The 287577-nt window shown below is 42.5% G+C and overlaps 8 protein-coding genes and 1 non-coding gene across 13 annotated transcripts in view; 4 read left to right on the plus strand and 5 right to left on the minus strand.

The window, feature by feature from the left end:
• The first annotated feature begins 5507 nt into the window (after positions 1-5507).
• On the plus strand, positions 5508-45492 carry P4ha3 (prolyl 4-hydroxylase subunit alpha 3). Its single transcript, XM_042689623.1, has 13 exons — positions 5508-5708; positions 12044-12186; positions 12691-12914; positions 16484-16633; positions 18153-18204; positions 21137-21300; positions 21509-21685; positions 26936-27000; positions 36894-37053; positions 38847-38909; positions 43056-43124; positions 44334-44430; positions 45249-45492. The coding sequence occupies exons 1-13, from the start codon at positions 5509-5511 to the stop codon at positions 45317-45319; spliced, it is 1635 nt and encodes a 544-aa protein (XP_042545557.1). The 5' UTR covers position 5508; the 3' UTR covers positions 45320-45492.
• A 9272-nt stretch (positions 45493-54764) lies between these two features.
• On the minus strand, positions 54765-103455 carry Ppme1 (protein phosphatase methylesterase 1). Its single transcript, XM_042687278.1, has 14 exons — positions 103169-103455; positions 86138-86231; positions 85549-85641; positions 78040-78097; positions 77606-77657; positions 70123-70277; positions 68708-68798; positions 66469-66534; positions 64797-64920; positions 63769-63898; positions 62835-62879; positions 58200-58264; positions 57174-57241; positions 54765-55978 (listed from the first exon to the last, which is right to left on the minus strand). The coding sequence occupies exons 1-14, from the start codon at positions 103267-103269 to the stop codon at positions 55960-55962; spliced, it is 1161 nt and encodes a 386-aa protein (XP_042543212.1). The 5' UTR covers positions 103270-103455; the 3' UTR covers positions 54765-55959.
• Positions 90789-90895, minus strand: LOC122117080. Its single transcript, XR_006149087.1, has one exon. It is a non-coding gene; the product is annotated as a U6 spliceosomal RNA (small nuclear RNA).
• Positions 103456-103781: 326 nt separating the features above from the next.
• Positions 103782-211127, plus strand: C2cd3 (C2 domain containing 3 centriole elongation regulator). Of its 4 annotated transcripts, XM_042687247.1 has the most exons (34): positions 103782-103948; positions 105404-105673; positions 107696-107853; positions 113671-113846; positions 114598-114845; positions 117535-117667; positions 118094-118222; positions 120462-120609; positions 122192-122343; positions 123578-123784; positions 125015-125127; positions 131497-131615; positions 136201-136323; positions 139664-140158; positions 143794-143945; positions 145472-145718; positions 147374-147557; positions 149216-149399; positions 150666-150838; positions 151562-151685; positions 154130-154398; positions 155101-155190; positions 157093-157695; positions 160274-160612; positions 167964-168102; positions 173798-173862; positions 175832-176037; positions 177515-177648; positions 181366-181527; positions 182792-183012; positions 188229-189132; positions 194034-194145; positions 204102-204196; positions 210350-210436. In XM_042687247.1, the coding sequence occupies exons 1-33, from the start codon at positions 103894-103896 to the stop codon at positions 204159-204161; spliced, it is 6894 nt and encodes a 2297-aa protein (XP_042543181.1). In that variant the 5' UTR covers positions 103782-103893; the 3' UTR covers positions 204162-204196; positions 210350-210436. The 4 variants fall into 4 exon arrangements, with proteins under 4 accessions (XP_042543181.1, XP_042543172.1, XP_042543200.1 ...); XM_042687238.1 differs by lacking the exon at positions 204102-204196 and having other exon boundaries at positions 210350-211127; XM_042687266.1 differs by lacking the exons at positions 188229-189132; positions 194034-194145; positions 204102-204196; positions 210350-210436 and adding an exon at positions 187898-188166.
• LOC122114248 (short transmembrane mitochondrial protein 1-like) lies at positions 200367-200761 on the minus strand. Its single transcript, XM_042687290.1, has one exon. It carries the CDS (start codon positions 200759-200761, stop codon positions 200630-200632), a length of 132 nt encoding a protein of 43 aa, XP_042543224.1. The 3' UTR covers positions 200367-200629.
• A 5685-nt stretch (positions 211128-216812) lies between the features above and the next one.
• Ucp3 (uncoupling protein 3) lies at positions 216813-228302 on the plus strand. The gene is made up of 7 exons (XM_042688405.1): positions 216813-216856; positions 221055-221253; positions 222359-222560; positions 222678-222878; positions 224107-224208; positions 225163-225343; positions 228160-228302. Exons 2-7 carry the CDS (start codon positions 221128-221130, stop codon positions 228272-228274), a joined length of 927 nt encoding a protein of 308 aa, XP_042544339.1. The 5' UTR covers positions 216813-216856; positions 221055-221127; the 3' UTR covers positions 228275-228302.
• A 6371-nt stretch (positions 228303-234673) lies between these two features.
• Ucp2 (uncoupling protein 2) lies at positions 234674-242150 on the plus strand. The gene is made up of 8 exons (XM_042688404.1): positions 234674-234798; positions 235558-235720; positions 238243-238464; positions 238833-239043; positions 240419-240613; positions 240696-240797; positions 241467-241647; positions 241942-242150. Exons 3-8 carry the CDS (start codon positions 238339-238341, stop codon positions 242054-242056), a joined length of 930 nt encoding a protein of 309 aa, XP_042544338.1. The 5' UTR covers positions 234674-234798; positions 235558-235720; positions 238243-238338; the 3' UTR covers positions 242057-242150.
• Positions 242151-253996: 11846 nt separating this feature from the next.
• Positions 253997-269850, minus strand: Dnajb13 (DnaJ heat shock protein family (Hsp40) member B13). Its single transcript, XM_042689064.1, has 8 exons — positions 269770-269850; positions 263338-263441; positions 262035-262196; positions 259450-259607; positions 258054-258167; positions 256272-256385; positions 255023-255099; positions 253997-254240 (listed from the first exon to the last, which is right to left on the minus strand). The coding sequence occupies exons 1-8, from the start codon at positions 269835-269837 to the stop codon at positions 254087-254089; spliced, it is 951 nt and encodes a 316-aa protein (XP_042544998.1). The 5' UTR covers positions 269838-269850; the 3' UTR covers positions 253997-254086.
• A 4317-nt stretch (positions 269851-274167) lies between these two features.
• Positions 274168-287577, minus strand: part of Paaf1 (proteasomal ATPase associated factor 1) — a 38460-nt gene continuing 25050 nt past the window's right edge. For both annotated transcript variants that reach the window (XM_042688103.1, XM_042688110.1), the window contains exons 7-12: positions 286669-286863; positions 285722-285813; positions 283402-283517; positions 278649-278731; positions 275733-275815; positions 274168-274589 (exon numbers count right to left, since the gene is read on the minus strand). In XM_042688103.1, the coding sequence (XP_042544037.1) occupies positions 274512-274589; positions 275733-275815; positions 278649-278731; positions 283402-283517; positions 285722-285813; positions 286669-286863 (647 nt within the window). In that variant the 3' untranslated portion in view covers positions 274168-274511. The remainder of the gene's footprint in view (positions 274590-275732; positions 275816-278648; positions 278732-283401; positions 283518-285721; positions 285814-286668; positions 286864-287577) is intronic.

Below are 287577 nucleotides of genomic sequence, written 5' to 3' on the forward strand. Positions count from 1 at the left end.
GAAAGCACAGGAGTGACTGTTAATGAATCCAGTGTCTCTTTTTGGAATGTAGAAAATATCCATAACTTATACTGTGGAGAGCTTTGTGAATATAGTCTCCACCTTGGGATGGTTTGGCTTAAATTTTTTAATTTTTCAAGGGTATAAAAGTGATATGTATTTAGTAGAAACCATAGAGAGGTTTAGAGTGTGTGTGTGTGTGTGTGTGTGTGTGTGCACACACGTGCGTGGGTGCATGCACGCACCAGTACTAGAGCTTGAACTCAGTGCTTGGACACTGTCCCTGAGCTTCTTTGGTCAAGGCTAGCACTCTACCACTTGAGCCATAGCTCCAACTTCTATTTTTCTGGTAGTTAATTGAAAATAAAAGTCTTACAGACTCCTGCCTGGGCTGGTTTCCAACCATGAACCTCTAATCTCAGCCTCCTGAGTAGATAGGATTATAGGCATGGGTCACCAGCACCAGAACATAGTCTGAGTTTTTAATTTTGATTTTTTCCCAGTTTAGTAAGTTTCTGTATGTTAATTTCTTGTAATTTTGAATGTAGATAGTAAGTCATAACTCTTAGCCATACCATCACAATTGACAGTGTTGCTTAGCTGTGATGTTCAGGAGGGTAAGTGTATGGAACAGATTTTCAACTTAGGATATTTTCAAGCTAAATGTCACGGTGAACTCCTATAATCCCAATATATTTTCAATTTACTTATGAGTTTATCAAGATTCAACCCCATTGTACGTTGAAGAACACCTACCTGTTCTTCATACTAAAAACAAAAACAAAACCCACTTTCTTGTACACTAAAGATGAACTTTATAGTATGAAAATAGTATTTACAACATGGTAAAAGTGAAATTTTTTGACAGGTGCTGGTGGTTCATACCTGAAATCCTAGCTACCCAGAGGCTGGGATCTGAGGATCAAGGTTTGAAGCCAGCTCAGGTAGGAAAGTCCATGAGAGGGCTGGGAAGGTGGCTCAATGGTAGAGCGCTTGCCTTGCATGCCTGAGGCCCTGAGTTCGATTCCTCAGCACCACATAAGCAAAAAGGAAAAAGCCGGAAGTGGCGCTGTGGCTCAAGTGGTAGAGCACTAGCCCTGAGCTGAAGAGCTGAGGGATAGTGCCTAGGCCCAGAGTTCAGGCCCCACGACCTGACTCAAAATAAAGAAAGAAAGAAAGAAAGAAAGTCCATGAAACTTCAATTAAGTAGGAGAAAGCTGGAAGTGGTGCTGTGGTTCATAGAGGGAAAAGCTCAGGGACAACACCCAGGTCCTGAGTTCAAACTCCACAACTGACAAAAACAAGTGGAGTTTTTTAGTGGTACTGGATTTGAACTCAGAACACTGCTTTCTAGACACTGGTGTTCTACCACTTGAGCTACATCTCCAGTTCTGTGGATTAAAGAAAAAATTGTAGAAAGTGGTGCTGTGGCTCAAGTGGTAGAGCGCTCGCCTTGAGCTGAAGAGCTGAGGGACAGAGCTCAAGCCCAGAGTTCAAGCCCCATGACCAACCAAAAAATAATAATATAAAATTGTAGCTTAATTTTTAATTTTTTTTCTACTAGTCCTGGGGTTTGAACTCAGGGCCTGGGTACTGTCCTGAGTTTTTTTGCTCAATCAATGCTAGCACTCTACCATGTGAGCCACAGCTCCCTTTTTTGTTTTTTGTTTTCGTTTTTGGGGATTTGTTTTTTTGGTTAATAGGAGATAACAGACACCGACTTGCCTTCCTATGGTGATTTCAAACTGTGATCCTCAGATCTCAGTCTCCTGAGTAGCTAGGGATACAGGCTCACTTACTAAAGTATTGTACAGAGGGATTGCCATTTCATAAGTCAGGTAATGAGTACATTTCTTTGGACAATGTCACCCCTCCCTTCACTTTCCCCAAGTTTCCCCCTCCCATCCCTGCCCACAAGTTACACAGGTCATTTTCCACATAGTGTATACTGAATAGCATGATTGCATTTATTCATCCTTCCTCTTTCCCTTTCTGTGCCCTTCTTTGCCTCCCCCAAAGAAAAAAAAAAGCAAAAACAAGCACCCCACCACCACCAACAACAACAACAGTGACAGAAAAACAACCCATTTATTTCCATTTCGTGGAATTTTCTCAATAGATAGTATTTTTTGGGGGGAGGGGAATCCGGTCGTGGGGCCTGAACTCTGGGCCTGGGCACTGTCCCTCAGCTCTTCAGCTCAAGGCTAGCGCTCTACCACTTGAGCCACAGCACCACTTCCGGCTTTTTTCTTATGTGGTGCTGAGGAATTGAACCCAGGGCCTCATGCATGCAAGGCAAACGCTCTACCACTGGGCCACCTTCCCAGCCCCAATAGATAGTATTTTAAATGTTTAGAGAAGTTACACCTTTGTGTTCTCCCCTAAGGGTATCCTCCTTTAGTGTGACAATTTGTGTGTGAATGACTATAGTCCTCTATAGTTTATCATATATCTTAATTTTTTAAAATAGAAAATACTTAGGAATAAATTTAACCATAATGTATTGTATTGTCTGTTCTACTTGGGAGAAGTGACACCCCAATCACACTAAGAAAAATTAGCACCTGGATCTTGATTTCTGAATACTCTTCATTAAAAGGATTCAGGGCTTCTTGAGGGACTAGAGCTAGGAATGTATAAAATGATCTGGAATTTCTCCTAGCAAAGTGTGGAAGCATTGAGGAGATGAAGGGGACAGACACATCAGGAGGACACAAATGAGCCACGGTGAAGGAGATGAAAATGAAGAAACAAATTGAGCGAAATGGAAAGCCCTATCACAATAGAATGTCAACGAAGAGTAATGATGTATTATCAATTACTCCATATGAAATACTCACAAGCTTCATGATGGAGAAACTTGACAAACATCATTTGGCCAAGTAATTAAGTTGATACCACCAGCAATAACAAATCCTGATAAGATGCTTGGAGAATAACAATCAAATGTCACGTTTCTGCCAAAGTTGTAACTACTCTCATGATTAACGACATGATGGTAGGGATTAAGAATTCAGAACAGGTCTATCCTGCATGAGTTCAGTTCTCTGCTCTATCACTTACCGACTATATACTTTGATTGTGTTAGACTTGGATCTTCAGAAACAGATGCTGAGATGGAGTTTGGAGTGCAAGATGTTTATTAAGAATCAACAAGTGTGAAAGGGTGAGGAAGCCAGAAAGGTCAAAGAGGACTGACAAAGCCTTAAGCAAGGTAATAGGAGTTTTGGAGCTAGTATAATTGCCTGTCAGAGTTGTGTCACTTGAGTCCTAAATGGCCAGCCTGGATTCTGCACTTCCTCTCCTGGACTTGGGCTTCCAAGGAAAGAACATGTGAGGTTACTTTCTTTTAAGGGGGAAAAGGGGAGAGACGGGAGTGGGGGTGGTTATGGGGCTTGAACTCTGGGCCTGGGCGCTGTCCTTGAGGTCTTCAGCTCAAGGCTAGCGCTCTACCATTTTGAGCCACAGCGTCACTTGCAGGGGCTGGCTTTGAACCACTATTCTCAGATCTCAGCCTCCTGAGTAGTTAGGATTACAGGTATGAGCCACTGGGGCCTGGCTAAATGTGAGGTTACTTTCTACTACAGAACAGACTGGACAGAGCCAACCAAGGAAAGATACTTGTGACTTTATCCTTGCAGTTGTGCAGCAGTCCTTCCCTTAAATGATGCTTTGGGGGCTGGGAAGGTGGCTCAGTGGTAGAGTGCTTGCCTTGCATGCATGAGGCCCTGGGTTCAATTCCTCAGCGCCACATAAGCAGAAAAAGCCAGAAGTGGCGCTGTTGCTCAAGTGGTAGAGTGCTAGCCTTGAGCTGAAGAGCTGAGGGACAGCGCCCAGGCCCAGAGTTCAGGCCCATGACTGACAAAAAAAAAAAAAAAAAGAATCAGTGATGCTTTGCATGGTACATCTCCATGTGCAGCATAAGTAGTGGTCAGCTATACCTGGCTCACAAATGCTGATTTTGAGTGTCTGTACCCCAGAAATTCCAAGATAACATCTAGGTATGTTGAAATTGCCTTTGTGGGATAATATATACCACAAATCAGCAAATGCTACAAATCAGGACCTTTTTGTTTGTCTTCAACAGATTTGCTTTTAATCTGGACACTACAGAACGCTGTCTAAAAGTGGGTAACATTGGGTAGCCTGTCTGCACTTCAATCTTCTCATTTATAATATGGGGCTAATCATACCACTTACATCATAGAATCAGCATAAAAATAAAATGAGTTTATAGATACATAATCATATACACAATTATATATACATAATTATAGATGTATATATTGCTTGGGATAGCAACCTATCACACAGGAAGCACTCGGTATTATTACTGTAATTATTATTACTATTATTGCCATTAAAAATAGTGTTAGAGAATGTAGGGGCTGGGAAGGTGGCTCAGTGGTAGAGCGCTTGCCTTGCATGCATGAACTCTGGGTTTGATTCCTCAGCACCATATAAGCAGAAAAAGCCAGAAGAGGCGCTGTGGCTCAAGTGTTAGAGTGCTAGCCTTGAGCTGAAGAGCTGAGGGACAGTGCCCAGGCCGAGTTCAGGCCCCATGACCACCACCACCACCACCACCACCAACAACAACAACAACAAGAGGATGTAGCTAACTTTCCTAGTTTGCCATGTCCAGTCTCTTACCCTGACAGAACCAACCACAAGAACCTTTCTTTGGAATTCAAACTATTTTTTACCTGCAAACCTTGGGGCAGGTGGAAGGGCAAGATAGCTCATTCTTCTCTTACCTGTCATCTTCCAGAAAACTTTTCATCTTGTCAGAGCAACATACAGGCATACTCCATGAAGCCATCTCTATCACTTTTGCACCCTGGTGTGGGTGAATAACGTAGTTGTTATTAAATATTTGTTGAATGAATGAGTAAATGCATATTGCCAGGGAAAGAACAGGTCACCTAGTAGGCTATCGTAATATTTTTGTCTAAGTGACTTGTACAGGCCATTTATTCTTCACAACGGCTCAGAGATGGGGTCCGCTGGGAAGGTTTTTCCTCCCGGTTGCTTTCTCATCCCCTAGCAGCACTCATCCCACCCTTCCCTTGACTCCCTGGATTTCCAGGATTCTGCAGTGTAGATGCATTTCAGCCTCCTAGGCCAGAGGATGCTGTACAACCACCCCCAGCTCCTGCCTGGATTTCCCTGAGTGTGACAGACTCAGCAAAAAAAAAAATCGTTCTTAGGATGGGCTTTGATAGAGATGCTGAGGTGCGGGAGGTGGAGTTGGTGAGGGACTATGTCGAAGGGGCCGCCCCGCCAGGCCCGAACGAAAGGCATGTCCAGGGGCGGGATCAATGCGAGGGCGTGGCCTGTAGTGGGCGTGGCCACGGAGCGAGCGCGGTACGAGCCGGACCACATTGAGGGGCGTGTCCGGGGCCGGATCACCCGAGGCGCGGTCTGTAGTGGGCGTGGCTGGGCGGGGCAGGGGACCGGGCGAGAGCAGCGCGGGCGCTGGGTTTCTTGGAGGACACGGGAGCACTGGTGATGGGCCCCGGGGCGCGGCTGGCGGCGCTGCTGGCGGTACTGGCGCTGAGGACCGGGGACGCGGCCCGGAGCGTGGCGCGGGAGGACACGTTCTCGGCGCTGACCAGCGTGGCGCGCGCCCTGGCGCCGGAGCGCCGGCTGCTGGGGCTGCTGCGGCGCTACCTGCGCGGGGAGGAGGCGCGGCTGCGGGACCTGACCAGGTGGGCGCGGGCACTGCGGGGTGGCAGCTCGCCCAGGGGCGCCGCGGGGAGGCGCGAGGGTGCGGGGCGAAGGGCACTCACTGTTCTAGGCAAATAGAACCTAGCTGTACGCTCCAGGCGTTGGAGTCTTAGCATCGTGATGGTTAATTAGAGATGTTTCTCACCGGATGTGTTTTCCCGCTCTTTCTTTTCCGCACGTGTAAAAGCTCTCTAAAAACTACATAAACAGTCCCTAAGCTATGTGGGTGAAAGTATGTCACACCAGGGTCGCACTGTGAAGATTCTGAGGGTTGCACGCACAGGCAAATGCACAGCTAGTATTGCCTTGCTACGAATCAACAAAGTAGTACTGCCCACTGTAAAATCTGTTGTAAGGCTTAAGACACTGGGACAGTCATCATGAATTGATTGATTCGTGGTCGATGAACGGTTGTATGTGATTCCACATGTAAGGCTTTGTGCTGTGCTTTCTCTCCTTGGGACATTAAGAAGCCCAAAGCAGTGTAAGAAGCAGTGGTTGTGGCTATGTTGTTCTTTGAACATATTGAAATTGTACTTTATGTCATCTATCTAGCGGAGACTTCAAGGGAGTATAAGACATAGTAATTCTAACTCTGGGTGACATGAGAGGAAGGTGTGTGGACACTGTCAGAGTTCATGAAGACAATCTGTGTGGAAGTGTGTGTGTGACATCTCGCCCTTGTCACAGTGGCAGATCTTGTACCAATTTTATCTTAATTCTCTCTAGCCATCTCCCCAAAAGTTTGTATTATAGTCTTAACAAGAGAGAAATCATTTAAAACATGAGAAAGCTAAAGTCCAGTAGTTTATCCAAGATTACAAATGTAGGAGCTAACAAATCCAAGACTAGGGCATGTTGTCTTGATTACTCATCCCACATTCTTTCTATTAAGCTGTGATGTCTCTTCTGTTTGCTTTATCTGATGTGCCAGGACACAGGCAAAACTGTGTTTTGTTAGTGGCCAGAGTACATGGTGTTTGAGAGCATGGATTCAGGAGTTCTTCAGGCCTCTATTTGAATACTTGGCTGTACCCTTGGGCACTTTTCTTTACTTCTTTAAACTTTACTTCCCTAATTTATAAAAAGCTAATAAAAGTAGTTCTTATTCTCATGGGGTTTTGGGGCAGACTGAGTACCAAATAAAAGTATTTATCATTATGCTTGGCATGTAGTAATTGCTCAACACATGTTAACTATCATTATTACTGTTTAAGGGAGATTGGTACTAGTCTTCACTATTGGCTCAAAGCATTAACAAGGATTCCAAGAGCCCAGCTGTAAAGAATGTGACATGCCCAGGTGTGGTGGCTCACACCTATAAAATCCTAGCTACTCAGGAGACTGAGATCTGAGAATTGAAGCTCAAAGTCAGCCCAGGCAAACAAAACAAGGCTCTTATCTCCAAATAACCAGCAAAAATCAAGAACTGAAAGCATGGCTTCAGTGGTAGAGCACTAACCCTGGCCAAAAAAGCTAAACAAGAACTCAAGGCTTGAAATTCAAGCCTCAGAACCATCAAAAAGAAGGAGAAAAAGGAAGAGGGGGAGGAAGAAAAAGAGGAGAAGGAAAAGGAGGAGGAAGAAGAAGAAGAGGAGGAGACAATTCTAGATTCTTTTCTCAGGTGACTTATAAACACTGAATTTTGTAAAAATATAGCCTGATGCTTTGGAGACTATGATTCTGTTCCCCAAGTCATGCTCTAAAACTCAGTGGAATGTCTGCTTTTTAAACAGGAGGTTTGGTGGTTTCTGTTCACTTTTCCATATTCTTAATCTTATGTAATTTGAGATGTTATTTCTCAGTCTCTCACTTTATTTTCTTTGAATTTCTAAATAAGGAAGTTTTTTTTTTTTTTTTTTTGGTGGTTGAGGTTACCTCTTACTTCAAGGTAATAAATAAAATTTATGGTAGTTTCTATCATTACAACCTAGTATACATAGTTCATATACCAGTTGTGCATAGATAGTTAACCTCTAGCTTTCTTTGTTGTTGTAATTTAAATATTATAAAGAGTAGAATTTGCAGCAATTATTTCTGGGTTAAGAAGCATTCAGACTATCTCGGAAGGACTGAGACGAAGCCAAAACATTTTGAAATGACATGGCCCATGAATTGTGGTTGGATAGCCCAGACTATGTTGAATGCAGGGATTGGGTTGCAAATTTTATGTGCAGATTCTTGAAAGGAAGAACCTAATTTTCCACTCTCAGCCCATTCTTTAAAGCACAGAGCCATTTAGGAACCCTGAAGTTTGACTTTGGCATCCTGTAACTCAGTCTCTGGAAACTAGCTTGTTGCTGAGAGACTGGGCATGTGTCCAACTTCAGATTCCAAACCAGCCTCAGATATCAGTTGATAGATTCCTCCACCCTTTTTCTCTGTGGGACAGAAAAAAAATGCCATATTTGTTCAAATATGGATTAGATTGGATTGTAGACATCAAACCCTTGGGTTAACCAAATGAACCTCAAAATGCACAGTGGGATATAATGACAAGACTTTTTAATTTGGTAGATTGAAGCAAGTATTCACCTCTTTTACCCTTCATACCTCAGTTTCTTTTGGGTGCATATGAAACATTATTCTAATAAGTGACTAAGGAATCCATTCATTTGTTAGTGGAAAAGTTGAAAAAATGTATGTGCTGAAAGAAATCTATAGACATCTTCTAGAGTAGATCAGTTCTTTCTGTTAATACAGCAGAAAAGTATGGATTGGTTGAGGTTGAGTCAGAGTAAGTGTGGGGCGTCTTTCCAGTTCCCCCATCTAGCCATCTTATAAAATCACTGCACACTCAGCCTCAACTGTTCCTGGACACTTACCCGCTAAGCTGGACACAGCCCAAGTCTCAGCTGTATATGGAATATCCTTCACTAAGTAGTTCCATATGGAGCCATAGCAGGCAATAATGGGCAGTAAAAGGATCCCACACCCTGAAGGCTCACTGAATGCAGGCAGAGCAGCTCACAAATAGCCCTATCTTTAAGATTCGAGGCAGCCTGGGACTTGACCGGCTTCAGATGCCCTTCCTCAGTTACTCAGGCTCAGATTCTGATTTCTGAGTTTAAGCTGAACGGAACATTCAGCTTCCTGAAAGCTGTGAGCCAGGTCATCTTCTATTCTGGGCCTCCTTTCTTCATTGAGAGTCCCACTCTTTTGGAAACCCTGTTTTGATTCTGCATCAAGAGGTTGCAGGGTCCTTACCAAGACCCTCTGTTCTCTTTCATCCCATTTCACTTGCAGACGCTTTCCTCCCCACCCACCCAAAGACTCTCACACTCTTGTCCACATTCATATAGTCACCTTCCACGTATACTTTCCCCTCCAGTGTGATTATTATATTGTTTTCAAATTCATTTTTAGATAAGGGAGGAAAAAAAATCTCATAAAGAGTAGACGTTACATCTTTAACCTGTCCTGTTCAATATGGCCAATACACTTCAATATTATGGATTCCATCAGTGTGTTAACATGATACACCAGGAAAAGAAATAACATCTTTTGGCTGTGGACACTCTTGTAGGATAGCTCTCAAAAGAGAAATTTACTAGAAGGATAATCACTTTAGATTCCCACCATTTCCACCCCTTTTGGCAAATGTCCCCAAGCTGGAAAGTTGGCAGTGAGCTGTCCAACCCCATTCTATACCCCCTGCCCCAGCCACCATCATTTCTGTTCTTTCTACTTCCTGAATGTCTCCCTGAATTCATCCCATTGAATCCCTTGGTCACCATTACAGTTCAAACATTCCTATCTCTTACTTAGTTGTTGGATTGGGGGGGGGGGTCCTCGGGCTTGAACATAGGGCCTGGGCACTGTCCCTTAGCTTTTTTGCTCAAGGCGAATGCTCTACCACTTGAGCCCCAGGCTCAACATCTGACCTTTTTGTTAGCTCAGTGGAGATAAGAGTCTCACAAACTTCTGCTTGGGCTGGCTTTGAACTACAATCCTCAGATCTCAGCCTTCTGAGTAGCTAGGATTACAGGTGTGAACTACTGGTGCCTGGCCAGTCCTTTCTGAATTTCCCTTTCTATCCTTTCACAGATTTATGTATATAAACAAGTACTAGTACTCTACCCTTATATAAACCTGCTCTGGCTAAATTGATCACTTCTCACTCTCATCTAAGTATTGTTCTTAAGTCTGGGGTTGCATCTGTTATGTAATTACTGTGTCTTTCTCACCCACTGGACTAAGTGCTGAGACCGAAGTTGTTGTCTTCCTCAAAATTTTGATCCTAGCTCCTAGAAGGGTATATTCCATTCTTTTCTTATAGAACCTATGCAGAGTAAGGACAAATGCAGTTACTTTTCTGTCTATGAATTCTTTGTGCATTGGACCTCATCTTGCCTTTGTACCAGCAATGGAGTCTGATATCTAGGAAGTAGCCAGAATAGACTAACAAATTGGATCCACAAACATATGTCAAATCTCTGTGTCTTTGCATGCATGGATCTCTGTAGGCTCAAAAATGTTCTTCCTCACCTTTTCTATCTGCATGGAAAGCATCATGGAAAAACCAGCCCAGAGCCCAGGCTTCTAGGTCAGGCTGATTTGGGCTCAATCCTGGCCTTGCTATCTCCTAATATTGTGGCCTTGCTTCCATTTTTCTCTGTAAAATAGGAAAATAAAATCTATACAGGGCTGGGAATATGGCTTAGTGGTAGAGTGCTTGCCTAGCATTCATGAACCCCTGGGTTTGATTTCTCAGTATCACATAAACAGAAAAAGCCAGAAGTGGTGCTGTGGCTCAAGTGATAGAGTGCTAGCCTTGAGCAAAAGAAGCTCAGGGACAGTGCTCAGGCCCTGAGTTCAAACCCCAGTACTGGCAAATAAAATAAAATCTATAAAAAAGGGTGTTAGGGAGATTGAATGAGACAGTATATTTAAAGCACTCATTTGGATGCCTATACATAGTAAGGGGTCATTAAACAGTAGACAGTAATATTTTAGCTAACCTTTCAAGAATTATGTCAACTATCCTCTCTTCTAGAAAGTCTTCTTTTACCACTTCCAACCCCTATATGGATTGAGTGGCTTGCCTACAAACCATGCATTCAATTCTTTTATATCATAAGTCACAATCACAGTAACTTATTCAATGATAGTTTTGAGTTTCTACTGGATACTAAGGATTGGATATTGAGTGATAACAGAAGAACAAGATTTCCTTGTTTAGTGAACCCTTTGAGCTGGATCCTGTCTTTCCTCTGTATCATTTACATCTAGCATGGTGCCTGACCCACAGTAACTTACTGGTATGAAGAAACTCATTCATGAGCAAATAAGTAGACCTCCTTTGTTGTTGTTGTTGTTGTTTTTCTGGAAGTACTGGTACTCAATGGCTCGTGCCTGTCCTGCTAGGCTGGCCCTTCAGTATTTGAACTATGCCTTCCGATCAACATTTTGCTGGTTATTTTTGCCATAGGTTCTCTTTTTCTGCCTGACAGGTATCTGAGCCCCAATCCATCTAGGCTTTTCAGGGATCACGAGTGCACACTATCATGTCCAATTTCCCCATGTGGAAATGGAGGATCACAGACTGTTTTGCTTGAGCTGACCTGAAACTGCAGTTCTTCCAGTCTCATCCTCCAGGCAACCTGGGATAACAGATACATACTATTGTACCCAGGCATGGTTTGAAAAGGGGCTTGTGAACTTTTCTACCTGGGCTGTCATAGAAATTCAATCCTCTCATGATCAGCCTACCAAGTAACTAGAATTACAAGTGTGAGCTACCATGCCCAGTTAATTCTTTATTTTATCTGAAGTTTTCATATTCTTTGTTTGATTGGCTTTTTTCCCCTCTTAAATTCTTACTTGAGTCTCAAGAGACTCAGAACTTTGATTTTAACTGCTTACATTTATTTATTTAGTCAGCTGTGGGGCTTGAACACTGGGCCTGAGTGCTGTCCCTCAGCTCTTCAGCTCAAGGCAAGCGCTCTACCACTTGAGCCATAGCACCACTTCCAGGTTTCTGGTCGTTAATTGGAGATAAGAGTCTCACAGACTATCCTGCCCAGGTTGAGATCCTGAGATCTCAACCTCCTGAGTAGCTAGGATTACAGGTGTGAGTTACCGGTGCCCAGCTTACTTTTATTTTTAATTATGAAATTATGTCTCTCTGTGCTACCATGGCCAACTCCTAGGTTCAAGTGAATCTTCTCCCTCAATCTTCCTAGTAGCTGGGACTTCAGGCATATGCCACTACAGCCAGCTATAATGTTAGCTGCTCTGAATGTGTATACACACCATGCCAGTCTTCCCTAGTGGTGGTTGTATTAGGAGGTGAGATCGTTCTACTGTCTTTCAGATTCTATGACAAGGTCCTTTCATTGCATGAGGATTCAACAAGCCCTGTGGACAACCCTCTGCTTGCATTTACTCTCATCAAACGTCTTCAATCTGACTGGAGGAATGTGGTACACAGTCTGGAGGCCAGTGAGAATATCCGAGGTAATGAGAAGGGCTGGAGGGACCGAGAGAAGCTTCTATGTCCTGACTCAGTGGTAAGGAGAGAAACTCTGATGGGACATGATGAAGGGTAAGATGGGAGCTATTACTTTATCTCCTTAACTCTTGGTGTCCAACAAAGTATGTCCCCTACCTAATAGATCTTTATGATTATAGATTAGATTATATCATTTGACCTCAACTACAGAGCTGAGGGTATAGCTCAAGTAGTAGAGCACTTGCCTAGCATGAGTGAGGGCCTGGGTTCAATCCCCAGTCCTGGAGGGAAAAATGAAAACTATGTTGACCCTGTGAAGAAGTACATGATGAACTCATCTATTATATATGTTGTGTGATGGTGTACTAAGCATCCAATAGGTACTTGGCATCAAGACCATTAAGATACTCAGAGCATTTTCTCATGAACTATAGGAACACACCCTACACATAGTAAATGCTTGCTACCTGATTTGGGGAGCATGGGTTATGTTTTTACTACTATTCCAGCTCTGAAGGATGGTTATGAGAAGGTAGAGCAAGACCTTCCAGTCTTCGAGGACGTCGAGGGAGCAGCACGGGCTCTGATGCGGCTGCAGGATGTCTACATGCTCAATGTGAAGGGCTTGGCCCGAGGTGTCTTCCAGAGAGTTTCTGGCTCTGCTGTCACTGACCTATATAGTCCCAGGAGGCTCTTCTCCCTCACAGCAGATGACTGCTTCCAAGTAGGCAAGGTAACGATATTCAGACAGGACCAAGGGCTCAGCTCTAGTTTCTTGTCAGTGAAATAACTATGCCCTGATTGTTGTTTTTTAAATAGGTTTCACATACTTAAAGAAAGCTTGGAATTTTGATATTATTCCCATTGTTTGGTGGTATTGGGATTTGAACTCAGGGCTTCATGCTTGTTGGGTTATTACTCTACCACTTGAGCCATTTCCCCAGCCTCATTTTCTGATGGCTATTTTCAGTATAGGGGCTCACTTCCTGCCTTTGTATGTACTTATGTTGTGTGTGACCCACTTACTTTAAGCATCCATTGTTGTTAGGCTCATAGATATGTGCTACCACATACCCGGAGAGATGAAATCTCATAGACTTTTCTGCCCAGGCTGGTATGGAACTGCAGTTCTGCTGATCTCACCCTCCTAAGTAGCTAGGATTATAGATGTGAGTCACTTACACCCAATTTATTATTCCTATTTTTAGATGAAGGAACCCAAGGCAAAGCAGGTAGATGCCTAAGATTATACAATTTTAAATATAACAACCCAATTTTGAATCTGATCTTGTAACTCAAGATTCCATGCTCGGGCTGGGAAGGTGGCTCAGTGGTAGAGCGCTTGCCTTGCATGCCTGAGGCCCTGGGTTCGATTCCTCAGCACCACATGAGCAAAAAGAAAAAAGCCGGAAGTGGCGCAGTGGCTTAGAGCGTGAGCTGAAGAGCTGAGGGACAGCGCCCAGGCCCAGAGTTCAGGCCCATGACCAGATCCAAAAAAAAAAAAAGATCCCATGCTCTTCCTTGGGAAAGTGAAGTGATTATATTCTTAGAATACTCTTGGCAGCATTCTAATTATTACAGTTATCTATTGTGGCAGAATAAGAGCCGTAAACTAGGCGATGTGATTCTTTGGTTGTCCCAACTATAACTTCCCAGTAAATGAACCATTGGGAAAACAGGGAAAGTGAGGAAGGGATGTGGATGGTGATGTGAAGGTCAGATCATGGAAACTCAGCCTCCTGTATTTCTGGAATCCCTTGCCCCATTTCCTAATTATGTAGAAATACTAAAGTAAATTACTAAAGTAAAGGTAAATTAAAAAAAAACTGCAGCCATTAACTCTAATATTACTTGAACAAACAGATCTCAGGAACCTACTACATGATGTAGTTAACTGATCTCTGATCATCTTGAGATCAGTTTAAAATATCCCCCGCCTTTGGCCTTAAGATGCCCTGTGGGTAAACATTTTTATCATTTTTAATGTCCATATTGCAGGAAAGTGATTTTTCCCTCTGGTTCCTACAGTATTCATGAGCAGATGTGAAAGTGGGTTTCAGGGCTCCTAGTTTTAGGAATCAACCATCCAAATTAATGTAGCATGGGGTTCCTGGAGTCACTGTACATACTGTTTTTTTTTTTTTCTTCCTGAGGTCTTGAGTAGAAACAGAGTCTAATTGTCACATTCATGGCTAATTTAAATTTAAGCCAGTTAAATGGTTTGTTGTATGGTACCAATATATGCTTCATTAGTGAGGCCGCTCTGAAAGTAAAACCATATGTTGAAAAGGTAGTAAGGCAGCTTCCTGAAAGTCATGCTGGAAGTCTTTATTTCTGTATTGCTGCACTTATTTGGAAAGATTAAAAACATTCCAAATACTGTATATAAAAAGTACACAGTGTACAAACAATGATAATTAAGGAAGGTGTAATGGTGTTGTTCATATTGTCTATATTTGTTCCTTCTCCCTACCCAACACCCTATCCTACCACGTAGCCACTGTCCTGAACCATAAAACGTGATTTTTTTAAGTTCGCTTCTTTCACTCTGCACATACAATTTATCCATGTTGTTGGATTTAGTAGTAGTTTGTTCCTTTTTATTGATGAGTAGAATTCCATCACATGAATATACCACCAACTTTTTTATTTTTTAATTTATTTTATTTTATTTTTGTCGGTTGTGGAGCTTGAACTCTGGGCTTGGGCGCTGTCCTTGCACTCTTCAGCTCAAGGTGAGCGTTCTACTACTTGAGCCACAGCGCCACTTCCGGTTTTCTAGTGGTTTATTGGAGATAAGAGTCTCACGGACTTTCCTGCCCGGTCTGGCTTTGAACAGTGATCCTTAGATCTCAGCCTCCTGAGTAGCTAGGATTACAGGTGTGAGCCACCGGCGCCCGGCTACCACCAACTTTTGATCTAGTCTCCTGTTGATATATGCTCAGATTGTCTCCAGTTTGGCCTTCTACGAAAAAAGATGTTATTACCATTTAAATGTATATCTGGTGGACATTGATCTTCATTTCTTTTTGATGAATGACTACCTGGGAGTGAGGTTGCAGGTCAAAGAATAAACCTCAGTAGTTATCAATTTGTGGTCAAATTTGTTTCCTCTGTACTTCTCCAAACACTTCATTCATGGGTTCTTTCCAAGATTGTCTAATTCTGCTACTGTCCAGTTGTGTCTGTTGATGTATTGATGCAATTGTGAATATTCTAAGGAGACAGTTGATTTCCCTAGGTTCAATCTCATCATGGGTGAATGAGGAGAAAGAAGGTTAAAAGCACAGGAAAAGATCAGTCATTTGGGATTGTCATTCATTTTACAGCTAAGAAACATGAGGACTAGATGGATAAAACAAAAGGTTAATGGTAGACCTAGGATAGGAGCTGCTTTCTAATGTAGGCTGCAGAGTTGCAGAATCTCTATGTCCTGTCATCTGGAAGTTATACCTGAATTAGATCATTTTGTAACAGTTGTTCCAACTCAGTGACTTTATAATTCCATGTTGTTTCCAATATTGACTTCCAGGAAATTGTACTGTGGATCTGGTGTTCTCGTTAACTGTTAGCTAGGAGGAGACAGGAGCTCTGGTTGTGCCTGTGGCCATGTTGCCCGGCATTCCAGCATTCAATAATTTAATAAGAACAGACCCACTGAGCTCCCACAGCATGCCCACGTCTCCCTCCATTACCATGTCTAACCTGGTTACACTGACTGCTTTACTCACGTGCCCTTACTTGATTCAAGTTTCCCAGTGGCAGGCACCACCAGTTGCTACTCAGTAACTACTTGAATCCACCCCTCACATTGCTACCAGCAATACATCCCTAAAAAATATGACATTCAAAACCAGATTAGTTTAGCCCATGCTCCCTTTGTATGCTCACATTATTTTTCTTCACTTTTAAGTCTTAATATATTCTGTTTTTGCCATTCTGTCATTTTAAAATGTTTCTTTTCTCAATCCCTATACACTGAATTCCTTCTTATTCAAGGAAGGCCCATCTTAGCTGGCACTTCTCCTAAACCTGCTGATTCCCAAGTCTTTTCTGGTCTCTGTGCCTTTATAGCAAATTATGCCTTTTGTTGCAAGCAATCATGACTGCTTCCTCCATATTACATCTGATCCATCCTTTCTTCTCTGCCAGATTATAAATTCCACAGACAGATGCTTAATAAACTGAATTACAGTGAATGCGAGATGGAAACTTTCCTTCTTATGTCTCAGAAGCCCTTGTGTTCTCTGAATAACCATATTCTTTCCTCTGCCCATGGTCTCAGGCTTGTGTTCCCTGCAGGTGGCCTATGACATGGGGGATTACTACCATGCTATTCCGTGGCTGGAGGAGGCTGTCAGTCTATTCCGAGGATCTTACGGAGAGTGGAAAACGGAGGATGAAGCTAGTCTAGAAGATGCCTTGGATCACTTGGCCTTTGCCTATTTCCAGGTAGGGGAATAAGTGAGGCTGAGGGCTTTTATCACTATAAAAGTAATGCTCTGTTAGGCACCGGTGGCTCACACCTGTAATCCTAGTTACTCAGGAGGTTGAGATCTGAGGATTGAGGTTCAAAGCCAGCCCAGGTAGGCTGTGAGACTCTTATCTCCAATTAACTGCCAAAAAGTCAAAAGTGGAGCTGTGGCTCAGGTTGTAGAACACTAGCCTTGAGCACAACAGTTCAGAAAAAGCACCTAGATTTAGTTCAAGCCCCAGGAGAAGCCCCCGCCCCAAAATGTCACATTTCTTAATTTCTTTCATCTTCTTTTTTTTTGGGGGGTGGGTGGGTCCAGTCGTGGGGCCTGAACTCTGGGCCTGGGCGCTATTCCTCAGCTCTTCAGCTCAAGGCTAGTGCTCTACCACTTGAGCCACAGCGCTACTTCCGGCTTTTTTTTCTTTTTGCTTATGTGGTGCTGAGGAATCGAACCCAGGGCTTCAGGCATGCAAGGCAAGTGCTCTACCACTGAGCTACCTTCCCAGCCCCATCTTTCATCTTCTTAACAGGACCAAATTCAGAGAAGTTGTTTTATTATTTTATTATTTCCATATCTTGCATGTAAGTCTCCAAAAATATCTCGATCAGGTGTAGTGGCTCCTGCCTGTAATCCTAATTCTTTATGAGGTAGGGATTTGGGAGGATCATAGTTGAAAACAGCCCAGGCAAAAGGTTTGCAAGACTATATCTCAAATAATTAAAGGTGGGTGTGGTCCACGCCTGTCACCCCAGCTATGCAGGAAGTATAAAAAGCTTCAGTCCAGCCAGATAGAAACAAGAGATCCTTTCTCAGAAATAACCAAAACAAAAAGCATTGGAGAGCAACACAAGTGAAAGAGTACCTGCATAGCAAGCACAAGTTCAAGCCCTAGGTTGGATCTCCAGTAATGCCCCACTCTCCCTCTCCCAAATTCTTAACTGGTCTTTAAAAAAATAGGCTCTTCCTTTGCCTGCTTCCCACTAGCTTTCTAGACTGTAGAAAGTACTGAACCTGGACACCAAATGGTTACTTACTAGAGAGTTTTGTAGTTCGATTTCAATTTAATAACAAAATATAATCAAATGAGGTTTACATACTTTGAGATTTGAGGACGCTTTAGGAAAAATTATCTGTTTTATGTTTGTTTGTTTTGTGGTGCTAGATATTAGACTCAGGGCTTCGTGCATGCATGTCAGTAATCTCCCACTGAGCACTTGCCTAGCATGCAAGTTGAGCCTTATTTATTTTTCTGCATTCTCTGGTAAAGATATTACTAAGACATTTGTTGGTGAGGAGACCTGTTTTACAGCAAGGCCATAGATCCTCTACATTTCTAGTCTTCTGTTCTTTTGAATGAACTTCATTATGTACTTGTGGTGAGAACATTTTACAGTTTTTATAAAAATCTGCTTAATGATTTGATTACAGGAGATATTTCAGTACAGTCAGCACTTTCTTTGCTTTACTTTTTTTTCCTTTTTCTTTTGTAAAATAAGGCAGGAAATGTTTCCAGTGCCCTCAGCCTCTCCCGGGAGTTTCTTCTCTACAGTAAGTGATGATAAAATAAGCCCCTCTTGGGTCTGACTTCGCCTGGTGTTTATTTACTGCAAATGAAATATAGCTATTTTTATTATTCTAATTTCATGATCCAAAGTATATTTCAAACTTGGGGTGAAATTGAACATATGTGCACAGTGCATGGGGAAAGTTGGCAAGTTATATGGGAAATGCTGAGAAGATGTTAAATTAACCTTGAGGGGATGAGATGGATAGGAATGTGGAAATATAACAATGAAATCTCCATCTGCATAACTAATGTAAAATGATAATAACAACAATAATAATAATTTTTAAATGTCAACATGCTGGGTGCTGGTGGTTCACACCTAGTATAGGGCACTAGCTTTGAGTGACAGTACCCAGGCCCTGAGTTCAAGCCCCAAGACTGACAAACAAAAAAATTCAATATGTCCCTTCCCACCTTATTCCTTAATAGAACAAACTGTTCAAGTTGAAAGCCAGTTTTTTCAGACATTTAAAAATCTGGGTTTTGACCCAGATGCTAGGCCTCATGCCTATAATCCTGGCTACTCAGGAAGCTGAGATCTGAGGACCTCAGTTCAAAGCCTGCCAGGACAGGAAAGTCTGTTAGCCTCTTATCTCTATTAACCAGCAAAAAAGCCAGAAGTAGAACTGAGGTTCAAGTGGCACAGCATTAGCATTGCGTATAAAAGTCCAGGGATAGTACCTAAGCTCTGAATTCAAGCCCCAGGACCTGCACACAGACACAAAACAACACCCTGGGTTTTGAAAGTAGCCCCAGGAGTGAATGAAATCCATGGGCACTATGACTACAAGAAGGAATATGACTCACTTTGGCTGTTTACTGAGACATATCCGTTTTTTCCTTTAAAACCATGGCTCACTTTGTTAAGCAAGAATCCTACTCAAAGTGCAGCTGCTTCAGTCTTCTACAGGGAGTGCCTTCTGAGAACAAAATGAATTGTCTTGGAGAGAGACACTTCCTAGCTGAGCCTGATTTTTTAAAAATAAAATTTCAATGGTAGCTGGGCATTGGTGGCTCACTCCTATAATCCTAGCTTTTCATGAGGCTGAGATCTGAGAATCGCAGTTCAAAGCTAGGTTGGGTAGAAAAGCCCATGAAACTCTTATCTCCAATAAACTACTCAGAAAAAGCCATAAGTAACTCTGTGGTTCAAGTGGTAGAGCACTAGCCTTGAACAAAAGAAGCTCAGGGGCAGAGCCCAGGCCCAAAGTTCAAGCCCCAGAACCAGAAAAAAAAAAGTCAATAGTTAGATGGATATCTGTAGTAAAGTATTATTTAATAAAGCATTCAGATACTAAAATAAGACACAACATCATGTATGTTATGTCTTAATAATTTATAAAGTATTTCTTTCTATCTTCACTTATTCATCTTTATTTGTTTGTTTGTTTATTTGCTTAATGTATGGTACTACGGATTGAACTCAAGGCCTCAGAACTTGCCAGGCAGATACTCTATCAATTGAGCCACACCTTCAGCACTTTTTACTATTGGTTATTTTTGAGGTGGGGTCTCAATATCCATGTGCCTTGTCTGTGATCCTCCTATTTGTGTTTTCCCATGTGACTGGGGTGACAGATGCAAGCCACCTACCCAGCTTCTATGCCCAGCTGACCTTGATATCCCTCAGTCTCTGTCTCTCAAGCAACTAGGATTACAGGTTTAAGCCACCAGGCTGGTTATTCATAACATTTTAAATAAATCTTGAGTATAGTTGGCCCTCCATCCAAGGATTGAACCAACCTTATATTGAAAATACTTTAAAAATAAATGTGTCTGTACTGAACATTTCAGTCATCATTCTTAAACAATATATTATAATAACTATATTCACATAATATTTACACTTTGTATTAGGTAGTAGAAGCAATCCAGATATGATTTAAAGTGTATGAGAGGGTATACATATATGCAAATATGACACCATTTTATGAACCCACTTGAGTATGTGTGAGTTTGGATATCCATACAGGTTCTGGAACCAGTCCCATGTGTATAACATTATTCTTTCTGGACTACGATTATGGAAGTCACTGTATGTTCTGGAAACACGTAAATGACTAGTAATATTAAAAAAAACTCCACTTGTTTCACTTTTTGTGCTTGACTCATTCAGGTCTCTTCCAAAGAACCCAAATTATATACTATAACAGGCAGATAAGTTGTGTGGCGAATTGGGGCTCCTGGTTCATCTCTAGCTTTGCAATACTTTCACTGGTGCTTGGGTTCACCATTTTCTTTCTCCACAGCTTCAATTCTCTTGTTAGAAATTTCTGGCCCCTCCTTTCCTCATTTTCCAAGGTGGTGGTGGTTAGAAGCACATTGGGGGGTCTTCAGATATTTTCAGAACATTGCAACAATTCATCCCCTCCTTCTTAGAAGCACTAAGAACCACACCCAGAGGCCAACAGGCCATGGGTAGCTGCATCTTGCAGCCAAAGTTGACACGAGTAGATGGGCAAAAGCAAGACACAAGATTTCTTGAGTTCTCCGGGGACCCTTTGGGAATTAAGTGAAACCAAAATCTAGAACTCTTTTGTCTTATACCGATTTTCTCTGAAAAGGATAGCTGCTAGTACACTCTGGTACACAGTAAGGATTTAATGAACATTTACTAAGTGGATAGGTAAATGGATGAATGAATGAACAAGTGAATGAATGAAGTGTATCTCCTATACATAAAACTGACCATCTCAGAACAGTCATCTCATGGACCCTTGGTCAAGTACCACATTCTTTCCCAAAGTCCTTTGTACCTACAGCTTCACCAAGCCCAGGTCAGTCTTTAATAATAAGATATTGTCCTTTAGCCACTAGGAGTTATTCAGGGTGCTCAGGTGCCTGGAGAAATGTACACATCCTAGGAGTCACAGTTTGTTAATCTTTATTTTTCCCTGCTCTGATTTCCTTCAGGTCCAGATAATAAGAGGATGGCTAGAAATGTGTTGAAATATGAAAGGCTTTTGGCAGAAAGCTCCTACCAGGCAGCAGCTGAAGCTGTCATCCTGAGGCCCAATGTTCCCCACCTGCAGACCCGAGACACATACGAGGCGTTGTGCCAGACACTGGGTTCTCAGGTAGGATTCCTTGGGGAAGGCAGAAGACAGATTTGGCCCAAGTGAGAAGTTAGAATTGGAACAACATGAAGGGAAAGGCCAACGTCTTCAAAAACAATAAAGCACACTTGTACAGTGACTAAGTGATCACCTGTTTCTCTTGAATTCCAACTTTTATGTTGCTCCTAGACCCTTCTTCTCTTGCATTGAGCCCTCTCTTTTCTTCTAGCCCATTCACTACCAGATCCCCAGCCTCTATTGCTCCTATGAGACCAGTTCCAGCCCTTACCTGCTACTCCAGCCCATCCGGAAGGAAATTATCCACCTACAGCCCTTTGTTGCTCTCTATCATGACTTTGTCAGTGACTCAGAGGCTCAGAAAATTCGAGAGCTTGCAGAACCATGGGTGAGTGTGTCCAAATACCTGGAATTTAGGAGTATGAGAACAGGAACACCGGAACACTTAGATCCTTTGTTAGTCCAGAAGCTCAAAACACTACCCATTTTATTAAGCTAGTCATTGATGGAAAAATCATAAGGAGGTTGCCTCTCAAGGGAAAAGATTAACTGGAAGGAGGCAAGAGAGGATTTTTCTGGGGTATTAAAAATGTGCTTTTAGCTGAGTGCTGGTTGCTCACACCTGTAATCCTAGCTACTCAGGAGGCTGAAATCTGAGGGTTATGGTTCGAAGCCAGTCTGGGCAGGAAAGTCCATGAAACTCTTATCTCTAATGAAGCACCAAAAGAGAGAGAGAGAGAGAGAGAGAGAGAGAGAGAGAGAGAGAGCTAGAAGTGGAGCCATGGCTCAAGTAGTAGAGTGCTAGCCTTGAGCAACAAAGCTCAGCGACAGCTCCCAGGCCCTGAGTTCAAGATTGGCACCTATATAAAATTAAAATAAAAATGTGCTTTTAATATTTTCTTATGAACACAGACTTTGTGGCTGTATGAATTTGATGATAGTCAACAAATGGTATGCTCGAGACTCGTGCTTATCATTGTATATAAATTTAATCTCAGAAAATTAAAAGGAAATTTCCAAAAATGGCAATCATTCCAGATAACGAGGAGAAGAAAAGAATATGCTAGAGACAAGGAATGAAATTCTAATACGTATTTATAGACTGGTGGGTGGAAAGATTATCTAGTTCAACTCCATGATTGTTGAAAAGGAAATGGAGGCTCAACGTCTGGGAACGGTCTTAATTAAGATCATACATATAGCTAGAGACAGGACTGAAGTTTAGAGATACACTGATTGCCACTGGGCTTCTTCCTTGCATCAGTTAATTTAGATTAAGTTATACTTGGTAGTAAGCAGCCCCTGAATCTTAGAGATACTTTCTCATATTACTTGTCTGTCCTGGGATTGGCTGCAGCTATTTCCTACATGGTCTCTGTTCTGGGATCCAGCCTGGTAGAGTAGTCTCTGTTAGGAACATTGCTGGTCTTATCCTAGAGGAAAAAGACAGAAATGACTATTAAGCATGTTCTTAAAGCTACTGCTTAGAATTGCAGGTATTACTTCCATCCATGTATCATGGATGATACATGGATGGAAGTGTGTGCCCGCCACTGCAGGTACAGGGGACTTAGTCTAATCCTTTCATAGGAAAGGCAGTACAAACCACGGAGCCAGCCCATGCCAATGTGAAGAGAATTGCCCTTCTAGGAAGTGTGATAAATGTTTGGAGAAAAAAATAGAATTGGGCATGGAGGTGTACAACTGCAATCCCAGCTTGGGAAGAGGCAGAGGTCAGAATATCTCAGTCTAAGGCTAGCTCTGGACAAAAGGATGAGACCCTATCTGAGAACTAAACTAACGCCAAAAGGACTTAAGGTGTGACCCAAGTGATAGAACCTTGTCTTGTATAGCAAGAACAAGATCCTGAGTTCAAACCTCAGTCCCACCAAACAAGAGAAAAGGAAATATATATAATATAATATTTTTCAGTCCATCTCACCTCTCTGAGTCTGTTTTCCCTTTGAAAAATGGCACTTTAATCTGCCTCAGAATTATATCCAACCAGAGATTATGCACTTAATGTGTGCTATTCATCCGAGAAAACATTTAGTCATTCAACTGAGCACACACTTGTGCCAGACACTGGGTTGGTACTGAGCTTTTTCAGAGACAAGGTATGTCTCCTTCCCCTTTTGAATCCTGCATAGGAGGCAGGCAGGCATTTAGAAGGCCCTGTGATATGTACTGTAGGGAGGGGGTGCAGAGTTGTGCGCTGGAGAACTAAAAACTTCTCCCCTAATGAGAAACCAGATATGGGGAGGATGGCAAAGACAGAGAAGAGAAACAAGCAACTGTCACCATAGTGTGAATGCCATCAGGTGGTAACAACTATTCCAGGAAGACAGTCATACATTGCAAGAGCTAGGTGGCATGTTGGGAAAACAGGGGTAAGTTTGATGGTGAAGTCTGTGAGAGCCAGGATGGAGGGTGGTAATTGATTGGTCTAGATAGTGAGACCCCATTAATGAAAGGCCTAAATGTCATGCTGGGTGGTTTGGGTTTTATCTGGTAGGCTGTGGGGCAGGGTGGGGAACTGTGGGATGGACAGTTTTAAATAGAGGAGTGGCATGACTGGACCGCTGGTTTTAAGTATGACCTGACAGCATACGTGGACTGGATGGAGAGCAACCATAGTCTTTTCATCCAAAAGGCCCTCCAGGCAAGTCTAGGGTCTCCATATGAGTTGTTGTTGTTGTTGTTTGAGCTGATTAAGATCTACTGGTGATGGAACAATGACTTTTTATGATACTGGCGCGCTACCTACTGCGCTAACGAGGCCCCTACAATGACTTTTTAATAGTGTCAGCTTCTCAGGGAGCCAGTAGTCAAATCTGGCCAGCCACAGCGTTTTTCCTCAGAGCGGCTCTGTTGCCATGGTGATGGGACAGCAGTCTACCACAGAGAGATGTTCATGGAATCCTTTATGGGCAGGTCATGCCTTTGGCATGCACAGCCCTTGCTACACTCCCTCTCCTGGAAGTGTCTCGCTGGGCTTCTATAGGTTGGCCCCCAGTGACAACTGAGCACAGACACTTCTGTGCTTTGTGTAGGGTTTGTCTGCTTCTTCTCCACTGCCTCTTTCTCAAAGCCTGCTCTCCCATCACCGCCTTCTCTACCTACCTTCCATCACCCTCAAAGACCCAGCTAAACCCCACACCTCTCTTGGGCCCATCAGGTCAGGCCACTAGTCCTCTTGAGGGTCACATACACCAAATTATCCCCCCCCCCATACAAAGCTTTTGTCTCTTGTTGTATCATACTTTTAAAGTGTGTTCTGAGCCAGCGGCCAGTAGCTCATGCATGTAATCCTTAGCTACTCAGGAGGTTGAGATTTGAGTATCACAGTTGGAAACAAGCTCAGTAGGAAAGTCCATGAAGCTCTTTTATCTCATTAGCCAGCAAAAAAGTTAGAAGTGTAGATGTGACTCAAGTGGTAGAGCACCAGCCTTAAGAGAAGAAGCTAAGGTGCCTAAGGCCTGAGTTCAAGCCCCAGTACCAGCAGACACACACAAAAAATGTTGACTGGAATCACTAGCTGTAACATGGGTTAGCATTCTGTCTCCCCAGTTAGACTAAAGTAACAGGCATCACATCTTGAAATCAAAATGACTTGCTCTGGGTTATGCCCCTTGCAAGCAGAGTACTATTTTTTTTTTCTTTTTGAGATGGGTGTTACTATGCTGCCCAAGCTGGCCTCAAACCCCTGGGCTTCAAGGGATCTTCTTGAATACCAAGCCTAGCCAGAATAATCTTTAAAAGATCATCTTTGACCTTATAAAATGCCTTTCTTAAACTCTGTGATGGGTCATTTTTGCTTGAATACTTACCAAGTTCTGTGTTCTGGCTGTGGCTGACTCCTTCTGCCACATCTTCCCTTGCTGCCCACAGTCCAGCTGCCTGGAACAGCCTTCTGTGTTATCTCTCTCCTTCTGTGTTCTCTCTCTCCTTTCTTCCTGGAATGCCCTGCTTTCCATCTCTTTCCACCTTTGCAATTGCAATGCATCTATGATCATCCTGGGGAACCTTCCTGTGTCTCCTAAGAACTAAAGGCCTGTCTCTGTATTTCCACAGCCCCTTCCCATCATAGCTCCATGAGATGATTTATGGGCAGAGTCTTAGTCTGTTTTCATATATTGTTTTTCTAATGCCCAGCACCATGCTGAGCACAGAAAACAGCCAACAAAAAAATGAATCACCTGGGCTGGGAATGTGGCTTAGTGGTAGAGTGTTTGTCTACTATGTATGAAGCCCTGGGTTCAATTCCTCAGTACCACATAAACAGAAAAGGTTGGAAGTAGTATTGTGGCTCAAGTGGTAGAGTGCTAGCCTTGAGCAAAAGAAGTTCAGGGACAGTGCCCAGGCTCTGAGTTGAAGCCCCAGGACTGGAAAAAAAAGAATGACTTATAGGTCCACAATAAGGATTGTGAAAGGAATTAGCTACAAAGTAGCTCCTTAATTGGGGAAAAGGGAATTCCTAGGATTGATTTTGCCCTGTAGTAACAGAAGAGATCATCATCTCTCCTCTATCCATCTCTCTCTCTCCCCTCTATGGATGGCTCAGGAGGGGACACCAGGAACAACTGGGGAGACAGGATCAGTCACCTGATTTCCTAGGTGCTAGAATTGTAGAGCTACGGGCAGAGAGGAGCTCTCAAGAACATATTTGCATGCTGTGTGTTGCATGCTGTGTGTTGTTGGTGGGGAGACTGATCCACAGGAAGAAGGCTTTTCCAACATGGCCACTTGGTTTGGCAACCTAAGAGAAGACAAGGGTTTCTATCTTGTGCACTTGGTTCACTGCCCCACCATGGCCCTGAATGCCTGGGAAGCCTCAGTACTGGTGTACAAGCCTAGAGTGCCTTTCTGTGCAGAGCAGAGCAGATCTTGACTCATTTGTGGTCTGTATCCATTTAACCAGTGCTGAGTCCCTGCCTCCTTCCTGGACTCTGCAGCTGGGGACACAGCACCATATACAGACTCAGCCCTTACCCTCACACACCTGTCACCCTCCTGACAGAGGCTGTGAATGAGTGATTCTCTCTCTGAGAATCACTGAGTTTGTGTTAAGGAGTCATTAAAAAAAACCTTCTGTCTGCTACATGCAGACAGAATGAAACATTCAATTAAAAAAAATGGCTTCGCACTGTAGTCTTCTTCATAATCAAAGCTGCGGCCAAAGATTATGATTCTCAATAAGGAAGGTTTCAGCCAAAGGGAGCAGCTGAGTTGAGCTTTTCTTGTCATTGGCCCTGGGTGCCCCTTGAATCAAGACACAATGCTTACTACATCAGCCCCAAGCTTGCGGTACAAAGAGGATGAGAAAGACCCTGCTCTTACCTAACTCCATCTTGCAGACACAAAAGGGATTGAAATGCCAGTTTTTTTTTTTCAACTCCTAGGACTTGTATTGCGTGTTTACTGTCTTCCAGACACAGCAGTGAAGGTTACTTTCAACTCTAAGATTTTTGCTCACTTATTTTATTTTCAAGATCACTAAATTACTACCATGTACAAAATATCCTTCAGTGGGTGATGAACCAGCGATTCTCTTGTGCTTTGAAAGGGGCAGCCTGTGGACACAAAGGGCCTGCCCTTTGTGATGTAATCACTTGGACTTTGTCTTGTCCTTCCACAGCTACAAAGATCAGTGGTAGCTTCGGGGGAAAAGCAGTTACAAGTGGAATACCGCATCAGCAAAAGGTAAGAAGGACCTCCCAAGAAGGGACCCTGCCTGCTGCCAGCTGTCAGCAATGGCGTTCTGGGACAGCCATAAATGCTGTTGGAGAATCTGTAGTTCATGTTGTCTATGTATTGTCTTTTTTTTTTTTGCTGGTCCTGAGGCTTGAACTCAAGTCCTGGGCGCTATCCTTGAGCCTCTTTGTGCTCAGGGCTAGCATTCTACCACTTGAGCCACAGCTCCACTTCTGGATTTTTTCTGGATAGTTTAATGGAGATAAGAATCTCACAGACTTTCCTGCCTGGGCTGGCTTTGAACCGTGATCCTCCGACCTAAGCCTCCTGAATAACTGGGATTATAGGTGTGAGCTACTAGAACTTGGCTTTTTTTTTTTTTTTAATGACAGTGCTTCACTAGGTAGCCTAGACTAGCCTCCTCAAACTCATCTTCCTCCTGCTTTAGCTCTCCAAAGCTGAGATTGCAGGCATGCACCACTATACCTGGTATATGCATTATTTTTTTTCTGAGAGGGAGAAGCTTCCACTCTCCTCACCTCAGGACCTTCCTCAAGTTCTGTTTTCTGAGAAACTAACAAAGAGGCGATTAGAGAAAGAATTTTTAAAAAATGCCTCTACTCCAGCTAGAAAATAAGCATCTAGTTATTCCCATCTTGAGTGTCCTTTCTGGAAACTATAGTCCTGTCCACATTTGTCATTTGACTTTGCAGATTCTATTCCCACCTCTGACTCATATGCTAAGCATGACTTGTGAACACTCAGGCAAGAGTTATTACTAGCCTCCCAGAACCACAGGCTTCTCTAGCAGAGCCTTTTCTCCTGTGCACCCAGCTTCATCCTCCTCCCTGAATCTCTGTCTCTTCACTACAGCCCTTTATTTGCACAGGACTACTGGGAGACAGTGCAGGCAGGAATGTCTTTCAAGCCAAGCAAGGCAGCCATGTCAGCATCCTGGGGAGAGGCCAGATCTCATGGGGTTAGTCTGAATGGGAGGTGTGAGGGAGAAAGCTTGGATGCTGAATCATTTTGGCTGAACTTATTTGGTCTGGTAGACTTAAGGAGCTTTCACATTAGGAGTTATTCTTGAAGCTTTAGAAGTCTGTGTGACTCAGCTTTATTGTTTTTGCTCACATTCCTGGAATTCTAGTGTTAAGAGAGGAAAAGTGACCTTCTGTGTAGGTGCATGGTTTTAGGGAAGTATGTGGTATTTTCTTCACTTTTCAGATCAAACTATCACCTCTTTTTCCCTCCTGACATCACTCATCAACTTTTGAATTTTGGTTCTGTCCTTGTAACTTCACTGGAAAGGATCCCTCACAAGTCACCAGGGCTAGGTATCAATAGCTCACACCTGTAATCCTACTCAGGAGGCTGAAATCTGAGGATTGCAATTCAAAACCAGCCTGGACAGGGAAGTCCAGGAGACTCTTATGCCCAGTTAACTAAAAAAAAAGTCAGAAGTGGAGCTATGGCTCCACTTGAGCTATGGCTCAAGCACCAACCTTGAGCAAGCAGCTACAGGACATTGTCCAGGTTCTGAGTTCAAGCCCAGGACTGGCATGCATACACACACGTGCACGTGCATGTGTGCGTGTGCACACACACACACACACACAAATTTACCAGGGACTGGGCATGGTAACACAGAACTCTCAAGGTACAGTAAGGATACATAACAAAACTGTGTTTCAACAAGAAACAAATAAACAACAAAAATACAAGGCACTCTGAATTGCTAAATTATTTTCCTTTTCATGTACCTCCATTGGTTCTCTGTTAGCCACCTTAGTCCATTTCTCCTTGCCATAAATACCCCCAAATGGAGACTTTATAGAGAACACAGGTTTAGTTCACAGTCGTGCAGGCTGAGAAGTTTAGGAGCATCTAGTCAGGGCCTTCTTGATGCGTGTTAAAATGGTAGACCAGAGCAAGTATGCTAATTCAGGTTTCTCTTCTTTTTCTTTTTCTTTTGGCCAGTCCTGGAGCTTGAACTCAGGGCCTGGGCACTGTCCTTGAGCTTCTTTTGCTCAGGGTAGCCAGCATTCTACCACTTGAGCCACAGTGTCACTTCTAGCTCTTTCTGTTTATGTGGAATCAAATCCAGGGTTTCATGCATGCTAGGCAAGAACTCTACCACTAAGCCACATTCCCTCTCTTCTTTTTCTTATAAATAGCCATCAATCCTATCATGGCATGACGTGACTTTATTCTAATCATCCCCTAAGACTCCACCTCCAAATACCACTACCATATGAATTAGTTAATCCATGCATTTTCAACACAAGGACTTTGGGATTGGGGACAAAGTTCAGATCCTTTAATCAAACGTCCTGGTCTTTCTTCATCATGCCCAGAGCCTACTCTTCCAAACCTTTCTGCATTACTTTTCTCACAAATCAGATACTTGTAGCATTTGTTCATATTATTTGTTGTCACACCTCTATGTTTGTGCTTGGGCTGTTTCCTCAGGCTAGAAAGTCCTGCTTCATCTATCACTGAAACTTATGCACCCTTCAAAATTTTGCCCAGACATCCCAGTAGAAATAACTTCTCCTTCCTCAGTGTTTCCCAGCACTCTAAAGTCTACTTTTCATCTTTTTCCACTCTAATTTGACCTTAGCTATCGTTGAGTTTTTCTTCTCTCACGGTCCCTAAACTTGCCTTGGGTATCTTTGCAAGCCTAAGAGTTTGTGGCATAGTAAGTTTGTAGGCACAATACATGGAGGAATGAGCAAATGGTCTTCTAGTACCAAGCACGTAGTACCAGAGGGCTCATGGTCTCCCCAGGGATTCACTGGCTTTTTTTTTTTTTTTTTTTTTTTTTTTTTTTTTTTTTTTTTGGGAGTGCACAGGTACCTTCAGCTTGCATTTATTTTTTTTTTTTTTTTTTTTTTTTTTTTTTTTTTTTTATTGTAAAGCTACTATACAGAGGGTTACAGTTACATGAGTGAGGTTATGAGTACACTTCCTCTTGAACATTGTTACCCCCTCCATTGTTTTCCCCCTACCATCCCTTCCCTCCCTCCCTTCCCCGAGGTTCTTTTTTTTTTTTTTTTTTTTTTTGATTGTGATTAAATGATTACATAATTTCAAAGTCACAAGTTCATTCTAACTTCTCTGGAGCAAATTGTCTACCACAGTCTGTAATATATAACAGTGTTCACATGTTATATACCATATTTGTGATCAGCAGCATGAGGATATTTAGTAGTGGTTCAACCAGATGAGCGGGAGTTCTTTGTTTCTTAAGTCCTGTTAGTTTTGTCGTATCACCTAACCTTTTGGATTTAGCATCCACTTATGAGGGAGACCATGTACCGTTTGTCTCTTCGTTCTTGGCTTACCTCGCTCAACATGATTCCTTCTAGCTCCATCCATTTCCCTGCAAATGCCATTATTTTGTCATTTCTAATGGCTGCATAATATTCCATTGTGTATAGATACCACAATTTTTGGATCCATTCATCTGTGGTGGGGCACCTAGGTTGTTTCCATATCCTAGCTATTGCGAACAGTGCTGCAATAAACATGGAGGTGCACGTGTCCTTGTATATTGGTTCCTGTTGTTCAGGGTAGATGCCTAGAAGTGGTATGACTGGGTCGTAAGGGAGGTCAATCTTTAGCTTTCTAAGGACCCTCCAGACTGCTTTCCAAAGTGGTTGTATAAGTGTACATTCCCACCAGCAGTGTAATAGGGTTCCTCTTTCTCCACATCCCCTCCAGCATTTGTCGTTGGCTGATTTGTGGATGTGGGACATTCTGACTGGGGTAAGGTGGTATCTCAGGGTTGTCTTTATTTGCATTTCCTTCACCACCAGGGATGATGAACATTTCCTCATGTGTTTCTTTGCCATTTTTATTTCTTCATTTGAGAAGTCCCTCTTTAGTTCCCTTGCCCATTTAGTAATTGGTTTGTTAGGTTTGGGAGGGATTAGTTTCTTGAGTTCCCTGTATATACAGGATGTTAACCCCTTGTCTGATATATTGCTGGTAAATACTTTTTCCCAATTAGTTGGTTGTCTTTCTAGCTTAGTTGCGATAGATTTAGCTGTGCAGAAGCTTTTTATTTTAAGGTAGTCCCATTTGTCGAGTCTCTCTCCAACTTGTTGTGACCCTGGGACTCTGTTCAGGAAGTTCCTTCCTGTGCCTATTAGTTCAAGTGTCTCTCCTACTCTGTCCTGCAGTAGTTTCAGAGATTCAGGTTTAATGTTAAGGTCTTTAATCCATTTTGAGTTGATGTTGGTGCATGGTGATAGGCTGGGGTCCACTTTTAGTTTTCTGCATGTGGCTGCCCAGTTTTCCCAGCACCAGCGGTTGAAGAGGCTGTGTTTCTTCCATTGTATGTCTTTGGCTCCTTTGTCGAATATCAGCTGGCTGTAGGCCTGTGGATTTATATCTGGATCTTCTATTCTGTTCCATTGGTCTTCGGGTCTGTTTTTGTGCCAGTACCATGCTGTCTTTGTGATTATAGCTCTGTAGTAGAGTTTGAAGTTCGGCATGGATAGCCCTCCCATATTGTCTTTATCCCCTAGAATTGTTTTGGCTATTCTAGGTCTTTTGTTGTTCCATATAAATTTTTGGACTGTTTTCTGTATTTCAGTGATGTACGTCATTGGGATTTTAATAGGAATTGCATTGAATTTGTATATTAGTTTTGGAAGTATCACCATCTTTACTATATTAAGTCGGCCTATCCAGGAGCATGGGAGGTCTTTCCATTTCCTAGTGTCTTCTGCAATTTCTTTCTTTAACTTTTTATAGTTCTCATTAAATAGTTCTTTTACATCTTTGGTTAGGTTAATTCCTAAATATTTTATTTTTTGGGAGGTTATTGTGAATGGGGTTGCTCCCTTTATTTCCCTCTCTTCCTGTGCGTTATCAGTGTATAGGAAGGCAACTGATTTTTGTGGGTTTATTTTGTATCCTGCTATTTTGCCGAAGTGACTTATGATTTCTAAAAGTTTGGGGATGGAGTTTTTGGGATCGTGGAGGTATAGTATCATGTCGTCTGCAAAAAGGGATAGTTTCACTTCTTCTTTCCCTATGCGGATCCCTTTAATGTCTTTTTCTTGCCTTATTGCCCTGGCTAAGGGTTCTAGGACTATGTTGAAGAGGAGTGGAGACAGTGGACATCCTTGCCTTGTTCCTGTTTTTAGGAGGATTGGTTGTAGCTTTTCCCCATTAAGTATAATATTGGCTATTGGTCTGTCATAAATGGCTTTTATTGTTTTTAGAAATGTTCCTTCTATTCCTATTTTCTCCAGAGCTTTTAGCATGAATGAATGTTGAATTTTATCAAAGGCCTTTTCTGCATCTGTGGCGATAATCATGTGATTCTTGACCTTGGCTCTGTTTATATGCTGGATTACATTTATTGACTTACGTATGTTAAACCATCCCTGTGTCTCTGGGATGAAGCCTACCTGATCATAGTGTATTATTTTTTTTATGTGTTTCTGGATTCTGTTAGCTAGAATCTTGTTAAGGATCTTTGCATCTGTGTTCATCAAGGAGATTGGCCTGTAATTCTCCTTTTTGGTTGGGTCTTTGCCTGGTTTGGGGATGAGTGTGATATTGGCTTCGTAGAATGAGTTTGGGATAGCTCCCTCCTTCTCTGTTTCTCTGAAGAGCTTGAGGAGTATGGGTATTAGTTCTTCTTTAAAGGTCTTATAGAATTCTGCTGTGAATCCATCTGGTCCTGGGCTTTTTTTTGTTGGAAGACTTTTGATAGCTTCCTGTATCTCATTATAGGATATTGGCTTATTTAATTGGTTAACTTCTTCTTTGCTCAGTTTGGGTAACTTGTATTTCTCTAAAAATGCATCCATTTCCGCCAGATTTTCTTCCTTTAGAGAGTATAGCTTTTGAAAGTAGTCTGTTAGAATTGTTTGGATATCTTGGGTGCGTGTTGTGATGTTTCCCGTGGCATCCCTAATCCTATTAATATGGGTTTCCTCTCTTCTTTTTTTAATTAATCTTGCCAACGGGCCATCAATTTTGTTAATTTTTTCAAAGAACCAGCTTTTTGTTTGGTTTATTTTGGTTATGGTTTTCTGATTTTCTAATTGGTTAATCTCTGCTCTCAATTTGGTTATCTGGCTTCGTCTAGTAGCTTTAGGTCCCATTTTTTCTTGTTTTTCTAGCTGTTTTAGTTGCAACATGAGATTATTTACTTGGTCTGTCTCCATTCTCTTGATGTGGGCACTGAGGGCAATAAATTTGCCCCTCAGGACTGCTTTTGCTGTGTCCCACAAGTTTCTTTGTGAGGTGTTTTCATTTTCATTGAGTTCTAGGAAATGCTTTATTTCTTCTCTGATCTCTTCTGTTACCCAGGCCTTGTTAAGGAGTGTGCTGTTCAATTTCCATGTATTAGAGAAATTTCTGCGGTATGCTTTGTTATTGAGAGCTAGCTTGATTCCACTGTGGTCAGATAGGATACAGGGGATTATGTCGATCCCTTTGTATTTGCTTAAGTTCCTTGAATGAACTATGATATGGTCTATTTTGGAGAAAGTTCCATGAGCTGCTGAGAAGAATGTGTACTGTGTTGTTTTAGGGTGAAATACTCGGTAGATGTCAGTTAATTCCGCTTGAAGTATGGCCTCACTTAATTCGGTAGCTTCTTTACCAATCCTCTGGCTGGTAGACCTGTCCTTTGGTGAGAGTGGCGTGTTAAAGTCTCCTAGTATTATCGTATTGGGATCTATTTTATTCTGTAAGTTTGAGAGCATTTGTTTAACATATCTGGGTGCACCAATATTTGGGGCATATAAGTTGATGATGGTTATATCCTCCTCTTGGATTGTTCCCTTTATTAATATGTAGTGTCCGTCCTTGTCTTTCTGTACTGATTTTAATGAAAAGTTTATTTTGTCAGATATCAGGATAGCTACACCTGCTTTCTTATTGGGGGAATTTGATTGGTAGATCCTTTTCCACCCCTTCACTCTGAGTTTGTTTGTATGTTTGGCTGAGAGGTGGGTCTCCTGAAGGCAACAGATGGATGGGTCTTGTTTTCTGATCCAGTCCTCAGTTCGTTTTCTTTTAATTGGCGAATTCAGCCCATTTATATTAAGAGAAAGTATAGAGAGATGCATTGTTGTCCCTGCCATTCCGTTTTCCTAAGTTTTTCTTCTTTCCTTTCCTCCTGTGCTTGCTCAGTTAGACTTTGAGTAATGCCTGTTTGGGGCAGGTCCCAGTTCCTGGTTGCTTTCTTCAGGTTGTGTCCCCCCTCTTAGAATTCTTTGTAATGCTGGCTTAATGTTTATGTATTCATTTAGTTTTTCTTTGCTATTAAAAGTTTTCAGTTCTCCATCGAATGTGAATGCTAGCTTTGCCGGGTATATCAGTCTGGGTTGGCAGTTATTGGCTCTCAGGGCTCGTATGGTGCTTTCCCAGGCTTTTCTTGCATTCATTGTTTGTGTGGAGAGATCTGCAGTGATTCTAATTTTTTTCCCGTTGTAGTATAGCTCCTTCTTCATTTTTGCTGCATGCAGGATTGTTTCCTTATTATTCAGATCCATCATTGTTACTATTATGTGCCTAGAAGTGTTTCTCCTGGGATCTTGCTTGTTGGGTGTTCGATAAGCTTTTGTGATGTAGTTAAGATGGTCGTTTTTGAGGTGGGGAAAATTTTCATTGACTATCTTGTTAAATAGGTGTTGCATTCCCTTGCTCTGGAATTCCTCACCTTCGTCCACTCCGATTATGCGAAGGTTAAATTTTTTAGCATTATCTGCTTGCTCTTGAATTTCCCTTTGGTTTAATTTGAGTGATTTTTCCATATCTGTCACTTTTTGGTCCAGTTGGTGTATTCTGTCTTCTGTATCTGACACTCTACCTTCCATTTCATTCACTCTGTTGACTGTGGCTTCTATTGTGGTTTGCATGGTGGAAATGGATCCCTTTATGGATTCAATGTTGGTTCTCAGAGTACTGATCTCACCTCTCAATGAGGTGAGATCAGTATGCATTACCTCTAATTTGGCGTTTATCTCACTTCTTACTGAGGTTTCTGCAGCTTCTATTTTTGCATCCAATTTTTGTTTGATATCCTGTATATCTTTTGATAGTTCATCCTTGTGCTCTTTCAATTTCTGATCCACTTCTCGCTTTATTTCTTGAGTCATTGCCTCCAGCAACCCTTGGATGTAGTTTTTGTCTTCCATTCCTGCTTTGCTCCCACTGGGGCTCTCCCCTGCGTGGCTGCTGGCTTTTGAGGTGAGCTTGCTGTCCTGGGTAGTGGTAAACCTTGTGATTTTTCTCTGTGATTTTCGCATGGGGGTTCAGGAGACTGCTCTTCAATCTTGTTTTGGTGTGTCTGTCTTTGCTTGGTTGCTGATTCTGTATTGGTAGAGAGAGTCTGTGCCTGATCTGGATTCTGTTGGGAGCCTATTTCCAGCTGCTATTCACTTAGGATTCTCAGCTCTCTGCTGTAGCAATTCCCGCCTTTGGAAGGGTTGAGCAGCCTGGACTGCTTGTGTTTGCTCCTGCGGGTGCTCTTGGGAAGATCAGATGCTCTGGATGCACTCTCCCAAATACTGGAGTCTGCTATGGGCTCCTGATGTGTTTTTGTTTGTTTGTTTTGGGCTGGTTGTGGGCTTGAACTCTAGGTTTGGGTGCTGTCCCTCAGCTCTTCAGCTCAGGGCTGGCACCCTACCATTTGAGCCACAGCCCCACTTCTGACCCTTTTTGCTTTGTTCAGGCGCCGGTCCCCTGGCCTGGTTCCGGCCCCAGCCTGGAGCGCGCTCGTTAGGCCTGTGCTAATGTGTATACCACCTTGGTTATGCAGCCTGGAGGACACAGTTCAAATTTCTTCTACTGTTGGTAGTCTTGACCCAGGGGCACTGTTCCTGGCTTGAGCATTTAAGCTCCCTTCCATGGGCGCTCTTGCTCTGGCCTGGCCAGCAGAGTGTGCTCCACCGGCTGGTGGAGCTCTCGAACAGTTCCCAGTTTTAGTGGGTCCTGTGGTCCGGGTGTTGGGGTAGGGAGTCTAGGTCAGGGTCTGGGGATTCCCTCCAGCTCTGGTCTCCCTTGATGGATTCCCTGTCCCCTGATGGGTACTCACCCTGTAGGTCGTCAGTTGTTGTTGCAGTCCGTCAGTTGTTGTTGCAGTCCGAGTTCAGTTGGGGTGGTTGCGGGCTGGGTTGGGCGGCCCCCCGCCGGGTCGTTGCGATCGCGATTGGGCGGGTGTTCTGCAGACAGGTCCCTTTGTGGCGCTGCTGGTGCCGGGCGGCTTTGGGGGGATGGAGCCTCTCCGCTCCGGTGGAGAGTGATGGGTGGGGTGGGATCCTCCTGGAGACTCCCGGCTGGTAGGTTTCTCTGTTCCTGGCGATCCGCTGTTCTGCAATCCGGTACCTGGTGATCTGCAAGCAGCCCCCTGTGTCTCTGGGGCTCCGGCAGCCCCCGCCGGGCCGGCTGGCCGGCGGCTTGGCGCACTGCCGCGCGGCTAGTAAAGGTTGGGGGAGGGGTCTTCGCTCTTCTCTGTTCTGAAATTCTTCTTTTCCTCTCTTTCTTTTTTTTGTTATTTTCCACCTCTGGTTTTTCTCTGAGTGTTCGTCTTTTTGTTGTTGTCGGTCTCTTGGGGAGATTAAAGGTTGGAACTCGAACTCTCTTTTTGGTTGGAGAGAGCTGTGGCGTTTCCCTACTGCCCCGTCGCCATCTTGGTCCCCCCTCGATTCACTGGCTTTGCTTTTGTAATGCCTCCTTAATCTCCCAGGAACCTCCGGACCTCTGCCCTCCCTTCCTCTCTTTCTTTCTTCCTCCCTTCCTCATTTATTCCTCCCTTGGCTCCTCCCTCCCTTCCTCAGGCAACTGACAACTTCTTCATTTATCCACAGACAGCACGTAATTATTTTCAACATCATATCACTGATGCTCCGAACTGTGGTGTGTTTTAGTGCCTGGCTGAAAGACACTGTTGACCCAGTGCTGATGACCCTGGACCACCGCATTGCTGCGCTCACAGGCCTTGATGTCCAGCCTCCCTATGCTGAGTATCTCCAAGTGGTGAACTATGGGATTGGAGGACACTATGAGCCTCACTTTGACCACGCTACGGTAACATTGGGGTTGATAATTAGTCTCCTGGGGGAGGAGAGCCGGCCCTTGTTTAATTCTCTCAAATGGGTTCTCAATAGTTTCTCCAGGAATAGTTAGTGAAATCCTAGAACAAAAGGTTTTGCTTCAAAAATGTCTGAAAACTTTGGCTTCTACTGATTGCTGCTGATTCATTTTCTTATCTGCCACCATGCCTGTCTCCAGAATTGGCTAGTGAGGGAATAATGAATATAGACTGTAATGGAATTGTTTCTTCTACTTCACTTGGGAGTGTCCCCAGGAGGATTGTCCTTCCTCTAGCCCTCTCCTTTCCATTGATCTCAACGGTCCACCTTTGCTGACAGTAGCAAATCATTTTAAGTTTTTTAATTAATTAATTAATTAATTTTTGTCGGGCATGGGACCTGAACTCTGGGCCTGGGCACTGTCCCTCAGCTCTTCAGCTCAAGGCTAGCGCTCTACCACTTGAGCCACAGCGCCACTTCCGGCTTTTTTCTTTTTGCTTATGTGGTGCTGAGGAATCAAACCCAGGGCCTCATGCATGCAAGGCAAGCGTTCTACCACTGAGCCACCTTCCCAGCCTTCATTTTAAGTTTTAATTTTTATTAGCTTATGTTAGTTGCAGGAGAGAAGTTTCACTGTAACATTTTCTTTTCTTTTTTTTTTTTTTGGTCTGTCATGGGGCTTGAACTCTGGGCCTGGGCGCTGTCCCTCAGCTCTTCAGCTCAAGGCGAGCGCTCTACCACTTGAGCTACAGCGCCACTTCCGGTTTTCTGGTGGTTTATTGGAGATAGGAGTTTCACGGTCTCTCCTGCCCGGGCTGGCTTTGAACCGCGATCCTCAGATCTCAGCCTCCTGAGTAGCTAGGATTACAGGCGTGAGCCACCAGCACCCGGCTGACATTTTCTATATATGTTTACAATGTATCCCAATCAACCTCCTTCTCTGCTTACTCTCTTACCTTTCCATGATTCCTATTCATCCTACCCTTTGTTAGCCTTCTCTATCTCTGGAGCACCTCCCCACCCCCTCATCTGAAACAATTTGAGAATCAAAAAGACTTCCCTAAGAGAGTGGACATGATCAATGCATGATATATGTATAGATGGAAATGTCACAACGAACACCATTAATCTGTACAATCAAATGTGCATTCATAATTATACTTAAATGAGCAAAGGACTTAAAATACACAGATGGCCAATAAACTCATGGAAAGACACTTCACACCATGAATCGAAATAAATACCTTCCCCCCAAACTGATCTAGAGACTCTGTCCCAACTTTCTCATAATTCCAGGAGACTTCTTTTTTTAAAAAAAATTGTTGGTTTTAGATATTAACAGTCTGGGGGCTGGGAAGGTGGCTCAGTGGTAGAGCACTTGCCTTGCATGCATGAGGCCCTGGGTTCGATTTCTCAGCACCACATAAGCAAAAAGAAAAGAAGCCGGAAGTGGCGCTGTGGCTCAAGTGGTAGAGCACTAGCCTTGAGCTGAAGAGCTGAGGGACAGCGCCCAGGCCCAGAGTTCAGGCCCCACGACCTGACCCCCAAAAAAAAAAAGAAAGAAAGAAAAGAAATTAACAGACTGATTCTAAATGCAAATGGAAGTGCCAAGGACCTAGACCAGTTGGTTTTGTAAAAGAAAAAAGTGGCTCAGAGCTGTATCACATCCTTGACACTCTGTTTTTTTCCTTCCTGCATTAATGGTGGAGCCCTGGCTGACTCTCTGGTATCATCTGCATAATGTCCTGCTATGTCTGGTATCATCTGCTATGTCTTGTTTTGTCTCAGTCGCCAAGCAGCCCCCTCTACAGGATGAAGTCTGGAAACCGAATTGCTACATTTATGATCTATGTGAGTCTTGGTCTGGAAGGACCGGAGCTTCTTACTCAATGTCTCTTTTATTTTATAATTTTCAAAACATTTTCATATATTGATTTAACCTTGTACTGAACTCAAAAACCTCGAGAAATTTTGTGGCTATCAGAGAGCTTTTTTTCCCCGCAGTATAGGCAACAAGAATAGATTTTCATTCCTCAAACAGCTCACAGCATAAGCTTTGAATTTACACAAGTATAACTGTGACCTTGCAATAGGCAATAGAGTTGGATGGAGGCAGGTTACACTGAAGGCCAGGAGAATAGAAGGCTTGAACAGTACAGAGAGAGGATACAGTCTCATTTCAGATCTATGGTCTAAGCAGGGTTGAAAAGCATGGAGGTGAGTGAAGTTGTAGAGCCAGAAAAGAAAAAGAGAAATGAGGCAGCTCTGACTATGAGAGGAAAGAACAAGAGTCCTACAGAGAAATTCAATAGTGCTATCTCTGATATGTACTGAAAATCCTACTTCTTTTCTCCCCATAAAATCTGTAAAATCTCCACTCCACCTTTTAAAGAAAACAATACAGGCTAGATGTCAGTGGCTCATTCCTGTACTGTCTGCAACTCAGGAGGCTGAGACACAAGGATCCCAGTTTGAAGTCAGCCTAGATAGGAAAGTATGAGACTCCTATCTCCAATTAACTACCAAAAAGCTGGAAGTGGAGCTGTGGCTCAAGTGGTAGAGTATTAGCCTTGAGCAGAAAAAGCTCAAGGATAGTGCCCAGGCCATGACAAGCCCCAGGACCAGCACGCGCGCGCGCGCGCACACACACACACACACACACACACACACACACACACACACACACACACACACACACACACACACACACACACACACACACACACACACACACACACACACACACACAAATTGGCTTCCACTCCTGATTCTTGGCCTGATCCTACAGGATCTGGCCTCAGTCTTTCTTATAACATCTCTGCTTTCCCTTCAAGACTCCACAAACAAGCCATGATTTCAAATATTCACTCAGAAGAGATTATTAGAAGCAGTCACTAACTAGAGGAGGTTTGCTACTGTTACTGAAGGATGGACATGTTAAGTATGAAGACTCTGGATAACAAACAAAGATGAAGGCCTGGTTTCAGACCTACTGGTGTCAGAAACTCAACTTGGTGTAACCTCTTCTGTAAGGCCTGGATCTGGTCTCTGCAGCACAGCCAAAAAGGCAGCCAGAGTCTGGCACTCAATATGGTCCCTGGACCTGCAATTCCAATGCATGCTTCCAGGTAGTTTGTACTTCCTGCAGAACTGGAGGCCACCACTGACAGTGGTCCCTGGCCTCTTAGTGGCCATTTCTGATTAGACTGACAGCAGAAGTCAGCTGTCATGTAGCATGCACATCTCAGATCTGCAGCTGGTTGTCATCACTGGCTACCTAGGCTGACAGGAGAGGGCATGGCTGTGAAGAATGGAGCACAATATATGTTTATTCTCCCCGCTCTCCCCTCTACCTCCCAACCCTCGCCAGTGCCTCCTGTAGGTTCCCTGGTTACAGAGCTAATTTATTATAGTGAGGGCAGCATGGGTGTAAAAGTCCAGCAGAATCATGTGTGTACATTTGGAATGTGCTTTGGTTTTGGAGTCAGTCAGCCTCCACATAAGGCTGCGCTTACTAATGGGGCATTGGTGCTAATTACATGAATTATTTACCCTGCATCATTTTCCTGCCCTGAACTTCCTCACAGGATTGTAAGCATCAGATGAGATAATGTAGGAGACTATCACTCTGGAATGTCTCCTACAAATCTATATTTCTACTTTTGTAGCCCATTAAGCAAATAGAAGGGCCCCACAAGAGTGATTGGTGTCATGAGACCTCAAGGTGCTATTAAAGACTAGCAGTGATTTCTAAAGACAATTATAGAGGTTTGTGGGAAATGAGTTATATGGTAGGAAGAAAATCATCTTTAAGGAGTGCAGAGGGCCTGGGCCCCGATGGCTTACATCTGTAATCCTAGCTACTCAGGAGGCTGAAATCTGAGGATCACGGTTCAAAGCCAGCCTGGGCAGGAAAGTCTGTGATACTCTTATTTCCAATTAACCACCAGAAAACCAAAAGTGGCGCTGTGGCTCAAAATGGCAGAGCACTAGCCTTGAGCAAAAGAGCTCAGAGACAGCATCCAGACTCAGAGTTCAAGCCCCAGGACACACATACATACACACAAAAGTGCAAAGGATAGAGTTGAAATCATATGGTGATTTTTTTTTTTACTCAGGCTGGACATAGGTGGGTCCTAATATGAAACAAGGGGGGGGCAAACAGAAAGGAGGGTTCTTTCCCTACCAACCCAAGCCTCATGAGCTTTGTAGCATGCGGAGTCAGTTTCAGTTTAATTAATTATGCTGTAAAACTACAGGTAAAGGATGGCCAGAATAGTCAGGGTCATCCCTGTGGTATCTTGCCTATACCCACAGTGATTTGGTGGGACATGGGGTAGAAGGAAATCATCCAAGCTGTAAGTTATTTGAACATGAAGAGTGGGCTGACATTATCATTGGCTTTGCAAGTGGGTACAGGGGACATCAAAGCATGCGAAAGCCCCCACTGCCATTTCCAGGTTCTCAATCGCCCAGTCAGTTCAGTTCTCTCTGATAAGTGCCACCGTCCGGACTCCTCTAGTGTTCTCTGAAACTCAAGTAGTTATAGTAAGGTTTGATTGCCATAAGATGAAAGAGCATGAACTAAGGCTTGCTCTCCCATGTCATGGCTGCTGAAAAAGTAATTTAGCAGTACATAACAGAAGTATGAAATTTGGGTACACCCCTTTGACTCAGTAGTTCTAAAGCTAGGTCTCTTCTCTGAAAATAAACCAGAGAACAAAATAATTTCATTCACAAAAGTGATCAGAACATTATTGTTTATAGTAAATTATATGTTACATATTATATGTGTTAAATATTTAGACATAACCTAAAAATTCAGAAGTATGGAGAGTTATAAGCAGAGACTTTGTAGCCAGATAGTATTGACTCTGCTCAAAGTCTGGCTGTGTCATGGAAGAATTACGTGACCTTTAGTAAAGGACTTAATCTCTCAAAACCTTGTTGTTCACTTCTGTAGAAAGGAGAATGATAGTAACTAGCTATCTTAACTCACAGGATTCTTGTGTGTGAGAGAGATATTTGTAAGGACTTAGTATGCCATTCCTATATTTTTAAAAATGTCTATAGTTACTGTGTATTTTTTTGACAATCAGAACAAAATTTTTCAAACGAAGAAAACATGGCCGTAATTCTAGAATATTCTAGCAGTAAAACGTCTTAGCTTAGAGGGGATCTGAATATATATATATATAGTTTTTTTTTTTCCAAAACAGGTTGTTGAAGAAAAACACTTTAGAAACTGGTTTTCAAGGCTGGGAAGGTGGCTTAGTGGTAGAGTCTTTGCCTAGCACGCATGAAGCCCCGGATTCAATTCCTTAGAAGCACATAAACACAAAAAAACAGAAGTGGTGCTGTGACTCAAGTGGTAAAGTGCTAGCTTTGAGCAAAAGAAGCTCAGGGACAGCGCCTAGGACTGGCGAAAGAAAGAGAGAAAGAGAGAAAGAGAGAGAGAGAGAGAAAGAAAAAAAGAAAGAAAGAAAGAGAAAGAAAAAAATTGGTTTTCAAGTTATAGGTCATGATCCATTAGTTGGTTATGAGGTTATTAGATTTGAACAGCATTTTAGAAAACTGAACTGAAGTATAATAAACTTGGGACATATCAGAGGTTAATTTATGTAGTAAAAATCTTATAAAACTTTTACTGTAGTGTGTATGTGTCTATGTGGGTAAGTTTGTGTGTGTATGTATGTATTATGATGCAAAATGATGGTTTCAATCAAAAAGTTTGAATGTACTCATTTAGCCTCCATAGGATGTTAGCTAGAAGGGAAAAGAAGGAATTCCCAACCTTGTCCTCCTGGGGTCCTGTGGGCAGGCAGGTGGAGGCTCCCTGAATTCTGAAGTTGGATGATTGTCTTGCAAACACTTCTCCCAGAGTTGAAATAGGGGAGTACAGGAGGGAGTCTGCAGAAATGACCTCAGAGATTCATGAACCAGTGACAGAGTATGGACAGCAGCTATTTTTAACTGCTTCTTCCTCCTGCATTGTAGCTCAGCTCTGTGGAGGTTGGAGGAGCTACAGCCTTCATCTATGGCAACTTTAGCGTGCCTGTGGTTAAGGTGAGTGGGACACAGCCCCAGAAGATGGGGGTTGTGAGGGCATAGAAGCACTCCTTCCCTCCCTTTATGCTGTCTGCTTGCAAGCTGATGCCTTAGATGCACTTTTTGCACCTCCACAGAATCTAATTTCTTCCACACTGAGAGCTAGAGGCACTCAGGGTATGGAGAAAAGGCAGTAACCATTCTGTTGCTATGGAGGCGAGATATTTGATTACTGCATGACTATTTCCTTCAATCTTCAAAGCCCTCAGCAGCCTTTGCCTGATTCAGGAATGAGATGAAGAGAAACGAGGTAGATTGTGCCTGTAAAGCCCTTAGGACAGTGTCTGGCACACACCAATCATCCATAAATGAATGCTGGAGTCTGTGTGTGTGGGGGGGGGGGTCCCTGGGCTTGACGTCTCTTCTAGGATTAGAAACACATGCTTCATTATTGTGGGTTTGGTGTAGTTTAATGGCCAGGTTAAATTAAGTCTAACTTTGCCCCTTCTTGCTTCCCTAATTTCAAGGCCCTAAGTATCCACTTCTTTGGTAGGAGTAGACAATTATAATACAGTTAACCTTCTGGGACTTAGTAGTAAGTGGCTAGAGGAGCATTCACCATTCACATCTCCTTTTTTGTGTGTACCAGTGCTGGGCCTTACACTCTCACTTGGCTTTTTTGATTAGGGCTAGCACGCTGCCACTTGAACCATGACTCTACTTCCACCTTTTTGTTGGCTTACTGGAGATAAGAGTCTCTCCAATTTATCTGCCTGTGCTGGCTCAGCACCTGAGTAGCTAGAATTATAGGTATGAGCCACCGGTGCACCCTTCTGAACTATTAAAATGGTCAGTTGTACAAAGATTATCTTGTACCACCTTGAAAACAAGAGGCCCAGTATCTGCCCTCAGTGCTCTCCTGGCTCCTGTGCTTTCCCTCATGCTAGCACTCACCACTTGTCCTGTCCTGGTCTACTTTATGTCTGTTCCTCTTGAGTTTCCCGATTGCAGAACTAGATGTTTGTTTGCATGCCAAGGGCATGGGCGACCAAAGCAGGCCCTCAGTCAGTCGCATGAACGAGTGAATGGCAACTTGTTATCTTGTGCCCCAAACTGCATGGATCACTTTCTTGTTGAATGGCATGCATACATTTGTCCTTAGCCATGTGCTTCTCCTGAGCTGAGATTCTTGGCTGGGCTCACGGGACTGGGCCCTGTTGTTTTCAGAATGCAGCGCTGTTTTGGTGGAATCTCCACAGAAGCGGTGAGGGTGATGGTGACACACTTCATGCTGGCTGTCCTGTACTGGTAGGAGATAAATGGGGTAAGGCCTGCCTTTCTAGGTGCCAGAATATGGTGAGAGATACAGAGAAAGGTGAAATGGGGAGTGGGTAGGAGCTAGCACAACCCTTCATTCCAAAGGCTTTGCTCTAAGGCCATGTTATAGTGAAATAATCAGTTATCAATGAAGTGTGCTCGACAGACAGGGAACCAGTAAGGAGTCAGGATGTTGTCACAGAGCAGATGTCAGAAAGGTTTCTTGACCTGACCAGAGGCGCCTTGAGCACAGTTGAGGACTATGGTGCAGAGATCTTCTCATTCCAGAGAGAGAACCATGGAGTCCCCTCTGTTGCCATTTTGTAGCGCAACAGTTGGTCACATGGGAAGCATGGATAAGCAGCAGGAGGCAGTGGTTATGGCTCTGTGTGTGTATGTATGTGTGTGTGTGTGTGTATCCAAGAGAACTTAGCTGTGAAGACAGAAGGGGAAGAGAAAGAGGGCTCTGGGGAGAATGGGGACCGCCTGAAGCAGCTACTCCTTCCTCTCATTGCTCAGGAGTGGCCTCCTGGGTGATATGGATTCTGGCATGGAGGGTAAGTGAACTTAGTGACCACAGGTTTGACAATTATAGTCAACAGAGTCTTCCCAGAGTTTTCCCAGACAGCAGTATTCACTTCACTATTCATCTCTGCTTGAACCAACAGCTGGTAGTCCCTGATGGGGCCAGAGCTAGGCTAGTGAGTGACAGGGTGTAGGCGCTGAGGACTGCTGACCGTCCTCTCCCCCCAGTGATCAGGGGGGTGCACAGCCCTGTGGCCAGCTACCTGCTAAGTCTGTGCTCTCCCGCCTGCTCTCTTCCAGTGGCCAACAAGTGGATACATGAGTATGGACAGGAATTTCGCAGACCTTGCAGCCCCAACCCTGAAGACTGAAGTGTTGGCAGGGAGCCGCTATGAAGTCCTGTGGTTCTCCAGAGATGCCAGGAGCCAAAGCCAGAGTAGGAGAGGAGGCAGGAGAGACACCTTCCGGGAAGAAGGCCTTATCAGTATTGCTGGTTCCTTGCAAATGGGAGACTACAAGTAGTCTGAACCAGGGGACTCTTGAGATTTGACTTTTGTGTCTGCTGGATCTGTGACAGAACTGAATGGATAAAAATGGAGCTGGGTGCTAGTGGCTCATGCCTGTAATCCTAGTTACTCAGGAGGCTGACATATGAGGTTCAAAGCCAGCCCAGACAATAACCAACTAACCACCAGAAAACTGGAAATGGTGCTGTAGCTCAAAGTGGTTGAGCACTCACTTAGAGCAAAAGAGCTCAGGGACAGCACCCAGGCCCCAAGTTCAAGCCACATGACAAAAAAAAAAAAAGAGAGAGAGAGAGAGAATGGAGGGGCAGATGGCCTGAGAGAAGTTTCTGAAGTTCAGCCAGGATTAGAACATATCTGACAGTAGTCTCTGACCACAGGGACACTTTAGCAGTAGTGAAGACACCTGAAGGAGGGGGCTGGCCCATGGCAGTAAGCCTTTCTCCCTCTGACTTCCCTCAATGCCTCCGCAGGGATTGTCTGACTCAAGAGCTGTACCCCACAGGAGGGGGGGGGGGGGTATATCACATGGTGATTTTTTTAAAGTAAAAAGCAACTTAACTTTTCTATGATGATTTTAATAGTCACAATAAATGTTTACAAATTACTTGAGAATGTTGATGTCGTTAACGCCGAGTAAAGAAAGGCAGTGTCTAACATTCTGTTGACTTACACTCTTCTTTCAGCCTGGCTCACCTTGCCTTGACCACATGCCATCTGCTAACATTCCAGTCCTGAGTCCCTGTGCTTAGCACCCATCATCATGGCTCCTATTCTTGGGCCTCGCTGGCCCAGCCCAGCTCTTCTCTTTCCTTTCTTGGCTCAGTTTCCCTTTAAAGAGCCTTTTCCTGTTCACACTACCAGCTGGCCATTTTCTGTCATTTCAACTGATTTTCACTTTCTTCCTAGCATGTATGTGAGTTGAAATGGCGTATTTGTTCAATTCTGTTGTCCAGTTGCCTCCCTTGCAGAGTGAGAGCTTAGGCCCCCCCTCTATTTTCTAAATGCTTCTACTATAGCCATCACACTAAATTTCAGCATGAGTGTATTTGCCAGGCTGCCAGCACTAGACACTGCTCCTCATTCGTCCTGGAATCCCCAGAGTCTGGAGCAAATAAGTAGGCATTCAGCGTTTTTGCAAAGGCGTCCTTTAAGCTGCACTGTGGAGGGAATTTTTTTTTTTTTGTATGAGGAATCTTCCTTGCAGAACGACAAGCGAGCTATGGCTGCAGTGATGGGTGACGATGATATTTGAGTGCTTGTACCAAGAGAACAGAGGCCACTCAGCTCAGGTTCCTCCCCGGGGTTGTGGGTGCATCTTGCTCAGGAAGGAGCCACACAGTGAAAGGAATGGGTAGTTTGACTCCTAGGCCGTCTTTGACCCACCCCCAGGAAGGACTCTGGTGTTCTGATATCTAGCTCTCTCAGAGCCATGATGAACACCTTGTCACATCCCTGCTAACTATGTTACACATGCCAGGATGTGGGAAATCATACTAAATAACTGCCTTGCTACATGATTCCACCTGCCTCCTCCAGCCCCAGAAAAATGGAGCTAAGACAGAAAGCTATGGTCTATGGTAAAACCATTCCACTTTAGCAGAACCTGGATGTCTCAGAATTTCAGGGACAGGCTGAATCAATCGCAACATTGGCCTGCATGATGAGCACAAGGAGACTGGCATGGCATGGCTTTACAGACTTTGTGCACTCATTAATGCACATCCCAATCTGATGGGTTGGATTCAGTTATATCTGGTTTATGATGAGGTAAAGTAAGGTAACTCACCTAAGGTCCCACAGTATGGTTCCAAACCTTGCACATTGAACACATGTGCTTTTAACACTATCTGGGATATGGCAATTATCAAACTTCTTAGCCAGATGACTGAGACCCAGGACCATGTAGCTGCAAATGAAGCAAAAACTGCTTACTGAACATTTCTCAGGAGCAGGACTGGGGCTCAGCCAACGCTCTGTGGGCAGAGAGGTGCATTCCCTGGGAGCTAGGCCAGTAGGGGGAATGAGGCAAATATATCCTAAGTTCATTTAAGTACAATGAGAAAATGTGGCACAAAAAAGAGATATTTATCGAATACATGAATGAATTGTGTCAATCCTACTCACGTACCGCGAACATCTATTGGATGAAGACTTTGGTAGGTGCTTCATGAGAATCCAAGAGAGTGAAGCAGCTGCTTACTGCACTTGAGACCCAGTGTCAGACAGAGAGGGGAATGACGGAGAGGAAGCCTGTGTAGTGCCCATGTGAGGCTTTCACACTGGAGCACCAGGAGAACAATGGGAAGAGGGAAAATGTGTGTCTGAGCAAGACAGGAGCAGGGGCCACCCCAACTTGTCCCCTTTGCATAGAGGGGCAGGAGGGCTGTCTAGGAGGAGGAAGCAAGGCAATGTTGATTCTGGGGACTCCTGTCTAGCACCGCCACAGGAAGGACAAACTACCCTTTCATAGCACCACTCAAAGAGCCCCCTGTTTGAGGACCATAGCTACTCAAGGCAGGAAAAACCAAAGGAGCCTCTGTGTAGAGGTGGATGGGGAGACACAGACGTGTTCATAGCAGAACTATGAAATTAGCCAAGGGCTGGGGGAGATGACAGACACTTGTGTTACTCTTTGCCAGGTATTTAATGTTCATATCTTATTCCCAATCATCATCTCTTCTAAGCAAGAGTAGAAAAACGGGAGCCAATCTGGAGCTTGGGAAGTTCTACCCAAACCCACCCCTCTAGTTGTTTCCAGTCCCTTTCTGACCTTGAAATCCCTAGTTGTCTCTTCCTTAGTAGTCTCCTTCGTAGTCACCTTCAAGTTGCACAGGATCCCTCCCACCCAGAATCTGCTCTGCCTGTTTCCCCCTAATATTTGAGTGATAGGAAGCTTCTTATCTCTGCAAGAAACACACTTGGAGTTAAAATAAGAATCCTGGTGAAATTGAAAGTTCTCTCAAAGGAACAAGGTAGTAAGGTTGGCTTTCAGGCCCTGGGATATCTGGATAGAAGCCTTATTGACCACGTGTTTTGGGGCATGGCTCAGAGAGACAGATGCTCATAGGCTAACCTCTACTGTTTCAAGTTCACCACACTTTCAGAGGGAGCAAAGCTGGAAGCCCACCAGGCTCCAATGCATCTGGGGTAAGAGCCTGACACAGGAAATGATTTGCCCATAATTGTGTTGGTGTTGGAGCCAACTAGAGGCAGAGTTTCCTGGCTCAGAGATCCATGTTCTTTCCAAAGCTCCACAGGTGCTTCTTGGAACGGGAGCACAGTGGGCAAATGGCAGCAACCCTTGTTGGTGTTTCAGCAGGCACAGGCTGTTTGTGGTCCATCATTCATTCAAGGAAGCCAAATAATGGCATGTTGATGCTGCCACAGGGATGCTGTGATAACTGAGACAGAACCACCACCTGACGCACAGCTCTTCTCCTGGGTTTTGAATCGAGAGGTCTGGAAGTGGTCACTGAGAAAACTACATGTACACAAATGTGTACAGCACTATTATTCACAATAGCTCATAGGTAGGAGCAATCTAAGAGTCACAAAATATGGTGTATGTACAGAGGATTATTAGCTATAAAAATGATTGTTTTGATATTTGCTACCACAACATAGTCAGACTTTGCAAACATGCTTAATGAAATACGCCAGACATGAGTATGTATTGTCCGATTATACAAGAATTGGCAAATACTTAATGAAAATAGGTCTTCAGGAACTAGGATAGGAGGATGAGGAAATGATTGTTTGATGAGTATATTATTTCTGTTGGGAATGATAAGAAAAGTGTTTGAATATAGATGAGGTGGTGATGTGTGGTACCACAGCATTACTTACTACTATGGAATTATACACTCTGTATCATTAACAACAACGAAACCTTTAAGCCAGGCACCAGCAGCTCACTGGTAGCGTGAACCACAGCTACTCAGGATGCTAATATTTGAGAATCAAAGTTCAGAGCCAGTCTAGACAGAAATTTTTTTTTTGGGGGGGGGGGGGTCAGGTCATGGGGCCTGAATTCTGGGCACAGCTCAAGGCTAGCGCTCTACCACTTGAGCCACAGCGCCACTTCCGGCTTTTTTTTTTTGTTTATGTGGTGCTAAGGAATCGAACCCAGGGCCTCATGCATGCAAGGCAAGCGCTCTACCACTGAGCCACCTTCCCAGCCCCGGCAGAAATCTTTTATCTTCAGTTGACTAGAAAAAGAGCTAGAACTGGAGACATGGTAGACAGCCATGAGAAAAAAAGCAGAAAGCACAAGGCATCATGCCCGTACACACACACACACACACACACACACACACACACACACACACACACTCTCTCTCTCTCTCTCTCTCTCTCTCTCTCTCTCTTCTGGGCCAGAGGAAGGTTTACAGTACTGAACAGCACTCTGGCCCCAAGTACACATGAAGTGCAACTAACTGCTTGAAAGTAACTCCATCAAGTGAGGATGCAGACAGGGGACCCTAACGGGCCTTTGATATATGGGATACCTAGAAAGACGTATGGCTTTGGATAACGGGCTTTTGCCTTGCTTCCCCCTCTTTTGGTATTCTTCAACAACAATGCCCTTGCCTCAGCACTGAGGCACTTGACACTATAGGAAGCACATTTCCTGTACACCATCTATGGACATCTCATTAAACCCTCATAGCACTGTGAATTAAGTACCCTGTTTTGGAATGAGAACTTGAAGTTCTGGAAGAAGTCATATGCCCAAGGTCTCCTGACTAGTAAAAAAAAAAAAACCATGACTCTGAGTTGGGAATGTCTCCTGTCACCAGGCTTGTCTTCCATGCACCTGCCCCTTGCCCATCTCTTTCTGTTTATGGCTCAGGACTGATAGGCACACACTGGCCTGGGAATTGTGGCCTTGCTCTAATTCAGAATGTGCTGTTGGGCAGCTTAGGGAAAATCACTTTGTCACAATTGCCCTTCCCTACTGATCTGCTTGCCCTTGCCACCCCGCAAGGTGCAGTGTAGGTAAGTGTCTTAGGGTATCGTCTGTGCTATCAGTTACTATAAGCAGCTACATCAGTGTCATGCCCATTATTCAGTGTGAAAAACATTTTTCTCCATTACTCAGGGACAAAAGGCCAGCCACCTGGCTAGACTCAGGTTCCACAGTTCTGCCTGGCTCCAGGCTGAGGTTTTCTAGTAAACTGCTGAGAGAGGAAACCAGCTCAAGGAATAAGGGAACCTCTAGAGTTTACATAACTTGCTGAGCCCTGGATACAGAGAGGGTGTTGACTCTGGCCACTGATGAGGTGACCAGGCCAGAAGTTGGCTGCAAGACTAGGGACAAAACAGTTCCTGGAGGGAGCAATGGACGGTCCTGCTCTTCTGCTGCTGTTGTGGGCTCTCTTCCAAGCCCCAATTCTGATGGCAGGTCTCAACTCAATCCAACTCAGTAGGTTTTAGCCCTACTCTCTAAATCCCAGGTTGGTGTATACAGTCCATCTCCAAAAATTAAAAACATTCCTTTTTGTGATCTGTGGTCCTTTCCTAATGTTTTATACTTATCTTTACCTGGAGCACAACTGTTTCTTTACCGATCACTTTGCCTCTATTCTGGTGCCCACAAACCCATGTATTCAGGTTACCATAGAAACTTTCCTTAAAAAACTGGTCTTATCCAATGGAACAGAATAGAAGATCCAGATATAAATCCACAGGCCTACAGCCAGCTGATATTCGACAAAGGAGCCAAAGACATACAATGGAAGAAACACAGCCTCTTCAACCGCTGGTGCTGGGAAAACTGGGCAGCCACATGCAGAAAACTAAAAGTGGACCCCAGCCTATCACCATGCACCAACATCAACTCAAAATGGATTAAAGACCTTAACATTAAACCTGAATCTCTGAAACTACTGCAGGACAGAGTAGGAGAGACACTTGAACTAATAGGCACAGGAAGGAACTTCCTGAACAGAGTCCCAGGATCACAACAAGTTGGAGAGAGACTCGACAAATGGGACTACCTTAAAATAAAAAGCTTCTGCACAGCTAAATCTATCGCAACTAAGCTAGAAAGACAACCAACTAATTGGGAAAAAATATTTACCAGCAATATATCAGACAAGGGGTTAACATCCTGTATATACAGGGAACTCAAGAAACTAATCCCTCCCAAACCTAACAAACCAATTACTAAATGGGCAAGGGAACTAAAGAGGGACTTCTCAAATGAAGAAATAAAAATGGCAAAGAAACACATGAGGAAATGTTCATCATCCCTGGTGGTGAAGGAAATGCAAATAAAGACAACCCTGAGATACCACCTTACCCCAGTCAGAATGTCCCACATCCACAAATCAGCCAACGACAAATGCTGGAGGGGATGTGGAGAAAGAGGAACCCTATTACACTGCTGGTGGGAATGTACACTTATACAACCACTTTGGAAAGCAGTCTGGAGGGTCCTTAGAAAGCTAAAGATTGACCTCCCTTACGACCCAGTCATACCACTTCTAGGCATCTACCCTGAACAACAGGAACCAATATACAAGGACACGTGCACCTCCATGTTTATTGCAGCACTGTTCGCAATAGCTAGGATATGGAAACAACCTAGGTGCCCCACCACAGATGAATGGATCCAAAAATTGTGGTATCTATACACAATGGAATATTATGCAGCCATTAGAAATGACAAAATAATGGCATTTGCAGGGAAATGGATGGAGCTAGAAGGAATCATGTTGAGCGAGGTAAGCCAAGAACGAAGAGACAAACGGTACATGGTCTCCCTCATAAGTGGATGCTAAATCCAAAAGGTTAGGTGATACGACAAAACTAACAGGACTTAAGAAACAAAGAACTCCCGCTCATCTGGTTGAACCACTACTAAATATCCCCATGCTGCTGATCACAAATATGGTATATAACATGTGAACACTGTTATATATTACAGACTGTGGTAGACAATTTGCTCCAGGGAAGTTAGAATGAACTTGTGACTTTGAAATTATGTAATCATTTAATCACAATCAAAAAAAAAAAGAACCTCGGGGAAGGGAGGGAGGGAGGGGATGGTAGGGGGAAAACAATGGAGGGGGGTAACAATGTTCAAGAGGAAGTGTACTCATAACCTCGCTCATGTAACTGTAACCCTCTGTATAGTAGCTTTACAATAAAAAAAAAAACAAAAACTGGTCTTATCATTTCTCTGCCTAGTATAACTTCTGAAACATCCCATGCCTGCCTTCCTCATTTGCTCTCATCTGTCTCAGCCTATAAATCCAGCCATTGTAGTTTTCCTCTTTCTTCATGGACTTTTAGGTTTCCAGGGATTTGTCTCTGCTGTTCCCACTGCCTGAAATTGACCATTTTCCTTCACTACCATCTCCACTTTGATCTTTGAAGGCTCAACTCAAATGCTACTACTATAAAACCTTCCTAGTCGATTTCTTCTACCTGACACCTATAGACCTGGTAGTCACAATTTCTGTAATGAACTAGGACATGAAGGGTTTTGTTGTTGTTTGTACTAGAAATTGAACTCAGGGCTTCATAATGAAGCTCAGGCCTTTTGCTTTTAGTTTTTCAGGCATTCACTATTAATGCTTAGCTTCAATGAACATTCATTCTCAGCCTTCTTCCATCAAGCCTACAGGTCTTATTTCTCTGGTTACCCCCTTCTTGTTGTTAAGTTACGTGACTTAAAAGTGGCCAAACATGAGCTGCCCAGGGGGTTTCTTGTATCAGAGGGGCAGCATGATGTGGAAACAACCTAGGTCTAAACACTTGACACTGAAACATCTGAGATCAGGCAGATTTCCTTATCTGTAAATGGAATCTAAAAGAACCTACCATGTAGAGTTATTCTGAGGATAAAACGATGTCAAGTAAACTAAAAAATTTGCTGATCATTCTGACTAAACCTGGTGAACAAAGGTACATGGAGCTCCTCTGAAAACCACACAAATGACCATGCCACCCCCTAGTGGACAAGAGGGCACACAACACAAAGCTACCTCAAACTAGGTAAGGCTTTCCTGCCTCTGCTAGGAAGCTCACGCTTTACCTAGAAATAGTGAACATCGAAACCATAACTCTTAAACTTTTAAAAATGTATATACTTACCAAAATGAAGGTCAGTTCTGACTGAAAAGTTCTGGAGAGGTGAAAAACTCTGTACTAGGCCTGTAAGTGATATTGATGCTTGTGGCTCACAGACCATTCTGTAAAGGTCTGACATAATACAGACATGCCATACCTGTTTATTAAGTGTCTCCCATGTTGCCAATTACCAAGAGTGCCAGCTGACCTACTTTAACTTATACAGTCTTCCAGGCCCTGTGATTAAATTGCAGCACAGAAAATAGGTTGCTTCATCACAAAGCAAGTAAGGGGTTCTAGTTTAGGTTTGGCCCAGCGCCTATTAAGACAACTCCAATGATGTGTGGAGGGCAACCTCAGTGGAGGCAGGGAGGGAAAGAACAAGGGTATGGAAATGGCGATGAGGCCTTAAACTAGGAGTAGGTATAGGATGGAGCAGATGATATAGACTAAACAGGAGTTGGTAGCAGACTGGATGTAGAGATAAGAAAGCAAAGGTGGATGCTGGGGGCTCATGCCTCTAGTCTTAGCTACTCAGGAGGTTGAGATCTGTGGATCATGGTTCAAAGTCAGCCTGAGCAGAAAAGTCTGTGAGACTCATCTCCATTTAAATAACCACCAAAAAGCCAGAAGTGGAGTTATGGCTCAAGTAGTAGAGTGCTAGCCTTGAGCACAAAAATTCTACAGACAGCATCCATGCATAGTTCAAGTCCCAGGATTGGCACGCATGCACACATGTACATACACATACAGGCAAATAGTATGATAGAGCCTAAGTGTCCAGTCCTGAGAACTGGAGATCTGGTTGTAGCTACCTCTTACTGAGTTTACCAAAAGCAATTTTCAAGGTCAGTTTTAGAAATAGTATGAAATGGTGTTTGGCCATTTAAGAGAAACATAAGGGGATGGACCTAAGTAATTAGAGCTCAGAAGATCTGGGTTGTTTTATAGCTTGGGTGTTGGTATCAGTGAAGCTACCGTAAGTGACCTAGGTTATACAGGCAAACCCAGCCCTGTTTCTGCGCCCGTGGAGGGTCTGGGACTGAACTCTAGGTTCCCTGGACTGCAATGAAGACTGGCTCTTTATCCCACAGAGTATGCAGTTGTGATCCCAGTGACTACAGGACAGGAATTTTTCTGTAGTTTCCTAGCAATTAGCTATGTCTCCTAGCCCCCAGATTCACAGAAATAAAAACAATCTATAGATGAATAAAGGTTGGGAGATATTTATTTTCTTTAAACAAGGTCATAAATAACAAAGAAACAAAGTAGGTCCCAGACTCTGGACCATGCAGCAGGACAGGGATAGGAAGCTGTTGGGTGAAAGGTGAAGGGGGCTACGTATCACCTAAGACAGTCACAGAAAGATGGGCTTCAGGAGACTGCCCCTCCTTGCCCTTGCAAACGGCGTGCCTGGGCAGCAAGGGGAGGCTGCAGGGCTGTGATGAGGCAGTTGGATGAGGGCAACGACTGGGGAGGCTGGCTTGTTATGCTTTTATGTGGCGTGACATGGAAACCACAAATGGCAACGAGAAGCTGTGGATCTAGAAGAGGCAAGCGGGCACTCTGCACACCTCCAGGAACTAACTATGAAAATGGTTAAATCTGACTAGTAAAAACAATTCCACAGGCATTAGCCTGTGGCTTTGTGCATGGGCTGTATTTAACCTGGGTTGCTTTGTGGCAGATGAGGGCTCAAGAGTCCCCTGGAGCAGCCTGGCCTCAGCCCAGGACAGGTGCCCACACGTGGGAGGATAGTGGCTCACCCAGATGGGAGGCCATGTGCTTGGACCGGCTGGACCTGGTTTTCAGGCTGGTTTCTTGTGATGCTTGCTACCCACCACCCCTCCTGGTACCTAAGGCTGGGCTCCTGGCCTCTGGGTCTTCTGAACATGGAAGAATAAGACTGGGATTAAAAAAAAAAAAAAAAGTACCTGACCAGTATTTTATTCGAATGGATAAAATAAGGACTACCATATGCACTATCCATCCCCTAAGGCAGGGCAGAACTGTGCCAAAAGTCATTTCAAGGAGTGGCGGTCCCTAAGCCTAGAGAAACATTTGGACCCAGGTTTTCTGCCTCACACCAGCATTAGGGGCCCAGAGTGGTAGTTCTGGAGGCTTCACCATAGGCAGGGTGGGGAGAACAGGCAGGGGGTTACTCCTTTACAAGAAAGGGGTAAGAGCTAGAGACCCTGAACTGTTAAGACAAGGGCCCTGGAAAGCAATGCTGTTGGCAGGAGTACACAAAAGGGTTTGTACATGTGGGGCTGCCCGTCTGCAGGGCGCCGGTGTCACACTGGCCGGGCAGGAGGGTGAGGAGGAGACAGCGAGCGGCATCACAGTGGCCTCTGGTGCTTGTATTTACAACAGAGCTCAATGTAGAGGGGGAGGATCGGAGGTCATTAACAGCCAGGAAACACACTGTCAAGAATACAAAGAGAAGGGAAAACATATGGAACAATTATGAACTTTTCCCCAGCTTGATCAGGAAATGCTCTCTAGTAATGACCACCAAGGCTCCTGCAGGTCTGTCCCATCCCAGCCCAGCCCAACCAGTGCTACAAAGAGAGTAAGTAGTTCATCCCACCAAAATAGTGTTTGACTGGTCCAGGGACCCAAGTCAAACACTGTTATTAAGAAAAATTTCGTCTTCATGATTCCTAAGATCCGTCACTGGTTATTTGCTAGAGAGATGGTACAAGAGTGTCATTTTTGTGGCTCACTGTACCAAGATCTCATCATCTCCACTGCCTACTCTGCCTGTCTTTCAGGTGTTGGTGGTTCAGAGGTGGCTAGGACAGAAATATTTCTTCTTCAAACATACTTCTCCTGATCCCTCCCCCAAATCAGAGAAGAGACTATGCAATGGCAGGAGTGATGCTTCCTCTGGTTGATGGGCTGAGGAGCAAGGGTCTTTTGCAATAGACTAAATCTCAAGAGGTAGGCCAGAATTGCTTAGTTTGAGTCAACATGCATCTTCTTTCTCCTCAACAAGGAACATGCTATCTCTCTAATCAGATGAATCATTTTCTAGGATGAGAAGCCTGGCCTACTTTCTTCTTCTAGCCCAGTGGTTTTCTCACTTTTTGCCTCCTTGAGACATCTGGTAACAGGTGGAAACATTCTTGGTTGGCAGTACTATGTGTAAGGGGTGCTAGTAGCATCTTGAAGACCAGAAGTTCTTCTAAAACATTTTACAATGGCCAAGACAGCACTTACCCTAAAATCACTTACCCTAAAATACTGATACAGACATTGAGAACCCTGCTCTGTATTTCTACACAAACTTTATGGTATTCCCAGCTCTGCTCAGGAGGAGGCAGGAGACACAGGAAACCCATCTGGGTAAGGACTGATACCCAACCTAGCCACCTTGCAGAAGGGCACTCCAGAAGAAATGTACATTGCAATGGGGTAATTATAGCCTCTGCAACATCCCACTGGACCCTCGCATATATACTACACCAACGTGGCTTTGAGGAAACACATGCCAGGCTCTGTGTTGAGGAGGAGAATTCAGGCAGGACAAAGCAGAGATATTCATAGCCCTGTAAATATGCAAGTCTTGGGGTAGGCCAGCATTGTCGGGTTCTTATATACCCTTGCACATCCTTACCACTGGAATCCACCGATGGGCTCTGCAAACCTATGCCGGATTAGGAAAGTGGCAACAGCTTCAGCTACCTGGAAAAGGTTCAACAAAGGCTAAGTGGTGGTATTTAGGCTTGGAAATCCTGTAAACTTTTGCTAGAAGGTTAGGCTTACTGGCGTCCTCTAAGTCCCACCAGTCTGGGCAGCTTGGTAGCAAAAGGACTTCAGCTAGAGGACTACTCCTCTCCGTCCTTGCCAGTGATGGATGCAGAGAATTTACCAATTACAAAGCATCTTTCTATCCCACAGGAAGAGTACATATTAATTCTTAATTATGATTGGACCGACAGCTTCTACTAAGGAGATTTAAACCTCAGACGGAGGAAGGGTGAGTACATGTAGTCATTATATTCAAAGTACATTATGTAGAAAATGAATTTTGTGGGGGTTGGGAAGGTGGCTCAGTGGTAGAGCGCTTGCCTTGCATGCATGAGGCCCTGGGTTCCATTCCTCAGCACCACATAAGCAAAAAGAAAAACGCCGGAAGTGGCGCTGTGGCTCAAGTGGTAGAGCACTAGCCTGAGCTGAAGAGCTGAGGGACAGCACCCACGCCCAGAGTTCAGGCCCCACGACCGGACCAAAAAAAAAAAAAGAAAATGAATTTTGTAACTTGAGGGTAGGTAGGGATAAAGGGAGGAAAATGGAAGACAGAGGAAGGGGTGACACTGATCAAGAAACACTATACTCAGAACCCGACTTATGGAATTACAGCCCTTTTGTACAACTACTTAAAAATATAAAAATATAATAAAATATTAAATATGAAAAAGACCTGAACCTCAGGGTCCTGGGATGAAATACCAGGTGCCAGCACCTTGCCAGACACTACTCAAAGCCAACACCATAAGCAGCTATCAGGTATTGGCTTGGGAATCTAGTAGAGTTGCACAGGCCTCTAGCAGCTGCTGCAGAATACAAGCTGACTGACAGACTGCGGTATCCAAGGTTATTCCCCAGTTGTTCTTTTTCAGCCACTGAGACCCTCACTCACCTTGTCAGGGGCATCCTCATGGACTGCATGGCCACACTGAGGTAGGACCTGCATCTGAAACTTCCCTAGATAGGAACAAAGACAGGTGCCTTCAGGAACTATGCAAGAGCCCTCTCTGAAACACCTCTGCAGCCTTACAGATCAGCCCTGGATCCCAGGACCAGTCTCAAACCGTACCTCCTCCTCTCTCCCCCAAAAGACCTAGAATCAATTACCAAATCTTTGAGTCCAATTGCCTTCCTTTCAGCTTCTCCTTCTGTACCTTAGTGTGTATTTACTTTAGGCAAGGCACAGAGAGGAAAGTATGTCCTGCTTTCACGGGGTTTAGAGTCCAGTAAGGAAATGAAATATAAAATTAAACATTCTAATGTAGTGTGTAGTTCCTAGGATGACACTGGGCACATGGGCTATAGCCCATGGATAAAGGGAGCATCCCACATAGAAAGAATGGGCTGTAAACAGGAAGAAGGCTTGAAATAGCACTTAGATGGACTGGAGGGGTAAACGGGTACATGAAGAGTTGAAGCCATATGAAGAATTCCGAAATTTATTATTACAAAATGTTGCTATTTTAATAATTAACTATGTGTGGGGACGGGGCGGGGGGGGGGGGGGGATGGGTTGCTGGTCCCGGGGCTTGAACTCAGAGCCTGAGTACTATCCCTGAACTGTTTTTGCTTAAGGCGAGAACTCTACTACTCGAACCACAGCTCTACTTCCAACTTTTTTGGTAGTTCAATGGAGAGATGAGTTTCACAGACTTTCCTGCCCGAATTGGTACCAGAATGCTCAGATTTCAGCCTTCTGAGTACCTAGGATTATTGGCGTGGGCCACCAGTGTCTGGCATAAATACTTTTATATACTCTTATGGAACGAACACTTAAGCTTACAATTTGTGATAACAATTTGTGTAAACAGATGGGTGTGAGCATATAGTTCAGGGATAAAGCACTTGCCTAGCATGCACAAAGTCCTAGGTTTGATCCTAAGCATTGGAAAAAAAAAAAAATTAAAGCAAGAGTGAACAGAGATGACTGATAAAAAAGACCCTGAAGGAAATAAAGGAGACCCTGTCAGCCTTTACTTCACTCTCACTTTCACGTTTGACTCTTACATAAATATGCTGATCTATATCATTATCTCTATTTTACAGGTTATAAGCCCAGCCTACAGATAGAGAAAATGAACTTCTAAACCTGTTTATTCATTTACAAAATAAGGGATAAGCTCTGGAGGTCCTTGACATCACATTCTCAATCCAATTTCACAGTGCTTCAGGAAGTTTTCTACCCGTTGTTGATTCCCAAATCTACCCTATAAAATCATACAGATTACATACTTAAAGTTTCTTGAGATAATAAAACTAGTCTTCCTGTTCAAGTTGTTTCATTGGTGGAAGAACTAAGGCCATCACATTCAGGATGGCCTCTAAATGCCCTTGCTCCTGCAGGAGGCTACCTCTGGGGCTCCAGCTGAGACCTCTCTCCCTTGGATATCTTTTTTTGTTTTTTTTTTTTTTGAGTCTGGTCGTGGGACCTGAACTCTGGGCCTGGGCGCTGTCCTTCAGCTCTTCAGCTCAAGGCTAGCACTCTACCACTTGAGCCACAGAGACACTTCCGTTTTTTTTTCCTTTTTGCTTATGTGGTGCTAAGGAATCGAACCCAGGGCCTCAGGCATGCAAGGCAAGCACTCTACCACTGAGCTACCTTCCCAGCCCATTCATTCTTTTTTGAAACAGTGGGAATAAGTAATTGGGAGAATTTACACATTCTAATAACACTGTGTTGGGCACATATAAAAATAACATGATTGTAAGTAATCCTCAAAATTATTCTGTGAGATGGGAATATTTCCAAAACTGCTTCTAACCCATTTTAGACCTTAGGTTCAGAGAGCCTAAATTATTTACTCAAACTGAATTCATGAATAACTGTTGAGTTTCTAAGATCTTATAGCTTCTTCTCTTTGTTCTATGAAACGACCCTCAACCTAGCTAGTTATTAGCCATTTACTTTTTATGTCTTTAAAATAAAAGGTAGCACTGGGTATCAGTGGCTCATGACTATAATCCTAACTACTCAGAAAGTTGAGATGGAAGGATTGTGGTTTGAAGCTATTCTGGGCAGGAAAGTCCACGAGACTCCTATCTCCAATTAAGCACCAAAAAAGTTGAAGGGGGAGCTGTGGGCTCAAGTGGTAGAGCACTAGCCTTGAGCAAAAAAGGCTCAGGGACAGCACGTAGGCCCTGAGTTCAAGCCCTATGACCTGCCCACACCCACACCCACAAAACATGACATAGTTCATACTGAAGAAACAGGAGGACGTGTAACAAAATATGCTTGCTGGATATAATGAATGGCATAGGGGCTGGGAAGGTGGCTCAGTGGTAGAACGCTTGCCTTGCATGCCTGAGGCCCTGGGTTCGATTCCTCAGCACTACATAAGAAAAAAAAAAAGCTGGAAGTGGTGCTATGGCTCAAGTGGTAGAGTGCTAGCCTTGAGCTGAAGAGCTGAGGGACAGTGCCCAAGCCCAGAGTTCAGGCCCCACTACCAACCCCCCCCCCAAAAAAATATAAAATGAATGGCATAAACTGCCACCCACATTTGAATCTCACATAAATATACTAAGATATATCATTATCTCTATTCTATAGATTAAAAAAACAGAATTATGGAAGTTGGCAATTTCCTTAAGTCATAAAACCAGTAACAGTGATTCAAACCCAGGATTCTAAAGCTATCTGATTCTAAGGCTGACAAGTAACCAACACTGGTTTCAAATACTGTTTTGGTCAAGGGCAATTGCTTTTAGATAGTTTCAGGAACCTTTTCAGAGTCTTTAGTCTCTGTTTTTCAGGTGTGCTTTTTTTTAGAGAAAGAGGGCTTTGGAAAGGTTGGCTTGAATTGAAATTTAGCACACATGGGTGTTACCAATATCTGTCATTAAGATCACAGCTTCAGCTCAGGATTCAGGAAGGGAAAAATATGAGCATCCGGGGATGGAATTTTTTTTTTTAATGGTGAAAATACTGTACAGAGGGGTCACAATTACATGGGCAAGATAATGAGTACATTTCTTATCAAGCATTGTAGCCTCCTCCTTTGTTTCCCCTTCCCATCCTCTCTCCAACCCCCCCTCCCCTACCTCCCAACCTCCCTCAACCTTCCCCCCCACCAAAGTTGTAAAGTTTGTTTTCGACATAATGACTTGTCCATCTCATTGTTGCAATGGGTCTACCTGTATCCCTAGTTAAACGATTTGTTTTTTTCCCTTCCCCTCCCCAAATTATACCGACATCAAATACAGTGAAAGCAGGAGTTATACCGTGGGGGAGGGACATACAAAGCAACAAAGAAATAATCTTATAAATGTGTTAGAAACAATCGCATGAAAGAAAACAAAATTTGAATACATATCTTAGGGTTCATTTCCCTAACATCAGCTTATCTGACCTTTTCTGCTTGACTCAGACATATACTAGATATTGCAAATAAGGGAAACCATGGGACCTATGTTTCTGTGGGCCTGGCTTACTTCACTTAATATAATTTTTTCCAAGTCTTTCCATTTCCTAACAGATGGGGCAATGTCATTCTTTCTGATGGAGGCATAGAATTCCATTGTGTATATATACTGGGGATAGAATTTTGTAAATCATTCAGGAACCTTTGAAAACCTAGTATGAGGGAATATAGTTCCTTTCTTTGTGAAGAGCACCCAAAAGGCTAAAGGAACAGGTTGAAGGACATTCAAATACAAACATTCAGCACGTTTGATGGCCAGGATTAGAACTCAGGAAAGGAGTTGGATGTTTAGTTTTGGGAGTAACCAAGGTATAAATGGAAACTAAAAAGTTGTCTAAGACTAAAAAGAAAAGCAAGAGCAGGAACAAAATCTACTTAAAGCCTAAAATCTTGGTTTTGAAGTTGCCACTTCTTCTTCTCATAACCTCACAGCTGTGATGCCTGCTAGCTTAATTTTCTCCAAGACTTTTGAAAACCCACAGTAAAGCAAAAATTTACTCCAGTAAACTGCTCCTACTGCTGTCATTGCTATAGGCCCAGATACTTGTTCCTGTATACACGACACTTTTCTACTCGTTATCTCATAATCCCTTGAGGCTGGCATCAATTTTCTTGTTTTGCCAACATCAATAAGACTCAAGCTGAGGCAGGTCAAGAACTTGTTAAGGGTTAAAAAATTATTAGGAAAACATATTCAAAACAGATTTCTTCTAGAGCCCTTGCTTCAAATACTTGATCTTGTGTCTTCTAAACAGATTTTATAGCCTTTGCATTTTATTTCCCTTCCTTAAAAACTTTATAATAAAAATACTTAATAATATCACTTCACATATTATACCTCTATAATACGCTATAGTTTTGAAACACATATCATTTTAATCTTTATAACTCTTAAGCATTATAATCCTCAGTTAAAAAAATTTTTTTTTAAATCACTGTTCAAAACAGTACTTCCACATCAGGAGTTGAGGTGGATGTCAAACATAGGTCTGACTCTAAACTTCATGCTCTTTCACTGTACCTCATCATCTCAGAGGTAATTTTCACAAGACTGCCTGTTTTCCTACCCTCAGAAAAGGATTCAAGTATATAATTTTTGGGTAATTTACCTTGCATCTGTCCAATGGTCAGATCTTTATCCAATCTATCAACACCTAGAACAAAACAAAAAAAAAAAATCTGTTAAGTGGCTCACCAGAAAACAGCATGTGAAATGAGTTTTGCTATTCAAGTACTACGTAAAAATGGTTACAAAGCTGTAAACATGGTAACAGTCTTAACTGATGTTAATGTCAATCCCAATTTCTGAGGACATAGTCTCATCAGATAAAACCTTCCAGGCTGAGAATTTGCTGCAATCATTGGCGCTATCAAAGATGTTTCTGAAAATATTATGTTTCTCATAATAGTCAGGATATTCTTTTATGGCTATATGTTGCTCTAGGAAGAGCACTTGGGCTTAATCAGATATGAAAGCCAGGCCAAAGCTTTAGGGACTGGATGTGGAGAGGTTAGAGGTACAGAGGGGAGAAAATGATATTCTACTTTGTAAGTCACTACTCACTTGATGTGGTTAAATGAGGTCATAGCCAGATAACAATCTACTTACTATGATTATAGACTGAACTGTGTCTCCACTGAAGCCCTAACCCCCAATGCAACTGCAACTGAAAACTGGGCCTATGGTTAAATAAGGTCATAAGGATCGGGCTCTGATACAACAGGATTAATGCCCTTATAAGAGATATCAGACACTAGTCTTGCTTTCTCTTGGCCAGAGCACAAAGAAAAAGCAGCAGTCTACAAACCAGGAAGAGAAGTCTTAGCAGAGCTTAACCACGCTGGTAACCTGATCTCAGACTTTCAGTCTCCAGAACTGTAAGATGATATGAACCTATTATTTAAACTATCCAGTCCATGGGTATTTTGTTAAGACAGCAAGGCAACACACACACACACACACACACGCACGCACGCACGCACGCACGCACGCACGCACACACACACACACACACACGCACACACGCACGCACACGTACTTACCAGCCAAGAGCAGCAATTTAGGAATAGGACAACTGAGAAAGAGATTGGATAAGCCTCGGAACCAGCCATCCCAGTATTTTTCTGTTTTTGCCAGTTCAATTCTCCACGTATATGGATGGTCTTTCTTGGTCTGGAGGAATAAAAGGAAGTCTGAATCTCCAAGGGCATTCCCAGGATTAAGATATTCCCAGAATAAGATTAAAAACCAGGTCCCAGGGAAAAGGGAGGTAAAAAAGCTTCCTCAAAGAGATAAGCCTTAAGAGAGGTATAAGATTTGGATGTGCTTAGAATACACAATGGGAAATGGGAATTTTTTCCTATAGGAAGACTACAGGACTAGAAGTACAGAGGCAATAAAAGGCCTGATGAGAAAGCAGAGTATAGGTCATATATTCTAAGTTTTATATTTCAAAGGATCAGTTATATTAATTCTTCCTTAGTTATATTAGTTCTATCTATATTTTACAGATCATGAGATACAGAGAAGCCACATTTCAAGAACCAGTGATTGCAGGTGAACTCCTGTCCTAAAGACCTGCAGCCCAGAAAGTAGATTACACAAAGCTAAAAAAGGCAAAAAACACATTTGGGGTGGAGACCCAAGCCCAACAAAAGCAAACCATCTAGGGGAACAATGAGGGGTGAGCAAACCAAACCATCTAGGGAAACAAACAGGGACAAGCATTCTCTGGAACAGAATCTTCCTGGGACTAAACAGCACAATACAACTGCATATTCTCTGAAGCAGAGCTTTTCTGGGGCGATACAGCTATAATTCAAAGAATGGCTTACATCACCTCTAAGCTTTTCAGAGCTGAGTGAAAAGCCCCCTGTGGACAGACAAGTCATTGTCACTTAGACTAAGTATCCTAATTTCGATAACTTATCTCTAATGTTAGAGTCCCTTCCCCCTAAAATAGTTAATGGTGGACAAAAGAATGGTATTATCTTTCCCCTCTGTCCGGATCCAATCTTACTTGGAAATACCCTTTTCTCCTAATCTTTCCAAGATGAAGGCCTTCACCCACCTCCATGTCATCTTCTTTTTTCCTCTTGTTTACTGACTCACTTCCTTCTTCATCTTCTTCTTCTTCCTCTATGATTCCTTCCACTATAGATTTTGAGCCTTCTGGACTAGTAATTCCTTCACATCTAGATTAAAAAAATAATAATAAAGGCACTATCACCCATATATTTGTGATCACAAATTATCTCATACTTATACTTGTAGCTTTTTTTTGGGGGGTGGGGAGGGGTCTGGTTGTGGGGCCTGAACTCTGGGCCTGGGCGCTGTCCCTCAGCTCTTCAACTCAAGGCTAGCGCTCTACCACTAGAGCCACAGCACCACTTCCGGCTTTTTTTCTTTTTGCTTATATGGTGCTGAGGAATCGAACCCAGGGCCTCATGTATGCAAGGCAAGCGCTCTACCACTGAGCCACCTTCTCAGCCCCACTTATAGCTTTTTATAATCTTAACACTGCTCCTGGCAACAGAAGGATGTGTAGTCCCACCCAAAAAGGGAAGAACCATAGTGATGAGAGTTTTATTGGGTTTGTCTTATATAATCTTCATAGCAATTCTATGAAGTAGTCCTAAAGAGTTAAGAAAATGGCTCAGGATTACCTACCTGGTAAAGCTACAAGGCAAATTCAGGTGTAACTGACTCCAAAACCTGGTATTTATCTGCTGCACGCTGTTCACACTAGAATAAGCCTCAAAGGGAAGAGTATAAGATCCCATCTCTTGAGATACTAGAAAATGGCTATTACAATGAGCATGGCCAGCTGCTCCAAACAATTACTGCTTTTTTCTCTTGAAAATGGTACCTGCTAGGGCTGGAAATGTGGCTCAGTGGTAGAATGCTTACCTAGCATACATATGTATATAAATTATTTGTAAAAAAAAAAATAAAAATTTAAATTAGACAATAACATACACAAATACTGATTCGATTTTTGTAACATTAAAAATTATTGTTTAGGCCGGGCGCCGGTGGCTCACGCCTGTAATCCTAGCTACTCAGGAGGCTGAGATCTGAGGATCGCGGTTCAAAGCCAGCCCGGGCAGGAGAGACTGTGAGACTCCTATCTCCAATAACCACCAGAAAAACCAGAAGTGGCGCTATAGCTCAAGTGGTAGAGTGCTCGCCTTGAGCTGAAGAGCTGAGGGACAGTGCCCAGGCCCAGAGTTCAAGTCCCACGGCCGACCAAAAAAAAAAAAAAAAAAATTATTGTTTAGGTGTGATAACTGTCACTATTATAAAATTACATTGTACTTACCAATTGATTTGTTGAATTAATCTGATTCAAATTCAAATGCAATTTGACTCAATGAACCAATTTATAAGTATAAAGCATCTTTTGATCAATGTCATCCTTTCATCATTTTCTCCCCAACAATTTTTAATACTTACTTTAGAATCTACCCTTTTTAATACCTAGACATGTACTAATGTAATACAGTATTAGAAAGAAAATACTTACTGGTTTGGGATTTCTTAAAAGAAAAAATGAAGACAGGAAGGGGAGGAGAGAAATAATCTTTATGCTGGCTCCCAACTAAGCTAATCTATAAAATTATCTAAAACAATGAAAGTATTTAACATGATGGTAGAATAGATGAAAACCAAAAGCAGCAATCTGTAATTCCCTCACCATGTTTCAGCCTCTTAACAGAATGAGATACAAAGGTAAGACCTACTGTTTGACTTGGCCAACCATTGAGACACGAGCAGACTCTAGATTTCGAATCTGGCCACTCTTCACACTAGGGGAAAAGCAAAAAAGGAGAGTGGAAGTTATTCAGGATTCATCTTTTCATGTACTGGAGTCAAATAGTAATTCTGGAGATTCTGTGAGATCAGACAAAAAGCTATGGTTACCTATGTTGCCACCATCCTTAATCTGTCTATTAAGGCCATGAGCCAGACAATAAAGACGTTATTACTACCATTTCAGTTCCACAAACATTTACCAAGAGGGTACTATGTGTCAGATATGTCCTCAAGAAACATGCAACTCAATAGAATGAAAGATTAACAAATATAATGTTAATATAATAAGGAAAGGCTCACAATAATTACTTTATTTGTAATGAAGAAAACTTCCCAAAAGTCCTGGGTAAACCGAGGACTTAAGAAATTAAGCAGAATATAAAAGAGCGGTCAGTAGGTGAAGTAGTGTATGCCATGATCCTTGCTACAAGGGCGGGTGAAGTAGGAGGATCGTAGTTGTGGTCCAAAGCAAATTGGACAGTGTGAGACTGTCTGAAAAATAATAATAATAAAGGGCTGAATGTATGGCTGAAATGGCAGAACACTTGCTTACAAAGTGTGAGGCCCTGAGTTCAAACCTCAGTACCACCAAAACCAAAAGTAGATTAGGGGTTGGGGATAGCTAGTTGTAGAGTGCTTCTCTAGCCTTCCAAAGCCACCCTCAGCAAATACTCAGGTTTAAATAAAAATGCTTATTATTAAATTCATTTTTAAAGTTTGGAAAAAGGATAAATTTAGATAACTGAACCATACTTAGATTATTTTCATTGTTTATTGTTGGAAAAGCAGACAGGGTGCCTAAGGTACATGCCGAGTTGGCAGCAGTTGCATTCTCAATACTCAATGCCATTGTTTCCCAAGAACAGGATTCTTGTGTCTTAAGTAGTAAACAAGGGATAGTAAAAGACAAATATTCTGACAAGTGTATGTTAGCACAAGTCCCTCTGTCCTAGAAAAACTCTCTTGGATATGCTTTCTTGGTTGTATATTTCTACTTGATATATCCCATTTAGTTAACCAACAAGTTCTGCTTGCTAGGGCAGCAAGGAGAATGCTTTATACTGCATGAAAGTATAAAAGAAATAGGTTACAGTTTCTCCTCTTGTGATTCAGACTTTAAGACAGACATTAATGAAAATTAACAATATGAACATGCCCTCAAGGAAGAAGTAGAGGACTTTAGGGGGTAAACAGTAAAAAAATCTCTAGCAAGTTTGGTGACAGAGTTATCTGGTAACTTTCAGGAGTTATAAAAGGGGTCTGGAAAGAAAACTAGAGAGATTTTTGAAGATAAGGAAGGAAATTGGGATGGTTGAGACAGCTTATTCTAAGACATCTCCTTGTGGGGAGAAATACTATTCATTTTTGAATCTTTATCTTTTATCACAAAGTTAAATGAATATTTCATAAAAATGTTTGACTAAAGAATATGTTCATTACTGAACATCCTTTAAGTAGAAGCCATAACTGATTTTGTTAGAAATTTTAAATAAACTAGCCCCAAGGCTTTTATTTATGCCAATCCCAGAAAAACAAACTTACATCCCATCCTATGTTTCTTTATCATTTTATCTGAAAAACAGGAAGTGAATCCAGAACCATGAAGTATCCTTAGAGACTACCTAGTCTAAGCTCTCAACTTAGAGGCATAAATAATAGATGACTCACAATTACTTAGGTCCTAGGAGATATTACTATTCATTGGAAAAGGACCCGCTAATTCACCAATTCTGAAATCTGATTTTTTTGAGAAGGAGCTAAGGAATGGCCAGGTGGTACAGCCTCAGGCACAAGAAGCAAGAGGCCCAGAGTTCAAAACTTGGGACTTTTGTTTTAATTATCTTTAAGTAATTGTACAAAGGGGTTTCAATTTATTATGTCAATTTAAGAGCATATGCATCTTGATACAGTATCATATCATCTGCAAAAAGGGATAATATGAATTACTTCTTCCTTACTTATTTGGATCTCTTTTTTATCTTTTTCTTGCCTTATTGCTCTGGCTAGGATTTCAATACTGTATTTTTTTAAAGCTTGCTTTTTAAATATTTATTAGTATACTCTTACATAAAAGCTTAGAAAGTGACCTTCTGTTCCTTGAGGTCACAAAAAGGAAAAGCTGTAATTTATCATTTAAAATTAAGACAACATAAATTTGTGAGTTACCTCCATTCAATAGCATTCTCCAGAGACTTGAAGGTTTTAGGACGGCCACGTAAAAAATTCTGCATGCTATTGAGTGCATCCATAGCTGTACCTGGATGTTAAACAAAAATTTTAGCCATAGTACTTAACTTATTCTACGCACTTACACTTAATGAGAAGTATAGTTGAATATGAAGTGTCTCTCCAAAAAAGGCTCATAATGTTGAAGGCTTGTCCCCCAGCCTGACACTAGAGAGGTGATTGGATCATAAGAAGACTCAGTTGATTAGTGAGAAATCCAATGATGAGAACACACTGAATAAACTATTAGGATATGGGGCCTAGTTAGAGGAAGCAGGTAACTGGGTGGGGGGTGTACCCCTGAATGATATATTATGTCCCCAACCATTCACTTTCTCTCTCTGCTTCTTGGCTAGCTTTGCTCTATTCACTCTACCACATTACCTCACAATGATGTCCAGCCTTATCATACCCTTTTAAAGATGATAGACGGGGCTGGGAATGTGGCTTAGTGGTAGAGTGCTTGCCTAGCATGCATGAAGCCCTGGGTTCAATTCCTCAGTACCACATAAAGAGCAAAAGCTGGAAGTGATGCTGTGGCTCAAGTGGTAGAGCGCTAGCCTTGAGCAAAAAGAAGCTCGGAGATAGCACCCAGGCCCCGAGTTCAAGCCCCAGGACTGGCAAAAAAAAAAAAGTGGGGGGGGGGGGGGAGCAACAGATTAAGCCAGGAGCTGATAGCTCACACCTATAATACTAGCTATTCAGGAGGCTGAGATCTAAGGACTGTGGTTCAAAGCCAGCCTGAGCGAAAAAGTCTGTGAGACTCTGATCTCCAATAAACTACCAAACAAGTCAGAAGTGGAGATGTGGCTCAAGTAGTAAGAGTGCTAGGCTTGAGCAAAAGAAGCCTAGGGATAGTATCCAGGCCCTGAGTTCAAGCCCCAAGATAAGCATGAAAAAAAATTATTTAAAAAGCAATGGGCCAGCTGACCATGGACTGAGGATCACAGTTCAAAGCCAGCCCAGGCAGAAAAGTCTATAAGAATCTTACCCTACATAACCACCAAAAAGCAGAAGTAGAGCTGTGTGTGGCCTAAGTAGCAAAGTGATAGCTTTAAGCAACAACACTGAAGGACAGTGCCCAGGCCCTGATTCAAGCCCTAGGACCAGCACACACACATACATACCCATCATACTCAGATGTTAATGAAGAGTTTCAGATAACATGACTTGTTATTTAATTTTAAAAAGATATGCTGGATCACAAGGGGACTAAGTTCATCAGTGAGAAATCCACTTATGAATGACATACTTCAAGGTGAATACAATTGACAATAACTTAAAACATGGTAATTTACCATGGATAGCTCCTACATATTAATGATTCTGATTTGTTTAGCACTAAAAAAACTTACCTTCTACAACATCAATCATACACAGACCCAGGAGGCTTGGCACCAGATTAGATGATGCTGTATGTACTGCAATAGCACCACCCATGCTATGTCCAATCAACATAATTGGAGGAGGGAGGTCTCCATACATGGCCTCAACTACATTGCCAACATCTCTGCAAAGGAAAAACAAAAAGCTGGGAATGCTCTCGTACAAGGCTAGTTTCCTTTTCAGTTCCTTCCTTTTGTTTGTAACTAAAAGTCCTGGGAAATGGTAAAGATCTATAAGCCCATCTTACAAGCACACCTACATAAACACCACCCCGTATAATCTATGCAAGTAGCCATATGCCTACCTCTCCTGATAAATGGCAGATTAAGAACTAAAAACCCAATTTTCTTTACATTACACATGTACTGTTCTTTACACAATGACATAAACATACACTTTTATTTTGAAACTAAGCTTGAAGCTCTGAACAAATAATTATTACTCTATGTCTCGGTTTCCCCATATAGATTATAATAAAGTTTACAGTCACAAGATGAGCATTAGCCTCAATTTATTTTCTACTTCTGTAATCTTGGGTTACTTAATCTCTTACTCATTTTCAAAATCTATAAAATGATAAGTCACTTACTGACCAAGATTGCTCTGAGTAAATGGGACACTACTTTGAAATGGAGTGCTGTACAAATAATCATTAGTAAAATCTAACATAGTTGTTTTAAAAATAAATATTAAATATTAGTACAGTGTTTGAGAAACTAGAAAGGTGTTCAGAATTAATTTTTATTGGCTATTGTTCTAGTCTTCAATTACAAGCAGATCTCTTTAATAGTCAAACTTTAAACTTTGAAGCATGAAGTTTTTTTATTTGCCTATAGGTCCTCCTTAGTATAGCAAGGTGGGATAAGAACAAGAAATGTGTTTCTAGAGGCTACTGATTCTATTATATTCTTTTGGAAATGTCAACTTCAAAACACTGTTTTGTCTTGTTGAGTGTCATACATACTGAAGCATAAAAAATATGACAAGTGTCAATGTAGGGAGGGACACGGCTTTTCAAATATGTTCTCCATAGTCTGGCAAAGGCAAATATTAATTATGTAAGAAATAATTTTAAAAACCTCATATAACAATTACAAGGAAAATAGGGCAGCTGAGGAGTGGCAGACAATATGAATGGGAGATAAGGAAGTCACCAAATTTTGAAAGTGAAAATAATAGTTTAATGTTCATTTGGAGTTAAATTCAAGACTAAGATAGAAAGTAAAACGGAGTAAGCAGCTAGATAGAGATAATACAATTAACACAAGAAGGCCAAGTTTGTGTTTTTTTTTTTTTAAGAGGTCTCACTTTTTTGACATCAGTGCGGCTACTATACAAATCACAAAATTCTCAGTGGAAGACAAAAATAATTACTCAGTGCTGCTAAGGTTACATAATTTGAAGTATAGAATTATGGAAGTGATTGCATCATGAGTCAACTGCTTTCATGAGTAGATTAACTCATTCAGAGATTAATGAATTATGGGAATAGCTTTGTTACAAAAGAGAGTTCCCTGGCTTCCTTGATCAGTGTCATCATGGGAAACCCTTAGAAATGTTGTAATGAAAGAAGTCCCTCATCAAATGCCAGAACCACAACTCTTTTTTTTTTTTTTAAATTGTGAAAATACTGTAGAGGGATTACAATTACATGGACAAGATAATGAGTACATTTCTTAACAAGCATTGTAGCCTCCTCCTTTGTTTCCCCTTCCCATCCCTTCCCAGCCTCCCACCACCCAATCCTCCCCCCCTTCCCCTGCACCAAGGCTGTAAAGTTCGTTTTCAGCATAAGGACTTGTACATCTCATTGTTGCAATGGGTCCACCTGTATCCCTATTTAAACGATTTGTTTTTCCCCTTCCCCTCCACAAATTATACCGACATCAAATACAGTGAAAGCAGGGGTTATACTGTGGGGGAGGGACAAACAAAGCAACAAAGAAATCATCTTATAAATGTGTTAGAAACAATTGCATGAAAGGAAAAAAAATTTGAATACGTGTCTTAGGGTTCATTTCTCTAACATCAACTTATCTGACCTTTTCTACTTGACTTAGACATATACTAGATATTGCAAATAAGGGAAACCATGGAACCTATGTTTCTTTGGGCCTGGCTTACTTCACTTAATATAATTTTTTCCAAGCCTTTCCATTTCCTAACAATTAGGGCAATGTCATTCTTTCTGATGGAGGCATAGAATTCCATTGTGTACATATACCACATTTTCTTGATCCATTCATCTACTGAGGGGCATCTGGGTTGGTTCCATATCTTAGCTATAGTAAATAATGCTGCAATAAACATAGTCGTGCTGGTAGCTTTAGTGTGGTCTTGTTTGTGAACATTTGGGTAAATGCCCAAAAGTAGGATTGCCGGGTCATAGGGGAGCTCTATGTGGAGTCTTTTGAGGAATCTCCATACTGCTTTCCAAAGTGGTTGAACAAGTTTACACTCCCACCAACAATGAAGTAAGGTTCCCTTCTGTCCACATCCCCTCCAGCATCTGTTGTTGTTAGAGTTCTTGATTATAGCCATTCTAACTGGGGTAAGGTGGTATCTCAATGTTGTTTTGATTTGCATTTCTTTTACGGCTAGGGAGGATGAGCATTTCTTCATGTGTCTATTGGCCATCCTTCTTTCCTCTTCAGAGAAGTTTCTCTTTAAGTCTTTAGCCCACTTATTTATTGGGCAGTTGTTTCTTTGAAGATTTGTTGTTGGGGGATTTAATTTTTTGAGTTCCAGGTATATTTTAGATATGAGACCCTTGTCTGTTGTATAGCTAGTGAAGATCTCCCAATCTGTGGGCTTTCTATTGATCTTGCTAGCTATGTCCTTTGCCATGCAGAAGCTCTGCAATTTCATGCAATCCCATTTGTCCAACCTTTGATTTGTTGTGTTTCTGGGTCTCTATTAAGAAAATTTCGGTTGGGCTGGGAAGGTGGCTCAGTTGTAGAGCGCTTGCCTTGCATGCATGAGGCCCAGGGTTCGATTCCTCAGCACCACATAAGCAAAAAGAAAAAAGCCAAGTGGCACTGTGGCTCAAGTGGTAGAGTGCTAGCTTGAGCTGAAGAGCTCAGCCACAGTGCCTAGGCCCAGAGTTCAGGCCCCACAACCGGACCAAAAAAAAGAAAAGAAAAAGAAAATTTCGGCCTGTGCCAACAAGACCTAGGGTCTAGGGTTCCTCCTATTCCATCCTGTAATGTTTTCAGAGTGTCCACTTTGACTCCGAGGTCTTTGATCCTTTTGGAGTTGATTCTGGTGCAGGGTGATATATAAGGATCTAGCTTTAGTTTTCTACAAGTAGTTAACCAATTTTACCAGCACCATTTACTGAAGAGGCTGACTTTCTTCCATTCTATTTTTTCCCTTATGGAAGATTAGATGGCTATAGGTCTGTAGGTTCATTTCTGGGTTTTCAATTCTATTCCGTTGGTCCTGAGGTCTGTTCTTGTGCCAGTACCAAGCTGTTTTGATTATTATGGCTTTATAGTAGAGTTTGAAATTTGATATTGATATTCCTCCAGCAGTGTTCTTTCTGTTGAGGATCATTTTTGCTATTCGGAGTCTTTTATTGTTCCATATGAATTTTTGGATTGCCTCTTCTATTTCCTTGAAGAATGAGGTTGGAATTTTGATAGGTATCGCATTGAACTTGTAGATAGCCTTGGGAAGTATTGCCATTTTCACGATGTTGATCTTTCCAATCCAGGAGCATGGGAGTTTTTGCCACTTTCTAAGTGCTATTTTGATTTCCTTTTTCAAGTTTTTAAAGTTTTCATCATAGAGGTCCTTCACTTCTTTGGTTAAGTTAATTCCTAGGTATTTTATTTTTTGTGGGGCTATTTGGAGTTGCTTTCCTAATTTCAGCCACACTTTTCTCATTGTTGGCATACAGAAAAGCCATTGATTTTTGAGGGTTAATTTTATACCCTGCTACTTTGCCAAAGTTTTGAATTAGCTTGAGTAATTTGGGAGTGGAGTCTATGGGATTCTTTAAATACAAGATCAGGTCATCTGCAAAGAGGGAGAGTTTTACTTCTTCTTTCCCTATTTGGATCCCCTTTATGTTTGCATCTTGTCTTATTGCTGTAGCTAGGCATTCTAATACTAGATTGAAGAGAAGTGGAGAGAGAGAGCCATAACTCTTAAATTTGCCAGGCACCAGAACTATGAGCTAAATAAACATGTTCTTATAAATTGCCCAGTCTGTTTTTCAATTATAGTAGCATAAAATTGAATAAGTACCTATTATGTACTATGATTTTTTTTTTCAAGCCCCAGACACTGGAGCTTGAATTCAGGGAATCAGGCACTCTCAGGCTTAGCTTTCTCCACCCAAGTGGTATTCTATCACTTCAGCCAAACCACCACTTCCTGAACTTTCTTATATTATCATCTAAGATAATCTGTCAGCTGCCCAGTCTGAAAGGAAATTTACTACTATTTTATAGGTGATGAAACTGAAGACATATTTACCAACTATAAGATTAGCCAAGACAATTTTATTGGGTCTACCAAATTTCTCCCTCAATAAAATATATTTAAAGCCATTCTCCCTTGGTATGAAGCACTGTAGATTCAGGATAATTACATGATGCCTTTGCTCAGTGACTACTGCAAAACTTCAGGAACAATGATTAGATAGAGAAGTCATCTTTGGAGTAAGCAACACAGAAGGAGACTATAGAAAGTTTCTAAAGTAGGTAGTGTCCCAAAGTTAGGTCTGCACATCAAAATAATAAAAGTATAGCTTCAATTAAACTAACATTATGTTGGATATAATATCACATTTTTTAAAGACTAAAGGTTAGAACAAATACAAATACATAATTTCAGGAATAATTCTTTCTATAACAGATAAAAATGAGTAAAATAAAGTTGCCCATAAAGGTATTTATTTCTATATCTTAAAATATACATTAACAAGGGATGACAATGTCTAAAAAGAAATGTATTCATTATCTGTCTACCCTCTTAAGATAGGAGGATTTTTAGTTTGAAGCCAGCCTGGGCAACATAGCAAGATCCTTTTTTTTTTTTTTTTTTTGTCGGCCCTAGGGCTTGAACTCTGGGCCTGGGCACTATCCCTCAGCTCTTCAGCTCAAGGCTAGCGCCCTACACCTTGAGCCACAGCACCACTTCTGGCTTTTTTCTGCTTATGTGGTGCTGAGAAATTGAACCAAGGGCCTCATGCTTGCAAGGCAAGCACTCTACCACTGAGCCAACTTCCCAGCCTGCAAGATCCCTTTTTTTGGTTTAAAAATAATAATAAAAAAATAAAGGTAATTGAGTGGAAAGGGTTTCTAGGACATAGGACACTTACTTTATGAAAGAAGTTAACAGTCTGAAGCACATCAACTTAGTATCTTTTCTAAGCATAGGAAAGGTGCATTCACCCAAGTGATGGATCAATCACTTGGAATTTATTCTTATTACAGGCAGTAATTATTAAATACCAGTCATGGAATTGGCTGCATCAAAATAGATTTAACTTTTTTATCATTACCTTTAAGTAGTTGTTCAAAGGGGTTTTAATTCAACATGTCAATTGAGTACAAAGCAACTTGCTCAGAGTTACCATCACTTTCATCATTCTCCCCACATCTATCCTAACCCCAAACATCCTTTCAAGTTTCTCGGTTCCATTTTTACATTATGGCTGTATTCGTGCTATTTTTCTGCTTCACTTCCCCTTAAGTCCTACCTTTCTCAGACAAAATATGCTTCAGGTTTCTGGCATTGTGTGTTAAGCTGTCAATTAATTAATCAAAGAAGTTACACTACTGGAATGTACTCCTGTGTAATCTATACTTTAATCAGCTTGACTGTGTGCATAAGCATATGGCCTGTACATGTTTTTCTTTTTCTTTTTTTTTTTTGGGTCAAGTCGTGGGGCCTGAACTCTGGGCCTGTGCACTGTCCCTCAGCAATTCAGCTCAAGGCTAGTGCTCTACCACTTGAGCCACAACGCCACTTCCGGCTTTTTTCTTTTTTTGCTTATATGGTGCTGAGGAATCGAACCCAGGGCCTCATGCATGCAAGGCAAGCGCTCTACCACTGAGCCACCTTCCCAGCCCCGGCCTATACATGTTTTTCATATGTGTATATTTTTATATTTGAGAGAAAACATGAGCTATGTGTCTCTCTGAGCCTGAGTTAGTTCACAACATGAATTTTTCCAGGTCTATCCATTTCCCTGCAAATGATATATTATTCTTCTTGATGAATAAATAAAACTCCATGTATATGTATATACATATATATTTGTTTGTACGCATCATAATATATAATTATATATATTATTAGATTCACATGATAACACATAGTATAATTATACAGTATAATATGTGTATACATAATTGATTATGATGATTTAATATTGTAGCATTATATTATATGTTAAGTATATATCTAATATATCATATATATATAATAAGATATATATTTTCTTGATCAACTCATCTATTGTAGGACATCTGAGCTGTTCTCATATCTTGGCTAAGGTGCATACTGTAGCAATAAACATGGTATACAAGTGTCTTTATTGTACCTTAACTTGCAATCTTTTGGATAAATGCCCAAAAGTAGTATTGCTAGAACATAGGGTAGTTCTATTTTTAGTTTCTGGGAAATCTCCAAACTGCCTTCAGTAATGGTTATACTAATTCACATTCCACCAACAATAGATGAGCAGATCCCACTGCTAAAAGAACTAATTCAGCAGATCTAGTGTAGGGACAAAGAATCTACATTTTCAATAACGCCTCAGATGATTCTGATTATACAACAGGAGTGAGAGCCACTATATAATGCTATATTTATCTTTTACTTTGAAAGCTAGGATATAATTATTTATAAGTGTCTTGTTCTCACCTTTCTAATGATACTGGAAAGAGAAAGTACACTCCCTAAACATACTCTCGCACTACTTTTCTAATTAAAAGTTCATGAAAGATATCCAGATTCTTTTTTTTTTTTTTTTTAAGGTCGGGTCCTGGGGCCTGAACTCTGGGCCTGGGTGCTGTCCCTCAGCTCTTCAGCTCAAGGCTAGTGTTCTACCACTGGAGCCACAGCTCCACTTCTGGCTTTTTTCTTTTTGCTTATGTGGTGCTGAGGAATCGAACCCAGGGCCTCATGCATGCAAGGCAAGCGCTCTACCACTGAGCCACCTTCCCAGCCCAGATCTCCAGATTCTATTTAACTTTACCAACAGATGAAAAATTTTCAAAAGCTCTACACCAGATTTTCAAGTGTTTTATGTGACAACCACCATTTTGGATATACTGAAGATGAAGGTTTATTTAGAGATTAAATAGAAAGATAAACCAAACAGAGAACAGAAATATAACTTTCTGTGTTAATTTGTCCAACAACCTCACCAGTTACACTACTATTTATACTAGCAATGAGAGGCAGGCAATCTATAAGCAATATTTTGTTCCTTACTTTGCCATTGTTTCTGCAGATAGGTCTTCAGAATTCTTGACTTTTGTTTCACCTGGAAAGAAAGTATTTTAGGAATAAAATTCCCATGGATAAGAATGATAAAAGCAACAGTATTCTCCTTTGAACATTTCACCCTTAGATGATAAAATGGGACTTCATAATTTTATATGACAAATTTAGCAAGGATCTTTCATATTTCAGACAAATCTTGGTGGTTAGTCACTCCAAAGAGGATAATTACAAGTAACCTTCCTAGAAGCTCAGACTTCTCCAAATATATCCAAATGGAGGACACTGGGTTACTTTATGTCTTCACTGAAATTTATACTTAGGTTTATTCAAAGGAGCCTGGTGACTACACCACTAAGTCAATGGCTAATTAAAAACTTTACTCACATCTCCAACACCACCAAACAAAAAAAAACTTTACTCACCATGCCCCCGCAGATCCAAAGCCACAATCCTACATTGAACTCTACTAATGATTGCCGCCTAGAGGGGGGAAAAAGAAGTAAGATACATGTGGGATAGAAAATTTTGCCAATTACAATAACTTGTTGAATGAGCAGCTATTAGAATTCAAAGTATCAAAAGAAAAGTCTGCTAAGTAAAATAAAAGAACAATGATTCTCTGCTTTTTTGGTACATATTGTGGTCAGACCCAAATTCAAAATAGGCTTTTTCCACTTAAATCCATCTTTAAACCTAACTTCCTAGCCATTCCTGAAATATAGTATAAGCACTATATATCACCCTCAGGCTATTGCATGTGGTTTTAATTCATATCCCTTGGATATCCTTGCTCTACTCCTCTATGAGTCTGTTTATATTTTGGCCCAGGACATCATTATCCTGAACACATACCCTAAATATCAGTACAAATTATGCAAACTACCAATTCCCCTGGGATAGATACAGTAGTATATACAATTTGGGGCCATAGTTAAATAAAAGTATACCAAAAAGTAATAGTACCATGGGAAAGGTACAATTTTAGGTTTAAAGAAACTATAGTTAACTGCAAGTCTTGTTCTTAAAGTGAACTAGGTTTTCAAGAAATAATATAAAATTAGTATTAGAAAATTTTAACAGTATCATTTAAGAATGAAATAAGAGAACTGTCTAGAGTTGACTAATACCTGTAATCCTAATAACTCAGGAGGCTGAAATCTAAGGATCACCAGGCTAGGCAACAAAGTCCATGAGATTCTTATCTCTAACCACAAAAGGTCAGAAGTTGAACTGTGTCTCAGGAAGAGCATCAGCCTTGAGCAAAAAAAGCTCAGGGATAGTACCCAGGCACTGAGTTCAAGCTCCAGGACTTGCACAAAAGAGAGAGAAAAGGGGAATGGGAGGGAGGGGGAGAAAACTGTCTAGTCTAACCCTCGCATTTTTAAAATGAGGAATCTAAGACTAAAAGAAAGAAAATTATTTGTTCAAGGTCACTAAGTTAGTAGTAAAAAACAACTAGAATCAAATAATATTACCTTGTTACAATTTAACAATCAACACATAGCGCAAAACAAGCTAAATTCTTGTTACATTTGTTTGTCTGGTGCTGGTACCAGGGATTCAACTCAAGGTCTCCTACTCTTAAGTGACATTTTTTTACTCTAGGATGGTGGTGCTCTATCACTTGAGCCATACCTCCACTTTCCTAAGTTACATTTAAAAGTCATATACCAAATCAAATCTTTCTAATTTTGTTACTCCAATTAATATCTTTAAAAGGCAACAATAGATTGAAATTCTACTATACTATTTGTTATTGTTGTAGTGATTAAACCTTATATATCAAATCAAATCCATATTTTAGACATAAAAGGGCAAAATTGAGTAAAACTTCCTTGATTGTACCACACTAGAAAAAATTAGAACTAAGCTTATAAAACAAAATACACTGAGCTAATTGTCAATTTTAACCTTTACCTTGAAAACAATGATTTGTAATCACATATACCTATCAGAAAATAGTGATGAAATGGAAAATATTTTTTTCATTAATTTAAATCTTTCTGAATGACAACTAAAAACCTGGTACCAATTAAGTGATGGGGTTATAGTAGTGAAAAAGGTAGGCAATGGCCTTGCTCTCCAAAGGAAGATGAGGAGGAAAAATGAGCAAAATAAATCTACAGAGTATCATGTGCTAATGGAAAACTGTCAAAACATGTCTATGGTAGCTACTTCAAATTTTGTCTCAAACAGTACAGTTTTGTTGCTTAAGGAATAAGTAAAAGCAGCAATTTAAGACAGACTGATTTAATCATTTTCTTGCTGGAATTTGTGGTGAAAGCAAAACTGGTAACATTAGTAGTTAATAGCTAATTTTTACTATATCTTTCTATATGTCAGCTAGATAACAAAGTATTTCAAATGCATTATTTTGCTCTTCACAACTCTTTAAAATTTAGACATATTTTCATCATTTTACAGAGAGATTTCATAGTCTGGCTATGTCCAAAGAGCTAATAAATGGCAGAGATAAAAATTAAATGCAAGTTCCCAGGATCTAAGTTTTCCAACCCAACTTGCCTATCAGAATCACCTAATAATGGGCTTTTGGAAATGCAAAGGCATAAACTTATTGGAAATTCTGATTTAGGGCTGGGAAGGTGGCTCAGTGGTAGAGTGCTTGCCTTGTATGCATGAGGCCCTGGGTTTAATTCCTCAGCACCACATAAACAGAAAAACCTGGAAGTGGTGCTGTGGCTCAAGTGGTAGAGCACTAGCTTTGAGCTGAAGAACTGAGGGACAGCGCCCAGGCCTAGAGTTCAAGCCCAACAACTGACAAAAAAAAAAAAAAAGAGAAAAAATTCTGATTTAAGTAAATTAGGAAAGGGGCCAAAGATTATTCATATTGGAGTTCCCCCAGGCCATTGTAAGGTATAAGAATTGGAGACAAGTTTGGAAAAAAGATCTGGATAGAGCTAGACATGTTAGTGTATGCTTTTAATCCCAACACTTGGAAAGCTGAAGCAGGAGGATTGAAAGTTCACATAAGATACTGTCTCAAGGGGCTGGGAAGGTGGCTCAGTGGTAGAGTGCTTGCCATGCATGCATGAGGCCCTGGGTTCGATTCCACAGTACCACATAAGCAAAACAAAAAGAAGCCAGAAGTGGCACTGTGCCTCAAGTGGTAGAGCGCTAGCCTTGAGCTGAAGAGCTGAGGGACAGCGCCCAGGCCCAGAGTTCAGGCCCCACGACCGGACCCAAAAAAAAAAAAAAAAGATACTGTCTCAAAATATATAAAATAATATGATTCTGGATCATTTTAATATCTCATTAGATTTTCTCAGATAATCTCAAACTATCTCCTTGAAAAGAAGGCTAGGAATGTAACAAAACATTTCCACAGTTGACAAAACAGATTCCAGAGTGAACCAAGTATTGGTGAAGATGTAGAGAAGTGTCCTCACAAACATATATAACCTTTAACTTAATTTAGACCAACTTGATAAATGAAATAGGTATTTTTTAAAATTTACTCTTTTTTGAACTGATATTTCATTTTCTTGCCAATTTCTCTACTTTTTTTCTTTGTAGGTTTTTTTTAAGTCATGAAAATATTAAGCCTGTTGTTTATAATACATATAGTATGTTTACTTTTTGCCTAATATACAGCTTATATTTTAATGGAAGTTTTAAATTTTTGTAAAGTCAAATTAACCAATCTTTTTTTTTTTTTCCTGGGCTTTTGTGGATCTTGAACTCTGGGCCTGGGTACTGTCCCTCAGCGCTTCTGCTCAAGGCTAGCGCCCTACCACTTGAGCCACAGCACCACTTCTGGTTTTCTGGTAGTTAATTGGAGATAAGAGTCTCATGGACTTTCTTGCCCGGGCTGGCTTTGAACCGTGATCCTCAGATCTCAGCCTCCCGAGTAGCTAGGATTACAGGCGTGAGCCACCAGCTCCCGGCTCCAATCTTTCCTTTATTGCTTTTGTGGGTTGTTTTTTTTTTTTTTTGTCAGTCGTGGGGCTTGAACTCTGGGCCTGGGCGCTGTCCCTCAGCTCTTCAGCTCAAGGCGAGCGCTCTACCACTTGAGCTACAGCGCCACTTCCGGTTTTCTGGTGGTTTATTGGAGATAGGAGTCTCACGGTCTTTCCTGCCCAGGCTGGCTTTGAACAGCGATCATCAGATCTCAGCCTCCTGAGTAGCTAGGATTACAGGTGTGAGCCACCAGCGCCCGACTGGTTGTTTTGTTTTTTATGTTTTTCTTTTCTTTTTTTCTATTGAGACATTATCTTTCTGTGTAGCCAAGGCCACTTTCACCTTAGCCTCCTAAGTGTTAGGAGGTGTAGTCACTATGCCCAGCTTTGGCTTGTACTTCTTTTGGCCAAATTTAAGATCTGTCCCATGGGGCTGGGAAGGTGGCTCAGTGGTAGAGCGCTTACCTTGCATGCATGAGGCCCTGGGTTTGATTCCTCAGCACCACATAAGCAGAAAAAAAAGCCAGAAGTGGCGCTGTGGCTCAAGTGGTAGAGCGCTAGCCTTGAGCTGAATTGCTGAGGGACAGCGCCCAGGCCCAGAGTTCAGGCCCCATGACCGGACCCCCCCCCCCAAAAAAAAAAGATCTGTCCCATGATATATAATGGTCTAATGGCATATTTTAAAGATCCAGCCCTTTCATCCATTTGGGTTGTTATTTTCATCATATGTATTAAATTCCTTTTAATGCATAGACAATATTTTTCCCTCTCAACACCATACTAAGAGATACAATTTTAGAGTATGTTTTGGTATGTGAGAGGGTAAGAAACACATCAACTGATCTTTTCTAAAATTATCTTGGTTCTTTTTTATTTTTGGTGGTCATGGGGCTTGAACTCTGGGCCTGAGCATGTCCCTCAGCTCTTCAGCTTAAGGCAAGCGCTCTACCACTTGAACCACAGCGCCACTTCCAATTTTCTGGTCATTTACTGGAGATAGGTGTCTCATGGATTTTCCTGCCCAGGCTGCATTGAAACACGATCCTTAGATCTCAGCCTCCTGAGTAGCTAGGATTACAGGCATGAGTCAAAGGCGCCTTGGTTCCTACTATTTATTGTGTGAATTTCAGTTTGTTGATCAAATCTCATGAGAATTTCAATTGGGATCTTAATCAGGTTAGCTAGATTCATACAGGAACACTGAATAAGATGCTTGGTTTACAGTAGGGGCTTACCAAATATTTGATAACCAAATGATTGTATTAGAGAGCAAACTCAATTTTTGATCCTTACTAACCCAAAACAAAGCTTGGAACATAGAGTATGTTCAATAGAATTTCCCAAACTGACTGAATTGAATGGAAGAAATGTAAGTCAACAGTCATGCTAGCACAAGTGACTCATGCCTGCTGAATACCCAGGGAGGAAAAAGTCTGGAGGATCACAGTTCTAAACCAGCTGGGCCAAAAAAGTCTGTGAAACTCCAACTCCAAAATAACCAGCAAAAAGTCAGGCTAGAGGCAGGGCTGAAGTAGGAGAGTACCAGCCAAGTGAGTACAAGTCTTGGGTTCAGACCTCAATGGGAAGGAAGAAAAAGAGGGAGGAAGAAACACTTTCATACATAAGCCCAGGTTGGCCTCCTGCTTCAGACTTCCTCCATGTGTTACAGATGGGCACTATTCTGCCCAGCACTCCTGGTGGCTTTACTGGAGGAAGAGAGATCAGTTACATACTAGACATATGCATACTCCTTGTCTCATGGCCCTCCGCTGTCTTAGGACTCCACAAGCAAGAATGCCATCAATAGATGTGGCCCCTCTACCTTGCATAAGTATAGATAAAATAAGCATTAAAAAAAAATCCTCCAGGGGCTGGGAAGGTGGCTCAGTGGTAGAGTGCTTGCCTTGCATGCATGAGGCCCTGCGTTCGACTCCTCAGCACCACATAAGCAGAAAAAGCTGGAAGTGGGGCTGAGGCTCAAGTGGTAGAGCGCTAGCCTACAGCTGAAGAGCTGAGGGACAGCACCTAGGCCCAGAGTTCAGGCCCCATGGCTGACAAAAAAAAAAAAATCCTCCAATCAGTGTACTTTGTTATCAGCAAAAACAAAATAAAACAAAAACTACAGACTAATAGATGTAGATAATAATTGAAAAGGTATTTTGGATATAAAGAGTCAAATACACTATTCAAATAGTTGCCCTCTTTTAAAACCTATCATATATCTAACAAAACTGTAAAATTCCATTATATTTCTACTGGATAATACTTGTCTAGAGACATGAGACAGTCTGGTACTTATGGACAAACCATATGGTTTATCTTATAATAAGAGAAGGAAACAGTAAATAAAGGCCATTTTTTTTAATGGTCCTAGGGATCCAGCCCTGAGCCAAATTATTTATTAACTGTTGTCTAAGTATCTATGTGTCCAGAACTATTCCAGGCATATGGCAAACAAGAAAGAATAAGACATTATTCCTTTGCTCAAGGAATAAGGTCTAAATTGAATAGATAAAAAGGTGCCTTTATGTATAAAGATTGCTGCCAGCAACTAAGAAAGTGATTACCTTAAGGGCCACTTGGCTATCTAGTTTTTCATTCCTATTTGCTCCCACTTTATTTGCTTGGTCCTATTTTGCTCAGTCCTTCAGGCCCCACAACGATCAACAGAGGGAGTATGTATGTTTGACATATACAACAAGTTATTTGATTTCATTTTAGTTGTTGCTAGTATCTTCTTGCACATAAGCTGTCCCACCCCACAGATCTATAACCGGCAATATTAATATAGACCCATATTTTCTACCACAGGGCAGATATCACTTACTTCCTAGTAGCTCACAAATGCCCCCCAAAAAAGTATATAATCACTTTAAAAATATAACTATTGGTTAGTAATCCTAGCCTGTAATCCTAGCTACTCAGGAGGCATCTGAGGATCAGAGTTCAAAGCCAGCCCAGGCAGGAAAGTCCAAGAGATTCTTATCCCCGATAAACTTCTTAGAAAAAGCAGGAAGTGGCACTGTGGCTCAAATAGTATAGTTTTAGCCTTGAGCAAAAAGAAGCTCAGGAGCTGGGCCCTGGTGGCTCATGCCTATAATATTAAGTAAATCAGGAGGTTGAGATCTGAAGATTGCAGTTCAAAGCCAGCCAGGGCAAGAAAGTCCATGAAACTCTTATCTCCAATAAACTACTCAGAAAAGGCCAGAAGTAACACTGTGGTTCAAATAGTAGAGTGCTAGTCTTGAGCTGAAGAAACTCAGGAATAGTGCCCAGGCCAAGTTCAAACCCCAGGACCAGCACACAAAAAAAGGAAACATTTTTCTAATATTTGTAAGACCTTTAAATGTGCAGAGTTCAAACCCCAGGACCAGCACACAAAAAAAGGAAACATTTTTCTAATATTTGTAAGACCTTTAAATGTGCAGAGTACCATGTAGACTTTGAAGGAGACAAATTGACTTTTCTAAATAAAATGTCTATTTCACACACACACACACACACACACACACACACACACACACACACACACACACACACACACACACACACACACACACACACACACACACTGGGAACTTACCCAGAAGAAAACAACAATTGTACTAACATCAACTTCTACTATTAGTAACTTACTGTGAATTCAGCCCAGGAAAGGGCAGAATGGCCTCCTCCATGCAATAGAAGCTCTATTTCACACACACACACACACACACACACACACACACACACACACACACACACACACACACACACACACACACACACACACACACACACACTATGGGAACTTACCCAGAAGAAAACAACAATTGTACTAACACACACACACACACACACACACACACACACACACACACACACACACACACACACACACACACACACACACACACACACACACACACACACACACACACACACACACACACACACACACACACACACTATGGGAACTTACCCAGAAGAAAACAACAATTGTACTAACATCAACTTCTACTATTAGTAACTTACTGTGAATACAGCCCAGGAAAGGGCAGAATGGCCTCCTCCATGCAATAGAAGCAGGACCGGCCCCTCGGTACCACTCTTGTAAACTCGAAAAGTGTATGAACAGTTAAAGATAACATATTTGTGTTCTAACTGAGGTTTTTAAAATTAACCATATCAATACTGACTACAAAATCTAGGCAGCAACAAGCTACATGTAAAACTGTAAAGGAAACAAATAGATGTTTCTGAGATATTAACTTTCTTTAAGTCTGGAACCAGTATGATCATTTTTTTTCAATTAAAAATAATTCTTCCCATTTCTCTAATGAAGAGATAATCCTTGGTTTGCAAAAATGAAATCAGCACAACAAACTTGACTCCTGAAACTTCCTCTGACCCCTATGAAGTATATCATTTTCAGGAATTTCATTTTTAATCCCTTCCTTATGCATTAAACAATTATAGCCAAGAAAGATAATAGCATAGACTTAAAGATAACATTCTATGCTGTACAAAGAATAGGTGGGGAATAAAATGAAATAAACAGCTACACATCTTATAAAACAATACCATAAGCATACTAATGAATAAACTACTTTATAGAGGATATATCCTTTCCAGTTTCATTCTCTACTTCCACATCTTCCATGGATTCAAAGTACTGACTCCAAGAAACAGGGGAAAAGTCCCGTTTTCTTCCAGGGCTAAGGGAAAAAAGAGAGAATGAGACACACATTTCAAGTAAAAAATAGTTATGCATGAGAACAAATAAATGTGAAATCTGAAATGAAAATAGCAAGAGTATTTTCTCTCAAAGATAGTAAGGGTTCATATTACAAAGCATCATACTAAAATGTGTTTATAAGTTCAACTATAGATTTAAGAATAAAAGTTTTAGGATTTTATAAAATCTTAGGATTCATTAGTAGACTTTAATCACAAATTTTGTGTATATGTACCTAACAAAATCATTTAGTTCTTTCTCCTTGATCTTGACTATGGGCTAATTTCTATCCTAATAGCATTCTTCCTACAACTTTTGGTCACTATTCTTCCCTTATATTTTCAATCTGATACCATTTTATGTTTGTCATTTCCCAAAATGTCAATGTACAACCTTCACAGAAGTCAAACTAACCTCAATATCTTGAGGTTAGTTTGAAGAATTTATCTGAAGATCTGTTCATATAGAAGTGAAATGCTGAGCACCGGTGGCTCACGCCTGTAATCCTAGCTACTCAGGAGACTGAGATCTGAGGATCGAGGTTCAAAGCCAGGAACATCCATGAGATTCTTATCTCTAATTAATTACCAGAAAACCAGAAGTGGCACTGTGGCTAGAGTGGTAGAGCACTGGCCTTGAGCTGAAGAGCTCAGGGACAGCACCCAGGCCCAGAGTTCAAGCCCCACAACGACCACCACCACCATCAACAACAAAAAAAAGTGAAATAATTTATCTATCCAATATAGCATTTGATGGATAGTAGTAGGAAATGGGAACCTAAATATTCATGAGAGGACTGATTAAGTTGTAGTACACAGAAATGCTTAACTACAAAAAAAAAGAAGAGAAGTTCTTTATATGTGGATGCATCACTACAAGATACACTGTTAAGTAAAAAGACAAGCATGATATACACACTACCACTTGTATTTAAAAGTGGGTATACCAGATGCTGGTGGCTCATTCCTATACTCTGACCTAATCAGGAGGCTGAGATCTGAGAATTTCAGTTTGAAGCTCGTCCAGGCAGACACATTCTTGAGACTCTTATCTCCAATTACCCAGAAAAAAAATTTGGAGCTGAATGTCATCTATGAGTGAAAAATCAAGGTGAGAACTCAGAACCCTGAGTTAAGCCCTAGTACCAGAAAAAAATATGTGGGATATATGAATATAACTTTTTAGATATTTCATCATTTCTGGAAGGATATTAGCATAAAATTGATTATACCTGTGAAACAGGAATCATGACAAAAATAAGAAATATATTTCAATGTACATTTCTTTTTAATATCTGTTTTTTAAAAATGATCATAAAGCCAAGGCATTGGTGGTTCATACCTGTCATCCTAGCTACTTGGGAGGCTGATATCTGAGGATCACTGTCTGAAGTCAGCCCCAGCAGGAAAGTCCATGAGACCCAAAAACTACTCAGAAAAAGCCAGAAGTAATGCTATGGCTCTAGTGGTAGAGGGCTAGCCTTGAGCAAAAGCAGCTCAGGAACAGAGCCCAGGGCCAGAGTTTAAGCCCCAGGATTGAAAAAAAAATCATACACAGCATACATTTAAAAGCAAAAATAATGAATAGGTTACATATTTGCAAACTATTCTTTATCCTTGGATGAGACTCAGGAGAGGAATCCTGAGCCTTCCCCTATTTCCATAATACTATTCCCAGAAATATAAGGAATTCAGAACTTGATCAGTAGCACAATACTTTTTGTCAGACATCTTCCTGTATATGTCATGAGTCTGAATAGAAAATATAAGACAAAGATACTTTACACTGTAGAAGCATTCTTGGTGTCTATAATACTGAAAAGAATTACAAAGGAGAAGCTGAGTAGTCAGAGATATAATTTGTCAACCGTGATGCATTTACAGCATTGAACATCTATCTATTCTGTTCCAGGCATTGATTCAGATCAATCTTTCTAACAAGGAAACCACTTTGGGAACTTTAAAAAGTATTGACACTTGGTTCTCACTCCAACAATTGGATTTAACTTGATTAGAGTACATCTGAGAATTCTTAGTTTCCCAAGTTGAGCAACAAGTGCTAGGAATGCAGAGGTTAGTACATGATTTAGAATGAGAAAAGATTTCAAATTCTTTAAAGTTTCTATCATTTCTGTACACTTCCCTATATGTTCTCACAATTAACAGTATGGATTTGATTAATCAAATTATTTTTGCCTTAAACTTCAGTAAGCCCTTTAAAGAATTTAATATTTCTGACATTTGGTAACTGCTTAATGACTGGATAATCCTACCTTCTGATAGTGGTGCCTCTGTGGAAGTAAATTGCAATTTTAGCTTGGACCAGTTTTTCCATTTTGTTTTTTGGTTGTATATGAACTCTTATGGGAACATTAGAAGCAGTACTTCTAATTCTTCTTATTAGTCACTTACCAATACACTCATGCATACAATAACTCAAGTAAAACAACCATAACATGGCATGTCAATAATACTACAAAAAAGCTGGGCGCTGGTGGCTCACGCTTGTAATCCTAGCTACTCAGGAGGCTGAGATCTGAGGATCATGGTTCAAAGCCAGCCCAGGCAGGAAAGTCCGTGAATCTCTTATCTCCAATAAACCACAGAAAACCGGAAGTGGCGCAATAGCTCAAGTGGTAGAGCGCTAGCCTTGAGCTGAAGAGCTGAGGGACAGCGCTCAGGCCCAGAGTTCAAGCCCCATGACCAAAGAAAAAAAAAAAAAACCTACAAAAAATTTCAAGAATACAGTATGAATTTTTTTACATCTGGACCAAGGATATCACTACAGCAATAGTACATAATATTTACAGTGCATAACAGTGAGTCACCATGCATAATACTTTACAAACCTGAACTATTTTTATCCTATTTTACAGATGAAAATTAGAGATATCAAGTAACTTCTCCAAGATCACACAACTCCTAGGTAGCAGTGATAGGATTCAAATCCAGTTCCATTACTCTCCAAAGCTTTTTTTCTTCTCTCTCTCACTCTGCATTACGTTTATGAAAAGTGGTAAGATTTTAATGCACATCTCAGAGGCTTCTTTTGCAAAGTTTAAATATAGCTAGCACCAGGCGCCAGTGGCTCACATCCGTAACCCTAGGTATCAGGAAGCTGAGATCTAAGGATTATGGTTTGAAGCCAGCCAGGCAAAGTCCCGGTGAGACTATTATCTCTAATAAACACTCAAAAAACCAGAAGTGGTGCTGTGTTGTGACTCAAGTGGTAAAGCACTAGCCTTTGTGTACAAAGAAGCTTGGGGACAATGCCCAGGCCCTGAGTTCAAGCCTCACAACCAACAATCAATCAATCAATCAATCAAGCTAGCTTTGCTAATGCCATCGAAATTCTCCTAAAGAAAAATTACTTCCTATAAACAGAAACTTCCTAAAACAGTATCTTCCATTCCTTAACTTTCCTTTTTTTTTCAGTTTAAAAAAAAAAAGTGCTCCAGGGACTAACTTACATCAACAAAATAAGTAATTACTACTTGCTTAAATAATAAATATTTTTAGCTTATAATTTTTATTCTCATATTTAGAATTACATGCAATTTCTTTATATATATTCACATCGGAAAGACAAATTGAAATCAAATATGCATAACTAGAATCAAGTTAAGATTTCACATAAGGACAATTTATGTTTAGGAAAAGCAATAAATATTTTTCTATCCCCAGAGGATGTTTCTATCTACCTAGAGATTTTTCCAGTGTACCTTTAAGTCTATCTTTTTTTTTTCTTTTTCTTTTTTTCCTTTTTTTTTGGTGCCTGTATTGGGGAACTTAAATTCAGGGCCTCATACTCTCGCTTGCCTTTTTCACCCAAGACTGATAGTCTACCATTTGAGCACTTCCACTTGTTTATCTTTGTGGGTTTTTGGGGGGACCGGTCGAGGGGACTGAATTCTGGGCCTGGGCGCTGTCCCTCAGCTCTTCAGCTCAAGGCTAGTGCTCTACCACTTGAGCCACAGCGCCACTTCTGGCTTTTTTTTTCCTGCTTATGTGGTGCTGAGGAATCGAACCCAGGGCCTCATGCATGCAAGGCAAGCGCTCTACCACTGAGCCACCTTCCCAGCCCTTTATTCTTTTTCTAAATTTTCTAAATTACCATCCTTAGGTAGTTGCCATTTAACAAAGCAATTTATGAATATATGGTATCTTGATCAATTTCACCCCTTTTACATCTATCTTTTTTTTTATTGTGGAAGTACTATACAGAGGGGTTACAATTACATGGGCAAGATAATGAGTACATTTCTTATCAAGCAGTGTAGCCTCCTCCTTTGTTTCCCCTTCCCATCCCTTCCCATCCTCCCCCCTCCCCCAATCCTCCTCCCACCCCCACCAAAGTTGTAAAGTTCATTTTCGACACAAGACTTGTACATCTCATTGTTGCAATGGGTCCACCTTTATCCCTATTTAAACAATTTGCTTTTTCCCTTCCCCTCCACAAATTATACCGACATCAAATACAGTGAAAGCAGGGGTTATACCGTGGGGGAGGGACATACAAAGCAACAAAGAAATAATCTAAAAATATGGAACGCTTCATGAATTTTCATGTCATCCTTGCACAGGGGCCATGCTAATCTTCTCTGTATTGTTCCAATTTTAGTATATGTGCTGCCGAAGTGAACACAACATCTGTCTTTTTGCTGGTTAATAGGAGATAAGTCTCATGGATTTTTCTACTCAGCTTGCTTTGAACCACTACCTTCACATCTCAACCTCCTGAATCACTAGGATTACAGGCATGAGCCTGTAATCTTCTTTTGAGTTTGCAACTAGTATTAGGCAGGTAGCAAAAATTTTACATTATCTTTGTATTGTAGTTAGAATACCTTGTGTTTTTGAAATGTTCTTTCAAAAATAATTTTAGATTCTTATTTTATGTATAGCTACTTTATTGTCATTACTGTCTATGTAGGCTTTTTTTAGTTAAAAATTTTAAAATAAATTACTGACTTTTTCTCCATGAGATCATAATGAAAGAATTTTAAAAGTAATGAGAAAACTTCCAAAACACAATAGTTTTATATATATATATATACATATATATATATATATATATATATATATATATACACACACACATATACACACATATATATATATATATATAAATATATATATATATATACACACACACATATACACACACATATATATTATATATATATGTAGTGTGTGTGTGTCAGTCATGGGGACTGAACTATGGGCCTGAGTGCTTTCCCTTAGCTCTTCAGCTCAAGGCTAGTGCCCTACCACTTGAGCCACAGCACCACTTCCAGCTTTTTTCTGCTTATGTGGTGCTGAGGAATCGAACCCAGGGCCTCATGCTTGCAAGGCAAGCACTCTATCACTGAGCCAACTTCCCAGCCCTAAATTATATTTTTAAATTAAGAATTTGTTCATTCAATAAATATTTACCAAGAATTCATAATATGTATAAGGCCACCTGCATCTGAGGTGTGGTGATGAGGGATACTGGGATAGTTGTAAAACTAGAGATAAATGCTTCTGTCCTCAAGAGACTAATACTAATTACATAAATATCTAACACAGTATATAAAGAGTTAAATAGTTATAAAAATGTAACCCCTCTGTACTTTATAATAACAATAAAATTTTTTAAGAGTTAAATAGCTGAAGTATAGTAAATGTTCAAAGAAGAAGAAAGATTATTCCCAGTGTGAGGAATAAAGAGAAGTTTCAAAGAAAAAATAGTAACACCTAAGGAAGACATTTAAGGATAGACAGAATTTGGACTGATGGAAATAGGTGAAGGAAGGGTAAGGAAAACATTTCAGGCAAATATTAGAAAGCACGAATAAGACCTTTTATGGAGTTTGATAGAAGTCACTGAAAGCCAACACACAAATAGCTAGCTGGAAAGAAGTAGGAATAAGTACTACAGCTTTGAAAAGCTAAAAGAAGCTGATACAACTAAAAACAGAAAAAAAAAAAAAAACCCCGATGTTAGCTATAATAAAGTAGACAATATATATTGTGTTTTGTGTGTAAAAGGTAAGTGTTGGGAGACACAAAGAGAGGGAGACATTAATTTTCTTGGAAGTGGCCCAAGTCAAAGGGGTTTGTACTATAGAAAGTGAGCAGCCAATAAAATGTACAGATGAAAATATTTAAAAAATCAATGATGAAAGTACAAGATAGACGTGATTGTAACCTCACTAGGAAAGTACAGGAGGGTTGACTGGCAACGGAATGTAAAAGGAAGGAAAGCAAGAAAGAACTCTTAAAAGACAATCAATAAATGTTAGACATGTTCAAGAGATGGAGCATAACTGACAGAATTAAAGTGAATTCCAAAGTTAAATGTATAATTTTCTCCCCTCTCCTGCAATTAGAGGAAGAAGTGGTACTATGACAGACATGAAGAGTATCTGGCTTTGGCCTACATTAGGTGAATCAAATGTTTACAGACCTTTGCTGTGATCACAAACCATATTCAAAATGTCGTGAGAATAATGACCCTTCAATCTGAAAAAAAAATGCCTGTACATATATTCTGAATCCTATTCTACAATCTTCAAGAAACCCATCTAAAAATGTCAAACTTAGAACCTATGGTCCGAACTTTGACCTCAACAACCTACTTCCAGCAGAAAAATAAAATGACTGATGAGTTACTCTACTTTTAATAGTTTCTAAACCTAAAATTACTTTGCATCTACTACCAGCTAAAGGCTTATTTTCACAACCCCATAATGCCTTTATTAATTCTATGACCTTAAGCAAGTCACTAAATTTGTCCAAGTTAAGTTTTCCATGTCAGATGGGGTTATATTATCAACTTTATAAAGTGTGTTATAAGGAATAAGGTAGCCCTCTCATCACTGTCAAATTAGCTTATTCTATTTTTAATGATACAACTATCATTAAAAATGATAAATATAATAAAAAGTATTACATTTCAATGTTATTATTCCCAAGTTATCCCACCTAATCTGGTACTACTATGAGATCCATGAGAACATCTCCCATGTTTTTCACCAATGTATTCCCAAAGTCTGACACAGCAATAATTATTATCTTCTGACATTATGAAATGAGTTGATGTGCATAGAACACTAAGCTTAGTATATAAGTAAATATTTATTATTACTCTTAAGTGGCTTTGAGGCTAATAAATGTAAGTCCCTTTACTTAAACTTAATAAGGTTTACAGTAAAAGAAAATGGGACATGACAAAACTACATTAATTAAGGTTTTTGTACAGGCATAAAAATTTTAACATACAGAATAATAGACAACTGAATAATAGACTCTACAATCTAGGAAAAACTTTTAAGATTCATTAATAATTTTTAAAAAGAAATCACAATTCAATGGGGGAATCATAATCTTTCTTTAAAAAAGATGTTGGAACAACTAAATATCTATATTATAAAACTGAACTTCTTCATACCACACACATAAAGCAATGTCAATCATCAACCTAAATGAAAGAACTAAAATTATAAAACTGTGAGAAAAAAAATCAAGGTAAAATGTATGCTTACAGGTCATGTAACAATTTCTGTTAGCTATAGAGATAAAAAATTTCAGGGATAATAACCATGAAAAAAGCATAAAACACCCAAGGAAACAAATCTGTAATGATTTCACATATTGCTAGGCACCAGTGGCTACTTTGGAGGCTGAGATATGAAGATACTTAATCTAGCTACTTAGAAGGATGAGATATGAGGATTGAGCATCAAGGTTCAAAGCCAAGGTTCAAAGTCCTGATTTTGGCCTCCTAGGAATGTAGGATTGCAAGTGTGAGCCATTGTGCCTGGCTTTGATTTTTGTATATGATGAGAGATAGTAAATAATCTAGTTACAGTCTTCTCCACATGATATCCAGTTATCTCAACACCATTTGTTAAATATATGCTTTTTTCAGTGTATGTTCATGGCAACTTTGTGGAGACTCAGTTGGCTAGAACTGTGTGGGCTCTTTTCTGGGTCCTTTATTCTATTCCATTGGTCCACATGTCTATTTTTTGTGTCAGTACCATGTTATTTTTCTACTATGGTTGTGTAATAAAATTGAAATTAGGTATTATGATCATTATTCATCATGCTCGGTAATGATTTGGCTACTCAGGGAGTTTTGTATTTCCATATTAAGTTTATGATTCCTTCTGTCTTAATTATTGGTAGTTGTGTCAAGCAGTAACAAAACAATAGCAATGAGTACTTAAGTTCTTCTAGAATGAGATCAAATACCATCTCTAGCTGCCTGTATTCTGGGCTTGTAGGTTCATCTTCCCATTTTTAAAAACAGCAAGTAATATAGCAGTTTCAAATTATCTTTCAGACTCTGACCTGTTGTCCAGTTTCCTCCTCCTCCTTCTTTTTTTTTTTGTAGTGGGGCTTGAACTCTGGACCTGGGTGCTGTCCCTCAGCTCTTCAGCTCAAGGCAAGTGCTCTATCACTTGAGCCACAGTGCCACTTCTGGTTTTCTGGTAGTTTATTGGAGATCAGAGTCTCACGAACATACCTGCCAGGGCTGGTTTTGAACGTGATTTTCAGATCTCAACCTTCTGAGTAGCTAGGATTACAGGTGCGAGCCACCGGTGCCTGGCTAGTTTCCCTCTTCTTTAAAAGATACTTGCAAAGATACTCTGGGTCTGCCTAGACAATTCAGTAATATCTATTTTAAAGTTAGTTAAATTAGCAAACTTAATTCTCCTCCCTGCCATGTAAAAAAATTATAAATTTCAAGGATGCAGACCTTAGTATCAATGGGGTGCTATTATTGCACCTGAAACAGATTCTTAACTTCTGTTTTAATTCAGACTAACAGCAGAAACAGTGATTAAACTTGGAAGTTCTATTCAGCATGTATGCTATAGCATCTGGGGTGGGGGGGGGGAACCACTTTAAGAAGCCAATAAAAACCTATGAGAGGGGCTGGGAAGGTGGCTCAGTGGTACAGTGCTTGCCTTGCAGGCATGAGGCCCTGGGTTCAATTCCTCAGCACCACATAAGCGGAAAAAGCTGGAAGTGGCGCTGTGGGCACTGAAGGACAGCATCCAGGCCCAGGGTTCAGGCCCCACGACTAACAAAAAACAAAAACCTATGAGAACACATAAGCAGACAAAGCTGGAAATGGCGCTGTGGCTCAAGTGGTAGAGTGCTGAGCTGAAGAGCTGAGGGACAGCGCTCAGGCCCAGAGTTCAAGCCCCCTAGCCAACCCCTCCCCCCCCAAAAAAAAGAAGACATGCAGAGAGAGAAATACTAAAGGCTTTGGTGATAGAATGCAGAAATAAGTCAAGTCCATGAAATAGACCAGATGGATTAAAGATGTAAAAACTGAGTTCTCAAGATGTTTCCACAAATACAAAATTTGAAATATGGCCTGTCACTAGAGTCCACTGAAAGGGAGATAGCCAATCAAACGTAGTCTAACCAAAGGCCTAAGATCTACTCTCAATATTTCTAGGCATACTCTGCACCTTTGCCTAGCTGCCTGCTATATCTCTCTTGTATTGAGTTCTAATAAGTTTTCATTTCTCCTATTTTCTCACCGGGACTCTAACTCAGTCAGTATCTGATGCTTTCACTCATTGTCTAGCATTCTACCAACTCCAATCCCATTTTCTATTCTCTTGTCATGGTAAATTCTTTTTATCAACTTAGAGTTCCAAATATACAAGACAGAGAATCCTAGTTTATTGAACTTAAACCTATCTTCTTATAAACATGAGTCTTATTATGTAAATATAAAACATTAAACATCCGGGCACCTGTGGCTCAGGTCTGTAATCCTAGCTACTCAGGAAGCTAAGATCTGAGGATTACGGTTCAAAGCCAGCCCGGGTAGGAAACTCCCTGAGAGTCTTATTTCCAATAAACCACTAGAAAACCAGAAGTGGTGCTGTGGCTCAAGCAGTAGAGCACTCACCTTGAGCTAAAGAGCATAGGGAAAGTGCCCAGGCCCAATTCAAGCCCCACAACCAACAAAACAAACTAAAAAACATATTAAGTAATGTTGATTGTATCAGGTCTTGATAGATTTTTTCTTGGGATTTTTGTTCATGAATAATATTCTAAACAAATTGTGAATATTTTACATTTAAATGTCAAAAAATAAACCTATATTCTTTCTTCTACAGAAATACTGAGCTAACATTGAAATGAAATTGATACTCCAAAGCTTATAGCTATACAAAACACCTCATTGTTCATAATTTTTGTATGGCTCATGGGTTGATTTTTACATTTTTAAAAGTTTAGTGGAAAAAAACCAGTTTAATGGCATGTGAAAATTACGTAATCAAAGTATGAAGTTTTTTTGGACTACAAAAAATAAAAAAAAATAACAAGTCAGGTGACTGTGGCTGCTCAGGTGACTGAGATCTGAGGATTCCTGTTTAAAGTCAGCCTGGGAAGATAAATCTGAATGATTCTTATCTCTAATTAACAAAAAGCTGGAAGTGAGTTTATAGTTCAGATGGTAGTGTGCTAATCTTGAGCAGAAAATACTAAGAGCATGAGGCATTTGAGTTCAAGTCCCACTACTGGCACACGCGTGCTCGCGTGCGCACACACACGTTAACAACAACAAAGAAAATTAGGTTGTAACCAAATTTCACTGCCCCAAAATAAAGTGTTATTGGAACACAGATACACTCATTCACTGATATATTGCCTATGGCCATTTTTACACTACAGCAGAGTTGAATAACTACAACAGACTTGCAAAGCCTAAATTATTATCTGACCCTTGACAGAAAAAGTTTGCCAATCCTGGATATAGATAACAGGTGCTACACACACACACACACACACACACACACACACACACACACACACACACACACACACACACACACACACACACACACACACACATACAACTAGAAAAGTGGGCTTGGCACTAGAGGCCCACACTGTAATCCTAATATTCAGAAGGCTGAGACCTGAAGGACTGAAGTTTGAAGCCAGCCTAGGCAGAAAAATCTGAGACTTCATTTCCAATTAACCAGCAAAAGCTGGACTACAGGTATGGCTCAAGTGGTAGAGCTCAGTGAGCAAGAAAGCAGAGAAGAGTGTGAAGTCCTGAGTTGAAGGCCCTATACTGGCATGCACACACACTCACTCCATACACCACACAGAAAAGACAAAGAGACAGAGACAGAGAGAGACAGAGAGAAGAGCAGCCAGAGAAGGCTGGGCTAACCAGGTAAAACTCACAATACATTTAACATGAAGTTACATTTAACATCAAGTTTTATAAAACATTTATTTAACTATGCTACAATAGAAGGCATAAAGAAAAACAAAGAGACTCTTATGCTCTAGGAGCTCTAAATGTATTGGGAAACATAGATTTACCATAGGTAAGTTTGACAAAATAACAATAAAAAGGACTTGAAAAAACATTAAAGGGAGGCAGTGCAAACAAAATAAACTTGGTAACTGGTATGAACCAAAACATTTGGGTAGACTGGGGGTGTAGTTTAGTTGTAGGGATTCAGTACCAGAATTTTTAAATTGGGCAAATGATATTGTCTGAGAGCTTTTTATGTTATTCTTTAAACACAGACCATTGTCAAGCATTGGTGGATATGCCTGTGATCCTCTGCTACTAGGCTGAGACATGAAGATCAAAAATCAAAGCCAATGATGCCAGGTGCTGGTGGCTCATGCCTGTAATCCTAGCTACTCAGGAGGCTGAGATCTGAGGATCATGGTTCAAAGCCAGTCTGGGCAGAAAGTCCATGAAACTCTTATCTCCAATAAACCACCAGAAAACCGGAAGTGGTGCTGTGGCTCAAACAGTAGAGTGCTCACCTTGAGCTGAAGAGCGCAAGGACAGCGCCCAAGCCTCATGTCCGACAAAAAAAAAAAAAAAAAATCAAAGCCAATGAGGGTGATAAAGTCCATGAGACTCATATTTCCAATTACCCAATAAGATGTCAAAAGTGGAGGTGTGGCTCAAGTGGAAAAGCACCAGCTTTGAGTAGAAAAAGCCAAGTGATAGTATGAGGCCCTGAGTTCAAGCTCCAGTTCCCACACAATAGACAGATAAATGTAGACTGCTCACTATGGTCCCTAAACTTGACAGTTACCAAGGAGGTGCCACCCCTTTTAGAAAATATTCTTCACCCAGAAAATAAGATAAACTAGGCGAGGGGAAAAAAAAAAACTAACAAAGTTAGTTTGAAAATAATTGTTAATAGATATTTATCTCTTATCGAGGGACTTGCTTTATGATTGGGGAATCAAAGAAGGAATAAATGATCAAATTTTCATAAAATAGAATTAACAGAAATAAGTTCAGAATAAAGAGACCAGTTATATGCATGACTTTCAACCATATGACTAATTTAAATCTCAAATTACCTAAAAGCTAGTCTTGAAATGAGGTAGATTATTCTATACTTCTACAAAGAAGTATAAAAAGCTTTCAGGGGCTAGGAAGGTGGCTCAGTGGTAGAGTGCTTGCCTTGCATGCCTGAGGCCCTGGGTTCGATTCCCCAGCACCACATAAGCAATAAGAAAAAAGCCGGAAGTGGCACTATGGATCAAGTGGTAGAGCGCTAGCCTTGAGCTGAAGAGCTGAGGGACAGCGCCCAGGCCCAGAGTTCAGGCCCCATGACTGGACCCCCCCCCCCCAAAAAAAAAAGCTTTCAGGAAAAAAGGCAAATATCACTTCAGTTATACTACCTTAATGAAACTGGTGGGAAAATAAGGATGTTTTCATGGAATGGGGATAAACACATCCAAGATTTTGGGTTTCTTATCTCATCAGCACTTAAGTAGCCAGTATACAAAACAAAGCTCCAGGGAAATTCAGACATAATTATCCTAAATAAGTTCACAGTCTTGAGAAACAGACATTTGGCCAGAGAGGGGTCGCATCCACAGAGGTCCAAGGGAGCATAAAGCATATGCAGCTTGCCTAAAGTGTGATGATCAAGGCCTACTAGGAGAACATCTCCAAATCTAACAAAATTATATGACCAATTATTAAGGCAAGAAGAGAATGACGGAAGAGATTTTTACCCTGAGAGAATAAGGAATAAGAAATATAAGTTGCATGTTTTCAAATAAATGCCTCAAATCAAAATTGGCCCAATGTACTTGGAACACTGACTTGGCTGCCGAGTCTAAGTTATTGATGAGTCATGAACTACTGCACAGTAGCAGTCTTAGTCATTGTTGTCACAAATTCTCCAGACTTAGAATCTTGAGGTGGAAGCTAAATACTGAACTTTAATTGTAGACAGTCATTTAAATCAAGGCACCACTGCTTTTTAAATGTCTTCATTAGCAGTACTTTGAAGAGAATAGAAAGAAGGCAACCAGATGGCTGGATGAAGGTGGTAGTTTAGAGAATTTATTACTAGTAAAAAGGTCTTCTTATAGAAGCAGACTTTAAGACTCTAAAAACTACATACAATTTGCATTAGGCTATTAGAAATCATCTAACCCAATTCTTATTTCACATTATGTTTCAATTCTTACTTCTATTATGTTTCAAGCATGGCTTTAAATTCTGCAAAAAAAAAAAGATATCTACATTAAAGATGAATTACTCAAGAAAAATAAAGTCTGAATACGCAAACACACATAAATACATAAATAAGATTTAGTAAAAATGGAGGGAAAAGATTATGAAGAGTCTAAGTCATGAAGAGTCTAAGTCTCTAAGACTTAGAGTATGTATGGATAGAGAAGTGGAAAAAGAAGGGGAAAAAAAGTGAACAGAAGTAGAAATAAAAAAGGAAGCTCTGAAATTGATGGAAATGAGATACCATAAATCAAGACCAAGAAAAAGAATGAATTCTAGAGTATTTGCAGAGGAATAACATATGCAACTAAAATTATGTTTCTAAAAACTGAGTCTCGGTAGGACTGAGAATGTGGCTGAGTGGTAGAGTGCTTGCCTAGCATGCATGAGGCCCTGGGTTTGATTCCTCAGTACCACATACACAGAAAAAGCCAGAAGTAGCACTGTAGCTCAAGTGGTAGAATGCTAGCCTTGAGCAAAAGAAGCTCAAGGACAGTGCTCAGGCCCTGAGTTCAAGCCCCAGGACTGGCAAAAAAAAAAAAGTCTCAGAGACCTAAGTCCTAATCCTTAGAGTCCAACCACAAAGCTTCTACATTAATGCCAAGGTTGTTTGAGTTTTGGTTTCCACATTTATTAAGACAAAATATTTCCCCTGCTTCTGAGTCTCAGGTCCTTCAACTAATGTGATGTAGAGATGAAATGAGATCATTCATATGTTCTCTTTTAGCTTTATGATTTGGTGGTCAAGGAGTCTATATTACCATGAGCATATATAGAGTTATGTAAGGACTATTTATGTACCAATAAGTAGAAAAAGTACAGAAAAACAAGCCACTTAAGGACCACATAAAATTGACCAGTATCTGTTTTCTCTATATAATTCTATGATTAAAACAGGATATTTCTAAAGAATCTTCTTTTCTAGAATAAGCAGCTAACCTAAATAAAAAAGAACAACACATTTACTTGAAGAATGTTTACTAACAATCATGCAGCCTGATTAGATTTTCCCTTTATTTTCTCTTGGCATTCCCCTTCTCTACCCCTTCATCTTTAGAGAACTTGCTTTAACTAAGTAAGAAGCTGAACTCTACCCAAACTTATCTGAAGCATGTATAAATATTAAAAAGGTAATATTTTTATATAACTACAAAAATATTGTAGTGAAAAGTCAAATTTTAGTTGAATAAAGGTAGTAACTAATCTGGGCATGATGGCACATGCCTATAAGCTCAGCACTCAGAAAACTGAAGCAGGATCTTGAGTTTCAGGGCTAGCTTGTGCTACATAGGAAGACCCTCTCCCACTCTTCCCCCATCCAAAAAAAGGGCAACAACTATGATACATATTAAAAAAAAACTAGGTTGGAGATATGGCTCAAGTAGTAAAATGCTCATCTGACAAGTGCAAGTTCTAATCCCATTAACACCAAAAAAAGGAACTAAATCAAATCTAATTATTTTATGGGGTGTGTGTATATGCATGCACGTACCAGTTCTAGGGCTTGAACTCAGGGCCTCTTGCTCCTGCTCCATTTTTTTTGACCATGGCACTCTACCACTTGAGCCACACCTCTAGTTTCTATTTTATATTATGATCTATATTAATTTTTTCAAATAACCTGTTAAGGGTCAATATACAGGCTTATTATTCATAATGTAGTCCAACTTTTCTGCCTTTCAAAACTAAAACAATTTTTATTTTACCTTATGTATAGCCTTGTAAGGAAGGCCTACCTTCCCCTGTTGTAGTTTTCTATGTAGCATAGGAAAAAAAAATCCAACTTGGAATCTTAGTTTCTGGGTTTTCCAACCACTATTGCTATCCTTCAAGCCTTCTATTTTATTCTACAGGATTCTCTTTACTCTTCATTCCTAAAATCAATTTACACAATATCTTATATCCTTATCTTTTTTTTTTGGTCAGTCATGGGCCTTAACTCTGGGCCTGGGCACTGCCCCTCAGCTCTTCAGTTCGAGGCTAGCATTCCACCACTTGAGCCACATTACCACTTTCGTTTTTTTCTGCTTATGTGGTACTCAGGAATGGAACCCAGGGCCTCATGCATGCAAGGCAAACACTCTACCACTGAACCACCTTTCCAGCCCCAAGTATCATTATTATTATTATTTTGCTTGTATTTCTTCAGCATGCTAGGTACCTTTCTTCCAGTTCTTTCCCCAAGAATATCTAGCAACCTATCTCTTGAATGGCAATACAGTACATATACCTTTTCTCTTTACAATCAGCAATCCCTGAATTACTACTACAAATATCTACCGAATCCCTCGTGGCCTATTTAATTCTCTTTGCCTTTCAGCACCTATCATTCCCATGTTCAATACCCAACTATCCCCTAACCTGGCACATGCTATTCAATGACCTAAATTTCCAAAGCTTATCTCTTTAACACAGCTCTCTTCCCTTTCCAGAGGTTTTCCTCCAAACTTTTATTATAAACGGCTACTGGGAGATGCTTCTGGGAGACTTAGATTAAACATGAGTCTTAGACATAGCTTTCCCCACTCCTATTGGACTAGTAAAAAGCAATTGCTCAAATCTTCCTCTTCAAGGTTCTCAGACCTTACCCCTTCAGGGCTTTTAGTCACGAAACACTATTCCTAGTCATTTCTCAATTTCTAGAGCCCACGGTCACTCTCTGAACTTGGTCCTCGGGGTCATTTCACAGCCCCTCTACCCACCCCCCAGCTTCTCAGCACATCTTGACTACACACTTAAAATAACAGTCTTCCTGGATATGTTCTCTGCTTTTCCTTAGGCTTATTCCCCACGCTTCCTGGGTTCTCCCTTAGAGATCTAACCTCCTAGTCACCCTCCCACCCCCACTCCCTGAATCTGGGAACTCTCTCTAGAACCTTCTCCAATTCTTCCTTAGATGTTCTCCATTTCTGATATCCAGTTCTCACAGTCCTCTTACTCTTGGTCCATCTTTCCCTTCAACTTTTCCCTCAGTCATTCCCCATTTTCCTCATCGCTCCCCGGCAGATCCTCTCCCGCTCTCCCTTCTCCCCCCTCCCCGACCCCACCCCCCCCCGCCCTTCCCCTCCCGATCTCAGCACTGTTCTGCTCTTTCTTCTACCTCTCCCATCCCTTCTCCTAGGGTTTCCTCCCCCCGTCCCTTAAATTACCCTCTCGGCCTCTCCAATCTTTCCCATATACCCTTCTCCCTTCAACGAGATCTGTCCTCTCATTTCCATTGCCTTGGCGCCTCCCCTAGTACCAAAACCTGCCTTTTACTTCATCTAAACATCTCCAGGCCGCCGCCAACATCTCCTCCAATTCTCAGCCTCCCTTTTCGTGCCTCTCCTTCTCCAATGGCCGAGGCCGGGCCTCTAGGGGGAAGGGGCACGAGTCACGTACCCCATTCGCATCTTGGCTCCACTCTGACCGCCCCCGCTGCCAGGTAGAGGAGGGCGAGAGGGCAGGTGGCCGAGGTGCATGCTCTTCTCTAGGGCCGACATGAAGGGGAAGACAAACCAGTCCACCACAGAATTGTCGGAGCTTCGTCCCAGGCTGAGTGCGGCCCAAGCGATCACAGCTCACTCCCCAAACGACGCCGGGTCGCCGGTGGACAGCACCCAGCTTACTGGCAACAACGCCTACCGCCCACCGGCGGCTCCGAACTCCACCCCCTCGTCTCGGCGCTTCCACCGGAAGTGCGCAACAGCTCTCGCACAAAGGAAACTGGGTAACGAAGTCTCCGGACCCCCTCTGAGGCCTAGTGGAGAACTCCGGGACCCTAGCCGGAAGAAGGAGCTCTCCATGAGGCAATGCACACTGGGCAATGGAGTCTTCTGTTGGAATACCCCGTTGCGCCTGCGCAACCGTAGATGCCTTGGGCCAACCCCGAGGAGGTAGGGTAGCAAGGCATCTTGGGTGTTGCAGTCTATTGGCAGGAGGCTTTTGGCGCCTTCCCTTTCCTTTTCCGGAGACTGTTAGCGGAAGAGCCGCGTCTTCCTGTGTCCCAGGCTGCTTAGCGGCTCCGGTTGCTGGGGAACACCGGCGCCTTGGGGAGCGATGGAGGGAGGGTACGGTTTAGGTGCTGGGACCCGAGTTGAGCTAGTGAAGAAGAGCCCCAGCTCGTCATGAAACAGCGAAAAGGTCCTGGGTCTGGGGGCAGCCATGGGCGCAAGAAGAGAGGTAAACAACCATCAGAAGTTGAGGAAAGTATAATAGAGCATGCCTGTTAGGGAGTAATTAGGGAGACAGACCCCCACCGAGTTTTAGGAAAGAAAAAGAAAAGGAGGGAAGCGAGTCTAACCAGCGAACCAGACCTTGAAAAGAATAGAAAGGAAATAGCGTCTGGGGTGGGAGGTTAAAAGAAAATAGGTGATAAATGCGAATGGGCGAAGGCTAAAGGGTACGGATAGGACAAGTACAGGAGTGTTTGGGGTAACAAAAGTAAATGTCTGAGTGTGCGTGCATGTGTGGTATTGGAGGTCCACAGGGCCTGAATGAAACGTAAGTTGGAGAGGGGAGTGTAAAGGTGACTAACATGCAACAATCACGTTTTAGATAATACTAGATCCCTCGGGACTGTAACAAAACTGGATTTGGTAAATGTCAGTTGAGTGAACGGAGCGGTTCTAATCATGAAACGTGGAAGACTATGAGCAGAAATTGGGGAGGGGGATGGTAAAAGTAGATTAAAAAGTGTGGAGTGATAGGGTGTGGAAGGATTTGAAGAAGGGATAAAGGCATAAAGGTTTCCTATGGGACTTTAGATGATGAGTGTGTAGGAAAAATAAGCTGGCCAAAGAAATGGAGAATGTTAGTTGCAGTAAGAATCACCAAACTGGAAATTAAATCAGTACAAAACTGCCTCCCAGGATGGTGACAGAGAAAACCAACGGGTGGCCCTGCATTTTTACATTATAGTCACTTTAGTGAGAATAGAGGTCTTGGGAACAAGGATTGTATAATAGGCCACAGCTTCGCATATATAAACTGGGAATAAATCTTGTTTGAGTTGTCTCACTTACTAAAACAGTTTTCAAGCAGTGTCTTTCCTAATACCAGGAGGTTCTGAGAAGGAAGAGTGTCCACTGCTGGTGTTCACTTTGTCAAAATGTTGATAGGAGGAAAGTCAAAGTAGAAATAATGTAACAGTACTATAGAAAAGATTGTCCTTGCTACAGCATGTGTATATGCAGGAATACTCATGTACACACATGCATGTAATTTTTATATTGAAATTATCCATAAAGTTTACAATGGGTCTTTTCTCTGTTATAGAGATCAAAGCTAGTATTTGTTTTTAAAACATTCAAAGATAGTTTCCAGAAAAGATACTGATTGGAAAGAAGACAGCAAGAGTCATGACTAACTGCCTTATTACATTTTGATTTGTCATCTTGAAATTTAATAAGTATCAAAGTTAATGAATATTAGATTGACAGTAATAATTAACAGAAAAATTTTGAACTATCAAGATTACTGTGCGGTCTCATTTGCTAGTTACTTCTCACATACTAGTATAGGTAGGTTAAGCTTGCTTTCTGTAGAGACTAAAATGTTTGTTTTTATTCAAAAGGCAAATTATATTTTTTATATTTAGTCTAGATTATTACTCTGTGTTCTTGGATTCTCCCATAGGTTTGAGTGACATTTCACCATCTACAAGCCTGCCGCCTCTGGTGGAAGGCCAGCTGCGCTGCTTTCTGAGACTTACTATTAATAAAGTTATATGGAAGATTGCAAAGCCTCCCACTTGTGTACTTGTCCGAGTGAGATGGTGGGGAGAAACATCAGATGGAACCCTCTTTTGCCCCAGGGATGCATTGCAGACTGAACCAAAAGCTGTGAGAACAACAACACGTTATGCTATTCGCTGTGGTCCAAAACAGTTTACTTCTTATCTAACAGGTATGTTTTTGTTTTATCATTTTAGCTCTAGACAAATATGTAGGCCTAAAGCATTTGCTTATGGTTGTCAGTAACAGATGTTACTATGTACCTAGGAATGCAAAAAAGGGCTGAAGGGCATGGCTTAGGTGGGAGAAATCTGCCTAGCAAGCATAAGGTCCCAAGTTCAAATCCAAGTATCATCAAAAGAGAGAGAATCAAGTAGAAATCAAAATTCTATCAATTATAATTTCACAAATAAGTTTAGTTATTATGGTAAGCTTATGTAAGAAGATTCATACTTTTTGTATTACGAACCCCAAACTTAAATCCTTACATGATATTTTTATATAATTTATCAAATGAGAGATTTGATATTCATTTAAAAAAAAAGGTATCTTTTAATGTAACACCCAACTGGCATACCTTTATTTGAGCATCCCATAGGGTAATTGGCATGTGAACATTTAGGTTGATGTTACCAACTACAGGATTTTGTGATCCCCTTTCTTCGTCTGTAAAATGAGATCAAATTAGCTACTCTTTCACATTCTAGGTATTTTCATGAGGTTGCAACCTGCTTGAATAGGAAGCATACAGGTTTACACATATACCATCTAGAGGTTGAACTCTGTTTTTAGAATCAGATTGCTGTTTGATACTGGGAGGTTTCTAAGATCTTAGAGCTCTAGTTTCCTGGGAATAATTCTACCACAACAAAAGTGAAGGGTAAAGGTCAGAAGTTGTTAAACATTAAGCATTTTCTCCTGGAAACAATGAATGGTGAATAATGAAGTAGAGTAGTGTACACTTTATAATTGGGTAAAACTGAATCCCAATTCTAGCATTTTAAAGTTCAGTGAACTTAGATATGTTACATGACTCTCCGACCTTGTTTTATCTCCAACTGTACTTAAAAATCACTTACAGGTTTGTAAAGAGAGTTAATGGAACATGGAAGAACCTGTCTAATAGTAAATAGGCAGCAAATGTTGATCTATTTCCCTTAACTCCCCATGTAAATGTCATTTTATAGTCTACAAAGCTCCTTTGCACCTGCTAATTCATTTGATTTTTTTTTTAAGAAAACCTGTCTGACTAGGTAACAAAGAGGCAATGGTATGTTAAGTAATTTGCCTGAAGTCATGTAACAGTCATTCTACAACACTCTGTGAGAGGACACTCTACTATGTGATCTACATGTACCCTAATTCCTCACATAGCAGTGATAAGAGGTATCTGATGCCTATGTTACTCAAAAAGAGCTTATTACTATTGGAGCCAATACACAACCACAGATCTTCTCATTATATGTCCTGCATGGTAACATTAAAATGTTTTCTCAACTTTGGCAAGAAGAAAATCTACAAGTTACATGTCTTAAAATGATCTTAGATTCCATTTCATAGATTATGCTTTCCAGGAGTAGGCAAAATAACAAACAAAAAAAGTAGGATGTTTAGAGCTATGCAAGAGCAGCCCTTTCTCTAATTCAAACTAGAATAATAATAAATGAATTAAGATATGTTATTGTATTTCAAAACCAAAGCCTCAATTCTTGAAATGTATATTTAGCAGTACTCTTTTTTCTTTAGTGCAAGTTACTTGTCATTCTTCTCTAAAACTCTATTGTTCTTTTGATCTTGGTCTCATACTCCCTTTCTCTCCCCACCCCAAAATAGTGTGGTAAGTGCAGGCCTAGTTTTTTGGAAATCAATGTTTTAAGTTAAAAAAAAAAAGTGGGGGCTGGGAAGGTGGCTCAGTGGTAGAGCGCTTGACTTGCATGCATGAGGCCCTGGGTTCAATTCCTCAGCACCACATAAGCAAAAAGAAAAAGTGGCACTGTGGCTCAAGCGGTAGAGTGCTAGCCTGGAGCTGAAGAGATGAGGGACAGCGCCCAGGCCCAGAGTTCAGGCCCCACGACCGGACCCCCCCCCCAAAAAAAAAAAAGTGTTTCATTGTATACAACTCTGTCTACCTAAAAAATATGTATATATATTATATATATATATATATGACTATGTTATAATTGTTTCTGATTAGATATGGCTGTGTTGGTGCTGGATGTAATCACCAAATCTGATCATCTTCCAATTGGTAGAGTTCAAATCAGTGGCCTAGCTCAGCTTTCTCCAACCCATCAAATCAATGGAATGTTTACCATCATTTCACCAACATCTAAGAAACTTGGAGACCTTCAGGTAAAAATATTTCAATTCTTTACTATATGTGCAATAAAACTTGAATGGAAATAGCCTGAGTAGTTAGGATTACAGGTATAAGCTGCCAGCAACCAGCATGATACTGTATTTTCAGTTCATTCCATTCTATTAGTAAGATGTTTAATTGTTTTTAAATTTGTGTTTTAAACTTTTTATTTATGGGATTTCAATTTGATTTTTTTTCAGGATTTCTGTCTATTGAATTTTTTCATATCCTGGCTTGTCTTCATTCAACTGTTTGTTTTTGTCTTTGTGTTTGTACAGCTGTTAGTTTGATTCTTTAATTCATTCACTCATATGCTTGCATACATTCTTTTTTATTTCATTGATAGCACTTTTTTTTTTTTTGTCAGTCATGGGGCTCGAACTATGGGCTGGGTGCTATCTGTCAGCTCTTCAGGTCAAGGCTAGCGTGCTACCACTTGAGCCACATCTGGCCTTTTCTGTTTATGTGGTGCTAAGGAATTGAACCCAGGGCCTCATGCATGCCAGGCAAGCACTCTACCACTGAACCACCTTCCCAGCCCAAGTTTTTTTTTTTTTTTTTATCCATTGTGGGGCTTGAACTCTGGATCTGGGTGCTGTCCCTGAGCTCTTCAACTCAAGGCAAATGCTCTACCACTTGAGCCACAGCACCACTTCCAGCTTTTCTGCTTATGTGGTGCTTAGGAATAGAACCCAGGGCCTCATGCAGGGCCTCATGCTTGCAAGGTAAACACTCTACCCCTGAGCCACCTTCTCAACCCTGTTCAAGTTCTTTATAGTAGAATTATTGACTTTTGTAGGGGACACGTTACCTTGTTGTCATATTTTCATATTAGGGTTTATACATCTATGATCAGGTCATAGATTAGAAGGTTTTGTTTTTCGTTGTTGTTGTTGTTTTTGCCAGTCCTGGGGCTTGAACTCAGGGCCTAGGCACTGTCCCTGAGCTTCTTTTGCTCAAGGCTCATGCTCTACTACTTGAGCCACAGTGCCACTTGCAGTTTTTTCTGTGTATGTGGTACTGAGGAATCAAACCCAGGGCTTATGCATGCTAGATAAGCACTCTACTACTAAGCCACATTCCCAGTCCATTGATTAGAAGTTTTAATCACTTGTAGTCTTTTGATTGAAATAGTCTCAATGTTCAGGCAAGATAGTGTAGCAGCCAGGTTGTAGTGTTATTTCTCCCTCTAAGCTAAGGAATACAGATCAATAGCCAAGCATTCACTCAAATGCTCAGATCAGTGGGCCTAATCTCCAACACTACTCAAATTAAGTACTGTTAAGGTAAACTAGTTGGAGTGTTTTGTAGAAAGGTCACTTGTCTGCTTCTGAGATGCTTTCAACTGTAGAAATGTCCTTTCTTTGTGTACTGAGAGATGCTGTTGGCTGTAGAGAGCTTTCTCCCTGTAGTCTGGTCAGGTGCCCACTTGATCCATGTGCCCCCACCCACCCAATTTGTGCCCCTAGGGGCAACAAATGTCGAGGCCTTCACATAACTGCCAGGTGCATCAGAGAATGAGGGAAGCAAACACAGCACTGAGCTCTGTTCTTGCTAGAGATAAACAGAGGGACCTAATCACTCTGGCTTATTGGTCTTAATACATCTAGCCCCCTTCCAGCAATTCACTTCCTGTGTGATGAAGAGACTATGAAGTTTTGTTATTCTGGACTCTGGGCTCTCAGCCCTGTCAGCAAACACATACTAGGACACTGTTCCCAGTGTCTCACTGTGGTTTGTAGGGGTTAGAGGTAAGAAGGGCATGACTACAAAATGTCTGTATAAGGGTGTTATTTAAGATGATGGGTGTGTGTGTGTGTGTGTGTGTGTGTGTGTGTGTGTGTGTGTGTGTGTATTCCAGTACCAGATCTTTGTAATTTCAGTCTGGCATTTTACTGGTTAATTGAGATGGAATCTCACAGACTTTTCTACCTGGACTGGCTTTGAACTGAGATCCTCCAGTCTGAACTTCCTGAAGAGCTAGGATTACAGGCATGAGCCATTGCTTAGTTGTTATATATCTTTATTGTTTGGTGGTTATATGTGTCTATTCAAATGTAAAAACTCATAGATTGATTTTATTGTAACAAAATTTTTTTTTGAAAAATAACCATAGATGTAATGGTAAACAGAAGTTATCACTGTCTCACATTGGGATGTACTTCATGACTGGAGTACATAGCCTGACTAACATTGTAAGTCTACTGCAGCTAATTTTTGCTACATGAGAATGGGGACCCAGCATTGTTAGAACTGTTTGTTTGCTTGTTTTTTTAAAGAGAAGCCAAAGATCCAGATTTTTATAAGATATGTGACTTTTAAAAACATGTATATAGTTGTTGTTGTTGTTGTTGTTGTTGTTCATGGGGCCTGAACTCTGAGCCTGGGTGCTGTCCCTGCACTCTTCAGCTTAAGGCAAGCGTTCTACCTCTTGAGCCACAGCGCCACTTCCGGTTTTCTAGTGGTTTATTGGAGATCAGAGTCTCACAGACTTTTCTGCCTGGGCTGGCTTTGAACCATGATCCTCAGATCTCAGCCTCCTGAGTAGCTAGGATTACAGGCATGAGCCACCGGCACCCAGCTTTTTAAATATTTTAAAAATGTTTTCTTATATGCTGTGTGGACCAGCATACAGTAAATAGTTGACTACTAATTTACTGTCTCTGATACTGATAGATGTTACAGATATAGTGGGTAATTATAGGCAATTTAATATTAAAAAGAGCCTTGAGTCACTGCTAAGAAGGCAGATGAGCATCCTTAAGGGTTGCTCTGTTATGGATGGGAAAGCATATGGTATATGGGGATGGTGTGGGTTTCAGAAAATGTTGCTGTATTTAGATGATGGAGGGTTCATCTGAAAATAGCACTGGGAAAGAGAAAGACAGCTTCTCTTTTACTGGCAAATGAAAATTGTTGCCACTGGAGAAGACTTTGGGAAAATGAGGCCATTTTATGGACCAGTACAGTGGTCAGATACTTTGTATAACATAGAAAGTCTGGTTGAGGGGTACAGTTCAGTAGTAGAGCACATGCTCATAATGAATGAGTACCTAGGAGAGAATCAACACAGAGTAACTGTGGACTAGGGAAACATGGCTGAAGTAGACAAGAGTGAAGTTCTAGGAGATGATTGCAGGAATAATTGGGTACAGTGTGAGAAGCAGAAGGCTTAGGCGTAGATGTCCAATGGATGAGAATTCCCTCTGACTAGAGTTTGCCTCAGCTCTGTCAGCTGGCTATGCATAGTTAAGATTCTTAGCCTAGTTGTTAGTATTCTGTTCCTGGAAACCATCCTGACACTATTCCTCCCTTGTTCCCCCCAGTTTGGCCCTCTCTTTACTGTCCCCACAGCACCTTGTACACTTACATTAAATTATTTTTTTAAGTTCACCTACTACATGATGCAATCCTTTCTGCTCAGGATCCATGTTTTAGTCACCTTTTTGCTCAGGCTGGTAACAGAGCTAGTAGTAGTTGTGTAACTAGGTAGAAGAGTTAGGCCAGCTCCCAAGTTTCACTGAAAGATAAATGAAAAAAAGGGGCAGAATTATTGTGACTCTTTCTTCACTAGCTAATGGTAGAACAGGCTTATATGAGTTGCTTTCTTACTGGTTGAGATCTGCTTAAGACAAAAGCAAAAGTTAATGGCCAGTCATCAGATCACTATTAAGGCCAGGAACACAGCCTTTATTATTCCTAGGACCTCCTCTATTTCTAGAACATGATAACAAATGATAAATGTTAAGGGACACTTACACATTTGGGTAGCTAGGATTTTAGGTGATATTATTACAGTGATCACCTCATTGCACATGGCATTCTTTTTTTTGGGGGGGGGGGGTCCGGTCATGGGGCCTGAACTCTGGGCCTGGGCGCTGTCCCTCAGCTCTTCAGCTGAAAGGTAGCGCTCTGCCACTTGAGCCACAATGCCACTTCCAGCTTTTTTCTTTTTGCTTATGTGGTGCTGAGGAATCGAACCCAGGGCCTCAAGCATGCAAGGCAAGCGCTCTACCACTGAGCCACCTTCCCAGCCCCGCACATGGCATTCTTATAGGAGAATCTAATATATATATATGCATTTTATATTTCTGGATTCATGATCAGAATTCTTCTCAAGGTCTAGACTTACTGAATTTCTCTGATCAAAATATCACATTGACCTTCCTAGAGATATCTTTAAATATGTAACTGTAATTTTTCACTTTTGTTTTAGGCCATTTATCATTATTTGACTGTCTTTGGCATTTCTTCTACTTTGTCATTGAAACTGAAATTTAAATACTGCTACATCTTTCTTTTGGCATATATTCTTCAATTTCATCTCCAGAATTTTGCTTTTAGCTGTATTTTTATTCCTCCACTGAGCTTTTTACAGGACTGGAGAATTTTACAATAGAGAATTTGAACTCTAAGTAAAGAAAAAATGAGGAAACTTATTTTTTCAATGCTAGCTTTCACTGTTTTGTCCAACATGGTCCCAAACTCTTTGGTCCAGGCAATATTCCTGCCTTAGCCTCCTTAGTAGTTAGGACTATAGTCTTACACCTCTAGATCTGACAGAAAGTTACCATTTCATTGTAGTATTTTTCCCTCTGTACTAGTATAGAACTAGGGACGTATTTGTCCCAAGTAACTAACAATAAGGTAGAGGTACTGTGTCATTCAGTTATTTGTCAGATGACTAGGTCTATTTTGGCTTGAATACTGGACCTATAATACTGTGCCAATTTGCTTATAGAAAACTGAAGAAAATGGTCCTCAAGGAGTTCATAATCTATTTTTTTTTTTTTGGGTCCGGTCATGGGGCCTGAACTCTAGGCCTGGGCTCTGTCCCTCAGCTCTTCAGCTCAAGGCTAGCGCTCTACCACATGAGCCACAGTGCCACTTCCAGCTTTTTTCTTCTTATGTGGTGCTGAGGAATTGAACCCAGGGCCTCATGCATGCAAGGCAAGCGCTCTACCACTGAGCCACCTTCCTAGCCCGGAGTTCATAATCTAATCAGCATGATAAATAAGTTTAAAAGTCCAAATAGCTGAGTGCCAGTGGCTCACACCTGTAATCCCAGCTATTCAGAAGGCTGATATCTAAGGATTGAAGTCTAAAGCCAGTCTAGGCATGAGAGTTTGAGAGATCCTTATCTCAAGTTAATATTTTTTTGAAAAGGCAGGGGAGAGGAGGGCTGTGGCTCAAAGTGATAGAGTGCTAACTTTGAGCCAAAAAGTACCCCAGCCCCAAGTTCATGCCCCAGGCCTGGCGTGCGTGCACATGCGCGCGCGCACAGACACACACACACACACACACACACACACACACACACACACACACACACACACACACGAGTACAAATGTTTTTCTCATCCTCTGAAAAAAAAAACCTTCAACTTATGGTAATATACTTTCCTGATAGGGTTATTTCATCACCAAAGCTTTTCCATATGAGTACCTTAGCACAGTTTGTAGCTTGTAGTAAAGTATCTAGTAAATACTGGGTGTGCGGATCTATTGATGGGCAGATATGTAGAATCATGAAGAAGGCAATGAATGTGACATCTCTACCTGGACATAAAGAATTAATGCTGGAGTAAATTGATATACAGAGGCATAAAGCGCTGAAATATAAGGTACCTTATAGATACCCCCTAAGTTATTGGCTTATCTAGAACAGAGGAATTAAGGAATATTTAGAACATAGTGAGAAATGAAGCTTTTGAAGTAAGCAGGAAGTTAGAAATAATCTTGTAAAGAATGTGGGACAATAATTTGTATCAAGCTAAGAAATCCTAAAGAAAATTACATGTCTCTTTCAGGTCTCACTTGCTCTGGAACCTCTGTCAGAAACTTACGACAGCTACAGCCCTCTACCTATCACTGACATGGTAGAAAATGTGCTTTTATCTGAGCAAGGATTCAGAGGAAATACCAAAAACATAAGAATTGCTGGGAAAGAATTAGTAGCCAACAGTAGTAGATCAACTACACCAAGGTAATTAATTACCAACACCTAATACCAGTCTGTTAGCTAACTTTCATTGTACTCTTGATTTGTCTTTCATTTGTACTTAACTGCAAAACTAAAAAAAATCCCTTATTTAACAGATAACTGCTAAGCACCACTAATGGTACTAGTTGGAAATTTGCAAGACTCAGTCCTTCAGTGAATCACATGTTCAGCATGCCCAGCACCAAAAATAGCAGCCAAAAAAAAAAAAAAAACCAACCAAAAAAACCCCTCTACGTGATTCCTATTTTGAAGGAAAATCACCAGAAATAAATATGACTAAATTGTTTACCAGTGCTATGATAGATGAAATGAGAATGAGATGAGATGAGAATGCTATGAGAAAGAGCAAAAGGGCATTACTGTATGAAACTGAAGGGATAAGAGCAATAGATTTTTGTTTTGTGTAATTATTTATGAAGCATTTGCTTTATATCAAGCTCTGTGGTGACCTCCTCCCTTGTGGGTGTGTTGAGGAGGTGGGGGAGTGCTGAGCTCTTTATTTCACTGTTTCACATTAACTCCAAACCCACAACTATAGGTAAAGCATCTATTATTTCTTTAGTTTAGAAGAGGAAAAACAAATTTACAAAGTTGCATTATAAGCAAATTCCCTCTTTGAAAGTCCAAGCTATGTCACTATCACTGATTTTTTTTCTAAGCTCTGGCAAAGTGGAATGTTACCATGAAGGATTATTTATAGCTGACATTCTCCTTTTTCAAAAAAAAACAACAGGGGGAAGGACCACTTGTACTTTCCAGAGAACTCTAATACAGGAAAGGATTCTTTCTTTGGACTACAGCACCATCTAAATTCAGGGCAGAGTTTAGAGTCTGTAACTCTGAAAGGCAAAGCTCCACGGAAACGTATGTCCCTTCTCAACAGTTCTGAATTCCAGCCTCAAATTAGGACAGTTGCCAAGAGTTACAGTGACTCATGTGTTCTTCCTTCAAACAACCCTCCTACCAAGGACCTTCTTTCAGGTACAAATAGACTTGTGAACTGAGAATAAGCTATATTTATTGGGTTGTTCTACTTGTTAACCAGCCTCCAAAGGAAACCAAGGCTTATCTTCAAATAAAAAAGCCAAATAAGAAAGATTTACTCAAGTCCAGGCATCCCTAGGAAACTACTAAGTCCTTTCTTTTTTCTTTTTTTTTTTTTTTGTCAGTTGTGGGGCTTGAACTTGGCCTGGATGCTGTCCCTCAGCTCTTCAGCTCAAGGCTATTGCTCTACCACTTGAGCCACAGTGTCACTTCCTGGTTTCCTGGTGGTTTATTGGAGATAAGAGTCTCACAGACTTTCCTGCCCAGGCTGGCTTTGAACTGTGATCCTCATATTGCAACCTCCTGAGTAGCTAGGATTACAGGTGTGAGCCACCAGTGCCTGGCTTACTAAGTCCTTTCTTTAAAAAAAAAAAATTAATAGCTAGATGCTGGTGGCTTATACCTGTAATCCTAGCTATTCAGAAGGCTAAGGTCTAAGGAATGTGGTTTAAAGCCAGCGAGGCAGGAAAGTCTAAGAGACTCTCATGTCCAATAAACTACAAAAAAAAAAAAAACAGAAGTAGAGCTATGGCTCAAGTGGTAGAGCACTAGCCCTAAGCAAAAGAAGCTTAGGGATAGCACCCAGGTCCTGAGTTCACTGAGTTCAAGCCAAGAACCAGCATTATATAAACCACCAGTTATATCGAAGCCACCAGTTGTATTTTTAATTGACATATAGTAATTGAATGTATTTATGGGATATATGTGACATTTCATTACATGTGTATAATGAGTAATGGTCAGATCAAGGTAATTAGCATTTATAGACATTTCTCATTTCTTTGTGTTGGAAATGTTCAAAATTGGCATTATAACCATTCTGAAATGTTTAACTAATTGTTGTCAATCATAGGTAACTTATTCCTCCTATTCAGTTGTAAACCCCCTGTACCTTCTAACCATATGTTATGCTGCATCCCCCTTCCCAGACCCTTCCCAAGCTTTGAGATCTACATAATATAAATGAAAAGAAACACTATGCCTTTACATAGTTTCTACACTTCCATCCATAACTTCTAAATTAGGTTCTTATAATTGTAGGTTTGAGGAAGGGGCCTATTAAACCTAGAAATGAGATTAAAGCTTTTTTTTTTTTTTTTTTGTCGGACGTGGGGCCTGAACTCTGGGCCTGGGCACTATCCTTTAGCTCTTCAGCTCAAGGCTAGTGCTCTACCACTTGAGCCGTAGTACCACTTATGGTGCTAAGGAATCGAACCCAGAGCCTTATGCATACAAGGCAAACAATCCACCACTGAGCTACCTTCCCAGCCCCATAAAGCTTTTATTATAGAGAAAAATTAGTCTTTTTTGTTTCCAAATAATTCAAAGCATATAAGGTTTTTTGTCTTACCAGAATTATTTACTCATGCCATTGTATAGAGAGTTGTGCCAAATTTATTTCACATTCTAAAAACATCTAGTCTATAGAATGTGACCAAACTTCTGATTTTAAGCCTAAGAATTAAATTCTGTTGAATCCAAATAGTAGTAGAAAGATGACAAAAGTGTAACCTAAAATAAGAAGCAACAAGAACAGAATTATAATTATCTCAGGTTAAGGAGTGATACAAAAGCAGTAAGTTAGCAGGGAGTGGGTGGGTCACACCTGTAATCCTAGTAACTCTGGAGGCTGAGAACTGAGGATCGCAGTTCAAAGCCAGCCCGGGCAGGAAAGTCTGTGAGACGCTAATCTCAATAAACTACCAGAAATCAGAAGTGGCGCTGTGGCTCAAGTGATAGAATGCTAGCCTTGAGCTGAAGAGGTTCAGGGACAGTGCTCAGGTCCTGAGTTCCAGCCCCACAACCGACAAAAAAAGGGGAAAAAAAGTCAACTTGGGGAGAGGGGAAAAGTGGAAGAAAATAAGGTAGAAAGAAGGTAACACTGTTTAAAAAGAATTGTACTGATTACCTTACTTATGTAACACCTATGTTCATCACCTTTACTATAAGATATAAATTTTAGAGGTAGGTAGGTAGATAGATAGATAGATAGATAGATAGATAGATAGATAGATAGATAGATAGATAGATAGATAGATAGACAGACAGATAGACAGATAGACAGATAGTTCAGTAAGGTATCTAGGTATAAAAACAAACAGTAGGCATTACTAACTTTTTTTTTTAACACCTTTTTTTTTTGCCGGTCGTGGGGCCTGAACTCTGGGCCTGGGTGCTGTCCCTCAGCTCTTCAGCTCAAGGCTAGTGCTCTGCCACTTGAGCCACAGCGCCACTTCTGGCTTTTTCTGCTTATGTGGTGCTGAGGAATCGAACCCAGGGTCTCATGCATGCAAGGCAAGCACTCTACCACTGAGCCACCTTCACAGCCCATTACTAACTTTTTATATAAGTATTATAACAGTTGAAAACCTGAGGATAGAACAGCTCACAAGGTCAGTGTCTTTTAGAAGAGAAATTTTATTTGTTGATGTGATAGTATTAACCTAGTTGAAGCTTAGTAAACACTTAGTGAATATCCTCAAGGAATTCTCCAGCTAAGGGGAAGGTAGACAACAAAGCCATTAAATAGCCCTAGATAAGTCCTGTGATAGAAGAATATGCACTAAAGAGTGGAGTATTTCTTCTGGATTTAGGGGTTTTCATTTTTTGCTTTTGCTGCCTTCAGCTCTGTTAGAACAAGGCAATAAACTGCGTAATGCCATGGTGATTTCTGCAATGAAATCAAGCCCAGACACTAGCATGATGTTAGACAATGTTCATCCTCCTCTGAAGGAAGACTCCCTTAGATCATCTACAAGGTAAGTTACAGCATAGACACAAACCTCAACAATTGATTTCTTAATAGCTGTTTACACATGGTTTTTGTCAAGTTATGAACAGGATAATCCCAAAAGTGTCCAGTAAATGATTCTTAAGGTTTTAAATAAGAAGGCAAAAATAGAAGTTAAGATTCTCAAAATCTAGTCCCAGTCCTGGCACTTGCTAAATATGTAAATGAGTAAATTCTTTGCTCTCTCAGAATAGGAACACTTTTATATAAAATGGAGCTATTTTCTCTCCAACCTACAGAAATCAAATCTTATGCAGGAAAGTGATGCAAAAGTCTGTGTTAATTTTTTGAGTCAGTCCAGTTCCTTGTCATCTTTCTTAGCTCAATTTATTATGATTTAGATTTTGTTCCATCTGTTAGCCAGTCAATAAGAAAGTATTTTCCCACAACTTAGACTCAAAGCCTTGTCTAACAATCAATTTAAAGACCACATAGAAGATCACCTCCTCCCACCGAATGAGAATACAGTTTGGAATCCTGACACAAAAACTGATACTGAAGCTATACAGTTGCTATTAGGCAGGTAAGTGGTCTTAACTTGCTTTTTTCCTTTTAAGATCTTCCTCCAATTCACCAAGTATCTTGTTAAATTTATCCTCTTAAAGCAACACTTCCTTAGATTAACCAGGTTAATTCCTGTTCCTCAAATTACTACTCATTGCCTACTAAATAAAAATCCATTCTTTTTTTTTTTTTTTTGGTTGGTCGTAGGGATTGAACTCTGGGCCTGGGCACTGTCCCTGTGCTCTTCAGCTCAAGGTAAGTGCTGTACCTCTTGAGCCATAGAGCCACTTCCGGTTTTCTAGTGGTTTATTAGAAATCAGTCTCATGGACTTTTCTGCCTGGTCTGGCTTTGAACTATGATCCTCAGATCTCAACCTCCTGAGTAGCTAGGATTACAGGCATGAGCCACCAGCGCCCAGCTAAAAATCCATTCTTTAAATAAACATCCAGTCTGTAAATCCTCATTTACAGAATTGTCACCAACCTACCTACCCATTATTGTCTGAAGGACAGACAACCAGGCATCAGTGGCTCACACCTGTAATTCTACATGCTTAGGAAGCTGAGATCTTGAGGTTGTTTTTTTTTTGGGTCCCGTCGTGGGGCCTGAACTCTGGGCCTGGGCACTGTCCCTCAGCTCTTCAGCTCAAGGCTAGCGCTTGAGCTGTAGCTCCACTTCCAGCTTTTTCTGCTTATATGGTGCTGAGGAATCGAACTTGGCCTCAAGCATGCAAGGCAAGCACTCTACTACTGAGCTACCTTCCCAGCCAAGTTTGGACTTCTTCTAGGGAAATTTCAGGTTACATAATCATTTGGTATGCTAGTGATAGGACAGATAGAGTGAGAAGAGGTAGCATAGAAAAGGGGAAGTGAAAGCTAGATTTTGAAAGATTTTGAGTATTTATGTTAAAGAGCTTGGATTTCACATTAAAAATTGGAGAGGTAGGGCTGGGAAGGTGGCTCAGTGGTAGAGCACGTGCCTTGAATGCATGAGGCCCTGGGTTCGATTCCTCAGCACTACATAAGCAGAAAGAAAAAAGCCGGAAGTGACGCTGTGGCTCAAGTAGTAGAGCGCTAGCCTTGAGCTGAAGAGCTGAAGGACAGCGCCCAGGCCCAGAGTTTAGGCCCCACAACCAGACCCCCCCCCCCCCAAAAAAAAAAACAAAACTGGGTGCTGGGAAGGTGGCTCAGTGGTAGAGTGCTTGCCTTGCATGCCTGAGGCCCTGGATTCGATTCCTCAGCACCACATAAGCAAAAAGAAAAAAGCTGGAAGTGGCACTATGGCTCAAGTGGTAGAGTGCTAGCCTTGAGCTGAAGAGCTGAAGAATAGCACCCAGGCCCAGAGTTCAGGCCCCACGACCGGACCCAAAAAAAAAAAAAAAAAAATTTGAGAGGCGCTCCAGGACCATGGCTCACACATATAATCCTAGCTTCTCAGGAGGCTAAGATCTGAGGATCATGGTTCAAAGCCAACTTAGGCAGGAAAGGCCTTGAGACTCTTATCTCCAATAAACCACTAGAAAACTGGAAGTGGCACTGTGGCTCAAGCTGTAGAGTGATCACCTTGAGCTGAAGAGTGCAAGGACAGCGCCCAAGCCCAGTGTTCAAGCTCTACCACTGACAAAAAAAAAAATAGATAGGCATCAAACTATTAAAGAAGATAGAGTTTGTCACCACTATGAAGAGCAAATGGATAAGAGACCATGGGAGCATACAGGGGAGTACTTTGTCCTTCCTAGTGGAGATAGAAGATAAGAAATTAAAGGTTATTAGTTGCTATTCATTTTTGTATTACATGTAAAGCTAATGATGCCATAATTAATCCAAAATATGCATACGTTTGCTTAATGGAAGAAGATATATTTCTGAATTAGCCATTATTTCACAAACATAACATGTAAAAGTTAATGAATTGTGGTTACCTTTTCTCTCCCTACTAAAGCACAGACACTGTAAAAATATAGATTTTGTTATCTTGGCAATCTGTGTATCACCCAGAACCTAGCAGATTAGGTAGCCGATAAAATGTTTGTTGAGTGAGTGATATCATAATCAATAACTAGAGGTGGGTTTTGAGTGTGAGTTGTCATCTCAGAGGAGGGAGAATATAACTGGGTATTTATCTACTACCCTCTATTTAGTGGGAATCCAGCTTTCTAGATCTTTTTCCATATTTAGAATTTCTGCAAGTTTAACTAAAGAAAGAATAGTTCAACTGAAACTTCTGTTAAAGTGTTTTGCTTTGGTTTTCTCTGCAGTGCTGAATTATCCCAAGGTCATTTCTGGAATGGATTAGGCTCTCCTCCAGACTCCCCATCTCCTGGGAGTGATGTTTATTGCAGCAGTGAGCTGAATGACCCACAGTATGACCAGAGTCTCCTGGAGAAATTATTTTACACAGCACCTGTAAGTCTTTAAACCTGAAGTTTTAGAAATTGGAGAGGTATTGAGTTGCTTATAGGCATGATACCCAGACAACTATCCATTTTAGATATGTTATTTAGGGACAAGGCTAAATCTTAATGACAAATCTAAGGGACTAAACTAAATGTTAGGGACAAAGCTAAATGCTTTGCATGCATGAGGCCATGGTTTCAATCCTCAGCACTATTTAAAAAAGAAACTTTTATCATAATAATTACCTGAAGAAGAAAACATTATGTTTAAAAGATGCATATCAATTATTAAAGCCAGAATTCAAATTCAAATTTATTCAAATTCAAAGCCTGTTACCTTAATATACATTTTATTGCTTTCTTAGAGCTTTTCTAAGAAATAGTTAATGTAAGGTTACTTCAGAACCATCCTTGAGTGGCTATAAGAAATTAGAGTGAAAATAAACTTGGTTGTTCAAAAGCTAAGAATTTTAGGAACCAAAAGTACAAGGAAGCCGGATGCCGGTGGCTCACACCTGTGATCCTATAGAGGATTGCGGTTCAAAGCCAGCCTGGGCAGGAAAGTCCATGAAACTCTTATCTCCAATAAGCCACCAGAAAGCTGGAAGTGGTGCTGTAGCTCAAGTGGCAGAGCGCTAGCCTTGAGCTGAAGGACAGCACTCAGATTGAGTTCAAGCTTGAACTCAGAGCCTGGGTACTGTCCCTCCACTCTTTAACTCAAAGCTAGCGCTCTACCACTTGAGCTACAGTAGTTTTCTGGTGGTTTATCGGAGATAGGAGTATCATGAACTTTCCTGCTTGGGCTGGTTTTAAACCGTGATCCTCAGCTCTCAGCCTCCTTAGTAGCTAGGACTATAGGTATGAGCCACTGGTGCCCGCTTATGACTTATCTCCAATAAAAGCCACCAGAAAAGCAGAAGTGATGCTGTGACGCAAGTAGTAGAGCTGTGTCTCAAGTGGTAGAACACTAGCCTTAATCTGAAGTGCTGAGGGACAGCACCCAGGCCGAGTTCAAGCCCCACAACCGACAGAACAAAAAAGAAAAGAAAAAAAATGTGTATGCAGCATTTAGAGAAATACCAAATGCATTATAGGCAGTCAGTAGTGGTATATCATTATTGAGATTTTTTTTCCCCCAGTACTAGGACTTGAACTCAGGGCTTTTTGCCCTTGCTTAGCTTTTTTTATTTTTTCCTTTTGCACAAGGCTAACACTGTTCTATTTAACCATAGTTCTGGTTCCAGATTTTTGCTGTATAATTGGAGATAAGAGTCTCTTGGATTTGTCTACCTGGCTTTGAATCTCAGATCTTAGCCTCCTAAGTAGCTAGGGTTACAGGCATGAGCCATTAGTGCCCAGCTTAAGATTTTAAACAATCTACTTTCATTTATTTCCTTTGAATGGAATTTTTACATTTTCTTTGTGAACTTTAGATTGTCTTCTGTATAACCAGAAGGAATATGAAATTGTGTCCTTTTTGTTAGTCATTTATCTTCTAAAGAGAATTTATCTTCTAAAGAGAAATACCTCATAACTGCTATCCTGCTAGCAATTATCATTTAGTATCCCCTTTTTGTTTCCTTTCCCCATAGAAGTCTGATGGCAGCATCAGTGATGTTCTTTGTGAAGATGATGGTATGGTCCCATCAAAAAAATTAAACCAGTCAAAAGCTCTTGGTAGATCTTCTAAGGCTCTAGAACCAAATGATCAGAAGCTGAAGAGAGCATCAGTGGAAGAAAACAGGTAAGCCTCTGTATCAAAGCTAAGGAACATGATTTTCACAAGATCTCCTCAAGTCAAATGACCTATGTTTGCTCAACACTATCAGAGTAATTAGATTACAGTAACTTAGTAAATCATTGCAATCCTTAAAAAGTGTAAGAACATGAAAAGATGGTGACTTAAAGCTGGGTGATGGTGGCTCACACTTGTAATCCTAGCTACTCAGGAGACTGAGATCTGAGGATCATGGTTCAAAGCCAACTTGGGAAGGAAAGTCCATGAGATTTTTTTTTTTTTTTTGGTTCTGGTTGTGGGGCCTGAATTCTGGGCCTGGGTGCTGTCCCTCAGCTCTTCAGCTCAAGGCTACCACTCTATCACTTAAGCCACAGCGCTACTTCCGGCTTTTTTTTTTCTTTTTGCTTATATGGTGCTGAGGAATCGAACCCAGGGCCTCATGCATGCAAGGCAAGCGCTCTACCACCAAGCCACCTTCCCAGCCCAGTCCATGAGATTTTTATCTCCAATTAACCACCAGAAAACTGGAAGTAGCGCTGTGGCTTAAGTGGTAGAGCACTTGCTTTGAGCTGAAGAGCTCAGGGACAGCACCCAGGCCCAGAGTTCCAGCCCCAAGACCAACAACAACAACAACAAAAAGAAGGTGACTTAAAATGGTTAAGGAAGGCCAAGTGTTGTAGCACATGTCTATAATCACACTTCCTACTCTGGAGACAGAGGCAGGATCAAAAGTTCAAGGCTAGCTTGGAGAAAGTTAAGAAAATCCAATCTCAAAAACAAAACAAAAGCACTGGGGGTTTAGTTGAAGTGGTAGAGTGGTTGCCTAGCATAACATGAGCTCCTGGATTCACTACCTATTATCACTCAAAAACAATAATTTCAGTGAGACAGCACAGTACATACATGTGAATGTGATCATACCTATGTAGAAAATACCACTAAGGAAAGCAAATGACACAATAGTTATCGAAGAGTAGTTGGCAGCTGAAATAAACTATGTCTTTTCTAGGAAAATTACTTCTATAACACCAGTTTCTATACTTGGATATAAATCTTTAGATTAAAAGAAGTTGTTTACATTTTTTTTAGATTTCTTTCATTGTAGATTAGGACCAAAATTCTGATAATTAGAGCCATTTTCACTTGCTGCCCTACTGCCTTTCTCCTCTTTTCTTTCAAACTATAAAATATTTCATGTTGGGCCTCTAATTCCTTGCTTGTCTGTGTGAACTCCTTGCAGAAATTTGGTTGAACAGATGACCTCAGAAATTCCAGAAGATGCCCCAGTGATGACACTAAGTGTGGCTAGACTGGCCCTTCTAGGTAGAACACATTCAGTCAGAATCATCATTGAAACAATGGGAGTCCCTCCAGATAGTCCTCAGATGACCCCTGGCAAAAAACCCTTTGCTGGGAGATCAGCTAAGCTGATAACAGCAAAAAAGTGGTATGTTTCTAACAGGAAAAAGGTAAATCTGAAGTTTTGGGAAAGTGCGGCTAATAATAATTTCAGTTGTGTAATTGAATAATTATGTAATTGTGAAATGGTATAATTTGTCATGTGTGTTGATGTGCATCACTCAATCAATATAAGTAAGTTCAGTCTCCTCTAGATTCCAAGAACTATGCCAGGTAAGTAAGGGAAAAAGGAATATTAAAATGCAAACTCTGGTCTGGACACCAGTGGCTCCCGCCTGTAATCCTAGCTACTCAGGAGGCTGAGATCTGAGGATCATGGTTCAAAGCCAGCCCGGGCAAGAATGTCCTTGAGATGCTTACCTCGAATAAACCACCTGAAAACCAGAAGTGGCGCTATGGCTCAAGTGGTAGAGTGCTCCCCTTGAGCTGAAGAGCTCAGCGCCCACGCCCAGAGTTCCAGCCCCACGACCCACCCAAAAAAAATAAAAAATGCAAATTGATGTTATATAGCAAGGCAAACATTTAAATAGCTATCTATACCATAAGATTTTAGAGTCAAAAATGGATGTTTTATATTAAAAGTATTGTTGAAGCTTATAAAAGAGAGCATTTCATTCAACCTGGCCAGATCCATGAAAGTTTTGAAGAAGAGGTACAGCTTCTGAGAATAATAGGTCCTGAAAATTGATCCTTCAAAAATATATAATATTTATAAGCAGCAAATAGGCTTACTATGTGTTTTTATTTTTATTTTTTTGTCAGGTCATGGGGCCTGAACTCTGGGCCTGAGTGCTGTCCCTCAGCTCTTCAGCTCAAGGCTAGCGCTCTAACACTTGAGCTGAGGAATCAAACCCAGGGCCTCATGCATGCAAGGCAAGCACTCTACCATTGAGCCACCTTCCCAGCCCTACTATTTGCTTTTTAATCACATTGTTTCTTTTATTATTAAGTAGTTGTACAAAGAGGTTACAATTTCAGAAGTCAGGTTAGAAGTGTAATGCCTCTTGGTCAATGTCACTCCTTCCATCTTCTCTCCTATTTTTCCCTTCCCATCCTACATAGTTATATAGGTCAATTTTTATATAATATGCATTGAACATAATGACTGTATTTTCGTATCCTTCCTTCTCCTTCCATTCCTGTGATCCTCCCTTTTCATCCTATCTTCCCTCTCCCCCACCCCCACCAAACATGTTTCTATTTTCTGTGGTATCCATTTTGATAACAGTGTTTCTTTGTCATTTTTTCTTTTTTTCAGCACTTTCTTTGTGGAGTATCACTTTCCTGTGGGCTTTTCCAAAAGTAAACTTGGAAAGACAGCTTTGATAACTGAAGTTGTTCGACTTGCCTCCAGTAAAATTACAGATGGAAGTAAGAAACAAACTGGTTTTTCTGCTCCTTACTTTGACTTTGGATTTGAGCCCCTCATTACTCATCTGACTTTTCCAGTACCTGAATCTAATCTAAGTCTAATTCTTTTAATTTATAAGTGAGGAAACAGGCCAGTGATTTTGTGACTACCTTTTTTTTTTTTTTTTGTCGGTCGTGGGGCCTGAACTCTTGGCCTGGGCGCTGTCCCTCAGCTCTTCAGCTCAAGGCTAGTGCTCTACCACTTGAACCACAGCACCACTGCCGGTTTTTTTCTTTTTGCTTATGTGGTGCTGAGGAATCAAACCCAGGGCCCCATGCATGCAAGGCAGGCACTCTACCACTGAGCCACCTTCCCAGCCCCGTGACTACCTTGATGTAAGGCAGCAGGGCAGTAGCACAGCTGAGAATATAACTCAGAGCATCTCTTAGACCATATTCTTTCAAATATATCCATTTTGGGGCTGAGAAGGTGGCTCAGTGGTAGAGCGTTTGCCTTGCATGCATGAGGCCCTGGGTTCGATTCCTCAGCACCACATAAGCAAAAAGAAAAAAGCTAGAAGTGGCGCTGTGACTCAAGTGGTAGAGTGGTAGCCTTGAGCTGAAGAGCTGAGGGACAGCGCCCAGGCCCAGAGTCAGAGTTCAGGCCCCACAACCGGAACCAAAAAAAAAAAAAAAACAACCAAATATCTCCATTTTTCTTTATCAAAATATATATACTCTAGTTCACTCATTTGACATTTACAGTTCAATGTTAGAATATTTTTATCTCTAAAAAAAGCTCCATATTTAATTACATTTCCTTCCCATTTCCTTCCCCTATGCAGCCACTAATTTTTCTATTTCTAATCAATTTGTCCATTCTGGATCTCTCATATAAATTGAATCATGTAACAGGATTGTTGTGATTTCTTTGGTTTGCCCCATAGTATTTTAAATTTTGTCTATGCCATGGTTTATATCAGTACTTTATTCTTTTTATATTTTTTTTTTTTGGGTCCGGTCGTGGAGTCTGAACTCTGGGCCTGGGCGCTGTCCCTCAGCTCTTCAGCTCAAGGCTAGCGCTCTACCACTTGAGCCACAGCGCCACTTCCGGCTTTTTTCTTTTTGCTTATGTGGTGCTGAGGAATCGAACCCAGGGCCTCGTGCATGCAAGGCAAGCACTCTACCACTGAGCCATCTTCCCAACCCTATTCTTTTTATATTTTAACAATACTCCGTATTTATCCATTCATCAGTTGAATAGACATTTGGATTGTTTCCACTTTGGAGTTGTTTTGCCATAATGCTACTATGAAATTTGCTCAGGCCCTGAATTCTTTTTCTCAAGGCTAGTGTCTGACACTTTGAGTCACAGCTCCACTTCCCTTTTTTTTTTGTTTTTTTTTTGTTTTTGTTTTTGTTTTTTGTCCTTGGGGCTTGAACTCTGGGCTTGAGTGCTGTCCTTGCGCTCTTCAGCTCAAGGCAAGCACTCTATCACTTGAGCCAAAGCGCCAGAGGGTTTTCTAGTGGTTTATTGGAGATAAGAATCTCACAGACTTGCCTGCCCAAGTTGGCTTTGAAGCATGATCCTCAGATCTCAGCCTCCTGAGTAGCCAGGATTACAGGCGTGAGCCACCAGTGCCGGCTTCACTTCCAGTTTTTGAGTGGTTAATTGAAGATAAATGTTTCATAGAGACTTTTCTGCCTGGGCTGGTTTGAATCGTGATCCTCAGATCTCAGCCTTCTGAGTTGCTAGGATTATAGGTATGAGCCACAGTTGAGCAGCTTGAGCTTTTTCATTTTTTTTATGACTTTAAACTATTCTATTGTGACGGTAGACCAGAATTTTCAGCTCTCTATTGGCCAATATTTAAGTTGTTTCAATCTTTGGGTATTACAAATTAATAAATCTTGCACAGGAGTATTTTCTCATTTGTTATGAGTATATCTTGCTCAAATATGAGATATAAACAATTATTCTGAAATACATAACCTGGCTAAACATTGTGGCTTATGCTTATAATCCTACTCAGTCAGTAGAGAGGAAAAGATTGTGGCAAAAAGTTAGTTAGACTTCATCTCAACCAATAAAAGCTGAGTGTGGTGGAGTATGCTTTTCATCCGACCTATTTAGAAAGCATAAATAGGAAGCTCTTAGTGCAGACTAACTTTAGACCCCATTCAAAAAGTAATACAAAATGGACTGGAGGCATGGCTCAAGTGGTCAGCTAGCTCAAGGTCCTAATATCTCCTTTCCCTAAAAATACCATCTAAAGTAATATACCATTTTACTCAGCCATATTAGTTCAGTCTCCCCATCAGCTTCAGAAAGAGAGTATTCAAGATTTGTCTTAATGGAAGGCATTTACTTCCTAATTATATGCTTACAACAGCATCAAAAGCTGTCTGGATGTTTGTCCAGAGCATTCATGTTAGCTGAAAGTAAGCATATTAGAGGAATTTCTAAAGTAATTTTTTTGGGGGGGTCCGGTCATGGGGCCTGAACTCTGGGCCTGGGTGCTGTCCCTCAGCTCTTCAGCTCAAGGCTGGCTCTCTACCACTTGAGCCACAGTGCCACTTCTGGCTTTTTCTTTTTGCTTATGTGATGCTGAGGAATCAAACCCAGGGCCTCAGGCATGCAAGGGAAGCACTCTACCACTGAGCCACCTTCCCAGCCCTCTAAAGTAATTATAAACTGTTTTCTTTGTTTTTATTGGGATTTTGTTGTTGTTTGATTTTGTTGTTGTTAAGGTTTTGGTTTTGAACTCACATGGCTTACTTGCTTGACTGGCAAGCCTCCAGCCTAGCTTTTTTTTGGGGGGGGAAGGGGGGGCTCCAGTCGTGGGGCCTGAACTCTGGGCTTGGGCGTTGTCCCTCAGCTCTTCAGCTCAAGGCTAGCACTCTACCACTTGAGCCACAGTGCCACTTCCAGCCTTTTTTGTTTTTGTGGTGCTGAGGAATTGAACCCAGGGCCTCAGGCATGCAAGGCAAGCGCTCTACCACTGAGCCACCTTCCCAGCCCCCAGCCCAGCTTTTTACTGGTTAATTGGAGATGGAGTCTCATGAGCTTTTCTTTGGCTAGCTTCTAGATCCTCTAGATCTCAGCCTCTTGACTAGCTAGGATTACAGGCATAGCCATTGGCATTAGCTGTTTTTCTTTTGTTGTTGGTGGTGGTAGTGGTTATGTGACTTGAACCTCGGGGCTTAGGTGCTGTCCCTGAGGTCTTTCTCTCCAAGTAGCACTCTACCACTTGGAGCCACAGTGCCACTCCCAGTTTTCTGGTGGTTAATTGGAGATAAGAGCCTCACAGACTTTCCTGTGTGGCTGGCTCTGAACCTCCATCCTCAGATCTCAGCCTCCTGAGTAACTAGGATTACAGGCATGAGCCACCAATGCCCAAGTTGTTGTTTTCCTTTTGAGAACAGAGCCTCTGATTCTTAATCCTTGTGCCTCCATGATCAGCTGGTTAAACTTGTTTTGTTTGTTTGTTTGTTTTTAATCAAACCACTATATGCAAAAAGAGAGAGATTTGATTATTTTCTCAGGTCTTTCTGTCCTATCTCCTTCTACCTAAATAACATTTGATAAATTTATTTAAATAGATATAAAATGGAAAACTACAGTCTTAGTTTGCCTATGTAATGTAATTGAAACTTATGCTAGTTAGAACCCATTTTATCACTATGGAACTACAGAGCAAGGACATCATTCAGATATGAGAAATTTCAGCTAAGATATTACCTGCTGGAGTTGGAGGTGTGGCTCAGGTGGGTGCTAGTCATTAAACAAAAGTATCAGGTACCAAGTTTGAGTTCCAGTCTTGGACCAAAAAGAAAAGATAATACCTGCAAAGCAAAGGTTGCCTATAATTATTTTTTAAAAAATCAATGCGCAAGCAAATGGGACAGTTAGTGTAGAGGCATTAAACTCTAAAATAGCGTTTCTGTAACTAGTAATAGCACACAATTACAGAAATTAAACTACTATGTAGCAAGAACTCTCCTCTTAATTAGCCACTTAATCCTTATATTTAAAATATACAGAAATGGGGAAAGAGGAAACTTAAACATGAATTAATTGAGTAGCTTATCTAAGATCATTCAACTGTTGGTACTCTTGATCTGTTTTCTCTCTCATGCATTACCTTTATTGTTGGCTGCAACAACTGAATTTTCCGTATTCTTTTGAGAAGATCATATGGAATGTTGAAGTAAGCCTTGGTCTAGGAATTGGAAGGCTAGGTTGTACTTCTGATTATACCACAAACTAATTGGCATGATGTTACTCAAGACCTTGTGCTTGCTGGGTGTAGATGTCTACCACTCAGCCCTATTTCTAGTTATGTACCCCTAGCAAAAATATAGGTTAGACAAAGTACTTTCAGGATCTCTTCCAACTCTGAAAAAGAATGTTGGGCTGGGAATGTGGCTTAGTGGAAGAGTATTTGCCTAGCATGTATGAAGTCCTGGGTTCGATTCCTCATTACCACATACACAGAAGTAGTGCTGTGGCTCAAAAAAAGAATGTCTCAAATTTATATAAATTTATATGATTTATATAGGAATTTAAACTTCTCCTTCTATTATCACCTTAACTCACATAGTGGTTAAAAATAACAATAAATGGCCCTTAGCGGAGGAACGCAAAGGTGTAACTTCTTTGAACATTTAAAATACTATTTATTAAATAAACTCCAGGAAATGGAAACATGAGGCAGTTGTTAAAAGTAAGTAAATAAAATTATTGTAAGGGGCTGGGAAGGTGGCTCAGTGGTAGAGTACTTGCCTTGCATTCATGAGGCCCTGAGTTCAATTCCTCTGCACCACATAAGCAGAAAAAACCATAAATGGTGCTGTGCTCAAGTGGTAGAGCACTTGCCTTGAGCTGAAGAGCTGAGGGACAGCATCCTGGCCCAGACTTCAGGCCCACAACCGACCAAAAAAAAAAAAAATTAGTGTAAGAATCAGAATTGTAATGGAAGAATGACTCTTCAGGTGGTGCCAAGTGTGAAAGCCCTCAAACACCTGTGCAACTGAAAACATTTAAAAAAAAAAAAAAGAATAAATTGTATGAGCAATACAGTAGTAGTACAAAAATATACCTTTATAGCACCAGATTGAAACAGAATTGTTTGTACATAAGTGATTTTTATAGTGTTCCAAGTGTTGTTTTTGTTTTTTGGCTTTTCCATTTCTTACCTTAGTTTATCTTCTAGCATACCAGTGAAGTGTGGCATTATCTCCTTTCCTTGGTACAGCAACCAGAGAAACTGATTTAATGGACATTGGCTTCCTGAACCCAAGCACTGTGTCCATAAGAAGTTTCAGCAAAACCCACATCTTTCACAAGGGTATTAGTAGAAGTATACAGAGTCAAGATTTAAGATAGCCAGAGATGAACAGAGAACAATAGGTCAAAATGAGCAATTTGAAATGAACACCATTGATACCAGATTCTCGATGTCACTGGGCTATCTGAAACTTCTATCTATCCATTTTAAGGGCCTGAGACGTAAGAACAGGAAGATCGTTTTGTAGATAATAAGTTAATTGCTTAAATTTCTATCCGTAACTAATAAAACTGAAGCTTGACTTGTCTTTGAGTTTAATCACAAATTCCTTTTATTTCCTAATTAATGCCTTCTGTCATTGAACACAAACCCAGATAACACTATGACTTCAGTCCATTTATACTTGGAATTTCAGCAGAAATGCTTTCCTTTCCATCAAAGAGACAGATTCTCTAACATTGCTAACATCAATGCCTAGTATTGAATGAGCATAACTTTAAAGTATTATATTCATTAGTTTTTGTTTTGTTTTTTGTTAGTCCTGGGGCTTGAATTCAGAGCCTGGGTCCCTAAGCTTTTTTGCTCAAGGCTACTGCTCTACCACTTGAGTCACAGCTCTATTTTCTGCTTTCTGCTGGTTTAATTGGAGATAAAGAATCTCAGGGACTTTCCTGCCTGCACTGGCTTCGAACCTTCATCCTCATCTCCAGCCTCCTGAATAGCTAGGATGATAGATGTGAGCCACTGGAGTCCAGCGATAAACTCATTTTTTACTCAGCTCTGTTGTCACACGTCGTCCTACCTTAAATGTAGTACACTATCTGGTTACCATCTTCTCCCATACCCCCTTCTCATAAGGTAAGTATTTCTCATAGCAAGCATGGCAGCATAGTATTGCTTCTCTTCTGCTACCATACCCTGGGTTTTCCTTTGTCTCTGCTCCTATAGTCCTACAGCCCTAATACTTTCTGTGAAATCTCATTACCTAGATTCCTGAAAGACGGTTTAGACTTGTAAAGGAAGTAGTGTGAAGGCATGAATTAATGACAGCTCTGCTGGATTCTGTAACATGGACCTATGTATCTGCTCCTCATTACAGTGGTGAAATTCCAGCAGCGATTTGTGTTTCCAGTGCAGTTCAATGGCCCAATGATAGAGCACTGGTGGAATTCTAAGCTCACCTTCCAAATCTATGCAAAGAAGCCTCCACAGAAAAAGGTACTTCAGTGATTTTGATCTCACAATTCACCTCAAAACCTCTCAGTTCAGACAAACGGTACATGGTCTCCCTGATAAGTGGATGCTAAATCCAAAATGTTAGGTGATAAGACAAAACTAACAGGACTTAAGAAACAAAGAACTCCCACTCATCTGGTTGAACCACTACTAAATATCGCCATGCTGCTGATCACATATATGGAATATAACATGTGAACACCGTTATATATTACAGACTGTGATAGACAATTTGCTCCAGGAAAGTTAGAATGAACTTGTGACTTTAAATGAGCATCATTATTCCACAATACTGTGAATTTCCGGAAATTATGTAATCACTTAATCACAATCAAAAAAAAAAAAAAGAACCTCGGGGAAGGGAGCGAGGGAGGGGATGGTAGGGGGAAAACAATGGAGGGGGTAACAATGTTCAAGAGGAAGTGTACTCATTACCTCACTCATGCAACTGTAACCCTCTGTATAGTATCTTTACAATAAAAAAAAAAAGAAAAAAAAAAACCTCTCAGTTCAGAGATTTGGAGCAGCCTTAAAATTTTGTTCCTACCTAAAGTAGACATTTCTCTAAGTTCTAACAGTACTTAGGTTAATAACTGTTATGCTTATTAATTATTATTATTGCTAGCTTCTGCTGTTTATTCTAGGTCAGATATTAGGCTAAAGGCTTTATAAACACACTACCAAATTTAATCATAGCAATTCTGTGAATAAAGTATACTATTATATTTATTTTTTAGATGAAGAAAAAAAATTAGTGAAGTTAAATAACATGTATGATTACCCAGTCTAATAAAAAGCAGATTTAGAACTCCAGCCTGTCTTCTGTCTTTAGATCCCAAGTTCTCAGTCTCTTAACTCTACCCCCTATTATAAAGAGATGACTGCATTGATATAGGCTATATTAGCCTTTGTTTGAGATTCTAATTCCTATTAGCAATGGAATACCCAAAGTATGCAATTCATGCCCAAATTAATGTAATTGTAATGTAGCAGTTTATAAGAAAACAAGTTTAGAAACTCTGTGTTCAACTACAGCAACCTAAATCAACAAACTATAACATGATCAATATTTACTTCCTTCAGTGAATGAGTATCCTTTACAGTGATTTTCCCTCATCTTTGGAATGGATAACACAAAGAATGCACTTACTTTCTTTTGGTCTTTTTCATAGACTATAGTAATACAAGCTCTTTTGGGGAAAGTAGAACTAGGAGGAAGAAATCATATAATTCTTCAATCTTTAGACAACTTCAAGATAACCTCTTAATATTTTAGTATGTTCACCAAATAACTTCTGTACCTAATTAATTACTTTTTTTTCTAGTACTAGGGCTTAAAGTCAGAGCCTCATATTCTCATTTAGTGCTCTACCATTTGAGCCATACCTCTAGCTCAGTATTTTGATGGTTAATTGGAGATAGAGTCTCACAGAGTTTTCTGCCTGGACTACCTTTGAACCTCAATCTTCCAGGTTTTCAGCCTTTTTAGTAGCTAGGATTATAGAAGTTAGCCTCTGATAACCCTCTCTTAATGACCTTCTTGTAAGTATAAAAAATATATAATTTTTTTAGAAATTTGGAAAAAGTTGAAAAGATTAAAGTTGCCTATAATCCAACCATTAAGAAATAACTTTTTTTTTTTTTTTTTTTTTTTGCTGGTCATGGGGCCTGAACTCTGGGCCTGGGCGCTGTCCCTCAGCTCTTCAGCTCAAGGCTAGAGCTCTACCACTTGAGCCATAGTGCCACTTCCGGCTTTTTCTGCTTATATGGTGCTGAGGAATCAAACCCAGGGCCTCATGCATGCAAGGCAAGCACTCTACCACTGAGCTACCTTCCCAGCCCCAGAAATAACTATTTTCAACATTAACTTGTTTTTGTCTTTTATCATATGGGGTTTTTTTGCTTTGTTTTTTGGGTTTTTTTGTTTTTTTGGGTCCGGTTGTGGGGCCTGTACTCTGGGCCTGGGCATTGTCCCTCAGCTCTTCAACTCAAGGCTAGCGCTCTACCACTTGAGCCACAGCGCCACTTCCAGCTTTTTTCTTTTTGCTTATGTGGTGCTGAGGAATCGAACCCAGGGCCTCATGCATGCAAGGCAAGCGCTCTACCACTGAGCCACCTTCCCAGCCCCCTTATGTTTTTATTTACTATTTAAAATATTTTCTTTTTCATCAGAAATATGTACTTGGGCAGATGTAGTGGCCCATGCCTATAATCCCAGCATTTGAGAGATTCAAAATCAACCTATGCTACATAGTAAGGCCCTGACTTTAAAAAAACAAATTATATATATATATTTATATTTATATTTATGCTGTTTCCAAGGGAATTTTATAATTGAAGGCTTATTATGAATATGATGTAATATACTACTTTTATCAAACATAGCATATTATTAATAAAAACATTTCATAGGTTTCATTTTGGTGATGCATATCATTATGTAGCTATACTATAATTAGCTTAATAATTCTTGATTATTGAACACATGGTTACTTCTAATTGTTAAGTATTTTTAACATATACATATTTGTGCCTAAGCTTTTTATGTATTACTTATTATGAATTCCCAGAAGTGGAAGTACTAAACTGTGAATACTAAGTACTAAGTATGAATAGTTTAAAGGCTTTTTTATTGTTGTTTTTGTTATTTTTGTTTAGTCATGGGGCTTGAACTTAGAGCCTTGGCGCTGTCCCTGAGCACTTTTCACACAAAGCTAGCACTCTATCACCTTGAAGCACAGTACCACTTCCAGTTTTGTGGTAATTAATTGGAATTAAGATTCTGACAGACTTTTCTGCTCAGGCTGTCTTTATGAACCATGATCCTCAGATCTCAACCTCCTGTGTAACTCAAATTACAGGCATGAGCCACCAGTGCCCAGCTTAAGGTTTTTATATTAACTGCCAAATTTGTTGTCCAAAAGTGTATTCATATATTGTCAGTTTATATTCCCAACACTCTTCATATTACAGCTTTCTTTTTTTTTTTTTTTTTGCCAGTCCTAGGCTTGATCTCAGGGACTGGGCACTATCCTTGAGTTTCTTTTGTTCAAGGTTAGCACTCTACCACTTGAGCCACTTCTGGCTTTTTCTGTTTATGTGGTATTGAGGAATCGAACCCAGGACTTCATTGCATACTAGGCAATCACTAAGCCACATTCCTAGCCTATATAACAGCCTTTTGTTTCTTCATATTCTTGGCCATATTAGGTATATTAGGTTCTGTAATTTTCCTAGTTTTAATGGTAAAGATTTTTATCATCCAAATTTCTTTTTTCTCTTTTTATTTTATTTTTTTGTCAGTCATGGGGCCTGAACTCTGGGCATGGGCATGTTCCTCAGCTCTTCAGCTCTACCACTTGATCCACAGCGCCACTTCAGGCTTTTTCTGCTTATGTGGTGCTGAGGAATCAAACCCATGCATGCCTCATGCATGCAAGGCAAGCACTCTACCACTTAGCCACCTTCCCAGCCCTTATTTTTTATTAAATTAAATTTAAAGTCTTTTTTATTGTTGGTTTTTGTTATTTTTGGTCGGTCATGGGGCTTGAACTCAGGGTCTGGGTTCTGTCCCTGAGCTCTTTTGCTCAAGGCTAGTGCTCTATCATTTTGAGCCACAGCGCTCAATTAATTGGAGCTGAGTCTCACAGACATTCCTGCCCGGCTGACTTTGAACCACAATCCTCAGATCGCTTCCTGAGTAGCCAAGTTACAAGTGTGAGCCACCAGTGCCCAGCTTTCTTTTTTAATTTTTAGTAGTAAGAATGAACAATTTTGAGTAAAGAATTAACTCTTGGTGGGCATACTAGCACACATCTATAATCCTAGCCACTTAGGAGGTAGATATTGGGAGGATTGTGGATTTAGACAAGGTGGGCAATAAAAATTCACAAGACCCTATCTCAACCAATAAAAAACTGCTTTGAGAAGCATAAATGAGAGGACCATACTTCAAGTCAGTCAAAGTATAGTGAGAAACAATATTTGAAAAATAAAGTAAATATAATTGTGCATATGGCTTATAAAGTACCTGCCTAGCACGCTTAAAACCTTAAGTTGAAAACCCAGTTAACTCTTAATAGAAAATGATCTTCCAACCTTTTTGTGACTTATGAAATTCTCTTACCTTCCAGAGAAAAGTAGTAGAATCAGAAAAGGGACCAAAATGTGATAGAATATGGAATCATATAGTCATAAAAATTAAATTTTGTGCCTAAGGTGCCAGTGGCTCACACCTATAAGCCTAGCAATTCATGAGGCTGAAATGTGAGGATTGTTGTTCAAAGCCAGCCCGGTCAAGAAAGCCCAGGATATTATCTCCAATTAACTACCAGAAACCAAAAGTGGAGCTGTGGCTCAAGTTGTAGAGCACTATTAGTCTTGAGCAAAAAAGCTCAGGGACAGCACCCAGGCCCTGAAGTCAAGCCCCAGGCCAGCACACACACACAAAAAAATAAACTTTGTATTTCATAAAGCATGGTTTCTTTTATCAGCGATCATGGGGTGTCACCTCAATTAAAATTTCCTCTGCTTCTACTTGACCTAAGCTGCTGCTTTCCTTCTGCAGCCAGAACTCATGGGAGCTGCATCACTTATTTTGCGAGCTGTCATTCAGTCAAAACTGCTATCCTTCAGTGACCAACTTCCAGTGCAACAGGAAAATGGCCAGGCTCTACTTGGCCCCCTGAAGGTATGTGGTAAATATTCATGAAGTCAGAAATATTTTCTGAGCAAGTATTATTAGTTTGCACTGGAATATCACAGTGAACAAGAAAAGCAAAGGTCCTGATATGCTATCATGGGGCCTCTATTGAAATAGGACAGCAGAAGTGCTTTGGAGGAAGTAATATGACAGTGGGTACCTAAGAGTAAGTAGGAGATGGTTTCTCCAAGGAAGTGACATTTAAGGCAGATTTGAGTAAAGACAAAGTGAAAAAGCCCTAAAGTGAGAATGGGCTTTGCATGTCAAGGGATAGAATGTTACCACATTGTAGACAAGGGGTAGAAAGTAGGGTTTATACAAGCAGGAGGAGCCCTATTATTCAAAGCTTTGTAGATCAAACTAAAGGGTTTAGATTTTAGCCTAAGAGCCAAGGAAGGACTCTGAAGCATGAGAGTGACTGTAGCATTAGTCCCAAAAAAAGATGATTGATATTGGCTTGGACTAGACTTGTGGAAGTAAACAAGGAAAAAAGTAACTGTGTACCTGATAGAGTAAATTCTAATGTATAAGTCATTGGAAAAAAGGTTGGGGGTCTTCCTTGTGTTTAACAGCATCCTAGGTGGCAGAATTTGAATGTATAGCTTCAGAATAGTTTTCTTTGTGTCCTTGGTGAGCCTTTAAAATCTTCACAGTTATGTTTGACACATCCTCCTGACTCAGTCACCCAAGGGATGAGATGCAGGACTCACCATATGACCTCCACTTTTGCCTTCTTTACTAATAGCCTTGTCAAACTATGTAATGAACCACTAGGGTACACCATCTTGATTCAAGTCTACATGTTTTTTATTTTTATTTTCATGTTGCTGCTTCTTCCTGAAAGTCTCCTCTCTTGTTCCTGATCTTTCTAGTAAATGCCACTTACCTTTTAAAGACTTACTCTAATATTGGAAGAAAAAAACCACCACCTTACTCTTTTTTTTTGGTCGGTTGTGGAGCCTGAACTGTGGGCCTGGGCGCTGTCCCTCAGCTCTTCAGCTCAAGACTAGCGCTATACCACTTGAGCCACAGTGCCACTTCAGCTTTTTCTGCTTATGTGGTGCTGAGGAATCAAACCTAGGGTCTCATTCCTGCAAGGCAAGCACACTACCACTGAGCCACCTTCCCAGCCCCCTTACTCTTATTTTATTCAAGGTTTTTTTGCTTGCTTTTTGTTCCTTCTAGACTTCAAGGTTTCAAATCTGAACAGTGTAATAAATATGATTGATGGACTATAAATTGTTGCTGTCTTATCTCTGTTGAAAGAAGTACTAAAATAGATTGATTGCTGATTGTATTTGATAGAAGAAAACAACTTTAGAGTGTAACACCTAAAGTTTTCAAATAAAAGAAACAGTAACTCTTTTTTATCCCTCATAATTCATTCTTCTAACAGCTAGTGACCACTACTTCTATCCTAAAAAATTGATTTTGCCTCCTTTTTCTTTTTTGCTTGGATTTTTGTTATTGTTGTTGTTTTGTTTTAGTGCTAGTCCTGGGGCTTGAACTCAGGGACAGCGTACTGTTTTTGCCCAAGATTAAAGCTCTACACTTGAGCCACAGTTCTACTTCTGACTTTTTGTTTGGTTGGTTGGTTTTTTGTTTTTGTTTTTGTTTTTGTTTTTTTGCTGGTTAACTAGAGATAAGCATCTCACAGATTTTCCTGCCCAGGCTGGCTTTGAACCATAATCTACAGATCTCAGCCTCTTGAGTAGCTAGGATTATACACATGAGCCACTGGTAACCAGCTCTGTTCTACTTTTTAACAATTTTAACTTTTATTTTGAATTAACTTCAAACTTAGGAGAAATGTAGTGTAAAGGTCGTCACCTAGCCTTGCCCATTCTTAGCCTTTGTCACATTTACTTTATAATTCTTTCTCCCTTTCCTTCTCTATTTGTTCCGTCCATACTATATGTATACACGTACTATATGTATACATATGCCATATGATGCACACATTTTTTTCTAAACTATTTGAGAATTTTTGCCCATTTCGTCCTAAAAGTTTTAGCTTGTATTTCATGTATTTCCTAAGAACAAGGAAGCAACATTCATATTCATTGTAAACGAAATTTAAGATTGATAATATATTCCGTCTATAACCCATACTCACATTTCACCACCTATGCCAGTATTTTCCTCCTTAGCACTTTATTTTTAAGTCCAGGATTATTAATGTTTATCATTTCTTTCTAATCTTCTTTAGTCTGTAACTGTTTTGCATCCCTTCTCTTATTTGATTACATTAATGTTTTATAAAAGTAAAGCAGTTTTGAAGAATGTCCTATTACTGGTTTACATGAGGCACATATTACTATAATTGTATGATAGTGATTTCTAGCTCCACTATTTTGTCTGGTTTGCATTTTGGCTTTCCTTTTTTTTTGATTGGTCGTGGGGCCTGAACTACCGGCCTGGGTGCTGTCTCTCAGCTCTTCAACTCAAGGCTAGCACTCTACCACTTGAGCCACAGCACCACTTCTGGCTTTTTCTGCTATGTGGTGCTGAGGAATTGAACCCAGGGCCTATGCATGCAAGGCAAGCACTTGACCACTGAGCTACCTTCCCAGCCCTAGTTTTGTCTTTTTCAGTCCTGGGGATTAAACTCAGGGTCTCAAGGCCTCAGGGCCTGTCCTTGCTAGGCAAGTGCTCTTACCACTAAGCTACATTCCTAGCCTTCCTTGAATATTTATTCACTGCCATTCTTCTATATAGAAATACAGAAGAATATATTTTTTTTTCTTTTTTTTGGGGGGGTGCGGTCGTGGGGACTGAACTCTGGGCCTGGGCGCTGTCCCTCAGCTCTTCAGCTCAAGGCTAGCGCTCTTCCACTTGAGCCACAGCTCCACTTACGGCTTTTTTCTTTTTGCTTATGTGGTACTGAGGAATTGAACCCAGGGCCTCATGCATGCAAGGCAAGCGCTCTACCACTGAGCCACCTTCCCAGCCCAGAATATATATTTCTATATACTTCTCCCATGTTAATTTTATGTTAACATGAACGCACAGTTTCTTACATTATTCAATAGTTTGAAACTCCATTACTCTTATTGCTCCATTACTCAGATTGTTCTAGATTTAGTCATTGGGAGCCTCCAACTGAATTCTGTATCCTTTAAACATGTATGTCTTCATCCTTTTCCGAACATGTCCTTACTCCAGATTCACATTATTGATCATCAGTCTCAGTTTCCTTAGACTGATAAGTTGATATATATGCAGTCTGTTGTTCTTCCTCTTAAGTTGGTTCATTTCCTAATAACCTTATACTTCCAGTTCCAAAATTCTGATTCCACTTCTACGGAATGTTCTTGTTGTTTTATAGGTAACCATGGAGCTTGTTATAGATAACAAGGATTTTGCTGATGTCAATACTGAGCTAACTAGCAGCACCCAACAAGCTCCACTTTCTGTTGTTACAAGTCCAAATAAGATATTACTAGAAACCAGCCAAGATAATACTTGTACCACAGATCTACAGAACACAAATCAAGTTCATGAAGAAACTGCAAAGAAAGCACAGAGACTAATACTTTCCAATGCAAAGCTACCTAGCCCTGTAGCAACAAATTCTTCAACCTTCATGTCTGTGCCAGCCTCCCATAATTTAGTAAATCAGGCAAATGGGTCAGCCAAAGAAAATGCTTTGCTCTTGTATGTGCTGTTGATGGTGCCAGATGGGAAAGATTTTATTACTGGAGAATCTGAGAAACAACCACCATGCAATGTTTATTTAACTTGTAAACTCTTCAGCACAGAAGAAATCACCAGATCTGTCATTGCCTGGGGTACAACACAACCAGTCTTTAACTTCTCTCAGGTAACTGTATATGGGGGTGTCAGCCAAATGTTCCCCAAATCCAAGTGCCATCTTAAAAGGAATCTAGAATGTTCATATTGGAAGAGAACTTTGTAATTATCTGGTGTGCTCTACTGAATTGAAAGAGAAAAAGACATTAACAACATTTAAAAACTTTTTATCAGTATTTTAATTTAATATTTCCTTTTTATTGTAAAGGTGATATACAGAGTGGTTACAGTTATATAAGTCAGGTATTAAGCGCATTTTCTTCTTCACAAATGTGACCCTCTCCCTCATTTTCTCCTAGTTTTTTTCCCTTCCTCTCCCTCCCCCTCAAGTTGTATAGTTCATTTCCAACCATTTTAAAACTTTGTCTCTCTTTTTGTTTCTCAATTCATTAATTTCTCACTGTTTATTTAATATATTCGACTTTCCCCTAACCTTCCTTTATCTCCAGTCTCTCCTTATATTTTTATTGATATGTTTTTACTAGCTGTTATTCCTCATTTATTTCAGTGATTTTGAATTTGTCAAGACCCACAACTGACCAAAAAAAAAAGATGCTGGCATGATTTGGAATTTTTCTGCTGGTGTTTAAATTTATGTTTTTGTTTTTAGTTGTTTTTTTTTTTTTTTCTTTTTGCTTATGTGGTGCTGAGGAATCGAATCCAGGTCCTCATGCTTGCAAGACAAGCGCTCTACCACTGAGCCACCTTCCCAGCCCTGGGGTTTTTTTTTTACTAGTTTATTTTACTCTACTCTTAACTTTCTTCCTGATCCAAATGCTGGTGGGTTTTTTGTTTGTTTGTTTGTTTTTTAATTTTTGACCAAGAGAAAACCAGGATAAGGGTGGAGACCTAGCTTTTCTCCCTTGCTCTTGGCATTTCATTAATCTTGCATGTGTTCTTCAAATCAAGCATACTTTCCATCGAAAGACATGGACATCACTTCATAATTTCTATGCCTACACTTCCAGATTGTTGTTTTTTTTTTGTTTGGGGAGATGGTTTGGTTTTGTTTTATTGTTTTGTTGTTGTTTTGTGGGTTGGTTTTGTTTCTGTTTTCAGTACTGAGGATTAAACCCAGGATTATTTTGCTTGCTGGGCAGGTATTTTATCACTTGAGCTATCCCCTACTCTCAGCCAACTTTTTGCTTTGGTTATTTTAGCAATAGAGCCTGTGTTTATTCCCCGCCTGGCCCAAAATGCTGTTCTCCTACTTATGGTTCCTATATAGCTGGGATGACAGCCACAAACCACCACTTCTAACTGTGGGTTGAGAAAGGGTCTCATGAACATTTTGTCCAAGTTGATCTTGAATTAAGATCCTGCTTGGACTGGGAAAGTGGCTCAGTGGTAGAGCGCTTGCCTTGCATGCCTGAGGCCCTGGGTTCAATTCCTTAGCACCACATAAGCAGGGGAAAAAAAAGCCAGAAGTGGCGCTGTGGCTCAGGTGGTAGAGCACTAGCCTTGAGCTGAAGAGCTGAGGGACAACACCCAGGTCCAGAGTTCAGGCCCCACGACCAGACCAAAAAAAAAGATCCTCCTGATCTCTTACCTCCTGAGTAGACATGAGCCCATATAGACCAAGTCAGCTTTCATTTTTTGTGAAGTTCACTTCCAAGACTATATCTCTACAGAAGCCAGACATTTCCCTCTAGTTACCTGTATCAGTATCTGACTGCTTGCTGGACATCACCACCTGGGTATCTTGCACTTTGTACTTGCATGTGTATTTCTGGCATGCACCCCTTTAACTCCATTGCCACTGCTTCCATGTAGGCCTCACCATCATTCCAAATAGACTTCAGATTGGTCTACTATTTCTGACCTCTTATGTGTCCATTTTTTCCTTTGTGTATCAATAAGAGAAATCTTTGTGAAACAGTAACCTGAACATTTTGCTTCCCTATTTAAAACTTTCCAGTACTTCTTTAAAGTCTTTTAGAATGCAAAGCCTTAGCTTGGCCTCTCAGAAGCTTTAAGAACTGACTGAATACATTTCTCCGGTCTCGATGCCTGTCATTCTTCCCTTCACACTACATAGTCTAGCTGTGCTCAGCTATGCAGTATTTCCTGAATATTCTCTTCTCCTCTCTTGTCTTCACATATACTTTTCTTTATGTATTGGATTTCCTTCTCAGCCAGTATAACACCAGTGAAGCATAGCATTTAGTTCTAGTTAATTCCTGCTCAGCATTAAGAGTTGAGGGGCTTTTTTTGTTATTTTTTTGTTTTATTTTGTTTTGTTTTTTCTCATCCACAGTCTTTGAAACCTCCAATTTGGAGATTAGTTTGAATTAGTTTTACTCTTTTGGTTTTAAGGATCAGACATGTATGTAGATCACCTTCTGTAATTAGTTTCTTAAGATGATAGCTCTGGTCTGATTCTTTATCTTGACTGTCTTTTTCATGACAGTGCAGGGGCAAGTGGAAGGAGGTGTTTGGTTTGATTTTGGTGCTCGGAACTAAACCCACAGCTTTGCATGGGTTTAGTTCTACCACATCATGCCTTATACTTCTGGTTTCATTATTTTGTTTTTCATCTTTTCTGTCAGTTTCATCATTGCAGCTTGACTCCCACCTTCTACTATATTGTAGTTGTTGCTACAGCTAGGTACCTTCAAATTTGTAGTCCCTTGATCCTACTATTATTTTGATGGAGCTTCTCTTGTCTCTACATCTTGTTTCTTTGTGATGTCTACCAGCTGGTCAATTTTGAAATTATTTCATATTGAAAAACAAATGTACAGATGGCTTTGCTTTTTGCTATGACAGCTATTGGGCAGAGGTTTTGCATTGTACCATCACATTAAATACTATCTAGCTTTGGATTAGTAGCCTTTGCTAAAGTATACAATGCTTTTCAAGTCAAGAGCTATCCTTGCTCAAAAACATCTTTCTTGCTGGGTGACAGTGTTAATGATAGCTACTTTGGAGGTAGAGATCAGGGGGATCACAATTCAAGGGCTAGCCCAAGCAAAGAGGTTTGCAAGATCCTTGTCTTAGCAGAAAAAGCTGGTCATGATAGTACATACTTGTCATCTCAGCTCGATATGAATAGGATTACAGTCCAGTCTTGCCCAGGCAAAAAATGAGACCCTATCTCGAAAATAACAGGTCAAAAATGGGAAAGAGGTTTGGCTTAAGCACTAGAATTCCTGTGTAGCAATCATGAAATCCTGAGTTCAAACCCCAGCACCACCAAAAAAATAAACCTTTCAGCACTGTTTAGAAATGAGTAATTTGAAACTAGAGAAGAGTAAGGGAAAGGGTGACATTGTCCAAAAAGACATGTACTCACCTGACTTACATAATTGTAACACCTCTGTACATCACCTTTATAATAACAATTAAAAAATTAAAATTAAAAAGTAGAAATGAGTATTTTGCCTTAGAGTTGGGTAGGCTTGTTTAGCATGACTGATAACCTTTTCTGTGCCCCATGAGCCATGTCATCAGAAATTCCAAATTGTCATTTATATGTTAGTCTGTAATAGCAAACTGCCAGCTCTATTAAGGCTGCCGAGAAAGTTTTACTTTAATGTTTTTAACTCCTAACACTGCATGCACATGGTAGGCTTTCAGTAAATGCTTGTTAAATTAATTGTCTCAAATGTGGACATTTTTCTTTTTCTCTTTTTTTTTTCCCAGATGATTCCTGTCTCTCTGTCTTCCAAACACCTGGAAAGGCTTAAGAACAATGTGATGATAATTGAAACCTGGAATAAAGTTCGGAGCCCAGGACAAGACAAGTTGCTTGGGCTGGTGAAACTACCCCTCCATCAGTTTTACATGTCATTCAAGTAAATAGGATCCTTTGGCATATTCTTTACTTTGCATCTTTAATTTTCTATGGACTTGAAGAATATTTCTATGGGATTGCAAACATAAGTAGCTCAGATATCCCTTTAAAGACCTTTCTCAGTCTCACCACACTTGCTGCTATTTCTTCCCTTTTAAAACAGTTGGATAGATATTGCTTCCCAAGTTTCAGGTGCTATGCTGAGAGCCTTACATGCATCAGTTCATTTAATCTTGTAACAATCTCTGGGGAAGATAGTTTATTACCCGTTGGACAGATGAATTAACAGAGAGAGAAGTTAATTGTCACAACTGTTATGAGTAGGAGCAGGTTTAGAACTCAGCCTGGCCCTGGAGTGTACTTTCTGTTTTGTTTTATTAGCGAATATTAATTGTTCAAATATGTTTCTTTTGATATTTCTATATATGCATATAGTGTTCTTTTATCAAATCACCTCCTCTATTCCTCTGTTTCCTCCATTACTCCCCTTTGGATTGTATTCTCTTTTACCAGGAGATCTACTGCCAGAAGTTTCCAGCTCAGAACTTAGGGTTATGATAAATCCCCTATCACTTCTAGAGCAATTAGTATAATCCAGTGAGAAAGTACATTGGTTTAATGCTTATAATGGTAATATAAAATATGACCAGGCTAAGGATAACTACTGAAATCACACATGCCTCAGTCTGTTCTTGATGATTGGCTCCCTCTTCATCCTCCCCTTTAAAAATTTTTATTAGCATAAATTACTTGTACAAATGATTTTCATTATGATATTTACAATGTACTTGTAATGTACTTTGATCATATTCACCCTCTCTCTATCCATCTTTCTTACCCTTCCTTCATCCCCCTTCCTGTTTAAAAAGTTTAGTAGGTTCTATTTTGCTACTTTTTATACATCTATAAAAATTATATTTATTCTTTTATTCTCTCTTTCCCTTCCCTCCTAATATTAGCACCCTCCAGGGTGGGGGATGAGCAGGGAGAAATCATGTCATGATTTTTTTTAGGTTTAGATTCCACACATGAGTGAAAACATACAATATCTTGATTTTCTGAGCTTCATTTATGTTGATCAACATGATGATCTTCCACTTTGGAAAAAAAAGACTTCAAAAGTAGTTCAATGCATAGCTACTTGATAAGCTCAGGAGATGACTAGTACCATTGACAATATTATCCAAATTTTGTCTGCCAGACAATTAAGTCTACATTGCTCCTAATTATTGACCTCAGTAATTGACCCCATGTTAAGGCCTCATCTGAGATGCTATTTCTTGCAGAAAGTGGGCATCCGGCTGCTCTGCATGATACAAAGATACATGGGACACATTTCCAGCCCTGAAATTGCTGCATTTATGCCTTGTAATTTTAGTTTGATTGATTACTGATAAAATTACACACTTATAAAAATCACTGTTGCTATTCTAGCTGTAGATCCAATCTTAACAAGCTGAGAAAAAGAGCCAAGAAAAGGCAACTCTCTCTAACATGATTGATGATTGTAATTTTCTTTTTCTATAGAGATCCCAAGATTTTTCACCTGCTGCTTGATGCTAAGTACCCAGTTATTGCCGTTGACAACTACATGCCTGTGATTGATGTGTTCTCAGGCCACCAAAATGGGAGTCTTCGAGTCTTCTTAGCCATGGGTTCTTCAGATCAGATAATGACATTGCAAAGATTAAGGAATGAAGAAGGAACACTCTGTCCTTTCAGCCCTAAGCCATCCCATTTCCTGGACCAGCCATCTGTAGCATCTGTTTCTAAGGTAGTAACTCAACATTGTGATTTACAGAAAACTATATACTCATTTTCTTTTTGTACATTTTAGCAAAACTATTGCCCCAAATCCTTATTTCCATAAGGAAAGGCTCAAGAAAAGAATATGACTTAATTTCAGTATTTTCTTTACATCAGAGGAATCAGTGCCTTTTGTTTTTGGTTTTATTGGCAAGTACCTTGTGCTTGCCTGACCGGTGCCTGTGTCCATAGCCCTCCTTGGTATTTTCTCTGTCCTTGTCCTAAATTCTTGAATTTAGAAAAAAATATTGTTCTGAGGATGAAGCTTAATGATAAAGAATTTTGTCTTTTCTTTTTTATTTTGGTACTGGGGATCGAACCCACGACGTTGCTCTTGCTAGGCAAGCGCTTTGCCACTGAGCTACATCCCAGCCCGAAGCTTAATGATAAAGAATTTTGCATAGCCTGCACTAAGCTCTGAGTTTTATTTTGATTCCCAGCATCACAAAAATAGGGGGAAAAAATCTGTTAAGCAACCAGATATTAATATTCCATTTACTAATTTAATTGTTTCTTTAAAAATTCAGAGGAAAGAAGCAATCCTAAATATAGTCAGCAAAATCTTGATCTGTTGACTAAGTTCAGGTTATAAAGTTAGTACTTTTCCTACTTGTAACTTAAAAGTAATTTGTTTTAATATGCGTTTTCATATTTATTTCCATAACAACTTCATTAGGAGGGTCATTGTCATACTCATTTATAGGTAATGAAACATACTCAAAGACATTATGTCTTTGAATGGAAAGTGGGTTCAAACACAAGTCTTCTGACTCCAGGTATTAAATCCGGCTGTGTTTATTTGTTTCCTGTACTAGTGAAGTCAAACTGCAGAGTTCTCACCTTTTAAGTATTTTATCCATTTAAATTGAAATCTGAATGACAAATTTAAAAGCCTCTAGAAGGAAAAAGAACTATTAGGAAAATATTTGTATACTATGGACTCTAAACTTGTGTGTCAATATGTTATTGAATGTTTCTTTTTGTGGTGCTGGGAATCAAATCCATCAGGCACATAAGGCAAGAGTTCTACCACTGAGCTGTTCCCTGCCCAATGGTGTTGTATTCCTGGAATCCAATTACTTAGGTATCAGAGGAAGGAGGATCATAAGTACAAGGTCAGTCTGAACTATATAGCAAGTTCCAGGCCCACCTGAACATAGTGAAACTCTGTGTCATAGAAAGATAGACAGACAGTTTTTCTAATTGAAAACTATATAGAAATATTTGAAAATTACGTAGAAGCCCAACTATGTTCCTCAGTTTGCAGTGTAGACTCAATTTTGTTATATTTCCATCTTAAAAGTTAGAAAATGTTAACTCCCTGCGTGCACAGAGGAAATCCTTAAAAGGTTTGCCTATGTAGCTAGATATCCACAAATATAGTTGTTTTTCCCTCTTATACTCATGTCTTCCATCCAGATCACCATCTACAGAACCAAATTATTAAATTGTTACACTTTATGGCTAAATAAAGCTGGTTTTTGTGATTCAGTTTTTTCCCAAAACCTTTTTTTTTTATTCCAAGGAATCCAACTACAAATATTCTGTTCCCCAAAGGGAAATTTTTGAGTAATATTATAAGCAAGATAGTCCTTGAAGCTCACCAGTGTTTGTTTCATTTAGCAGGCAGAAGGCAAAGGAAATGTATTGATGGAGCACCACTTTGAGTTCCATATCATGATGGTTAAAGGGCTAGCCCCTCTTCAGTCAACAGTCTGGGGAGAAGCAGATTGTTATGTCCAGTACTACTTTCCATTTCAAGACTCACAGTCCAGTGTGCTCAAAGAGCCTGATTTCCTTGAAAATGGTAGGTTTGGGAGATTAGGTCATCTCATTTTTGTTTGGTTCTTTGATTCATGTACTTAGGAGTTTATTTTCCTAAGTGGATTTTGTGTTGCCAGATGATTTTTTTTACTCCTCTTGTCTTCTAGTAAAACAGGAAATGGACTAAGCTTTTATTTTTCTATCAAACTATTTTGTATAACTTTTTATTTTCATATTATCTCAAATTTACAAAAGTCATAAAAAATAGTACAGAGAATTTCTGTATACCCTTTGCCTAGATCTACCAATTATTTATATTGATCCCTTATATTATTTACATGCCTCCTCATCTATACACATATAGTTGATTCTGATTATTTGTGGTGTTCTGCTCACTATGAATATTTAGGAAATTAAGGAATTCAGAAACATCTCTTCTATCACAATCCTCCTACCTTTCATATAACTGGAATTACAGGCATGAACCATGATAGGGTCCTGCTAACTTTTCTTTTAGCTGGTCTTAAACTGCAGTCCCCTCATTTCTACCTCCTTCCTTGCTCATGTAACTGTAACCCCTCTTTTTTTTTTAATAAAAAATGTGTTTTAAATATGCCACTATCTTTGTCCCAAAAGAGGTTTATTTAGCTCACAGTTTTGATGGCCCTGTTAAGTCCAGCGTCTCATCAGGACTTCCTGGCTATGTCACAGCATGATGAAGAGGCAGAATAGGAAATGACTATGCATACATGGGATAGCTTTGCTTTGTAACAACTCATTCTTGTGAAAACTAGCCTACTCCATAAGACAAGCACGCCCATGGGATGGTACTACCAATGACCTATTAGACCTCCATTAGACCTCTTAAAAGTTCTACCACCTTTCAGTGTCATCACACTGGGACTGAATCTCCAGCACATGAACGTCTGGGGAATAAACCTTATCAAAACAATTGTAGATAATAAATATCATTAGTCATTTGGGTAATTAAGAAGAAAATAACTTACATGAGATAAAATTTGCACCCACTAAGACAGTATAAAGTTTGAAACCAGTGAGTGATGGCAGAAAGGTAGGTGGGGGCAAAAAGGTAGGTGGAGACAGCAGGACACTGGTGGCTCATGCCTGTAATCCTAGCTAATCAGGATGCAAGATCTGAGGATCACAGTTCGAAGCCAGCCAGGACTAGAACGTGCATGAGGCTCTTATCTCCAGTTAACCACCTGAAAACCCGAAGTAGTACTGTGGCACAAAGTAGTAGAGTGCTAGCCTTGAACAAAAGAGTTTAGGGACAGCACCCAGGCCCCAAGTTCAAGCTCCACAACTGATTCCCCCCCCCCCCCAAAAAAAAAAAATCGGTGAGGACATTTTGAACCTTCATGCATTGTCCACCAGCAAAAGAAACTCTTCTATATTATTATGGAACCTTAGGGGACCAAAGTACCTAAGGACATGTAGAAGTAACATGGGTAGCAGATGTGGTCCTGGTCCTGGTCCTAGGTCTGTTACCTACTGGCTCTCAGACCTTTTAGTTAACTTATGATCACAGATATCCATATCCTCACCTCTGATGTAGGAATAATGCCTGCTTTGTTCTCATAGGATTGTTGGGAGGATAAATACTGTACATGTAAATAATGTCTTACTACATATAAAACACTAATTGGTCTTTGATATTTTGAACTTGTTTTTTTTCCAAAGGAATTACTCTGAAGCCCTTCAGAACTTCAACTACCCTCTGTGTTCCAGATCCCATCTTTAATAGTGAGCACCATCATTCTCTCCTGTTGCCAACTGAAGTTCCAGTGCAAAGGCTCCTGCTCAGTGCCTTTATGTCACAGGGGCTTCTGCCTGGAGGTGGGGTCCAGTTTGAAATCTGGTGCAGGTACAGTATGCCTAGGAAGGAACCCAACCTATGCCTAGGAAGGAAGTACACAATTATAAAGCATCTTAGCTAGTTGGGTAAAATCATTATAAAACCTAAGTATCCCCTTCTGCCCTGTTTTGTATTCTTTGATTTGACAATCATTTGTGTATGATTTTTACTGAAACACGTTAGGTTCTTGGGAGGAAAATTTCATTCTTCTAATCACTTCTCATATTGGAAATGAAATCCAGAGACTTCTAAACATAGTCATGTTTTCTGGTGTCCTCTTACTGCCATAGTTAACTTCAGATCCTTATCATATATGATGCTTAATTACTGTGAAAGCCACCCAATCGTTCTCCACATTTCAAACTGGTTTATTGTCATCTGTTCTTCCTACCAACAGAAAATATAAAATATAAGTTTACTTAGTGTTTCAGAAATTTTGGTAGAGGGCTGGAAAGGTTGCTCAGTGGTAGAGTGCTTGTCTTGTACGCATGAGGCCCTGGGTTCGATTCCTCAGCACCACATAAGCAGAAAAAGCCTTGAGCTGAAGAGCTGAGGGACAGCGCCCAGGCCCAGAGTTCAGGCACCATAATCGACAAAAAAAAGAAAAAAAAATTGGAAGAACATTTCCAGAAAAGTGTGAACATAGCTATTCACCTTTCCCCATGCATCCATGTAAGAGCCAGCTTAAATTATTAAGAAAATGTAAATATAAAGAAGGGGAAATAACATCAGGAACAGAACTAAGTGGGTATAGCATCACATGCCATAAGATTTTCCTACATCAGATGGAAATTAAGTGCAAAGTAAATTTTTAAAACTGCCTAGGATTGATGCACAGCTTTGTGGTCTAAGAATGACTACTTTGACATGAGAAAGAACTGGAGTTGGTGCTGACAGATCCTGATTAGTCTTCCAGAATAGAAAGCTGTAGGCCCAAAAACAAGGAGGAGCCATGAAAGAGACTGAGTCTTTTGGTTCTGAAGGCTAGAATCTTTACAGAGTAACCCCTCCCAGAGGACCAAGGCATATACAGATTCCTGAAACAGAAGATCTGTAGGAAGCTGTACTTTTTCCTAAACTCAGCATTATTTATGGGGTTGTTCTTCCATGTCACGGGCAGTAAGTCCAGCCAGCTACAGCCACAGTTATATATCACCAAACAAAAGAATCAGGCCTCAGAGATAATTAGCTAATGAAAACTGATCACTGGAGCAGACTGAATCATTCATGCACCTAATTCTTCCAACTGACAACTTTTGCTTTTGTGGTTTTCAGATACTATTATCCTAATGTGAGAGAGCAGATGGTCGCCAAAGGAACTTTGCCATTATCAAGGATTTCTGCCATGGTTACCATGCAGCACCAAGAGGCTACAAGAACACAGAATTTTAATCTCCCTTTAAACCCCAAATTTGAGAACAGTAAAGAATTTAGGAACCAGTCATCAGGTGATTGAAGACTAATTTGTCCTCTTCAAAATCAGTATACATAAATACCATTTTCTCAGATCAGATGGAAACCATGAGACACTTTCTCATATGAGTGTCTGATATATACTGTAAACTTGCTGTGTAATTCTGTGCAATCTCTGTATGAAGGTTGCCTATCTCATTTCCCTTTAAGTTTAGAAAATATTTAGCAAATTCTAAGTATTATGTAGGTACATTGGGAGATTTATTGTTCTAAAGCCACATAAATTGATATGGATTGGTGGAATATACTTAGTGGGAAGTAAGGATTTGCTGTAAGGAAGAAGAAAGGTAGGAATTCAGTTGAGAAAGAATACTGAAGATGTGGAGTTTTAAATATATAACAACTCGTGGTTCCCATCAGGATTGGCAGATGAAGAGAATCTGCCATAACAAAAGGTTTTAACTGACCTTCATTAAGATTCAGTTACTCCTCCTGACACTCATGGATAAGCTTATTCACTTAAATTTTCCCTGAAATGGGACAGTAGGGTAGTAGTACCTTTTAAGAAGGCATTCACTTATTAACCCTTGCCACAATTCTGATCATGAATAGATTTGTCACTGCTATGGTCTCTTATCATTCACTAGGTTTAGATTTAGTGTTTTTCTCCTTCCTTCCTGACCAAAAACTTCATGGTTTGGTAGAACAAATTCTTCTTACCAACCTTTCATCTTTTACCTTTCTTCCTCATTCCACAGGTTTTCTGGATGTAAGCCTACGGTACCAGTGTAGTCCAAGAACAACAGAGGGAGTTCTTGCTTCCCGAGCTGTCTCCATCTCGGTACAGATTATGAGAGCCTGTGGTCTGCAAGCAGCAGCCAAGTAAGTCCACCTTAGAAAAACAGTTCTTTACCTCTCTAAGTCAATTTCTTCATCTGAAAAATGGAAGCTATTAGTATCTGCTGTAATTTTTATAGGAATAAGTGAAAAATTAACAAATTTCAAATAACTTTATAAACTACCCTATATAAATTAATGTTTAGACAACATGATACAATAATGTTTGCCTTTCCTCTCTTTTGTTTTCCTTTTTTCATGCTACTGAGGATACTGAGAACACAGGGCCTCATACTTAGCTCTGCTTCTTGAGCCATGCCCATTTTTGCTTTAGTGTTAACTCTGGGATAGTGTGTCACATTTTTTCCTGTGGCTGGCCTGTACAGTGATCTTTCTATTGATGCCTTCAGGGTAGTTGGGATATAACAGGTACATACCACCACATCCAGCTATTAGTTGAGATGGCGCTCTCACTACAATCTGGCCTCTAACCACTATCCTTACAATCTCTTACCTTATCTTCATCCAAGCAGCTAATATTATAGATGTGTGCCAATGTATCCAGCAAAAAAGAATTCTTAGTATTCTCTTTTGAATCTTTATTCTGATAATTAGATAATATATGTTCTGGCATTACTAGTCTCTCAGGAGACATCAGCCTTCACATCTTTACCAATGGTCATCCTGAGAATATACTTCTGGTGACTATATATATAAAGTTGGCACAATCTCTTTGCTTGAGCTCACCTCAAACTTTGATCCTTTCGTCTCAACTTCTCAAGTAGCTAGGATTACAGGTGTGAGCCACTATACCTTCCTGCTTGATCTTTAATTGAGAAAGATTAGACACTTCCTTGAACATAGTCAGTAGTCTTTTAAGTCTTTAACTTTTAAGCATAAGAAATTGTCACTACTAAATATCCAGCTTTGATCCAAGTGCATGACAATCAAGCATATTTTCAGCAAATAATTCATACCAGTTTGGCCCAAGTTTTTTTTTGCTCTTATTGCTATTTCTTGAGAATTCCCTATTAAAAGTCTTTTCACTGTCTACAGACAGGTTCTGTGCTTTGTATCTATTATCCAATGGTTTCTTCACAATACTCTGTATGACTTTTGAAATCCTCATTTTTTTCAATGTTGCTAACATTCAGTGTATTTCCACCTCACTTTTCTCATACTGTATTTACCGTGTAAAAGTATGTCTGCAGCCAGGTTCTGGTGGCTCACACCTGTAATCCTAGCTACTCAGAAGGCTGAGATCTGAGGATTATGGCTTGAAGCTAGCCCAGGCAGAACAGTCCCAGTGAGACTCCCATCTCCAATTAACTACTCAAAAACCCGAAGTGGCTTTGTGGCTCAAGTGATAGAGCACCAGCTAGCCTTGAGTACAAAGAGCCTCAGGGACAGCTCCCAAGCCCTGAGTTCAAGTCCTATGACAGACAAAAAAGTATGGCTGCAGATGAATCTTCTGTTAATGATTGTTTAGGTTATTTACCTTTTCTTATTAGAAATGAATTGCAATGAGCATGCCAATATATGTGCTCTCAGTATTTGTTGTAACCTTTTGTAGGCTCATTTTAGTGAAAAAGAAATAGACTTGGAAGAAGTTGAATAACTCGTCTTGAGTCATATGATTCAAACCCAGATTTATATAACTCCATATTAATCCAGTTAACACCAAATTATCCATTTAACTCCCAAATTAACTCCAGTTATTCTATAGTGAGATCTTAAAGAAAAGAACCCTGAAGTCTGCTTTAGGAAATATTAGGAAATGTTGTCCAAATGTCAATTTTCTCTAAGCCATGAACACATCTATAATCCCAGCAACTTGGAAGACAGAAACTGGAAGATTGCAGTTTAAGGCCAGCCTAGACAAAGCTAGTATGAGAGCCAATCTGAAAAACAAAAGACAAAAAGACTGGGACATGGCTCTTGTGGTAGAGCAGGACCCAGAATTCAATCCACAGTACCATCAAAAACAAAAAATCAGAGGGGAGGAGAGGGAGAAGAAAGAGAAAGAGGTGGAGACAGAGAAAAGAGAGAAATTGGATGCAAAACCAAACTCTGCTCCTTTAATCAAATCAGTCAACACAAGCCAAGTGCTCTAAGTACAAGTACATTCTGGTACCTTCTTATTGAGATGCCTGGTACTTTCTTATTGAGATGCCCTATGGTTTTCCATGGTATGTATTTTCCTTTATTGCAGTCAGCAATATGTACAACTACAGTTGGTTCCTGGATGGATGTTGACAGTATAATATCTCTCTCCCCACCCTCCTTTTCCCTCCCTCTCTTTCCCTCTCTCTTCTCCCTCCCCCATCCCCATGCTGTGGTATCTCTATTACTACAAAAAAACACATTGTGGTACTCTCAAAAGCCAGATAGGTATTTTGTTGTGTTCTTGGTAGTCTTATAGAAGTATTTCTAGTCAGTCAAGCTAACTTCTGACAAAACCTTCTCATTTCCTCCCCTCTCTCCTACAGGGCTTTGGCTGAGCAGGATCCTGCTCTACAGTTTAGTGCCACTGTGGGAGTTAATGCCTCTGTCACCACTCATCTCTCATTCCTACCCAAGGGAGAGCAGCGCCGAACCCGCCCTGTGGCCTGTTCCTTCTGCCCTGAGTTCTCCCATTACATTGAGTTCCCATGTAACTTGGTGACTCAGCACTCTAGTGGAGAAGCCTGTTTCCTGGCAGAGCTATTGGAGTTTGCAGAAATTACTTTTGCTATCTATCATGAAAATACCAAGTCAAGTGAGTACTAAATGATCTATCATGATCCACATTAAAAGCAGCCCTATTTTTAATGAAATGCATGCTGAAATATTTAGATTCATGATCTCCACAACTTACTTCTGAAGGATATGAATACAATATGAATATGAAAAATATGAATACAAAGTACATGAGAGAAAAAGTGCAGAGACAGTTAATGAGTGGATCTGGATATAGGATGTATTAGGAATTCATTATAATTTTTCTGCAATCTTTCTGTATATCTGAATTTTTTTTTTTGAAATGTTGATTTAAAAAGTTTAAGGGCAGCGGGGGTACCGGTGGCTCTTGCCTATAATCCTAGCTACTCAGGAGGCTGAGATCTGAGGATCACGGTTCAAAGCCAGCCCGGGCAGGAAAGTCTGTGAGACTCTTATCTCCAATAAACCACTAGAAAACCAGAAGTGCTGCTGTGGCTCAAGCGGTAGAGTGCTCACCTTGAGCTGAAGAGCTGAAGGACAGCTCCCAGGCCCAGAGTTCAAGCCCCATGACCAACCAAAAAAAAAAAACAGTTTAAGGGCATTCAGACTTTGATTTGGATGTAAACAAGATGATTGGGATGTAAACAAGATGCATTTTTCAGCACTGAGCCTCAGTGACTATAAGTTATATGAGTATACTGTAAACACCAGCACTTGGTCAGTACATTTCCAAATAAGTTTTCTTTGTTTAATTCAATAGTCAGTGATATAATCAGCCTCCATTCATGCAAAGAACATCTACTTGGAGTAGTAAAAGTTCCAACAAAAGACCTGCTAGTCAAGAGATCTGGTAAGGATTCTAAATTACCACTTTCTTATCCTATCCTTGCCTATTCGCTTTCCTTTGATTGATAGAGCGGCTGGGAAGGTGGCTTAAGTGGTAGAGTGCTTGCCTTGCATACATGAGGCCCTGAGCTCAATTCTTCAGCACCACATAAGCAGAAAAAGCTGGAAGTGGCACTGTGATTCAAGTGGTAGAGTGCTCACCTTGAGCTGAAGAGCTGAGGGACAGCGCCCAGGCCCAGAGTTCAGGCCCCATGACCAACAAAAAAAAAAGAAGAGAAGGAATAATACTAATAATAAAAAGAAGAAGGGGGCAATACCCATTGCATTATATAGCACTTTGTAAAATATGTTTCTCACCTTGTTTAAGCCACAGGATAATCTTTCCTGACAAAGATATAAAGTCTTATTGTTTTCATATGACATATAAGAAAATGGGTTACAGACATGGGCCACTGGTGCATGGCCAGATTTGATCTTTTTAATGGAGTCTAAGAGGTTATATGAATACCATCATTTGTATCTTCTAAGTGTTTTTCTATGCCTTTAACTGCTGCTTTATCTTCATCCCTTGATACCGTATTTTAATTTGTTATGTTCTGTTAGCTAGGCTTTTTTTTTTGGGGGGGGGGGGGGGTCGGGTCGTGGAGCCTGAACTCTGGGCCTGGGCGCTGTCCCTCAGCTCCTCAGCTCAAGGCTAGCGCTCTACCACTTGAGCCAAAGTGCACCTCTGGCTTTTTTCTTTTTGCTTATGTGGTGCTGAGGAATCAAACCCAGGGCCTCATGCATGCAAGGCAAGCGCTCTTATCACTGAGCCACCTTCCCAGCCCTGTTAGCTAGGCTTTTGATTGTGTTTTCTTTTTTTTTATTGTCAAGGTGATATACAGAGGGGTTACAGTTACATAAGTTAGGTAGTAAGTACATTTCTTGTCAAACTTGTTACCCCGTCCCTTATTTTTCTCCTACTTTCCCTCCCCCAACTTCCCCCCCCCCCCCATTGATTGAGTTTTCATTTGGGCTGTTAAGCTCATTTCTAGGATTTTAATTTAATATTTTTTCCAAGATTTCTATCTTTATCGAATTAATTTCTCTTTCATATCCTGATTACCTTCTTATTTTGTTCATTTGTCTGAATTCACCAGCAGTTTGTGTCCTCTTTGAGTTTGTTCAGGTATTAAACTTACTTTATTTCAGTGATTACTTTTTATTGTTTAAATGAGTTTATTGTTTGAACTGTCTTCCTCTTCACCATCCTGTAAGTCCTTTATTATGAAGTTGTTGGCTTTTGAGAAAAGCTTGTTGCCTTGTTTTTTCATGAATTTAGTGATTCTTTGCTGGGATTTATGCAGCGAGCATCAAGTTTTGGGTAGAAATTTCCTGTGTCCTTTTAGTTGTTGATTTCTTTAGATTACTTAGACTGAGTAATGGTTGGGTTGTATTGTATTTTCCTGTTACTAGATTGAAGGAGTGTGTCTCAGTGGTCAGACAATTTCAATGCTCAGAACACTCATCTAATCCTCCCATCTACTCTCATTGTCTGCCTCTTAATAGTCAGATGCAGCTTTGTACTAGTGGTTCATGCCTGTAATCCTAGCTACTTAGGTGTCTGATATCCACAGTATTACAGTCCAAAGCCAGTTCAGACAGAAAAGTTCATGAGACTCCATCTCCAAAATTAACCATCAAAGTGCTGGGCTGGAAGCAATAACTCAAGTAGCAGGATGCCAGCTCAGCAAGTAAGTCAAGCAAGCATGGGGCCTCAATTTCAAGTCCTGTATTGAGTCTTGAAAGTATCAATAATAAAAAAAAAAGGGACAAGGAAGGAAGGAAGGAAGGAGAGAGAAAAGGAAAATGGTAGGACACGTTTCTTTACTTGTAAGATAATAATTAAAACTCTGTCTCTCATAAGGGATCACAGGATGGTATCCTGTCATTTTACCTGAAGATGAGGGTCTGCCTCATGGCTTGGAGTTTATGCAGAAGATTGTTGGTGGTCTGGAACTTTCAGTTTCCTTCACCCATCCTGGAGATAGAGAGCGGGTATTGGAAGCTGCTGAGCTGTTGGGTTGGAGCTTTGAGAGTGGCCTGAAGGATCTTGTTAAGATGGATGAAGAGGAGCCAGCCATTGTCACCATCTCTACTCCAAGATTGTGGCTGCCTACCCATTGTGTACTACTTGCTGGCCACAAGTACATTCATAAAAATACATATTTCTACCTTCGCTATAAACTATATGATCATGAAGCTTTTTGGACCCCTCTCAAGAAGCCTAAGGAATCTGCAAACAAAAACCAGGTCATGGTTACTTTCAAGGTATCCAAGAGAGCAGAAGTCACTCGGTGCCCATCACTGCTTTGGTACTTCAGGGAGGAAAGGTTAGAGATCCAAGTGTGGCGAGCTTATGGCAATGATAGTGTGGAGAGACCTCAGCAGACAGACAGCTGGATTGGCTCAGCCTATGTGGACCTGGCTAGACTTGGGGATAGGTCAACAAGGACACTAACTGTCAGTGGTAAGTGAGGAGTTAGACTCAGCTCTTGTGGTTTGAGTATATGCTCTGCATCTAAATTGTGCCTATAACATAGTACCAGAGTATTGTAAGTACTCTTATAATACATATGAATGAGAATGAATGAATTTAAGAAACTGCCTTTACCCACATGTATAAGAGATTCTGTGATCATCTAGGATAATGGTTTGTTAATAACACTGAAAAGCATACCGACCAAGGGAACCAGGATATGTATCCTGTCTAATTAGCACATCGTAGAATCATAAAGGAAGTAGCCATGGTAACAAACTGATTTTTAAGGCAAAAAGGGAAAGGTTACATTTTACAAGTGGTATATGCTAGGTTCTTTTCTTTTTTTTCAAACATTTTGTTTAAGTCTTAGGAATTTGAAAAGAATAAGAAATAATCCTTAGCCTCACTAAATTTATAGCCTAATGGGAGAATAAAGCAGTAAAAAATTATAGTGAAGTATAAGAACTAAAAATTGGTATTCAACAAAATTGGTACTACAACATCTCTGATTGGAGAACCACATCTCACTAAAAGTGATACTTGACCTGAGTTTCAAAGGACTTGGGAATGAGCCAAGAAAGAGGGAAAGAAGGATATTCTAAACAGAGTAAGAACATGTATGGAGGCAAAGGTATGAAGCAGTCAAATTCATTTCAGTGCTATAAGTAATTTGGATCAGCTGGTTCTGAGGATACATAGGTTGGAAAGTGAAGCTAGAGAGGTAGGGTGGGTAAGAATATATTGAAGATCTTTTCTTCTAAGCAGAAAAGTTTGAAATTTTCCAAGAGCTATAGGAAATTAGCATAATGGGTATCAAATACAACAGTGACATAGCTTTGCATCCTAGAAAAACAAGTTTGCAACTATAATGTGGAATGAATTGAAATTAGCCAGAATAGATTTTTTACAAATGTGATATTTATTTGACTTACCAGTCAAATTATTTCCTTGCTTTACAGTTGAGGGAAATCAGGCTTTTGTATTTTACTGAATAATTGTATTATTGAATTATGTTTCTACTAAAGAAAGTAGATCTGAGACACTGAATATAAATCTAGGAGTCAGAACACTAGTATAAGTACCTCTTTTTAATAAGTGGTTCCAGAGGGGTTACTTAGTTTTTCAGATTATCCACATCCCTTATACTTCTCTATATTCCCCAGTCTAAGTTTTTTTTTTTATCTGCTGTACAGGGGCCTTATACAAGGCATTGCATTTGATGTGTTTGTAAATAAGTCTCAGTCCATTCACTCATACATCCAGCCTACTTCCATGTACTATTAAGTTTCCCAAGGATAAAGATTTACTGTTATTTTGGGTGTCTTCCTATGACTTGCTGTTATTTTTCTGCTTGTGCTGATCATGTAATTTAAAATTTGCATAGATAGGAAAACAGGTTATCTGAAACTAAAAAGACCCAAAAGTCTGTATTGTTGTAATCTATGAACTAGTTAACTCCATTTTCCTGAATTGGAATAAGTCTAACAAAGTAAATTCTGACTCAAAAGGAACTATTAGTATTTCCTGTTTTATAAATAAAATCTCATTTTAAGATCCAACAAACCAGTAAAATTCAAATCCCTGTGTTTAAATTTATCACTTACTGGAAGAACAACTTTGGCAGATCATTTATCCTTTCTGAGATTCTGGCATACATACATACACATATGCATTTTTTTGTTTTGCTTTTTATTGTGTTTTGTTTTAAGACATGATCTTAAAATCACTAAATCCTTGAAATCACTAAATATCCCAGGCTGGTCTCTAACTTAGAGTACTCCTTCCTCAGTCCCCCGAGTGCTGGAATTATAAACACACACCACCATGCTTGGCCTTAATTTTTTTTTATTTCCCATACTTCGTGCCTGTTGCTCATGCCTGCAATCCTAGCTATTCAGGAGGCTAAGATCTGAGTCCAAAGTCAGGCAAAAGTCTGTGAGACTCTTATGTCCAATTAGCCACCAGAAAGCCAGAAGTGGAGTTTTGGCTCAAGTGATAGAGTGCTAGCCTTGAGCACAAAAGCTCAGGGACAGCACTCAGTCCCTGAATTCAAGTCCCACAACCAGCACACACATGTAAACACAAACATACACAAATCCATTTAATTCCCTTACTCTTTCTTCTTGCCTCCTGCCACTACCTCCCTTACAATAGATCTTCATGGTTACTTTCAGAACGTTTTTAGTTGGTGAAGAAAGGACAAATTGAGCTCTAGGACAACTTCCTGATGGGAAGAAGTATGAAATTAGGAGACTATGAAACATGTGAAGGAGAAGAGAAGCCATTCCTTCTTTTACTCAATGTTAGACTCGTCTAATCACTTCCATAACAGCTCTGCCAAGTAGTCATTTAGTTTAAGCTTCATATCAATTTCACTACTTATTACTAGAAATAATAGGAACTGGGCAAAAATTCTCTGTTTATATACTAAGTTTCTTTAGCAAATTGCCTATTGGGCCTGCAGTCCTGTCACAGGAAAGAGGACATAAGCATTTTCAGTGAGTATTCCCCCAGAATTTGAGAGTTTCCTGTTCATCTATGCTTATTCCTCTCCATTCCTTGCTAGGTGTGTATCCTCTGTTTGGACGGAATGCTTCCAACCTCTTTGGAGCTGCCCTACGAGTTCATGTGGTTCTTTCTTCTCTTTCCCCACACATGGAGCCTGCTCATGATCAAGACTCTATGGACTACAGCAGCCACAGTGAGTCTGAGCAGCTCCCAAGCAGGAATGATGAGATCCAACTCTCCCCACCTGGTGACCACGAGAAGTCTCCGGCCCCTACACAGGTCCTCTGCAACAGCACCGCTGCTGAAGTCTGCCAGCCCAATGAGAGCCACGCTGAATTGGATGGAACTGTTGCAGTCAGTATCCTGGTAGAGAGAGCAATGCACTTGAGCTTAAAAGGTATGCTCTAAATTCTTATCCAGGAGCAAATGTCAGACTCTTCAGGGAATCTAACAGACAGTTCTGTCTTCATTAATCTTTCAAAGTTTGGAAGGATCTGTAGGAATGGTTGATTAGCTTAGTCAACAATTATATTTTCCAAGACTAAAGGCTTATATGGAAACCTTTCTAAACTTAGTCAATTATCCTAATGTTGGATATCATTATCCAGAAACCTTAGTCTCAATCTAGATGCTTCTCTTTTCTTTAAGAATCCATTACCACATCCATAAATTGTTTCAGCTCTTAAACTTCTCACAGACCTCTTCTCCACTTAGGTCTTCAATCTGTACCTCAGTGTACACTTATCACTAGGTCAGTAGCCCCCAAGGGATCCATGGATAAAATTCACCATCGGTCATCTTGCATAGGAAAATTATATTTCCTCACAAAATCTTTATAATTTTGTAACTTAATATAGTTGGTTTTCCTTACATTCCTATATAGTTTACATTATGATTTTTTCAAATTATTATTAAGAACTCCATATTTGTGGTACAAAGAACTCCTGCCTACCTTTAGCCTTACACTTCCTCTAAAAAATTTTCCCTTTGCCATCACCTCTTCATTTGCCTGGCTTGTTCCAACTCCTTTCCTTAAGACTCAGCACAAGCATCACCATGTACTAGAGGATTTCCTTGACATAAAGGCCCTTCTTATTTGCCTCCCTAGCACTTTGCCCTCTTCATCTTAGCATGTCACATGGTACCGAAAAGGTTTCCATGGTTTTCTTTACATATCTCATGTGTCTCACCTTGCATTCACTTTTCAGTAACAAAACAGACTAATACTTGCTCTGTGTCAATCACTCCCCTAAGTTCCAGGGATAAAGCAGTAGACAAAGACAAAAATGATGCCACTTTGGAGGTCCAAACTTATAGGAAATGTGTTTGTGTTTAACCTCAGCCAGTAAATTATAAATGTATATTAGACTTCAAAAAACTTAAGATTATAGTCTATTTGTTCTTTAATGGAAGTAATAATTTTAAATGTGTCATGAATATGAGTCTTACAAAAGAAGCAATTTTGAATGTAAGGGTGATCTGGCTGTGACATCTGTCACCCCTGTCTTTGATTGCCAAGGTTGATTTGGTTGATCTGGCTGGCTCCATGTGCGTCCCTTCTGAAGCTGCATGCTCAGCCAAAGAGGATGACCATCCCTGACAGAGAACTAGTCTTTAGTCAAGGGTATACAAGTAGCTGTGCTCCCCTGCTAGGACCTCCAAACAAAGAGGAAGCAATTTTTATATTCTTACTTACTGTCCCATCAAAGAAGGCTTTTTTTGGTGGTGGTACTGATGTTTGAACTCCATGCCTAAGACTTGGCTCTATCAGTTAAGCCCTTCCCCCCAGCAAGAAGCCCATGTTCAATAAGATTTACATAAAAACATTTTTAAAAGAGAAAAATGATAAATGAGTGGATTTAAGAATACAAAAGCTTCTTTGAATTTTGTGAAGATTTTTTTTTTTTTTTGGTCGGTTGTAGGGCCTGAACTCTGGGCCTAGGCACTGACCCTCAGCTCTTTAGCTCAAAGCGAGCGTTCTATCACTTGAACCACAGTGTCACTTCCAGCTTTTTCTGCTTATGTGGTACTGAGGAATTGAACTCAGGGCCTTATGCATGCAAGGCAAGCACTCTATCGCTGAGCTACCTTCCCAGCCCAGGAATTTTTTGTTTTGTCGGTCGTGGGGCTTGAACTCTGGGCTTGAGCACTTTTCAGCTCAAGGGGAGTGCTCTACAGCTTGAGCCACAGTGCCGCTTCCAGTTTTCTAGTGGTTTATTGGAGATAAGAGTCACACAGACTTTTCTGCCCAGGCTGGCTTTGAACTATGATCCTCAGATCTCAGTCTCCTGAATAGCTAGGATTACAGGCGTGAGCCACTGGTGCCTGGCAGGAATTTTTTATAGTTGCATTGAAAATAATATTTAAGGAGCTAGGCACTCATGCCTTTAATTCTATCTACTTGGGAGACTGGGATTGGAAGGATCACAGTTACAGGCCTGCCCCAGGCAGAAAAGTCTGAGAGAATCCAACTCAATGAAAGGAAGCTGGATACAGTTGGCATTCACCTGTCATCCTTGCAGCTGCCAGGAGCATAATGTTGGCAGATTGAAGTCCAAGCTAACCCAGAGGAAGCTATCTCAAAGATACTCAGTAAAAAGCAGGACTGGAGGCGTAGCTCAGCAATAGAGCACTTGCCTAGAAAGTATAAGATCCTGAGTTCAAACCCTAGAAATGCCAAAAAAATAATAATAATATACAAATGGTTTATATTTCTATTTTAGAGGCAACGCCCTTACTGCAATGGAAATTTTCAATTAGACAGGTACTTACATTTTAATAATGTGACTTAGGAAGGGTGTTTGATAATTTATTCAGTATACTGAGTTCCATTTTAGTTTTTAATCAAACTTCAGCTTCATTTCTTACTATATTTTACTTACATTCAACAACTTGTTCTGTTTCACCAAGTCAACTTTTGTGCTATTTCCTCTATTTAACCTGTCATTTCTTGTACTTGCTCCTCCCCTTTGAAGAACAAAATTAAAATGACACCAATACTTAGAAGGCCATGCTGCTGCCATCGCCATTATCCATAAACCTGCCTGTGTTCTCAAAGCTTTCCATGATGGCACCACCATGCGACCACAGATTACTCTGTAGCCTATTCATGCGTCTTCCTAGCAGGCTTTCTATTCTTGGGAGTTGAAGATATATGTTATTTATTTCTGTATCCTAGCATCCCAATCCTTATGATGTAGTTAAACAATATAATGTCTTCCTGTTTTCTGAATGTGCTCACATTACAAAGTTTATAAGTTGCCAGCTTGCAAGATCACTTGTTATTTGGCTTCTTTCTATATAGTTAGGTCCAAGCAAGCATCAGGACACCTGACTTTCAGACATTTCTGGCGCACCCTGATATCCGCCGTTGGGGTGATATGACTATCTACTCCTTCCCCTCACAAACATTTGTGTGTTAGGGAGGAACTGTTCTAAACTCTGAGAATGCAGGTCTGCCACTTGTCTCTCTGAAATGTGCCTGATCATCTCTTAAGATTTTCTTCAACTCATCTTCTAAGAAAATGTTGCTGGGAGCAGTAAAGTTACTATGACAAAACCTTTCAAAAATCATTCCCAGTGCCCCTCCAGCATCTGTTGTTATTAGAGTTCTTGATTATAGCCATTCTAACTGGGGTGAGGTGGTAGTTCAGTGTTGTTTTGATTTGCATTTCTTTTATGGCTAGGGAGGTTGAGCATTTCTTCATGTAGACAGAAGGGAATCCTATTGCATTGTTGGTGGGAGTATAAACTTGTTCAACCACTTTGGAAAGTAGTATGGAGGTTCCTCAAAAGACTTCACATAGAGCTCCCCTATGACCCAGCAATCCCACTTTTGGGCATTTACCCAAATGATCACAAACAAGACCATACTAAAGCTCCCAGCACAACTATATTTATTGCAGCATTATTTACCATCTGGAACAAATCCAGATGCCCCTCAGTAGATGAATGGATCAAGAAAATGTGGTATATGTACACAATGAAATTTTATGCCTCCGTCAGAAAGAATGACATTGCCCCATTTGTTAGGAAATGGAAAGACTTGGAAAAAATTATGTTAAGTGAAGTAAGCCTGGCCCAAAGAAACATAGGTCCCATGGTTTCCCTTATTTGCAATAACTAGTATATGTCAGAGACAAGCAGAAAAGGTCAGATAAGTTGATGTTAGGAGAAATGAACCCCAAGATAAGGAATCAAATCGTTTTTCTTTCTTGCTATTGTTTCTAACATATTTATAAGATGATTTCTTTGTTGCTTTGTATGTCCCTCCCCCACAGTATAACCCCTGTTTTCACTGTATTTGATGTTGGTATAATTTGGGGAGGGGAAGGGAAAAAACAATTGTTTAAATAGAGATACAGGTGGACCCATTGCAACAATGAGATGTACAAGATCTTATGTCGAACTTTACAGCTTTGGCCCAGAGGTGGGGGGTGGCAGAAGAGGGGACAGGGATGGTAAAGGGAAAGGAGGAGGCAACAATGCTTGATAAGAAATGTATTCATGGGGCTGGGAAGGTGGCTCAGTGGTAGAGCGCTTGCCTTGCATGCATGAGGCCCTGGGTTCGATTCCTCAGCACCACATAAGCAAAAAGAAAAAAGCCGGAAGTGGCGCTGTGGCTCAAGTGGTAGAGTGCTAGCCTTGAGCTGAAGAGCTGAGGGATAGTGCCCAGGCCCAGAGTTCAGGCCCCATGACCGGACCCAAAAAAAAAAAGAAATGGTATTCATTACCTTGCTCATGTAATTGTAACCCCTCTGTACAGTATTTTCACAATAAAAAACTTATTAATAATTTCTTAAAAGGAAAATTTAAAAAAAAAAATCATTCCCAGAACTGGGAATGTGACTTGCTGGTCGAATGCTTGCCTTGCATGCATGAAGCCCTGGGTTGGATTCCTTAGTACCACATAAACAGAAAAAGCCAGAAGTAGCACTGTGGCTCAAGTGGTAGAGTGCTAGTCTTGAGCAAAAGAAGCTCAGGAACAGTGCCCAGGCCCTGAATTCAAGCCCCAGGACTGGCAAAAAAAAAAAAAAAAAATCATTCCCATGCTTCTATAGTGTCCACATTAACTTTTCTGCTACCTTCAGCAGTGTTCTTTATTTTTAATCTAAACAGTTATAAAAAGGAGTTGCCATTTAACAAAGAATCTTATGAATACACTACATCTTTTTTTTTTTTTTTTGGGGGGGGGCCCAGTTGTGGGGCCTGAACTCTGGGCCTGGGCGCTGTCCCTCAGCTCTTCAGCTCGAGGCTAGCTCTCTACCACTTGAGCCACAGTGCCACTTCCGGCTTTTTTCTTTTTGCTTATGTGGTGCTGAAGAATCGAACCCAGGGCCTCGAGCATGCAAGGCAAGCGCTCTACCACTGAGCCACCTTCCCAGCCCCTGAATACACTACATCTTGATCAGTGCCACCTCTTTCAATATTCTCACCCACCCCTCCCAACCCGTTCTTTCCCTCACTTTTCTTATGTTGGACATACATTGAATTCTTTTTTTTTTTTTTTCAATTATCTTTAGGTAGTTGTACAAAGTTGCCATTTTGACTGCATTCTCCCCCCTTCTCCTCTTCAGTCCAACAGTGTTGTAAGTGTGCCTGTTCTCTGAGTGGTTCCTCTGTGCTAAGCTTTATGCTGAGGGTTCACAAGCAGCCCTAAACTAGTAACTTTGCCATTAGCAAAGCTTAAACCTGACACAGCTTCAAATTCTCTCTGATCCTCAATATAATTCTGGTTCTCAAAATAGAAGAGCTTCTGCATACTTTCGTTAGGAAAAGCTCCATGGTCTTAGCTGCTCAGGAAATGGAATGCAAGTGGATAGGGCTTGAACTCAGCAGTTCAGGGCCACAGCTGGGCAACATAGCAAAAACTATCTTAAAAAAAAAAGTTTAATACTCCTTTTTTTGGGGGGGGGGGTCAGTGGGGAGCAGATTAGTCCGGGCCTAAGTGCTGTCCCTCAGCTCTACCTCAAGCTATAGAGTACTCTACCACTTGAGCCACAGTGCCACTTCTGGTTTTCTGATGGTTTATTGGAGATTAGAGTCTCACAGACTTCCCTGCCTAAGCTTGCTTTGAACCATGATCCTCAGATCTCAGCCCCCTGAGTAGCTAGGATTACAGGTGTGAGCCACCGTGCGGCACCTAGCTTCAAGTTTAATAGTCTTTTACATACTTACATTAGACAATAGCGGCAACTGAAGAACAGAGAACTAAAATGACTTGAAGTAATATGTTATGACCATAGTCCTTGTCTTGATTGTAACTATTGATTTGCATCTGTCTCTCCCAGATAAAGAATCAAGTCTTACTCATCTGTGCATGTGTGACACAAAGCCAGTTAATTTTAGCCTCATAAAACTAGACTAAATTTTGGTAGCATACAAAATTAGGCATTGCCTAAGGGGAAGCTTTTCATCCACTCACTTTGTATCTGATAGGAAGTTCTATTAACTAAATAAAATTAATTAGAATTAGAATTAATTAGAACCCTGGAGGGGAGGAGTCAGGAAACCTGGCTGGTTTTTCAACTGCGAGATAACCCGGTGTATAATAAAAGAGCCACTTGCTTCTCTGTTCTTTGTAAAATAGAGAGTGACACCTCTTATATGTGACTTTCAGAGGTATTATCAGTACAAGTTTAGTGTTTAAGAAGAAATTGCCAGCAATAAAGTGTTATCCAAACATAAAAAGTTACTATTTTAATATCATTGGAAGAACCTTTGTTCTTGATGCATAAAACTACTTCCATACTTATGTAAAACACAGGAAATCCAGTGAAAACTCTTAAATAAAGTAAAGGTTGTTCATCTCAGTTCTTTATTTCTGTTTCTTTTAATTTTTATTTGCTATTATAAAAGTGATGTGCAGAGGGGTTACAGTTATATAAGTCAGATAATGAGTATATTTCTTTTTTAACCATTATCTCAGTTCTTTTTTACTGTTCCATTTGTGTTCTAAACTTGTGACAAATAGCACAAATTTGCTCTGGTCCACCTTCAATAATATTTTAGAACTTGATCTTATCCAGAAATATAAACAGACCCAATAAATTTCTACTCACAGGGGGAGAGCCAGGAAAGCCTGATATACCTGCTCTCCAAAGCTGAGTTCTTTATCACCTTCCTATTTAGCTAAAAGTTCCTGAACAGTCTTCCTCCAAAGTCAAAATAGAAGTTTTGTTTCAAATAACAGCTTCAAAAATAAAACATAAAAAGTGGTAAGTGCTAGCCTTAGCTGAAGAGTGGAGGGACAGTGCCCAAGCCCAGAGTTCAAGCCCCACGACCGACCAAAAAAAATAAAATAAATAAATAAATAGATAGATAGCACACAGAGGGTAGGAACTAGAGTGCCAGTGGTATGATCTGAGCAGTGTTGATAAACCCAGGGAGCAAGAGTGAAAGGATGTACTAAATTAGTGGCAGAATACAGTAACAGAGAAGTAGGTCCCTGGAAAGCTGAGCATGGTGGTTTACACTTGTAATCTCAGCACTCAGAGGCTGAGGCAGGAATATCTGTTCAAGGCCAATCTGAGCCACATAGTGAGATAAGGTTCAAATCGATACAGACAGAAAGGAAAGAAGGATGGGGTATCACTGGAAACATTTCAGATAGAGGGAATAACTCAAAATGAAGACCCAGTATTAAATGAAGGCTAGAAAGCTGCTTGTAGTTGTATAATCTGAGGCTTCCCCTCCCACATTCTTTTTGGTACCCTAAAGTATGATCATTCACTTATATTCTCTTTCAGGGAGTCCTTTGACAGAGCGGAAAGTATCCATACCTAGTTGTTGTGTATCCTTTGCAACAGCCAGTGAGCCATCTCCTGTGTACACCCATGTGATTGAAAACACAGATTCTCCTATCTGGAATTTTCAACAGCAGTCAAGGTTTGTATTTTCTGAATGTTCATCACCCTTCGAGAGTCAGCTTTTTTTCTAAGAGACAAACTCAGAACAAGAACTAGAACCTTGTGAAAGTGCTTTTTTTATGTAAGTAGCTATTTAATTATAGTGCTTATTTATAGCTGGCAGTGGTTTAAAGGTTTTGTTTCAGTGTTTTTAAAAATTATTTATTAGAGCCTTTTTTTAATATGTTTTTTATTGTGAAAATATTGTTACAGTTACATGAGCAAGGTAATGAGTACATTTCTTATCAAGCATTGTTGCCTCCTCCTTTGTTTTTCCCCTACCATCCCTTCCTGTCCCCTCCCACCTAAATTGTAAAGTTCGTTTTTCAGCATAGTGTCTTGTACATCTCATAGTTACAATTAGTTAACTTGTATCCCTATTTAAACATTTTGTTTTTTCCCTTCTCCTCCCCAAATTAGACCGACATCAAATACAATGAAAACAGGGGTTACACCTGCACTGTTGTAGATTCTATAAATTTCAGATGATTGAAACAGTCTCTACTACTAAGACATTCATGGCTGAGTAGAAATACAAATAAAAATTTAAAATTATAATCAAGTGTGACAAATGATATAAAAGAAGTAAAAAATAATATGTAGTGTAACTCAGAGAAAAGATTATTTAGGCTAATTAGGAAATTAATAATCAACAGACTTTAGCTAATACTACAGAATGCATTCAGTAGGTTGTACAGACAAGGAAGAGTATTCTAGGCAGATGTTTGATGCAATGGAAAGAGCCTGGTCTTTGGAACCAAAGAAACTGAGCCTCCAACCCCAACTCTTAGCATTTTCTAGTGGCGTTAATAAGTGACATAATACCTCTGAACCTCATTATTTATGAAGTAGAAATCATTTTCTGGTTTATTACAAGGCCTATATTAATTGACATATACCATATACATGACATTTATAATATACATGTTATATAATATGTATGTAACAAATGTTGGCACTTCTTTTTTTTTTTTTTCAGGTAAGGGGTAGGTTTATTCATCGTTCCGGCTGGCACCAGGCCATCTTGGTCCTCCACATGGTGGGGAAAGACCTGGGAAAGAGAGCTGGGAGAGCTGGGAATGAGAGAGAGCTGGGAAAGAGAGAGAGAAGAGCTAGAAAAGAACAGAGAGAGAGCAGAGAGAGCTAGAAAAGAGCAGAGAGAGCAGCGAGAGGGTGTCTGGGCCTGGCCCAGGCCCAATCTAGGGTATGGGCGGAGAAAGGTGTGGCCATATCAAATTCAGATGTGACCTCAGCGGATGCAGATGTGACCTCTTCCAGGTGTGCCAGTTGCCTAGGTAACGCAGGTACTGGGTGGAGACTTTGCTGCGAGGGGGATGGAGTCTGTGAGGAGGGTGGACCTTACATTCCAGCCTTTTAATAATCATGAAATAGGACACGGATTCTCTCTGGCTACTTCCTGCTGACAAGGGGCATCGACAATAGGTGTAAATGGCTGGAATTTGGTCCCCTCCCAGAGAAGGCAGTGAGCAGCAGCTGTCCCTTGGTGGCAAGAGTCCTTAGATGAAGTCTGGAGAAGTCTCATGAGGCATTGAGGGGCTGGAAAAAAAATACTAGAGAGCAAATAAATGGCAAGAGGAAAGACTTGGGGCTGAAAAATGTTGGTAGAAATGTCCCTAGTTACTTCTGACATCTGGTGACTCGGTAGAGAAGTCAGGTAACAAAGGCAAGAATATAAATTCTTGTCCAGTTAATAGGTAGACAGGTATGGACACTAGATGGACAGGCTTCTTACTTCCACTGACCTCCTGGCTCTGGTTAATTTTGAAAGGGCAGGCGCAAAGTAGCTGATGTGACATAATCTCCTCTTACTCCTCTCCATGTTCCCTTGTTCCCCAGACTGGCTGAGTCTAGGTGCTCGTTGCTGGGATGGCTTGTCCCAGTTGGTATTCAAGAAGGATTGAACTCAAGGCCTGGGCATTATCCCTGAGCACTTCTGCTCAAGGCTAGTGCTCTACCACGTTGAGTTACAATAGCACTTCCAGTGTTTGGCTGGTTAGAGGTAAGAGTCTTGAGCCATGCTTCCAGCCTGGCTCTTTGCAGGTTAGTTGGGAGATGGAGTCTTAGGGATTTTTCGGCCCTGGCTGGCTTTGAACTGCAATCTTTGCCACAAAAGCCCTTTATTATTTCCAATTAAAGCAACAAGGAGATCAAATAGAATAAGTAGAGCTTACCTGGTCCTTATCAAGAATTGCCAACAAATATTCTGCAATGACAAAACTTGTTAGATGTGATGAGAATTTTAGTACAGATATGCCCAGTATTTTAGAACCATGTAGTCAGAAGAATACACAAAACAAAAGGCAAAACTCAAAACCTAAAATTTTGACAACAATGTTTAGACATCTTTGCTAACAAAGCACATCACATGGTTGGGCCTCAGTTACCAGGGCCTGTGAAAAGAGCAACTTGTTAGCAAGGCACCTTAGAATAGATGGATGGGGAGTAGTAAGCTTGGTGGAAGGTTAAGGGTCAGATGGGGCCAAACCCTTAACCCACCATGTGGCCAAGATGGCGAACTCAAGATGGCGAATTTCTGAAAAAATGCAAGGAAACCCTGAACAAATAGATCAAGCCTACATTGGCTAGCCTTTGAGAGGGAACCTAGAGGGGATCCCCGGGACCCAGCCTGCGTCGCACTGTTCAGAGCACAAGCCAAAATGTAGAAAAGAAAGGGATAGAGAAAGTTCGACATGACTGGCAGAGAGAGAGCAAAGAGAACCTGAAAGTAAACAGACTTATGGCCATTTACCATTGCAGTGGCAAAAACTGTCTACATCTGAGAATGGCATAAAATTAGGCTTTCTGGCTTTCCAGGGAGCGCAGGAGGCATTTCAAAGGGGTTTCACAGCTCAGGCGTGATTCGCAGCACCCCATTAAGTGTGTAGGAGAGTCATTCTGGTGAGTGAAGGAGAGCTGAGCAGGCAGAAGCGGCATCGACTTCTCCCAGAGCACTCTAGAGAGAAATGGCCAAGCCCCCAAAGCCAAGCGTCCTCGGCTTCAGAGGTGACCGGCCTTTCAGCTAAAGGCCGTAGGAGCTCTCTGGCGTGGCGCCACGTCTGGACAGAGACTGAGCAACAGAGAGCCGTAGAGAGTAGTTTCACTCACCAAAGTAGAGAAGTGGTGTGGACGTGGATGTGAAGGCCAGCAATGTGCTGTGTCCGCAGCAGACAGATGGGTTCGCAAAAGGCCCTCAGAACTGTGGGTATTCCTCAGAGCAAAAAGGGATAAACAAACAAAAAAAAGAAAAAAAGAAAAAAAAAAGAGAGAGGAATCCCACCTATCCTGACTTTAAGCCCTTTATCCAAGTCATGGCACCATTTATGTTAGGTTTTTAAAAAGAGGTGGCCGAGTAAGAACAGCACCACGCATGTGGTATTCAGATAAGGGGTAGGTTTATTCATCGTTCCGGCTGGCACCAGGCCATCTTGGTCCTCCACGTGGTGGGGAAAGGCCTGGGAAAGAGAGCTGGGAGAGCTGGGAAAGAGAGAGAAGAGCTAGAAAAGAACAGAGAGAGAGCAGAGAGAACTAGAAAAGAGCAGAGAGAGCGTTGGCACTTCTTTGAAAGCTCAAAAATAAAGAGATATGGGCTGGGAAGATGGCTCAGTGATAGAGCACTTGCCTTGCATGCATGATGCCCTGAGTTCGATTCCTCAGCACCACATAAGCAAAAAGAAAAAAGCCGGAAGTAGCACTGTGGCTCCAGTGATAGAATGCTAGCCTTGAGCTGAAGAGCTGAGGGACAGCGCCCAGGCCCAGAGTTCAGGCCCCACAATCGAACCCAAACATACATACATACATAGCGAGCCCCTCTGTCATAATACAGTGCCACTACAAAGTAACAGGCTGACATAGCGGCCCACAACTGGCTCAGGATTTATTCTTCTTTCAGTTACGAGTTATTGAAAGTGAGAGGTCCTAGGCAAATATAGTTATTCCAACACTTGAGAAGCTAAGACAAAGAGATCACAGATTAGGGCCAACCTCAACCTAGTCCCCCTCCCCAACAAAAAAAATGCTAATTATGTTGCTATCAACATTACACTTGATTACCTTCTATAAAGTTTACTTGTCCACCAACAGAGTTTTACAAAATTTTATAAACTTGATGCAAACTCATTAACCATGTCCTAGTTTCCCTCCTGAAAACCCAATTGAAACTTTACAGTTGACTGGTGCTCAAGAAGTTGTCATACAGTGTGTTAATAAGAAAGGGAATTTTTTTAACATACTTATAATGCACTTTGTTGATTTTTTGTTTCTTTTTTATAACCCCTATTGTCACTGTATCTGATTCCAGTGTCCTGCATCTTGTATATACATTTTTATAATTTGGGGAGGGAAAGGGATATAACAAAGTGCTTAAATAAGAATATAGGTTGACCCACTGTAACAGTGAGATATACAAGACTCTATGTTGAAAACTAACTTTACAATTTGAGGGAGAGGGAGGTTGGGAGAGAAGGAATGGTAGGGGAAAAACAAAGGAGGAGGTAACAATGTTTGATAGGAAATGTACTCATTACCCTACTCATGTAACCGTAACCCCTCTGTACAGTATTTTTACAATAAAAATACATATGAAAAAAATAGGGAATTGGAAGAAAAATGAATACTGGTATTTACAATTCCCTTATCACAAAATTATTTCATTTGATCCTCCGTGTACCTTGTAGGCTAATAATATTATCCCATTTAGTAGATGAGAGAAGCAGGGCTTAAAGAGATGAGTATATCCCCAGAGTCACTCAAGTGCTAAATAATAGAAATGGAATTTAAAGAGTTGTCTTTTGACTCCTACAGTAAAAATCCTGACACTAATTCTTGCACAGTACCCCTCACTGATCTGGAAGTAGGGCTCTGTTTAGTGCCAGTGCTGTGGGAAATGAAATTAAGGCTCTTGGCTTTCTATGGTTCTCAGTCCTATTCACATGGAGCAATGGCATTGGTTATAATTTAAAACAGTAATTTACTTCATGTAAAATGTGCTAAAGGTGTTCAGTGAATTCTACTTCAACTGCATCTACTATGAAAATTGGAGTTGCTTTACATTTATACAGTTTAGCATTGGACTCAGGCACCTAAGACTCAAATCCCAGCCCTGCCACTTACTAATTCTGGTAAAACCTTAAGCAAATTACAATTCCTCTGTGAGCCTGCTTCACTATCTGTAAGATACAGATAATAGTGCGCCTGTCACAGGCTTTTGAAGAGATAAAGTGTATATGAAATATATATGCATGACACTGTGCCTAGGTCAGAGTAGTCATTTAATAAGTATTTTTTCCTCCTCGCTTATCACCATTCCCCCACTTTAAGTCATGAAAAGTATTTTTATTCATTCCAGTAAAGCTGATTATTGCATGTAGAGAAGCTCCCTTCCTCTACTTTCTCTTTCATCTTAGAATTGAGTTTGAATGTGGTGGGTATGATCAGATAAGAAGGACTGCTACATCTGAGGAGCCTGTTTTGGAGTCTTGGCAATAAGTTACTTCCCCTTTCTGAGCATCCAGCCCTTCATTTTGACTACAAGATAAAAATACGTCCTAGAGGATTGCCATGTAATTGAAATGAAAGTTGTAGGAAAATCCTGTACAATATATAGGATATCTCATCTAAATATAACATTTATTCATGGTGATTCTTTTTCTTAATAGGCTATCAAAAGAGCTTCTTCTAGACCCTCAGCAAACTCTGGTCTTCAAAGTTTGGCATAAGGGAGGTATGAACTCTGCTCTATGAATATCTCTGTAGTTATATAAAATAAGTTCATATCCAGGTGACAGTCCCAATCTTTTTTCCTTTATTTATTTATTTATTTATTGCTAGTTCTGGGGCTTGAACTCAGGGCCTAGGCCCTGTCCCTGAGCTTCTTTTTGCTCAAATCTAGCACTCTACCGCTTGAGCCACAGTGCTGTTTCCAGCTTTTTCTGTTTATGTGGTACTGAGGAATCAAACCCAGGGCTTCATGCATGATAGGCAAGCACTCTACCACTAAGCCACATTCCCAGCCAGTTGTGATCTTTTATAGAAAGCAAGTAAATCCATAGTACTGATTGTACTAGAAACACAAATACGTGATAGAGGAAAATACCATAGCAGTCTGCATTGTTCTTCTATGGAATTTAAATACTTAGAAATCATATTTGACAACATTTAGTATAGAAGTCCAAATATACCTTTGTGCTACACACAGTGATTTCTCTCCACTTTGTATGATATTTGGCTTTCTGCTGACTCTAATATTTTCAGGTCATAATATAAGATCAGAGTCTGACCGTTTACCCTTCCATGTTTGAAACTTCCATAAGAGAGAGGTTTTGCTTGACATCATGGTCCTTGAACAAAATTTTATCAGCTACCATTTTGTTTGTTTGATCATTCATTTTGAGGAAATGTCTTATAGTACAGGCTGGCCTCTTACTTAATACAAACTCTAGATAGCCCTGTCTGGCCTTGAAATCCTCTCTTCTCTGCTTCCCAAGTGCAGGCAGTTTAAGTTTGTGTCACCTCTCACAGCTCAGCTATCACTTATTAAGAGTCATCACCCAACAATGTTATGAGAATCAACTCTAAAACTAAACTCTTGGAATTCAAATGATAGCTCTTCCTTTTACTGTAGCAATGTGGTCTTAGGTGAATGACAACTTTTCTGTGCTTTAGTTTCCACATTTGTAGAATGGGGAGGGAGATGGGCAATAATAGTACCTATCTCATAGGATTCGAGGTTTTTGTTTTGTTCTGTTTTGAGATACTATGATTTGAACTCAGGACCTTGTATTTTCATAGGGCTTAAAAGAGGGAAAAAAGAGCCTGATGGTTAAAAATGCCTTGTGGGTTTTTGTTGTATTTATTTAGTGAGTGGCAATGTACTAGAGGCTTGACAGCTATATCTAATTCTGCTATATCTAATTTTATAGATGTAAAAGCTGGGGCCCAAGGAATTTTCATGGACTAAGATTTTATCAATATTAGTTTATGGAGCTGGAATTTGAACCCAGTTCTAACTGACTATATAGCATTTACTGCTTATTCTTCACTATGCTGGTAAGATTGGATGATGCCACAAAAAAAAGGTAGTAAAGACATCTCACTAGCTCATGATTTTGCAAGAAAGTCCTTGAGACTCTTATCTCCAGTTAACCAGCAAAAAGCCAGAAGTGGAGCTGTAGTTCAAGTGGTAGAATGCTAGCCTTGAGCACAAAAGCTAAAGAACAGTGAGTGCCAAGGCTCAGAGTTCAAACCCCAGGACCAGCACAAAAGTCTTTCATATCTGTCTGCCTGGTTTAGCTTCAAACCAAGATCCTTAGATTTCAGCCTCCTGCACAAGTTTACAGGCATGAGCCATTCAACACTCAACTGAGCTTATTTTTAATTAAGTATAATACATTTACATAGTAATATAAATAGAAAAATGGAAATCTCTTATTTGAAAGCCACCAGCTTAAGTAAAATCAATGAAGCCTGATAATGTAGCAGAAGAAATGAATGTTTAAATTTGGGATGTTTTCTACTTACAAGAAGACAAAGCTCAACCCTTCCACGTTTTCCTGCCATACAGAAAGGGAAATCCTAATCAGCTCTGGTTATCAGCTCTCAGCTTTATTATCTAGTCACCTGAATCAGCTTCTTTATCTTTAGCCTCTAATTTCAATGGCAAGACATGCCCAGCTCCTCTCTTTCCCCCACAGATGAAGAAAGAGTGATTGGCTTTGCCTCGGTGGACCTCTCCCCACTGTTGTCTGGCTTCCAGTTTATCTGTGGCTGGTACAACATCACAGACTTCAGTGGAGAGTGCCAGGGGCAGATAAAAGTTGCTATCTCCCCTTTGGAGAGTTTGGTACACCTCAAAGAAGAAAAACAAGCAAGACGTGGGGTGAAGACCCCAGCATCACTGGTAAGTGTACTGATCCTCATCTAATGTACATTCTAGTAAAGAAAAAAAAAGCCCTGTAAAAAGAGTCTTTATGCTGGTATTTTCTAACTTCTGGAGCATATACAACTTATATATTTGTGTCTTATGACTAACTCCTGACCTAAATGAGGTGACAGAAGTGTTCTAGAATTAGTAATGATAGTTGCACAACTCTGAATATCTGAAACCCAGCGAATCAAACACTTTAGGATGAATTTTATGCTACCTATATTATACTTCTTTTTTTGTGTTTTTTTGTTTTTTGGGACAGGTTTTTAAGCTAGTCTTGAAATTGTAATCTATTCTCAGCCTTCCAAGTGCTGAGAATTATGGACATATGCCACAGGCTATGCCCATATGCCACAATAAAATTGTAGTGTTGAAACTGAAACCATATCACTTGATTTTTTTTTTTAATTCCTTTACATTAAAATTATTGGTCTTAGGGCTGAGAAGGTGGCTCAGTGGTTAAAGCACTTGCCTTGCATGCCTGAGGCCCTGGGTTCAATTCCTCAGCACCACATAAGCAAAAAGAAAAAAAGCCGGAAGTGGCGCTGTGGCTCAAGTGGTAGAGCGCTAGCCTTGAGCTGAAGAGCTGAGGGACAGCGCACAGGCCCAGAGTTCAGGCCCCATGACCGGACCCAAAAAAAAAAAAAAAATTATTGGTCTTAGCCAGACATATTGGTGCATATCTGTAAACTCAGCTAGTAGGAGTCATAGGCATGGTCCAAGGCTGGCTCCAACAAAAAACAGAACACCCTATCCAAAAAGAAATAAAGCAAAAAGGCTCAGTGGTAGAGCATATGGCCAGCAAGTTCAAGGCCCTGAGTTCAACTCCCAGGACCACCAAAAAAAAAAAAAATGATTTTGTTGTTGTTGTTGTTTTTAAGAAAATGGGGTAAGTTTTCCAAAGAGTTCAACTGTAAAAGAAAACATTTTTTTAGACTGTCTCAGATGAAGGGAACTTTATTGAGGTAAAGACTTATTCATATCTTTTTCATGCATGCCTGGCCTTGGTCTAGCACAGCATGGTGAATCAATCAGTATCAAATAATAAGTGGATGCTTGAGGAAATGACCAAGAGTTCACTGTTCCCTGTAGGAAATTACTTTCTTCAGATCTACTGTGATAGTCAAGAAATAAGAAATATCAGTCAGATAAAATGTAATATCATGGGGGCTGCCAACAGTTTATAAACTAGCTAGAAGAACAAAAGCATAAAGACAAATAAAGCAACTAAAGAGCAACCTGGTACCATAGTTTGTAAAGGAAGGAACGTAATAATACCTACTTTATATTATAATTGAAAGCTTAAATGAGAAAATGTAAATTGCTTAGCACAGTGATTACCACATAGGAAGTACTTAGTGACATACTGAGAAAATCTGACAAATTTATTTATACACTGCTTTGTTCCAAAGGATTAACCAGTACACCATTTTTCTCATTGCTTCTACAGATCCCAATGTATAATCCCTTTTCCTTTCCTGCCTCTAATCTGTGTACTGCATTCCCCAGTCTGATTCCAAAACAAAGCCAAGACCAGTTTACTCTCACCTCCTCAAAGGAGCTTGATTTCTCCTCTTCTGAGAGGTAATATGGTGGGAAGAAATGAAGCCAACTAGTGGATGTATGTGAACTGACTTGTCATTTATCTTTCCTTTATTAGAAGAAAGCAGAAAGCTTTGTAGAACTCACACCTACATACATGCACGCTCATACACATACCTCTGAAAACCCTAAGATCTATGAAAACAAAATTTATTATAAGATCAGAACTAGAGGCAGGCATAGTGTCTCATGCCTGTAATCCCAGGTTCTTGGAGAGGTAGGAGGGAGAAAATCAGAAACCATATCTCAACAAACAAGCTAGGTATGGGGGGGGGGGGGAAGGGGGTCTCTACTTCACAGAGGCAGAAGTAAGAGGTTTATGGTAGTAGACCAGCACCAAGCAAAAAGAGTTTCTCCCTAAAAAAATAACTAAAGCAGCCAAGCACTGGTAGTTCACATCTATAATCCTAGCTACTTGGGAGGCCAAAATCTGAGGTTCACAGTTCAAAGCCAGACTGGCAAGAAAGTCCATGAGATTCTTATCTCCAGTTAACCACAAAAATAAAAAAAGCAGATTTGTGGCTCAAGTGGTTAGCACCAGCCTTGAGCAAAAAAGCTCAAGTACAGCACCCAAGCCCTGAGGTCAAGTCCCAGAACCAGCATAAAAAAGTAATTAATTAGTTAAGTAATTAGTTAAATAAAACAAAGTGCCAGGGACATGGTCCAGGTACGAGAATACACCTGTTTAGCAAAGGCAAATCTCTCAATTAAAGCCCTACTATAGCAAGGGGAAAATAATTGTGGTGATGTTTGTTTTAATTTTGGGGTTTTTTTTGTTTTTTTTGGTGGTGGTATTTTTTATGGGAAGGCATAGAAAGGTAGGAACGAAGGGTAAACAAATGTAATCATGCTATTCAGTATATTCTATGTGGAAAATGAACTATGTAACTTGTGGGCGGGGATGGGAGGGGGAATGAGGAAAGCAAAGGAATAGGTGACATTCCAAAAAAGAAAAGTACTCATAACCTGACTTATGAAATTATAAGTATAACTTCTTAATAAAATTGTATTAAAATTTAAATTAAAAAAAATGGAACTAAGCCTGGTGCCAATGGCTCACACTAGTAATCCTAGCTGAGAACTGAGGATTGTGGTTCAAAGCCAGCCCAGGCAAGAAAGTCCCCAGCCCAGGCAAGAAAGTCCATGCGACCCTTATCTCCAGTGAACTACCAAAAACGAGTTCAAGCTCCTGGACAGGAAAAAAAAAAGGAGCTAGATTGTGTGTATTGTGTGTGTGTGTACACACATGTGCTCGTGTATAAACACCACACACATGGGTGAGCACAGCGGTACTAAGTTAGAACTCAGGACTTCAGGCTCGCCAAGCAAGAGCTCTACTACTGAACAATGCCTTTGCAAACATAGAATTTTTTTTACTATTATCAAAAGGATGATATCTGTATAAGAGACAGTCTTTTCTTATCCTTAACTTTTTGTGGAAAAAAAATCATTTCACAAAACTATGGTGCCAGCTTGTTTTGTAAAGCACAATTGTCTCAGCTGGGTGCCAGTGGCTCACATCTGTAATTGTGGCTGCTCAGGAACTGAAATCTGAGGTTTACAATTCAAAGCCAGCCTGGGCAGGAAAGTCTATAAGACTCTTATCTCCAATTAACCACCAAGAAGCTAGAAGTAGAGCTGTGGCTGAAGTGGTTGATCACCAGCCTTGAGCATAAAAGCTAAGGAACAGCACCAAGGCCCTGAGTTCAAGCCCTAGTACCAACACACACACATACAAAAGTTTTGATGTAGGGTAACTATATGATCCAGTAATTCCACTCTTAGGAATAAAAAATGAAAACACAGGGGAAAAGGAAGAAAGGGGTGACACTAATAAAGATGCATTATATTCATAAACTGCTTTGTCGAATGGCAACTCCTTTGTACAACTACTTAAAGATAATATTTAAAAAATGGGAAAAGAAAAAAAATGAACACATGTCCACACAAAAATTTACATGCAGTTTTGTTTGTAGCAGCATTATTACTGTACAACCAAAAAATAGAAAAAAAAACTATCCATCAACTGACATAAACAAAATATAGTCTGTCTATATACTAGAGTAATATCCAACTATAAAAAGAAATAGGGGGTTTTATTACTCATCCACCCCTACATATAGGAAGTTTAGCTTGTATAAATGTGAATATATTGAAGATATATGTACTTACATAAATTTAATTTGTGAATATATTAAAAATCATTTAATTATATGCTTTAAATTATAATCATGCTTTGTCAATTATATTTCAGTAAAGCTGGGGGGGGGTGGTGTTTGTTTGGTTTTTTGTTTTTTTGTTTTTTGGGGTTTGAGGTTTTTGTTGTTTTTTTTTGCGTGTGCTGGTCCTGACGCTGGAACTTAGGGCCTAAGCACTGTCCTTAAGCTTTTTTGCTCAAATCTGATATTCTACTTCTTGAGGCTTTTTTTTTTCTTGCAGTTTTTTGGAGATCAGAGTCTCATGGACTTTCCTACCCAGTTGGCTTCAAACCACCATCCCTAGACCTCAGCCTTCTGAGTAGCTAGGTTACAGATATGAGCTACCAGTGGCCAGATTGTTTTTGTTTGTTTGTTTTCTGTTTTTGAAAAAAACCATTGTCTGGGGTTACATTCTTGAATGCTGTAATTAGGAAGATTTTTGGATAAATTAGGAGATTTTTGCATAAAAAGGAATGCATTTGCTGGGTGCTGGTGGCTCACACCTGTAATCCTAGCTACTCAGGAGGCTGAGATCTGAGGATTGAGGTTCAAAGCCAGCCTGGGCAGAAAAGTCTGTGAGACTCTTATCTCCAATTAACCACCAGAAAACCAGAGTGGTACTGTGGCTCAAGTGGTAGAGCTGAAGAGCTCAGGGACAGCACCCATGACTGACAAAAAAAAAAAAAAAGGGAATTCATTTATCAAATATAACAGACCAATGACCGATTGGACCTCCTTATTAGATCATATTAAAGGAGTATGCCTAACACAGGAATACAGCAGCACCTACCAACTCATTATCAGATTATCTGGTGTATCCATCAAGGGTCAACCAACAATGAACCCCTAGCTCTGCGGATTTGGCCTGATGCACTGAGTAAGCCTGGAACCAGCTCTGTGCTTTCACACCTTGTGCCACAACAACTTTATGTCCAGGTTCCTTAAGTTAATGTCTTCTCTAACTAGCTACAGTGACTCTCTTTTCATCTGTACCAATTTTGTGGCTCAAGGCACAGGCCGTTAGTTCAGACCCTAGTACCACTAAGAAAGAAAAAACAAACAAATTGATTTGGTACTGGAAGTGTGGCCCAAGTGGTAGCTTCAAGCACAAGGCCAGCATTTAAATTCAGTACTGAAAAAAAAAAAGGAGAAACTACTAGAAAGGAATGATGGTGATAAAAGACATTACTAATTAATTAGATGCTTGTAACAAAGATTGGCCTGATAATAAAGACTCCATAAATGTTGTTATTGTGTTTATTTTAGTTCTATGTTTTAGAAAATCACTAGATCTGTGTCTTAGAAAAATCACTTAGGCAATAATGTATAAAACAGAAGAAAATAGAATAAGACTAAAGGCAAGATTATTTGGCATACATTTGTGGTAGTGAAGATAGGATTGTAGTGCCATTTCAGGAGCAAGTTTTGGTTTTGTTGCCCTAATAGTTTGGTTTTGCTCACATTAGTTGGGAATTTATTTGCTTCCATTTTCTCTTGATAGAAGCAATACCAAAAGAAGTCAGGCTTTACGCCATGAACAGCATGTACAGAACATCCGCCGATTTCATGAATCCCTGCAACAGGGAGAGGCAATCTTGACAAGAGATGACAAACAGACCACATCACCTTTATCCTCCCACACTTCCATTCTGACTTCTCTCAGGTAAGTTTAGGAAAATACACAGGAAAACAATTGTGTATGGAACACAAGGTGAATTGGTAATGGCAATATGCAGTAGTGCATTTCCATCAATTACCTCTGCTCTGGAAGGTTCAGTAGAGGGAATCTCATGCACATCAGTGTTAGGTTGGATCCTCATCAGATTCCTCTTTCTCAGCTCAGGTCTTTTACTCCTTCATTGGATTCTATTACTGATTAGTTAAACAGTTCAGATTTCCATCAACAAATGGCTGAACAGAAAATCAGTTGTGGTATATCAATACAATGAAATACTCAAAAATAAAAATAAATTATTTAGAACAGAATGAATCTCAATTATACTAGCAGAAGCTAGAATAAAAGAATACACTATATAAATGATTTGTTTATATAAAGTTCTCAAAAATGAAATCTAAAGCTGGGCATTGATGGTGCACTCCTGTAATCCTAGCTAATCAGAAGGCTGAGATCTGATGATTCAAACTTGAAGCCAGCCCAGGCAAACAAATCAAAGAGACTCTTCTCTCCAATTAACCAGCAAAAAGCCAGAAGTAGAACTGTAGCTAATGTGGTATAGAGTACCAACCTTGAATGAAAAAGCTAAGGAACAGTTTCCAAATCCTGACTTCAATTCCCAGTACAAGCACAAGAAAAAGAAGGAAAAAAAAAAGACATCTACTTCCTTAATAAACATAGTCAAAAATTCTCAGTATGTTAGCCTGGAGTAGGACTTTCACTCTACCAAAGAAGACAGGTTTGGTATAATAGTCAAGAATGGTTCCTCATAGAAAGATTACATCTTAGGGGCTGGGAATGTGGCTGAGAGGTATAGTTGCTTGCTTAGCATGCATAAAGCCCTGAGTGCGATTCCTTAGCACCACATAAACAGAAAAAGCTGGAAGTGACATTGTGACTCAAGTGGTAGAGTGCTATCCTTGAGCAAAAAAAGCTCAGGGACGGTGCTCAGGCCCTGAGTTCGAGCCCCAGGACTGGCAAACGAAAAAAAAGAGATTGCATCTTTACTAGACTTCAGAGAGGACCTATATGAGCAATAAAGAAAAGGGACAAAGTTGTTACTGACATCAGGGTTTGTGATCAGAGAGATAATGGATGAATGGTGGGGTGGAGAGAGAGAACACTATATTAGTAGGCCAAGTAAAAGGTAGTATTAGGTCCTGGCTCAGTTGTTATATAAAAGATTCTTTTATTCTCCTTGAATGGCCCTTTTATAATCTTCCCCTAATACCACAATTCCCTTCTTTTCCAGGAAGAATCTGAGTGAGCTAGATCAGATCCAGCAGTACTTCAACCAGAAGCTTAGCAGGCCTTCCCTGCCTCTTAGCCCTCCCACTCATCCTGCCATCATACAATGCCTGGAGAGCCGTAAGGAACATCTCAGACCAGCAACCAGCAGCCTAGACCCTGAGAGCCAGTGCATCCTAGAGAAATCCAGTAGCCTGGTGTTACAAGTCAGCTCCTTAATCGCAGGTATGACTTGAGGTCTTTTTTTTTCCCCAACAGTTATGGTCACTAGATGCCAATTCAAAAAACATTAAAATATCTACGTTCACTCAAACCTGTATGAAAAACAGAAACAACAGTTTTTACATCTTTCTCATTTTTAAAATGATCTTTAAAAAGAAATATAATAGAGTTCAAGCCCCATGACCGACCAAAAAAAAAACATAATAGTACAGCAAAGGATCATGGGGCAATAAAAGAGCATTGGGCTGAGAGGCAGGAGAGCCAGGCCCTTGATAGGTTTCGGGCATATATGTCCTGAGAATATCTTTTCCCTTCTTAAACTGTGTGTGTGTGTGTGTGTGTGTGTGTGTGTGTGTGTGTGTGTGTGTGTGTGTGTGTGTGTGTGTGTGTGTGTGTGTGTGTGTGTGTGTGTGTGTGTGTGTGTGTGTGTGTGTGTGTGTGTGCATATGTCCTGAGAATATCTTTTCCCTTCTTAAACTGTGTGTGTGTGTGTGTGTGTGTGTGTGTGTATCTTTTCCCTTCTTAAACTCTGTGTGTACGTGTGTCTGTGTGTGTGCGCGCGCGCACGCCAGTACTGGGACTATTCAGGCCTCTCTTGCTTGGCTTTTTCCAGTCAAGGCTGGTACTACCACACTTGAGTCATACCTCTAGTTCTGGATTTTTTTTTTCTGCTTAATTGGACTTTTCTTTCCCTGCTGGCTTCTAACTGTGAGCCTCAGATCTCAATCTCCTGAGTAGTTAGGATTGCAGGCATGCATCATCAGTGCCTGGCATGAGCTTTAAAAGAAGCTAAAGAAGTTGAGACTACTCTGAAGAAAGTATTCCCAAAACTTGCCTAAGCATATGAATCATCTGGGCACTTACTTTGAACTATAGATCCTGAGTCTTTCACCTTCCTACTGAATCAGGATCCAGAGTTAAGACCTTGGGATATTTATATGCTAAACTTGGGAGAATTTTGAGAAATCAGCCAGATCAACATATTTTGTCCTAATTTGGTGTGATTTTTGCTTAGATTTTGATTAGACTGAATGCCAATGGCTCATGCCTATAATTTTAGCCACACAGGAGGCTGAGATCTTAGGATTGTAGTTCAAAGCCAGCCCAGGCAGGAAAGTCTGTGACACTCTTATCTCCTGTTAGCCACTAAAAAAGATGGATGTGGAACAGTGGCGCAAGTGATAGAGCATCAGCCTTGAACACAAAAGATCAGGGACAGCACCTAAGCCCTGAGTTCAAGCATCAGGACATCAGGAACAGCCCCTTCCCCCTCCAAAAAAAGAGAGACAGACAAACAGATTTGATTGATTGATTATACATGGGGATAAATGAGCTCACTTGTCACTGTTTAAATGCAAAAGTAGAAAAAGTGCCTGGCGCCGGTGGCTCATGCCTGTAATCCTAGCTACTCAGGAGGCTGAGATCTAAGGATTGCGGTTCAAAGCCAGCCCGGACAGGAAAGTCCGTGAGACTCTTATCTCCAATAAGCCACTCGAAAACCAGAAGTGGTGCTGTGGCTCAAGTGGTAGAGCGCTCGTGCAGGGACAGTGCTCAGGCCAAGTTCAAGCCCCACGACCGACCAAAAAAAAAAAAAAAAAGTAGAAAAAGTGATTGATATTAAGTACAAACCATGGTCTTTCCACTTCTCCCAAGATACATTAAGCAGCTCTTGACGTTTAGAAACCAACATGAAAGAGTCAAAAGTCAAGTCTATACTTGAATTCTACTTACTTGGATGCTATCGATTACTAATTGTGCCAGGTTCAATTTTGTTGCTAGTTTCAGAAGAATACAGTGTTGGATCAGACGTGCATTATCTCTGTCTTCATGAAACTTTTATTCTGTAACCAGCCAAAAAAATTTCCCTAAGAACAAAAGCACTAAAAATGGAAGGGAAGGGAATGTGGAAAAGGAATGTAACAGAGGGCAAAACTGATTAGAATATAATGTAAATGTGTCAAGATATAACAGTGAAACACACACACACACACACACATGGGAAGCTTGTTTGGGGTACAGAAGCAAATCTTTTTTTTTCCTTTTTGTTTATACATTTATTTCTTTGGTTAGTAGATTGTTTTTGTTTTGTCTTTTTGCTTTTTCATGATGCTTTCTGCATGCTATGCAAATGCTTTACTGCTGAGCTACATCTCCAACCTAGAGGAATTCCTTTAAATTAAAATAGGAGAGAGAGGGGCTGGGAAGGTGGCTCAGTGGTAGAGCGCTTGCCTTGCATGCCTGAGGCCCTGGGTTCGATTCCTCAGCACCACATAAGCAAAAAGAAAAAAGCTGGAAGTGGTGCTGTAGCTCAAGTGGTAGAGCGCTAGCCTTGAGCTGAAGAGCTGAGGGACAGCGCCCAGGCCCAGAGTTGAGGCCCCATGACCGGACCCAAAAAAAAATAAAAATAAAAAAAATAGGAGAGAGGAGGGAACTGAAGGATTGAAGCTAGAGAGTCTTGAAATCAAATTTAGGAGTTTAATTTTGGGGGAAAGGGGGTCAAGGCTAGATATTGAATCAGGGGCCTTACACATGCAAATCTTGTACTCTATCACCAAGCTATATCCTCAGACACATTAGTGTTTGCCCAGACAGAAAATGGGAAGCTAAGGGTATAACTTAGTGACAGATACAGTATAGGCCTGCACATGCAAGGCCTGGGCTCCATTCCCAGGACCTGAGTAAAAACAAAAGCAGTGAGGGGGTTGGGAAAGAAGAGAAAGAGAAAAGGAGGGTGTTCTTAGAAAGGAGCTGAATGAGAACTGATTTTCAGAAAGGATGAATTTGAAAAAAGAGATGATTAGATCAAGGACGTGAGTTCAAAAATAAAAGTGAAAAACAAGAACAATAATGCCTCAGTAATGCCTCTGAAGCTCTTAGACAAGTGGATATAGTCACCGAGTTGAGGTTGCATTCATGTGACATCCATGTGCTTTGGGACCTTTGCTACTAGGTCCTGGGAGATACAATATGAATCAGATATGTGTTCCCCAGCTCTGAGAAACTCACAGTCTGCTAGAGAAAATATAGCATTACAAAATGGTATGTCCTTAAGGGCTTTTTTTTTTTTTTTTTTTTGGCTGGTCGTGGGGCCTGAACTCTGGGCCTAGGTGCTGTCCCTCAGCTCTTCAGCTCAAGGCTAGCACTCTACCAGTTGAGCCACAGTGCCACTTCCAGCTTTTTCTGCTTATGTGGTGCTGAGGAATTGAACCCAGGGCCTCATGCATGCAAGGTAAGCACTCTACCATTGAGCCACCTTCCCAGCCCCCCTCAGGGCTTCTTTATATAGCAATATAGCTATATAGCAATCCAACTAAGATAGTACACCTAGGATAACTTCCTGAAGGAGGTTAGGTGAAGGGAGAGCTGGTTTATATGAAACAAAAGAACTCAGGCATAAAGGACCAGAGGACCAGGATCATCTGTTTTCCTGGTAGGGATATTCTGTTCCTTTGTTTTGTTTTGTTTTGTTTTTGTCGGTCATGGGATTGAACTCTGGGCCTGAATGCTGTTCCTGAGCTCTTCAGCTCAAGGCAAGAGTTCTACCACTAGAGCCACAGAACCACTTCTGGTTTTCAGGTGGTTTATTGGAGATAAGAGTCTCAACAGACTTTCCTGCCCAGGCTGGCTCTGAACCACAATCCTCAGATCTCAGCCTCCTACTGGCTCCCTACAGGATGTTCTATTTTTATACATATGTTTATTCCCTTTAATGGCTGAATATTGTCAATGTAGTAAAGAGCCAGCACATACTGTATAGATGCTGAGCTTCTGTTAGGTGAGGAGATGTGCTCGCTCTCATGCACGCACATGCTCACTCTCTCTCTCGCTCTCTCTCTCTCTCCCTCTCTCTCTCTCACACACACACATACACACAGAGGAATCAAATTTGTCTCCAGTTCCTAAATTTTTTCCTCTCAAAGAGCTATTAAAACATGTATCATTTATTAATTTGACTTTCTTTTCTTTTGAGATGGGATCTTGTTGTGTTGCCCTAGCTTGGCCCAAACTACTGAACTCAAATGATCTTCCTGATCAGCTTTTGTAGTAACCAGGACTACAAAACATATAGTGATGACAACCTATTTATTAATTTATTTTCTGTTTATCAATTGATTTACTCCAAAAAATTAGAGACGACTAGTAGTTCCTATTTATTAAATGCTTTATTAAATATATGTGCCACATTATATATACACATTTATTTTCATGTATTCTTTTACTTGTAAAGAGGGTTATATCACAATTAAAAGATAAAAATGCCAGGTGCTATGTGTAATCCCAGCTACTTGAGAGGTGATCTGGATTAAGGGCCAGCCTGGACAAAAAGTTTGCAAGACTTCATCTCAACCAAAAGCTGGGTGTAGTGGTGCACATCTGTCATCCCAGCTATGTAGAAAATACAAATAGAATCATGGACCAGACCAGACTGGGAAAAAAAACCAAGAACCTGTTTGAAAAAGCAAAAAGGGCTGGGGATGTGGCTCAATTGGTCAAGCACATGCCTTCCAAACCTGAAATCCTGAAGTTAACCCCCAGCATCACTAGACGAGAGGGAAGGAGGGAGGGAGGAAGGAAGGGAAAAGGGAGAGAAGGGTGAAGAGAGAGAGGGGAAGGGAAGGAAAAGGGGCAAGAAAAGGAGAAAGATGAAAAAGAAAAGCAGACTGAGGAAGGATAACTGTTAACCACAGTTAACAAGTGAGAGTAGAAACTTGAAACTAAGGCTGACCAGATGTAAAGCCACTGTGCTCTTTCCAACACACCTGCTGCCCCATTTTCCTTGTAGGTGGTGGATATCTCCTTGCTTTTATTTTCCAGGTAAGATAGATAGTTTTAATAACTGTCATAAAATAGGTAAATAAGCAGATTCTTATTTTGGTTTTTAATATAGGTAATTACTGAAGTAAATGGAAGCATGAACATACCCGTCAGGACTCCCAGCTCCTAAGAATTCCTGAGCATGAGCAGATAGTCTCTGAAAGCATTTCCACAGATGTATCCACAACTATAAGTAGATTAGATTTTGGTTCTCTGATATTAGAATAAAGTACTAGAAATGGTACTGCTGTGAATAGTTTCACTGACTCTTGGGTGAGTTAACTGCTTTAAGGTTTGTTCAAAGTCTGGTCACAAGGATACTTGTGAAGCTAGAAACCAGTGTGGGAACATTGCAATGTCTGTGGCCCTGCCTTGTGGTAAGAGTCCTATCTGTTGCTGTTCAGATCTGCAGACTATCACCAGGAATTCTCAAGCAGCTTTGACCTCTCAGCGAGCCAAAAGTAGAAGTACTGCCACCGCCCTCTCAGATACTCAAGACACAGAGACTGTGCGAGAGCGAAGCATAACACCAGACAAGCCATTGGCAATAGAGGAGGACACAAATTCCTTGCCTCCTGCTCTTGAAGAGACTGCAGGTGGAAGAGAAATGTTCCATGAGGCCCTAGAGCAAACAGTACCTGTTACAAGGATGCAGAGCAGTGAGGACCCCGAGACAGGCCCTGCCTTCAGTGATGAGGACTACGAAGAAGATGTCATTGAGCCCAGGACCCTAAATGAAATCACCACTGTGACAGATAAAACTAGCCCTTGGTCCAGTTTTATATCAGACATAAGTGAGGTCATCAGCCCTCAGCCTGATGAGGTGCAGAGGGAAGACTCCTATCCTTCAGAGCCTTTCCCCAGTCAGGAACTCGAGGTCAGAAGTAGCTTTTTGTTAAGCCCAGAAAAGGCTATCAACCCCCACCTGCCTGGGCAGGGCTCTCCTAGCCAAAGTCTTATTGCTTATGAGGGTGGTGTCCCTAAGGACAAAGTTGGTGAGCCTACCTCAACCAACAATCAGTTGAACCCACGCCTATCACTCCCAGGAGTACAACAGAGCAATGCTTTTGTTGAGTGGAGCTCACCTCCAGCAGATCAGGACAAGGAGGACAAGGCAGAAGCCCTGACTGAAAATGAAGCTGCTTCCAGTGAGCTCAGTGACTCTTCTGATAGCTTCGAGAAGTTCCCTTTGCAAATAATCTCCCAGAGAAAAGGGGAAAACTATAAGGAGCCACCTATGGACTCCCCTGACATCCAAGAGAAGCAGGTGACAACTGAATCAGAGGTGTCCACAAAGCAGACTCTCCTGTATCCTTTGGTGTTTTCCACAAGTGGCCCCTTCTTCCATTTCCAAGCATTTTGGGTGCTGGTATTAGGCTAGCCAAGTGTAAATGTGTGCAGTGGCCACTCTCATTGAATATAGTGGGGGCATGGAAATACCCTTAAGATGACTCACCTGAATGACAGGTGCTACAAATCTACCATTGATACCAAATAGCTCCCTGGCACATAATACTATGATTTGGATTTAGGTGTTGATATCACATTCATAAGCTTTCCTACCTGATTTATCTAGTCTATCTGTGGGGTAGTTTACCACTTGAAGTCAAGACTGAGATCTCAGTTGAACTAGAAGGGGAAGAAAATTTAAGGGTACAGTTAGATGGTAGATCACTTGCCTGGCATGCATAAGGCCTTAGTTCCATTATTGACACCACTAAAAGAAAAAAGTAGAGGTTGTCAAGAAAGAAGAAGAACATTGCCATTATTAAGCATTGCATTTAGTATGTGCTAGGTATTACATGCATTTAACAGTCTTAGTGGTAAGTGTCCATTCCGCATGTAAGGAAAATGAGGTTCAGTGACTCCCACGATTTAATTTTTTAATCTAATTTTGTTATTATTGAGGTGTTATGCAGAGAGGTTACCATTTCACAATTCAGGTAATGTGTACATTTCTTTTCAATTTACTTTTTTTAAGCCAAATGATGTAGCTAAGGGGAAGTAGATATCATTGAGATGGACTTTCCCAAGTCCCCATAATGTCACTGTTAATAGGAAGAAGGAAACCATGAGAACCATCTGATCAATTAGTTTGCCTGGTTTCCTGACATTACCCCTTGAAGAAGGAGATATTTCACACCTGGTAAGTGAGGCAGGCCACTTACTAAGTAGAGATCCTCACAGGGGGCCTGACTTTGACCCTTAGAAACCCATATTACTTGTGTGGCTTCAGGTTTTGTCTTTCTGAGCCTATTTCTTTTTATATAAAATGGAAGTACTTATCTCTTACCCGCCAGACTTTCAACTTCCCAGATCAGCAACCTCATTTTTTCCTGTGTCTTTTTTACCTGGCTTTGCACAAAGTAGGGATCAGTAAATACAGAGTAAACTGAACTAGCATGGTTTGTAGAAATGGTAGTACGGGGATTTAAACTCAGCCTCACATTTGCTAAGCAGACACTCAACTGTAGGTCAGAAAAACCTGAGGATGAGAAAGGCCTAATGTGTGAGGTGTCTGGTGACTGAGCACTCAAACCACCTCTGGTAAAGTTCTTCCCTGCCTTTGTCCTTCCTGGCTCTTGCCATTGCTAGCCTCAGAGCCATTTCAGTTTGCTCAGAGTGGGGTTGATAAACTGCCACATGTGCCCAGGCCTAAGTTCAAGCCTTTTCAAACATTCATTCGTTTAAAAAAAAAAAAAAAAACTAGTATTACTAGACCTTATGCTAGATACTGAAGACAGAATTTGAATTAGACCTTACTTCACGTTTTTTACATAACTAATAGGAGTCAGTCAAATAAACAATTGTTCAGTGTGCTGAGGTCGGACATGGAACAAGAAGAGGTATTGCAGGAAGAGATACAAGAGCCAGACCTTAACAATGAGTAAGCATGCCAGGCACTTGAGAGACTAAGACAAGGATTATCATGAATTTCAGACCAACCTAGACTATATAGTAAACCCCTGTCTAAAAAAGAAAAAACCTACATAGAGCCAAAGGAAAGTTCTAGCTTGTGCAAACTGTCTGCAAAGGCCTATATAAGCAAAAGAGACTAGCAATGGCTCATACTTGTAATCCTAACCACTCAGAAGGACCAGATCAGGAGGATCACAATTTAAGGCCAGTCCAGGCAAAAAGTTTACAGGTCTGCATGTCAACCAATAAAATCTGGACATAGTGGTGCACACCTGTTTTCCCAGCTACACAGGAAGTATAAATAGAGGAGAGTCATTATTCAAGCTGACCTGAGCAAAATGTAGTAATACCTATCATAAAAATAACCTAAGAAGAAGGGCTTGGGTTGCAACTCATAGCACACCTAGCAAGCATGAGATCCTAAATTCAGATACCATTACTGAAGAGGAAAAAAAAAAAAAAAAAACAGCTGTTGACAGTATATTGTTGGCAGTATATTGTGGTTGGATATCAGAGGTAAGTAGACTTTTGAGAGATGAGGCAGGGCCTGGTTCTTAGCATTTTAGACTAGACTGAAGTGCTGAGACCTTGCCTTAAAAGCATATAACATGAATTTTCTCTCACCAGGCACTGGTGGCTCACACCTATAATCCTAGCTACTCAGGAGGCTAAGTTCAAAGCCAGCCAAGCAGGAAAGTCTATGAGACCACCAAAAAGCTAGAAATAGCACTGTGGCTCAAGAGCACTAGTCTAGCAAAAAAGCTCAGAGACAGTGCCCAGTCCTGAGTTCAAGCCCTAGAACTGGCACTTAAAAAAAAAGGAGGTAGCAATACTAGTCATGGGGTTGTAAAAACTAAATTAATTTTACAAACTACCTAACACAGTTCCTATAGTGTCCAATAAAAAAGTATAATGTAGTCAGATTTACATGTCAGAAAAGTCCCTCCGTGCCTTGTAGAGGACGAATTAGATCAGGGAGACCAAAAACCAGAAGGTTAGGAAACTTGCTCCAACAAGAAATAGAAAAGGTCTGGCCCGAAGTATACAGTGTCACATGAGAATGATGAAGAACATCCAGGGATCACATAGGCGGAGAATGGGAAGGAGGGGCATGTAATGATTAATTTATAGAGAGTAACTTAGAGCATATGCCGACTGCCTGTCAGACCCCACAGCAGGTTGTCACAAGTTGCTAGGATGGTGATAACATTTACTGTGTTAGAATAGCACATCAACAGGTTTGGTGAAAGATGGATGTGTGCCTGTGGGACATCCAGGAAGATGCAAGCATGGGATCAAGTGTACAAGTGGGCATTTCTGGAAGTCAGGACAGCAAGAAGGTCAGAGTTGGGTGACTCTGGAGAGGGAAAGAGGAATAGAGCCTGAAGGGAGTTTCAGGTTGCAGCCACACTTTGAAGTGATGGGGGATGAGTCAAATGTAGATGAGCATGTGTCCACTGGGAGGACCTCGGAGTCGCAGGAATAAGCTGGGCAAATGGGTAAGAATAGCAGGTATAAGCACCTTTCCTGTGTAAACCCATTTATCCCAAGCTCTATATACTGTATTTCTTCTGTTTAAAGCATGAAGAAACTGAAGCACAAAAAGTGAACTTTCCTGAAGTTATTCATGTAATAAAATGACAGCTAAGTGGTAATCAGAAGGGAATCTAGCATTAGAGATGAAGGGCTGAGATTGGTCCCTTACTAATAGAGAAAATTTCCATTTTTCATAAACTGAGGAGAGAACTTGTAAGTTAGATGGCCCTATTGATGCAGGACCCAAAGCAGGCAGAAGGCGATAGTGGTGAGAGCTGCCATGCTCAGACCCAGCACCAACACGTCCCAGCAATGGTGTTCCTACCCCCAAAGCATTAGCTCCCCACAGCAGACAGCAGCAGAAGCAAATAGGCTCTGCCTCATCTGTACTTCTGGAGAAGGCTCTGGTCAAAGGGTTTTTTTCCCCTGTGACCTTCATACCACCTCTACAGAAAAATCAGACTACCTGAAGCTGGACCTCGGTGCTTTCCTTTCAATCAGGTATATATTGAGCACTTACTCTGCCCCAAGCGCTGTACTAAGAGACAGGCATGTGGCTACAAAAAGAAAAGACACCTCATCTCTGCCTTCTTGGAATTTAGAGTCAACATGAAAAGAATGAGAAAATAGAAAACCTGGTAAATGAATTTGAACCAGAATCATACTTAGCTACATAAGCAGAAACAAAAAATCAGAACATCATGGGCTGGGAATGTGGCTTAGTGGTAGAGTGCTTACCTAGCATGCATGAAGCCCTGATTCCTCTGTACCACATAAGCAGAAAAGGCCAGAAGTGGCACTGTGGCTCAAGTGGTAGAGTGCCAGCCTTGAGCCATAGAAGCTCAGGGCAGTGCTCAGGCCCTGAGTCCAAGCTCCAGAACTGGCACAAAAAAAAAATCAGGGGCTGGGAAGGTGGCTCAGTGGTAGAGCACTTGCCTTGCATGCATGAGGCCCTGGGTTCGATTCCTCAGCACCACATAAAGCAAAAAGAAAAAAGCCGGAAGTGGCGCTATGGCTCAAGTGGTAGAGCACTAGCCTTGAGCTGAAGAGCTGAGGGACAGCGCCCAGGCCCAGAGTTCAGGCCCCACAGCCGGACCCAAAAAAAAAAAAATCAGACCATCACACTAGTCCCCAGCATCAAAGTCCCCTCAAAGTTAAGCCTTCTAGGACTCACATCCAGATTAAGCTGAGCATATGTACCCTGGTCTCCTTTCATAGAGTTGTCATTTCTATAAATTAGAACAGTCAGGCAAAAGGCCACCTTCAGCATCAGCACCTTCAGTCCTGCCTAAGTTGCTGCCCTTAGAGAGACCTTCCCACCTGCTCCCTGTCTTTGGTTTCCTAGGTCAGCTTTTAACCAGTAAGCCCTCAGCATCAATACTTGCTAACCTGACCTTGGGTGCAACGCTAAGCAGATAATAAGGTAACTGAAGGGAACCGTATTCTGTCACTGAGAAACCTGAGTGTAATGAGGATTGTATCAGACTAATGAAGCATTCTTTGTTACAGATCGTGATCTGGGATATGAGGAAGGAGGGATCGAGTGACTTGTGATTATGTGAGGGCTTCTTCGGAGAGAAAGGATTTGAACTGACTCATTTATAGGAGCACGCAGGGTCTTCCAGTGAGAAGGCAAGAATTCATGGGCAGGAGGAATAAGTGGGGAGATATGACTGATATGTGTGAGGTCAATGGAGATGCTGGCCTGGAAAGGGTAGACTCATGGAATTGTTGTGCCTTAACTACTGTCACAGCCCAGAGCCCATTGTGGTTCCCAACTTTTTTTTGCCTCCCCAGCAGCTGGAGGCCTCTATGAGGATGCTCTCACTGTCTACAGCATTGCCACCACCAGCAGCAGCAGATCGGGTAAGAACAGCTTCTAACCTCCTCCTATGTAGAGTCAGCATCTCTAAAGAGATGAGGGCTGTGCTGGGCCTTCTTCCTGGAGAGGCTTTGTGCAGTGGTCACTCCTTTGTTTGCACTGAACATATTCTGTGGGTCCAGTGCTGTGCTGGGAGCTCAGGAATCATGAGGAAGATAAGAGCAGGACCTTGCCAGTTAAGATAGATATGCAAGCACACAACCATAAAAACAAGAACCAGCTAAGAAATGCATGTGAGTAATGCAAGAGCACCAGCTAAGCAAAGGCAGGTGGAGGACTGCATAGATGCATCCTCAGGACTGATGCGGCCAAGTTAGGTCTGGATGAGAGAATGGCAATGACAGGGTATGCCAGTTTCTATTTATAAGACCCTTTATAACTCTTCTTCGTTCACCTGAATCGGCTGATTGGAAAACAGATCATCCCAAGGCTTCACTTTACTGCCCTATGTTGCAGGTGGCAAGAAAATAACTAATTTTCTAATCAACATACACTTTTTGAGAACCTACCCTGAATCAGGCATTACACAGCTGATTAATTTATCATAAAAAATAAGACAACCAGATTTTCTGTATTCATGAAGATTAAGTCATAAGTGAAAAAGTGTTGATCAGACATGGTAGGTAAATATATACTTGTAATCTCAAAACCTAGGAGTCTGAAGTAGAAACTCAAAAGGCTGAGATCAGCCTGAGGGTAAATAGTGAAACCCTGTCTCAAAAATTAAGTTCATAGGTATAAGTCAAGTCAAAGAGACAAACAACGCATATGTGGAGCTAGATTAAAATGTAACTGGACATGATAACCTACACAGGACTCTTAGGCATTCACACACAGTCTAAAGGAGGATACCAGTATGGAAGGAACCCAAAGCTATGACTCTGCTGAACATTGAAAATACTATTTAATGAAACAAATCCAGGAAATGGAAACATTGGTTCTTTACATTGGTGGTGGTGGTGGTGGTGTGTGCTTTTTTTTTCCCCCCTGCTTTTTAGGGTGGAGAGCAAAGGGGAAGCACAGAAAGGGAAGGGAAGAAGGGTGAAAAATGCAATTGTGCTATTTAGTATAATACACTGTGTGGAAAACGCAACTTGTAGGCAGGGACAGGAGAGGGAAATGGGAGAAAAATGAAGGGAGGGGTGAAATTGCCCAAAAGAGGTATGTACGCAGAACCTGAGTTGTACAATGATAACCCCTCTGTACAGCACCTTAATAATAACAAGAAACTTATACTTGAAAAATTAAGCTCACAGAAAGCAATGAGTACAAAATGTAGATGGGAACCTAGTCTCTGAAGAGGCCATGTGCAATCTGAAAGATGACAATCAGATAGTGCTTTCCATATACCTGCTACCATTTCAAGCAGTTCATATTAAATCATTTAATTTAGCAGCCTGATGAGGCAAAACCTAGGAGATTTAAACTCAGAGTCTTGGACTTGCTAGATAGGTATTATACCCCTTCAGCCATGCTCCCTCAGCCTTATTGTTCCTGTTTTAATATGAGGAGACTGGGGCACAGAGGGACTAAGTGTCTTTCCAGGTCACACAGGTAGTATTGGAGCCAGAATTGGAACCCAGAAAGTCTGATTGCAAAAATCTGTATTTCTGATTGCCATACTATACTGAGAATAAGCCAACCCTGTAAAGAACGTGGAGAAATTTTCAGGCAGAGAGAACACAGAGGCCCTCGAGATGACAAGAGCTTGATATGATCAAAACCAATGACACTGTAATGTAGCAACTGATATAATGAAGGTGAAGGGCCCTCACCACACAAGGTGTGTGAAACATGGAAAAAAGGTTGAAATCTAAAGATTCAGTGGAAAGTGTTAAGAAAGAATATCTGATTTAAATGTTAAGCGCTCTCATGGGTGCTGAATGAATATGGTCATTGGTGACTTTGAAAAAGTAAGTGCAGTGATACAGTGGACAAAGAATTCCTGGAATAGTACTGTGTTGTCAGGTGTCATTCCAGACCCTATGTAAACTGGGCACAAAACTCCTGCCTCTTGGAGCTGGAGAGAGAGAGAGAGAGAGAGAGAGAAGGAAAGGACAGAAGGAAGGAAGGAAGGAAGGAAGGAAGGGAGGGAGGGAGGGAGGGAGAGAGAAAAAGAAAAGAAAAAAGAAAGAAAGGAAAGGAGAAAGAGAAAGAAAGAGAGAGAAAGAGATTTATATAAACCCCTCTGTACATCACCTTTATAATTAAAAATTTTTTTAAAAATTTAAAGTCCAGATAAAGTGATTTACACCTCTCATCCCAGGTGTGCAGGAAATAAAGATGGGAGCAGTGGGTTCCAGGCTTGCCCAGACAAAAGTTAGTAAGCTATAGGTGTAGTAGCTTAAGCCTTTAATTCCGGGGGAAGTAAGATTATGGTCTAAGGCCAGCCCCTGCCAAAAGCATAAGAGCCTCCTCAAAAACAAAACAAACAAACAAACAAAACTGACCTAAAAAGGCTGAGCAGCTCAGTGGAAAAAACACTTTCCCAGGATACATACATATCTCTAAGTTCAAACTCTTCCATTTCCACCCACCAAAAAAAGCAAAATATTACAGACTAGTGCAAGCTATAAGTGAAATGTGTCTGTTTCTTATAACCCCTTCAGACACTCCCTTTGTGTAGGCGTCATTCTAAGTAACCTACATGTCAAACTCTGGACTCTCCCAAAAACCCAGTGAGATAGCTATTAACTTCCCTGTTTAATAAATCTGAGTATATTAGTGAGATTTAACATCACTATGACAAAATACCTGACGTAAACAACTAAAGTTAGGGGAGGGAGGTGTTGCTTTAGCTCATTGCTTCAGAGATTTCAGTCCAGTTTGGATTCTGGGCTAGTGGTGAGACAGAACATGGCTGTAGAAGCATGTGACAGGAAATTCATTTCATGGCAGACAGCAGAGAACATGGGACTGGGGACCAAGTATCCCTTTCCAAGTCATGTTCCCATTGATCTAATCCTTCTGGCTAGACCTCACCTCCTAAGGTTTCCCCCACTTCCCAGAACAGTGCCACCATCTAGGGACCATCAAAATACATCAGCCCCCCTGGAGGATACTCCTTATCAAGATGGTAACAGCAAGGAAACTGAGGCTCTGCACTTCCTACAAGGAGGCAGTGCTATTTCCACATTATATATAAATAAGCTGAGATATATAAGGCTAAGTCACCCAAGGTTGCCCAACCTATAATTGAATCTCAGTTTGTTATGGTTCAGCAGAGAAGCTATCAGATGGCTGAGCATTTTACTGGTTTCCTTTCCTGGCCAAGTGGGTGAAGGGTCAGTGAGTCATGAGCCACAGGAAAGGAGGTTATAAGCCTCTGCCTGAACTGCCAAACAGAACTGCTTTTCCTGCTTTTGTGTTTATAGCTTCATAATGTGCCTATTCCCCAGAGGAAATGATCTTTGGTCTTCAAATATGAGATACAAAGTGTGGGGAGGGACAAATAAGAATTTTCACCTCATTTTTTAAAAGCCTTGGTCACTTAACAAAGTTTTTGGGGTTTTTTTAATGTGTGCAGTATTGTACATGTACATGTTTTTTGCTGAAAACATGTAGTTCTGTTCTCAGTAGAGCCAGAGTCCTAAACTAAAGCAAGAAAACAAGGGAAAGGCCTGCACAAAGTTCGGACCTCTTGGAGGAACCGTGGCTGAAGCCACGGGTGTGGGTTCTGACAACTTTCCAGGCTTCCCATAGGGCAGGACCCTGCAGAGCAGCTGGGCCATGGAGCCCAGCTGGATGGCTGTGACCGATAGTGCCATGGAGGTTACAAAGTTTGGGTGTTTCTGTGAAATTAGTTTAGGAAAAAAAAATAAAAGGGGTTTCTTTAGGGGGCTGTAGGAGGACCTGGAGGATGTTTTAGTATCCTCCACTGTGGTTCACTCTGAGCTCAGGTTATATCTTCCATGGTGGGGCAGGGCCTTCTAAACATGTAGTTCAAATTCAACAAAGAATTGAAACATTGGGCTGGGTGTAGCTCAATGGCAAAGCACTTGCCTAAGCAAGTACAACGTCCTGGGTTCAATCCCCAGTACCAAGAAAGAAAAGACAAAAAAAAAAAAAAAAAGAATTGAAGCTGGGCGCCAGTGGTTCATGCCTATAATCCTAGCTACTCAGGAGGTTCCAAGCCAGCCCGGGCAGGAAAGGCCAATTAACCACCAGAAAACGGGAAGTGGTGCTATGACTCAAGTGGTAGAGTGCTAACCTTGAGCAAAAAAGTTAAGAGACAGAGCCCAGGTCCTGAGTTCAAGCCTCATGACTAACAAAAAAATTGAAACATCAGACTGGAGGCATGGCACTGTGGTAGAGCACCTGTCTAGCAAGTAGAAGGTCCTGGGTTCAGGTGCCAGTACACTAAAAAGAAAAAAAGGACTGGGAACAGATATTGGATACAGATAACCCACTATATCCTGCCATAGTTGGCATGCCCTTGGCCTGTTTCCCTTTAGAAGATAGTCATATCACCTATCTAGTTTTATAGTTTAAACTGTAAAGGACTCTAAATCCACTATTGTGTTATTTCTATGACAAAACTTCAATTAAATGAATTTAAAAGGGGAAATAAAAATTTTTCAATTAAGGGCAAGTTAAGTTTTGAGACAATGTATCTTATATACATCTTATACACTGCTCTCCCTGGACTTCATTCATTCTGAGTCCTAGTTACAGCAACCCTTATCTTCACAGTTTGCCCAACATTGTTCAAAATTCAGTACCAGAAGGGCCACAACAGAAAACCTCAGGAGGTAGAACATGCTTGCTAGCTTTATCAGTTTAAAGGGAAGAAAAGTAGTTGAGAACAGCAATAGTTTACATGTCCACACAACATGTAAGGTTTTCTCTCAAGAACATTTCAACCACTTAGATTACTTCTAGTATTTACTATTGGTAGCTTCTAAAATCCTTAACTTCATCTAGACTTCTTTCCCATGGTACAGACACATGGATCCTATTGCATCCTAGATATCTTGTCTTGGATATGGCACAAACAATTCGTTATACTGAAATTTTGAACTTCTTGTCTTTCTTCAAATATCCTCTCTACCCCCTTCATTTCCTCCCCACTCCCACCCCCAGTCCCCCGGTCATGGGGCTTGAACCCCAGAGCTGGGGTGCTATCCCTGAGTTCTTTTTGCTCAAGACTAGTTTTCTACCACTTTGAGCTACAGCACCACTTCCAGTTTTCTGATGGTTAATTGGAGATAAGAGTCTCATGTACTTTCCTGCTCAGGCTGGCTTCAAACTGCAATCCTCAGATCACAGCCTCCTGAGTAGCTAGGATTATAGGTGCTCAGCCACCTTTATTTCTTACTGCAGGAAATTCAGGCACACCCACATAGCTTCTGCCAGAGATAACGTGTTTCACTCCTCTGTACCTCACAAGCCATAGCCAGTCCATTTCCAAGACCTGTTAATTCTGTCCCCTATGAACCCACTCACTTCTCTGCACTCCCTTGCCCAGCTGCAGTCATCTCCCCTGTGACTATTTCTAACTACATTCATGCAGCCCATGTTATGTAAAACCTATGTAAACTCCCACTCAAGTCAGACTTTACCCCACTTTCCCAGCAGCAGAGAGAAATGACACGATTTCTGACCCATTTTCCAAATCTGTCTCTAGCTTGACTTCCTGATGGCATGTAACAGTTGATCTCTCCTGTCCTTTCTCATGTGTTTTTTAATAATGTAAATATGGTTTAATGTGAAAAGTCATAGCACTTCATTTTCCAGAAACTTCTTATTTATCCATCTGCATCTTCAGTCGCAAGAACAATTCTTCTGAGGGAAAAAAGTATCAGAACAAATATACCATGAAGGAAATGCATGCATACTAAATAAACAACTCTTCTGAGACAAAAACAACTGTTTTGCATTTTTTAAATGCCCAATTCTGACAGGATTCTTAAAATGTAATTCCTCAGCAAATAACAAATTGATTTATTGGTTAAATAAATTATCAACTGTGGAGCTGCTAACAATAGTATAAAGTAATGGATACTTCACCAGAAACCGGCTTCTACATATTAATTTTAATTATTTTGAAATAAAATGTAGTAACAAGTGTTTAACAAGTACCCATTATAATTTCTAAACAATGAAATCAGCATTACTTATATCTGATCAGCTATACAAAACTCATCCATTTTTCTTTTGATAAAAAGTAGTAGAAACAAGGAGCAGCTACAAATTAAATGTCTTGTTTGCTAATCTAGCACCATAATTCCAGCCTTAGAACCTACCAAGTAGATAGAAGGAAGATAGGGAGAAGCCAGGCTGTTGGGAGCAGAAAGGAGTTGTGAACTGGTGGCCCCATTTTCTGCTCTCAGGCAATACTTAGGGTCCAGCAAGGAAGAAATGGCTGAGACGAGATAAGAACAGAAGCTTTGGGTCAGGAGTTAAAGGAGCTCTGCATAGGCAGCTGGGCAGAATCATTGTATCCAGAATGCAGTGCTGGAAGGGGCCTCAGGAACTAGGGAATTTCTTCTTGGTTTCCAAGTCCTTTCTGATCTCTTCAATTTTTTTAACCAAGTTTGATTTATCATCATTCTGAGCCAGATACATTCCAACCACATTGCCCAAAGTAAATCCAAGCATGGAGTCAGTGGGGGTCCAGGCAAGGATGGCAACGCAGTTTCTCCTTGGGTGGTGGCTGGCCTTCCCCTCTTCATGTGTTTGTGAGGCATCGCTTCTTGGTTTTCTTTCCTCATTGACTACTCAGCCTTCTATGTTGGGTCATCCTCACTTCCTACATCTTAACATAGAGGTGCACATGCCATAGTCCTCACACTACTCTCTACCCTTCCTTTCTAAGCAACCCCATCCAGCCTCAAGACTTTCAGTTCCCTCTGAGCTAGTCTCCCAAGTGGTAATCTTGGCCAGGCCTCCTTTCTAACTAGGCTCAAATATCCAACTGCTACCCAGCATCTCCACTTGGATACCTACTGGATATTACAAGTTCAACATGTCTAAAACTGAATTCCAAATTTTATTCCCAGCTCTGTTCATCTTCAGTCTTATTCATCTCAATTACTTCTTCCAAACCTTGAAATCTTTCCTATGCCTTTGTAAGCAAACAGAAGTTTCTGACAGCTTTACTTTTTTATTAAAAATTTTGTTATCATAAAGATGATACACAAGGACAAAAAGAAAAAAAAATCATGTTTCCATTTCCTGGAGTTCATTTTGATAGATATTATTTTATATGATCAGAGGCACAGAGGCATTGCACCTTTGTGAGAGTTTATTAGGAGAACCAAACTGCTGGCCTGCACCAGATGTAAGTGTCCAGAGAGAGAGCTAATGGTGGAGAGATTATATAGGGGAGTGTGAGAAGGAGCCTTACACAGAAAGTGAAGAAGTGACCTCAGCCTGGGGGACCTCCCACTGCCCCCATATGCACCAGTGACCTGGGTTACAGGTGCTGGGGGGACTTCTAAGAAGGGCCACATGCAGTCCTGCACAGAGGCCAGAGGGAAAGGGGTCCACTTGTGATTTCCCATGGAGAGAAAATGAAGAGAAGAAGCCACTTTTCCCAGGTGGATCTAACCTGTATGAATGCCTAGAGTCCTATATAATTTATCATGTCCCTGTGTATTTTAGATCTAGCTTCTGCATATGAGGAAAAAAATGCATCATTTGTCTCTCTGTGGCATCTCAATTATTACATCCAGCTTTTACTACTCACCATTCTCACCTTACCTCCATCATCATCTCTCACCTGGATTATTACAGAGCAAGTTATGCCTTTCTGCTTCCCTCTTTCTGGTAATCCACTCCCCATACTGTATCTCGTTATCAAGGAGTTAAATAAATAAATAATGTGACTTCTCTACTCAGACCCTCTGGTAACTTTTCATCAGTGATTAGAAGAGCCAGAGCTGAGCCTGAGGACAGGCAGGCCAGGAGAGGAAAAGGTGTAGTTTTGGTTTGTAGTTTGGGCAAGAGTACAAAACCACCAAGTTCAAGAAAGAGCAGAATTAGGTGTTCCCTGGGGAGCCTGGGGAGTCAGCTTTCCATCTAAGCTACCTCCAACTCCTGCCAAGTCCCTGTCAGGTTAAAACTAGACCCAGTACCATGGAACTTGCCTTTAAGAGTCCCTAGTTTTTTTTTTTTTTTTTTATTGTAAAGATACTATACAGAGGGTTACAGTTACATGAGTAAGGTAATGAGTACACTTCCTATTGAGCATTGTTACCCCCTCCATTGTTTTCTCCCTACCATCCCTTCCCTCCCTACCTTCCCCGAGGTTTTTTTTTTTTTTTTTAATTATGATTAAGTGATTACATAATTTCTTGAATTTCACAGTATTGTGGAATAATGATGCTCATTTAAAGTCACAAGTTCATTCTAACTTTCCTGGAGCAAATTGTCTATCACAATCTATAACATATAACGGTGTACACATATACACCATACATGTGATCAGCTGCATGGGGATATTTAGTAGTGGTTCGACCAGATGAGTGGGAGTTCTTTGTTTCTTAAGTCCTGTTAGTTTTGTCGTATCACCTAACATTTTGGATTTAGCATCCACTTATCAGGGAGACCATGTACCGTTTGTCTCTTTGCTCTTGGCTTACCTCGCTCAACATGATTCCTTCTAGCTCCATCCATTTCCCTGCAAATGCCATTATTTTGTCATTTCTAATGGCTGCATAATATTCTATTGTGTATAGATACCACAATTTTTGGATCCATTCATCTGTGGTGGGGCATCTGGGTTGTTTCCATATCCTAGCTATTGTGAACAGTGCTGCAATAAACATGGAGGTGCACGTGTCCTTGTATATTGGTTCCTGTTGTTCAGGGTAGATGCCTAGAAGTGGTATGACTGGGTCGTATGGGAGGTCAATCTTTAGGACCCTCCAGACTGCTTTCCAAAGTGGTTGTATAAGTGTACATTCCCACCAGCAGTGTAATAGGGTTCCTCTTTCTCCACATCCCCTCCAGCATTTGTCGTTGGCTGATTTGTGGATGTGGAGTCCCTAGTTCTTATAGAGACAGTGGCTTGCAAACTCTTCATCAGCTTTCTCAAATGATATTTTTCTCTATTAGCACTTAACTAAGACAAAATCAAATGGAATGAATATGAGGGTAGAATTTGACAAAGATTCAGGAAACACTTTGCAGGCTATGAATTTATAAGGAGGGAACCTTAGAGAATCAACAGACTTTGGCAGCTCGGAGGTACTAGGAAGCCCCAGGGTGAAAGGATTCAGGAATAAGATAGGAATCACAAACATAAAACAAGATGCTACCTGACCTCAGAGCCTTGGCTTTTCTGCCCTGCCCGGAGTAGAGATGTGCCCTATCTTGTTCAGTTGCTTCCTACATTAAGCCCTGGCTCTTTCCACTTCATGTACAGTCCTGATGTTAACCAGAGGTATGAGGTCAGAGGCTGCTCTCATGAATGTGGGAGGCAGAAAATAGACAAAGTTAGGCATTAATGTACCCTGAGGCCTTTGAGTTTTCCACCCACTCTCTCCCTAGCTTTCTCTCCTCCAGTCAACCATACCACACACACACATCACTAGGAAGGGAGATACTCCAGGCCAGCAGGTAAGCAGAGAGTCAGCAAACTTGAGTTTTTGCCTTGGTTCTGCTGTGGGATTTCTTAAGTCTTGAACAATCATGTCTCTCTTCTGTCCCAGCAGGTAGTTTTGCATAATGTTTAGAAACATGACTTCTGAATCCAGCTTGCCTATTTTAAAGCTTAGACTTGCTACTTCCTAGCCCCTAACCTGGGGCAAGTTTTCTGAGTGCACTTCCTTTATCTGAAAAATGGCATAATGGCATCTGCCTTTTACAATTGGTTGTGCATTGAATAAGATATGCAACATGTATAAAATTCTTCATGGCACATAAGATAATAAAGACCGTAGTGTTTTGGCTCTTTTTTTTTCTTATCATTATCCAGATGTTTTCCCTCTTACAGTATGTATGGAGGAGGAGGGAGATGCTGACATTGGAAAGAAATGCTGACGTAGCAACATGATCCAACACTGAAAGCCAGGAGGGGGCACTAGGAAGGTAGGCCCTGCATGGCAGCCCCAGAAGTATGAAGAATAGTATAGTTCACCGAGCTATAGCTTAGGAGTGTGTACAATTCAGACCTTGACACAGCCCACCCAAAGGGAATCCTTAGCCTTAGCCATTGCTGCCTATCTGTTTATGAGTCTTAAGGCTTTGGGCTTCTTTTTTTCTAGAAGCCTAAAGAATTTTTCTCTTCATGATTTACCTGCCATAAGCCCAGAGACACTGTAAAGATATACAGTCCTAGTAGAGAGACCTAGCTCTCACAAAACCAGATCAGATCATCAGGGAGTCAGCTTTATTCTTCTCAACCTATATTCCATACCTAAATGGCTGAATACTTTTGGCTGACTGGCTAAATACTTTTGGAGCAGAAAGCTATGACCTGCTGCTTCCTTTCTTTATAAAACCACCAAGTCCCTAGCCTCTACAGAAGTCCAACAGGAGACATTAAAGGTCTCAGACCATAAAGGCCACACAAAGTTTGGGAAAGAGATGAGCAAACTGGCCAACGGTGTACAAAAGTCAGGGGAAGCAGCCAGAGCTAGCCTGTAACTACTGTGGCCCAGATTGCAAGTTGGCAAATGCCTCCTAAGAAGGGCCCTACAGACCAGCTGCCAGGTGTTGGGCTTAAGTCCTAGAGCTGCTCTGAGGCCAGCATGTGGGAGGAACTGGAGCTCTCCCAACAGGACCACTTTAACCCTTCCCTTTCTGGAATCTGGAGTTTTCAGCCCTCCTGCTAGCAGGACGTAGAGGGAACACACAGATAATGAGAAGCCCATGACCTAGGCTTTAAGGTAGGAAAGAACAGTGAGCTTGCAGCAGACCAGCCCTACTGCAGCTGGGCCAAGAGGGTGAGTCAGAGCAGAACTGACCTCAGGACTGGGCCTCCATCAAACTGTCTAAACCTCACTTCCCCCTACTCCTAGCTGTAGCTGCTAAGTTTGCATCTTTAGCTACAAGGAAATTCTTGTCACTGCCGGAGGACTCTAGTGCCACCCCAGGGGCAGGCAGCAGCCAAGGAGGTAAAAGTTGAGCAAGACAGACAGCTCTATGGAGCCCTCACTGGGTCTCTGAGGCAGCAGCCCACTGGCAAGGCCACCTACCCATCCAGAAGTGCGATTGTTTCCTTTCAATTTTTTTTAACTCTGGAAAGTTTTGTTTTCAGTTTCTGATTCAGTGTAATATCACTTAAGCAAGCAAAACTGTAGCCCTAATCTCAGCCCAGAGGCTCGCTGAGAAGTGAGGAAGGCAGTGGCATGGGATAGCTTGGCTGGTCTAGTACTGGGCACACCTTGGCGAGGCGCTGACCCTGTTTTCCCAGGGCATATTTGGTGTGACCTGCCTGTGGCCAAAGCATGGAAGCACTGTCATGCTGTGGTGTCTATTAGGGTCAGCTCTAGCACCAGTACAGCCCGTATCTTTCAAAAGATAAAGATGCAACCTTGGTCATATCTACATTTATGTAAGACTTACAATAGACCTGGTGACATGATCAGGGGGAACTTCAGAGCTTGGCAGTGAAGACACTGAGACCCACAGAAAATGTCTTAGTCTTAAGTAAGCAGGACAGTTGCATTGGGACACAGACCAATGCTCCCTCCACCCCATCCTCTGCCTCCCTCTGAGAAAGACATAGCAGGAGAAAGAAGACAGAGGACACCTATGCCCACTACCCCCTAGGATCTCTGGCCTGGTCACAGGGCTCCATCTGGGGTTGCAGTGGAGGGAAACCAGAATGTAATGGCTGGGATCAGATCTCATTTTAGATCAGAAAAAAGGGTTTGACCCTCCTGAGAAGTTTTGGAGAAAAGGATGCCTCACAGGGACCTGGCCAAAGAGGGAGTAGGAACCAAACCCAGAGCAAAAGTGAGTTGCCCGCCAAGCCATTGGTGAACAAATGATAGAGACAAGAGGAGCAGCAATTCTCCAGACAGGACTGACTAGATTTGTGGATTCCTGAGAAGCTTCACATTTTCCTTCTACTACCATGCCTTACTCCTATGTGTTTCATTCTTTTCCCTCTGCCTTTCTCACTGACAGCATCTATAAAAATCTATTACCAGGGCTGGGAAGGTGGCTCAGTGGTAGAGCGCTTGCCTTGCATGCCTGAGGCCCTGGGTTCGATTCCTCAGCACCACATAAGCAAAAAGAAAAAGCCGGAAGTGGCGCTGTGGCTCAAGTGGTAGAGGGCTAGCCTTGAGCTGAAGATCTGAGGGACAGCGCCCAGGCCCTGAGTTCAGGCCCCACGACTGGACCCAAAAAAAAAAAATCTATTACCAGAGCTGAGTGCCAGTGGCTCATGGTTGTAATCATAGCTACTCAGGAGGCTGAGATCTGAGGATCGCGGTTCAAAAGCCAGCCCAGGCAGGAAAGTCCATGAGACTCTTATCTCCAATAAACCACAAGAAAACCAAAAATGGTGCTATAGCTCAAGTGGTAGAGTGCTCGCCTTGAGCTGAAGAGCTGAGGAACAGTGCCCAGACCCAGAGTTCAAGCCCCACAACTGACCCAAAAAATATATTACCGGGGAACCTGTCACACTCATGGCCTGGGTATCCATGTAACCAGAAAAGAGCATGTTCTTATATATGGAAGGGAGGGATTTAATAGAACTGAGTGGACAGACACTTATCCCTCCCTGTTCACTAGAAGACCCTTAAAAGTCAGTCCTTTGAGGTCCAACAGCCTCCTTAAACTTTTGAAGAACTGCCTTCAGCAGCTTCAACCCTCCAGCTGCCCTCCATCCCACAGTCAGCCCAGCCCATCCCCACTGCCTTGCCAACAAAGCAGTTCCTTCTCCATACTTTTCTCAAGCTGAGCCTCCACCCAGCATGTCCTCTCCATCTTCCTATGATCACATTTTACGTCATGTCAGAGTCCTCTTCCAAGGGTTCTGTTGGGTCTTCGTCCGTCCCACGAAAGACGGACTCCCACGAAAGACGGACGGGGTCCGAGGAAAGGTAAGTGCGGCGCTCGCCCGTTCCCTAGCCTCCCTCAGCCCAGGAGACAATCAGACACAGCGGGGAGCCAAATCCAGCAGGTAGAAAAGCTCGTTTATTAACAGAGAGCAGCCCCTTTTAAAGACAACAAGGGTGGGTGGTATGGTAAGGGAGGAAGAGGAACCAATCACTGTCAAGGTCACACCCTATCATTCACCTGAGCCCTCACGGGCTGGTTAGGCACTGATCAGAAGATCAATTGGGGTCTGCCCACTCAACCCCTCCCAGAGCCATCTTGGCTGGCCATGTGCTCTCCAGTAAATTAGGCTCTGCCCACTCAACCCCCTCCCAGCGCCATCTTTGCTGCCCATGTGCTCCACAGGGTTCCACCCATACGTGATACCCACTGTCAGGCTCCAAGGGCTCTGAAGCAGCTCTGACAGTTCTGCTTCCAAGCAAGCACACACTGTGCTGGCCATTTTCAGTGCCTTCCACCAAGCAAGGTTGTGGACATTTTTAGTAGAAAGGCTAGTACATTTGGGGAATCCCTGCTCTGAACAGATTGTCCAACCCTTAGGGTTATGTATTTTTGGGAAATAACCTGGATAAAGAGAAAGTCTTTACTACTAAACCCTTTTAAGGCTGATAAAAGCCAAATGGGATCTGTCTTTCCACTCTCTTGCCCTGCCCTGTACACAGAGCCAAGTCCTGTCTCTAGCCTGGTCCCTGGGCCTGGTTCACACTGATAAGGACTCATAAGGGCCACTGAGTCTGGGTGTGGGTGCTAGAAGGTTGGCTGAGCCAGCCACACTGGACTCAACCCAAGACAGATACTGTGCAGCCAGCAGCTGCAGACCTGTGTTCATGCCCTTCCACACATGACTAGCCTTGCTGCCAGTCCTATCTTAGATCCCAGCCCCAGCTCTGTGTGGACTGTCTTGGCTGTTACTGACTGCTGCTTTCGCAGTACTCCCAAGCTTCAAGCATCACCTTTGTAACTGTTATAGCAGACAGCATGTGTCCCTCTTGAGCTTAAACATTCTGGGGAGGACAGGAACCATTTCTGCCTATTGTTCATAGGAGTTGATCAGGTGGAGTAGAACCTGGGCTCCCAAAAGGCTTAATAAGTCACCAGCAAAGCTTGGTACTTCTAACATTGAGAGCAAGACCCACCAAATTTCTCAAAAATACAAAGATTCCTCTTCTGATAGATAAGAAAACAAAGGTCTGGTTTTAGGAGCTGAGCTAGAAAACCAAGTTTTTAGACTCATTTTTTCCCATCTGGCTTATTAAACAAACATCTCCTTAGTTCCTTTTCACTGTAGTGAAGAAAGAAGTGGGGGGGCAGGGAGGTTTGGGTGGGGGAACGGGGGGGGGGGGAGGATGGGAAGGGGAAACAAAGGAGGAGGCTACAATGATTGATAAGAAATGTACTCATTATCTTGCCCATGTAATTGTAACTCTTCTGTACAATAATATATATATATATATATATATGCCAAAAAGAAAAGAAATGCGAAGTGATCTACAACTGGTGACCCCAATCCATACTAGAGTCAGGACTGGGATGAAACTTGTGTCACTTTTAAACCCTGAATAGTTCAAAAAACACTCTCCCTAGGTTTGAGAGTAGAGAGAAACTTAAAGTGCTGGCACATGGCAGGTAATAACCACTGGTTCCAGAAGGAATGAATTTGCTGCAAGAGGCAATCTCTTCTCCAGCCTCTGGTCACTAGCTGTTGGTCTACACATTCACTGCTCTTTATAGCTTCCAAGCTCCCATCTTGACCTGGCCCATCTAGGGTCACATATATCAGAGCCAGACCATGCCCAGGAATGCCCAGTGTGGAGGAAAGAGCAGCAGGCAGACACTTGCCTCCCTTGCCTTGGGGTATTAGAAGATACAGCTGCTTCTCATATTTTGGAAGGGAGCAAAAAGGTAGCTTTTGTACCTCCCTTGTAGCCTAGGACTGCTCAAAATCAAAGCTCTCTGTTTCAGGCTCAGCTGTGAAGCCTTGCTCCAGCACAGCTTGTTTCTTCTGTGAGGTTGTAGACTGAGGCCCTGCTCATCTTGTGCACACTTTCCTGGCTTTGAGAATTCTATACTGGGAGGGGCCCACAGGAGTGCCCAGCTACCCACTTTTTCATGGGCAGAGAGTACTCTCTATCTTCTGCAGGCAAGAACTGAGTTTATTTCTGCCTCCTTTCACACAGTACACACTTAAAAGGCTAAGTTACAGAAAGAAAATCCCAGAAGTAACTCTGGCTCAGCCTTGGTTTCCCGTTGCAGAGGGGCATTAGTCCCAAACTGTAGGATCTCCACCAGGCTGATGGATTTGAGTGTCTTGCTTGTGGAAAGAGGCAGGGGAGTACACTGTGCTTTGCTCTCAGTGCTCCACCAGTTTTGGATGGCTTCAGCTCATGTGACTCAAGGACATGGAAGAGATCTCTCCATAGGACAGTTTGCGCTGTGAACTTAGCCAGGTTCACCTGTGATGGCTGCCACCATCTTCTTTCAGCACTGCCTCTTCTCCAACCAGTCTCTACTTCTTTGTGTGCTTTGAGTCACTAGAAGCTCTAGAAACGCAAAGGGCCAAGCAGCTAGTGTCTTCCCCCAAGAGTTGGATGTTATCCTCAAGTCACATTTAGCCCCAATTCAGGACAGAATCATGAAATGAGTGCAGCTTCAAACTTTTGCTGGAAGTAACAGTCCACTCTTCTAGAGGCACAAAAGTACCTGAACTGGGTTCCTATCTCAGCTCTGCCACTCAGAGCAAAGGGGTAGGACCTTGTGTTTTTTCTATCTGAACTATGACTTCTTGAGCCACAATATGAGGAAATGTTATACCTGTCTCAAGGAATTGAGTAAGGCTTAAGATAAGACTTATAGGGGCTGGGAAGGTGGCTCAGTAGTAGAGTGCTTGCCTTGCATGCATGAGGCCCTGAGTTTGACTTCTCAGCACCACATAAGCAGAAAAAGCAAGAAGTGGCACTGTGGCTCAAGTGGTAGAGCGCTAACCTTGAGCTGAAGAGCTGAGGGACAGTGCCCAGGCCCAGGCTCCACAACCGACAGGAAAAAATAAGACAGTGTTCTACAAGACAGTTCACCATAAATGTTAGCCAAAGAACCAAAGAAAGCATACACCAGAGTCACCCATTGGTAGTGCTGCATGCTAAGTGCTAACCTGGCTGACTTCCTCCTCTCTAGGACAAGAGAGAAGCCCTTTCCCGAAGGCCTACTCGCCCCAGACCTATCTCCCTCCCTCCCAACCTGCCTGAAGAAGAAACTCGCAGGATCGCACGGATCTTTTCTTCCCAGTACTCCCAGAAAGACTGATACAGCCTGAGGAACTGAGGGAAGAAACCACCTGCTCACCCTCCTTCAATCTTGTTTGGTTTGTAAGGGGTACCAGGTCTGCTTCTCTCAGCCCTGAAAATACCACCAGCCGAGTCCGGACACCCCTGAGGCCCAGTCAGCCCATACTGAAGGACTGTCCCAAATTGGTCCAGGGTCCATCTGCCAGGACCTCTTCCTTCAGTGGTGAGGTAAAGACTAGAAACAAAAGGGATTCCAGCACCAAAGCAGCTCACCTATCTTTTGACCACAGGACCTACACAGGCATCTCTCAGCAGCAAAGCCCCTTTGAGTATCTTAGACACAGCACTGGCTGACCTGAGCCCACCCTCTACCTGAATAGGTTAGACTATTTTTGCCTTAAATGATGGGATATGGGAATAGATTGTGTGCATAACTGAGGAACTCCTAGGGTCACCTCCAATTCTTGCTTAAGAATAGGGTATTTTATAGATGTAAATTATTTTTAGGCTCTATTAGATTAATCAGTAAGGGACTAGGAGGAAATCACCTCCTGTAAACTGTATCTGATTATCTAAAATATAACCATGTTTTTAACTTATTTTTTACTCAGCTGAAGGTCATTCAATGTTCTTGCCTTTGTTTGAATAAAATCCTATTGGTATTTGTATTTGTGCACAAGTGTTTGCTGGGTTGGCCACTGAAATGAGAATATATTCAAGCTGCAGACAGAAAGGTTGACAACCATTTAGTCCCCTCAACTGGATCAGGGGACCAGGGTTCCTAGGAGACTTATGAGCTTCACCCAGTTATCTTAGTGGTCTAGATTAGAGTGACATCGCTATAACCATCAATGGTTCTTGTTGGTTGTTTGGTGGTTTCAGTGTTACTCTTTCTTTGTTGGTTCTTAAAAACTGTCAGTGAAGTGGAACAGGTCCCTCAGAGGCTCCCTTGTTTCTGGGTTGGGTAGTTCTTTCAGACCACAACCACCTGAGCAACTAACATAGGGAAGACCCTGTGAAGAGGACACCACAGAGGCATAGATATGCAGAGTGTACAGTATGGCTGAGCATCAAGGCAAAGAGAACCACTTCACCTCCAAACACACGTCGTTTCACTCAGTCCTCAAAATAACCCTATAACGTACACATTGTGATGCCTGCCCCTTTATAGTTAAAGTGAAACTCAACAAAGTTAAATGTTTAGCCTCTTGTTTATGTAGCTAGGAAGTGAATCTCACCACACAAAACATCCCCAGAGATACCAGATGACTCATTTACCAAAACAGTACAGCTGCTAAGTGCTCTGACTTTGGGAATCCCAGACTGGAAGAGAGCATGGGAGCTGCCACAGTCAGGAAAGACTCCCTAAAAGAGGAACACTTGCTTCTTGGAAGGTGCAGTGGCCAGCATACAACTGGGGATAGCAAAGAGAGCAGCCTGCTGTGTGTGTGACCCTCTGGCCTGGTCTGTGAAGTGATGGGATGAAAATCAAAGGAGACATTTGTAAAAATGCTTTGCTTGCACTTGGCACATGATAGAAGCATAAGAAATGTCAGCCCCACCCACTGCCCCAAAAGTCCTGGAGCAAACTAGTAAAAGCCTCACACCAGTAACTAAGGAGGCAGTGGCTCCAAAGTGATGTAGGAGCCCCTTGTGCCCTAGCCTGACCTGCCCCCACATCTGTTTAGCTTCGCTCCCCAGACACCAACCTCCCAGCCCTATGCCTTCCCCAGCATTCTCAGTCCTGTGCAGAGCCTCCAACAACCAGATCCCACCCCTGAGGCCACAAGAAACCTCCAGCAGAACCCTGAGCCCAGATCGAAGGGGTAAAGTCTCAGGTAAAGAACATTCCTTCCAAAGCCTGTCCTGTAAATAACCTGATGGGATCAAATGAGGACACGGCCACAGGAGGACTTGTGCTGCTCTTGCCACAGGGTAAGGGCAGATTCTGATGACACAAAGCCACCCTGCAAGTCTGAAACTCACCACCGTGCCTTAGAAACAGTGTATTATTTGCCACTGTCATCCCCAGAAGTTAGATTTGTCTCCTATTGATAGCTCCAAGATGATTTGCTTGTGTGTCCAGAACTTGCTAGTTTGTCTCTGACTTCTCTTTGGACATACCCTCCACCTGAAAATAAGTCCAGCTAAGTCCACCCTCCCTCTGATTTCTCCAAAACCTGATGCCCTCTGGTTTGGTTCCCACTTGTATCCTTCTCCCAAGTAACCTCAGTGAAACTAACCCCCCACTCCCTGCCTCCAGGCTAGTGTTTTCAGGAAGAGCCCAGAAACTCCTTCCAGTCTCAATCACCCTAGCAGCCACTCCCTTGTGCCTCTAATCCACCAGCCAATTCTGACATTAAGGACAGAGCTGGGGACAAGCACAGCCTAAACTTTCACCATGGACTTTTGATCTCCTGCCCCTGTGACCATGTCTTTGTGCCTAAGTCCAGAAATGGCTTCTGCCTTCTCTGCTCCACCCAGTTATAACTCCCTTTCCTTCCCTCTCTTCTCTTCTGCTTGTCTCCCCCTCCACCTCTGCTATGCCACTTGGGTCCCAGGTTCAGCTATGCTAACCCTTAGCCTCAATGCCTACAAATGGAACCTTCAGTAGCTACATGAGACCTTTCCCACCCTCCCGCATCTTCCTTTGATCCCATCATGTCCACACTGAAGCCTCCAGTGACATGGAGATAGGCCCAAATGCATTACAGATTATAAGCTGAGGTCAGTCCCTGCCATATACAAGGCTGTCTAACCTTGGTATTTCATTGTATCCCCTAAGACTTGAATAATATGTAGAATAATCTTTAAAATACAATAATTCTCAAAAACCCAGACTTGGTGGCTTGCACCTGTAATCCCAGGAATCAGGAGGCTGAGTCAGGAGGATCACAAGTTTCAGGCCAACCCTGGCTACACTCTGTCCCAAATTGCCCTTCCACATTCCTCAAAATTGAGAAATTTCCAGGGGCTGGGAAGATGGCTCAGTGGTAGAGCGCTTGCCTTGCATGCCTGAGGCCCTGGGTTCGATTCCTCAGCACCACATAAGCAAAAATGAAAAAAGCCGGAAGTGGCGCTGTGGCTCAAGTGGTAGAGCGCTAGCCTTGAGCTGAAGAACTGAGGGACAGCGCCCAGGCCCAGACTTCAGGCCCCACAACTGGACCCCAAAAAAAAAAAAAAATTGAGAAATTTCCACAACGAAAGTAATGAAATACTAATATACACTAAAACAGAGATGAGTTTTGAAAAACACTACCATGTTAAGTGGAAGAGGCCAATCTCAAATGAGTTCATAGGAAATATCCTATAGGAAATATCCAGAATAAGCAAACCTAAAGGCAGAAGGAGATTAGGTTGCCTGGGGCTGGGGGAGGGGAAGGAAGATGACTGCTAAGGTACAAAGAGGTTTTTTTAGAGGGGTGATAAATATGTTCTAAAATAGATTGTGGTGGTGACTGCACAACTCTAAATATACTAAAAAAAAAACCCACTTGAATTGTATGCACTTTAAGTAGGTGAATGGTATGATATGTAACATATCTCAATAAATCTTATTTTTTTAAAAAAAATTGAAATCCTCAGCAGGCACTGGTGGCTCACACCTGTAATCCTAGCTACTCAGGAGTCTGAGATCTGAGGACTACAATTCAAAGCCAGCCTGAACAAGAAAGTCTGTGAAAATCTTTTCTCCAGTAAACTTCCAAAAAGACAGACATGAGCCTGTGGCTCAAGAGATAGCCTTGAACAAACAAGCTCAGTGACAGTGCCTAAGTCCTGAGTTCAAGCCCCAGGACCAGCATAAAATCAAATAAAAATTTAGAACCCCCATAGTACCTATTTCATGGAAAAGAAAATAGCAAGATATAAAAAGATCTGGCACATAGTAGACACTAAGAAATTCTGGTGGCCACCATTGCTATTAAGTTTTTTGTATTTTAAGTATTTGAACAAAGGGGTATCAATTCCACAAGTCAACATTATTGCTATTATTACGACACTTAGAGCCAGGCATGTTGGTACACACCTGTAATCCCAGCACTCATGAGACTGAATCAAGGGGATTTCAAATTCCAGGCTAATCTATGATGTACAGTGAGACCCTGCCTCAAAAACCCGAGACAACCTTCCCCTCATATTTAAGTTCCTAAGATCTGTCTACAGCACAGGGTAGGGGTTGGGGGAGGGTGGGAAGAGTATCCCCAAAGAACCCTGCTACACAGTATATCCTGGAGACCTTGACTTGTAGACTCAAGAGTGACAGGGCCACACGCATACACACACACACACACACACACACACACACACACCCCTATATACCTTTGTCACCAAGATTAGCTGCTCTTTTTGTAGCTCAAAGAGTGGTATTAAGGAGCTTCAAATCAAGGGAGCAAAACTAGAGCTGGAACCTAATGGCCACTCCTCCTCCCTGCCCCTCACCAGCCTGCCTCTTGTCAAGTGCTCTGACTGTCAACTAGCTTCTCAGGATTAGGTTACAGGTCAGCTGGTGTATAAGACTGGTGCCAAGCCAGAGGCACCAGAGACAACAGTGAATGGCAAGGAAGGGTGATCAGATCCTCTGCTACCCTCTGGGATGGAGCCCTAAGAAGCTCGTGTGCTGCACTGCTCTGGCTAGACTTATAGGTAAGACCCCATCCCCTCCCTCAGCCTCCATTTCCGTCAGCCTGCTCTGCCTTTTATAAAGACTCACAGTGGCAGCCATCAGCTTCCAGGGATCACTAACCACAGCATGGAAGAGTCCAGAGAGAGTCAGTCCAGTCCCCACCCTGTCAAGGTGAGGGAACAGCAGCCCTGAGGATGGGCTTGAACCCCATACCTGCATCACTCCCTAGGATCTGCTCTTGCCCTGCCAGTTCTTCTGGTGGGATTTTGCAAATCTCCACAGATACTAGCTTTTTCTTTAGCCCCATATCTACTGATGCCTTCAGGGTACAAAGCCTCCCTGAGGATCCAGTGGCATTTTCCTGAGTGGAGAAGATGGAAGAACCTCTGATCTGAAGCCTGGCCTAAATTGTGTTAATGTTTTTTGGAGCCCACAGCCTCTCTGCCCAGTTGGCCTCCTCAGTGGAGCTGCAGTGGAGGCTTTTGCCAGGGAGGGTGAGGTTGGGACTGGGAAGTCGTGTGGACACCTGTCTCCGAAAAAGATCTCCATCCCTGCTTCTGAACTACCATGGGCAATTTCTTCCCAATGCAGACTTCTAGCCCCCCACCCCCACCCCAGACCTGAATTCTAATCTCTGAGCCTGAGGGATGAAAAGCTACCTGTAAATATACAGCTCAAGTGATCCGGAACTCTCCCTGTAGCCTGGGACTCTGGGCAGTGAAATAGGCACTAGTTCAAGTGTCAGATAGACCCGGACCCTAGTTTCAGCTCCAGCACTCCAGTGTCTGACTAGCTAAAGTTCTATAAGCCAAGGAGCCTTCTGCTTATGAAGTGGGAATAATAGCAACTCCCATTTTGTAAAGGGATTAAATTAGATGATATCTTTATAAGCTCTTGACACAGTGACTGCTGGAGGAAGCATTGGGTAAACCCTTAGTGATCCCTTAAGTATCCCCTAAAAGGGCTTCAGGGAGAAGGATTGCTCTTGACTTCCTCTCTCAGCTGGTGACCCAGCTCTCTCTTCTGGCTGCCTAGCTCTTTCATCTAATAGTTAAGGAGGCATGAGTGTAGGGGGAAAGAAGCTGGGGTGTTCAGACCTCAGGGCACCCAGGTGTGACTGAGTGTGTGTGTGTGTGGGTGTGTGCGCGTGTGCGCGCACGCGCACCTGTACCAGCACTAGGGATTTGAAGTCAGGGTATTGAGCTTGGCTTAAAACACTTGGCTTTTTTACTCACATGTACTACTACTTGTGCCACACTTCCACTTCTGGCTTTTTGTTTGTTAATTGGAGATGAGTCCCCTAGCCTTTTCTGCTCAGGCTAGCTTCAAACCACAATCCTCACATCTCAGCCTATAATACAACTAGAATTATAGGGATGAGTCGCCAGTGCCCAGCTCAGGTGTGGCTTTTGAGCTGAGTCCGTTTCTACTGGGTGGCTCAGAGCCACCCCTATTCCAGGCTGCAACTTTATTCCTGTTGCTACTCTTGACCAAATTCAAGTTTTGACATTTCTTGCTGGCACTATTCCAACAACCCCCTCACTGGTCTCTGAGCCCCCATCTCTCCTTTCAAACACCATCCTTGATGCTTGTCCAGCATGTTCTGAACACAGGCATGACTCTCACCTCCCCTTTCTCCACTAGATTAACCTTGGCATTCAATACCTTCTAGCAAAGGTCTATGGGGTCATCTCTGACTCCTTTTCCATATCATTATTTTAGGTCCCTGGCCTCCCTGTGCCCTCCATACATCAAACTTCTGAGAAAAGCAGGGTAAGTAGGTTGTTTCCTGACATAGGGGCTCCTATCTAGTAGGAAAACCAGTACAGATAGTAAATCACTCTCTATAAGACGGTGTGGGGGGAGCGGGGAGGATTGGGTGGGTGGGCAGGTGGAGGATGGGAAGGGATGGGAAGGGGAAACAAAGGAGGAGGCTACAATGCTTGATAAGAAATGTACTCATTATCTTGCCCATGTAATTGTAACCCTTCTGTACAGTATTTTCACAATAAAAAGAAAGAATAATAAAAAATTTAAAAAGGAAAAAAAATGACGGTGTGGGGGTCAAAGATGGCTGGGAACAAAGTAGGTTTAGAAGAAAAGCACTGAGCTGGGTGCCAATGGCTTATGTCTATAATCCTATAATCTGGTAACAGCTGTTCAAAGCCAGCCAGGACTGGAAAGTCCATGGGACTCTTACCTTCAATTAATCACCAAAAAGCAAGAAATGGAACTGTGGCTCAAGTAGTAGAGTGCTAGCCTTGAGCAAATAAAACTCAGAAGTCTCTCCCAGTCTAGGACTAGTATGAGAGAAAGAGAGGGGGAAAGAGAGAGCCAGAGAGAGAGAGAGAGAGAGAGGAGAGAGAGAGAAAGACAGAGACAGAGAGAGAAGGAAGCTCTGCTTGACAGTTCAACTCTCTGGTTAGGGGAGACAAGGCTCCCCAGGGAGACAGACCCAGCCTCAGCATGAAGCAAAACCTATGAAATACCCTCTGTAGGGCCTGGCACAGCAGAAACACTCCACTTCTGGTAGCCTTGGGCAGAGAATGGGCCTAGCGTTACATACACAACCCTGATTGAACCCCATCTGTTCATCACCCCATCTGCGGCCTTAAGTCACTAACTATCTGAGACTCACTTTGAACATTAAAACTGGAGCAAAAAACACCTCACATAGGTTCTTTTATTAGTCTCTACATGACTCCAGACAAAGGTGTGTGTGTGTGTGTGTGTATGTGTGTGTGTGTCAGCATTGAGACAAACTAAGGGCCTGGGTACCATCCCTAAACTTCTTTGCTTAAAGCTTCTAGCTCTGCCACTTAGAGCCACAGCTCTACTTCTGGCCCTTGGGTGGTTACTTGGAGATAAGTCTCATGGACTTTCCTGCCCAGGCTGGCTTCAAACACAATCCTTATATCTCAGCCTTCTGAATAGTTAGGACTATAGGTATGAGCCAATGGCACCAAGCTCAGACAAAGGTTTTGAAGAAGGAATATGCCTAAGGAGCAAGCAATACTAAAAAGTACACTCCAAAGGGCCTCCTACCTCTGAGACTCAGTCTCAGGTTTATGATGTCAAGGCCCATAGCCGGCCAGCAATCCTTAGAGCTCCAAGGCAAACAAAGGGAAATGCCAGGGTTGGCGGGGAGAGAAGCTGCCAGAATGCCATGAGGAGTCAGTTGCTCCCACAATACATTCCAGGCCCAGACAGGGGAGCCAGAGCCTCTGGGCTGGGACAGAGCCCAGGCCAGGCTGTCTCCTGTGGGGCAAAGGGGAGTGGGTAGGAGGAGATCAGGTGGAGGGTGTTTCTCCTAACCTAACCTGCTGTCAACCAGGTCAGCTCTGAGGGCCTCTGGGCCTCCACCTTCCCAAAGAGCCTAAACTTCTCCCTTCTTGGGCTTGACTCAGGGAACAACTCAGAAAGGTGGAAAGGTGAACTAAAGGAAGAGCCCTAGAAAAGCTGATCCCTGGCTACCCATTTGCATAGCACTCACTAAGCCTCTCTGAGTCATGAACTTCATCTGCCCAGCAGAGCACTGATGCTTAGCCAGCCTTTCTCACTAGGCTTGATACAGGAGCCCTCCGAGGTGGGTTTGCAAATCATGTAGTAACTGCGGAGGGCTTTGAGTACCTCAATAAAAATAGTCACATTGCCACATTGACCAAAGCCCTGGATCACCATAGTAAGGATCACCTTTGGAACAACAGATTGGATTTCCATGACCTTGAGCCCATCTCTTTCCATCCTAAGCCTCTACTTTCTCATGTGAAAACTAGATTTCAAGTTGCCCTGCTTCTTCCAAGGTTATTTTGAGTCTACCATAACAGAGTGAGCACCAGCTTTGATACTAGGGGATGGCAACATCAGCAAACTAGTGTCTCAGAACCCCTCGGGACACTTGCAAGAAGAAGATGGTGCAATTGTGTGTGAAGAGTTCACACTAAGTTCTGGCCTTTGGTGCAGGTTCAGGCCTTTGCCGCTGCTGGAACAGCCAGCCCACCTCTCTAGCTGATGAAACCCCTTCCAGACTTAGCTCCTGTGAGCCCTCCTCCCGCCTCACAAAAGGATCCTCCTTTCTCCACAGCTTCTACCCTCTACATTGACCATAGTCCATCTTGTGTTGTACTTGTTTGTGGGTGTGGCTAATGCTCCTAGAGACTCCATGGACAGATAAACATACTGGTTTTTGCCCATCTCTGGATTTCCCAGCATGCCAAACACAGGGCCTGGCACAAGGAAGGTCTCTTCAGAGTGTGCTGGTTCTTAGCACCTCAGGGTATAGTGTAGGCTTGGAATGAGGCTTAATGGTAGAGTGCTTACCTAGCATGCATGAAGACCTGGGTTCGATTCCTCAGTACAACATAAACAAAAAAAAAGCCAGAAGTGGCACTGTGACTCAAGTGGTAAAGTGCTAGCCTTGAGCAACAGACACTCAGGGACAATGCCCAGGCCTGGGGTTCAAACCCCAGAACTAGTTTTTAAAAAGGGATATGATGTAAAGATGGAATTAGATGGAAAGAGAAGGGGTCTTCCACTAATGCCTCCATCTGTTCTTTCTACAATTCAGCCCTCGTAGATAAAGCAAATTCTTTTTGTTTGTTTGTTTGTTTGTGGGTTGTGGGGCCTGAACTCTAGGCCTGAGCACTGTCCCTCAGCTCTTCAGCTCAAGGCTAGCACTATATCACTTAAGCCACAGCCCCACTTCCAGCTTTTTCTGCTTATGTGGTGCTGAGGAATCAAACCCAGGGCCTCATGCATGCAAGGTGAGCACTCTACTACTGAGCCACCTTCCCAGCCCCGACAGAGCAAATTCTTGCTGCCAGGGACAGTGCACCTGAGTGGGAGAGCAGCAGTAGATGAGGTGGGGAGGGGAGGGAAGTAGTGCCATGATAACAGAGTGTCAGAGAAGCTTGGGGAAGATACTCAAAGAGGCGACATTTTCAAAACAGTAACCCCTCTGTGCATCACCTCTGTAATAACAAAATAATAATAATAAAGAGCTGACATTTTCAGAGAAATATGAAGCGAGGAGACATGCTGTATGGAGGTCTAGAAGAACTAGAGTCCAGGCAGAGGGCACAGGCTGAGCAAAGGCCAAAGCAACCTGTGGCCGAGGCTCAATGAGTGAGTGGGGAGAGGGGGAGAGATGAGCTGAGGGCATAATAGGGGCTCTGCGGGACCCTGGGGGCCATAGCAAAGACTTTACATTGTTCTAAATCAGATGAGGAGCTGTTGGGCAATTTTAAACCAGAGGAGTGACATGATCTGACTGCCATATGCTTGGATGTTAGGTCAGGTCTCCAGTGGGAAAATCTTTCACTGCTGCCCAGGCCTAGCATTCTAGAGTCAGTGCCTAATTCAAAGGAGAGCTTAGGGCCCCTTTAAATGCCTCCAAGCATTCTATGTAAATTTGCCTCAATTTAAAAAGCTTAATCAGGAGGTTGAGATCTGAGGATTGTTGTTTGAAGCCAGCCTTGGCAAACAGATTCGAGAGACTAGTCTCTAACTAACAAAAAGGATAAAAGTAGAGGAGGTGTGATTTAAGTGATAGAACACCAGCTTTGAGAGAAAAAGCTAACGAAGAGACAGTGCCCGGGCCCTGAATTCAAGCCCTAGTTCTGACACACAAAGTAAGTTTAAGCATCTTTATAGGAAGAAATGACTTCCCTCAAGATGAATAGCAGTTTTATTGAGTCACAAGCAATGTTTTTCTCAATTATTTGGGAGAAGGATCTGGCATGATGACACACATCCGGGAGCAGGAGCGCAGAGAAGCAACAGGACACTGAGGAGAAGTGACCTGATTTTACAGGCCAAATTCAGTCAACTTAAGCAAGTTGATGCCTCCAGGCTTCTCACCTTCTAAGCCCTTCCTGGGGGCTGTGGGGTGCCTGGAGATGCAATGGGGCCAAATGGCACACTTTCAACTGCCCCCTGGCCTGTCTCCTACAGCTTTCTCTTTGCACTGAAGCTCAGGGCTGCCAAGCAACCTCTCCTTGGACTTGACTGGGCCGCAGAGGGCCCAGGCCCATCCTACTGGGACCATGGTTGGACTGAAGCCCTCAGAAGTGCCTCCCACAACGGTTGTGAAGTGCCTGGGGGCGGGAACTGCAGCCTGTATTGCTGACCTCCTCACCTTTCCCCTGGACACTGCCAAAGTCCGCCTGCAGGTAGGTGCCCTTTGGCCCAAAGTCACAGAAAGGGCTGATTCCCCAACCATAGGTTCAGCCCACCTGCAACACTCCCTGCCTCAGGAAAGCCCCAAGGAAGGTCAACCCAATGTTTAGGGCCCTTCCTTCCTTCTCCCCTTAACCATATCCCTGCAAGAAAAGGCCTAACTGCCTTGACACAGGATGCCAAATCTGCTTTGTAAGCCATAAAAAGGTATTTAATAAAGGTACAAGGCAAACTCTGTGTGTGTGTGTGTGTGTGTGTGTGTGTATGTGTGTGTGTGTGTGTATGTGTGTGTGTATGTGTTTGTGTGTGTGTGTGTATGTGTTTGTGTGTGTGTGTATGTGTGTGTGTGTGTGTTTGTGTGTGTGAATGTGTGTGTGTGTGTTTGTGTGTGTGTGTGTATGTGTGTGTGTATGTGTGTGTGTGCGTGTGTGTGTGTGTGTGTGTGTGTGTGTTGGTCCTGGTGCTTGAACTCAGGGCCTAGGTATTGTCTCAGAGCTATTTGCTCAAGGCTAGCACTCTACCCTTGGAGACACAGCTCCAACGTAAGGCTTTTTGGTAGATAAAGTATCTCATAAACTGGGCACTGTGGCTCATGCCTGTAATCCTAGCTACTCAGGAATCTGAAGGCTGAGGATCACAGGAAAGTCCGTGAGACTCCAGTTTAACAACCTGAAAACTGGAAGTAGAGCTCTGCTCAAGTTGGTAGAGTGCTAGCCTTGAAGGAAAGAGCTCAGAGACAGTGCCCATAACAGTTCAAGCCCCAGGACAGACAGAAAAAAAAAAGTCTTGGAGAGGTTCTTGCCCCTGCTGGCTTCCAACTGTGATCCTCAGATCTCAGCCTCCTGGGTAGCTAGGATTACAGGCGTGAGCCACCAGTGCCCTGCCACTAACCATTCATGAAAGAAGAAAAGCAATGAGAGTCTCTGATTTGCCCTGAAGATCAAAGGCCACACTTGTATTTTTTGAATTATAAAACCAGCACAGACCTCAGCTCTTCTCACTGGGACATGATGGTCACGCTGGTTCTCATGGTCCAGGCAGGCAGGTCCAGTCCCCCAGCCCTCTGAGCTCCTCAGGCAGCTGTGATTGCTCCCCCAGATCCAGGGGGAGAACCCCGCGGCCCAGAGCGTGCGGTACCGCGGCGTGCTGGGCACCGTCCTAACCATGGTGCGCACCGAGGGGCCCCGCAGCCTCTACAACGGGCTGGTGGCCGGCCTGCAGCGCCAGATGAGCTTCGCCTCCATCCGCATCGGCCTCTACGACTCGGTCAAGCAGTTCTACACGCCCCAGGAGGCGGACCGTGAGTGCCACGCCTGCGGGGAGGGGGTGACCCCTGTCCCCAAGGACATCTCCAAGTCCGAGGGCTCGCTCCCTCCTCCCTAGAATCAGATGGCGGCTCTCCCTCTCCTCTTCCCAGACTCCAGCATCACTATTCGGATCCTGGCGGGCTGCACCACGGGGGCCATGGCGGTCACCTGTGCCCAACCCACCGACGTGGTGAAGGTCCGATTTCAGGCCAGCGTTCGCCTGGGGCCAGGGAGCGACAGGAAATACAGCGGGACTATGGACGCCTACAGAACCATCGCCAGGGAAGAAGGGATCCGGGGCCTGTGGAAAGGTAGGCTTAGGGGCTTTCCTGACCTAGGATGGCAGCAGAAACCCAGCACAGCAGGGCACTGACCCAGCATGGGGTATGCAGGCCCCCTATAAGAATATTCCAAATACAAATACCCACGTTGGGTATTCCCTTCACCTTACCAGCCCTTCCCCATGTATAGGCTGCGTCCCACTGCAAGCCCACCACTTCCCAGGGAAACCTCTCCCTCTCCCGTGCCAAGAGAGAGCTTCTCTTCTCTAAGATATCCTGCTAGACTGGAGCCCGTGGTTCATAACTGCAATCCTGACTACTCAGGAGGCTGAGATCTGAAGATCAATGTTGGAAGCCTGCCTGGGCAGGAAAGTCCATGAGATTTTTTTATTTATTTTTTTGGGGGGGTCCGGTTGTGGGGCTTGAACTGTGGGCCTGAGCGCTGTCCCTCAGCTCTTCAGCTCTCTACAACTTCAGCCACAGTGCCACTTCCGGTTTTTTTCTTTTTGCTTATGTGGTGCTGAGGAATCGAACCCAGGGCCTCAGGCATGCAAGGCAAGCACTCTACCACTGAGCCACCTTCCCAGCCCCAGTCCATGAGATTCTTATATCCAATTAACCACCAAAAAGCCAGAAGTAGAGCGGTGGCTCAAGTGGGTAGAGTGCTAGCTTTGAGCAACAAAAGCTCAGGGAACATCCAGGCCCTCAGTTCAAGTCCCAGGACCAACACACACATACGTACACATACAATCAAAAAAAGAAAAAAGAAAAGAATGTCCTATTTCTGTCTGGTCTCAAGGAGATATATTTGAATTTTTACAGCTATTGGAGCCCAAATGTAGTCAAGAAATAAAAGTGGAGCCCGGTGCTTGTGGCTCATGCCTGTAATCCTAGCTACTCAGCTAGGCAGCCCAGGCAGGAAAGTCCATGAGACTCTTTCCTCCAATGAACCACCAGAAATCTGGAAGTGACATTGTGGCTCAAAGTGGTAGAGCACTAGCCTTGAGTGAAAAAGGTTCAGAGACAGCCCCCAGGCCCCAAGTTCAAGCCCCGTGACCAACCAAAAAAGAAAAAAGAAACACAAGTGGACCACCATTTCCTCTGTCTGAGAAGACAGTGAGAATCTGAGAATTGTTTTCCCCAGAAGGAAATCAGGAGAAGGGATGAGGCCCAGATTACTGCACTAGGGTCTAGGTCTTAGCCAGAGCTTCCACTTCTCCTGATCCCAATTCATCAGCTTCTGCCACCTTCCTAACAGGGATTTTGCCCAACATCACGAGGAATGCCATCGTCAACTGTGCTGAGATGGTGACCTACGACATTATCAAAGAGAAGCTGTTGGAGTCTCGCCTGCTCACTGGTGAGGCCCTGGGCTCCAGAGAAGGCAGCCCTCCCTCCACACAGTGGGCACCACCCAGAGGTGTCTGAGTTTTAGCAGGAGCAGAGACAGAAGAGGTGACCTAAGCGAAGTGGTAATTAAGCCTGGGGTGAAGACCAGAGCCCTAGGTTCCAGTATCCATACCATATTGTCTTTTTTTTTATTTTTCTTAATTTTTTTTGGCAGTACCAGGGTTTTGAACTTAGAGCCTTGTCTTTTAAGCTATGCCTCATCTCTTTTTGCTTTAGTTTGTTTTTTAGAGAAGGTCTTTTGCTTTTGCCAGGCTAGCCTCAGACCACGATCCTCCTATCCTTACCTCTTGAATAGCTGGGATTACAAGCACCATGCCTGGCTCAGTGTGTTTTTCAGAGAGTCACCTGTGATTTCAGTCTTTTCAAATGAGATCATTGGGCTGGGTAACCTCTATCAAAGTTTACCAGGAGTTATCAAGAGCTCAGCTCTGGGAACTGAGGGAGATATGGACAGTACTGATATATACTCAAGAAGGTCAAGGGTGACCAGGCACTGGTGGCTCATGCCTGTAATCCTAGCTACTCAGGAGGCTGAGCTCTGAGGATTGAAGTTCAAAACCACCCTGGGAAGAAAAGTTTATGAGACACTTATTTCCAGTTAATCACCAAAATGCCAAAAGTGGAGGTATGATTCAAGTGATACAAGTACCATCCTTGAGGGAAAAAAAAGGGATGGTGCCCAGGTCCTGTGTTCAAGCCCCAGCATCAGCATACACAAGGAGGAGGAGGAGGAGGAGGAGGAGGAGGGGGAGGAGGAGGGGGAGGAGGAGGGGGAGGAGGGGGAGCAGGGGGAGGAGGAGGAGGAAGAACTCAAGGCTAAGTTGGAGACAGGCAGTGAACATACATGGAACGGGGCAGAATTGTACTCTTCCCTGATATTTGCTTTTCCCATTTTTTTCTACAGACAACTTCCCCTGCCACTTTGTCTCTGCCTTTGGAGCGGGCTTCTGCGCCACAGTGGTGGCCTCCCCAGTGGATGTGGTGAAGACCCGGTACATGAACGCCCCCCCAGGCCGATACCGTAGTCCCCTGCACTGTATGCTCAAAATGATGGCCCAGGAGGGTCTCACCGCCTTCTACAAAGGGTAAGCTACCTCCTCCTGCTTCCCCCCCCTGCTCCCACCTCCTGTCCCCAAGATCTTGGCTTCTTTCTTTTGTTCTTCCCAAGCCTTTGCATTTGCTGTTCCCTTGCATGAAGTGCCTTTCCCTCAGCATATATGTTTACTGACTCTTAGCAACCCTTCCAGACTAGTTCACACACCACCTCTCCCCTAATACACACATCTATAAATTCTCCTTCCTGTGAACTTTGGAGATACTATTTGATTTCCTTTTTATAGTACTGATAACCTTCTACCTTTTTTTTTTTTGGTTGGTCATGGGGCTTGAACTCTGGGCTTGGGCACTGTCCCTATTCTCTTCAGCTCAAGACGAGCACTCTACTGCTTGAGCCACAGCACCACTTCCGGCTTTCTAATAGTTTATTGGAGATAAGAATCTCACAGATTTTCCTGCCCCGCCTGGCTTTGAACTGTGATCCTCAGATCTCAGCTTCCTGAGTAGCTAGGATTACAGGCATGAGCCACTGGCACCTGGCTCCCTTCTTCCTTTTATTGGTATGCTTCAGTGACTTTTTTTGTTTTGGATCCCCATGCTGGGGCATGAACTCAGGGCCTAGGTATTGTTCTTGAATCTCTGTGCTCAAGGCTAGTGCACTAATACAGTTCCACTAGGCGCTTCCTTGGAGATGAGAATCTCTTGGACTTTCCTAGTCCCAACTGGCTTAGAACTGAAATCTTCAGCTCTCAGCCTCCTGATTAGCCGGGGATTACAGGAATGAGCCATCGGCTCTTTTTTTGTCAGTTGTGGGTATTGAATTCAGGGCCTGGGTGCTGTCCTTGAGCTTTTTTGCTCAAGGCTAGTGCCCTACCATTTTGAACCACAGCACCACTTCTGGTTTTTTGGTGGTTAATTGGAGATAAGAGTCTCCTGAACTTTCCTGCCTGGGCTGGCTTTGAACTGTGATCTTCAGATCTCAGCCTCCTGAGTTGCTAGGATTACAAACGTGAGCTACTGGTGCCCAGTGCTCCAGTTAATACTGAAGTGCAAGCTCCCTGAAGCCAAAGTCTGGTGGCTTGTCTACCTTTCATCTCCAGGAGTCCCTAGCATAAAGTAAGCACTTGATAGTATGAGTTATTTACCATCACCCCGATAGCTAAGTTCCTTTGTATTGGGACTGTGCTAAGTACTTTAGATACATTATTCAGAAACCCTTTGAACTAGGTAGTGGTCCCCCTTGACTAAGGAAGAGATTGCATTTTAGAAAAATGACTTGTCCAATATCACAAGGTAAATGGCAGCGCCATGGCTCAAATCCAGGCCACTAAGGCCACACTCAACATGGTACTGTTTACATTACTGGCGTGGCTCTCATCCACTGTGAGATTGAACCCAGCAAGCTCAGAGGAGCCACTATAGGTTCTGGAAATCTCTCTGTTAATTATTCTACTAAGTGTCTCTGTTGTTACTTGTCTCAGTCCATTCTTTCACTTGACAAACATTTATACATGTATGCTAGGCCCTGACCTGTGCCTCCTTAGAAGAGCATCAGACATGTATGTGGTTTTTATTGAGCAGTGACTAATACTAGGCTGTCCCAGTTAATCCACATGGCCCACCTGTAGGGAAGTGCTACAACTCTCTAATATAGAGATGAGGAATCTAAGGCTTCTCAAGATTAAGTCACTTGTTCAAAATTCAAGGCAAAGCTAAAAAGCAAACCCAGGCCAGGTGCTGGTAGCTCACACCTTTAATCCTATATACTCACAAGGCTGAGATCTGAGAATTGTAGTTCGAGGCCAGCCTGGGCAGGAGAGTCCACAAGATTCTTATCTCCAGTTAACCATCAACTAGCCAAAAGTGGAGCTGTAGCTCAAGTGGAGCTAGCCTTGAGCAAAAAAGCTTAAGGGGCAATGTGCAGACCCTGAGTTCAAGTCCTGAGACTGGCACATAAAAAAAGAAGAAGAAAGGAAGGGAGGTAGGAAGGAAGGATGAAAGAGGAAGAGAGACAGAGAAATAAAGAGAGAAAGAAAATAAAAGATAGTGAACTCAGGTCTGGACTCCAGAATACACATACAGTGTTGCGGGCCCTGTGCTAGTTCAGGAAAGGCCATAGTTTGTGGCTGTGGTCCTCAAGCTGGGTCCTAGGAGGTGGAGAGCAACCAGCTAGGCAGAGAAGACAACAAATGTCCAAGCCAGGGGAGCAAATGGGCAAAGGCACAGAAAGAAGAGGGCCTGACATCACCAGGAACCAGAACTACATGAATCTGACAGGAGCCATCGGGTCCACAGGTTACTATTGGATGGATGCGGTGACAGACTCCTCCCTGCATCTTTGAAGCACAGCTTGGAGTGGACACTGTCACACCAACATGCCATCACAGCCAAGGCAGGCTATCTAGATATGTCATACCTGCTTCCTAGTGTGGTGTCCCTGCAGGGGCCTCACCAGGGGGTTGAATCAGGATGTAAATGAGCAGTAGGGTGAGTTAGTCAGACACATTTGAACCCTCCACCTGAACTTACCAGCTGTGTGGTTTTGACCAAGTTCCTTAGTCTCCTTAGGCCCCAGTTTGTATGTTTTTTAAAGCCTAGCAACAAGCATAGTTTTTATATACAGTTGTGACGATTCAACACATGATGTGGGAACCCAGTTCAGCATATTAGTTTTCTTTCCTTTCCTGAATCCAACTTGTACGTAAAGCCCCCTTAGCAGAGAAGACAGAGATGGAATAGATCTCAGAAGACTTGTGAAGAGCAGGCCAGCTCCTTCAACACTGACAGGTCTTGGGAGAGTACAGTAGATCTAGTAGATCATAGTAGATCTTTTTTTCCTCATCAGGTTCACACCCTCCTTTTTGCGCTTGGGAGCCTGGAATGTGATGATGTTTGTGACCTATGAACAATTGAAACGAGCCCTGATGAAAGTCCAGATGTTGCGGGAGTCTCCATTTTGAACAAGACAAGAAGTCCACTGAGTATTTATTTTATACAAGACTAGTTCAGAATGGAATAAAACGGTGGACCCAGCCCAACAGATACAGATCCAAACATGTTTACAGAACTCTGTACTTGTTGCTTACTCAAGAAATAGAAGGGAAGAAGGTTTTCTAGTCTTCAGTGCTTTGTCCTAAAAAAACCTGTGTTTTGCACTGACATAATAGGAAATAAATTATATTAATTTTTGAAACCTATCAGGTTGATGCCTAACATTTAGGCAAGAGAAACACCAAAACATCCATTTGAATACAAGAGAAGTTGCAAACTTCTATCCTCTGAAAAGATAGGATTAGACAATGAATTATAAGCAGGAATGGCTGCACCATGGAAGGAGTGGCCCCCAGTACAGCTATTATCAGTGTAGGAGCCTCACAGAACACCATAGACACAACACATTGCTGGGACTGCAATCTTCACAGCCTCACAGGAATCCTCTGCCTGTTTGTAAAGAGTCTGCAGTGGAACCAACTGGAATTCAAGGAAATATGAGAAATGAAACTTCTAAATTGTGCCAAAGAACTCTGCTGAACCAACGGAAGGCTCAGGCCTGTACATACGTCCTGATATGCTGGAGAATCAAGAAGGCAGCCTACTCCTCTGAGCTGAAAAATCATTTTAGGGCTGTCACTTATTTCCTGCCCATGAGAAGCTGGGAAGTAAAGTACTTTATAAAAGTGATAGCTTTGTACAAGTGTAAACATGAGGCCAGTGCCTTGGGAGAGATTTTTGTCTGGAAAGAGAAGAATTGCCAGGGTGGATGCTTTTGAAATATACAGTCATCCAGATAGATAAATCTGGGCTGCAGGATGACAGCTGGGGATATCAAAGCCACAGGGACCCTGGCGCTCTGCAGTTCCTCCTCTCCAGCTCCATTATTGGTACCATGAAGCATTGTGGGACTTGGGGTCTTGAAGCATTGAGGTACTGGCTTGGCTGTGAGCTCCCAACAGCAGGAATCAGAATCTTTAAAAAATTATTATGACTCTTAATAAAGGAATTCTCACCTACAGTGGGAGAAAGAACAGTTGCTTCTTCTGCTTTCTCTTTCTTGGGCAGAATTTTCTTTTGATGATACTGGGATTTGAACTCAGCACTTTGAACTTGCTATGCAGGTGCTCTTGTACTTGAGCTATTCTTCCAGTCCTTTTTGCATTACTTATTTTTTAAATAGGGTCTTGCTTTTTTCTTCAGCCAGACTGAACTATGATTTTCATGTATGTTTCCCTGATAGCTGTGATGATAGACATGTTCCACTCTGCATAGCATTTATTGCTTGAAATGGGGTCTTGTAGATGTTTTCTCCAAGTTGGCCTTGAACAATGATCCTCTCAATCTCTGTCTCCTGTATAACTAAGATTTTAGGCATCAACCACCTTACCTATCAGGATTTTCTTTCCTTATTTCAGGCTTCCTATTTGTCAGTATTGGGTCTCATCTGGCCCCATTAGCCTACACTTCATTCTGCTTTCTGTTCTCTCTCTGTTCCTTTAGGGTTTTGGCTTCTCCATCTGCAAAAGACAGAATCAAACTAGTGACCTACCTCCAAACTTAAGAGTGTGCTATTACCAGGCACCGGTAATAGCTACTCAGGAGGCTGAGATCTGAGGATTGTGGTTCACAGCCAGCCAGGGCAGGAAAGGCTGTGAAACTCTTATCTCCAATAAACCTCCAGAAAACCAGAAGTGGCACTGTGGCTCAAGTGGTAGAGCACTAGCCTTGAGATGAAGAGCTGCAGGACAGCGTCCAGGCCCAGAGTTGAAGCCCCATGACTGACCAAAAAAAAAAAAAAAGTGTGCTTTTTGCAAATTGATAAAGGTGCCTACAATGCCAATGTATTTTCGAGCTTTTCAGCAGCCTGCTATAGTCCTGATAATAGAATGAGCTCCAAATCTCACCTTAACTCACCTTTCTAGCAGCCTAACCACAGGGACTCCTTGCCCTTCAGTGTCTCCCAGAAAAGTGGCAATGACATTTCTCACCTCACTAGTAAGGTGGGTCAGAAATACCTCCTACACAGGAGGCTGTGCTCTGAGGATTGTGGTTTGAGGCCAGATGAAACAGGAAAGTCCCTGCAACTTATTTCTAATTAGTCACCAAAAAGCTGGAAGTGGAGCTGTGGCCTAAGTGAGAGCCAATCTTGAGCAAAATGCTCAGGCCCTGAGTTCAAGCCCTAGTACTTACATACTTACACACACACACACACACACACACACACACACACACTGTGGAATATAAGAGGGGCTCAGCAAGGTCATTTCCTTTTTCTTTTTTTTCTATCCAAAAAAAATGTTTGCATTAGAAATAGATTATGTCTTGTGCTAAACCTCCCACAATAATTTTATATAAGTTGAGTCATAACTTATAATAGAATAAATTTCAAGCTAATTGAATGTCAAAGATTTATTTTGTATTAGGGATAAAACCAAAATTCTCTTGCATGTTAGGTAAACCCTCTGCTATACCCCACATTCCTAGCCCATGGGAGAGGGTGGGCGAGGGGCATTCTGGGGTTTGAACTCAGGGCATTGTGATTGGCAGGAAGGTACTGGACCACTTAAGTTATGCCTCTTCTGTTTTGTTGTTATTTTGTTGTTGTTTTTGTCTTTCAAATAGAGTCTCACTTTTTTGCCTGGGAACTCCTAGACCACGATCCTACATTTTACCCTACACCCCCTATCCCCAATAGCTAGAATTACAAGAATATGCCACCATTCCCTGTTATTCTTTTTGGTAATGGTGGTGGTAGTAGTGGGTTGTTTTTGTTTTTTGTTTTTTAGTTGAGTTAGGGCCTTTTGAACTTTTTTTCCCCTGGTCTAATCTTAAACGAAGACACTCTTCGATCTCCAAGTAGCTAGGATTATAGCAAAAGCCATCAGTATCTAGCTATATTTGTTTTTGAGATAAGGTCTTATTTTTTGCTCAAAGGTTTTCTTAAATTAGCCGGGCGCTGGTGGCTCATGCCTGTAATCCTAGCTACTCAGGAGGCTGAGATCTGAGAATCGAGGTTCAAAGCCAGCCCAGGCAGGAGAGACCGTGAGACTCCTATCTCCAATAAACTACCAGAAAACCGGAAGTGGCGCTGTAGCTCAAGTGGTAGAGTGCTCGCCTTGAGCTGAAGAGCTGAGGGACAGCGCCCAGGCCCCACGACCGACAAAAAAAAAAAAAAAATTCAACTTCATATCATTGAAAAAAGTATGATCACCAAATTTTCTTGATCTTTTTAAAAATGCAATTATATAATGTTTCATTGAGTAGAACTAATACAGCCAATTTACTCAATATATTTAACAGGAATCATCAGGGCCATTGGAAATGTTTGACTTTTTCATGTAAGTTTTCATCAGCTTGTTTTCAAATTTATTTTATATTTTATTTTACATATTTTAAATTATCTTTAAGTAGTTGTGCAAAGGAGGTGCCATACAGCAAAGCAGTTTATGAATACAATACGTCTTGATCAGTGCCACCACCTCAACATTCTCACCCCCCTTCAACTCACCCCTTCTCCTACTTTTCTTAATTTTGTAGTATATACAATGAATTCTTGACTGTGATTTTACATTTTCAGTATTTCAAATAGTTTATATGTAAATATTTTAAGTTCTAAAACTGTAAGCATAAAGCACTATTTTCTAGTATGACAATAAAAAGGTACATTTTATGAGACCTTGTTAATTTGATTATTGGCACATACACCATGTGTACAGATAGATGACTGTGTATACAACTCAATGAGATGTAAAACAGCTTTTTTTTTTTTTTTTTTAAGTAGTTCCATCCACCCGCCGAGGCCTCCATGCACGCGTCTGGCCGAGACGCCGAGGCCAGACCTCCGCGGTCCCGGCTCCGCGCGGCCAGCGAGAGCCCAGAGCGCCGGAGTTTTTTTGTTTTTGTTTTTTTTAAGTAGTTGTAAAACAACTTTTCTATGTACTTATCTGTACCCATAAATTCTCTAAAGTACAAGACAGCTTATAACTTGGGCAAGCTGCTTGCTAAGCACTGCTTTGATTTTCCTGGCACCACAAAAAATATTTTTTATTGTTATTATAAAGGTGATGTACAGAGGGGTTAGAGTTACATAAGTCAGGTAAAGAGTACATTTTTTGAACAATGTCACCCCTTCCCTTGCTCTCTCCCAGTTTTTCCCTCCCAACCCCACCCACAAGGTATATATATATATATATATATATATATATATATATATATATATATATACACATACCTAGTGTGCAATGAGTACCATTGCTGCATTTGTTCACCCTTTCCCCCTCCATTTCTGTGCCCTTGTACTCCCAATGACAGATAAATGAACAAACAAGACAAAAGAAAACAAAACCAGCAAAAAAGAAAAACCCTCTTGCTACAATTTCCTGGACATATTTTAATAATAATATTTCAACAAATAAATATTTCAATAAGTATTATTTTGTATGATCAGATACACATAGGCATTGTGCCTTTGTGTTCTTAAGAGTATTCCCTCCTTTGGTCTCACTGTGTGTGAATGCCTAGAGACATGTATAAATTATCATGTCCCAATGTAGTTTAGATCTAGGTGTAGTTTAGGTCTAGCTTCTGCATATGAGAGAAAACGTGCACTATTTGTCTCTCTAAGCTTGGCTTGTCTCACTCAATGTATGTCCATCTATTTCCCTTGCAAATGATGTAATATTCTAATGGCTGTGTAAAATGCTATTGTGTATGGGTAATGTGTTTCTCAAAAATATATTTTAACAAGTTTTCTTCTTTTAAAGTACATGGTTAGGGCTAGGTAATGGCAGCTCATGCCTTTAATCCTAGCTTCTCAGGAGGCTGAGATCTGAGGATCCCTTCGAAGCCATTCCAGGCAGAAAAGTCAATGAACTATGTATCTCCAAGTAACAAGCAAAAACCAGACTGGAAGTGTGGCTCAAGTGGTGGAATGTCAGCCTTTAGCCGGAGGAACAAAGGAGAACACGAAGCTCTGAGTTCAAGCCTCAGTACCAGCATACTAGAGAGAGAGAGAGAGAGAGAGAGAGAGAGAGAGAGAGAGAGATCCATGCTTAGGGGAAATAGAATTCCATATTCATCCTAATGTGTGTGTGTGTGTGTGTGTGTGTGGAGTCACTGTCTCACTACGTAGCCCAGGCTGACCTGAGCTTCCTGTTCCTCTGTCTCAGCCTCCTAGCTCCAGAACTTGAGGTGTGCAAGGTGTTTCTTCCTACAGCGTGCTTTCTTTCCCAGCTCCCATTGTCCGGCCTCCTTCCAGCTGTGGTCCCCACCCCACCCCCCACCCCCGTCCAGTTCCGGACAGTTCCTGCTGTTGCGGACCATACAGGAAACATACCTGGTGCTACACTGGCCAGGGCTTGAGGCTGAGCTCACCATTATGTGACTTTGGGCCAGTGATTCCACCTGTGTGGAGCTCTTTGCTCTTGGGACAAATCAAGATTCATGCGGGCCTCAGAGAGTTACCTACATGTCCACCCTGAGCCTGATGCAGGGAGTTCACACACCGTCATCTCCACTGCCCGGGGCCTCTCGGAAAGCGTCCCCGCGCCGGGGAGGGCCTCCTCGGAAACAAAGGCCGCAGCTTCCTGATGGGGGGCTTACACTGTCGGGGTTCACCTAACCCTCGAACATCACCCTGTGCCAAACACGGATGAAAACAGAGGAGGAGGACAGAGGGCACCGAGTAGGGACAGAGTCCAAGGACGCTCCCCGAAGGCTTGTTCGTCCCGGGCACAGGGCTCCGGTCCTGGTGGCTCTGGAGTCTGTCACCCCCGGGAGACCCCGGTCCCTCTCCGGACTCGCGTTCTCCTCCCTGGGGCGCCATCCGGCCGGTGCCTGGAGGCCGGAGGTCACGCTGAGGGCCTCCGCCCCACCCCTGCCTCCAGTCTCTCGGGGTCCCCAAGGACACAGCGGGTGTGGCGGAGGGCGGGAACCCCAGCCGCGCCCAACGGCCGTTGACGGCGGCCGTGCCACCTGCCCCTGCAGCCCGGCTTAGTCCCGGCCCCGCCCCGCGGGAGCCCGCGCGGGGTCGGGAGGGGGTAAAGGAGAGAATGCACCCCATCCAGCCTCCGGGCCACCATGACAGGGCGGCCTGGGGCGTCTCGACCTGGTCACGGATTGCTTCTTTCCGGCCATCGGTCAGCCTATTCTCACAGTGAAGATGGCGGGCCAGGGAGGGGGGGGGTGATGTCCTTCGAGGGGTACAAAGGGGTCAATGCGGAAATGTAAATGGAAGGAGGCGCAGAGACGACGGCTTCCTGACTCCCTTGGCCTTCGCAGCAGGCGGGCCCCGCCCCTTCCGAGGCCACACCCATATGTGCCACGCCCATTCCGTAGGCCACGCCTCCCGAGAACGGCGTCCCGCTTCTGCCAGTCCCCACTCCACTTCAAGTCCCGCCCGTGGTGCCTGCGGATCTAGTACTGTCCGTGCCTCCTTCCCGCGCCCGCCGACTGACAGCTGCTGGCACTCGTGTGTTCTCCCTGCGGTCCGGTGAGCCCAGCCCCAGCCCAGCGCGCGCCACACTTGCTCCCCGCCCGCTGTGCCCCTCTGTGTGGACTCAAGCGCTTCTGCCTTTTTAGAATTTCTCTTCCCTCCTCCTACACTGATTGTGTTTGTCTTCTGTTCGCTTGGTCTTTGTGTTCTGTCTCCTCCGATCCTTTTACTAACTCCCTGGTGTTCACTCCTCAACTCGCGTTTAGGTGGCTACAACTTACCCTTTTGCTCCTTTCTCTTGACCTGCCTCGGGTGGGGCTTCCCGCGTGTCAGAGAGGATCAGAATGAGAGTCCCCACGTGGTGGCTCCAGGCCATAGGCCCTGATGCCTTTTCTGAGGCTGTTTCCTCCCAAAGGAGTTGGTGAGCTTCTCCATCTGCCCAGCCTGCATCCAGCCCGGCCAACCTCTTCACAGCCCTAGTTTGGACCCTAGCCAACTCAGAGACTGTCTATTGACCGGCCCCCCACCCCCATCCCTGGGCCAACACCCACACTCTGCAGGCTGCTGAGTGCTTAGAGGATGTTTATTTAGAGGACTATCAGAAAAGCAGAAACCTGGAGGGAGCCAACGTGTGATACTAAGTGGACTGGAGAGGAAAGACTCCAAAGATAATGCATACACAATTAGTCCTTGACTGCTTATAGTGACATAGTTAAGGGCCTCGCAGAATTGTGTGTCCTTTCCTTGCTGGAGTGTGTTCCTTCATGGTAGATTCTCTTTTCTAAACTCTGCTCCTTTGTTTTCTTTCACCTACAGAACACATAGTATGACCTTTAGGTGTTTCGTCTCCTGGCCTTCATTTTCTATGGAAAATCAAGGGGATCGGGCCATGATAGCCACTGGCAATTTTGAAGAATGGGACGCTTTTAGAGAAGCTTGATCTTGGAAGGCCTCACAGCGTGAGACCTTACAAAGCCAGGTAAGAGTCCGGACTGAGGGAGTTGGCTCCTCCCAGTCCCTCAGAGCTGTGATATTGGAGGCTGGGATCCTCAAGACAATAGCAAAAACATCTACCACCAGCTTCCCAGTTCACTAAGCGCTATCATCATTTCTGGTTTCCTTCCACCCTTCAGCCAACCCTGACAACGATGGTGATCTCTGTTGTATATAGGAGGATCTGGGGCCCATTGATTGCTTCCAGGTCACCCTGAGACTCAGCAGCAGACCTAGGATAGGTACCTATGGTTATAACTTTGGCGCTATCCCTACGCTCTTCAGCTCAAGGCAAGCGCTCTACCGCTTGAGCCACAGCACCACTTCCTGTTTTCTGGTGGTTAATTGGAGATAAGAGTCTCACAGTCTTTTCTGCCCAGGCTGGCTTTGAACCATGATCCTCAGATCTCAGCCTCTTCAGTAGCTAGGATTACAGGTGTGAGCCACCAGCGCCCAGCTATAGTTATAACTTAATATTGTTGACTCCAGCTTTTGGCTTTCTCTGGAACTGAGATTACTTTTTGAGCTCTGAAATTGGTTATTTTCCTGGGACTATCAAATACAATTAAGTTTCTAGGCTTGTCTTAAGCATGGATGACCTTTGTCCCCATAACCACCCCTCTGAAGGACCTGACATTAGACAACCCCAAGGCAACTTTTACAATGGCAGCTGAGCCTCTGTCTTTGTGGGCAGCAGTAGGGTCTCTGTCTTCTCTGATCTTTCCACTCAGTCTGGCTCAAGTTCAGGCAAGTGATTGACTCAGGCCACCGTATCTCTCCTATCTAGAGAAGAGATACAAGTTGCCTGAATTCAGTGATATAAAGAAACTTCCCTTGTGAAAGGTACTGTCTGTACCTGGTTCCGAGAAAACAGCAGGAAAGAAATAAGGAGTTGGGCAACAGTACAAAACAAACAGTTTTAGCTTAGGAGTCTGTGGACGTGGCTCTAAGTTCCTTGTACTAACACAGAAGTAAGTACTGTGTCCCCAAAGAGCTGCTATGAGGACCTGGACAGTGGGGTGAGGCAACCTGCAGAGCCCCTATGGAGGAAGGGGTGTCAGGATGGAACCCAGGGAGTGTGGGAGCATCATTATCCACCATTCTGCCACCCAAGCACTAGTTTCACCAAGCCTCCTGGGGGCCAGGCTCAGGGAAACATGAGCCGTTGCTATGGTGAGGTGATCTTGATGTCCTGTTTGCCCAAGAGACAAGGGTGGGAGGGAGGTGGGAGGGTTGGAGTTCCCAGGAGGAAGAAGGGGTGAGTTGTTCATTTCCATGGTTCTCTGTGCTCACATGTAACTCCCACCACATCCTCCCTCCCTCAGCCAGTGTTTTCCTCTTGAGCCCCAGCAACAGCCACAGCCAATCAACTGGGCCCAGAGCAGCTGCTCCTATGAAATCAGAGAAGTGAACTCAGGGGAAATAGAAGCAGGTCACCCTCCTCCACTGGGGTGCTGGGCTCACTTCCTCCTGAGGCGCAGTGGAGGAGGGTGTTCCAACTCCAATACCAAATGGAGTCTTTGGGCCTTGTGTGGTAATATACATCTGTAAGCATGGAAGTGGAGGCAGGAAGATCTCATGTTAGAAGTCAACTTGGGTTTCATGGAGAGACCCTGTCAAACAAACGGACTCCCAAAATACAACAAAATGAAATTTTAGGTTTCCTGCTTCTTTGTAGCTCTGACTTGTTTCTCCAATCTCTGTTTTTTTAAAAAAATGCAGATTGTCTAGGAAACTGGCCTTCTGATAGGCCACAGTCTGAGCCCCTCTTCCTTACTCCCAATGGAGTCAGATGCTTCCTCCTCTGTATTTAGAGAGGATGGCCTGCAAGCCCCAATGCAGCTAGAATCACCTGCCCACTCACCCCTGTGCCTAACAATAAGGCCTCTCAAGGGTGGATATTGTCCACTGTGACTCGGTGAACCAGTGCCCAGCAGAGCAGACTTGAGAGAATGACTATAGGGCCTGAGTTGTATAGGGACTGGGAAGAGATTAAGTTACTCACACATTGTCCCTTCCTTTTCTCCTCTTCAGTAATTCCTGATCCATCAGACTGCCTCCTGCCTAAAACCCGGGAAAGCCTGTAGGTCTTTGCCTGTCCTGCCTTGGTCTGGTAGAACTTTGCCTACTTCTGTCAGCCTTGAGGATAGACGTGCAGGGCAGGAACCTGGACCTCATCAGTGTAATCTCTGTCACAAGTGGACCAGGGGCTACGGGCTACGTGGGTGGGGCAGCACTAAGATTGCCCTGATCCATACTTGCTGCAGTGAACCAGAGAAAGCCCTTCACAAATAATAAATAATAGATAATATTAGTAATAACTAATAATAAATAACTCAGTGGAACTACTACAGCGCCTTCTCAGGTCTCTCTCCAGCTTTCTCCGATGTTCCCTGCAGGGCCCATTTAGTCCTGCCTAAGGACTTGGACTGCCAGGGTAAACAGGGGTGGTGATCAGGGGAAGCCTGGAGTGCTTTGGTTGATGCAGACTCTCTTCTTTTGGCGTAGATTCTGGCAGAGTTCCTGTATCTTGTCTTGCTGATTGAAGGTACCCTCTTCATCAATTTTTCTCCATCTCCTGGGAGGTAGAAGGAAATCAGAATCATGGTTGGGTTCAAGGCCACAGATGTGCCCCCTACTGCTGCTGTGAAGTTCCTGGGAGCCGGCACAGCTGCTTGCATAGCAGATCTCATCACCTTTCCTCTGGACACTGCTAAAGTCCGGCTGCAGGTGAGGATGAAGCCCAGAGTCTTGACGGAATCTAATCTGCTCCCTTCCCAGGAACACTGAGTCCCCAAGGGTCAGGCCGGGGGTGATTTTGAGCATCAGAATGGTAGAAGACAGATAACCTACTTATTCTTTTTTTTTTTGTCGATTATGGGTCCTGAACTCTGGGCCCGGACGCTGTCCCTCAGCTCTTCAGCTCAAGGATAACACTCTACCACTTGAGCTACAGCACCACTTCCAGGTTTTTTCTGCTTATGTGGAGCTGAGGAATCAAACCCAGGGCCTCATGCATGCAAGGCAAGCACTCTACCACTGAGCCACCTTCCCAGCCCCCTACTTATTCTTATAGCCATGCTGTTTTGGTCTTGCAGATCCAAGGAGAGAGTCAGGGGCCAGTGCGCACCATGGCCAGCACCCAGTACCGTGGCGTGCTGGGCACCATCCTGACCATGGTGCGCACCGAGGGGCCCCGCAGCCTCTACAATGGGTTGGTGGCCGGCCTGCAGCGCCAGATGAGCTTCGCCTCAGTCCGCATCGGTCTCTACGACTCCGTCAAGCAGTTCTACACCAAGGGCTCAGAGCGTGAGTGTGGACTGGGGCATGGACACCTTGGCCTGGGCCTAGCCAGTAGCCTTTTTCTTGATTGATGTTAGTTCATTTGGCCGAATAGCTTCTTTAGGTTCTAAGATCCTTAGGAGGATGAGAGAAATGGAGCAGGGGAAGAGATTCAATTCACCTCCTAACTTCTGAGCACCAGAGCTGTGCCAGGCTCTGAGCAGGCCATCTTCCCTTGGCAGCCCTTCTCACAAGGGCCTTGGGAGTAGGTGGCATTATCCTGGAGGATGACAAGAGACTGGAGGCTTGAAGTGAGGGAGAGACCTGGCCAAGGACACAAATGGGAGGCAGAAATCACACTCTTGTGTCCAAGGCTGGTGGTTCTTCCTCTTTTCTCTTTTGCTTTTTTTTTTTTATGAGTTGTGGGGCTTGAACTCAGGGCCTGGGTTCTTTCGCTTAAGGCTAGCACTCTGCTACTTTGAGCCACAGCTTCCCTTCTGGTTTTCTGGTGGTTAATTGGAGATAAGAGTGTCATAGACTTTCCTGCCCAGGCTGGCTTTGAACTGTGATCCTCAGATCTCAGCCTCCTGAGTAGCTAGGATTACAGGTGTGAGCCACCAGCACCTACCTCGCCCACTTCTCTTTCTTAGCATGCCATGTTCACCCTCCCTCTATTTTGTATGTGAGGAAGCCAAGTACCTGAGCTAAAAGTTTGCCAGTCTTAGGAGTCCCAATACCTCAGAAAGCTATTTCTCTTAGCCTTGGATTTGTTAAACAGAAAGTTTCTTAGCACTTGAGTAGGTTAAATGAACATGTTTTAGGAATGATATTGTCTGATGAGAGGATTTTGTTGTCCTGGGTGCTGGTACTGGGGCTTGAACTTAGAACCTGAGTTTTTCACTCAAGGCTGGCACTCTACCACTTGAGCCACAACTCCACTTCTAGCTTTTTGCTGGTTAATTGGAGTTAAGAGTTTGATGAATGGCTTTGATTTTTTTTTTTTTTGTCAGTCATGGGGCCTGAGCCATGGGCCTGGGCGCTGTCCCTCAGCTCTTCAGCTCAAGGCTAGCACTCTACCACTTGAGCCATAGCTCCACTTCCAGCTTTTTTTTTTGCTTATGTGGTGCTGAGGAGTCGAACTCAGGGCCTCATGCATGCAAGGTAAGTGCTCTACCACTAAGCCAGCTTCCCAGCACTGGCTTCGATTTTTGATCCTTACATCTTAGCCTCCGAACAGCTAGGATCACAGGCATGATAATGCACCCAGATGATGCAAGGGTATTTTAGAGCAATAGCTGGCCTGGAGCCTATTTCTTCAAGTTAGATGACAGTGATGTGGCAGTTTGAGTGATTAAAAAAGAAGTGTAAGCCTAGCTGGCCTCTGACTCCCATGTGCCCACAGATGCCAGCATTGGGAGCCGCCTCCTAGCAGGCAGCACCACAGGGGCTCTGGCTGTCGCTGTGGCCCAGCCCACAGATGTGGTGAAGGTCCGCTTCCAAGCTCAGGCCCGGGCTGGAGGTGGCCGAAGGTACCAAAGCACCCTTGATGCCTACAAGACCATTGCTCGTGAGGAAGGGTTCCGGGGACTCTGGAAAGGTGGGTACCAAATGTCCCCTACATTTCCTACCTTCCCCTCCCCTATGGCCTGATCTCACACAGACCCTCTCTCCACCTGTAGGGACCTCTCCCAATGTTGCTCGCAATGCCATTGTCAACTGTGCTGAGCTGGTGACCTATGACCTCATCAAGGACACCCTCCTAAAGGCCAACCTCATGACAGGTGAGTAAAAGTTAATGATGCAGGAAGGGATAGGGGGCTAGTTGTCTGAGGACCACATCTTTCCACCCTGTTTGCCCTTTGCTTAAAGAGTGAGATTGAGTCAGGTGGCCATGGCTTACATCTGTAATCCTAGCAACTCAGGAAGCTGAGATCTAAAGATCACAGTTTAAAGCCAGTCTAGGCAGGAAAGTACATGAGACTCTTATCTCCAATTAACCACCAAAAAGCCAGAAATAGAGCTATGGCACAAATGGTAGAACATTAGCCTTGACCAAAACAAGCTTGAGAGACAGTAGCCCAGGCCCCCCCCCCCCCCCCCCACACACACAGAGAGAGAGAGAGAGAGAGAGAGAGAAATTGCTATATGGAGCTGTCCTGGGGCTTGAACTCAAGGCCTTATGCTTTTGTTCAGCTTGCTTTTTGCTCAAGGCTGGTGCTCTACCACTTGAGCCACAGCTCCACTTTTGCCTAAGTCCACTTAGGACTTTTCTGCACTAGCTTGCTTCAAATCACAGCCCTCAGCTCTGAGTTAGAATTACAGGCATGAGCCAACCAGCACCTGGCAAGTCTCTGATACTTTAAAATAGGAGACTCATAGCTACTTAAGCATTTTTTTTTCCTTTGGATGGGTGGAAAATGCTGACTGCTTTGCCTTCTGCTTCTTGGCAGATGACCTCCCTTGCCATTTCACTTCCGCTTTTGGGGCGGGCTTCTGTACCACCGTCATCGCCTCCCCTGTTGATGTGGTCAAGACAAGATATATGAACTCTGCCTTGGGCCAGTACAGCAGCGCTGGCCACTGTGCCCTTACCATGCTCCAGAAGGAAGGGCCCCGAGCCTTCTATAAGGGGTGAGCTTCCCATTTCCCCCACCCCCAACTCCAGGCTTCCTGGTGGGGAGGAGTTACTTCCCAGAAGGACTGTCATCTTGGTTTGTAGCTCTTAAAATGGGGACTCAATGCTGGGGGTTAGTTTTAGCAAGTGCTAGCACCACAGGCCCTCAGTTCCATCCCTAGAACCATAGAAAGGGAGGGGCATCTCAGAGAGGATTTTTGCTCCTAGCTGCACAGCTGTGAGTCTCAGAGTCCTGGGGTTGAAGACGGAGGTGCAAATGTCCCCTGTGACCTGTGTTTTGTCTCTCCTAGGTTCATGCCCTCCTTTCTCCGCTTGGGGTCCTGGAACGTGGTGATGTTCGTCACCTATGAGCAGCTGAAGCGGGCCCTCATGGTGGCCTACACTTCCAGGGAGGCGCCCTTTTGAGCCTCTCCTGCTGCTGACACAAAGCCACTGGCTTTGAATTCCACTCCACACAGGCCCTGCTTCCCATCTCCTTCTTCCTTTCCCTGTCTTCACCTTGTCCCGTTCCCTCCCTCCCTCTTTTCCTCCCTCCCTCCCACACCTCTTTTTTTTTTTTTTTTTTTTATTTTATTTTATTTTTTTATTGTAAAGCTACTATACAGAGGGTTACAGTTACATGAGTGAGGTTATGAGTACACTTCCTCTTGAACATTGTTACCCCCTCCATTGTTTTCCCCCTACCATCCCCTCCCTCCCTCCCTTCCCCGAGGTTCTTTTTTTTTTTTTTTTTGATTGTGATTAAATGATTACATAATTTCAAAGTCACAAGTTCATTCTAACTTCCCTGGAGCAAATTGTCTACCACAGTCTGTAATATATAACAGTGTTCACATGTTATATACCATATTTGTGATCAGCAGCATGAGGATATTTAGTAGTGGTTCAACCAGATGAGCGGGAGTTCTTTGTTTCTTAAGTCCTGTTAGTTTTGTCGTATCACTAACCTTTTGGATTTAGCATCCACTTATGAGGGAGACCATGTACCGTTTGTCTCTTCGTTCTTGGCTTACCTCGCTCAACATGATTCCTTCTAGCTCCATCCATTTCCCTGCAAATGCCATTATTTTGTCATTTCTAATGGCTGCATAATATTCCATTGTGTATAGATACCACAATTTTTGGATCCATTCATCTGTGGTGGGGCACCTAGGTTGTTTCCATATCCTAGCTATTGCGAACAGTGCTGCAATAAACATGGAGGTGCACGTGTCCTTGTATATTGGTTCCTGTTGTTCAGGGTAGATGCCTAGAAGTGGTATGACTGGGTCGTAAGGGAGGTCAATCTTTAGCTTTCTAAGGACCCTCCAGACTGCTTTCCAAAGTGGTTGTATAAGTGTACATTCCCACCAGCAGTGTAATAGGGTTCCTCTTTCTCCACATCCCCTCCAGCATTTGTCGTTGGCTGATTTGTGGATGTGGGACATTCTGACTGGGGTAAGGTGGTATCTCAGGGTTGTCTTTATTTGCATTTCCTTCACCACCAGGGATGATGAACATTTCCTCATGTGTTTCTTTGCCATTTTTATTTCTTCATTTGAGAAGTCCCTCTTTAGTTCCCTTGCCCATTTAGTAATTGGTTTGTTAGGTTTGGGAGGGATTAGTTTCTTGAGTTCCCTGTATATACAGGATGTTAACCCCTTGTCTGATATATTGCTGGTAAATATTTTTTCCCAATTAGTTGGTTGTCTTTCTAGCTTAGTTGCGATAGATTTAGCTGTGCAGAAGCTTTTTATTTTAAGGTAGTCCCATTTGTCGAGTCTCTCTCCAACTTGTTGTGACCCTGGGACTCTGTTCAGGAAGTTCCTTCCTGTGCCTATTAGTTCAAGTGTCTCTCCTACTCTGTCCTGCAGTAGTTTCAGAGATTCAGATTTAATGTTAAGGTCTTTAATCCATTTTGAGTTGATGTTGGTGCATGGTGATAGGCTGGGGTCCACTTTTAGTTTTCTGCATGTGGCTGCCCAGTTTTCCCAGCACCAGCGGTTGAAGAGGCTGTGTTTCTTCCATTGTATGTCTTTGGCTCCTTTGTCGAATATCAGCTGGCTGTAGGCCTGTGGATTTATATCTGGATCTTCTATTCTGTTCCATTGGTCTTCGGGTCTGTTTTTGTGCCAGTACCATGCTGTCTTTGTGATTATAGCTCTGTAGTAGAGTTTGAAGTTCGGCATGGATAGCCCTCCCATATTGTCTTTATCCCCTAGAATTGTTTTGGCTATTCTAGGTCTTTTGTTGTTCCATATAAATTTTTGGACTGTTTTCTGTATTTCAGTGATGTACGTCATTGGGATTTTAATAGGAATTGCATTGAATTTGTATATTAATTTTGGAAGTATCACCATCTTTACTATATTAAGTCGGCCTATCCAGGAGCATGGGAGGTCTTTCCATTTCCTAGTGTCTTCTGCAATTTCTTTCTTTAACTTTTTATAGTTCTCATTAAATAGTTCTTTTACATCTTTGGTTAGGTTAATTCCTAAATATTTTATTTTTTGGGAGGTTATTGTGAATGGGGTTGCTCCCTTTATTTCCCTCTCTTCCTGTGCGTTATCAGTGTATAGGAAGGCAACTGATTTTTGTGGGTTTATTTTGTATCCTGCTATTTTGCCGAAGTGACTTATGATTTCTAAAAGTTTGGGGATGGAGTTTTTGGGATCGTGGAGGTATAGTATCATGTCGTCTGCAAAAAGGGATAGTTTCACTTCTTCTTTCCCTATGCGGATCCCTTTGATGTCTTTTTCTTGCCTTATTGCCCTGGCTAAGGGTTCTAGGACTATGTTGAAGAGGAGTGGAGACAGTGGACATCCTTGCCTTGTTCCTGTTTTTAGGAGGATTGGTTGTAGCTTTTCCCCATTAAGTATAATATTGGCTATTGGTCTGTCATAAATGGCTTTTATTGTTTTTAGAAATGTTCCTTCTATTCCTATTTTCTCCAGAGCTTTTAGCATGAATGAATGTTGAATTTTATCAAAGGCCTTTTCTGCATCTGTGGCGATAATCATGTGATTCTTGACCTTGGCTCTGTTGATATGCTGGATTACATTTATTGACTTACGTATGTTAAACCATCCCTGTGTCTCTGGGATGAAGCCTACCTGATCATAGTGTATTATTTTTTTTATGTGTTTCTGGATTCTGTTAGCTAGAATCTTGTTAAGGATCTTTGCATCTGTGTTCATCAAGGAGATTGGCCTGTAATTCTCCTTTTTGGTTGGGTCTTTGCCTGGTTTGGGGATGAGTGTGATATTGGCTTCGTAGAATGAGTTTGGGATAGCTCCCTCCTTCTCTGTTTCTCTGAAGAGCTTGAGGAGTATGGGTATTAGTTCTTCTTTAAAGGTCTTATAGAATTCTGCTGTGAATCCATCTGGTCCTGGGCTTTTTTTTGTTGGAAGACTTTTGATAGCTTCCTGTATCTCATTATAGGATATTGGCTTATTTAATTGGTTAACTTCTTCTTTGCTCAGTTTGGGTAACTTGTATTTCTCTAAAAATGCATCCATTTCCGCCAGATTTTCTTCCTTTAGAGAGTATAGCTTTTGAAAGTAGTCTGTTAGAATTGTTTGGATATCTTGGGTACGTGTTGTGATGTTTCCCGTGGCATCCCTAATCCTATTAATATGGGTTTCCTCTCTTCTTTTTTTAATTAATCTTGCCAACGGGCCATCAATTTTGTTTATTTTTTCAAAGAACCAGCTTTTTGTTTGGTTTATTTTGGTTATGGTTTTCTGATTTTCTAATTGGTTAATCTCTGCTCTCAATTTGGTTATCTGGCTTCGTCTAGTAGCTTTAGGTCCCATTTTTTCTTGTTTTTCTAGCTGTTTTAGTTGCAACATGAGATTATTTACTTGGTCTGTCTCCATTCTCTTGATGTGGGCACTGAGGGCAATAAATTTGCCCCTCAGGACTGCTTTTGCTGTGTCCCACAAGTTTCTTTGTGAGGTGTTTTCATTTTCATTGAGTTCTAGGAAATGCTTTATTTCTTCTCTGATCTCTTCTGTTACCCAGGCCTTGTTAAGGAGTGTGCTGTTCAATTTCCATGTATTAGAGAAATTTCTGCGGTATGCTTTGTTATTGAGAGCTAGCTTGATTCCACTGTGGTCAGATAGGATACAGGGGATTATGTCGATCCCTTTGTATTTGCTTAAGTTCCTTGAATGAACTATGATATGGTCTATTTTGGAGAAAGTTCCATGAGCTGCTGAGAAGAATGTGTACTGTGTTGTTTTAGGGTGAAATACTCGGTAGATGTCAGTTAATTCCGCTTGAAGTATGGCCTCACTTAATTCGGTAGCTTCTTTGCCAATCCTCTGGTTGGTAGACCTGTCCTTTGGTGAGAGTGGCGTGTTAAAGTCTCCTAGTATTATCGTATTGGGATCTATTTTATTCTGTAAGTTTGAGAGCATTTGTTTAACATATCTGGGTGCACCGATATTTGGGGCATATAAGTTGATGATGGTTATATCCTCCTCTTGGATTGTTCCCTTTATTAATATGTAGTGTCCGTCCTTGTCTTTCTGTACTGATTTTAATGAAAAGTTTATTTTGTCAGATATCAGGATAGCTACACCTGCTTTCTTATTGGGGGAATTTGATTGGTAGATCCTTTTCCACCCCTTCACTCTGAGTTTGTTTGTATGTTTGGCTGAGAGGTGGGTCTCCTGAAGGCAACAGATGGATGGGTCTTGTTTTCTGATCCAGTCCTCAGTTCGTTTTCTTTTAATTGGCGAATTCAGCCCATTTATATTAAGAGAAAGTATAGAGAGATGCATTGTTGTCCCTGCCATTCCGTTTTCCTAAGTTTTTCTTCTTTCCTTTCCTCCTGTGCTTGCTCAGTTAGACTTTGAGTAATGCCTGTTTGGGGCAGGTCCCAGTTCCTGGTTGCTTTCTTCAGGTTGTGTCCCCCCTCTTAGAATTCTTTGTAATGCTGGCTTAATGTTTATGTATTCATTTAGTTTTTCTTTGCTATTAAAAGTTTTCAGTTCTCCATCGAATGTGAATGCTAGCTTTGCCGGGTATATCAGTCTGGGTTGGCAGTTATTGGCTCTCAGGGCTCGTATGGTGCTTTCCCAGGCTTTTCTTGCATTCATTGTTTGTGTGGAGAGATCTGCAGTGATTCTAATTTTTTTCCCGTTGTAGTATAGCTCCTTCTTCATTTTTGCTGCATGCAGGATTGTTTCCTTATTATTCAGATCCATCATTGTTACTATTATGTGCCTAGAAGTGTTTCTCCTGGGATCTTGCTTGTTGGGTGTTCGATAAGCTTTTGTGATGTAGTTAAGATGGTCGTTTTTGAGGTGGGGAAAATTTTCATTGACTATCTTGTTAAATAGGTGTTGCATTCCCTTGCTCTGGAATTCCTCACCTTCGTCCACTCCGATTATGCGAAGGTTAAATTTTTTAGCATTATCTGCTTGCTCTTGAATTTCCCTTTGGTTTAATTTGAGTGATTTTTCCATATCTGTCACTTTTTGGTCCAGTTGGTGTATTCTGTCTTCTGTATCTGACACTCTACCTTCCATTTCATTCACTCTGTTGACCGTGGCTTCTATTGTGGTTTGCATGGTGGAAATGGATCCCTTTATGGATTCAATGTTGGTTCTCAGAGTACTGATCTCACCTCTCAATGAGGTGATATCAGTATGCATTACCTCTAATTTGGCGTTTATCTCACTTCTTACTGAGGTTTGTGCAGCTTCTATTTTTGCATCCAATTTTTGTTTGATATCCTGTATATCTTTTGATAGTTCATCCTTGTGCTCTTTCAATTTCTGATCCATTTCTCGCTTTATTTCTTGAGTCATTGCCTCCAGCAACCCTTGGATGTAGTTTTTGTCTTCCATTCCTGCTTTGCTCCCACTGGGGCTCTCCCCTGCGTGGCTGCTGGCTTTTGAGGTGAGCTTGCTGTCCTGGGTAGTGGTAAACCTTGTGATTTTTCTCTGTGATTTTCGCATGGGGGTTCAGGAGACTGCTCTTCAATCTTGTTTTGGTGTGTCTGTCTTTGCTTGGTTGCTGATTCTCTATTGGTAGAGAGAGTCTGTGTCTGATCTGGATTCTGTTGGGAGCCTATTTCCAGCTGCTATTCACTTAGGATTCTCAGCTCTCTGCTGTAGCAATTCCCGCCTTTGGAAGGGTTGAGCAGCCTAGACTGCTTGTGTTTGCTCCTGCGGGTGCTCTTGGGAAGATCAGATGCTCTGGATGCACTCTCCCAAATACTGGAGTCTGCTATGGGCTCCTGATGTGTTTTTGTTTGTTTGTTTTGGGCTGGTTGTGGGCTTGAACTCTAGGTTTGGGTGCTGTCCCTCAGCTCTTCAGCTCAGGGCTGGCACCCTACCATTTGAGCCACAGCCCCACTTCTGACCCTTTTTGCTTTGTTCAGGCGCCGGTCCCCTGGCCTGGTTCCGGCCCCAGCCTGGAGCGCGCTCGTTAGGCCTGTGCTAATGTGTATACCACCTTGGTTATGCAGCCTGGAGGACACAGTTCAAATTTCTTCTACTGTTGGTAGTCTTGACCCAGGGGCACTGTTCCTGGCTTGAGCATTTAAGCTCCCTTCCCGGGGCGCTCTTGCTCTGGCCTGGCCAGCAGAGTGTGCTCCACCGGCTGGTGGGGCTCTCGAACAGTTCCCAGTTTTAGTGGGTCCTGTGGTCCGGGTGTTGGGGTAGGGAGTCTAGGTCAGGGTCTGGGGATTCCCTCCAGCTCTGGTCTCCCTTGATGGATTCCCTGTCCCCTGATGGGTACTCACCCTGTAGGTCGTCAGTTGTTGTTGCAGTCCGTCAGTTGTTGTTGCAGTCCGAGTTCAGTTGGGGTGGTTGCGGGCTGGGTTGGGCGGCCCCCCGCCGGGTCGTTGCAATCGCGATTGGGCGGGTGGTCTGGGGACAGGTCCCTTTGTGGCGCGGCTGCTGGTGCCGGGCGGCTTTGGCGGGATGGAGCCTCTCCGCTCCGGTGGAGAGTGATGGGTGGGGTGGGATCCTCCTGGAGACTCCCGGCTGGTAGGTTTCTCTGTTCCTGGCGATCCGCTGTTCTGCAATCTGGTACCTGGTGATCTGCAAGCAGCCCCCTGTGTCTCTGTGGCTCCGGCAGCCCCTGCCGGGCCGGCTGGCCGGCGGCTTGGCGCACTGCCGCGCGGCCAGTAAAGGTTGGGGGAGGGGTCTTCGCTCTTCTCTGTTCTGAAATTCTTCTTTTCCTCTCTTTCTTTTTTTGTTATTTTCCACCTCTGGTTTTTCTCTGAGTGTTCGTCTTTTTGTTGTTGTCGGTCTCTTGGGGAGATTAAAGGTTGGAACTCGAACTCTCTTTTTGGTTGGAGAGAGCTGTGGTGTTTCCCTACTGCCCCGTCGCCATCTTTCCTCCCACACCTCTTTATACTGGCTCAGTGCTGGTGGAGGTGACCCACATCTGATAGCTAGGAGACCTGAAGCCTCAATCCCTTGAAAAGTTCATCCTAAATCTTTATCCTGACCACCCCCCCAGCCCAGCTAGCCTGTCCCCCATAAAGCCAGCTCAACCTCGGTGTCTCCTCCCTCTCTTGTAGCTGTTGCCAGAGGTCTTGGTCCATGGGCCCTTTGGCACCTGGTGGGCAAGGGGGAAGCCACCTGACTTGGGAAAGGGGTGTGTCCCACCATCCACTTGCAGCATCCAGTGTGGGCCCATGGATGCTGGTTCTTTCTCACTCTCCACCCAGGTTCTGGGCCGTGGTGTTGAGTGAGAGAGCAGCCCATTGAGACAGCAGTGACTTTATTCTCCCTGCCCTTTCCTTGTGGGCCAGTTGTGTTCTCACTCAATCAGTGAATGCTCCGTTCTCAGCTCTGTCATCTGCAGTGAGAGCGCAGTTCCTCTAGAGGAACTTGGAATCCTCCATGCTATGGGTCTCCTTTGTTCCATTTTACAAATGGGAAACACCCAAAGTCCTAGACCTAGTGAGAACAAGGAAGGTCTGCTTCCCCAGCCTTGGCTTCTCAGGCACGTGTCAGCCCTGACTCAGCTTAGGGTAAATTTAGGTTGCAGGGCAAACACCAAATCTCTGCCTGAGGGTACTTCCTGTTGAGAGCCTCCCCTCTTGTAGGTACCCCCAAAGAGATGAGAATAAGCGAGAGCGTTGACTACACAGGGGTCTTAGCTGCTCTGTCCCTTTTTACCATCTGTGCCTAAAAGTAGATGGGCAGAGCTACTTCTGTTTCAAGGATTGGGGGATTGCCCGGGGCTGATGGCTCATGCCTGTAATCCTAGCTACTCAGTGCGGTTCAAAGCCAGCCTGGGCAGGAAACTCCGAGAGACTCTTACCTCCAATTAACCACTAGAAAACCGGAAGTGGCACTGTGGCTCAAGTGGTAGAGCTGAAGAGCTCAGGGACAGCACCCAGCCCCAGAGTTCAAGCCCCACAACTGGTTGTCTAGAGAAAAAACATACAATCAGCAGCTGAACTGGGAAGTCCTGGCTTCCTCTCATTGATGGACACTCCCAGGGCCAGTACTGAGAGCTAAGCCCAGACCACAGGACCTCCCTCCCTCTTCTCTTAGCCTAAAGCAGTTGGCACCACTGCTAGTCCCTCCCCCTCCCTCCTCAGCCCATGAGTCAGAGTTGGAGGCTACATCCACTAGTCCTTGGGCAGGAAGTCGCAGGACTACCCAGTGCACTTCCCAGTGTCTGAAAAACCCAGCTGAGACCTCAGACCCCATGAAGCTGCGAACCAGAGTGAGGCTGACAGGCAGCCCAGCCTAGGGCTCACTGCTGGGCTGAAGGGCTTTGGCATAAATGGAAACCTGGCCTCAGCCTTCAACCTTTACCCATGAGTCCGTGAGGCAGGCATTAGAGGTGCAGTTGGCTACCTGCAGGGGCAGGTAAACAGGCCAAGTGGTTTGTTTACCTGCTTTCATTAATTGGTCAGCTGGTTTATTCACCAGCTTTGGGTCCGAGACATGGATGGATACAAGGCCACCTGAACTCATCACAGTTCTGGACAAATCCCTGGAGTGAGAAGCTGAAAAGGTAGCAGCAATCTTTGGGAAATGTAGGGCTCAGGAACGCTCCTGGCCCTCCCTGCTTTTCACTGACCACTGCAGTTAAAGCTTATGGAGGTTTGTCTTCAAGCCTGAGACCATCAGAGGCTACCAGGACAGCCAGAAACAGCTATTATAGAGGAGGCCTGGAGTTCTAGAGCTTCACAGCACAGCCCTTCCACTCCTCATGGCTTGCTCTCAGAAGGGGCAGTTACCAGCACCCCCTTTACCTAGGCCCAGCTCAGAATACAGCATCCCTCACTATCAACTGCTTTCCCCACAAAGGGCTGGAATCATTGTAAGAATGGGCCCAAGGCTCCCAGGGATTCTAAAGGTGCACCAGACCCTGTATTGAGGCACTTCCTAGAGTCTTGGCTCCATAGTCTATCTCAAGGTCTTTCTGCTGCTGCCTTCACGGTATTGAATGATCTTTGATCATGGCTGCAAAAGCTGGGAGCAGTGGTAGAGCCCTGTAGTCCTAGCTATTTGAGAAGCTGGGGCAAGTGCCTCAAGAGGCAAGCCCAAGGGTTTAGGGCCACCCAGGGCAACATAGCAATGAACTACTGAAGAAGAAAAATACCCAAGCACCAGTGGCTCACATTGGTCATTCTAGCTACGTGGGAAGCTAAGAATTGGATAGTGGAAGTTCAAGGCCAATTCAGGCAGAAAAGTTTTGGAGACCCCCTTCTTGGCCTCTAACTGGATGCAGTAGTGAGCGCCTCTCATGCCAAGCTACGTGGAAGGCTGAGATTGGGAGGATCATGGTACCTGGCCAGTCTAGCAGAAAAGTCTAAGAGACTCCATCACCACAGGGGAAAATGGAACTCGTGTGATCCCAATGGCAAAAGGAAGCCTAACAGTGGATCATAGCTCCAGCCTGGGCCTGGGCCTGGGTGAGAAGCAAGACCCTATACTAAAAATAATCGGTGAAAAACCAGGCTAAAGAAATGACACAGCAGCCGGGCGCTGGTGGCTCACGCCTGTAATCCTAGCTACTCAGGAGGCTGAGATCTGAGGATCGCGGCTCAAAGCCAGCCAGGGCAGGAAAGACCGTGAGACTCCTATCTCCAATAAGCCACCAGAAAACCGGAAGTGGCGCTGTAGCTCAAGTGGTAGAGCGCTCGCCTTGAGCTGAAGAGCTGAGGGACAGCGCCCAGGCCCAGAGTTCAAGCCCCACGACCGACAAAAAAAAAAAAAAAAAAGAAATGACACAGCAGTAAAGCACCAGGAAGGAAGGAAAGCTGGGCCCTGTTATCCTAGCTACTCCAAAAGCAGACATCAGGAGGATTATGGTTGAAGGCCAACCAGAAAAGTGAGGCCCTCATCTCAACCAACAAGCAGTTGGGCAAAGTTGGCTGGCTCAGGCATCCCAGCTCCATGGAAGCATCCAGGTTGTCTTGGGCAAAAAGTGAGACCCTATTTACAAAAAAACTAAAAGCAAAAAGGGTTGGGACCATGGTCATAGAGACTGCCTAGCAAGTAAGGGGTACCCAGTACCATAAAAACAAAGAGGAAACACTTAAGCTACTACTATGGTGTTAACGAAGGGTGGGATTCTAAACAAATGTGTCCCATATGGAAAGGGGGGGAAGGAGGGCTGTCTCAGAACCTCTGAAGCTACTCTCTTACTTAACATAATCCCCAAGTCGGACTCCAGAGGAGCATGAGATACTACTATTGACTCTGGAACACACGTGTGAAACCCACAGGCTACGTGAGTAACAATGCAGAACCCCTTCCCCCAAATCTAAGCCTGAATTCACCACCATCGCACTAGCATCACCATGGTAACAGGGTCTGAGCCCTGCTTGGCTGACCAGATGGGGCAGTAGCTGGTTCAAGAAGGTAGTGATGGGGGGAGGGAGGTAGAACCGGTTGGGAAGGTGGCTCAGTGGTAGAGTACTTGTCTTGCATGCATGAAGTCCTGGGTTCAATTCCTCAGTACTACATAAATAGAAAAGGCTGGAAGTGGCACTGTGGCTCAGGTGATAGAGCACTAGCTTTAAGCAAAGGAAGCTCAGGGACAGTACCCAAGCCCTGAGTTCCAAGACTGACAAAAAAAAAGGAGGAGGAGGAGAAGAAGAACTGTGCTGTCCGTGTGCCTCTAACTGAAGCTATTGGGTTTTTTTTGTTTTTTTTTGTCGGTCATGGGACTTGAACTCTGGGCCTGGGCGCTGTCCCTCAGCTCTTCAGCTCAAGGCGAGCACTCTACCACTTGAGCTACAGCGCTACTTCCGGTTTTCTGGTGGTTTATTGGAGATCGGAGTCTCACGGTCTCTCCTGCCCGGGCTGGCTTTGAACCGCAATCCTCAGATCTCAGCCTCCTGAGTAGCTAAGATTACAGGTGTGAGCCACCAGCGCCCGGCTTAACCGAAGCTATTGTGTCTGTAGGAAGTGGTCTTAGGTTCTAATGACAGCTTTGCCATAGGGAACTACTGGCGTTCTTTTGTACTACGATCCTCAGATGTCAGCCTCCTGAGTAGCTAGGACCATATCCATGAGCAACCAGCACCCAGCTTCCCTACTAGCTTTCTTTTTTGTCTCCATAATGGGACACATCATATTCCAGAAACTGTCCCCCTCTAAAGATCTTGTGTCCCAAGCTGGGTACTAGTGTCTCTTGCCTGTAATCCTACTCAGGAGGCTGACATTTGAGGATCCCTAATTGAAGCCAGCTACAACAGGAAAGTCCATGAAACTCATATGTAATTAACCAGAAAAAAAAAGTCAGAAGTGGAGTTATAGCTCAGGTGGTAGAGATCTAGCTTGAGTAATAAGGCTAAGGGACAGTGCCCAGGCCCTGAGTTCAAGCCCCAGTACCAGCATGCAGACAGGCAGACAACACACACACACACACACACACACACACACACACACACACACACACACACACACACACACACGAGAGCATGCATCCAAAATGTCAGAGTAGAGCGGAGACCCTGAGACCACACAGCCCTGTCCCTCCCCTCCCCACTCCCGGCTACCAAGGTGGGAGGAAGACAAAAGCTCTGAATTCTCAAGCTGAATCCTCAAGCTCTGAATCCTGAATGCTCAAGCAAAGCCAAACTAGGAATTCTAGAACCCAGCGTGAGGCTCCTGCCTGACACATATTCTGGGGCCTAGCTGAGGATAGGAAATACTTTTTTTTTTTTTTTCCACCAGTCCTGGGGCTTAAACTCAGGGCCTGGGCACTGTCCCTGAGCTTTTGTGCTCAAGGCTAGCACTCTACCACTTGAGTCACAGCGCCACTTCCACCTTTTTCTGTTTATGTGGTACTGAGGAATCGAACCCAGGGCTTCATGCACACTAGGCAAGCCCTTTACCACTAAGCCACATTCCCAGCCCAGGAAATAAATCTTTATTGTGTCAGCCGAAGGCTCTGTGCCATCCCCCCCCCCCCCCATGTCACATGTACAGAGGCTGCAGAGCAGTGAGGCTCCCCGAGTTAGGTCAGCAATGCCTGGCGCAGCATCTGCTTCTTCTGCGGTGTGAGGCGGGTGGGGAACTGGATGTCAAAGAAGATGTACAGGTCCCCCTTCTTGGTGGGGTCCTCCGGCAATGGCATCCCTTCATCTGGCACCTTCTTGAAGTACTTGGGACTGGGGAGGGAGAGGGAAAGAAGGGCGTTTAGAGGGCACCCTGCAGTGGTCCCAAGAGGTCCATACCACTCCCACATGTAGAACAGGTTGGGCCCTCTGAGTCACCATGGGCAACAGGGCAAATCCTGGGGTGCAGGTAGAGATGATGAACAACCTTTTCCACCCAAGGGGCCTTTCTTTTTGTTGTTGTTCCAGTACTGGGGCTTAACTCGGGGCCTCATGCTCTCACCGGGCTTTTCTGCTTGAGACTGGCACTCTACCACGTAAGCCATACATCCACTTCCAGCTTTTTGCCAATTGATTGGAAATTAAGTCTTGAGGGTTTATCTACCCAGGCTGAATTTGAACCAGGCTCTTCAGATCTCAGCCTCCTGAGTAGCTAAGAATGCAGGCAGGTACCACCAGTGTGGAGCAAAGGACCTTTGTTGCGAAAGGACTTAGGAGAGGTGACGGGGGACTCCAATGAATTCCTCTAATTTCTCCTACCCTTTAATTGAGGGTAAGAGAAAACAGGAATTGCCCCCACTTTGGGGAGCTCGAGCCTCTACTATGGCTTTATGCAAATTAGAAATAAGCTCTTCTTTTCTTCCAGGTGCATGAAGCTGGCACTTTGGCCAGTGTGGGGGTGGATTTCTTCTTCTCTTGCCCTCTCAGAAGAGGATCCTTGAGCTAGGGGCAGCCTGTACAACTATACAAGGCAGACCTGTCTCACATTACCGCCTTACATTCCAAGCCAGCCCTTCTAGTGGCTCCTGGAGCTCAAGGCAAACAGACAGACTTACTGGATGATGTCATTGATAGGGATGTTGAGCAGGCGGTCATCCAAGGTCTTTACCTCCACGGTGCAGCAGGTAAGAGCCTGGGGAAGTTAGGATCGAATAAGGGAGGGGAGAGTCACCACAGCCATCGTGTGTGTGTGTGTGTGTGTGTGTGTGTGTGTGTGTGTTTGTGTGTGTGTGTGTGTGTGTGTGTGTGTGTGTGTGTGTGTGTGTGTACGTACTGGGCCTTAAACTCAGAGCCTAAGCACTGTCCCTGAACTTGTGCTCAAGACTAGAGCTCTACCACTTGAACCACAGCTCCACTTCCAGTTTTCTGGTGGTTAATTAGAGATAACTATCTTGCAGACTTTCATGCCCAGGCTGGCTTTTAATTGTGATGCTCAGATCTCAGCCTCCTGAGTAGCTAGGATTACAGGTGTGACTCACTAGCACCCGGCTCTTGTGAGGCTATTTGGAGCCAACCCCTGAGTTTGGAACCAGGGAGACAGAGGCTACTTGAGAACTGAGTGAATAAGCCCAGGGTTGTTATCTGCCCTCAAGTTTTTGTCTTGTTTTATTTTGTTTGTTTGTTTTTGCCAGTCCTAGGGCTTGAACTCAGGGCCTGGGCACTGTCCCTGAGCTACTTTTGCTCAAGGCTAGCACTCTACCAACGTGAGACATAGTGCCACTTCTGGCTTTTTCTATGTGGTAGTGAGGAAGGAATTGAACCCAGGGCTTCATGCATGCTAGGCAAGCACTCTACCACATTCCCAATCCCCTCAAGGAGTTTGAGGTGTGGAAAGCCACTCTGATGGGGATAGAGTACAGGGTCTTACTACAAATAGGAAAGGCAGGGGTGGGGTGGGGGCTCTGGGAGGCAAGGAGGGCCCTCATCCTGCTGGAGTGGGAAGGAGGGCTGCACCGTGGTGGCGCTGGTGAGGAGGGCCTCCAAAGGCAAGGTGGGTAACAGCATTATCAGAAGATCCCCAGCAGGAACAGAGAACAAGGAGTGGAAACACCTGGCCCAGACAAGGGTGCTCAGTGTACCCTGATTGGAAACGCCTGGCCCAGACAGGGGTGCTCAGCGCACCCTGCTGAATGAGCAGAGGGCACAGAGGGACGAACAGGAGAGATAAAGGAGAGACAAATCTGGAAGGTGAGAGGCTGTGGCTGGTGGCCAGTGGCTGGGCGAGGGGAGGCAAAGTCTAGGTTATTGTAGGTGGTGCAGGCTGGACCCCACCCCCACCCCAGGCTCTGCATGGTTCCCACTCACCTTTCCCAAAGGGATGGGGTTCACAAAGAAGAGGTTGTCATTCTCCCTGCGGAAGCGAGGATGCAGCTTCTCCTTTACTATGAAGATGATGTCGGCTGGGATGATGTTGGGGCCCTGGGCAGGGGAGGCCAAGGGGCAACAAGGACTCATTGGCTGTGTGACTTTGGCCAAATTCCTGCCTCTACTTGTCTCCATGGCTTCATCTGCACAATGGGGAGATTAGACGGGGTTTTCTGCAAGGGCCATTTCCATGTGACCCAGAGCCCCCTGCCCTGAGAGCTGACCCCCGTGACTCCCCAGGAAGTACCCAAAGAGATCAACTCAGTGGAGGGGGGCGTTTCCCCCAGCAGCAATGAGCTGGGTGTCAGACCACCACCTCAAGTCTCAACCACCTCAAGTCTCGGCTCTGTTAGCACCTCACAGGTGACACCCCTCACCTGAGCTTTACTCAGGCATTGAAGCTGCTGGGGTCCCCTGTGGAAGAGACAGAGAAGCCCCTCTCCCCAGTGATGGGGGAGACAGGCCCACAGTGATTGTTTGGCTGAGATGCTGCTGGCCCAGCTCAGGGTAGGCTAGCCAAAGTAGGAAATACGGAAGCTACTTGAAGAGCATGCTTATTTGTTATTTTGAAAAAATCTCAGGGCTGGGGATATGGCTTAGTGGTAGAATACTTGTCTAACATGCATGAAGTGCTGGGTTCGATTCCTCAGTACCACACAAATTGAAAAGGCTGGAAGTGGTGCTGTGGCTTAAGTGGTAGAGCACTAGCCTTGAGTAAAAGAAGCTCAGGGACAATGTCCAGGCCCTGAATTCAAGCCCCAGGACTGGCAAAAAAAGAAAAAGAAAGAAAAAGATTCAAATGCTAAAGAATTCAGCATCCCTAGGACAATAATTTTGAATTTCTATTTAAGTAAGTATTTAACTTAAAGTTATTCCTACAGAAGTAGAAGAGTTCCTACAATTGGACTTTATTCAACAAACCCTGGAACAAAACAGGACAAGCACTGGAGGGGAGACTGCAGTCTCCATTCAGCTCTTGTGCTCTTGTCTTGGGCAAGTCCCTCTGTCTCTGGGCCTCAGTTTCCCACTTGAGGTAACCCTATTTCCCATGTGTGTGTGTGTGTGTGTGTGTGTGTGTGTGTGTGTGTGTGTGTGTGTGTGTGTGTGTGTGTGTGTGTGTGTGTGTGTGTGTGTGTGTGTGTGTGTGTGTGTGTGTGTGTGTGTGTGTGTGCCAGACCTGGGGCTTGAACTTAGGGCCTGAACACTTTTCCTGAGCTTTTGTGCTCAAGGCTAGCACTCTACCACTTGAGCCACAGCTCTACTTGTGGCTTTTTCTATTCTTTCTTTCTTCCTTCCTTCCTTCCTTCCTTCCTTCCTTCCTTCCTTCCTTCCTTCCTTCCTTCCTTCCTTCCTTCCTTTCTTTTCTTTTTCTTTCTTTCTCTCTCTCTTTCTCTTTCTTCTTCCTTCCTTCCTTCCTTCCTTCCTTTCGTGGGTAATTGGAGATAAGAGTGTCATGGATTCTCCTGCCCTGGCTAGCTTTGAGCTTCCATCCTCAGATCTCGGTATCCTGAGTAGCTAAGATTACGGGCATGAGCCATTGGCATCTAGCTATTATTTGTTAGTGGAGTGGTAAACTCTCTGACAGCAGCACAGTGAGGCTGTGTGTCTGGGGACCTCAGGGATCATCTCATCCTACCAAACCAGAGTTCACAGGAGCAGAAAAAGCATTTCCTCCTTTCCCTTCCATCTACCCACCACAGCCTGGTTGCTTCTCTTCCTCACCTGGTCCCCTTCCTTCTCAAAGGTGATTCGTGTGCCCTGCCTCCAGCCAGGCTTCACATCAATTGTCAGGATCTTGTCCTTGATGGTAGAGGAATACTTATCCTCATTTAGCACCTGCAGTGAAAGGGAGGAGGGTGCTTTGCTTAGACTTCTATGAGCCTCCTCTGCCCATGGGAAAGATGCTCAGGATTGCATTGCTCCTCTAGCAATAGGACCTGCCCTGAGCCAGCCCATGCCCATTCTATGTCACTGAATGGCAAGACGTGTCTTCAGACACCAAGACAGTCACCAGGAGTGGATTAAACCCACCCCACTAGCCCTGGCCATTAACAGAGATGCAGTTCCTACCTCCAAATCTCAGAGGCCTGGCTCTGGGCCAGGGGTAGGATCTCTTTACCCCAGAGGGAGAAAGAACAGGGAAGCTAATGGATCTGAGCTTCGCCCAAAGCAGCCCCTGCCCAATCACAGGTGCCCGTGTATGGGTACTATCTGTGAAGGGTGTGGCTATAATCTCTGCTGGTGAAGAAGAGGGGGATGGGTAGAGAGCTGGACATGGGACAGCAACAAGCCAAGGACTGTAGGGCACATAGGGTCTTTTTCAACCAGTCACTACCTTATGAATTATCCTCCAGCCCACCCTCGAAGCCAACACACCTGCCACTTGCTCATGAAGCACACACACTAAAGAAAGCCTGGAGCGTGGCCTAGAAATAATAGAAATCAGAACTCACAGGAGCTTCCCCCATTGCAGGTTCATCACCCTTCCCAAGGATGAGCTGGATACAGAGCAGAAGGGGTCCTGATGCAGTTAGGAGTCTGCACTGCGAGGGGTGGGGGTGGGGAGGAGCTAACCCTTCCATGGTCTCATCCAAATTTCAGACTCTAGAAATAAAAGATCCTACATCCCTCAGTCTAGGATTCCATGAGTCCACCAGAGACCATTCCCAAGCCCTCCAGTTAGAATAAGAGAGGACTAGGGCTGTGAAGGTGACTCAGTGGTAGAGTGCTTGCCTTGCATGCATGAAGCCCTGCCTTCGATTCCTCAGTACCACCTAAACAGAAAAAGCCAGAAGTGGCACTGTGGCTCAAGTGGTAGAGCGCTAGCCTTAAGCAAGAGAAGCTCAGGAACAGTACCCAGGCCCTGAGTCCAAGCCCCGTGACTGGCAAAAAAAAAGAAAGGAAAGGAAGGTAGGAAGGAAGGAAGGAAGGAAGGAAGGAAGGAAGGAAGGAAGGAAGGAAGGAAGGAAGGAAGGAAGGAAGGAAGGAAGGAAAGAAGGAAGGAAGGAAGGAAGGAAGGAAGGAAGGAAGGAAAAAAGAAATAGAATAAGAGAGGAGGGCAGCCGGGAAAGTGGGGATACAAAAGGTGGCCCCCAAGAGGAGCAAGCCAAGTACTCACCCTTCGTGAGATCTTGATTTTTTTGGTGCAGCCAAAGAATAAGTCCTCCAGGGACAAGTAGAGATCCCGTTCAATTGGGGGGTCCTGCTTCTTGACTCCTCGGCCCCGGAGTCCCCCAAAATTTAAATCCACATCACCCCCTTCTTCATCATAGAATTCTACAAAAGGGAAGGAGAGGGGGCTGGGAAGGTGGCTCAGTGGTAGAGCGCTTGCCTTGCATGAATGAGGCCCTGGGTTCGATTCCTTAGCACCACATAAGCAGAAAAAGCCGGAAGTGGCGCTGTGGCTCACGTGGTAGAGCGCTAGCCTTGAGCTGAAGAGCTGAGAGACAGCGCCCAGGCCCAGAGTTCAGGCCCCACGACCAACCAAAAAAAAAATAAAAAATAAATGAAATGGAAGGAGAGGAGAAGGAGAAATTGTGTCTAAAAACTAAGCCATTCTTTCCCTCTGCCTCTCTCCCCACACCCCAAATAGAGACACATACACTCCTGTATACCTGCCAACTTCATAATAACCTTCAGATTCAGAAGCAAAGTTGTCCTCAGTTGCACGCTAATAATTACAATGATTAGCATTCCTTGCCAGCCCCCCTCCACCCCTCTGCTTTACCTCTATTTGTTTCTCTCCCCAGCAATTTGAGGAGATGCCCTGGATTGTGCATATCTCAGCAAATAAGGCACACCCTCTCTCTCTAGTGGCTAATTCTGGTAGTAACAGGTCAAAGAAAACAATCCTCCCTTAGAGGTCCCTGGACTCCGCAGCTCCTTACTGTCCAGCCCAGCCCCAAACCATTAGAGGCCCCAGATTCAAGTTTCTATGCAGTTATCAGTTGATACAAAGGTGGGAGGCTGGTTCCTGGCAAATATGAGAGCTCATCAGTGTATCAAAATTCCTCTTCACCCAACCTCTTCTGTCCCAACCAGCTCTGCATCCACAGCCCTTCCAGCCCCTGCTCTTCCATTCAAATGCAGAGAGAGCCCCATCCTAGCTGTACTTTGAGTGCTGTACAGTCCTTTTGGCTTTGGTTTCTAGGTCCATGGAATGGGATATTAGTGCCTAATCTTCCCTCCTCTCTTAAAATGATGAAGAAGTCAGGCATGGGTGATACATACCTATAATCCAAGCATTCAGGAAGTTGAGGTTGGAATATTATAAGTTTGAGACCAGCCAAGGCTCTATAGCAAGGTCCTGCCTCAAGAAAACTAATCAACAAAAAGGTGAAGAGCAGCTAAAATGCATAAAAAGACCTTCCCGTGTATCAGGGCCCAGAGAGGCCAAACCAATGGTCCATTGCCATAACTAGCCAGTAGTTGAATTAGGAAAATTTGGCTGCACAGGAAAATTTAGTTTTGTTTCTGTTTTTGTGTCAGTACTGGGCTTGAACTCAGGGCCTTAGCCTTGTTTCAGCTTTTTCACTCAAGGATGGTGCTCTATGACTTGAGTCATATCTCCAATTTTGGATTTTTGCTAGTGAACTAGAGACAAGAATCTCACAGGCTTTCTTGCCTGTGCTAGCTTCAAACCTTGATCCTCAGATCTCAGCCTCCTGATTATCCAGGCTTATAGGCATAAGCCACTGACACCCAATTAACTTATCTCCAATTAACTAGCTACTGAGATCTAAAGATCACAACTCAACCCAGGCAGACAAGTCCAAAGACAAACCAAACAACAAAAAATCAGAAGTAGAGATGTGGCTCAAATGGTAGAGCTACAATTGTGAACAGAAAAATGCAAACAAGTACACAAGTCCCTGAGTTCAAGCTCTAGTACTGGCACACACACACACACACACACACACACACACACACACACACACACACACCAGTGTGTTCAATGTATCCCATTTCCTGAAGAAAATAAAGGGCTTAGGTAAAAAATAAATATATGTCTATCAAGGCACAGGAAATTTCTGGAAGCCTTTGTAGACTTAACAGTATGAAAATGCTTCTGGGGAAGAAAATGGAAGACTGGAATTGGGTTTTTATCAATAAAATCTATCTTGCCTTTTGTTTATTTTTAGAAGTACTGTGCATATTTTTTAAGTTGGGAGAAAACAGCAGAGTCCGAATAGCTCACACCTATAACCCTAGCTACTCAGGAGGCTGAATAATTCAAAGCCAGCCAAGGCATGAAAGTCTGTAAGACTCTTATCTCCAATTAACCACCAAAGTGGTTCTACTTCTACCAGAAGTAGAGCTGCGGTTCGTGTGGTAGAGTGCTAGCCTTAAGCAAAAAGCTAAGGGACAGGGGTTGGGAAGGTGGCTCAATGGTAGAGTGCTTGCTTTGCATGCATGAGGCCCTGGGTTCGATTCCTCAGCACCACATAAGCAGAAAAGGCTGGAAGTGGGCTGAGGCTCAAGTGGTAGAGTGCTAGCCTTGAGCTGAAGAGCTGAGGGACAGTGCCCAGGCCCAGAGTTCAGGCCCCACGACCAACAACAACAAAAAAAAAAGCTAAGGGACAGTGCCCAGGACAAGCCCCAGAAATAGAACACAAGTAAACAAACAAAAAACAATACTCAGAGAAAAGCATCTTTTACAACTGTGTCCCTTTTGGTAAGGCCAGGGCAGAGCAGGTCTCTTACCACTGAAGGGGTTGTCTCCTCCAAAGAACTCATGGAACACCTTGTCAGGGTTGCCATGGAAGACATAGCCAGTTGTCCACGGGGTCTGGGATCCAAACTCCAGAGGAATGCCACCTTTTAGGCCCTCTTCTCCAAACTTGTCATAGATGCTTCTCTTCACAGCTGTGGGTACGTGTGACTTTGAGGAGAGGGTCCAGTCTTGGGGGCTAAGATAGATGGGGGATGGGAGAGCATGGGGGAAAGGGATGGAACAATCCCGAATGCCTGCTGCCTACCAGTATCAGGGACATGATCCCAGAAGTTTAAAGTTCAGTTTCATTCTGGGTTGAGCCAGAATGAGCTCACTAGCGAAACAGATTCAGTGGAGAAAGGAATTTAGAGACTAAGTTAAGCTAGGCTACTGGCCTGGGGTTTGGCTTAACTCAGTATTCATTACTGCCAGCCAGCACCAGTGGCTCAGGAGCCTGTAATCCTAGCTACTCAGGAGGCTAAGAGCTGAATATTTGGTGTGAAGCCAGCCGGCGCAGGAAAGTCTATGAACTCTTATCTCCATCTAATCATCAAAAAGTTGAAGGTGGAGCTGTGGCTCAAGTGGTAAAGTATTAGCCTTGAGCATAAAATCTCAGGGAAAGTGCCCGGGCCCTGAGTTCAAGCATCAGGACCAGCACCAAACAATATAACTGCCATCTTTCCCTGTGGATATTTAGAATCCTAAAGTCTGGATATTTTGGAGTCTAAGAATTCTAGAGCTTTGGACTAGAATCTGAGGACCGTGAAGTGTGAAAACTCAGGGCTGGACATCTCCTAAATCTTTTAGCCATTCTGTGCCGGATCCAGGGTCACAGCCTCAGGACAAGCCCTCAGGAAGCTACCAGGACACTGACTGGTGCTGGGTGGCAAGAGATTTCTTAATGACTTCTGGCCTTCTTCTGCCCTTGGGGACATGGGGACTCAGTCACTCAGTCAGTCTGGGAAGGATGAGTGTGTGTCTGCTCAGCCTCAGCCAAATGTCCATGGCCAGCATCATCCTTTGTTCCTCATCCATGAGCCATAGGAGGCAGGAGAGGGGGAGAGAAATGCACTCTACTTCTGTGAAGGGATTGTTCCTGGCAAGGTGTACAATCAGCCTAACTCTTGGGCTTTGAACAGTGGTCTTAAAGTATGGCTTCTTCATATATTTTACTATGGTCTCTCTCTTTAGATTCCAAGCAGGGAAGTCAGATGCATACTCTAGGGTCCCCCACCCCCAGAGATATCAGGAATGATTTTAGTGGAGGGGTGGCTCAGCCCCATCATCACTCACGGTCGCTTAGCACGTCGTAGGCTTCTGCTATTTGTCTGAATGTATCTGCTGCAGTTGACTCATTTGTCTTCATCGGGTGGTTCTTCAGGGCAAGTTTCCGGTACCTAGAGGAGGAAGAGGAAAGCAGGTCACCGCAGCTGGCCTGCTTCTGAGGGACAGAGCACACTGAATGTGAGACATCAGAGCTGGCACCCACTGCCCACTGCCTAGCTATGAACTGGGGAGGGCCACAGCAAGGCACATTGCTCGGCTCTCCTTGAAGAAAGCCTGATGCCTGGGGGGGGGGGGGGGCATGGCTAGCGGCCAGCCCTGCAGCTGCCCTGGGTCTTTGCTCGGAGGCTCTCTTCCTCTGCTGCTCCAGCCAGTTCTGAGGGATGTAGGGATTCAGTGATGACTCTCATTCCTATGACATGCGGGGCTCCTCTGTGTTCCTCAGCTTTTCATCTCTGTAACAAAATACCTGAGACCAGCAACTTGAAGGAAGAGAGACTGATTTCCATTCAGGGTTTCAGTCATGGTTAAGGGGATCCATTTCTTTAAGGGAGGCAGAAGCCTGGGTGCAGTGAGCGGGTGGTGGAGTACAGCTGTTCTGGGGGGAGTAAGGGAGGGGTAAGGGGGTGTTCAAGGTAAGATATACCCTTTATTTTATTTTATTGTTGGCTGTGGGGCTTGAACTCAGGGCCTGAGCGCTGTCCCTGAGTTTCTATTGCTCAAGGCTAGCGTTCTACCACTTGAGCCACAGTGCCACTCTGGCTATTTCTGTGTATGTACTACTGCAGAATCAAATCCAGGGCTTCATGCATGCTAGGCAAGCACTCTACCACTAAGCCACATTCCCAGCCCAAGATACACTCTTTAAAGGCACTCCACAGTGACCTACTTCCTCCAGCAAGGCCCCCACCTTCTAACAGCACAGTGCATTCAGCTACGAACTCATCAATGGGTTTTTGTTTGTTTGTTTATTTGTTGTCAGTCATGGGGTCTGAACTCTGGACCTGGGCACTGTCCTTCAGCTCTTCAGCTCAAGGCTAGTGCTCTACCACTTGAGCCACAGTGGCACTTCCAGCTTTTTCTGCTTATGTGGTGCTGAGGAATCGAACCCAGGGCCTCATGCAAACAAGGCAAGCAGTCTACCACTGAGCCACCTTCCCAGCCCCATCATCAATGGGTTTTAATCCATCGATCATGCCCTCGCCATCCAATCACTTCCCAACAGTGCCACCAGCTAGGGATGAGGTCTTCTACACATGAGCCTTCTGGGAGAAGATATTTAAACCTCCAATAGACAACTTTGGCTTGAGGGCTCTTCGCAATCTGACTGAGATTCTCTCAAGCCACTCTGCAGTCCTTTCTACCCAACTCTCCCATGCCTACTTCCTGTACTGTGGTCAAGAGACACTTTCCCCTTCATCTTTCATGGGATCCCTGACATGTTCTGCGCATGTCTAATCTGGTCTTTGTGCCTGCTTCTCAGAGGACTAGAACAGACACACCAGCTAGGAGGAGGAGAAAGAAAAGGAGCTGGAGGAGGAAGAAAAGGAGGAGGAGGAGGAGCAGGAGGAGGAGGAGGGAGGATAACTAGCTGTAGAGAGAGGCGCTGCCGGTCCCATTAGCATCCAGTGGCCGATACTGGCAGTATCCCAGGAGGGAAGAGGTGGCATGAACTGGATGATATGTGGGCTGATTAAAGGGATTTTCACCAAGGCACAGGAAAGGGGAAGAAGACCATTAGGGACAGCATAATACCCCAGGGAGGCGCTCCCAGGGCCACCTGACCTGGGCCTGCAAGAGTAGAGGTGGACAGTGGTACTGAGCCCTGGAAGGAGTGTGCAGACAGGGCCCTGGCAGGAGGAGAGATCTTCAGTTGGACACAAGCACCCTAAAGAGTCTCCAAAGGAGGGAACTGGGGAATAAAGACGGCAAACCCACTCTACTCCCTCCTGACCCTTTTGCTCCTCCTTTAGCAGGGTGCACAGGAGGCTCTCAGGCAGAGGAATCTGCAGAAGTGGTGGGAACATGTTGCCTGCAGGGCAGGTGGAAAGGAGGTTGGAGGTTGACGGGAGTAACAAGAAATATCTAGCCCATGCTCTTAAGCTATACAGCCTTAGTTCAAATCTACACAGCCTTACCTGATGAAAAAGCTGAGACAGCCCCCAGACCCTGAGTTCTAGCCCCAATATTGGCATGCGCAGGGACATACACACACACACACACACACACACACACACACACACACAGAACCTTTTCCAAACCAATGCATTTTATGTGCTGCCAATGGTTTGAATTTTCTCTCCCTCCCTCACTCCCATCCCAAATACTTGGATCATTTCACTGTCTTTCTGAAAGCCTTCTTGATTCTTCATTGTCATCAGAAAACATTAAGAAAAGTTTCACTCTAAGATTCAAGTCCCACGCCCCCATTTCTCAGGGTCTCTACAATCTAAGTACCAGACAGGGACTCTACAACCTGAGTCACATCCCCTGACCTTTCTTCTAGCAACTCCCACACACACACCAGAACTGGAATTGAAACTTGGGGCTTCAGGGGCTGGAGAGGTGGCTCAGTGGTAGAGCGCTTGCCTTGCATGCCTGAGGCCCTGGGTTCAATTCCTCAGCACCACATAAGCAAAAAGAAAAAATCCGGAAGTGGCGCTGTGGCTCAAGTGATAGAGCGCTAGCCTTGAGCTGAAGAGCTGAGGGACAGTAACCAGGCCCAGAGTTCAGGCCCCACGACCGGACCCCCCCCCCAAAAAAACAAAAACTTGGGGCTTCAATTTGCTCAGCTGGTGCTCTACTACACAAGCCATGTCCTCAGAACTGTTTTTTGCTGGTTATTTTGAATATGGAGTCTCTAGGACTTTTCTGCCTGGGCTGACTTCCAACTGTGATCCTCTAGATCTCAGCCTCCTGGGTAGCTAGGATTACAGGTGTAAACCACTAGAGCCTAACCCCTGGCCTTTTTAAAAGTTCACTCTTCAACGTTTCATTACAGAGGTAACTCCTTCAGGATCCTCCCCTGACTGTGGGGTCCTAGTTGTCATTCTATTGTATTTTTTTTTTTTTTTTGGTCCGGTCGTGGTGCCTGAACTCTGGGTCTGGGCGCTTTCCCTCAGCTCTTCAGCTCAAGGCTAGCACTCTACCACTTGAGCCACAGCGCCACTTCCGGCTTTTTTCTTTTTGCATATGTGGTGCTGAGGAACCGAACCCAGGGCCTCATGCATGCAAGGCAAGCGCTCTACCACTGAGCCACCTTCCCAGCCCCTAGTTGTCATTCTAAAGTAGACTTTAGTATCCAAATCCTCAGAGCCTGTGATCTCAGGACTCAGCATGCTGTACTCCAGCTGTCTGCTTATAGGTTATCCCTCCCACTATTGTGAAGTCCTGGAGTCATTGTACCCAGTTCTTCATGGCCCTAGTGCGAGAGGTGAGCAGGGGTGAGTGAAAGAATGACATAAGCTCACTCTCCTTCAGGCAGTCTGTGTCACTGTGGAAGGCTGATTTTACACAGCTGCGTCTGCTATCCTTAACTCTTCCTACAAGAGTCCTGGATTAGCCCCTGGGAAACTTACAGAAAGCTCTTCCCCATCAACCTCCAGAGACTTGGAGATAGTTGTCCCAGTCTTCTTCAAAGGTCGCAGTTAGTTGTGAAGAGAATCACAATTAAATTCTATCCGTAAGTGAAAGCAACAGGGTCAAGCTGACTTGAAATATCTCCACCTCTCACCTCCAATTTTGTCATGCTCAGTATGAGTGAATGTCTTGCTCTGCGTCCATCTGCTTCCCTGAATGGGAGGGCAGGAAGTGCAGTGGCCACTCAAGAATGAATGAGTCCCAGCTACTCAGAAGGCAGAGACTGGAAGGACTGTGATTTTTGAGGGCAACATAAGCAAAATGTTAATGAAACCCCCATCTCCAACAAGGATCTTGGTGGTTTACAACTGTTCCCAGTTACTTAGGAGGCCGTAGATGGTTCACAGTTCAAGACCAGCCCCAGGCAAAAAACTGGACCTCCTACTAAGAAATAACAAAGTAGAAAATGGCTAGGTGGAGGCATGGCTCAAGTTGTAAAGCTCCTGCCTTACCAGGGGCAAGGCCCTGAGTTCAAGTACAGGTTTTAGTACAAGTTAGTTCAATACAGCTTTAGTACAGCCAAAAAAAAAAAAAAAAAGGTGAATGAATGATACTGAGTTACTGATAGCTGGGGTTATACTGACTTGTCATTATGGTTTTCCTCCTTGTAGAAGTTCAGCTTTTTTGTTGTTCTGTTATGTTGTAGGTTTTTTTGTTTGTTTTTGCCAAAATCTAGGTACTCTCAAAAGAGGGTATCAAACATGGTGAGATTCATGCCTGACCAGTTTACAAGAGAAGAGAGTTAAGGGCTGGGTTTTTTTTGTATTTTTTTGTCGGTCGTGGGGCTTGAACTCTGGGCCTGGGCACTGTCCCTGTGCTCTTCAGCTCAAGGCGAGCACTCTACCTCTTGAGCCACAGTGCCACTTTCAGTTTTCTAGTGGTTTATTGGAGATCAGAGTCTCACGGACTTTTCTGCCCGGGCTGGCTTTGAACCGCAATCCTCAGATCTCAGCCTCCTGAGTAGCTAGGATTACAGGCGTGAGCCACCGGCGCCCAGCTTAGGGCTGTTGTTTGAAACCTATGCAGTTTTTAAAGAATCTTCATATGACATGATTTCATATGCAAATGTTTTCTGTCCATTTTCACATAAATTGTCTCATCTAATCCTACTCAATATCACAACTCCCTCACTCTTTTTAAGTTTATTTTATTAATTTCTGTGCTGGTATTGGGGCGTGAACTCAGAGCCTGGGCGTTGTCCCTTAGATTGTTTGTTCAAGGCTGGTGCTCTACCACTTGAGCCATACCTGTACTTCTGACTTGTTTGTTTTGTGGTTAATAGGAGTGCCAAGGACTTTCCTGCCCCAACTAGCTTCAAACTGAGATAGCCCTCAGTCTCCTAAGTAGCTAAGATTACAGGTAAGAATCACCTGTGCTGGCTCCCTCCTCCTTTTTTAAAAGATGAGAAACTGAGGCTCACAGAGGTTAAATAATTTCTCCATGTCACACAACTAGCAGGTCAGAGATTCAGGCCTCAGCCTTCCAATGCTCTTCTTCCAGGAAAACTGTGCCTTGAAAAGTCTCATTAGGCAATGTGATGCCTTGATCAGCAGATCAACATCATATGCCGTCTAAAACTGTTTCATGAATTTATGTCTTGTTTCTCCAAGCCACATTGTAATCTCTCTCCGTTTGCCCCACTAAGACTCTTGCAGGACCTGGCCCAGGGACAAGCCCATGATAGCGTCAGTCTACAGTCTGCCTTTTACTGTGCATGCTGATGGGATGACAACGGTGTCGGTCTCTCGGGATCATAAGGAGGACTGAATGAGTTTGTGACAGAAGGTTCTCAGAGCATCCCCTATGCCTTTGAGAAGTACAGCTAGTATACTACCCAACCTCAACTAAGTCTTCTTTCTTCCTTTTCTTCTTCCAATGACCTTTGATTGCCAAGTTTACTCTCTCCTCTCCTTAAGAGCCACAGTTCTCCTTCAAGCCCCATCTTTGTACTTAATTACCAGAACAGCCTCCTTAAAGGTTTCCCTTCCAGACACCATGTATTTTTCCAATAGAAGCTTCTAGGCACCATGTACTTTCCCTTTTGCAACATCCATTAGGGTTGCAGTGACTTAACCTCTGTATTCACCAACAAAATGAAGCTGCTTCAGGACAGGGGAGGTATCTATTTGAGTTAGTTGTGTCTTTAGCTTTCTCTGTAGCAAACACAAATGGCTGGTACTCAATAAATATTCTTTGATTTCTTTTTCAAAGAAAAAACTCAAACAAGAATCTTTTTAGAAGTGTGCTGACTCCTGTCCTAGACTTTCTTAGGGCTGGACCTTTAAAGTTCTGAGACTTGATGGAGGATTTCAGAGATAGAGTTTAGAAAATGATCAAGCCCATATGATGGCCAGAATGGATTTTTAACTCATCCATCTGGTCAGAACCTTCCCTTGTTCACAATCCTGTTGCTCTCCACAGGACTCAGGATAGAACCAGAGACTTGATTCAACTGACAAAGTCCCTATCTAGAAAGCAGAAGGTCCTGAGTTTAATCACCAGTGCTGTAAACAAACAACTCAGGATACCATTCAAATGGCTCATTTGTCCTCATTCTTTTGCTGGGAAAATGCCGGCACCTATGAGAAGCAACAGGGCATAGAGCATAAAGTGCAAGGAACTGAGTGAGAAACTAAGATATCTGAATCTCAGCCCAAAGACAGAATTAAGTAAGCAAGAAGCAAGAGAAAGAGCACAGTTCACCTTGCCTGCCCTGAGCTGTGCAGGAAAAGTTGGGTTGGAAAGGATGAGGGTGGGGGCTACCTTAGCACAGCCCCAAGGACTGGCTCCCACCAAACTTACGCCTGCTTGATCTGAGAATCTTCTGCATTTCGAGTGATCTGGAGCACAGAGTAGTAATCCTGACCCATGGCTGTCTGGCAGCAAGTAGTAGAGGTAGTCCTCAGGCTCCAGCAAAGCTGTTAGTCTGCATTCCTTGGTTGCCCCTGACAACCACCCAGGGGCACTCTGGGAGGTGTAGTCCTTAAGTGAACCCCTTTCTGGACTCTCAGTTAAGAGGAATAAAATGACAGGGAAAATTGAAGCTAGTTGTATGACTCTGTTAAAGGTCAATCAACTGAAAACTGGAGAGTCACAAGGCCCCATTTTGTTTTATTTTTAAGATGTACAGCAGCCACTTTTAAAATTTTTTTGCTGGGCACTGGTGGCTCATGCCTGTAATCCTAGCTACTCAAGAGGCTGAGATCTAAGCATCACGGTTCAAAACCAGCCTGGACAGGAAAGTCCAGCAGACTCTTATCTCCAATAAACCACTCAGAAAACCGGAAGTGATGCTATGGCTCAAGTAGTAGAGCTGAAGAGCTGAGGGACAGCGCCCAGGCCCAGAGTTCAAGCTCCATAACCAAAAAAAAAGAAAAATTTTTTCACAATTGTTTTTAGTTGATTTTTGAAGTTTTTTGAATTTTATTAATTTTGTTGGTTGTGGGGCTTGAACTCAGGGCCTAGGCGCTGTCCTTGAGCTTTTTCGCTCAAGGCTAGTGCTCTGTCTACCACTTTGATTGTTTTGTTTTTTTGGGTCTGGTCGTGGAGCCTGAACTCTGGGCCTGGGCGCTGTCCCTCAGCTCTTCAGCTCAAGGCTAGCGCTCTACCACTGAGCCACAGCGCCACTTACAGCTTTTTTCTTTTTGCTTATATGGTGCTGAGGAATCGAACCCAGGGCCTCATGCATGCAAGGCAAAGTGCTCTACCACTGAGCCACCTATCCAGCCCCTATCTACCACTTTGAGCCATACTGTCACTTCCAGTTTTCTGGTGGTTAATTCAAGATAAGTGTCTCATGGACTGTCCTGCCTGGGCTGGTTTTGAACTACAATTCTCAGATCTCAGCCTCCTGAGTAGCTAGGATTACAGGTAAGAGCCACAGGCACTCAGCTCTTGAATTTTTTTTTTTTACATTTTAGAATAGCTTTACATTTTCAGAAAAATTGTGAAGATAGCAGTTTCTATATATACAACACCTAATTTCCCCTATTAACATCTCATTTGTCACAAAAAATGACCAATATTGACACTTCTTAGTAACTAAAGTACCTATTTTATTCAGATTCCTAGTTGTAGAGGACAAGGGTGCTGATCCTGGGGCTTGAACTCAGGGCCTGGTTGCTGTTCCTGAGCTTTTTTTGCTCAAGGCTATTGTTCTACTGCTTGAGCCACAGATCCACTTCCAGCCTTTTGGTGGTGAATTGATCAGTCTTACAGACTTTCCTGCCAAGGCTGGCTTCATATTGGGATCCTCAGCCTTTAAGTAGAGCTGGGTTTGGGGCATGGCTCAGGAAGTAGACTACTTGCTTAACAAGTATGAGGCCTTCAGTTCAAACCCAAGTACCATCAAGAAATAAATAAGGTGAAATAAGGAATATAAAATATATGCACAAGGAGATACATTTTTAAAAAATGAACCTGATTTATTGTGTGGTGTGTATGTGACACTACATGTGCAATTTGGTTGCTGATGCCATTGTGAGCCCTTTAGGACTTAGACACAGAAGTACTTCTCTGCCAGCGTCACAAGGGGGCATCCAAAACCAAGAAACAAGGCCCAGTGCAGCCGTTCACTGGCCTGAGATGCTGCAAATGTCCATTCTTACCCAGAATGCATTCCTCAGTCCCAAAGGAAAAGCATGCTCTCTGCTGACAAGGATCCTTACATTCACAATAGACAAAGCTATGCAGCACCTGTGAGCCAGCCTCTACTCCTCTTGGGCCAGGAGTTCAGAGCAGCTGTGGAGGGGTCCCTACGTTTCACAACCAGAATGCCAACTCTGGAAACCTATGAAAAAGGGCTTGAGAATGTGACACAGGAAAGAACCCTGGGGTGAACTTAGACTGTCTCTTGCTGTGTGCATTCAGCCATATCCACCCTCATCCTGTTTGTTTTGAAAGTTTAAGTTCTTATCTTAAAGTTGGCAATGAAAACTTGGATTTACATTTTTTTTTATTATTATTATTTATTGTCCGTCGTGGGGTCTGAACTCTGGGCCTGGGCACTGTTCCTCAGCTCTTCAGCTCAAGGCTAGCGCTCTACCACTTGAGCCACAGTGCCACTTCCAGCTTCTTCTGCTTATGTGGTGCTGAGGAATCGAACCCAGGGCCTCATGCATGCAAGGCAAGCGCTCTACTACTGAGCCACCTTCCCAGCCCAAGGATTTATGTATTTTTGAACTCAGTGATTTCCCTTTGTGTAAATCAACTATCAGTATGGCCAAATATTAATTCACTTCACTTTTGGATTAGTAAGAAACAAATATAGTATTCCTTAACAGGTGTAAAAATTTCTTGGCATTATTTTGTTTCTAAAAGAAAATAATAAGCTGGGTGCTGGTGGCTCACACCTGTAATCCTAGCTACTCAGGAGGCTGAGATCTGAGGATCATGGTTTGAAGCCAAAGCCAGCAGGAGAGTCCATGAGACTATTTCCAATAAATGACTCAGGAAAAAAAAAACGGAAGTGATGCTGTGGCTCAAGTGGTAGATCACTAGCCTTGAGCACAAAGAGGGACAGCACCCATGTCCTGAGTTCAAGCTCAGAACTGGCCAAAAAAAAAAAAAAAAGGAAACATTAGAGCTGGGACCAGTGGCTCACACCTGTAACCCTAGCTATTCAGGAAGCTGAGATCTGAGGATTATAGCTTGGGCAGGAAAGGGTAAGAAAGGGCAGGCAAGTCCATGAGACTTTTATCTCCAATTAACCACCAAAAAGCTGGGAGTAGAACTGTGGCTCCAGTGATAGAGCCCTAGCCTTGAGCACAAAAGCTCAGGGACTAGTGCCCAAGCCCTGAGTTCAAGCCCCAGGGTTAGAACAAGAAAAAAAGAGAGACAGAGAGGCAGGGAAGAGAGGGGATGAGGGAACAAACAAAACTATCAGCTCTACCATACCCCAACCAAGGAATAACCTTCTTCCCTTGGGTAAATCACTCTTAGCCTGTATGGCCCAGCACTTCCAAGTGTTGCATCCTGCCTTCAAGAACCCTTTTTCTGGGGCTGGGAAGGTGACTCAGTGGTAGAGTGCTTGCCTTGCATGCATGAGGCCCTGGGTTTGATTCCTCAGCACCACATAAGCAAAAAGAAAAAAGCCGGAAGTAGTGCTGTGGCTCAAGTGGTAGAGTGCTAGCCTTGAGCTGAAGAGCTGAAGGACAGTGCTCAGGCCCAGAGTTCAGGCCCCACGACCGGACCCCCCCCCAAAAAAAGAAAAAAAAAACAACCCTTTTTCTGGCCTGGGAAGGTGGCTCAGTGGTAGAGCGCTTGCCTTGCATGCCTGAGGCCCTGCACCACATAAGCAAAAAGAAAAAAGCCGAAGTGGCACTGTGGCTCAAGTGGTAGAGCGCTAGCCTTGAGCTGAAGAGCTGAGGGACGGTGCCTAGGCCCAGAGTTCAGGCCCTACAACCGGACCAAAAAAAAAAAAGAACCCTTTTTCTAATAATCTCTAAAACACAAATACTATAGTATCCATATTCAGGACATTATTAAACAGAATGAAGCTGTGAATGTCCTGAGATGGAAAGAACTCAGAGACGAAGTGAAAAAAAAAAACATGGAATATATACAATTGCACTTTTAGGGAGAAGAGATGACGATGCTATTCCTTTGCCTAAAACTAAAGTGCTTCCCCACTGCTGATAGCTCCTCACTCAACACCAAAGCTCCTCCACTGCGTAGGTCCTGCCAGCCTCATCACATACTCACCAGGCCACATCCTAAGAGCCCTGGGGTACAGATCTAACTGAAGTGCCCTTCACCATCTCCTCCTCTAGGTCACAATTCTCAGCCCTAGAGCATGTATTGGAATCTCCCAAAGGGTTTTGTTAGCATATACAGTGTTGGGTAAGACCCATAGACTTTCTGATGGGATGGGGCCCCCAAATTTCTATTTCTAACAACTGGATGACACTGATAACCAGTTTCAGAACCCGCCACTTTGATAAGCCACCTACTTACAATGATTATGACTGGACTTCCTCATCTATGGAGAAGCTGACCAACTATGGCAGTTTACCTGGGACTGTCTCGATTTTGGTTGTCCTAACAATCTAAGACACCCCCCCCCACACACATACTGGGTTTCTGTTTACAGGGTATCACTGTTACTGCAAATAGCCTACTCTAGGGCCAGCCAACAGGGACCACTGAGGAAGGACTGGCTTTTTGTGGGAGTAAAAGAATGTAATTAAGTTTTCCAAATTCATGCTTCTACAAACACATATTCTTTATTTCTTCCAGAGACCAGGCCTCTGTTCCTTGTAAACATTTAATACGACTAGTTTAAGAACAAACTGTAAGTCTCCAGATCCTTGCCCTGTTGTGGGTGCGTTTACACAGAAGAAGCTGGGGCAGAGGCAGTGAGCACACGTGAGCGTCTTACTCCGTTCAGAGCAATGAGAGTTCCACATGTGTTAGAGCAGCCCACATGATGTGACTTCCTATGGGTGCTGAAGACAGACACTAGGGGGCCACAGAACTTGGGGAGGACTGATGCTTCTGCTCATGGTTGATCCTGTTCACCAACTAGAACTTCTCCATCAAAAGGCTCAGAGGTCAGAAAGCTGATAGCGTCGCACAAGACCATCTCGACAACATGTGTAGATCTGCTTCTCCCATGTGGCTACCTGAAACAAGAAAGTCTGAATTCATTCATCTTGAAGAGATGGAGCCTTGCCCTCATAGTCCAAGGGAGTCTAAGAAATTTATTGACTCCAAAGGAAAAGAAGATTACATCTACAATATGTATTTACAACATTTCTGGGCTTGGTCAAGGATGCACTCATGACTAGAGAATAGAGAAACAAACTGGCATAAGTGGTATGCAAGCTTATTAGTGCTATGCATGCTTTAGTGTAAAGGGTCCATAATGTCCACATATGAGCTAGTGTCCCCTGAACCTCATGAAACTTATGTTAAAACAAAGTTCTACGGGGCGCCAATGGCTCACACTTGTAATCCTAGCTACTCAGGAGACTTAGATCTGAGGATCGTGGTTCAAAGCCATCCCAGGCAGTAAGTCCTTGAGACTCTTATCTCCAATTAACCACCAGAAAACTGGAAGTGGCTCAAGTGGTAGAGTGCTTGCCTTGAGCTGAAGAGCTGAGGGACAGCACCCAGGCCCAGAGTTCAAGCCCCACAACCAACTACATCAACAAAAAAAACCCCCCAAAGTTATGAATATATGCCTTTTTTTCCCTGAGGAGGATCTCATTAGCTTCTCAAAGAACAGTAACATTATGCATGCATTCTGGAATTAGTCTAACTCAGTTTGTGACCATGTTGCAGCAATTTCCTCAATTTTTTTTTTAACCAGGCCTGGGCTTGAACTCAGGGCCTAGGCATTGTCCCTGAGCCTCTTTTGCTCAAGGCTAGCACTCTACCACTTGAACCATAGCGCCACTTCCAGCTTTTTCTGTTTATATGGTGCTGAGAAATCAAACCCAGGGCTTCATGCATGCTAGGCAAGCACTCTACCACTGAGCCACATTCCCAGCCCTCTTCAATCTTTTTGAGCCCATTTCCTTTTTTATAAAATTGAAATGCTACATTAACACACTATACAGAACACTATATACATTTACCTGGGAAAAGCTCCAAGATGTTAAGTAAAAAAATCAATAAATAAAGGTTTTGATTAAACTGCTTATACTATACAGTAAGCAGTACTTTAGCATCCCTAATAATATAAGGCAGCCCAATTAAGCCCCTTCAAAGGCCTAGATCCCAAGTGAGGATCACCAAGGCCTGAGGTCCTATCAGGACTGTACCTTGTACACAGGGTCACAGTCAGCCCCAGTAAGCTCAATGACGTAGTCCAAATCTTGCTGAATAATGAAACAGCTTCCATCACCTAAAATACAGAAAGACAGATTACTACTAAGAATGTTGCATCACATAGGCTTTAAAAAATTAAATCTTTGGAGGGGGGGATTAAATATTTTTATTTATGTAGGTATGTTACTAGCCTAAGAAGATGATCCTAAAATGTGAAATATCAAGTAAATCTTACTATGTGGGCCAACTATGAAAATCTATAGCAGCTACTTATAATGCTGAGTTAGGAGGATTTGAAGATCAAGTACAAAGTCAATGGAAAGAAGGGCTCTCTTGATTTGCAGTACCTGCCAAAGACAATAGGCAACTGCAAGCTTACATATCTATTTGCAAACATCCTTGACAGTGTTTTCAAATAAGGAACTTCTTACATAAATGTTTTCTTTAATTTGCAACCAAATTATTCCCTCAAGTTATAAACTTGGTTCTATATACACTAGGAGAAAGAGGAAAGTTTTACCAAGAAAATACATATCTAGCTAACCTTTTAGTTTTTTGTTTGTTTGCTTGTTTGTTATTTTTGTCAGTCATGTGGCTTGAACTCTGGGCCTGGGAGCTGTCCCTCAGCTCTTCAGCTTAAGGTGAGTGCTCTACCACAGTGCCACTCCTGGTTTTATGGTGGTTAATTGGAGATAAGAGTCTCACAGACTTTCCTGCCCAGACTGGCTTTGAACCGAGATCCTCAGAACTCAGCCTCCCGAGTAGCTAGGATTACAGGCGTGAGCCACTAGCACCTGGCTCTTTTGTTTTTTGTTTGTTTGTTTCGTTGGTTTTGGTCTAATATTGAGCTGGGATGTAGCTCAGTAGAGGAGTATTTGCCTGGCATACAAGATATGGCTTCAATCCCCAGAACCACAGGGAAAAAATAAAATATACCTAATATTAAATTTCTTAGAAGTGCATGGAAAAAATGAAACTTGGTATAGGCTATAAACACTAATAAAGTTATTTTTGTAGTTAATATAAAAATAGCACATTATTAAAAAAACACTAAAAAAAGAAAATAGATAATAAATCACCCATAACTTACCTCTACAACTGTTTGATACATTCTTCAAATCTTTGGCGGGGGGGGGGGGGGGGGGGGGGTGCATTTGCCAGTTCTGGAGCTTGAACTCAGGGCCTGAGCATTTTTTGCTCAAGGCTAATGTTCTACCACTTCCAGATTTTTGGTAGTTTATTAGAGATAAGAGTCTCATACGCCAGGCACTGGTGGCTCACGTCTGTAATCCTACCTACTCAGGAGGCTAAGATCTGAGGATTGTGGTTCAAAGCCAGCCTAGGCAGGAAAGTCTGTGAGACTCTTGTTTTTTTTTTTTTTGTCGGTCGTGGGGCTTGAACTCTGGGCCTGGGCGCTGTCCCTCAGCTCTTCAGCTCAAGGCGAGCGCTCTACCACTTGAGCTACAGCGCCACTTCCGGTTTTCTGGTGGTTTATTGGAGATAGGAGTCTCACGGTCTCTCCTGCCCGGGCTGGCTTTGAACCGCGATCCTCAGATCTCAGCCTCCTGAGTAGCTAGGATTACAGGCGTGAGCCACCAGCGCCCGGCTCTGTGAGACTCTTATCTCCAATTAACCACCAGAAAACTGGAAGTGGCATTGTGGTTCAATGGTGGAGCACTTGTCTTGAGCTGAAGAGCTCAGGGACAACACCTAAGCGGTCCAGAGTTCAAGCCCCATGACCAAAAAAAAAAAAAAAAAAAAAGAGTCTACAGACTTTCCTGCCCAGGCTAGCTTTGTATTACCACCCTTGTATCGCAGCCTCCTGAGTAGCTAAGATTATAGGTTTGAAGCCAGGTGACGGTGGCTCACACCTGTAATCCTAGCTACTCAGGAGGCTGAGATCTGAGGATCACGGTTCAAAGTCAGCCTAGGTAGGAACATCTGTGAGACTCTTTTTTTTTTTTTTTTGCCAGTCATGGGGCCTGAACTCTGGGTCTGGGCACTGTCCCTCAGCTCTTTAGCTCAAGGCTAGCGCTCTACCACTGGAGCCACAGTGCCACTTCCGGCTTTTTCTGTTTATGTGGTGCTGAGGAATCGAACCCAGGGCCTCATGCTTGCAAGGCATGCACTCTACCACTGAGCCATCTTCCCAGCCCCATCTGTGAGACTCTTATCTCCAAGTAACCACCAGAAAACTGGAAGTGGTGCTGTGGCTAAGTGGTAAAGTGCTCGCCTTGAGCTGAAGAGCTCAGGGACAGAGCCCAGGCCCAGAGTTCAAGTCCCACTACCATTAAAAAAAAAAAAAAAGATTATAGGTTTGAGCCACTGGCTCCCAGCTCTTCCAGTCTTCTTAATAATTTTTTATTATATTTATATGATCAAGAACATGTTATGCTACAAAGCTGGACACTGGTGGCTCACACCTGTAGTAGTAGCTAGAGCTACTCAAGAGGCTGAGACCTGGAAGATTGAGGTTTGAAATCAACCTATGCATAAAAGTTCAAAAGACTCTGTTTCTAACTAATCAGCAAAAAATTGGGCTGGATCCATTGCTCAAGTGGTAAGAGTACTTGCTACAAACAAAAAAGACCCTGGCCCAGTAGCAAAAACAAAAGGAAAAAAAGAAAAAAAATTCCCTATGTTTAGCAGCCATCCATGTATGTTATGACTATAACCTCAGTTACTCAGGAGCCTGAGCAAGAAGATAGTATGTTTCCTGGGCAAGTAAGTGAGACTCTGTCTCAAAATTTAAAAAATTAAAAGGGGGTTGTGATGTGGCTCAGTGGTAGAGCCCCTGCTCAGAATGAACAAGGTTCTAGGTTCAATACTCAGTACCATAAACAAAAACTTATAAAACTATGTTAATTTAAGTGAACAAGATGGAACTTTCACTTGGTCCCTGGATTTACCTTGGGAAGCAATGAATCCATCTCTGAAACTCTGCAAGGACAGAACTGGAGCTCCTGATCTGTGAATGATCTGCACTGGAGCCCTAACAGAATAAAAAGGATGTTTTACTTTTCATTGAAAGCAGTGCTTGACTATGTATTTAGCATATAGTACTAATCACATAAAAGGAAACAGAACAAATGTAGACAGAGATTAAAACTCTACATATGATTTATTTCCTGGCAAGATTCTTAACTGAAATCAAAGTAATTTAAAACCACCCTGGAGTGAATCTAAATGTGTCTCTAAACATGAACTAAGTTACCACTAAAATCTTAAGTTTTTAGGGGAATATGACATGGATTGAAGATAACATTGTTAATAATATATTAACCTTTTTTACCTAAAGACAGAATTAAGACTAGTTATGAAATATTAAAACAAAAGATAAAAATGGTGTCCACAGAAGCCATTCAATAAGTGTTAGTTGGAATTTAGTATTAGGAAGGAAATATAAGAAGGTAGGGACAGACTCATAGAATCTGTTAAATCTTGCAACAGAGAGGTATGTGATTCTCTTTGAGCTATAAGATCATGATAAGGCCTGTGTCAGCTAAGTAATGATCAAAACTAAATAGGAACCGGGCACCAGAGGCTCATGCCTGTTATCCTAGCTATACAAGAGCCTGGGATCTGAAATTCACAGTTCAAAGACAGCCTGAGCAGGAAACTCCATGAGATTCTTATCTTCAATTAACTACAAAAAGCTGTAACTGGAGCTGTGGCTGAAGTAGTAGAGCATTAGCCTTGAGCAAAAAAGCTCAGAGATAGCACTCAGGCCCAGAGTTCAAGCTCCAAGAATGGCAAAAAAGAAAACTAAGTAGGAAACAGGCCAGCTTACTTGAATTGAAAATGCGTGCTGGAGGCTCCCATCTATAATCCTAGATAATTGGGAGGTTGTAATGAGAAGGATGAGGGATGAAGGCTAACTTAGGCAAAAAAAAAAAAAAATCTGGACTGTTTCTCAACCAATAGCTGGATATGGTGGCACACAACCATTATTCTTGTTTTGTGGGGAATGCAGTCAGATTGTGGTCAGGTATATGTTGGGGGCAGGAAGTGAGACCCCTATCTCAAAATAACCAGTGCAAAAAGGGCTGAAGTCTGGACTTGGCAGTAGAGCACCTTCCTGGCAAGCTCAAGGTTGGTCCTGAGTTCAAAACTCCAAGAAAAAGAAAAGATCGCCGGGCGCTGGTGGCTCACGCCTGTAATCCTAGCTACTCAGGAGGCTGAGATATGAGGATCGCGGTTCAAAGCCAGCCCGGGCAGGAGAGATCGTGAGACTCCTATCTCCAATAAACCACCAGAAAACTGGAAGTGGCGCTGTAGCTCAAGTGGTAGAGCACTCGCCTTGAGCTGAAGAGCTGAGGGACAGCACCCAGGCCCAGAGTTCAAGCCCCACGACCGACAAAAAAAAAAAAAAGAAAAAATCATTCAGCTGGGGGAATTGCCTAAGTGGCAGAGTGCTTGCCCAGCATGTATGAGGTCTTGGATTCAATCCTCAGTATTATTAAAACAATTTAATTTTAGTCTAATAACTTAGAGAAAATGACTGAATTCCTTAAAAGTTAAACAATCATTTTAAAGACATATTAGTTAATATTGTTTTATTTGCAAAGCAATCATTACATATGGACAACCATGACAGTAGGAATCAAGTTACCTTTCAATATGTTCCAGGAATAAGAATAATAAAGATTGGGGCTACCGAACTTCAAACTCTACTACAGAGCTATAATAACAAAGACAGCATGGTACTGGCACAAAAACAGACCCGAAGACCAATGGAACAGAATAGAAGATCCAGAAACAAATCCACAGGCCTACAGCCAGCTGAATTCGACAAAGGAGCCAAAGATATACAATGGAAGAAACACAGCCTCTTCAACCGCTGGTGCTGAGAAAACTGGGCAGCCACATGCAGAAAACTAAAAGTGGACCCCAGCCTATCACCATGCACCAACATCAACTCAAAATGGATTAAAGACCTTAACATTAAACCTCAATCTCTGAAACTACTGCAGGACAGAGTAGGAGAGACACTTGAACTAATAGGCACAGGAAGGAACTTCCTGAACAGAGTCCCAGGATCACAACAAGTTGGAGAGAGACTCGACAAATGGGACTACCTTAAAATAAAAACTTCTGCACAGCTAAATCTATCGCAACTAAGCTAGAAAGACAACCAACTAATTGGGAAAAAATATTTACCAGCAATATATCAGACAAGGGGTTAACATCCTGTATATACAGGGAACTCAAGAAACTAATCCCTCCCAAACCTAACAAACCAATTACTAAATGGGCAAGGGAACTAAAGAGGGACTTCTCAAATGAAGAAATAAAAATGGCAAAGAAACACATGAGGAAATGTTCATCATCCCTGGTGGTGAAGGAAATGCAAATAAAGACAACCCTGAGATACCACCTTACCCCAGTCAGAATGTCCCACATCCACAAATCAGCCAACGACAAATGCTGGAGGGGATGTGGAGAAAGAGGAACCCTATTACACTGCTGGTGGGAATGTACACTTATACAACCACTTTGGAAAGCAGTCTGGAGGGTCCTTAGAAAGCTAAAGATTGACCTCCCTTACGACCCAGTCATACCACTTCTAGTCATCTACCCTGAACAACAGGAACCAATATACAAGGACACGTGCACCTCCATGTTTATTGCAGCACTGTTCGCAATAGCTAGGATATGGAAACAACCTAGGTGCCCCACCACAGATGAATGGATCCAAAAATTGTGGTATCTATACACAATGGAATATTATGCAGCCATTAGAAATGACAAAATAATGGCATTTGCAAGGAAATGGATGGAGCTAGAAGGAATCATGTTGAGCGAGGTAAGCCAAGAACGAAGAGACAAACGGTACATGGTCTCCCTCATAAGTGGATGCTAAATCCAAAAGGTTAGGTGATACGACAAAACTAACAGGACTTAAGAAACAAAGAACTCCCGCTCATCTGGTTGAACCACTACTAAATATCCTCATGCTGCTGATCACAAATATGGTATATAACATGTGAACACTGTTATATATTACAGACTGTGGTAGACAATTTGCTCCAGGGAAGTTAGAATGAACTTGTGACTTTGAAATTATGTAATCATTTAATCACAATCAAAAAAAAAAAAAAAGAACCTCGGGGAAGGGAGGGAGGGAGGGGATGGTAGGGGGAAAACAATGGAGGGGGTAACAATGTTCAAGAGGAAGTGTACTCATAACCTCACTCATGTAACTGTAACCCTCTGTATAGTAGCTTTACAATAAAAAAAAAAAAAAAAGAACCCCAAAAAAAAAAAAAAAAAAAAAAAAGAGGAACCCTATTACACTGCTGGTGGGAATGTACACTTATACAACCACTTTGGAAAGCAGTCTGGAGGGTCCTTAGAAAGCTAAAGATTGACCCCTCTTACGACCCAGTCATACCACTTCTAGGCATCTACCCTGAACAACAGGAACCAATATACAAGGACACGTGCACCTCCATGTTTATTGCAGCACTGTTCACAATAGCTAGGATATGGAAATACCCCACCACAGATGAATGGATCCAAAAATTGTGGTATCTATACACAATGGAATATTATGCAGCCATTAGAAATGACAAAATAATGGCATTTGCAGGGAAATGGATGGAGATAGAAGGAATCAGGTTGAGCGAGGTAAGCCAAGAACGAAGAGACAAACGGTACATGGTCTCCCTGATAAGTGGATGCTAAATCCAAAATGTTAGGTGATATGACAAAACTAACAGGACTTAAGAAACAAAGAACTCCCACTCATCTGGTCGAACCACTACTAAATATCCCCACGCTGCTGATCACATATATGGTGTATAACATGTGAACACCGTTATATGTTACAGACTGTGATAGACAATTTGCTCCAGGAAAGTTAGAATGAACTTGTGACTTTAAATGAGCATCATTATTCCACAATAATGTGAAATTCCGGAAATTATGTAATCACTTAATCACAATAAAAAAAAAAAAAGAACCTCGAGGAAGGGAGGGAGGGAGGGGATGGTAGGGGGAAAACAATGGAGGGGGTAACAATGTTCAAGAGGAAGTGTACTCATTACCTCACTCATGTAACTGTAACCCTCAGTATAGTATCTTCACAATAAAAAAAAAATATGGAAAAAAAAAAAAAAAGATTGGGGCTAGGAAGGTGGCTCAGTAGTAGAGTGCTTGCTTCGCATGCATGAGACCCTGAATTCGATTCCTCAGCACCATATAAACAGAAAAAGTGAGAGGTGGGTGCTGTGGCTCAAGTAGTAGACCATTAGCTTTGAGCTGAAGAGCTGAGGGACAGCGCCCAGGCCCACAACCAACCAAAAAAATTTAAAAAAGAATAATAAAGATAACTCATGTAAGAAAACCTTATCAATGGAAAAATGCACCTTTTTTTTTTTTTTTGCCAGTCCTGGGCTTGAGCTTCTTTTGGATCAAGACTAGCACTCTACCACTTGAGCAATAGCGCCACTTCTGGCCTTTTCTGTTTATGTAGTATTGAAGAATCAAACCCAGGCTTCATGCATGCTAGGCAAGCACTCTACCACTAAGCCACATTCCCAGCCCAAAATGTACCTTTAGTACAAAAGTCATCTATATGCTAAAGTAAATCAATGTTAAAGGCAATATAAAATTCCACTCAGCAGATGACCCACCGGATGCAAATGAAGGGTGACTCACCGTGGACTTCTCACATCCAGCTGGTAAATATTTCCATCTTGTGTCCCCGCCAACAGCAGGAAACCAGAGAGAAAAGTACAACAGTTGAAGGCATCTGAGCCCACAAAGAGGAACACCTGGGTACAAGCAGAAGACAAAAAAGCTGTTTAAAGATGCATTTGTTTCCAGGAATAAACATGAAGCAAAAAGGAGGAAATTTCTACTATTTTTAGGCAGGTTTTCTTCCTCCCCACTTTAAGCACTCATGACTAGTAAACAAAACTCTCACCAATAGCCAACCAGAAGCTTGGCTAAGGGCTGAAGCAGTTTATTTCACACTGCACTCTGAGCAGTCTTCACACTCCCACCCCTCAGTGCTCTCATTAAACCCCCTCCCCCCAGCCCCCACTTTCTCTTTGGCAGTACTCATGTTTAAACTCAGCACTTCATGCTTGCCAGGAAGATAAGATGTTCTACCACTTAAGCCTCATCCCTCATCCTTTTGATTTATTCTTTAGAATCTTATGAAATTTGCCAGGACCAGCCTTGGACCACAATCCTCCTAAATCTGCTCCAAAGTAGCTAGGATTATAGCTGTGAGCAACCACATGCAGCCTTCTCTATACCATTTGCATTACCACTCTACATTTGAGAAATACAATTCCAACAGAACAGTTACGTTTTGTAAAATGTCACTACTAGCAACCTTTTAAAGGGGGGGAGGGTGCTCTGCAGGAGAAGAAACATGCTTAAACTTTTTAAAGTGGCAATTTAAACAATCACAATTCCTTTCCATGTATCTAAAAAACTAAATTATTTTTTTCTCAAATTTTTTATTGTGATTAAGTGGTTACATAATTTCCCAAATTTCACAGTATTGTGGGATAGTGAAGCTTAGTTAAAGTTATAAACACATTCTAACTTTCATAGGACAAATTGTCTATCCTGGTCTATAACAGTTATGAGTTCTATGAGCTTTGCACTAAATTATTTTTGTTTTCACTTATTCCATACTGTTAGCTGAAGCTAATCATTTTCTCTTCAAATAATAAAGAAAAAACAAAAACTAAAGGAAACAAGCCACCCGGCGCCAGTGGCTCATGCCTGTAATCCTAGCTACTCAGGAGGCTGAGATCTGAGGATCCTGGTTCAAAGCCAATCCCAGGCAAGAAAGTCCATGAAACTCTTAGCTCCAATAAACCACCAGAAAACCGGAAGTGGTGCTGTAGCTCAAGTGGTAGAGCGCTAGCTGAAGAGGTGAGGGACAGCACTCAGGCCCAGAGTTCAAGTCCCATGACTGACCAAAAAAAAAAAGGGGGGGGGGCTGGGAGTTGGCTCAGTGGTAGAGCGCTTGCCTTGCATGCATGAGGTCCTGGGTTCGATTCCTCAGCACCACATAAGCAGAAAAAAAAAGCCGGAAGTGGCACTGTGGCTCAAGTGGTAGAGCCCTAGCCTTGAGCTGAAGAGCTGAGGAACAGTGCCCAGGCCCAGAGTTCAGGCCCCACGACTAGACCAAAAAAAAAAAACAGATACAAGCCAGGCAGGCACCAGAGGCTCATGCCTATAATCCTAGCTACTTAGGAGGCAGAGATCTGAGGATCACAGCTTGAAGCTAGCCTGGGCAGAAAAGTCCCTGTGAGATGCTTATTTTCCAGTTAACCACTCAAAAGCTGGAAGTGGACCTGTGGCTCAAAGTGGTACAGCAATAGCCTTGAGAAAAAGAACTCAGGGACTGTGCCTAGGCACTGAGTTCAAGTCCCACAACTGACAAAAAAAAAAAAAAAAGGAAAATCTAATCTCAGAGAAGACAGTTTAGGAGCACAATCTGTCTAGCAAAACCTCAGAGGATGAGAGAAGAAAATCCACCCAGTTCTATTCAAATACATACTATTCATCAATTGATTGAGAGCCCTGAATGTATGAGCCCCTTCCTAAGTATTTCTTCAAATTACCTCAGAGGTAGTACAGAAGACCTATAAGGAAGATCCACATAACCTCATCACTTTACACATAGCACACTAAGATCCTAAGAGGAGAGTGACCTAAAAACCTTACAAGGCAGTAAAGCATTTCATCATCCCATAATCCTAAGAGGTAACACCTATTACATCCAGTATAGTGATGAGGAAACAGGCTTAGAAAGGTAAAGTCACTTGTTCAATGGCAGAGCCTTGATTAGATATGGCCCCAAATCTGAAGCTCTTCACTACTACTTTACACTTCCCCTCACCCATGCAGCCTCCTTAGGAAAGTGAACCTAGGGAGTAAGTAAATGTGTCTAAAGCAGCTTGCCGACAACCTAGTGTCCTCAGACTTCAAAGCTCTTATAAGAACCACTTGCCGGCTGCCTGCTCTGCAGTCCCAAGCACTGAAGCTTCTTATCTTCCCGGGCCACCAGCAACATTTTTGACTCTGTTCCAACTTCCCGATCACCTGCAGGACAGGTAAATCATGTTAATGACAGCCAGGCTACAAGCTGCAGTACCCTACAGCAGTCACTGATGGCTGTTAATACACTGTACTCAATGGTTGTGATTCACCGATTAATTTTTCAGAATTTATGCTCTATTTCTCATTGAGGCACTATTGTTCAATAATATAAAGTTGTCAATACACACAGATTTCTTTTTTCTTTTATGTGCCAGTCCTGGGACTCGAACTCAGGGTATGGATGCTATCTCTGAATTTTTGTGCTCAAGGCTAGCACTCTACCACTAGAGCCACAGCTTCACTTCTGGCTTTTTAGTGGTTAATTGGAGATAAGAGTCTCATGGACTTTACTACCCAAGCTGGCTTTGAACCACAGTCTTTAGATTTCAGCCTATTGAGTAGCTAGGATTACAGGCATGAGCCACCGGCACCTGGCTTTTAGTTTTATCTACTCGGTTATATCATACTAACTCAAACATAGAGAGTATCACATAAATTTCCTTTGTGAACTTCAAAATGACAGAAACATAATAGGTATATGAATAAATGGTAATTCTATGGTGAAAAATAGAAATACTAGTTACAGAGCAGGAAAGGATGAGGGAAAGAAGGGAAAAACTTGGGCTGGGAAGGTGGCTTAGTGGAAGAGTGCTTGCCTTGCATGCATGAAGCCCTGGGTTTGATTCCTCAGCACCACATAAGCAAAAAGAAAAAAGCCAGAAGTGACGCAGTGGCTCAAGTGGTAGAGCGCTAGCCTTGAGCTGAAGAGCTCAGGGACAGTGCCCAGGCCCAGAGTTCAGGCCCCAAGACCAGAAAAAAAAAAAAAAAAGGGAAAAACTTAAGGAATTGGTAACTTACTGGGCATCTGCTCAGGGGAGCCAAGGTTTATGGAGTTGTCAGCGGCCCCCACAGCCACTCCATTAATGGAAGAACCACAGTCTGCAATGACTCCCAAGCAGGCTGAACGCCCACAATCCCAAAGTCGTGCTGTTCCATCTCGAGAACCAGACACCACATTCCTCCCTCGATCAACAATGGCAGTATCTAAGATGCCTGTCAAAAGAAAAAAAGTCAGGGTTAGAGGCATGGCTCAGGTGGAAGAGCACCAACCAAAAAGCAAAAGCATCAGATACCAAATACGAATCTCAGACTAAAAAAAGTCCCCAAGATAAAGAAAGAGTAAAGAAGATGAAGCTGTGTAAACAATTCAGTCTTTTTATAAACATGTACTATGTATTAACATGCACAACATGCTGAGCATTTCTTTTTTGTTTTTGTCAGTCCTGGGACTTGAACTCTGTCCCTCGGCTCTTCAGCTCAAGGCAAGCGCTCTACCACTTGAGCCACAGTGCCATTTCGGGTTTTCTGAGTGGTTTATTGGAGATAAGAGTCTCATGGCCTTTCCTGCCCAGGCTGGCTTTGAACCTCGATCCTCATATCTCAGCCTCCTGAGTAGCCAAGATTACAGGTGTGAGCCACCAGCGCCTGGCCATGCTGATCATTTGTAAGTGCTAGAAAAACAAATAGAATCCCTGCCTCTCAATGGTTCAAAGACTGGCTGAAAGACACATAAAATCAACCTCTGGATTTAAAACTCACTGGAGTGTCCTAAGACCAGTGGTTTTCAATTCTTATTTTTGGATTAACCCCCACCCCTTTGTTTTCCCTTTGGCAGTAATGGGGTTGAACTCAGGGCTTCATGCTTGCTAGGCAGGTGTTCTATATAAACCAGGCTTTTCATCTGGTTATTTTTTGAGACAGAGTCTT

The sequence above is a fragment of the Dipodomys spectabilis genome, unplaced genomic scaffold (genome assembly GCF_019054845.1).
Source record: "Dipodomys spectabilis isolate Male_0828 unplaced genomic scaffold, ASM1905484v1 ptg000003l, whole genome shotgun sequence".
Taxonomy (NCBI): Eukaryota; Metazoa; Chordata; class Mammalia; order Rodentia; family Heteromyidae; genus Dipodomys; species Dipodomys spectabilis.

What these genes read in the sequence shown, in the direction of transcription:
- Dnajb13 (XM_042689064.1), bottom strand. Translation starts at nt 269,837, where the DNA reads ATGGGTCAGGATTACTACTCTGTGCTCCAGATCACTCGAAATGCAGAA. An exon ending in AAATCAAGATCTCACGAAGG is followed by an intron (nt 258,168 to 259,449) that starts GTGAGTACTTGG and finishes CTTTCACTGCAG; the next exon opens with GTGCTAAATGAGGATAAGTA. An exon ending in ACCCCATCCCTTTGGGAAAG is followed by an intron (nt 255,100 to 256,271) that starts GTGAGTGGGAAC and finishes TAACTTCCCCAG; the next exon opens with GCTCTTACCTGCTGCACCGT.
- Ppme1 (XM_042687278.1), bottom strand. Translation starts at nt 103,269, where the DNA reads ATGTCGGCCCTAGAGAAGAGCATGCACCTCGGCCACCTGCCCTCTCGC. An exon ending in GAGAATGCTATTGAATGGAG is followed by an intron (nt 66,535 to 68,707) that starts GTAACTCACAAA and finishes CTTTTCCCCTAG; the next exon opens with TGTGAAGAGTGGCCAGATTC. An exon ending in AAAAAGAAGATGACATGGAG is followed by an intron (nt 63,899 to 64,796) that starts GTGGGTGAAGGC and finishes TTATTCCTCCAG; the next exon opens with ACCAAGAAAGACCATCCATA.
- LOC122114248 (XM_042687290.1), bottom strand. Translation starts at nt 200,761, where the DNA reads ATGCTTGGATTTACTTTGGGCAATGTGGTTGGAATGTATCTGGCTCAG.
- P4ha3 (XM_042689623.1), top strand. Translation starts at nt 5,509, where the DNA reads ATGGGCCCCGGGGCGCGGCTGGCGGCGCTGCTGGCGGTACTGGCGCTG. An exon ending in GAGAGCTTGCAGAACCATGG is followed by an intron (nt 21,686 to 26,935) that starts GTGAGTGTGTCC and finishes GTCCTTCCACAG; the next exon opens with CTACAAAGATCAGTGGTAGC. An exon ending in CTCACTTTGACCACGCTACG is followed by an intron (nt 37,054 to 38,846) that starts GTAACATTGGGG and finishes GTTTTGTCTCAG; the next exon opens with TCGCCAAGCAGCCCCCTCTA.
- Ucp3 (XM_042688405.1), top strand. Translation starts at nt 221,128, where the DNA reads ATGGTTGGACTGAAGCCCTCAGAAGTGCCTCCCACAACGGTTGTGAAG. An exon ending in CACGCCCCAGGAGGCGGACC is followed by an intron (nt 222,561 to 222,677) that starts GTGAGTGCCACG and finishes TCCTCTTCCCAG; the next exon opens with ACTCCAGCATCACTATTCGG. An exon ending in GATCCGGGGCCTGTGGAAAG is followed by an intron (nt 222,879 to 224,106) that starts GTAGGCTTAGGG and finishes CCTTCCTAACAG; the next exon opens with GGATTTTGCCCAACATCACG.
- Ucp2 (XM_042688404.1), top strand. Translation starts at nt 238,339, where the DNA reads ATGGTTGGGTTCAAGGCCACAGATGTGCCCCCTACTGCTGCTGTGAAG. An exon ending in CTGCTAAAGTCCGGCTGCAG is followed by an intron (nt 238,465 to 238,832) that starts GTGAGGATGAAG and finishes TTGGTCTTGCAG; the next exon opens with ATCCAAGGAGAGAGTCAGGG. An exon ending in CTACACCAAGGGCTCAGAGC is followed by an intron (nt 239,044 to 240,418) that starts GTGAGTGTGGAC and finishes ATGTGCCCACAG; the next exon opens with ATGCCAGCATTGGGAGCCGC.
- C2cd3 (XM_042687238.1), top strand. Translation starts at nt 103,894, where the DNA reads ATGAAACAGCGAAAAGGTCCTGGGTCTGGGGGCAGCCATGGGCGCAAG. An exon ending in GCATCAGTGGAAGAAAACAG is followed by an intron (nt 122,344 to 123,577) that starts GTAAGCCTCTGT and finishes AACTCCTTGCAG; the next exon opens with AAATTTGGTTGAACAGATGA. An exon ending in GGTCTGCAAGCAGCAGCCAA is followed by an intron (nt 151,686 to 154,129) that starts GTAAGTCCACCT and finishes TCTCTCCTACAG; the next exon opens with GGCTTTGGCTGAGCAGGATC.